The sequence below is a fragment of the Erythrolamprus reginae genome, chromosome 3 (genome assembly GCF_031021105.1).
Source record: "Erythrolamprus reginae isolate rEryReg1 chromosome 3, rEryReg1.hap1, whole genome shotgun sequence".
In the NCBI taxonomy this organism is placed as follows: domain Eukaryota; kingdom Metazoa; phylum Chordata; class Lepidosauria; order Squamata; family Dipsadidae; genus Erythrolamprus; species Erythrolamprus reginae.
The window spans coordinates 50,880,086-51,159,826 of NC_091952.1; the positions used below are offsets into that span (position 1 = coordinate 50,880,086).

General features: G+C 40.9%; 9 protein-coding genes across 33 annotated transcripts in view; 3 read left to right on the forward strand and 6 right to left on the reverse strand.

The window, feature by feature from the left end:
• Nucleotides 1–10,651, reverse strand: part of CDKN1A (cyclin dependent kinase inhibitor 1A) — a 15,501-nt gene extending 4,850 nt beyond the window's left edge. The window contains exon 1 of one of the 3 annotated variants that reach the window (XM_070745266.1): nucleotides 10,595–10,651. The gene's annotated coding sequence lies outside the window, so the exon portion shown is untranslated. Of the gene's footprint in view, nucleotides 1–10,392; nucleotides 10,520–10,594 lie in introns of those variants that run through there. The other 2 variants (XM_070745265.1, XM_070745267.1) reach the window with 2 other exon arrangements.
• Nucleotides 10,652–45,940: 35,289 nt separating this feature from the next.
• SRSF3 (serine and arginine rich splicing factor 3) lies at nucleotides 45,941–52,685 on the reverse strand. 2 transcript variants are annotated; one of them, XM_070745232.1, is made up of 6 exons: nucleotides 52,499–52,685; nucleotides 51,401–51,608; nucleotides 50,613–50,747; nucleotides 48,613–48,651; nucleotides 46,871–46,957; nucleotides 45,941–46,673 (listed from the first exon to the last, which is right to left on the reverse strand). In XM_070745232.1, exons 2-6 carry the CDS (start codon nucleotides 51,604–51,606, stop codon nucleotides 46,646–46,648), a joined length of 495 nt encoding a protein of 164 aa, XP_070601333.1. In that variant the 5' UTR covers nucleotides 51,607–51,608; nucleotides 52,499–52,685; the 3' UTR covers nucleotides 45,941–46,645. The 2 variants fall into 2 exon arrangements, with proteins under 2 accessions (XP_070601333.1, XP_070601334.1); XM_070745233.1 differs by lacking the exon at nucleotides 48,613–48,651 and having other exon boundaries at nucleotides 52,499–52,683.
• A 30,361-nt stretch (nucleotides 52,686–83,046) lies between these two features.
• Nucleotides 83,047–120,948, forward strand: STK38 (serine/threonine kinase 38). 2 transcript variants are annotated; one of them, XM_070745268.1, is made up of 14 exons: nucleotides 83,047–83,181; nucleotides 84,591–84,726; nucleotides 94,556–94,607; nucleotides 94,713–94,835; nucleotides 97,105–97,188; nucleotides 99,240–99,363; nucleotides 101,489–101,643; nucleotides 104,557–104,659; nucleotides 106,409–106,470; nucleotides 108,185–108,302; nucleotides 108,602–108,725; nucleotides 113,742–113,837; nucleotides 114,599–114,693; nucleotides 117,357–120,948. In XM_070745268.1, exons 2-14 carry the CDS (start codon nucleotides 84,596–84,598, stop codon nucleotides 117,488–117,490), a joined length of 1,401 nt encoding a protein of 466 aa, XP_070601369.1. In that variant the 5' UTR covers nucleotides 83,047–83,181; nucleotides 84,591–84,595; the 3' UTR covers nucleotides 117,491–120,948. The 2 variants fall into 2 exon arrangements, with proteins under 2 accessions (XP_070601369.1, XP_070601371.1); XM_070745270.1 differs by having other exon boundaries at nucleotides 117,360–120,948.
• Nucleotides 120,949–121,473: 525 nt separating this feature from the next.
• KCTD20 (potassium channel tetramerization domain containing 20) lies at nucleotides 121,474–155,269 on the reverse strand. Of its 2 annotated transcripts, none has more exons than XM_070745272.1 (8): nucleotides 155,201–155,269; nucleotides 137,370–137,528; nucleotides 135,481–135,661; nucleotides 135,108–135,210; nucleotides 133,026–133,146; nucleotides 130,783–130,980; nucleotides 126,853–126,963; nucleotides 121,474–125,261 (listed from the first exon to the last, which is right to left on the reverse strand). In XM_070745272.1, exons 2-8 carry the CDS (start codon nucleotides 137,488–137,490, stop codon nucleotides 124,969–124,971), a joined length of 1,128 nt encoding a protein of 375 aa, XP_070601373.1. In that variant the 5' UTR covers nucleotides 137,491–137,528; nucleotides 155,201–155,269; the 3' UTR covers nucleotides 121,474–124,968. The 2 variants fall into 2 exon arrangements, with proteins under 2 accessions (XP_070601373.1, XP_070601372.1); XM_070745271.1 differs by lacking the exon at nucleotides 155,201–155,269 and adding an exon at nucleotides 147,225–147,337.
• Nucleotides 155,270–155,615: 346 nt separating this feature from the next.
• On the forward strand, nucleotides 155,616–170,729 carry ETV7 (ETS variant transcription factor 7). 2 transcript variants are annotated; one of them, XM_070745274.1, is made up of 8 exons: nucleotides 155,616–155,758; nucleotides 159,377–159,506; nucleotides 160,240–160,404; nucleotides 160,998–161,120; nucleotides 163,470–163,694; nucleotides 164,471–164,613; nucleotides 166,350–166,450; nucleotides 168,040–170,729. In XM_070745274.1, the coding sequence occupies exons 1-8, from the start codon at nucleotides 155,753–155,755 to the stop codon at nucleotides 168,152–168,154; spliced, it is 1,008 nt and encodes a 335-aa protein (XP_070601375.1). In that variant the 5' UTR covers nucleotides 155,616–155,752; the 3' UTR covers nucleotides 168,155–170,729. The 2 variants fall into 2 exon arrangements, with proteins under 2 accessions (XP_070601375.1, XP_070601374.1); XM_070745273.1 differs by having other exon boundaries at nucleotides 155,708–155,907.
• A 1,902-nt stretch (nucleotides 170,730–172,631) lies between these two features.
• Nucleotides 172,632–188,994, reverse strand: NFYA (nuclear transcription factor Y subunit alpha). 13 transcript variants are annotated; one of them, XM_070745236.1, is made up of 10 exons: nucleotides 188,912–188,994; nucleotides 185,675–185,791; nucleotides 184,749–184,835; nucleotides 181,621–181,767; nucleotides 181,009–181,140; nucleotides 180,722–180,827; nucleotides 179,626–179,792; nucleotides 178,538–178,711; nucleotides 176,369–176,470; nucleotides 172,632–175,597 (listed from the first exon to the last, which is right to left on the reverse strand). In XM_070745236.1, exons 2-10 carry the CDS (start codon nucleotides 185,747–185,749, stop codon nucleotides 175,544–175,546), a joined length of 1,044 nt encoding a protein of 347 aa, XP_070601337.1. In that variant the 5' UTR covers nucleotides 185,750–185,791; nucleotides 188,912–188,994; the 3' UTR covers nucleotides 172,632–175,543. The 13 variants fall into 13 exon arrangements, with proteins under 13 accessions (XP_070601337.1, XP_070601338.1, XP_070601344.1 ...); XM_070745237.1 differs by lacking the exon at nucleotides 188,912–188,994 and adding an exon at nucleotides 188,303–188,421 and having other exon boundaries at nucleotides 184,749–184,832; XM_070745243.1 differs by lacking the exon at nucleotides 188,912–188,994 and adding an exon at nucleotides 188,303–188,388 and having other exon boundaries at nucleotides 179,626–179,774; nucleotides 184,752–184,832.
• Nucleotides 188,382–197,880, forward strand: OARD1 (O-acyl-ADP-ribose deacylase 1). 7 transcript variants are annotated; one of them, XM_070745249.1, is made up of 6 exons: nucleotides 188,382–188,457; nucleotides 189,206–189,282; nucleotides 192,394–192,538; nucleotides 193,617–193,675; nucleotides 195,790–195,902; nucleotides 197,426–197,880. In XM_070745249.1, the coding sequence occupies exons 1-6, from the start codon at nucleotides 188,397–188,399 to the stop codon at nucleotides 197,526–197,528; spliced, it is 558 nt and encodes a 185-aa protein (XP_070601350.1). In that variant the 5' UTR covers nucleotides 188,382–188,396; the 3' UTR covers nucleotides 197,529–197,880. The 7 variants fall into 7 exon arrangements, with proteins under 7 accessions (XP_070601350.1, XP_070601351.1, XP_070601354.1 ...); XM_070745250.1 differs by lacking the exon at nucleotides 188,382–188,457 and adding an exon at nucleotides 188,505–188,586; XM_070745253.1 differs by lacking the exon at nucleotides 188,382–188,457 and adding an exon at nucleotides 188,742–188,823.
• Nucleotides 197,507–209,605, reverse strand: APOBEC2 (apolipoprotein B mRNA editing enzyme catalytic subunit 2). The gene is made up of 3 exons (XM_070745248.1): nucleotides 209,456–209,605; nucleotides 203,066–203,610; nucleotides 197,507–198,897 (listed from the first exon to the last, which is right to left on the reverse strand). Exons 1-2 carry the CDS (start codon nucleotides 209,581–209,583, stop codon nucleotides 203,067–203,069), a joined length of 672 nt encoding a protein of 223 aa, XP_070601349.1. The 5' UTR covers nucleotides 209,584–209,605; the 3' UTR covers nucleotides 197,507–198,897; nucleotide 203,066.
• Nucleotides 209,606–240,296: 30,691 nt separating this feature from the next.
• BAK1 (BCL2 antagonist/killer 1) lies at nucleotides 240,297–273,483 on the reverse strand. Its single transcript, XM_070745263.1, has 6 exons — nucleotides 273,054–273,483; nucleotides 262,349–262,462; nucleotides 251,343–251,478; nucleotides 251,119–251,262; nucleotides 246,643–246,823; nucleotides 240,297–245,906 (listed from the first exon to the last, which is right to left on the reverse strand). The coding sequence occupies exons 2-6, from the start codon at nucleotides 262,428–262,430 to the stop codon at nucleotides 245,802–245,804; spliced, it is 648 nt and encodes a 215-aa protein (XP_070601364.1). The 5' UTR covers nucleotides 262,431–262,462; nucleotides 273,054–273,483; the 3' UTR covers nucleotides 240,297–245,801.
• Between the last annotated feature and the right edge of the window lie 6,258 nt (nucleotides 273,484–279,741).

Here is a 279,741-nt window from a genome sequence, read left to right on the forward strand (position 1 = left end):
CTCTGGGTGAAAAAATATTTTCCTTTATTTGTCCTCGCTTTCTTACCTAGGAGCTTTAGGGAGTGCCCCATCGTCCTAGTACTGTGTGATAGAGAAAAGAATTTTTTGAAGTGTATAAAATCATGTATCGGATGGAAAAGGGGGATAGAGAAAATAATTTTTCTCTATCCACCTTTTCCATCCCATGCATGATTTTATACACTTCAATCAAGTCACCCCTTAAACGCTGTCTTTCAAAGCTGAAGAGACCAAGGCGTTGCAACCTGGTTTCATAAGGGAAGGGCTCCATTTCCTTGACCATACCTGTTGCCCTTTTTTGCACTTTTTCCAGTTCCATTACATCCTTCCTGAGGTGAGGTGACCAGAACTGTACACAGTACTCCAAGTGTGGTCTCAACATTGATTTGTACATCGATTTGTACTTATTTTTTATATTTATATTTATGTTTATGTTTATATTATTTATATTTATATTTAATTAATACATATGTGGTCCATATGTAGTGCATATTCTGGATACAAACCATATCTTTTTAAAAAACGGAACCACATAGCATTGTAGTTATGAGGTCCTTGGGATATATTTTACCAAGAGTTCACCCTGAGAAAGAAGAATGTCAGGGAATATTTGAAGAATTAAAAGTTTCTTTGGAGTAACTTTTACCAGCTTCCAAGTAGTTGTTCTCTGCCCTAAAAATGCCAGTTCCTCCTAATGTTTAAACAGTTTTGAACACAGAAAAAGAGTTGCCCAATAGTAATAAGTAATGAAATGCTTCTCGTCCATGGAGAACTGAACAATTTACACAACCCAAATATTAACTTTGTTGTCTCACGTAATCTTTGTCTTACTGGAACAGTACAACAGGGCACCAACAAAGGCAGGTACAATGCAAAAGAAAGTCCTACGTTTAGGATACAGCATTTAGCACTATGCAGAGATTGGATATGTTAAGTTGGCCTATGAAAGTGTAAATTTCCACTGTCAGATATCTATTGTTTATATCTCAGCATTCAGATAGGCCTAATGTTCTATTTCACAATTTCTGCAGATTTTCTGTCTTTATTTACTCCAAAAGGTACTTACTTAATACAGGACTCAAATATTTCACCCACTTATATTCTGAAGTACTGTTAAAATAGAGATTATAACTGCAGCAAACCGTGTGTGTGTGTGTGTGTGTGTGTGTGTGTGTGTGTGTGTAAAATCAATCAGGGTGATACAGGGTCATAATACAGGCATACAAAGGACTGCATTGTGATCCTGTGCCTGCCAACTTGCCTTTTTTAACCTTACTCTTTGGACTGGATTAAATTAGCCTGGAATAACCTCTGATTCCCCAGACTTTTTAAAAAATAGAAAAGATGTATGAAAGATATTATTTAATATATCCATTATAACATTTGTGATAGCATCATCATAGCATGAAACTCAATGCAACACAATAAAGTTCCTGTTTAAGAACCAGGTAAAAGAAAACCCTGAATCAAAAATAAACACTACTAGCAAAATAGTACTTTTCCATCCATATCTTTTTAATATTAACAAGTCCAGGTCTGTGGTTGTGCAGTCGTTTACAAATGTCACCGTATTTCCTGCAACAATATGAGTGCTCATTTTCCCCAACCTCGGAAGGATGGAAGTCTGCATTAACCTTGAACTGACCAGGATCCAACTGCCGAAATGCTGTGCAGCTGGCAGTCAGCAGAAATAGCCTGCAGTACTGCATTCTAACCACTGTGCCACCACATCTCTAATGGAGTTTGCATTAACTATTTCAATGTGTTTGATATCTTTAACCAATAAACAATGTCGTCTGGCGGGACCCAGGGGAAGAGCCTTCTCTGTGGTGGCTCCGACCCTCTGGAACCAGCTCCCCCCAGAGATCAGGATTACCCCCACCCTCCTTGCCTTTCGTAAACTTCTTAAAACCCACCTCTGCCGTCAGGCATGGGGGAATTGAAACATCTCCCCCTTGCCCATGTAGTTTTTGTGTATGATTCGGTTGTGTGTTGTTTTTTATATATTGGGGTTTCTTTTTTTGGACTTTTTAATCTAAAACTGTAGCCTAGATTTTTAAATATTAGATTTGTTACTATGTATTGTTCTTCACCATTGTTGTGAGCCGCCCCGAGTCTGCGGAGAGGGGCGGCATATAAATCCAATAAATCTAATCTAATCTAATCTAATCTAATCTAATCTAATCTAATAAAGAGCTAGTTTGGTGTCTGCTCATTATCTCCCCTCCAGTCAAAAGGATCATCACAAGGCAAGTAGCTAAGGCAGACCTGGGCAAGGGGTGGCCCATGGGCCCCATCCGGCCTGCCTGCTGTCTGTGACCAGTCCACCCGCTATCTGTAACCGGTCCACGGAGGTCGGGGTCCGCTCCAGTGAAAGGATGAAAGAGCTCACCGCGTCTGCCGGAACTCCTCCAGTTCCTGCTTTCCTGATGAATCATGAGGAAAGCAGGAACCGGAGGAGTCCCGGCAGACGTGGTGAGCTCTTTCATTCTTTCACTAGAGCAGACCCCGACCTCCTACCGAAAGCGGCCGAGCACAGAAACCACACAAACACTCCAGCGCAGTGACCGTGTTGCATCGTGTTGCCATAAAACAAACAATTAGGGGTCTGTAGAGTGGGTCTGGGTATACTATATACAGTATTGGGTAGAACTGAGTTAATTATATTAGTCCGGCCCTCTAAAAACCATCCCAATTTCTCATGCAAAATTAATTGCCCACCCCTGAGCTAAGACTTATATTCTGTATCAGTCCAATAAGGCCATCCTGCATGAATGCCATTTTTCAGTTATGAATCCCATTAATGAAGAGCAGACGAATGAAGAGCCTCCAAGCATGATTTCTGACCAGTGTATAAACTGAAGACCCATTTCACTCTTTGGCAAGCCACCTTTATTTGAATATACAGTGGTACCTCGAGATACGAGTTTAATTCGTTCCGGACCTGGGCTCTTAAGTCGAGCAGCTCTTATCTCGAACGACTTTTCCCCATAGGAATTAATGTAAATAATTTTAATTGGTTCCAGCCCTCAAAAAACTCACAAAGTTAGTCTAAATTATGCAGAAAGACATGTTTTTAATGAAGAAATGTACATGTACATATAAATGAATAATGAAGTTTCTTTCACTTAACTTGTAAACTTTCTTAAACTTTTAAATTTACATATGTTCAACTTCTCTGCCATCCAATCCTGTAGGACAGAGGTCCCCAACCCTTTTTGCAGCAGGGACCGGCTTTAAGCGATCAAGAGAGGAATGGGTGAATGAATGGACGGAGGGTGGGAAGGAAGGAAGGAAAGAGGGAAGGGACAGGAACAGGAACAGAGGAAGGAAGCAAGGAAACTTATGAAAGGGGAGAGTAAGAGAGGAATGAGTGAAGGGAGGGAGGGAGGGAAGAAGGTGGGAAGGAGAAAGAAAAGAAGAAATAGAGGAAGGGAAGGTAAAAGAGAGAAAGAAAAAGAGCAAGAAAGAAAGAAAGAAAGAAAGAAAGAAAGAAAGAAAGAAAGAAAGAAAGAAAGAAAGAAAGAAAGGGGGAAGGGACAGGAACAGAGGAAGGAAGCAAGGAAACTTATGAAAGGGGAGAGTAAGAGAGGAATGAGTGAAGGGAGGGAGGGAGGGAAGAAGGTGGGAAGGAGAAAGAAAAGAAGAAATAGAGGAAGGGAAGGTAAAAGAGAGAAAGAAAAAGAGCAAGAAAGAAAGCTACAAGCACCCCCCCGAGCCCCCCAGGCCAGCTGCAACCTTTTAAAACACGCGCGCCGCTTCGCAGCTGTCTCCTGAAGCCGAACGCGGAAGTTAGCGTTTGGCTTCAGGAGACAGCTCCTTGGCGCTTGTATCTCGAATTTGGGCTTGTAAGTAGAACAAAAATATCTCTCCCCTCCCAGCTCTTATCTCGAGTTGCTCTTAAGTAGAGCAGCTCTTATGTCGGGGTTCCACTGTATACTGCTCAAAATAAATAAATAAAGGGAACACTCAAATAACACATCCTAGATCTGAATGAATGAAGTATTCTCATTGAATACTTCGTTCTGTACAAAGTTGAATGTGCACAGCAGCAGGTGAAATTGGTTGTCGGTGTTGCTTCCTAAGTGGACAGTTTGATTTCACAGAAGTTTGATTTACGTGGAGTTATATTGTGTTGTTTAAGTGCTCCCTTTATTTTTTTTGAGTAATGTATATGCATCTTTCCATGCAGAGGCTCTGGATCAAAAAGCAAAATTGAATTGCAATGCACATGTCTCTGTTTTAATTGGTCAGTGCCTCTCCAAACAGTTTTCACATCTGCATTGCTCAGCATACTGATGTTGCTAAAGAAGAGGCAAAGAGATTAAAAATAGTAGCAGCCTTCACATGCCCATTACACACAGCTCATGCCAGATGACATCACTCAGAGCTTTAGTCACATCAGAACAAGTCCAGGCAGGTTCGTAACTGCCAAGGGACAGGCCACAGTTGGATGAGTTTTTAACTCACCACTTCAAGTCACTAAAACGGGATGCTTACCAGATAATTGCAGTTCTCGGCTATTTACCCCACAAATATTAGCTCTGCATTGCATTTCTTTATTCTTGCTCTTTCATTGGGAACCAAGTTCCAGTGAAATGATAGGCATGCGTAGCTGTGGAATTCTGAAAGTTGAATTCCACATTTTAAAATGGTCAAAGTTGAGAAATATTGGCCTAGCACAAAGACAGACAACAAGCTTGTGGACTGTTGACATGGTTCAAAAGGAGTGAGGGCACAATCAACTGTAACAACATCTGCCTGACAACAGTGCTTGCATCTCAACTGAATTAAGGCCAATCCATAGCATAGCACATATACCACATCATAAATACTTGTAGATCAATCCTTGGGGGAGGTATAATTAGAATATACCATAGTATATACTGTATGCGTTCATTACAGTATATGACAAAACAACTCCAGACAATTTTTTAGATGGCTTCTGCTACCCCTCCCAGACCCCTGATCACTGGAATATTGATTAGCCAAAAGGAGATCAAGTTAGTTCTATTTTTTATTAACTTCTACCAACTGGCAAAGGTATTTTCAAGATTACAGATTCCTGGTTTCCAAACCAACTTGTTTAATGAAATATATTTAAAGTGTTCATTTCTCAGAATATATAATAGTTTTAAGTGTTATTCAGAACTTTTTCTTTATCTTCCTTGCTGCCTCCCACTTGACAAAATATGACAAAATATAAGTCTAATAAAGCAGTTAAATACACATATATACCAGTTCAGTTATCAATGAATTTAAGCAATAGGTTTTTAAGTACAGGTATTTTTACGTCATCCACAGTCCCCCCAAGTCGTACAATTAAAAAAGTAGTCTTGGTTAATTCTAAGTAACTGAGTTCCACTGTGGATACTTGTATACTTATACATTTTGTGAACACTTGTATACTAATATGTGCTCTGTAGTGCATTACTGCAGCTGACTTGAGAAAAGAGATTTGTTTGTGGGTTCATATCCCTAGCCACATTGAGTTGTTGTGTAGTGTGCCCGTTGAGCCCATCTATTTAGTGATTCAGTAAGCAATAACTAAGTATGTTATGCAACTGTTCACACATTGTCATTCACTATGAATTTTCACAAGTGTTTCCACTGCAATGACTTGGTTCTCAACCTACTTCAAGCCACTAACCATGGTTTACAAACTATAATGGTGGAATTCTCACAAATGCTATAAATCACAAAGAAGGAAACCGCATCACAACTTACACCATGAACCCAGCCCTGCTGCCTGTCACACAAACTGCCAAAACTAATGTTTCTCTTGGCTAGGAGTCCAACTCTCTCAGTTACCTATCCAAACCAATTGCTCTGGAACTGTTACCGCTAACTTCCCTAACTTTTTTCCAGAAATGTTGGACTACAGCAGTGTTTCTCAATTATTTTCTTTTACACCTCCCTAGGAAGAAGTAAAAAATTTGCACACACACCCAACTCTCTGCCGGGACAATTGTTTGCAATATTCAGCACATTTTCGCTGAAAAAACCTCAAGCAGCTTATCAGCGCGATTGGGGTATAATATGTTTAAGTGATGCCTTAATTTATTTGGTTTCACGCTGTCTGCTATCAACATTTTCAGATACAGTAAACATACAGGTCTTTCTGTGTCTCCCACCATAGTCACAGTGAAGCCAAGCACTACATACACTTTATCATATTTCCTCCTCTTAGTTTTCAGGAGACTTACATTTATCTCCATCTCTCTCCTCCTTTCTTTTCATCCTTATGAAATAGTTTTCCATGGTGTCTCTTAAGGGTTTATTATATGCACTTCATATCTCTTACTCTGTGCTGTGTGCTATTGCTTGGTGCAAAAAACCCTACTTCCTGTAGCCAAAAAAAAGCATGTACCTCCCACATCTCTCCAAGCCCCCTCAGGGGGGTCACCCCACTATTTGAGAAACACTGGACTACAGCAACTCCCACACTCCCCTTAACTTTGGCTGCTGTGAGTTACCAGAAAATTATTCGCCACCTCTGTTATCAGGAGAGACGGATCTCTGTAGATACAGTAATGCCTATTCTTCTTATACTACTCTCATAATATCCTTCTATTCTCTAATTGATCTATTCTTTCTCTAATATATTTTACTCAAGTATGACCTCTATAACCTTCACTGTGTATTATTGTGCACTGGAATAAATAGATAGATGGATGGGTGGGTGGGTGGGTAGGTAGGTAGGTAGGTAGGTAGGTAGGTAGGTAGGTAAGAGAGAGAGAGATAGAATAAATAAGACGTAGCCATCTTTCGAATCGCACCACAAATTTTAAGCCTCCGTTTTTACCCTGCAAAATTTGGATTGACCATCCTTGTTCTCTGCCAGCTCCGGCCAATCAAAATTTAGGTCACCATTGTTGAAACAGTAGTTATCCTCTCTTGCTCTCGGCCTCCCCCCATCCCCACTGCCGCACTTCCAGCAGTTCAGCGGCTGCAAAAGTTGGTTGCGCGATTGGCCGCTTTATTTATTTCAACGCTGGAAATCGGCTGTCTTGGTCGGACGTGTTTTTTCCCCTCTCAAGCAGACCCTTCCCGCTCGACCCCGGCGTAAAGCAACCCAGGGACTTCCTTATCGCCAACGGGAGGAGCCGAGGAGATGTGCGAGACGTTCGCAAAGCTCCGCCAAACGTGGGGGGGGGGGAGGTTACGTCATCTGGTACCACAGCAGTCGCGTCACGTGCCGGCTTGGAAGTTGCGAAATCGCCCACTTAGTTGCCACACCGCCCGGACAGGGTTCGCTGCCAGGAAATGCGAAACGTGCGCCGAATTTACTACGGCTCCGCCTCTCTTTCCTCCCCCCCCCATGTTGCCCCCACCCTCCCTTCCCTTCGGGAGCTTAGGGGTTAGTTGGAGTTCTTTCGAGGTGCGTTCTTTTACCTCCCCCTACCCTACAAAGAGCCTTTGTGAACAGGAGCAAAGGAATGAGAAAACCCCAGGTGCAACCCAGGCGCACCAAGTGGCATCTTTTAGAATAGAATACATTTATTTGGAATAAATACAATTTTCTGCTATGTTTTATTGTTGTAAGCAGGCCCTGAGTCCGCCAGAAGGGTGGCCTATAAATTTATTTCATACATACATACATACATACATACATACATACATACATACATACATACGATTTCTATGCCACCCTTCTCGATGCGACTCACACACACACACACATATACTCCTATATACATTTGCATTGACTGAAATTCCTTCAGTCTCGAAAGACCCTGGTATCATGCTCTGGATTCCCCAGGCCCAGAGCATGAAGCCTGGATAGGTTAGTATGGAGTATATTTATAACCTAATATAAATATTATAATATAAGGGGGGAACATAAGTGCACTAGTATGCCTTCCATCCCCTGTCCAATTGCCTCTCCTATATTTTATATACTGTATCTTCCATTCAAATATCTTTTCCTCTATTCTTCATTGAGGTATTCTATTCTCATATCTTTTCTTCTATCCTTTCCCTGATATTTACTACCACATTTTTATTCTCTTTAACTTTCAATTTGTATTGGACTAATAAATAAATAAATAAAATAAATAAATATATAGAAAACGTGTTATATTTCAGAGATATTAAGGGGGGGGTCTGCTGCTTGGGTAACAGTCTACATACATACATACATACATACATACATACATACATACATACATACATACATTTTAGAGTAGAGTAGAATATTTTATTGGCCAAGTGTGATTGGACACACAAGGAATTTGTCTTTGGTGCATAAGCTCTCAGTGTACATAAAAGGAAAAAAATACGTTTGTCAAGAATCATGAGGGACAGCACCTAATGATTGTCATAGGGCTCAAATAAGCAATCAGGAAACAATATTAATATAAATCGTAAGGATACAAGGAACAAGTTTCAGTCATACTGTCATAAGTGGGAGGAGATGGATGATAGAAACAAGGAGAAAAAAACTAGTTTGGGAATTTAGGCTCAGCCTCCATTAAAAACCCGGTTTAAGTGCTTCTTCCTTCAACCACCTCACTCCCTATCTGTCTCCTCAGTAGGAAGGAGGGAAAGCAACAGTGAGAATACCACACAGCTGCTGGAAGACACCAATTCAATAACTCGAACCAGTAAACAAAACAAAAAAACCCAGCCTCCGTCTAGCCGCTTTCCTGCCATCGCCTCGGGCGCGTGCCCGAGTTTTTGCGCGCGGCTCTTAAAAAAAATAAGGGTGGCGGGGGGTGAAGCACAGCAGCGTAGCCGGGCCGATTCTCTATCAACAGAGCCAGAACAAAAATAAAACTCCGTTTGGGAACAAGGAGTTCCCAACTTGAGACAAGAACATCGGCGGGGCGTGGGGGGAGGCGGAGAGTCGGAACAACTCGTGCGTCCAAACGCCCCAAAACCCCTCCCAGTGACACGGGCTATTTTCTCCTCACAGAAGCCAGAGGGAGACCTGAGGGAAGGACGCCCGAAAGACAGGAAGAGTCTAAACTCCTTAAACTGGAGGCGTTCAAACTTGACTACTTGAAGACTGGTGGACTTCAACTCCCAGAATTCTCCAGCCAGCATAGCTGGCTAGAGAATTCTGGGAGTTGAAGTCCACCAGTCTTCAAAGCTGCCAAGTTTGAGGACCCCCTGCGCCTCAGTCAAAAACGAAGGCGTTTCTAAACGTCCCCCAAACTGACAGGGCTGGGCCTACTCTCCTCTTACATCAGAGAGTGACTGTCACTGAATCACTCCAGGCCGCCGCCGCCGCCTGACTTCCCCACCCCCTCGCAAGCGGCAGCCTCCGCCGCAGCCACCGCAAGCCGCCACGCCAGGGCATGCCCCGACAAAGCTCCTTTCCTAGGCATGGAAAAAAAATAGTATAAACGTAGCTGCTGACCCGAGAGCACCCCTTTTGGCGAGGCTGGAAAAGGCTCCTTTAAGAGAGTTCGGCTATGGCCGTGGGCATCACCACTGCCCTATTAGACACGGACGCACCCGGTTCGAGGAAGAGCGCACAAAATCAAGTTTCGCCTCCGGGAAAGAGGAGAAGTCTTCCCGTCAGTTCTTTTTTTTTTTTCCAAGAACGTTTCTCCGATTATCAGCCCAATCCTGCCACTTCTCCTTTTTTTGCTGCGACGTTGAACTTTGGGTATATATATATATATAAAGGACTGAGGGAATAAAATTGCACTCCAGGGCGCGCGAACATCGGCAACCCGTTTCTTTTTCCTCTCCGTATCCGCGGGCTTTAAAAAAAAACCTTAGATTTAGGGGGATTAATAAGGGCGAATCGACCACGATTCAAAGTTCAACTCACCGAAGAGATTTATTAATCAGGTTTCTATGGGACTCAGCAAACGGATACAAAAAAAAAAAAAACCCAAGAAGACTGGAGAACTTTGGGGCAAGAAGCGTCCGGCTGGACGCTCTTCTCACACTTCCAAAATAATGAGCCTGTTAATTTCAATTTGGCTCCTCTGGGAGCGAGGAGGAAAAGCGCGCAAAAAATCCCAAAACAAACCCCATCATCCACCTTACGAGCAGCTAGAGAGGAGGATGAGTGGAAAGAACAGGTGGAAGGACGAGGTCGCCTCTACGGGAATGCAGGATCGGCTTATTAAAGCCGGGATCGAAAGGGCGGGGAGGGCGGAGAACCGTTCACTTATGCGGCTACTCGGCCTCAAGGTTCCCTCGGTCCGCTGATCTTTCCTTCCCTTCCATTTTCACAGCCGCAAACCCTATACAGTATAGGGAAATTGGTTCATTAGCCCATCGTAAGAGGCCGGGATGCTCCAGGATAATCCAGGGGGGGAAAGGGGGAGAGATAGCAAATTCCAATAGAGAGGAACGTAATCCCAGCCCCGAAGCACCGCCACCCACCCAAAAAAGCACCCAACCTGACAGTACCTGCGCGCGTCCGGCGTTGCCTAAACAGCTCCCCCAGTCCCGGTAGGGAAAGAAATAGAACCCCGATATTCCTATAAAGCGGGACCGCAATACTGTATTCGTAAACGCATCCGAACAAATACGCCCTTGCAGCGCTGATGCCGTAGCCCAGCACTACATAAATAGGCGGAGGGGGGGAATGTAGGTTAGACGCAATGCTCACCTCCTCCCTCAGCCGCTTGAGGAAAAAAGCGCCCTCTGGTCCGCAGTTCTGAGCTCCGCCGCTGCTGCAAGACTACATAAAGCCTGCAGAAGCCCGCCTCGAGAAGAGGCGGGGTTTTTTCTGCTGCGTCTCTCCCTCCTAGGAATTTCCGAAGGTCCCGCCTTGCGAGGGAGCCCAGCTTGCTCACGCACCGGCCCCGGGAAGGAACCGGGCTCGTCCGCGCCAGACGGGAGAGAATTGACTCGCCCGGGGTTAATTTGACAGTCTCCAAAAAGAAAAGAAAATACGACCTCGACTAAATGTAAATTCGAGCGGCCGTTGATTCGATGGGGTCTTTTAGGTTTTCTGTTCGGTGTGATTGATTGACTGGTTGGTTGGTTGATTTGGATTTCTATGCCGCCCTTCTCTGTAGACTCAGGGCGGCTTACAAAGCAAAAATAAATATAGGTGCTGCTGAAAAAAATAAAAAATAAAAGGGAACACTCCAAGAACACATCCTAGATCTGAATGAATGAAATATTCTCATTGAATACTTTGTTCTGTACAAAGTTGAATGGGCTGACAGCATGTGAAATTGATTGTCCATCAGTGTTGCTTCCTAAGTGGACAGTTTGATTGCACAGAAGTTTGATTTACTTGGAGTTATATTGTGTTGTTTTGAGCAGTGTATAAAATACAACATGTAAGAAACCCAAACATAAAATCGGGTCTAAACTAATTAACAATATTCACAGCTGATTCAAACCGCCTGAGAGAGGAAATTTTGACCAAATGTATTTCAAGAATGAATAAATAAATCGGTGCCTTCCTCTTGGTACAATTCCCAGGAAGCATTCCCCAAAAGTTACTTTCATTCGGACCATCTTCCTGTGCAAGAACAGATGGAAATACAGAAGGATCATACTGATGCACCCTGCAGAGAAGAGACCATGCCTGACAGATTTCTGACAGATAAAATACACATTCAGAAAAGTAATCCACATTCAAAAACTTGTCCGGCCTCAAAATGCAGGACACAACAGACAGTGAAGATAGCTTAGTGAACCTTTTTCTCTTCGGGTACCAAAATAGTGTAGGTGCATGCTATTGTACGCTTGTGTGTGCCCACATCTGTATTCAATGCCCCCTAAGCATCTGCACTCCCCCATTTTCTGACTTCCAGTGGGCCCAGTAAGACAATTTTTTGCCCTCCCCGGGCTCCACAGGCTTTCTTGGAGCTTGGGGAGGGCAAAAACACCACCACCCTTGGGGATGCCGAAAACGCCCTCCCAGAGCCTCCATGCGAGCAAAAAAATCAGCTGGCAGGTACTCACATGTGCGCTGGACTGAGCTAGGGCAAGGGGTCAGGTGCCCGCAAATATGGCTCCGTGTGCCACAGATTGCCATCATGGTCTTAATCCTTAAGGCAGTGCTGGATTTAGGAATAAACCAAACAAGCTGCATTTTACGATTTCACAATCCACGGCGCCTCACAAAATTTCAAAACAGCAGATTATTGATTTTGCAAACAAATTTGTTATTGCTAATATTAATAAAGGTGCTGCTAATTGTCAGCATTTTGTATATACAGTATCTTAATGTGTCAAAATTGTTTAAAATATTGTATTATGTATAAAATTGTATTTATGTATATTGTTGTGGCAAGCTCTGGCCCAGCTCCTGCCCCAAGGAATGTGGCGGTGGATGTGGATGAGACATCCACATGCCGCAGGCCTATTTTGCTCCCAGTAGAATCTGCCGACAAAGTCTCCTCTGACCAAGGAAGTGTGAGTGACAGGGAAGAGGGGAGTTTGGCAGACAGCCCAGGAGGAGATCAGTCATCTGTATCATCCCTGGATTCTGAACAAGAATGCATAGGAGACAACAACTGAAGGATTATTACAAGAGAAAATGAGGCCACCTGTGGTTGGGTGGGGCTGCTGTAATTAGTGCTACAGATAAAAGTGCAACCTGGTGTTTTAGCCTCATGGCAGTTTATCTGATTCATTGTTTCATCAAGATCGTGGTTTTTGCTGTTCAGGATTGTGTGTGTGGACTCTCTGGACTTTAGAATTGGACTCAATTTCCCAGTTATTGTGTGAGCAATTGGACTGCATTTAACCTGTGCCTGGTGTGTACCAGAAAATCCCTTTGACATTTAAAAAGGGAGCTGTTCCTGTTTTTCTGTTTATAAAAACATTTGGGTTTTCCTTTTATCGTGTGGTGTGTGTCTTCCTGGACTAATTACCCTGGCAGAACAGTATATATTTAAGCCGGCCGGAGAATTCTAGGAATTGAAGTCCATAATTTTTAAAGTTGTCAAGATTAGACATCCATGCACTAGTATCTCTCACTTCCCTCTAATACGGAAATAATGAACAATTTCTGGTCCTTTTCCAGTCATCTGAAGTCAATGGCCTGTTGTCTTTTTATAGTGTATTCAGTTTCTGCAAGGATTTAATAAACTATTGTGGTTGCCAATATATTCCTCTGAACTGATCACTAAGAGTCTGTGCACTAAAAATATATTACTTACCCTCACAATCTGTATCAGGAAAATCAAAATTACCTGAACCTGTTTATCTCCCCTCCACATTCATTTTTTTTTGTCTCTTTAAGTTCAGATCCTAGGAAGTGGTTGTCTGATAAGGCCTTTGTATGTGAGCAGAGCCGTTTAAAGCAGAATATGGACCCTACAATCATCATATTTGTTTAAATTAAAATAATAACTTGATAAAATAATTATAAAATTATTCTCATGTTTTATTTGCTTGGGGATTAATTTCAGTGCTTCACTGTACCTGTAAATGCAGAACTCTGTGTGCACATGTGTCACCTCTTCTGAGGGAACTGCATTGGTTGCCAATTTGTTCTGGGTCAAATTCAAGGTGCTGATTGTCACTTTTAAAGCCCTTGATGGTTTGGGACCAGGCTATTTGGTAGATCACAATTCAAAGTGTTGGTTATGACCTATAAAGCCCTTCATGGCATCGGACCAGAATATCTCCGGGACTGCCTTCTGCCGCACGAATCCCAGAGACTGGTTAGGTCCCACAGAGTTGGCCTTCTCCGGGTCCCGTTGACGAAACAATGTCGCTTGGCGGGACCCAGGGGAAGAGCCTTCTCTGTGGTGGCCTCGGCCCTCTGGAACCAGCTCCCCCCTGAAATTAGAACTGCCCCCACCCTCCTTGCCTTTCGTAAACTCCTTAAAACCCACCTCTGCCATCAGGCATGGGGGAATTGAAACATCTCCCCCGGGGCCTATACAATTCATGTATGGTATGTTTGTTTGTGTGTATGTCTGCTTTAATAACGGTTTTTTTTAAATGTTTTTAAATTATTAGATTTGTCTTGAATTGTTTTATTGTTGTTGTGAGCCACCCCGAGTCTGCGGAGAGGGGCTGCATACAAATCTAATAAATAAATAAAATAAATAAAGATCATCTCTTTCCAGTCACATCCACCCCAACCACTAGAATGAGGAGGCAAGGAATATTGCAGGTTCCATCCCCTAAGGATATACATATGGCGGAACTCAAAAGAAGGGCCTTCTCTGTGGTGCTCCCTCCTTCTGGAACATCATTCCTCTGGAAATTAGATTGGTCCCCACCCTGACACTCTTTCGGAAGGCCCTGAAGACATGGTTTTGCCAGTGGGCCTGGGGAAGTTAGAGCAAGAGAGAGCCCATTAAATGGCTGGTATGAGTGTGTGTTGTCACCATGATAGGAGGGGTAAGGGGTAATTTTATTTTTATTTTATATTATGCTTATTTCTTTTATATTGAGTCTTAATTTCTTGTAAATTGCCTTGAGTTGCCTGTTAGCTAGCAGTATAAATTTTCCAAATAAATAAAATAGACAAATAGCAGTTAGTAGCACTTAGACTGGTATATTGCATCATAGTGCTTTATAGCCCTCTCTAAGCAGTTTATAGAGTCCGCATATTGCTCCCAACATTCTGGTTCCTCATTTTACCTCACTTTTTATGTCGGAAGGATGGAAGCAACCTTGACCCTTGTCAGGATTGAATTTCTGGCAGTGAGCAAAGTCGGACAGCAATACAGCATGCTAACCACTGCACCACCATTGTGCTCTAAAGCAGTGTTTCCCAACCTTGGCATCTTGAAGAGATCTGGACTTCAACTACCAGAATTCCCCAGCCAGCAAATCTGGGAATTGAAGTCCAGATCTCTTCATGTTGCCAAGGTTGGGAAACACTGCCCTAAAGGAAGGATCAGGGTAAGCCTTCCCCGTTCTCTGGTAGCTTCCAAATGTATTGCATCTCAGTTCCCATAGCCATTAAACAAACATTAAATTAATTAAATTAAATTAAATGCCACCAAGACTCACTTGATATTGAGATAGATGGCATACAAATCTAAATAATAAATAAATAAATAAATAAAAATAATCAAAAGCTGACTGTGAGAGAGAATTAAAATCTAATAATCTGGATCAACAACATATATGTTATATGACAGCATTTAATTATCTTGTCTTTGGCGGAAAGAATTTAGAAAATAGAAGATTTCCTCATTTCAACTATATTGGGGGGGAAATTATAACTCTGGAATATCCTCATGTAGAAAATCTTGACTATAAATAGCAGAGTCACTTGGTTGAGTTCAGCAGCTATAGAAATTGAATACATGAATAAAAAAATAAATGTGTGTTGTTTCCCCTACAAAATAAGGTGAAGTTGTAGTCTTTTGGGGTATTGGAGGACATGATCGAAACATTTAAATATGTCAAAGGGTTAAATAAGGTTCAGGAGGGAAGTGTTTTTAATAGGAAAGTGAACACAAGAACAAGGGGACACAATCTGAAGTTAGTTGGGGGAAAGATCAAAAGCAACGTGAGAAAATATTATTTCACTGAAAGAGTAGTAGATCCTTGGAACAAACTTCCAGCAGAAGTGGTTGGTAAATCCACAGTAACTGAATTTAAACATGCCTGGGATAAACATATATCCATCCTAAGATAAAATACAGAAAATAGTATAAGGGCAGACTAGATGGACCATGAGGTCTTTTTCTGCCGTCAGACTTCTATGTTTCTATGTTTCTATTGCTGAATGTCAGTTATCTGTGGCCATGATGGTTCAGGTTGCTAGGAGTTGTCACTCAGCAACTTTTAGAGAGTTGTTTTTCCTCCACTTGTATATGGTAATAAATATCTACTGTCTTATTATCTTCAAAAACTAATTACAGTTGGGACAGCATCAAATCTCTTGGGGAAAAATTTTACATGGGAAGAGGGAGTAGCAGCAGAATTTACCAGTTTCAGAGGAATTCAGTGCAGATTTAAAAGATACAGGCTCTATAAACTCATAGTATATCAATACAATATAAAAGGGAAGTAAACTGCTAGTAGTTTTCAAAATTCACTTCTACATACAAATGGTAAATGTTCCCTTCACGTCCAGCTGATTTCAAATTGTATTTTAGCAAAGAACATGTCTGGGCATGAAAGACTGAAGAGGCTGCAACCTGACTCTATTTATTATTTCTGAACTGATAAACATTTATTCAGAAGAAAAGTACCTTTTCAACATTTTATTCAAAAAAGATTAAAATATAAAACACCAAAATGTTTTTTAAAGGAAACAAATACAACAAAAAGGGCATTAACAAAAAAGTATATTAAAAAAATAACTAAAATTAATACACCTCCTAGGTTAGTTTCTTACTCCTAGTGAAAGAGACCCAAAACATTTCAAACTGTTAAACTACTGAATCTACTTGCAAATTGTTAGCCTGTCATCTATAATTTTGGAAAGAAGAAGAGTACTCTATAGTAGAGTACTATATTGTGGTCATATTTATTGTATCATATCAATCCGGGGCCTAGAAAGTTTAGAACTAAGATGCCTTAAACAAGATCTAAGTATTGCCCACAAGATCATATGCTGCAACGTCCTGACTGCCGGCGACTACTTCAGCTTCAACCACAACAACACAAGAGCACACAACAGATTTAAACTTAATATTAACCGCTCCAAACTTGACTGTAAAAAATATGACTTCAGTAACCGAGTTGTCAAAGCGTGGAACTCATTACCAGACTCCATAGTGTCATCCCCAAACCCCCAACACTTTACCCTTAGATTATCTGCGGTTGACTTATCCAGATTCCTAAAAGGTCAGTAAGGGATGAGCACAAGTACACTAGAGTGCCTTCCGTCCCCTGTCCTATTGCTCTCCTATATCTCCTATACCTTTCTTCTATTCCTATATCTCTTCTTCTATTCTTTCATTGATATGTTCTATTACTATACCTTCTTTTCTATTATTTCTTAGATATATTTTACTATGAGTATCTCCTCTATAACCCTCATCATGTATTTTACTATGTGTATATAGATATATACCCACTAAAACCCTCATTGTGTATTGGACAAAATAAATAAATAAAAAAAAATAAATAAATAAAATATCCATATTTATTGTGTTGTGCTTTCATTCACCCCTCGCAATTGAAAAATAACCAGATTTGAGTCAACTGATGCATCAGCTTCTTCCCAACATTTTCTTTTTTATTTCACTACAGTGATCCCCCGAGTTTCGCGATCTCGATCATTGCGAAACGCTATATTGCGATTTTTCCACCCGATGACGTCACTCCCTTCCTTTCTCATCTTTCTTTCTCTCTCTCTCTCTCTATCTTGCTTCTTCCTCTCTCACACTCTCTTCCTCCCTCTCTCATCTCTTTCTTTCCTTCTCTCTCTTTCTCTATCTCTCCCCCTCTTGCTCTCGAGCGGCAAGCGAGCAGCCGGGCGGGCGGGCGAACGGGCAAGCGGCAAGCGAGCAGCCGGGCGGGCGGGCGAACGGCAAGCGAGCAGCCGGGCGGGCAGGCGAACGGGCAAGCGGCAAGCGATCTTGGGGTTTCCCCTTTGCCTGGGCGGCGGGAAGACCCAGGGAAGGTTCCTTCGGCCGCCCAACAGCTGATCTGCTCCGCAGCGCGGCAGCAGCGAGGAGCCGAAGATGGGGTTTCCCCGTTGCCTGGGCAACGGGGAAATCCCATCTTCGGCTCCTCGCTGCTGCCGCGCTGCGAAGCAGATCAGCTGTTGGGCGGCCGAAGGAACCTTCCCTGGGTCTTCCCCGGGTCTTCCCCGCCGCCCACACGCAAACTCCACCATCTGCGCATGTGCGGCCGTGGAAAAAGGGGCGCGCATGCGCAGATGGTGTTTTTACTTCCGCACCACTACATCCCGAAATATCGATTATCGCGAGGGGTCTTGGAACGGAACCCTCGCGATAATCGGGGGATCACTGTATATCCCATTCTTTCCTGATATGTTTTTTGAGACATATTGAGTTCTGTTAGGGCAACAGACCCAGCAAAGATCCTTAAGTATGTCATTTTTATGACATGCATTCATCTTTGTGCCAGCCACTGGTTTTGTTTTTGTTTGTTTTTTGTTTTCTCTTTAGCTCAGACCCAATTTGGTGACCAATCTCTCCAGTTCGGCTGGGGCAAGACCTCCCCCTGGCAAAGAGCTGCATGTGAAAGATTCCCTTGTTGTACCCAGTCTCTCTCACTCAGCTAAACAGAGCAGAGAAATTATGTTTACAAAAAAAAAAATAGAGTAGAAGGTCTGGCCATTAATTTCGTGCCAGAAACAGTTGTGGCTAGTGGCTGTGAGTTAGCAGCTCACTGTGAATTTTTTTTAAAAAAGAAAGGAGGAAAAAAAAAACAGCACCTCTTCTCCATATGTTTTCAAATGCTGCCAAAACAGTGGGAAACTCCTATAAGTGGAACAATAGCAGAAGCTGTTTTCTTTTTTAAATAGAATCACATGCCTTGTTCCATTGATAGCCGTGAGCTAACAACAGAGTGTTCCAAAATGTGAAATTTATGCTACACTGAAAAGTAGGCCGTATGATAAGAACCAGATCAATGTTGCTCATATTTCTTCTACATGTCCCACATTTTCTCTGCTTATCACCACGGCAATGATTCCTAAACTGAGCCACTGTTCCTTCCCACCAGCATAACTGCGAGGAAAGAGAGAGAGGATCTTACGAGACCCTTTCACTATGATAAGCATAGAATTGGCAGGTACTCCCCTTTAATTTATACTTCTCTGAAGAACACAAAATAGTGCTTAGAAATCATTCTGCCAACTTTGGTTTATTCTCACGTCAACTCTATTTGATAGTTTAGCTTGAGAAATAGTGGCTGTATTTGCCTTAATCAGCTCCCTGGGACAGAGGTAGGTTCCTCCCGATTCGGACCAATTCTATAGAACCGGTAGTAACTTGGCGGCCTGGGTCACTGGAACCGGTAATGCAGCTGCGAGAGCAATCATGGGCTTTCCCAAATATGCCCATGTTACACCAACACTCCGCAGTCTGCATTGGTTGCCGATCAGTTTCCGGTCACAATTCAAAGTGTTGGTTATGACCTATAAAGCCCTTCATGGCACCGGACCAGATTACCTCAGGGACCGCCTTCTGCCGCACGAATCCCACCAACCAGTTAGGTCCCACAGAGTTGGCCTTCTCCGGGTCCCGTCGACTAAACAATGTCGTTTGGCAGGACCCAGGGGAAGAGCCTTCTCTGTGATGGCCCCGACCCTCTGGAACCAACTCCCCCCAGAGATCAGAGTTGCCCACACCCTCCTCGCCTTTCGTAAGCTCCTTAAAACCCACCTTTGTCTTCAGGCATGGGGGAACTGAGATATTCCCTTCCCCCTAGGCCTATACAATTCATGCATGGTATGCTTGTGTTTATGTTTGGTTTTTTAAATAAGGGTTTTAAAAATTATTTTAAATATTAGATTTGTGACATGTTGTTTCATTATTGTTGTTAGCTGCCCCGAGTCTACGGAGAGGGGCGACATACAAATCTAATAGATAGATAGATAGATAGATAGATAGATAGATAGATAGATAGATAGATAGATAGATAGATAGATAGATAGATAGATAGATATAGAGATAGATAGAGATAGATAGAGATAGATAGATAGATAGATAGATAGATAGATAGAGATAGATAGATAGATAGAGATAGATAGATAGATAGATAGATAGATAGATAGATAGATAGATAGATAGATAGATAGATAAAGCAAGCTTCTTGTGGGAGCTGCACTATACTTTTAATGATGTTTCCTGCCTTAAAATAGTGAGAATAAGGCTCTTATTTTTCAGCAATAGGGATCTGAGCAAGCTCTGAGGCAGGGATGTCCACAGTCATATGTGTGAAGATGGCAATTGTGATCTACATTAAAAAAAATAGGCAGAGCTTCAATTGCACTGTTGTGGCTGTTATCTTGACATGTTTGACTGTGGACACTTCTGCTCCAAAGCCTTCAGAGAAGTAATTCAGGGCCCACAAGTAATCCTGACACCATAATTTGCCCAACAGGACAAAAAAATAGGCTTTAGCTCCATAAGTGAAATTGGCAAAAATAAAAATTAAAAATGTTACCCTTCAGGTTTCCAACCACTTCCTATCGATTTCTCTTTCGTTGGGGCTTTCATTTCTCACCACAAAAGGCAGAAAGACACATGTCAAGTTTACTAAACAGGTTTAGTCTCATTGAGATACTACTTTGAAGTCTCCCCTCCCTTTTTGTGGTTATTCGTTCTTCTGCAAACTTTCTCCAGCATAGACCTTTCATTTGACTATATTGAATTGGCTCCAGCGCTGATTATAAAGCTAAGACTTCTATAACCATAATTTAAGCCATAAATGTCATTTCCCCACCCACTCCATTCAGTTTATAGGTGAAAACAGCAATTGCTCTTTTTTATTATTCATCCATCTCTGGTGTTCACTAACCAATTACTGACTGGGTTACAAAAGAGTTCATAAGGGAAGAATATCTGTGTATTCCCTCCACTTTTTCCTCCCTGCTGGGAACTCAATCTGAATATAAAAGAACTGTTGTTATCTGTAAGACAGCTAGCAGCCAGCCAGATTTGGGGTTTTGTTCTTGTGACCTAGAACAAAGAAGTTAGAGCATACTGTCACACTCTTATTGTTGCCATGTGTTGGGAGGTCATTGCCCAACCATAAAAGGCTTTGCTTATTTCAGGCAGTACCAAATCCCTTTTTATTCATGTCAACTGAATGAGAGCAATATAGCTTATGTCTAGCATTACCTTTGGTCATCTGAAATTCCATATGTCTAGCCTCCAATGGAATCGGGGCTGCAGTAACCTGGATGACTGCATCTTGGTACAGTACCAATAGCACTAAGACTTATATACCACTTCACAGTGCTTTACAGCCCTCTTTAAGTGGTTTACAGAGTCAGCATATTGCCCCCAATAATTTGGGTCCTCATTGGGAAGGATGGAAGGCTGAGTCAACCTTGTGACTGGCGAGATTTGACCTGCCAAATTGCAGTCAGCCATCAGTCAGCAGAAGTAGCTTGCAGTACTGCACTCTAATTACTGTACCACTGTGGCTCATAGTAATATAGAAAGGCTATACAGTGTTCCCTCAATTTTCGCGGGGGATGCGTTCCGAGACCACCTGTGAAAGTCGAATTTCCGCAAAGTAGAGATGCGGAAGTAAATACTGTACACTATTTTTGGCTATGAACAGTATCACAAACCTTCCCTTAACACTTTAAACCCCTAAATTACAATTTCCCATTCCCTTAGCAACCATTTAGATTATTACTCACTGTGTTTATTTATTAAAGTTTATTTTTAAAAATATTTATTAAAGGCAGACAAAAGTTTGGCGATGACATATGACATCATCGGGCGGGAAAAACCGTGGTATAGGGAAAAAACCCACGAAGTATTTTTTAATTAATGTTTTTGAAAAACCGTGGTATAGACTTTTCACGAAGTTCGAACCCGCGAAAATCGAGGGAACACTGTATATCTTTGCTGTAACAAAATGGACATTCAGATGTTCGCAGTCAGGTCTCGTAGTTCTTCCTTAATCTGTTTAATCCTCAAGAAAGTTATTGCTGGGTATTGTGAGAATTTTTAGGAAATTTGATTTTTGCTTTTGAATGTGAGAAGTGTAATAATGTTTTTGTTAGGATTTTCTTTATTACATGTCTATATATTTGCAAACAATCTGTAGAAAGCAACTATTCCTCAAAAAGCAATCCATGTAAGTCAACTCAGTTTCAATTAAAACCTTGTCTTCTTTAGCATCTCGTGTCTTTTAATCTCAAGCTTCAGTTTCTCACATAATGTCTCTATTTCTACAAGTGCATACGACAATTCAGGGGAGAATCCAGTCAATAACAATTATATATTTTGTATGATTCTCATAAAATCGAGCCAAGATAGGTATATCTGGAATAACAATATATTCTTGTCTTGTTTACTTCTAGTTGTATTTCTCTGCCCTTCTTCTATTGTTTCCGTACCGTCTATTTTTAGATTGAAAGATCCCTGTTGGGAGGAGCCTGTCAAACCTGTATTTTGTAACACACTACACACATAAGTGGTACTATGTGAATAATCATTATTCTTTTATACTTTATATAATTAATAAGTTTTAACTGTCCTATTTATACTATCTTACATTGTAGTGAGTCTTTAATTAAATATGAAACTTTGCAGTAAGTTACTATTCTTTTTCAGAAAAAAACCAAAAACAATATTATATTGTTTATGAAAAGTAGAACTGATTTCACAATCGGTAATTATGTCGTTCATTTTAGCTAGCAAAAATTAATTAGAAAAATTAAAGGGAAATTTCTATAATTCATATCCAAAACGGACAGAGGAACAGACTACATTATTTTTTATTTGTAAAAAGCCTTTGTAGATGCATTGTTATGCATGACAGATTTTTTAATGACTATTAGAAACTGAAATACACTATTGCCCTATTATCAATCCATAAAAAATATTTGAAAATATTTGAAGCTCAAGATCTCTGCCCTTACAAGATTTAGTAAATTGTTTAGTAATTTCAATTTTCCACTGCCAATGCAATCTTGTCAATAAATTAAATGAGTTAATCTATACTTGGATTACAGTACAATTCACAGAAGTCAAATTCATGCTGAATTTTGGAAATATATTTCAATACACCTGAAGCCATTCCAGATTGAAATGATTAATTTATGTTACCTACAAGCATGCAAAGTTGTGTGATATTGAACATATGTTGGGACAGGGAATTATCATATTATATTGCCAGGGTTACAGCAGATGGTTTGCCTTAAATTGTGTAGGTTTCCCATAAAAAGCATTAATCTGAGTTTTCCCTGAATCATAATATTGTTTGTTTATTTGTGATACAGCATTCCCTGTGAATCCAGGTAACTATAGTTTGTTCTAAACCATGGAATGCCAGGATATGTAAAGCAGATCACAGACCACAAGATCATACATCACCAGGTGAATAATCTCTGTGGTTGTGGAGATTGCTTCTGTAAATGCCAGATCCTATCTTCCTTTCTCCAATTCCAATGTGCTGATTACTCATATCTAATCATGATTTTTGCACTCTTAAAGCTTGATTTATTGCATTAAGATTTTTTTCTCCATCTGTAGATAACTGTGGTAACTCTGTGGTAATTTACACTCACTTTGTTGAAGAAACATAGACGACAATAATGATGTGCAAAATCTGTTTGAAACAGAAGAAAATATCTTGGCCCTTGATATAATACTCAGAAAAGAAAGCTACACTGCATCTAATTGCTCTGCTATCTTCATCAGGGTAGCAGCTGTACGATAAAGGAAGAGAGAGTGACTCTGAGCATTCGGAGAAGGGTGGCATACAAATCTAATAAATAAATAAATAAAATTATGTGATTTCATCCACACTGACCACAGCACTAGTTCCTAATGTTAATTCTGAGAGTTGCCTTAATTTAACATTACTTATCTATATCACATTGTAGATTAATGAGGCCAGTACTTGGGATATGTTTGGACATGTCCAGATTTCTCTGCTTAGCTCTGTGATTGCTTTCCCATGTGGTTTCACTGAGATTCTTCTTGACAAATGCTTCCAGATATCTAGCAGTCTTCCACTGGTATCACATGCAGCTCTTTAAAAAAAAAAAACCTCTGTATTTTTATTATTTAGACCTCTAATAGGCAAAAATAAAATAAACAGAGAGGAGTCCTATGAGAGATGCTATTATTTATTTATTTGTTTGTTTGTCAATCAAGCATAATATAAACATAACAAGTAATGGTAAAAGAAGACAAATGGGACAGTAGGACAGGGACAGTAGGCACAATGGTGTACTTATGCACGCCCCTTACAGACCTCTTAGAAAAGGGGAGAGGTCAACTGTAGACAATCTAAGGTTGAAGATTTTGGGGGTTTAGGAAGAGACAAATTCAGAAGATCTGATGGTGTCACGAAAAACGATAGGCGTAACCAAGTGTAAGGGGAGATATGATCAGCGGTTCTGGATAGTCACAATGGTTTGCTATACTATTGTGTATTTTAATTTACTCATTGTTGCTGTTTTTGTTATTTCTATTGTCTCCCTCTAATAAACAGTGTCAGGGTACAGGGGGTTCTCTAGAGCAGTATTTCCCAACCATGGCAACTTGAAGATATCTGGACTTCAACTCCCAGAATTCCCCAGCCAGCATTCGCTGGCTGGGGAATTCTGGGAGTTGAAGTCCAAATATCTTCAAGTTGCCAAGGTTGGGAAACACTACTAGAGGCTATTTTCTCAAAAATGAACTCTCAGTTTTGGAAAGTCAATTTCCTTGTTTATGGTTTAGTGTGCTGGGTGAATCCAGCCAAATGTGATTTATTCAGTTAAGCAAACCATGGATTCAGTATGCTGCATGAACATGGCTTAGGCCATTAGCTAACTTCCAGATTAATGGATCTTTAGGATTGTGCTTACATGGTTAGTCAAATGTATGTAGTCTGGATATTGACAAAGGGGGGGGGGGTGAGGTTATATTTTGCCATATCCCCATTAGATTAGAAAGGTGAGAGAATGCCACTGTCAGTCTTCACAAAAGCCATCAGAAACAAGACAAACTATTCTGAGTAAATGTTGAAGTTCAATCTATTAAAACAAACAACTAGGAACAGCTGTCAAGTGATCATTTGAACAGGAAGCTGGTTCTGTACATTAATGACCTCACTGGATTGTTCAATCATTCTGTAATCAGGGTGGAGTCAAGTTAGCAAACCAGTCAACCTGGAACTCCCAGTGAAATACCAGTTTCACTCTTCTCCTCTTTTTTTTTTATTGCAGGGTGATTAATTATGATATGAATAATTCATTCCTCAGGAATAAATGTCTGAGAGGCTAGTTCTGCAATAGAGGAAAAAAAGATGCATTTGAAAAGGAAGATTCTGTGTGATGTGCCTGAACATGTTGCTTTTTCTTTCAAGGCATATATAATTAAACCATGATTACACACACACGAGATATATACATACATGTATGTATATATGTTTGTATGTATGTATGTATGTATGTATGCATGCATGCATGCATGCATGCATGCATGTATGTATGACATGTTTTTGCTGTTCTGAGTTCGGGTTTTGCCCCGTGTAATGTTTTGAGTGTCTATGCGCCGTTTCGGTGAAATCACATTCACCATCATCAGGCTGAAGTTTTGAGCTTCGTGCTGTTGTAAATATGGAATGTTTGCAACTGTCATTTGTTCCTTATACTGTATATAGTTTTGGGGGTGGAGATTTGGTTTGAATGTAGCAAATAGATTGGGTGACTATGTTTTAGTGATTTGATTGGTTGGTGGAATCACAATTGCTTGAAGGATTGACATGGTGATGATTATGATATGTTTTTTTGTTTAAGGCTGGTTTCCAAATCTCTGGTAGGCGGGACGTGTCATCTCTTTTATTCATATATATATATGATTTTTTTTGTTGAATCATGTGTGTGTGTGTGTGTGTGTGTGTGTGTAACATGTTTTTGCTGAATTTGAAAATTAAGAGAGACTACGATAGATCTATTTCGGCCCTGTTTTGGCCTCATCAGCTAGCCATACCCTCTCACTGGGATTTGAACTTCGCATGCAGCTTCTCTTATCCTGCACGCATGTGCATGTGTACCAGTATGTTTTTGCTTCTGCTCATGCACAGGAAAGAAAGTCTTGCAAGGGGACATGCACGTGTGAGAGATTTCAGAAAATTGTTTTGCTTCCGTGCGTGCACAGAAGCAAAAATTCACCAAAATCTCAGACACACATGCAAGAAGCAAAAAAACACTGCTGGGACAGAAGAGAAGCTTGCGTGCACAGCACAACTTTTGCTACCAGTGCACCGTCCTCATCTGTACTGATAGTAACCCATTACTTAATAAAGGAAATTGAACAATGTATGAAATGTGACTGGCAAGCATTCGGCAATCTAAATGTAATTTCAAGAGCAATTTCCCCCTATACCTGAAAAGTTTTCAATCAGTGTGTGCTACCTATTCTAACATACGCCAGTGAAGCATGGACACTAATCTCACAATCAATATACACACACACAGTATATATATGTATGTATGCAGTGGTGGGCTCCAACAGGAACGGTCAGGAACGCAGTTCTGGTAGCAAAATTTGGAGCTCCACCCCAGAGCACCCAATTTGCACTGAAAGATGTTGAAGCAAAATGCATAAGCCATGCCCACAGTGTGGTAGTAAAACTTTTGGTAGCCCATCACTGTATGTATGTAATATAAAGACAACTGAGGCCAAGTTTCTGTTGTTAAGTGAGATATTTGTTAAGAGAGTTTTGCTCCATTTTACGCAACCAGCATGCAATTACGACAGTCAACCATCGCATGAATACATGATCATCATTTTGTGACCTTGACTGCTGGCTTCTGACCAAGTCAGTGAGAAAGATAAGCAGCAAGCTGCAAGTCACAGACATGTGACATTGCACATAACAACCACAGGCAATTTGCTTAATGACTGCGGTTGAAAGTGCTACTCTAAGTCAACAGGGTCCCATGAATTTTTGCTTTACAACCCTGTTGCTTAGCAATTGAATTGCCAGTCCCCAAATACAGTCGTAAAATAGAACTCCCTTTATATAAGCAGAGGACACCTTTAACAGATTTGAGTAAATCTCTAAATTGGTAGCTTTTTTCCAGGGCTGAGGAGGGAATGCAATAATTAAATATCATAAAATGTCACCTTCTATATATAAAACTAGGCACTGGAGATAGAAGAACAGAACCGAGTATCTTAAGAAAACACTCAAGGGTTGAAATTATGAAGATGCTGCATGTGCATTTTTTCCCCTGCAAATCCCATTAAGACCTTCAAAATACTAACTTACTAACATGATCTATCAGCAGGAAGCCAACAACTATTTATTAAGTCCCAACTTGCCATATGGGTATTTTATTACCTGAGCCCTCTCTTTATTTCAAAGGTTTCAGTATTCTGATTTAAAATGCCCATGAGGGTGTCTTGTGTCCCTTTTCCAAAGAGAGAGAGACAAAGGCTTTCCCACTAGAAAAGTTACTGTTTCACACCAATTGTGCCAAATGCACAATTGTCGTCTGTGGAAATTGGTCTCTTTAAGGTTGCAATTGTATACATATAGTGAATGAATACAAATACATACAGATGTATTTGTATTCAGGCCTCATTGTGCTCAGCAGGGCTTACTTCCAAGTAAACATGCCCTGGATTGTGTCATAATTCTTTGGAGGATTTTGTTATCTCTACTGACAAGCATCTTTTTTGAAAGTAGAGAAACGTGAACACCCTTAATGGAGCTCCTGCTTCAGTCGGAGCCTAAATGAAACCTGTGTTTGGTTGAATGGTGCTCACATCTGAGAGGGGGGTGGGGGTGGGATGTTTCCCCACCAGTGCTTTGAAGTGCCTCTATGAAGTGTTTTTATACTAATAGGATTTTCCCAGGAAAGAAAGACAAAGCCCAGAATGCTTCATTAACACTGCCCCTCTACTAATTTGGATCGTTTAATTGCCTCCCTCCCTGCTATGCCATATTCAGACATTGTTTACGCCATTAAGAAAGCATCTTGATGGGATCCAAAATGCAGCAGTGTGTAAACACAATCTTGCCAAGCACAATACGGATGAAACATATTCTGAAACAAATTCCCTTGGCTGAGGGTGGCATTGCTGGTCCAGGCGGTCTGCTTGATTCATTCCCTGAATTTCATTCTTTCTCCCCATTCATTTCCAGTCACACTTATTTTAGAGTTCATTCCCTAGCATTAACATAATTGCTCGGGGAATATTTTCTTGTATCTGGCAAGAGTTTAGGCTGATGGAACGAAATGTCATTTTGTTCGAGGCACTGCATTGAAAAGACAGCAGGGACTACTAAGTTTTTCTTCCAGCAATTATTTTTTTAAATTATCCACTTGTCGCAGTTGCATCTGTAGCTAAGCATCCATTCTATTAAACAGGTGAGAAAGTTAAAGAACCAAAAGCAGCATATGATGCCCCTGAAAAGAGATAAAGGAAATAGGGATGGCTTGCAAGGATGGAAATCTATAGAAAGATATACCATACAGTTGTGAACTCATTTTGGTTACGCTCTTGTTTCCTTCTCTCATGCCTTGAATTACAATTTTTTTACAATGTGTACTTCAGCATAAATGTTGCTTATCCTGAAAGGGAAAATAAGGAAATGTCTATACAGTAATAATACAATCAAAATAATCCGTGGCCTTTGGCCTTTCCCCAGGTATATTCTTATCAAACTTGTACTTTTTACCTGATTATCATACACAATCAAATTCATGTTATTATTGTTTGATCTAGATATTTAATATAATTACAGGTGCTCATTACAATTTTAATTTTTCCTACTTAATTATATAATACATCCCCATATAAACTGCTGCAGTATAGTTTAAGTAGCCTTGAAATATTTTAAATTTTAGGTTTCCTTCTGAATACAAGGAGCCTAATTCTTGCAGGTATGATCCATGTATTCATTGCTATTGCTCCATTTCCTGCCAGACTGTGCACATTTTTTCCAGAAAATATTCAATTAAAACAATGGGATTTACTTAGAGGGTAAGTAAATAGCAATTATATTTTAAGGAGTCTTACCCTTAATGTAGTTCCATTTTTATTTATGTGGGGAATAAATTAAAACCAAAGATGTTTATTTCTACATAAAATAAATGTATTGCATTGTCCAGTTTCCAAGAGTTTTGATGTAATTATTAGCAACCCTTTGATGTATGAAAACACAGCAGTTTTATAACTGAATTACCAGCTTAATGTTTTAATAGATGAGAATAAATGAAAATCTGCCTATCCAGTGAAAGCGCTGAGAATATGAAGTATCGAACTTAGTAAAGTCTACTTCAAATCAACTCAGTTCCTGATGACTACACAATTATGTAGAAATAGTTTATTGATAACAGAAAACTAATAGTTTGCCACCACTTCTTTGAAGATTATTTTCAACTTCACAGTCCAATGACCCAGACATTTTCTGGTGGTCTCCCATCCAAGAACTAGTAACCTTGACACTAATTAACATTTCAAAATCAACCAATATTGTCTTGATGTTGCTGTCTAAATGGGTTTAACATTGAAGGCAGCAGAAGTTAATGGAATTATTAATATTATAATTTATATTATATCTACTAATTTCAACATTTTCAAAATCCAATTCAATTTATAGATCTTACTAGTTCTAAAGTGTTTTAGTTTTGGCTCCCTTTGTGTGCCAACCAGCTGTTCTCAGTTTTGTGTTATGCCAGAATGCAGCTGGCGTTTTTAACATTCTACAACTTTTGTCTTCAAATAAGATTTTCTTTAGCCTAATGTAAAGCAAATTCAAAACGACAAACTATGTTTCAATAAATTAAAATACCAAAAATAATAGCCTTGAATTTTCCTTATTTGGGAAAGGTGCTAGAAAGACTTATCCACCATCCCATAATGCCTCCTGCCCACAGAAAGCTAAGTGGTTTAACAATTACAGGGCACTTGAAGAAGCAGAAACATCTTTCACTTTTTTCCACTCATCCAAATATTGAAAGGATTTGTGGGGGCAAAAGGAGGAAGCTGGCTGTTCTTAAGTGCTAAGATCACTTTAATTGAATGAGTGGAGGAAAAAGCTACATACTATTGATCTGATAGCAAGTCAGCATCATGTTTAAATAAGTTGCAGGCAATACTCAGATTTCTTATATCCTGGCCTTAGATTATGTTTGGGCTAATATACAGAGGGTAGCAAGGCAATTTAAATGTTACTATGTCAACGCCAATGTGGCTACATCCAGGATTGCTTCGAAAATTAGTCTTTTCATAAAACAATGGATTTTTAAAAAAGTATTAATCCTTTATCGAAAGCCCAGAGAGCATACACAAGGCCTTTCTCGCATTGTCTCAATTCTGTAATACAGTGATCCCCCGATTATCGCGAGGGTTCCGTTCCAAGACCCCTCGCGATAATCGATAACTCGCGATGTAGCGGCACGGAAGTAAAAACACCATCTGCGCATGCGCGCCACTTTTTCCATGGCCGCACATGCACAGATGGTGGAGTTTGCGTGTGGGCGGCGGGGAAGACCCTTCGGCCACCCAACAGCTGATCTGCTCCGCAGCGCGGCAGCAGCGAGGAGCCGAAGATGGGGTTTCCCCGTTGCCCAGGCAACGGGGAAACCCCATCTTCGGCTCCTCGCTGCTGCCGCGCTGCGGAGCAGATCAGCTGTTGGGCGGCCGAAGGAACCTTCCCTGGGTCTTCCCGCCGCCCAGGCAAAGGGGAAACCCCAAGATCGCTTGCCACTTGCCGCTTGCCCGTCACCCGCTCGCCCGGCCGCTCGCTTGCCGCTCGAGAGCAAGAGGGGGAGAGATAGAGAAAGAGAGAGAAGGAAAGAAAGAGATGAGAGAGGGAGGAAGAGAGTGTGAGAGAGGAAGAAGCAAGATAGAGAAAGAGAGAAAGAAAGATGAGAAAGGAAGGGAGTGACGTCATCAGGTGGAAAAATCGCGATATAGCGATTCGCAATGATCGTGATCGCGAAACTCGGGGGATCACTGTATTCTTAACCGTGAAAAACCTCCAAAAATTTTAGCAGATGCATTCATTAAAGAAAAAGATTAAAACTAATCTTACTTCCATAATTATATTTGTATTTTAAAGACTTCCAATTCATTGTTAGTGTTATCAAACATTAATGCCAAATAAACATAGTGTAAGATCAAAATTTATCCCACAGAATCTTAACGGACAATCTTGATATTTTTCAAAAGCAAGTTAGTATCTACAATATTGTAGATACAACAACCCCCACCCCCCCAATCAGCATTACATTGTAGGAACTAACCATAAATATTTCTGCAATAAAGCCTAGTAATTGGCAATTTATACACTGAAAATAACCTGTAATTCATAATAAAAGGGTTGCCAGTGCAGTGTGCATTCTAACAAAAATGGAGCAAAAATCTTTTTCTTGAAAAGTAATGTATCTAATTCTCATTTTTCTTATTTGTAATAAAGTACTGTGGATTATTGTTTTGAGTCAGTTATTTGCTTCTAGGATGTTGCTGGAAAAGCATAATTAAAATGCATGTCCTTGAATAGATTACATATGCATGCATGGACACATGAATGTTAATCATGCTAAATTTCACACCAGTTCACAGAGAGGTATAAAACATTTGTACAATGAGTCTGAATCCTTACTCCCCACTATGCTTAATTTTCAAACTTCAAGAAGGGGTATTCAGATTTCTGAACTAAATTAAGTTTTAAAAAGCAATATTCCATAGAGGCATGATTGGGGAGGGATCTATCTATGGTTTACAACAGTCTCAAATTATAAATTAAGTTAATTAAATGCTGTTGAACTTACTTTACCCCGAAACTCCATCTCATAATTGGAGTTTCTTTCTCTTTTTCATCATCAAATGTGGAAATCAAAATGCATCCACTGCTTTAATTCGTCCTCATAAATATACAATATCCCTGTTTTTATTGGATCATCAGGGTTGCTATCTATTAAAAAAACATCAGAAATATGGTACTTGTGTTAGAAATCTGTGGCTACCATGGCCAGAGTTGCTGTGGTTACTAAGGGATCAACCACACACAGCTTTTCTTTACTCTTGGCTGTCATTTCTTAATCTCTGACACTTGGGAATCACTACAGATGTGTATAACTTGGCAAAGATAAGCCCGATATACAATATTATTCTATCTTCTAGGTTCATGTTATGCCTTAGGCTAAATTGCCAGCCAAGTTTACCCATCAGACAATCAGGGGATGTTTTAAACTATCTATACGGAAAGAATTAGACTCTCCGCTCTACAAGAAAATTTCTGAGTGTCTGCCCAAGTGGAAGAGAGAAACGGAGCTTCCTAATTTAGTTATTGCACTTCGAGATCTGTAACCAAGTGAACAGCACATCAACACACATTTTCCTATAGCACACAGGAGATAGGGAAGCAGAGAAGATCTTGTTCTGGGAGCCAATAGCCACTTTGACCCCTGCTTATATTGCTGTTGCAGGGGGGGATGGTAGTTAATAATGATGCACTGGAACTTTTGTGAAAATTAAGATGAAAATTGTCAAGGGATTAACAATGTGGGAGTGGAGATTATCCTCAAGCCAAGGTAGAGCAGTGGTTAATATTGGATTGGGACCAGGTTCACATTTCCATTTCATTATGGAGCTTTTCATCAGTCACTTTCACTCAGTTTAATCAGACCATGTGTGATCCATGCATGAGATTTTAAGGCTTAGAAAGTGGGAAATACAGTGGACATAGAAAACCTAAACATCCCTGTTAAAGTGCCATGTTTTTGAGTTCAAAAAATAAGACCAAATCACTTCTGAAATTTTCCACCTTTAATATAACACATAAGCTGTGCAATTCAATTGAAAAACAAACAATTGTGGTTGAGGGGGGGAGACTAGTTAAATTTGCACATCCTTAAACTAATACTTTGCTGGAGAACCTTTTAATTTTATGACACTGTTCAGTTTTTTTGGATAAGAGACTTTCAGAATGGCATGTCTTGCCTTCAGCAATCTTTGGCTACTGTTCATTGCCAAACAGTTCCAAATCTGTCAAATTTCAACAGAGTATGGATCTCTTCAAGTCACCTCCAGATTTTCAATTGGATTCAGGTCTCAGCTCTGGCTGGGTTATTCCAAAATTTTGATCTCCTTTTGGTGAAGCCATTCTTTCATTGATTTAGAGCGGGGCAAAAATTAATTTATTGTGGTGTATACACCTTTTATTTACTTTGAAAAACTCAATAAGGAAAACTTAAAAAAAAAGAACTTACCTTTCCTACTTGCTTGGGAATGCATGCATGCCTGCACTTGCTTTGTTCGCATGCCTCATTCAAAGCCTTCTGCACATGCACAGATAGCTAAAACTGGCCAATAACAACGGTCAGACAAGTGAGGCAGGAACTCAGGCAGTTGCTGCTAAGAGCTCGCCAAGCCACCTGCCACTGGCGCTACTTCACGCAAGCCAGTGAGAGGTGGCTGCATTACACCCGATTTGGAGGTAGGTATGCTTTGGGTTGTGATGTTGAAAGATGACATTCCTTTTCATCTTTAGCATTTTAGCAGAGGACTGAAGGTTTTATTCCAAAATTGACAAATATTTGGATCTGTTCATAATTTCCTACACCTTGACCAAAACCTCAGTTCCAGCTAAATAAAAGCAGCCCCAAAGCATAATACTGCCATCACCATTGATCTTCAGTGAGGTTATGATGTACTTTTGATGAAGCACTGTGTTATTTTTGCATGAACATACTTTTAGGGTTTTCTGGCTAAAAAAAATTCAACCTTGGTCTCATCAGACCCTAACACATTTTCCCACATGCTTTTGTCAGACTAGATGAAGGGGGGGGGGTTTGCAAAAAATAGTCAAGCTTGGATGCTTTTCTTTGTGAGAAAAAGACTTCTGTCTTGCCACCCTAGCCCACAGCCCAGACATATGAAGAATACAGGAGACTGTTGTCACATGTACTTGACAGAAATACCTGCAGCTGTGTTAATGTTGCTTTAGGCTTCTTGGCAGCCTTCTAAACCATTTTTTTTACATCAATGAAAATTAAAATCCTTGTTATTATCTTGGTAACCTCACTGTTGTGCTACATTTTTTCTTGCCGTTCAACATTAACATCCTATGTTCCGTGTTGCTTTGAAGGCTCTTGGCAGACCATGAATTTTGCAATAAGAGCAATTGAATAAATGTCAAAAATTTATTTATTTATTGGATTTTTATGCCGCAACAGCTAAATTTTATATTAGTTTGTATGCCTACAACAGCTAAATTTTATATTGGTTTATCAGTTATTTTAATTGGTGGCAGGTGTATGCTAAGTACTGCTTAACATCAGTTTGAATGCTTATTGGTTAATTCTGAATTTAGCCACATCCTTACTTATAAAAGGATGTGCACGTTTTTTTCCTCTAAAATTGTCATTTTATATCCGATATCTGTAAATGGAAGAAATAATGTAGAATAGGCCTGATTTACACTTCAATATAGTTTATATTCAATACTGTTTATATTTTATTGTCTCTATTTGGTTATGTTAAATGACTAAGCTCCTCCATTTTCAATAAAAAGTGTGGACAGAGGAGCTGAGGGGCTTCAATTATTTTTAATAAAAATCACCCACTCCAAAATAAGGAATACTATATTAACATCTGAAAAAATGTCAAATGACTAAAGCATGGAGCTTTTTGGACTACTGTACAGCTCTCAAGATTGCCAACCATTTGGGTTGCCAGCTAATAAGCACAGATCCCTTATGTATTTATGGTTTTAGTTCTCATTTTGCCTTGGAATCACCATCCATCAAAACTAACTGACTTGAAATTCTATCCTTCCATGAAATGGCATACAAATGTAATAGAGAATGTTTGAATAGAATCTTGGCCAGTTCTATTAGGGCTTTCTAATATCTTTAAATCTCTATTTTTTTTAGAAAAAAAAAACCCTTCTTAGAACTGAAAGAAAGAAAAATCCTGGCACTTGTAGCTTCTCAATGAGTATTGCAGCGCTATGACATGGCAATTTTGAAGCAGGGAAAGTTAAATGACAGAAAAGGCTTTATTTATTTCACCAGCTGTTGTAAGTTGACAGTAGGTTACAATAAAAACAAGAAAGAGGAAGTGTATTCCAGCCAGCAGGACCATATAAAGCAGGCTTCATTCTTGCTTCACCACCAGTTGAGTTTTAGCAACTGGAGCCAAATTCTCACCAATGACCTCAATGCCCACAGTAGATTCCACAGCAATGTAATTATTTCAGCTAACAGGGAGCCAAACTGTGTAGGATTTTAGAGAACGAGTACATTGCATTTTCCCTGAAAAAGGATTGGTAGCGAATGCAAGCTTTTAGCACTGATGGCCCTTTGAGCTTGCCAGAGAACCTTGGTGGCTGAATTCTTTGGTGGTTTGATATTTCTGGATTAGAGATAAGGCAACTTGATAACAGAGCCGACTGACGAGTCAGTCGAGGTGACTGGGGCCCGTACTTGTCCATCTGTCTGGGAAGAGTTTGATCTGGTGACACCTGATGAAGTGGACAAGGCAATTGGAGCTGTGAGTTCCGCCACCTGTTTACTGGATCCGTGTCCCTCCTGGCTGGTCTCGGCCAGCAGGGAGGTGACACGGAGCTGGGTCCAGGAGATTGTCAACGCTTCTTTGGGGAGGGGGTCCTTCCCGGATCCCTAAAAGGAGGCACTTGTGCACCCCCTCCTCAAGAAGCCTTCCCTGGACCCAGCCATTCTTAACAACTATCAGCCAGTCTCCAACCTTCCCTTTATGGGGAAGGTTGTTGAGAAGGTGGTGGCGCTGCAACTCCAACGGTCCTTGGAAGAAGCCGATTATCTAGGCCCTCAACAGTCAGGATTCAGGCCCGGCTACAGCACAGAAACTGCTTTGGTCACGTTGATGGATGATCTCTGGTGGGCCCGGGACAGGGGTTTATCCTCTGTCCTGGTGCTTCTTGACCTCTCAGCGGCTTTCGATACCATCGACCATGGTATCTTTCTGCGCCGGCTGGAGGGGTTGGGAGTGGGAGGCACTGTTCTTCAGTGGTTCTCCTCTTACCTCTCCGGTCGGTCGCAGTCGGTGTTAGTGGGGGGTCAGAGGTGAACCTCTAGGTCACTCCCTTGTGAGGTACCTTGGGGGTCGGTCCTCTCCCCCCTGCTATTTAATATCTACATGAAACCGCTGGGTGAGATCATCCAAAGGCATGGGGTGAGGTATCATCAGTATGCAGATGATACCCAGCTCTACATCTCCACCCAATATGCTCTGGTTTTTTCTTTGAGTAGAAGGTATTCAATTGAGGACCTACATTATTTAAGAACCCACAGCTCTCATCTGCTAGGGATGGTGATTCTTGGGAGATTCAAAGACAATGCAATTTGGTTGGCATGTCTCCTGCTGTATCTTTCCTAACTAGATAACAGTATTGGGCAAGACTTCCGTTTCCATTCCTGCATGCTTGCTAGAACTCTCATGGACCTCATAGCAGAGAAATACAGTGCAATTGGTACCCAACCAGCTGTAGGTGCTGACAAGACTCAGTTTTGTGTCTCCAACACACACATCCCCTAGATCCTGCAGCCAGATAAGGTTCTTTTGTCATCTGAAATTCAATTACGAAGGCTTCGTCCTATGCTTCCAAGCTTCTGCAACTAAGTCTGCCACCCACTGGACTTATGTTTTGCAGATCATATGGAAATCATGAATTGTGTCAGCACACTGTACACTCTCACTAAATTGTCTGTTGAAAAACATAGGCAGGATTACGCACTGCATAGCCAGGTGCAAACAGTATAGTGGTAGGAGGGAATGTGGTTTACCAGTATTCTTTTTGTAAACCTGAGATTTCATATTTTTTTGCAGGAGGCAAGAGGCAATCTTAAGCTCCCAGTGGGCTTTATGTGCCTATTTAACTTACATTTTATATTGTATGATCTCCAAACCTTCCTCAAATGGATTCTGGATCTATTTATTCTTGGAGTGCAGCCCATGGCAGGCCAAAGCCAGAAATGCCCCTTAATAAACCACCAGAGGTTGTTTAAAAGCAATTGACCCTGCAATGCAGGTCAGTGGCATAATCAGTATTCCCAAATCTAAAATAAAACTACAAGGGATGCTAAACTTTTAAGCAGAAGCTGATGCTTTTGCACAAATCTTTTAAAGTCAGTCTTGCCAAGATATCCAGAATATTTTGTTCCTGCCTTACCACACTTGGGCAGCCTGAGCTTGAGACAGGTTGGAAAAACTGAAATTAAAACAATTGGGAGATGGAAGAAATATGCAAATTGTTCTGTGTCTGAACTGTTCTAGGCAGGGAACAGCTGATTTGGGGTGGTCTGCAACTGAATTAAAACAAGTCTATTTTAGATATCTTGTTCCAAAGGGGACCAAAGGGAGGCCGTTTCCAGTATGGATTGAACAACAGATTCTATGCTGGATGCTGTGTTGACTGTTGCAGTTGAAATACTTCTTTTGCATTCTCCTTCTGGACCAGTGGAACAGGGTTGAGTCCATACTGCTGTTTAAACTGGTTGGCAATTACTTTTGTGACATGTCCATTGTAGCCCTTGATTTATAGAACAGGCCCTTAGTGGCTTCCACCTCCACCCCCTCCAAGAAGTGGGATGGGATGAGCTCAATGAGCAAGAACATGTGGGTTGTATTAGCTGAGTGTGATTATGGTACCAAGATTTTCTACTTACTGCATTTGTTTTTTGTTGTGTATATATGGGGTTCTATTTTTACTTGTAAGCCACACAGAATTTGATTTAAGTTTGGCAGCTAAATGAATGTTTTTTTTTTAAATAAATAAACTGCAGTCATTTAAAAAAAAAACACCAGGCAGAGGAAGCCATTCTGGATCTGGGGAAAAACTGCCAATGGAATTTGTTACAAGGCCACTCAGAGGACTGGTGGGTTCTTGGATTTGTAGTGACTAGTGATAACTACAGTATTGGCTAACTGACTGCAACCTCCACAGCCCCAATTTCATTTTAACTGCTGCTATTCCTATTATTTCAATTTTGATTCAATGTGGTTTTAGATCAGACCGTTTGAATTTAAAAGAACATTTCTGTCATCCCCAAGACATTTAATCCAAATAAGCCTGCTGTTATATGAGCAGGAACTAATTTTTCCAACCTGATGGATGCTGATCGCATTACAATACTGCTTTCTGAATGAACACATGCATGAAAATTCCTTTTTCTGTCCAGAAACTTGCTTTAAAAAATGTTCAACTCCACCATCATGCCAATTTTAGACCTTAGGCCAGAGAACTTTTTCAACTATCTTCACCAACCCCATAGTAATCACTGCTCAGAGAAATTAGGGCAAAGGGAAGTCGGGCCAGTTTGCTTGTCTGCAGAGATGTTGAATCCTATGCCACAGTTCTTTGGGGGCACCATGGTGGGCGGTGCGCAGAAAAAACCCATTGCTGAAGCAATTCTATACACTGCACAACCAGATGACCATCGTAGATGTGCTTTCACTTCCTCAGCAGCCAAGGTTTTGAGAAGGAAAGTCTGAATATCCAGCACGTCATGGTAATGCTTCAGACAGGAATGCGACAACTCACTATGGCTAACTCGCTGTGTGACAATACAATTCCATGTAGTCATTTAAAAATAATTTTAAAAATATTTTAATTTTGTAACTCGTCCTGTGATGAGTTGTCCCATGCTGTTGGCAATGGTGTTCTATGCAGTTGGCTGCAGCAAACTGGCCAGTGTTGTACTAGATCCACTTGACATCCTAGCACATAATTTACTACCAAATGGATACATAGTGGCCAAGGGCAGAATCTGATGGAAACACTTGTCCCCGAAGACCTATGCCTTTGGTCTGCAATTTCTATAGATAGGAAGGATATGCAGCATCTTTCAATCTCATAGATACTTCATTTCCTGTTTAGACATGGTTGGAGTCTCCTTCCCAACTCTGGCAGTACTAGGTACCAGTTTTGTAAGATTTCTGCTGTTCGGCAAAGCAATGTTTGTACACTGGTTGCAACAGGTGGCAAATGGCAGAGTGGTCCAAGGCATTAAATATGAAATATATTTCAGATGACAGATTTTGAATGTTCAGTCATTCAAGTGGCACTTTATCTTATTTTCTATGACTACAAGCCCATATCTTTTTCAGCAACTGAATTGTTCCTTCCTCTCTGTACCACCAGGAAAGGGCAGCAAGCCCCAAGTCACCCGTTGAACCATTCCACCTCAGACATTAGATTCCATTGAGATGGAGGAGGGTACCTTTTACCTCTCCTTCACTATCCACCAGTGGGAGGCGAGGTTTGCTGCTGTTAGATCCAGTGCTTCCCAGGTGGGTGTTGCTTCATGCAGATGTTAGATGGGGGGGGGGGTGGTTAATGTGGAAAGTGAGAAATGCCCAGCCATTGACCATGTTGAGCTAGTTAATTGAGTAACCAGCACGGAGTCATGTGCTACCAAATCTCAGCTGTGGTTTTAGTTACAGTGAAGCCAACCTGGCAACTCACACTGAATTGATCTTGGTCTGCAGAAGTCCAGCAGGATTATTGCAGCCGGGTCAGTTTTAATAGACCAATATTGTAAGATTCCTGTTTTATTTCTACCAGTGTGAAGAATTCGGTGAAAATCACAATTACTTTTTAAAGAGGCAATTGGATGACACGTAGCCACCTCATGACACTGACTGCTAGATTTTTAGAATCAGAGGGGGGATTCAGGGCATGCATGCATTTTGGTGTTTGTTTGCAATGAATCTCAAGTGCAGAAATAGTCAGACAGGGAGTTTCTACATTTTCTTCATCAAAATATACTTGAAGAACCTTGATTCTGAGGATGACATGATATTGGGAACCCAATTCACACTGCAGTCCTGCAATGGCCGAAACTCTTTGATTCTTAGAAGCAATCTCTGCCTCTTGCAGAGAACTTTTGGCTGCTCAACCTAACTGAAGATCAGATTTAGGTGCAGCTAAGACAAGGAATTTGGAACCCAGGATTCTGCCTTGCAAGTCCAAGAATACCAACCTTAACTCTAGTGATCTACTGCTAAACCAGAGAATTGCTTTCCAGAGGTAAGTTGAACCTGCTTGTTTTGGGCAATTGAGGTAAAGGTCTCACCAGATCCAGTAATAGTTGTCCATGCGGTACACTTCTTTCTCACCAACTAAGAGATTCCGAGGAAGACAAAGCTAAGTGGTGTGGCAATATCACAATTCGCACCTGAAAATTGATTTGGTTACATGTCCTCAAGATGACTATCCCTTTGCTGGACTTCTGAAAACCACCAATGAAGACTGAGGTCTATGTCTTTATCTCCATGTTCAGACTTTTCTATCAACTCACCTTTTCAAGTCTTTAATCCGTTATAAAGTTGCCAGAACAGGCAAGAGATCAGTGGATTGAGTCTCTTGATCGTATCACCTGAGATGCACGTTGGATGCGATACACATGGTTCACTGATGTTGAGATTCAGAATGCCTTTTTGTGCAGTTTCTTCAACTTCAAAGGCATCCTGAAAACTCCCAATTAACAAGATGAAAGTGTGTGTGTGTGTGCAGAACAAAATTCTGTAAGATATTACCAGTTTCTTTTCCCCCTCCCCAAAATTTCTGCACTGATGGCTCTTTTGGTTCAGTCAGCTTTCAGCGGAGTTTCTGACTGAGTGCATTCTGAAAGCAAAAAATATGCAAATGGGTTGATTGACCTAAGTTTGAACATGGATATTGCTCATTCTTTTTCCTTACGTATGAGTGTATTTTAAAAATGCAAAAATGATTATATATGGATTGTGTACAATACTCTTGTTGTGCACTGTTGATACAATTGATAGTGCATTTTACTAAACAAGCATGCTTGACCTGTTGGTGCAGTTTTGTCCCCGTAGCACTAACATGTACAAAACTAAGTTAGATGCCAAAATCATATAAGTATTGTATTTGATGTTTTGATAACGAATTCATTCTGTATACATACATATAATCTGAATGGAATGTACTATTTTCTGATGTAGAGGAGATGATTGATTGAAAGTGTTCTCTCATGCACAAGATAAGGTAGCCTAGCGCTCATCACATTTCACTAGAATAAGACTTTGTGGATTTGGGATGAATAAATGTAGATGGTTACTAAATGGCAGCAAAGAATTACCCTTTTCTTGATCAGAATAGCGTGGCCATAACATCTGAAAACGTACGTTTTAAGAAACTGAGGTGACTGTTCAAAATGGATTGACAAAACATCTGAATGGTAAAACATTTTCTATTTCATGCACATCTAGGAAATAAGAATCAACAATCTTGAAAGTATATAGAGAACTACATAAATTGCAGTCTGTAGTATGAGAGACTGTTGCAAACAACCAGATTATGTAAACTGGAAGTCAGAAATACCTAGTGGGTCTAGGTGCTTCATATCCTCTAAATCAGTAGTTCTCAACCTTTGTAATGCCGCGACACCTTAATACAGTTCCTCGTGTTATGGTGACCCCCAACCATAAGTCTAGCATCAATTCTCCCAACAGGTCTTTAAGTTGATTGGCAGGAAGATCAGAGGAGTACCCCCACTATAAATGCCTGATTGGTCGGATTGTAAAAATGTATTCCAAGGCGCCAGAATAGAAGCTTTAGATCCTAACACCATGGGAAATTTGTCTTTTCTCATGGTCTTAGGCAACCCGAGAAACAGTTGTTTGACCCCTAAAGGAATCCCAACCCAAGGTTGAGAACCATTGCTCTGCATACCATGAAGTCATTTTCCAAGATTTTTGTCAATTACCGTTTAATTATTTATACAGGATTCCCACAAAATATTTTGTGGATAGTCCAAATGTAAAAAGGTTTGTTGTAGACTACATTTATTGGTTTTCTTTCCTTTTCTTTAACCTTTTATTTTTAAAGAAAATTTAAGATATTTTTCAATGAGCAAAAATTTCTTTTACTCAGCCAGAGTATAAATTGACCTAAACAATGATAGTATTGATTCAATTAAATATATATTTAATAATTTCACTGGAAGAGTGATTATTTTCTATAGAGTTACCGACAAACTGATTTAACCTCTCAGAAGTAAAAAGACGATTATACTTATGCTGCTCTCCCTCATCAATGCTGAGGAGTAGCATCTTCTACTTCCCAGTGAAATTGACAATTGCAACTGATTCTGCTCAATGGTGACTGAGGTTACTATCAGTATCTCGTGACTAGCACAATTTTAAATTTATTTACATTTGATGCAACTAAAATCAAAAGAAAATTACACGCCTTAATTGCAATAACACAGGTTAGATGTAATTTTCTGAGTCAGAATTTAAAATTAACTATATTGCATTTGAGAGTATTAAACTTTAGTGACCACCTACACTATCAGTCTATTTTAACTGAAGGAACTTTTAGAACTCTACCACATACCTTATCTAAATGATGAGCATATCTGCAACCTACTATAATCTCCAAATGCAAATTTCTTTTAAAAAGATTAATTACTTTATATTATTATTCCTATTAAAGGAAATTTAATTTACCTATTAAAAATCCACTAGCCTTAGCTATCAATATTATAGACGGTTAGAGAAGAGTTACAGCACTCTAAGGAATAAGATCTTTTCACAGATCACAATGTTAATTAGGACAAGAACCGAGTAAATAATTGTTACTACTTTGCTTAAGCCAAGTAACAAAATTATATACAGCTATCCCAAGAATATAACCATTTTTTCTTGGATCTGCTAAACATGTACCTGAATTACCAGGATTTATTGCATAATCCTTTCAGTGTGGCTCTGCAGAATACACCACACAAGTTTCATAACTTTTATGTTTAAGGGAGATTTGCAAACTTAGAAAGATCAAATTTAAGTAAGATATACAAAAGAATAAAACATAAGTCGCTTAGTTACTACTCCTTAAATACATTACTCCTTAAATTATAATAATGATCAACTGGAGTTTAGTAATTTAGTTTCTTTAAAAAAAAAATACAACATTGAATTTGGGCTACTTCATCACATGAATTTAACTCCATGTTAGGTGAATTGAATTCCAATTCCTACTGACTACAATCCTGTGAAAAAGAAAGTGCACCTTTCTTGAGTTCTACAGTTTTACATATCAGGACATAGTAAAAATTATCCAGCCCTGAGTAGTTCTTAAAAGCAGGTAAATACAACCTCAGAACATGACATATTTACATCATGCCATTTATATAACAAAAAGAAAGCCAAGGATATACCTCCTTTTTTACTTAACTGTAAGGACTGACCTTATTGTTCTTGGCAGGCTGCCAGTATCTAACCTGAAACCCTAGAGATGATCGCCAGTATCTAATCTGAAACCCTAGAATTACCAGTTGGCATCCCAAGTACTAATCAGATTCTGGAGACCCCCCCCCCAAACCAGCCATCAGCTAGGTAGCAGCCAGTTACTTTTAAATGAACAACCTCATTACCTACTTTCAATTAGACCAGCGGTCCCCAAAGTGCGGCCCACTGAGGTCTTTTAACCGGCCCGCGGCAGCACATGAGATTTTACCGATTGATATAATAAGCCCCCAAATCTCCTCTCCACTCACCGTGGCTGGCTGCTGAGCGAGAAGGTGGAGAGGCAAAGGGCGGGGAGGAAAGCGAGCATGCAATTGGCCCCTTCCTTTGCCGCCTTTAGGGAGAGAAACTGTTGCTGCCCTATGGCAGAGCAGCAACAGTTCCTCTCCCTAAATGTGAGAAAGAAAGGGGCCGCGGTGAGTGGACAGGAGATTCAGGAAAAGGCGACTGGCAATTCAAAAACTGTCCACTGAAAGTCACAGCTAAGTGCGCCATGGCTAAGTGTGTGCGTGTGGGGGAAGCGGCTGCTTGCAAACCCGACCTCCACTGCCCCCCCGCGGCACAAGGCGAGCACATCTCGCCGCTGACATAGGCGGCGGGGACCACCCTGTCCCCCTTCAGGGCCTCTTTGACAACCCTTCCCGGCAGAGGCGTTGCGTCTGCCTCCCCAACAGCTCCCGCAGCCAGCGCGCGGCTCTGCTCACCCGAAGCCTGGCACTGAAGCAACTCCAGTCTTCTCCTGCCCCGGCCGGTGTGGCCACCTCGCCGCTGACACAGGTGGCGGGAACCACCCTGTCCCCCTTCAGGGCCTCTTTGACAGCTCTCAACATCAGTGGCTGCCATGGCGCCGTTGTCGCGGTGGCCGCCCTGCACTGGCCAGTAAAGCCGGCCGGCTGCCCGGGAAAGCAGCACTGGAAAGCGGCGCGTTTAAAAAGCGCAGGGCAGCCGCCACGACAACAACCCCATGGCGGCCACTGATGCCGAGAGCCTGAAGCCCATTCTCCAGCGTCAATGCCAGGCTTCAGGTGAGCAGAGCTGTGTTCCGCCGGCGGGAGCGGCGAGGTGGCCACGCTGGGAGAAGGCTGGAGTTGCACGGAAAGCAGAACCCACTGGCATTGTTCCTTCTAAGGGACCACCCCGCACAGAAACTTTTGAAGTGGCGCAAAGCCACGCAGTCCCGGATCGCTCATTTCTCTGGCCAGCAAAGCCAGAGTGCAGGAAAGCGTCGCGTTTGAAAAGCGCCCCACTTTGCCAGGCAGCCGGCTTTGCTGGCCGGAGAAGCGAGCGATCTAGGACTGCGGCGCCGTGGTGGCTTTCGCGGCGCCCCACCATCCATTCCTGCAGGTAGAGGTCGGGCGCGTTACTGGGAGGTGGAGGTGGCGCAGGGCCGGACGCCGGGGAGGGCGAAGGGGTGGACATGGCTGCTGCCTCTCAGCTGCAGAGCCGGACGGGGGGCGGAGGCAATGGCGGAGTCTGGTGCTGGGGCCACTCATCCAGGGAGCCGTGGACCGGCAATCCGCCCTCCATTCTCTCTCTTTCTGTTACCGGCGTGGTGTAGAGAGAGAAAGAAAGCAAGAGAAATAGTGTGAGAGAAAAGGAGAGAGAAGAAAGGAGAAAGAGACAAGAGAGAAAGCAAGAGACATAGAGCAAAAGAGAGGGAGAGAGAAAGAGAGGGACAAAGAGAAAGAGAGAGAAAGGAAGAGAGATAGAGGGAGATAAGAGATACAAAGAGAGATAGAAAGAGTGAAAGAAGAGAGAAAGAGAGGGACAGAGAAAGAGAGGGACAGAGAAAGAGAGAAAGGAAGAGGAGAGATAGAAAGGGAGAGGAAGAGAAAGGGAGAGAGGGAGAGAAAGGGAGAGGGAGAGAAAGAGAGGGAGAGAGAAAGGAAGAAGAGATAGAAATGGAGAGAAAGCAAGGGAGAGACAGAGGAGAGAAACGAGTGAGAAAAGAGAAAGAAAGCAAGAGAAAGAGAGAAGGAGAGAAAGAGGGGAATGAGAAAATGATGGAGGGAAAGAATGAGGGAGAGGAAAATGAAACAAATGAGAGCAAAGGAAAAAAAGGGAGAGGGAAGAGAGAAGTGGAGAGGAAGGAGGGAGGGAAGGAAGGAAAGAGAAATGGAGGCAGTTTGTTGATTTAAGTTTAAATTTACTTGTTAATAAAGAAGTATAAATTACTTAATTACTTTATTACTTCTTTATTTTAAATATTGTATTTGTTCCCATTGTTTTTTACTTTAAATAATAATAATAATTATTATTATTTATTAAATTTGTATGCCGCCCCCATCCGTAGAGTCGGGGCAGCTCACAAAAAGGTATGTGCAGCGTGCATAGCGATTTGTTCATAGGTTTTTTTTATAGTCCGGCCCTCCAACAGTCTGAGGGACAGTGAACTGGCCCCCTGTGTAAAAGGTTTGGGGATCCCTGAATTAGACATTGTCTATAAGCTTAAAGCAGAACTACATGCAAAATAAGCAAGATCACATTTATTCTTCTTAAATGTTCTTAAATGATATTTGAATGTATTAGTTGTGAATTAATAGTTTAAAGAGCTACTTCCACAATGGGCTCCTAAAAGCTGTGCTGTGCACGGAATGCTTTATGTCTGATGTAATGTGAGAGAATATTAAACCTTATGAAGTTCCTATTTGATATTTCCCTTGCAGACCTTCTGGTTAAAAACAAATTTAATATTTAGGATCTTTAAAATCTTTTAAAAAACATATAAAGAAATTAAAGCAGAATTATTTCCACTGGCATGGATTTAATTTAAATTCATGAGACCAATAAATATCTGGGTACAGAATCAATGTATATTTTGGCATTTAAATTACAAACCATCAAAGGCTTATGTGGATAAATATTGCATGCAATATTTAGAGGGAATTTTAAAGCTCTGTAAATGTAAGAAAAATAATGTTTGTATTTAATTTTTACTAGCAGGGCTGGAAGCTAAATTTTGATGTTAAAGCTTGAATTCTTTATTACTCAAATGCAAGAGTAATGGAAGACAGCATGCTAAGCCAAGCAGCACTAGATTCCTAGTGCCTTCAAACTATTAAGATTTTAATTAAGCTATACCCAAGTCAACTTACATGTTTTATTTTGCACGAATGGTTGTCAAGATACAAGAGTTAAATCCTTAGAACGATTTGTAACAAAAACTTTAATCTCCAAGAGTTTACAGTGACAACTTATGCACAATGAGGAAAATTTCTATCTACAATGTACCCTTATACATATTTATCTAAATCAACAATAAATCTGTTTTAGCAGTAGTGCTCTAAGAAAAAGGTGTAATATTTAATTAGAATTTTGCATAATAAGGGTAATTCTGGCATAAATCAGAACTCAAGACAGATTTAGAAAAAAGGCTACCTACAAGTTCAGTCTTGTTTGCCATTAGTTTATTCTGACCAATTAAGCATCCACATGTCCTACTGCAGATTGTCCATTCACATGTATAGCAAATATTCATGATTTATAAGTCTATGTGTTAATTTATTTTTGAGTTTAGCTTATATTCTAGATGACCCAGCAGACTATGAACATTTGCTGCTGTAGGTTTCTTGAAGATTTGGTTTGTTTTACCTCTGCAAGGTAACTGACTAACATTAAAATAGTTTATGCTTAAGGGTACAATGTAGAATATGTTTATTACACTTTGAATGACCTGCTCAAAATCATATACATTTTCACAACTGTTACATGTCACCTGTTACAAAAAAAATTGACAGCTAAAACATTTTTAAAATGCACCAAGCTTTATGAGGTCTTAAACGAAACAATGTTCTATACATACTGTCTTCAGACCAAAATGTGACTTCCTGTACACCATTCGTCCTGAAGTTCTACTTCCTGTCATTTGACCTGGAACGGCTAGAGTACACACAAATGATTTAGTCATACAATGGTAAATGGAACCCCAAATATATTTCAATATAATGCAAATATTATAAAGTTTAATTTACATTTGAATATTCAACTTGGCCTGTATATAGTCAGAGATTTTTTAAGAAAAATATATAACATATTTTTAATCACTCCAGTATTTGAATCAGTCCATACATTCTTACCTACGAGATCTGGAAAATGAACGGGAAGGCTTATGATTTCTCTCCCTTGAGAGTGATCTCTCTCTCCTTCTATCTCTAGAAAGGGACCTGTAAAGGAAATAGTATCATAAAGTTTCATATTCTAGAATAGCGTCCCCTACCCCCACCCTCCTTTTGAACACCAGGGACTGATTCTGTGGGTTTTTCCATGGATCAAAGCATGCCGCAAAAAGGGCTTTGCTTGTTTGCACTGTCAATTTCTGGCATGCCGTGACTGGGTATCAGTTCAGACTAGGGGTTGGGGCTCGTTCTAGAAGTGTTTATCAGTCTCAAATAGAAATAATGTGTTAAAGATTTTCAATTAACACTTATGGCATACTTATAAACTATTTTCTAGTGTGATTTAGAGCTGTGATACATTAAGCTCTAGCAATGTTTCAGATTAATGCTTGGCAATCCCTAATAGATTCCATATGAATATTTAGTACCAGAGAAAAGTCAAACATGACCTCAGAATAAACTATGAATAAACTATTCAGCAAAAATTTAACAATTCAATGTATATCTTTGGCAAGACATCTTATTCTGAAGCCTCCCAATTAAAAATTAAATTTCCCCTCTTAACAAATTATAAAAATTAGAAAGTCAGTTTAAAAGTTCATTTTAAAACTTTTAAATTATGTTCAGCCATATCCTTCCATTCTGTAGTTTTTCTCACCTTGGCCACTTCAAAGTACACTCAGAATTCCAGAGCCAGCAAACTGCCTGGGTAGTTCTGGGTGTTCTCCTGGACCCAGTTTTCAGCACCATCTTTCGGCTGGGTTGTGGCTACGGGGACTTTTGCCCAGGTTCACCTGGTTTACCAGTTGCGGCCCTATTTGGACCAGGAGACTCTATGCACAGTCACTCAGGCCCTCATCATCTCCCATCTTGATTATTGCAACACACTCTACATGAGGCTACCCTTGAAAAGTGTTGAGACTGCAAATAGTCCAGAATGCAGCTGCGAGAGCTGTCATGGGTATGCCTCAGTTATGCCCATATAACACCTATGCTCTGCGAGCTGCAGTGGCTTCCTGTTAGTCTCCGGGCACAACTCAATGTGGTTACCTATAAAGCCCTACATGGCTTAGGGCCAGACTATTTACAGGACCACCTCTTGCCACATACCTCCCAGAGACCAGTTGGCCTCCCCCGGGTCCCATGGACAAAGCAATGCAGGTTGGTGGGACCAAGGGGGAGGGCCTTCTCTGTGGCCGCCCCGCTCTATGGAACCGACTACCTCACACACACACACCCGATGTCCGTACTGCTCCCACCCTACTGGCCTTCCGTAAGGCCACAAAAACCTGGCTGTGCCGGCAGGCCTGGGGGGCCATGAATTAACAACGGACAGGGCAACATTATATGAATGGTATGTATGTATGAGATTATGACTGCTTTTAATAAATGGGTTTCTTTTAATATGGGGTTTTATAGTTTAGATTATATTCGGCTTCTTTTTATTGTTTTGTAACTTTTTGTATTTCTATTTATATTATTATTGTAAGCCGCCTTGAGTCCTTCGGGATGGGCCGCATAGAAGTCAAATAAATAAATAAATAAATTTTAAGTCCAACAAATTTGAGATTGTTGTGCCTGAGAAACACTGATCTAGTTTGCATGACTTACTGAATTTAAGAGACATTTTCATGACACGGAATGACTTTTTACATCTGTGTGTGAAATACTTTGGCAATGTATGATCAGCCTCAACAATTTACCTGCTACGACTACGGGAAAAACTCCTCCTCCGTGGAGATCTACAATCAAAAAAGAAAGGTGAGTCTTTTCTTCAACTCAACACAACTGAGGTGAGGTAATTCCCAACTTGTCAAGTCACTGTTGGGCCCAGTGAATGTGCCAAGATAAATGGCACCCATCGTCCAGCAAAATGGAAAGATTCAGGCATTAAAAAGACTCAGCGTGATCAGCATGTTTCCAGCCATGAGTTTGTTTTAACTAATACGACATTCATAGCAAACCTGTCTCCAATGCAGCACTTCCATCTCAACTAAATCCGCTGCCTAAAAGACTATACCAAAGTCCCACAAGTAGTTCCAAAATTGGTATAAACTAGTGTTTTGGAACCCATGCAAAGCAGAGTACCAAATGAAAGACTAACGCACACAGTGACAACGACTAATTAGAACTCCATCTGTGAATGTAACTTTTAAAAGGTCATAGTGTGTTTAGTCTAAAGAACCCTAGCTTGCCCAGTTTATCCCATAAAGTAATTGTTCTGAAATAGTTAGTAAAACAATTTAAAGGTGAAAGGTGGCGGCAGTTTTTTTGCAAGGAAAACCAAAGTTAGCAATTAAGTTTGCCCAACTCACATGCAAATATACTGCAGCTTAGTTATTTATATTAGATTCCTTAACACCCTTAAAAGTTTTATTCAAGCAACATATGTATGTTACCACGAAATTATGCACAGCCAGCCTTTGATTGAGAAAAAATAATTACTTATAAGCCGCTTACTCCTTATTTTAACCAGCAGTAAACTGTATAAGCAGGAAAAACTTACTAGTTTTTGGTTTCAACAAGCTAGAAATGGTGAGGTGAGGCTGCCGGACTGACTGCCAAGAAGAATTTGCTGAAAAGGTTTTGCCAGATGTTGCGTTGTATTTAGTTGGTTGGCGAAGGGGGTGTTGTGGATTTTTCCTGCTTTTTTGTTAGCCGAAGGCTGCTGCTGTAGTTGTTGTGAAGACATTTGGTAAATAAACAGCTGAGCTGATTGGCCAGGAATGTGTGGGCGGTCGAGGTGGCTGCTGCCGATTTGGTTAAGGTTGGAGAGAAGGCTGAGAGAAACAGCATGCTCGGGAACCAAAGGGCGGTGCAACCTGACGACTGGCCATGCCTGGGTCATGTGAAACGACACCAGCCAAGCTGAATGGGGCGCGCTGGTCACATGACGCTGAAAGGGCTAGTTGACTGGCTAATGCAGACTCAGAGGGTGGTGAGAAGAGACATGATGGTGACTCTGTAACGGGTTCATTTTTATTAATAGATGGACCAAAAAGCATAAAAAAATGAAAAACAAGCCATCAGTACAACCATCTAGCAGCTAACAAATACTCCTATGTGTTCTACAGTGAAAGGGAACAGGTTTCATTATTTTGTCTGGACTTCATTCATCCACAATAGGTTGAGATCAGCCCTTGCAGAAATCAGGTTTTAAGTACTGAAGTGAGCATTTAACACTTCATCAATTATCCAAGTTAGAGATGCATTACCAAGCTATCTGCTTTTGTTTGGGGAATTCATAACTGCAGAATTTAAATGAGGCAATATTTCAACAGACTTATTACAGTCAAAATTTAGCTGAGTAACTATTCATTGCTTCAGAATCCATAAAACAGTTGACTGCTTAGCATCACTTGTGCTAAAGAAAAAGCAAACTGAGTGAAAAAAATTCAAGCTGTTGTATGTAATGTTTATCAACAATGAAGAAAAAAAAAGCTGAAATACTAGGACAAAAAGGGGAAGTGACTAGGTGAATATACCTCAGAAGAAAAGATGATAATTCACGTTAGAGGATGCTATCAACTGGTACAGGTACGTACCCAAGGACAGAAGCCAGTGCTCAACAAAGTGTATCCCTATAACATCTGCTCAATGCTTTAGAATTTGGTGATTTGATAGTGCAGGTTTTGAAAAAGTCTATATTGCCAAAATTGTAATACTGCCAATATTATTAATAAAGTTATTTCATCCTGGATACCTGCGGCGAGGTGGAGGACTTCTCCTGCGATAGTCATCTCGAGGTCGTCTACCCCATGAGGGAGGTGGGCCACGGTTCCGACTGCGCTTTTCACCATTGGACAGCTCCACCCTAACTCGACAGCCACACAATGTTCTGGGAAAGATCATGATTGATATTAATAGATTTAAGTTAAACAACTTAAGGACATGCGCTCATAAAGTTTCCTACACTGGGAGACAGGAATTGTTTAAAACATTGGATACATCCTTAGGAGTAGATAGAGCCAGTGTTCAGAATAATCTGAATACAGAACCTTGCAAGCCAATCTATTTACTTTGTCCTATTGCTCACATACAAGATATTTAATTATAGGAGAATGCCAACAGTACAAAAATCCAAAATGTTATTTTTTATTCACTTTTAGGTTTTCAGTATAAAGGTTAACATTTAAAGAAATTAATATGCAAATATAATTGGCAGTAGTGTGGGTGGATTGAATCATTATTCCATAGCATTAAGAATACTTAAAATTTTAAATGCTAAATTAAAATACCAAATGATAGAACATTTCAGTATTTGTAAAATCTGTTAATCACGAAAAGTATCTTTGGGTTGCTTTCAAATTAAAATCTTCCCAAGCAATTCATACATTGATCACCACTTAGAACTACCTGCAAAAAGTCCTTTACTTCAAATCCTTTTAAAGGAACGTTTTAACATAGGTTTTTTTTCAGTATTCATTCCATTTTTTAAAAAATTGGAATGCTCACTTGGAAGTTTCCCAAGAAAATCAGAAAGAAGTTTACCTCCCATCTAATTCTCTCACTGCATCGGCAGCATCCCGTGGATCTTCAAATTCAACAAAAGCAAAACCAGGGGGGTTTCGAGCAACCCAGACACTTCGCAGAGGTCCATAGTAGCCAAAAGCTCGTTCCAATTCAGTTTTGTTCCCATTGTTGCCAAGGTTTCCTACATAAACCTTGCAGTCCAGTGGACACGAATCGCGATGCATCTCTGAAATTCATGCAAAAACGGTAATCAACATGGGCAAAACCCCGACAATCATATAGAAGGTAATCCACTACCGATTATCAAACAAGAGAATCTTATAAATCGCACACGGCTTTATTACACTAAAAGTTTTTTTTAAAAAAACCCGATGTGAACAATCAACTTCTGAGCTCATAAACGTTCACATTTATCGAAAAAAATGTTGATGTCAGAAACCTGTCGTGATGGCAAGTTGAAATCCGAAAATGAACTGAATTTGGAGAAGGTAAATTAGTTAACTCGATAGAAAATCAGAAAGGCAACGAATACCGACGTTTTCCATTTTTCTTAAATCCCTTCCCTGCCCTCCAATTGCTGTTCAAAGTAGTTATATCACGCTATATATGAAGAACTTATGAACGATTAAAATATGTATAACTATGTACTGTGCTTCATTGTAATATTGCAATATTTCAACCTGTATTTATTCATGTATGAAATGATGGAGAAAAAAATAACTTTTTGTAAAGTACATAATCGGGAAAATCCTTTCATCAGGTAGGCAGACAACACCCCCCCCCCCCTATGAACTAAACCTCGTGTTCGTCCACAAGTAAAAAAAACCCTCAGTATACGTAGAAAATGGCGCGCCCTTTTTAAACCGCTTTTACCATGCTAGATTAAGCTACGAGACTTTCACAAATCTCCGTCCCTCTTTGGCTATCTCCCCATTCACCTCGGGTAAGAGTACAGTTTTTTTTAAAAAGCCCATCAGCCCACCTTCCTCTCCCACGTACGCGCTCAATCGCGGTATCTTTGACGCTATTCTGATCACACAAAATGGCGGCCGCTCTTTGTCCGCTAATACAACCGCGAGGCCTTCTGCAGCCGACCCAACCCCCCTTTCCCCTCACCGGTTCCCTGGCCAGGAGTGTAAAAGACACCCGCGAGCGGTTGCCAGTCTTTGCCTTCTTCGCCTCCTCCACTTCGCCCGTCAGCCCCGTAAGCGCGGTCGGAGTCGTTTGTTTTCCCGCCAAGACTCGATTCTTACTCCCTCTCTCCCTCTCTCTCTCACTTCTCCCTCACTGGACAAAATGGCGGATGGCACGTCCACGCCCTGAGTTTATATACCGGCTGCTCAAACGGCACGTGACCAAAGACGTCCGCCAATAGTAAGACCGTAATCCGATGATTGACTTCCTCCGCCCCCCACCTTCTTCCCGGTGCACAGCTCAGGCGGAGAGTGGTTGGTCGAAGGGCACAGCCAGTTCCCCATAGCAACCGTTATTGTAACCGCAGGGAAGTGCCGGGAGGGAGGGAAAGGAAGGAATAGGTGGTCCCCGCAGTGGAGCCGTGGACGCCTGGGATCGGGCGGCGGTTAGATCGGTCGTGTTTTGCGCTCAACGTTTTCTTGTTATGCAGAAAGGCTCATAACATCCCCAGGCACTCCATTCTTTCTGGGGAATAGTTATGTCCCAGTTGATGAGTACTGTATTTTTGAATATCAGGACTATCTAAATGCCATGTTAACTATAAGTCACATCATGTTGTGGAAAAGGGGAGGGGGAGGGATGTTTATCCAGACCTGACTTTCCAAACTATACTGCTCAAAACAATAAAGGGAACACTCAAATAACACATCCTAGATCTGAATGAATGAAATATTCTCATTGAATATTTCATTTGCACAACAGCATGCGAAATTGACTGTCAATCAGTGTTGCTCCGTAAGTGAACAGTTTGATTTCACAGAAGTTTGATTTACTTGAAGTTATATTGTTTTTTAAGTGTTCCCTTTATTTGTTTGAGCAGTGTATAATAATAATAATCTGCCACATATACTTTGCCGCTACATCACACAGTCCTAGGTGCTTGGGAAGCGCACGACTGGTGAAGAAATACGAAATCCAGCATAACTTGCTGTGCTATATTGTTATTATTATTATTATTATTATTATTATTAATAATAATAATAATAATAATATAGTAATAGTAATAATAATACAGTTGGAAGAGTTCTTGGAGGTCTTCTAGTCCAACCCCCTGCTTAGGCAGGAAACCCTACACCACTTTAGACAAATGGGTATCCAACATCTTAAAAACTTCCAGTGTTGGAGCATTCACAACTTCTGGAGGCAAGTTGTTCCACTGATCAATTGTTCTAACTCAGGAAATCTAATAAATAAATAAATTTCTCTTTAGTTCTAAGTTACTTCCCTCCTTGTTTAGTTCCCACCCATTGCTTCTTGTTCTACCCTTGTAATGTTACAGCTCTTTTCAGCTACTGTTGATTCAGCACTGAATGAAAATCACTTCATTCTATTTTTTTTAAATTACACCTTGCAACCGGAAACTTCTGTTAAATCAGGAAAACGGTGATTAATAATACATAATTTCCCCTTTCCTGGTTATATTGCTAATTAGCCAAGTATCTTGCTCCTATGTACTGTATATTTAATTTGGATGTTTTTACTGTTTTTATTGGTTTTACTGTTTTTATTATTTTAAAATGTTTTGAACATGTTTAATAGGTTTTTTTGAATTGTAAGCTGCTCAGAGTCATTGATGGAGAAGGGTGACTACAGAAATTGAAGAAATAAAATATTTTGTGTTAATAATTTAACGTATTTGAGCTCTAATCAGAATATGAAAATAATTTCAAGGGTCAAAAATCCCAACTAAAGCAAAGTGTTCATGCAATTTTCAGTAGAATCGCCTTGCTCTGGTTAGCTTTGGACTAAGATGACATGAAAAGGAGCTAAAGTAATAGTTTAAAAATCTTAAATCGTGCCAGCGGAGTCCTAGCAGAAAAGAAGCAAAAAAAAAAAGTTCCCCAATGGAAGCTTTGATGATTTGTAAGGAAAAGGGTCTCTGGGACCATGTCAAGTGCACTTGGGTGGGGTAGTGAAGAAGGAGCCACATGCTGGGAGAATTGACAAAGTGGGAAATTGACAAGGTGGGGAAAAATCTAATTTATAAGGAGGACTTGTGATATTTGAGGGTTTGGACTATTGCATCAATAGGGTGTTTACCTTTCCCATGTTGAACTCTGCCTTGGATCTGTAAAACAAAACTACACTGTACTGTATTTCACCACAAAAGTTTTTTTCCTGCAGTACACAATATAATGTTGAAGGCTAATGCCCAGTATTTCTACATATGAATAGTTGATATGCAGATTTAAAACTCTACCCCAATCCTTTCTTCTTTTTTTTTTTGTTTGCACTTGTTAAAAGGTCAAAAGTGCAAATGGTCAGTGGGGTATACAGTGTTCCCTCGATTTTCGCAGGGGATGCGTTCCGAGACTGCCCGCGAAAGTCGAATTTCCGCAAAGTAGAGATGCGGAAGTAAATACACTATTTTTGGCTATGAACAGTATCCCAAGCCTTCCCTTAACACTTTAAACCCCTAAATTACAATTTCCCATTCCCTTAGCAACCATTTAGATTATTACTCACCATGTTTATTTATTAAAGTTTATTTAAAAAAATGTTTTTTAAAGGCAGATGAAAGTTTGGCAATGGCATATGACATAATCGGGCGGGGAAAACCGTGGTATAGGGGGGAAAAACGCGAAGTATTTTTTAATTAATATTTTTGAAAAACCGTGGTATAGACATTTCGCGAAGTTCGAACCCGCAAAAATCGAGGGAACACTGTACTACTCTGTTCTTTTGGCAAGATACAAACACCTATCTCCAATTCCCAAACCCAACGACCCAATCGGAAGTTCACTTGTGTGCGTCATCCACAGCCTCCTTTTTGCTGTCACAGGTCTTCAGGAACTTCTTCGGCTTTGGACAGCTGCAGCCAGGCCTCTCACATCTCGGGGCCATTTCTTCTGCAGCTGGCAAGGCTTTTCTGAAGGCTTCTATAGCCAATAACAGAGCTCCAAATCGATCCAGAGCTGATATCAGTTAGAGAGGCCTTCAGGAAATGCCTTTAGAAAAGCCTCGACAGACAATAACAGAGGTCCAGTTGGATCTTGAGCTCTGTTATTGCCTGCAGAGGCCTTCAGGAAAGTTTTTCTAGCTGCAGAAGAAATGGACTGAGGTGTGGCTGCAACTACCTGAAAGTAAGTAGTAGGGCACTCCACTTACATTTCATTTCTGAAATTCGATTGGTCCGTTAGGACATTTTTCGCCATCCCCAGGCTTCAGGAGGATTTCCTGAACCCTGGGAAGAGCGAAAAACAGCCCAACATGCCTACCAGAAGTCCAGGGGCTACAGTGAAGCTTGTGTACATGCACGGAGGGTTAGTGCAGGGGGTTGCACGCATGCACAGGGCATTGCATTATGGGTGTGCACACGCACACCTTTTAGGCACCCGAGCTGAAAAAGGTTCACCATCACTGCACTATACTGTAGCTGGTGCACTGGCATAGTATCACTAATATTTCCCATCTTTTCTCCAAGTACTGATTTTCTCATGGCAACCAAATTTTGGAGAGGGATTCCCATCCATGCTAGCATTGATAATATTTTTTGGTGCAAAGTGAAACGATGGGCAAAAATCTGGGTTAAAGGTAGATGGAAGCCAATAGTCTTTTGCATCTTTCTCTATGATTGCAGTCCAACCTTGTAATGGAAACTCTTGCCACTGATCTTCAATATAGAGTGGAATAGTATATTCAAATGAGTAGCTCAAGTATAAAATATAGTATGGTATACTGTACTGTATACTTTGCCTAGTGTCATATAAATGTGAAGTTGTTGTACTATGCCATCTAGCGGTGAGTTAAGTAAATCTCTTTGCCTTTCTGATGATGGTAATGGTTTCATTTTTGCTTTCAATGTTTCCTGTGTTCAACAATTTGGACATTCATTCATTCATATTTTTGTCAAGTATGTATTTGCAATATACATAAATACAACATTATTTATATACATAAAATGGGTACTGATAAGAGGACAGGAATTGGACAGGAATGGTAGGCACGCTGGTGTGCTTATGCATAGGACATAGCTGTCCTGTTAGGTAGGACATAGTTGCCCCATTATATTTTATCATCTCCATCACAGTTTCCTAGTATTTTTTATGATGTGTAGAATTTGAAGCAATGTCTAATTAGGAAGATATGCAAATTGAGCCAGGGTGGCGCAGCAGGTAGAGTGCTGTACTGCAAGCCACTGAAGCTGATTGTAGATTACTAAGTCAGCGGTTCAAATCTCATCACCGGCTCAAGGTTGACTTAGCCTTCCATCCTTCCAAGGTGGGTAAAATGAGAACCCGGATTGTGGGGGCAATATGCTGGCTCTGTTTAAAAGTGCTATCTATCTATCTATCTATCTATCTATCTATCTATCTATCTATCTATCTGTCTATCATCTATCCATCCATCCATCCATCCATCCATCTATCTATATTAGCAGTGGGGCATTCTCAAATCACATTGTATTCAACACAATGGCAGGCCAAAGCCTCTAAATTCACATAATGGCCGCCTGTCAGGCCCAAAGCCATTATGTGAAGTTAGAGGCTTTGGCCTGCCACACAGGTTTATTCAACTCTGTCATGTACTCTTTAACAATTTTCTTTCTTGCTTATTTTGACAATTGGGACTACAAATAATTTATTTTTGTTCCTATAAAATTAATCTTCTGCAGTTTTATTTGGGGGGATGTATAGTACTTTCAGTTTCACCCCCTCTAATATCAGTTGTCAAAATAATTTACAATTTTTATTACAAGTAATCCTTACAATCATTCATTTAGTGTCTTTAAGGTTACAATGGCACTGAGAAATAAATGACTTATGACAGGTCCTCACAGTCAGGTGATCAAAATTAGAATGCTTGGCACCGGAATATATTTACACTCCTTGCAGCATTCTGGGGTCATGTGATTTCCATTTGCCATGTTCCCAGCTTTTGACAAGCAAAGTCAATGGGAAAAACTGGATTCACTTAACAACTATGTGATTCGCTTAAAGACTGCAGTGAGTGGCTTAACAATCGTGGTGAAAAAAGGTGGTTAAAATTGTCCATGGCTCACTTAACAACCAGTTTGGTAAGCAACGGAAATCCTGGTCCTAATTGTGATAGTAAATCAAGAACTGTAATCATATTATGCTACCTTTCTTTTTACTATTTTGGATCACAAGAGCATTATCCCTATTTTTATCATCACTACCTTCTTTGCTTAACCACCGACATCTTGATGCCTCCCGGCCAGTAGCCTTTGCTCTTCTGAATTCATTTCTTTTAATATCTAAAGGTTTACTATGTAATTGTTGTCCTTTACCACCGTAACTATGTTTAGATATCTGTAATTAAAGTAATTGACTTCTTCCTCATGTTATTTCTGCTTCCATTTCTTCTGATGTCTGGTAAATAGATGCTTTTGTCTGCTCAACCATGACAGTACTTTTATAAATAAAAAAAAACCCACGACAACCTTTTCCTGAAAATATTCATGACACAATCTTAAAAATCCAAACAGATTTATCAGTCACAAAAGATTACTTTCTCTTTATGGGATGTCTAACATATCAAAACCATGGGTAACTTCACTGGAAAAGGTTTGCTTAATTTAAGAAGCATAATATTAAACTGAAACATGCTAAGGAGAGAGTGAAAAAAGATAATGAAAAGTCTAAAAGCAAGGGTGAAATCCAGCAGGTTCTTGAGAACCAGTAGCGGAAATTTTGAGTAGTTCGGAGACTGGTAGGGGAAATTTTGAGTAGTTCGCAGAACCGGCAAGTATCACCTCTGCCTGACCCCAGAGTGGGATGGAAATTGAGATTTTGCAATATCCTTCCCCTGGAGTGGGGTTGAATGGGGATTTTGCAGTATCTTCCTCCTGCCACACCCACCAAGCCATGTCCACCAAGCCACATCATGCCTACCAAGCCACGCCCATAGAACCAATGGTTTTTAAAAAATGGATTACACCACTGTAATCTAATAGCTATGGAAAGGTCAAAAGAATTGCATAATGTTAGCCCAAAAAAAAGACCAAAGGGGGGGGGGGATAGCAGTTATTGTATCTTTTGAAGGATTTTCACATTAAAGATGAAGCAGATTTGGATTTTCAGATCAGAAAAATAGGATTTGAATTAATAGGTGGATATTCTTCAAAAGTGACACACCAACACTCCACAGTCTGCATTGGTTGCCGATCAGTTTCCGGTCACAATTCAAAGTATTGGTTATGACCTATAAAGCCCTTCATGGCACTGGACCAGATTACCTCAGGGATCGCCTTCTGCCGCACGAATCCCAGCAGCCAGTTAGGTCCCACAGAGTGGGTCTTCTCTGGGTCCCGTCAACTAAACAATGCCACTTGGCAGGACCCAGGGGAAGAGCCTTCTCTGTGGCGGCCCCGGCCCTCTGGAACCAACTCCCCCCAGAGGTTAGAATTGCCCCCACCCTCCTTGCCTTTCGTAAGCTACTTAAAACCCACCTCTGCCGCCAGGCATGGGGGAATTAAGACTTCTTCTCCCCCTAGGCCGTTACAATTGTATGCATGGTATGTTTGTATGTATATTTGGTTTTATATATTAAGGGTTTTTAATTTGCTTTTAGTATTGGATTATTATTGTATATTGTTCAGGATTGTTGTTAGCCGCCCCGAGTTTTCGGAGGCATATAAATCCAATAAAACTTGAAACTTGAAACTTGAAAAGTAAATTTTATTTAAACTATAAACTGTTTGCCAATAAAATAGATTACCTCAAATAGTGAACACCAGTAGTACGTTGTAAATCCTATTGCTACCGGTTTGCTCTACATACTCACGACGCTTCTTCGTCCCGGGTGGGTGGGTGGACCCTCCCACCATTGCCACCAGTTTGTCGAACCAGGGTAAACCAAGATCAATCCACTGTCAGAGATAATGAAGCTATTGGTTTTCTGTTTCATTGAGAAAATGGATTTGAGATCACAATCTAGAACTCTTATTATTTCTGACTACGTACTTAAGTGCAGAAGTTGGTAATAGTTTTCTAATTCAAATTTCCATATCTGTATTAATAAAAATGTATCTTTGTTAGTGGAGGCGTAACTCAAAAAGTACTTCACCAATTGCTTTGAAATTTTGACACAGTGTTCCAAATGAACACAGCCCTTATGGCATCCCTATATATAGATAGCGCACCTGTGACAGGTAAAAGGTGGTCAAAAACATAGAATTCCCTGGCGAAAACCATAGGAGGTGCATTTTGATTGGCTGGTGAAAAGGCAGGTAGTTGCTTTGCATGGAGACTGGTGACAAACATAGCAGGTGTGTTTTGATTGGCTGCTGACCAACTGCCATGTTGACCAACTGGCACACGAGAGACAGATGTACAAATGTCAGCTTGGATTGAGCAAAGAACTCTGTGAAGTAGGCCAGTCTTATTGTATTTTGGAAGATGGGTAGGGCCAGTTTCTTAAACCAGGGGAAGACAGGGAGGGAGAGAGAGAGAGAGAGAGAGAGGTACAAATGTCAGCTTGGGTTGAACCAAGAACCCTGCAAGGTAGGCCGGTCTTATCATATTTGGCAGATGGGTAGGGCCAGTGTCTTAAACTGGGGGGGGGTGAGAAAGGGAGGGAGATAGATGTATAAATGACACCCTGCTCTCTAATGTTAATCCCCTCAAACTGTATGATATAATTGAGCCGGGGGTTGGACTAGAACACCTCCAAGATCCCTTCAAACTCTGTTACTCTGAATAAATTCAGCAGGGGGTTCAAAATTTAAACGTGCACTTTCTCATTTCTTTCTTTTCCACTTAACCAGACTGAGCCACAGCAACGCATGGCCGGGTACAGCTAGTTGAAAATAGAAACTTAATGCAAGATTAAACTGTCTAAGCTTGTGGATTTTTTTTCTTTTACTTTTCAGTATTAGGGGCAATCAATGATCAAGTATGTGTATGTATAAGTAGAAAGCATATCATATTTTCCGGAGTATAAGACGCACCTTTTTACCCCCCAAAAGAGGGTAAAAACTTGCATATGTCTTATATACCAAATGTAGCCCCACCCAGCCACCCCCACCCTTTAGCCTCTGCCTCCCAGCAATTTACCTCCTTGCAGCAAACAGAGCAGGGCTGTTAAGCCAAGCAACTCATGATCAGCTTCGCAACCCTCATCCAATTTGAGGCTGCAGGCAAGCCATTGTGTTAAAATGAAATTGAAATTAGCTGCAAATTGTTGGGAGAGAAACACAGATTTTTATTTTCTGCTGAACTGATGCAAGGAGATAAGTCAATAACTATAAATGTCTGTAGAATGTTCAAATTATTAAGAGTTATTTTTTAAAGTCTACTTTATTGTTGTTTTAGACAACAAAATGACGCTCTTTAAAATAAATGCTTGATCTGAAGAGGCCCAGCGGTATTGTATCTTCTTCTAAATAGCAAAGAATAACTTTACTTCCAGAAAGCCATATCAGATCTGTAAAAGTATAATCTGAAATATAACAGTGTCCTGTTTAGTAATAATATAAGGCAGCTGAGTTAAACCTTGACTTAGTCATATTTAGAGTAGATCTATTTAAATAATTGGGAGGAGTTAGTGTGACTACATTTAAGAAAACTTTCTGGGCATTAATAAATGGTGACGTGGTGACTGGGGCACGTACATGTCCATCTGTCTGGGAAGAGTTTGATCTGGTGACACCTGATGAAGTGGACATTGGAGATGTGAGTTCCGCCACCTGTTTACTGGATCCGTGTCCCTCCTGGCTGGTTTCGGCCAGCAGGGAGGTGACACGGAGCTGGGTCCAGGAGATTGTCAACGCCTCCTTGGGGAGGGGGTCCTTTCCGGCTCCTTATAAGGAGGCACTTGTGTGCCCCCTCCTCAAGAAGCCTTCCCTGGACCCAGCCGTGCTTAATAACTACCGTGTTTCCCCGAAAGTAAGACAGTGTCTTACTTTCTTTTTACCCCCAAAAGCCCCACTATGTCTTACTTTCGGGGTATGTCTTACATTGGAAAAAAATTGAAAGGGTTGTGTTCCCAAAGGCATCTCCCCAGAGTCCAGAAGGGCAGCCGCGGGACAGGAGCCTCGTGAGCCCTTTTCCAAGTTCAACCTCAGGGCTCCAAGCGGCGTGCACACGTGAAGCCGCAGACGCGTGTCAGGGAAGCGTGTGTCTGGAGGCTAGGAGCCGCTCTGCGCAGTTGGGCAGCCCCACCTGCCTGCCGGAAAGGAGGCGGGCGAAGGAGGGCGCAGCTCTGGCCGCTCGCCTTGGAGCCGGTCGGCCTCGCTGGCCGCTTGCAGCCGAGCCTCGGCAGGACTCGCTTGCTGGGACGAGTGCCTTCGCTGCAAGCCGCCGCCCGCTTGGCTCGCTTTGGACCAGCGCCGTCCTTCGCTTTGCCAAGCCGGGGAAGAGGCGGTGGCGCCGCGGCGAGGCGAAGGCGAGGGGCGTGCAGGGAGCTTGGAAGCGACGTCATCGGGCTCCCTCCCCCCGGCAATACCCTCGTGTTTCCCCGAAAGCTCGCCTCGGAGCCGGTCGGCCTCGCTGGCCGCTTGCAGCCGAGCCTCGGCAGGACTCGGTTGCTGGGACGAGCGCCTTCGCTGCAAGCCGCCGCCCGCTTGGCTCGCTTCGGACCAGCGCCGTCCTTCGCTTTGCCAAGCCGGGGAAGAGGTGGTGGCGCCGCGGCGAGGCGAAGGGCGCGCGGGGAGCTTGGAAGCGACGTCACGGGCTCCCCCCGGCAATACCCCCGTGTTTCCCCGAAATTAAGACATATGTCTTACTTTCGGGGTACGGCTTATATTAGCCGACCCCCCTGAAACCCCCGATACGTCTTACAATCGGGGGTGTCTTACTATCGGGGAAACAGGGTACCGTCCAGTCTCCAACCTTCCCTTTATGGGGAAGGTTGTCAAGAAGGTATTATTATTATTATTATTATTATTATTATTATTATTATTATTTATTCGATTTGTATGCCGCCCCTCTCCGAAGACTCGGGGCGGCTCACAACATGTAACAACAAATCATAAATAATCCAACAATTTTTAAAATGTTTAAAGATTTAAAAGACCCCATATACTAACAGACATACACACACGCATACCATATATAAATTAAACATGCCCAGGGGGAGATGTTTCAATTCCCCCATGCCTGACGACAAAGGTGGGTTTTAAGGAGTTTACGGAAGGCAGGAAGACAGTGGCGCTCCAACTCCAGCGGTCCTTGGAAGAAGCCGATTATCTAGGTCCCCAGCAGTCTGGATTCAGGCCCGGCTACAGCATGGAAACTGCTTTGGTCGCGTTGATGGATGATCTCTGGCGGGCCGGGGACAGGGGCTTGTCCTCTGTCCTGGTGCTTCTTGACCTCTCAGCGGCTTTTGACCATGGTATCCTTCTGTGCCGGCTGGAGGGGTTGGGAGTGGGAGGCACTGTTCTCCAGTGGTTCTCCTCCTACCTCTCCGGTCGGTCGCAGTCAGTGTTAGTGGGGGGTCAGAGGTCGACCTCGAGGTTACTCCCTTGTGGGGTGCCTCAGGGGTCGGTCCTCTCCCCCCTGCTATTTAATATCTACATGAAACCACTGGGTGAGATCACCCAGGGGCATGGGGTGAGGTATCATCAGTATGCGGATGATACCCAGTTATACATCTCCACCCCATGTCCGGTCAACGAAGCAGTGGAAGTGATGTGCCGGTGCCTGGAGGCTGTTGGGGTCTGGATGGGTGTCAACAGACTCAAGCTCAACCCGGATAAGACAGAGTGGCTGTGGGTTCTGCCTCCCAAGGACAATTCCATCTGTCTGTCCATAACCCTGGGGGGGGGAATTACTGACCCCCTCAGAGAGGGTCCGCAACTTGGGCGTCCTCCTCGACCCACAGCTCACATTAGAGAAACATCTTTCAGCTGTGGCGAGGGGGGCGTTTGCCCAGGTTCGCCTGGTGCACCAGTTGCGGCCCTATCTGGACCGGGACTCACTGCTCACAGTCACTCATGCCCTCCTCACCTCGAGGTTCAACTACTGTAATGCTCTCTACATGGGGCTACCTTTGAAAAGTGTTCGGAAACTTCAGATCGTGCAGAATGCAGCTGCAAGAGCAATCATGGGCTTCCCAAGGCATGCCCATGTTACACCAACACTCCGCAGTCTGCATTGGTTGCTGATCAATTTCCGGTCACAATTCAAAGTGTTGGTTATGACCTATAAAGCCCTTCATGGCACTGGACCAGATTATCTCCGGGACCGCCTTCTGTCACACGAATCCCAGCGACCGGTTAGGTCCCACAGAGTTGGCCTTCTCCAGGTCCCGTCGACTAAACAATGTCATTTGGCGGGACCCAGGAGAAGAGCCTTCTCTGTGGCGGCCCCAACCCTCTGGAACCAGCTCCCCCAGATATCGGAGTTGCCCCCACCCTCCTTGCCTTTCGCAAGCTCCTTAAAACCCACCTGTCGTCAGGCATGGGGGAATTGAATTTTTTTTGCCTTCCCCCCTAGGCTTATAGAATTTATACATGGTATGCTTGTTTGTATGATTGGTCTCTTAAATTGGGGTTTTTTAGATTACTTTTTAATATTAGATTTGTTACATTGTTTTCTTTATTGTTGTTAGCCGCCCTGAGTCTTCGGACAGAGGCGGCATACAAATCTAATAAATAAATAAATAAAAATAAATATTGCCATAAAGTTCATTTCTCCAATTCTTTGCACACATTATTATTATTATTATTATTATTATTATTATTATTATTATTATTATTATTATTATTAATTAGATTTGTATGTTGCCCCTCTCCGCAGACTCAGGGCGGCTGCACACATGTACAGAAATACACAGCAAACAGTATATATTATCTGTACTGTTTGCTGTTTCCTGGGAGGCAGAGGCAGAATTTATTTGCCTTGGTTTCCTCCCCCAAAAGTAAGGTACGTCTTATATTCCGGTGCATCTTATACTCCGCAAAATATGGTATATAACAGTAAACTTTCCCTCCATAATATTTTCCTTTGTGCTAACTAGCTTTCCTTAGTGCCATCTTGTGTAGATGGAGTTTACATTTATTTTTGATGACTCCAGCCTAAACAAGGGGACATCAAAAGTTGTTAGCAAACATCAGACACTCCAGATTACATATACATTTGTAATGTTTTGCCATTACACTAATATTTCATGACACATATTTCTAAGATACTCTGGAGAAGATTTAAGAGTCACAGATTGCCTACCCTAAAATTGGCAATCACATTAAAGCTGATACAGTGGAACCCCGACATAAGAGCTGCTCTACTTAAGAGCAACTCGAGATAAGAGCTGGGAGGGGAGAGATATTTTTGTTCTACTTACAAGCCCAAATTCGAGATACAAGCGCCAAGGAGCTGTCTCCTGAAGCCAAACGCTAACTTCCGCGTTCGGCTTCAGGAGACAGCTGCGAAGCGGCGCGCGTGTTTTAAAAGGTTGCAGCCAGCCTGGGGGACTCGGGGGGGTGCTTGCAGCTTTCTTTCTTGCTCTTTTTCTTTCTCTCTTTTACCTTCCCTTCCTCTATTTCTTCTTTTCTTTCTCCTTCCCACCTTCTTCCCTCCCTCCCTCCCTTCACTCATTCCTCTCTTACTCTCCCCTTTCATAAGTTTCCTTGCTTCCTTCCTCTGTTCCTGTCCCTTCCCCCTTTCTTTCTTTCTTTCTTTCTTGCTTTCTTTCTTGCTCTTTTTCTTTCTCTCTTTTATCTTCCCTTCCTCTATTTCTTATTTTCTTTCTCCTTCCCACCTTCTTCCCTCCCTCCCTCCCTTCACTCATTCCTCTCTTACTCTCCCCTTTCATAAGTTTCCTTGCTTCCTTCCTCTGTTCCTGTCCCTTCCCTCTTTCCTTCCTTCCTTCCCACCCTCCGTCCATTCATTCACCCATTCCTCTCTTGATCGCTTAAAGCCGGTCCCTGGTGCAAAAAGGGTTGGGGACCTCTGTCCTACAGGATTGGGTGGCAGAGAAGTTGAACATATGTAAATTTAAAAGTTTAAGAAAGTTTACAAGTTAAGTGAAAGAAACTTCATTATTCATTTATATGTACATGTACATTTCTTCATTAAAAACATGTCTTTCTGCATAATTTAGACTAACTTTGTGAGTTTTTTGAGGGCTGGAACCAATTAAAATTATTTACATTAATTCCTATGGGGAAAAGTCGTTCGAGATAAGAGCTGCTCGACTTAAGAGCCCAGGTCCGGAACGAATTAAACTCGTATCTCGAGGTACCACTGTAATTTAGTTTTTGAAGTTCAAAATGGAAATTTTTGGGGGGATCATGACAGAATGCTAGCTTTAAAGAAATATAGACTGTGTAGTTGTTAATTCTAACAGAAGGGTTACATGTGAACTGTTTTACAGTACTAACCAGTTATTACAACCAACTGAACCTCTGGTATACAATTTGGACTAACCTAATTGGGTTTAGGAACCCTGTTATATTAAATTGTATATTTTAAAAATCAAAATTTAAATTTATTTATTTATTTGTTTATTTATTTTTTTATTTCGATTTCTATGCCGCTTTTCTCCTGAGAGTCTTGTGGCTTACAACAAATATCCATTTAATACTTTTTCTGATGGTAATCTCCTATATTTTTATTTGAGCCACTATAATATACAGAAATGTACAGCAAATACGTTTCGTAGAAGAAAGATATTTTTTGTCCAGAACATTTTTTAAGTTCAGCATAGGAAACCAAAACTGAGAATCATTTGTCTGGCTGTTCTTGGTCTAATAGGAACATCACCATATTGTGAAGCATCCATAATTTCTTTAGTGTAGACATTAAAAATACACTGGATAGACCCATTCTCTGAATCCAGAACTATTGTGATCTTTTCTTGAATGCACCTTCTCAAATATAACAAAAGAGTAGCCATGGTAGTGCATTTGGTCCAGGATAGAATGCGTGACATGGTTTCTCCAGTTGACATTCAGTTACTCCAATGAATGTAAACATAATTCTTAAAATAATTGCTGTTTCCTTTCAATTCATTTCCATTAAATGAAGGCAATCTTAAAGCTGAACAGCAAATTAGATGAGATGTTTTTAACTTGACTTTGTCTAGTGCTAATTGGTCATGTAACTAGGCAGTTCTTCTTTCACAAAGAAAGAATTTATTTTTATGTGTACCTGAAAACCAAAGAGAAATCACAAAAGTACCAATTTAGCAATCTTTATTTAAAATTTTAATTGGTTATAGTTTTTAACCTTTTCAATAAATGTCTCATACGCCGACAGCTGAAAATCAGGCTACAATATTAGAACTCTTAAGTGAAGTTAAGAAGCATGATGTCAACAAATATAAAAAAACATAAACTAGGCTACAAGGCCTGGGTTGCAAAATTAAGTTTATCACAAGATGTCAAGAAGTTATGTACCCTGTATCTCTTTGCTGTCATCTATAGGTTGTCTGAAATTTGGCAACCCAGGTCTAATAACCCTATCTAGACAAAAGAAAGAAGATGAAATTGTACATGTATTAATATTTACTAATGTTTATTTCTTTTTTGTCTCTTTCATTAATAATCCATATTTTAAATTTCACCATAAAGCATAAATAGCTACAAATGAAGCAATAAGCGATGGTTTACAAAGCCATTTTCATTTTCTCCTGCTGTCTCACATTTATTTATTGGCTGGTATCTTTAAAAAGAACCCACTCAGGTGATCAATATGAGCATCTGGTGGCTGGAGTCTACATGTTATAGAAGGTTGAGAGGAAGCGGGATTTCTGTGCTGTAAAGAGGTGGAGAATGGCTCGTCTCTTGGAAGGATAGTGCATTGCTCTTTGTCTAAGTAACTTAAGTCTCATTGTGGGGCTTACACTATAACCACTCTATTTGTTCATTTCAAAATCATATCACTGGTTTTTAACTATTATGATACGGATCCATAACCCATGTCTATCAGATTGTGGCCTATTCAGACCAAGCCCATGAGTAGAGGGCTGGCATGCACTTTCACGGCCCAGTTCTTCTCTCCCCTGCCCCAACCAGGCCACCAAGCCACAAAGGTTGGGGACCACTGTATTATGACCAAGGGTAGATTCCACTTATCTTCACCACTGATTCATATCACGACATTTTGTGTGCAAGCTCAGAAGGTGGATTCAGCCCGAAACACAACTGAGGAGCTGATCAGCTGTACTTCGGATAAAAATAACAACAACAGCAACAATAACAACAACAACAACAATAACAATAATAATAATATATTAGATTTGTATGCTGCCCCTCTCTGAGGACTCAGAGTGGCTCACAACAAGCAATACATATATAAATCCAATATTAAAAACAATTTTTAAAAACCCTTATAAAAAACAATTATACAATCCAGACAAACCATACATAAATCGAAACAGCTAGAGGTATGTCAATTTCCCCATTCCTGATGACATAGATGGGTTTTCAAGCATTTGCGAAAGACCAGGAGGGTGGGGGCAGTCCTACTCTCCGGAGGGAGTTGATTCCAGAGGGCCGGTGCTGCCACAGAGAAGGCTCTTCCCCTGGGTCCTGCCAGATGACATTGTTTTGTCGATGGGACCCAGAGAAGGCCAACTCTGTGGGACTTAATCGGTCATGGGATTCATGCGGCAGAAGGTGGTCCTGGAGGTATTCTGGTCTGATGCCATGTAGGGCTTTATAGGTCATAACCAACACTTTGAATTGTGACCAGAAATAATAGGCAGCCAGTGCAGGCTGTGGAGTGTTGACGAGATCTGGGCATATCTGGGAAAGCCCATGATTGCTCTTGCGACCGCATTCTGCACCATCTGAAGTTTCCGAACACTTCCGAAATAAAGGTCAGTTTTAACCCAGAGGCAGATGAGAAGACTTTTTTCAAAGTACCGAAAAAGGAGAAGCCATCCAAAGAAAGGAAAATCAGCTGAAAATTCAGAAAAAAAGATGATGGGGAGCATGGACCAGCACAGACAGAACTAATGGTTCAGGTGAGTTTTGCGCATGCGGAATTTAACCCACCAAGTAGCCACAATTAACCACTATACCTAATTGAAGTCTTCAATGAAAAACACTGCAGCAGGCTTTCTTGTAAAAATATATTTTACTTTTCTTATCAAAATGCTTCTCTAAATAAACTATCACCTTTACATTTAACTACTGTATCAAACTACCACAATATTATCATATAACTCTTATTACATCCACCACTGCAACCACTAAGCACTACCACCATAGTTCCCTCTAAGCTGAGCAGTGAGCAATCGCTCACTTAAAAATCATCATCAACTCAGAGTTTTCCAAACCTGCCCAGAAGCCGAGAGGGAAAGAGGGAAGGAGGGAAGGAGAGAGAGAGGAAGAGAGAGAAACAGATAGAAAAAAGAGAGGAAGGAAAAGAGAAAGAAAATCAAAATGTAGTTTGAAACTAGCTCAACTATTTAAGTGGCATTTTGATATTGATAGAGTTGCCCTATTATGAGCTCACTGTTATAGACACACAGCACAGTATTTTATTTTGAAATTCTCTGAGGCAAAACAGGGTGGGTTTTTTGTTTGTTTGTTTGTTTGTTTATTTATTATTTCTGTGCCGCCCACTCCCAAAGGGACTGCCCCTCAGACATTATACTTTTCTGCCCACCCCCCCAAAAAATTAGAGGGAACACTGACTACCACTAACTATAAACCACCCAGCACAAAACCATTCTGTAACAAACCACTCTCTGCTATAAGAAACCACACCCATGCAAGGGTGTTACTCCTTATATAGGTTACAACCAATCAGGTTGCAGCACAATTAGCAAACCCATGATTACATACTGACTATAGTTTACATCAGCCTTTTCTATGGTTACAAACTATCTCCTTGCATTGTAATATTACCTTCAGAAATAAACTTATAAACCCACCCTGATTATGACACATCCAAATCTAGTAGCACAAATAACGAGAATGCAAGAGGTATGCAACTCCGAGGATGTGGACTATCTTGCCCTACTCTTAACACATGTCTTACAGCATCCATTGATGCTCATTTTGAAATACCTGTCAAAAGATAGCCAACATTTTTTTCCAGTTTATTTTAATTATTAATTTATTTTATTCTGCCTAGCACCCTCACTAAATGACTCTAGGAAGTTTACAAGTTATTGAGTAAGAATAATATAGAACAAGAATAATTAAAATATTAAAAACTACACAGATTATCTCATTTAAAAAATTGTACTTAAACCAAAACTAAGTGAGCTAAGAGATGGACGAGATGGGGATGAGGTTGTCTTATTCCATTTTAACTGAATTGTGCATCCCATGATGAAAACAACAAAAATCACCCATGACTTGTTTTTGTCTCACTTATTGTACTATTTTATGATCCTATAAAGAAACAAGGCTGCAGTAGCAAATATTTCGTAATATTCCAAACCAATGACATCCCAATGCCCCAATCACTAATAAAACAGTATTTTTTTTCCTTTAGAATTGACTGATTTCAGACAGAACACGTATTCCATTTATAAAAGTGCGGGGTGGGGAGGTCTTATGAAATATGATGCACAGGTCATTCCTATTGTTCATGAAGCACAGAGGAAGTATAAAATGAAGAATCATTCTGCAGTGTAGAGCAAGTTCACTGGAGTTCCAGTAGCATTCATAGACTCCAGCAGGTCAACCTGAATATACTTCAGTAGTAAGACATATAATAGTGAGTATTGAGTATAAATCCTTTACGAAATTTATCAATAAGGGATTAGTATTCTTTAGAAATTGAACTATTATCTTGTATTCTTCATCAAGCCTTTTGGGGTGGGGAAATCATTGAATTTGCTTTATGGTTTTCAAAGCATATTGTTTTATAGATATATGTTCTTGGTTTTCCTCTACAATGTGATCTTTAACTAATTTTACTATGCTGACTGGCAATGGATGCTGAATTTGAAAAAAAATCTGGACAGCATTTACACGAGGAAGTCTATAACCAAGTAAATATATACAATTTTTAAATGAAAGGAATAATAGGAATGTATTTAGCAACTTTTTTTTTTGCCTTAAATACAAATAACATCAAATGTTTTTAATATTGAAATAATAGTCATTCTTTTGGTACTAGTGTTACTTGATTGATATACATTAAAGCAATATGAAAGATCAATTATCTTTACTTTTTTTGATTGAGATGTATTTATTATTAGCAGTTATTTAAAGATGGCATGTTATAATTGTACTTCAATGATTATAATTATACAGTATCTCATTAAAAAGTTTACAGGACTGAAAAAAGATTTCCTTGTCGGAAAAACATCTACAAATGGCAAAAATTTTATCAATCTTTTTTCTCGCTTGCTTTGCAACATGTCAAGAAACAGAAAAGTAAGAATTTCAAAATTGAATTACGTAAAGTGTTTTCTCTTGTTTTACCTCTTGCATGTGTAATTAACTATTAAAATGTAATGATACTGGTATTTTACCTGTTAAAATTGTAGAAAAAATTTAAACAGGAATTTACTATTCTTTTTTTTAAAATTATTTTTCATTTAAAAATTTGTGGCATTTGCTTTTCAAGGCAAATGTAGCCAGAAAATAGCAAAATTAAATGTAAAACTCCTCTGATATTTTGTTAATTCAAGAGGATTTGGAGAGCATTGAAGTAAATCACCGGTACTGTTGTTGAACAATTTGACTCAGACTGAAAGCTTACATTTAAGCTTCTGAATTCAAAGCCCAACTAGACTTGATATATAAAGAGGTTGGGATTTCTAATTCTTCCAGCCATTCTTTCTGAGCTTAGCCCAGCTCACTTCAAAGTTGCTTTTGTAGGGAAGATAGCAGGAGGGAATATTATGTATACCGACTTGAATTATACAGAAGCAAGGCAGGATATCAACCAAAATTTAAATGATCAACAAGAAGGTATAGTACAGTGGTACCTCTACCTAAGAATGCTTCTACTTAAGAACTTTTCTAGATAAGAACCGGGTGTTCAAGATTTTATTGCCTCTTCTTAAGAACCATTTTCTACTTAAGAACCCGAGCCCAGAAAAATTTCCCTGGAAATTTGAGAGCAGCACAAAGGCCCGGCCAGTTTCCTGCTATTCCCCCTGGGTTTCTCTCTCTGGCGCAGTGTATGGGAGGCAGCGTAATGCCAGATGTATGGAAAGCGCGTGCTCCTCCTCACCACCTCAGAGTCCCTCTTTGTTTTTTGTTAAGCCTTAAAGTTTTGGATTTTTTTGATTCCCCTCAGTTCACCTTCTTTCTTCGGCAGTGACTGTCCTTCTCCTCTTCCTCCCACACAAATTCCGAGCTTTTATTTCTTTCCTAATGGGTTTACATGCATTATTTGCTTTTACATTGATTCCTATGGGGAAAATTGCTTCTTCTTAAGAACTTTTCTACTTAAGAACGAATTAAGTTCTTAAGTAGAGGTACCACTGTATTTCCATTTGAAATTCTTGGAATGCTACTAAATGTTTGAGCAAGGAGTTGGGCGTAATATGACAACAGAATGGAATGCTGTGTTCTTCTGTGTTCATCTTCCTTTGTAGAGAAGTCTGTAGCAGAAAGTGAGAGAGACTGGAAATGTTTTATTCTTCCATTCTAAATACTGTACAGTGGTACCTCGGTTCTCAAACACTTTGGTTCTCGTACATTTCGGATACCGAACAAAATTTTCAGCAAAAATTTGCTTCGGTATCTGAACAAAAATTCAGATACCGAACAGCCACAGAAAATTTTGTTTTATCCGAAATGTTACCGCCCACATAAAAGCCTCCCAGTCTCTATAGTCTAACCTCTCCAAGCTGCAGGAAGGGTGGGGGCGGCTGCAATACCGGCAGCTTCGGGGGGCTCCTTTCCTCAGTGCTTCATCTTGTGCACCAACTTTCTCCTTCCCAGCGGCAGCGGTGGCGACAGCAGCGGCTTCCCTTTGAGGAGCAGCAGCGCCGGGAACGTCATGTGATGAAGGGAAGCCGGTGGAGCCATCTCAGCAGTTGCCGCCGCTCCACCAGCTTCCCTTCATTACGTGACATTCCTGGCGCTGCTGCTCCTCGAAGGGAAGCCGCTGCCGTCACCACCGCTGCTGCCGGGAAGGAGAAAGTTGGTGCACAAGACGAAGCACTGAGGAAAGGAGCCCCCCGAAGCTGCCGGTATTGCAGCCACCCCCACCCTTTCTGCAGCTTGGAGAGGTTAAACTATAGAGCTCCTCAGATTTTTATCCCATAGGAAATGAAGAAAATTGATTTAATTGGTTCCCAGCAAGTCAACAGGGGCTGGGAACCAATTAAATCCATTTCCATGATTTCCTATGGGATAAATTAATTCGGTACTCGACCAAATCGGTTCTCGACCACACTTCTGGAACGAATTGTGGTCGAGAACCGAGGTACCACTGTATTCTTCTGCTTCTCAAGGTATTTATTTTACATATTTCAGTAAAAGAACTGTGACGGAACACCAGTTGATGAACGACAGAGGAAGAAGCCTTCAAGGTTTAAAGCGACTCATGTGGCTCCATAACGCCATGGGGGGAGTACATACAGCTAGTGGCAGAGACCTCTCCCAAGCGCATGTCCTGCTGACCTCAAAGGAGCAAGATCTCTCAGATCTCTATGACACCGTGGAGAGAGAAGAAATGTCTGATATGATGGAGCCTTTATTGCTAGAGCTTCTGGGGAGGGACACACCTATTACCAAAATACCAAAAGCAAATCTGCTGCACTATCTTAAGAATGGAAAAGGCCACCAGCTCCTGCAAGATCTTTCTGATTTAGTTCAAATGGGAAGCCAAGATGGCAAAAGAAATGTTAATGCTCAGATGTAGATTTCTAACCCCAGCTGCTGTTTCTTTGTCTGTGTCTATTGCATCACCTGAATTATACACTGTCCGAGTTAGGACAGAAGTAAAATTATACTATAATTAGACATGCATGTTTCTACCATTTATTCTCAGTTTTTACAGATAGCAAAGACTGGAATACTTCACCTTTCTAATTTAAGACAATGGGCCTACTGTGAGAGTTTGCTTCTACTGATTGCACTCAAGGAAAAGTGAACAGATTTTAAATAAAATTACTGGAATAATCAATTGAATGAGAAATAATTGGAACTACTGTACTTCTGTATAAAGAAACCATTCAGGTGTATCTGTGGAAGAATTACTTTGAATTAATGGGCTGTAATTTTCCAAATTGTTAAAAATGAAAAAAAATATTACAGTATATCCTTGAATCTTTAAAAAACTAGTTCCATGAAAAAAGGCATGATTTTACATGTTCCAATGATAGAAAAACCGAATGGAATGTGAAACGACAGGAGAAACAGAACATGTGTTATTTTCAGGCACCATTCAAATAAAAATGCAAGATAATATTCGGCTTTCTGGGCCATCATTCAAATAGGAATTTGGGCTTGTTTTCTCATCTAAGACAAGAATAACTTATACTTAATGGGAGAGCTAATCAATTGGGCTTCATCAGTCAAGAATAGTGCTTTGCTAATGTTAAAGCTGTAGGTGCTGCATAACCATCATAACACAAGTTACCTAATTCTGATTAATGTATTGGACATATACATGACCAAACTGCTAGATACAGGTGCATATTAATGTCCATTGTGCAGGACAACATTTTTCAGGAATTCAACTAAATGCATATTAGATGGTGTTAAGCATAAATCTTACTTTTGGGGCATTGCATATACTCTCTTTTTCTATGTATAACACACACCAGAGTATAAGACGCACCATAGTTTTGGGGGAGGAAAACAAGGAAAACAAACCTATAGCCTGACTTTTATGCAGCAAGGCCCAGTAGAGACCCAACACTTCAGTTCTTCTGAACGCTGCCATCTCATAAACACGGTGCTGGGATTCCCGGCAAGCCCCCTGCACCTTTGCTGCCTCTGTCGGAGGCTGATTCCGCAAGCAGCCCAGAGAAGGTTGTGACTCGGTGGCAAAGCAGGTGCTGTGCTGGAGGTGTAAGGCAAGGCAGCTAGCTGCTTTGCCTGCTCCTCCTCCAGGCGACAGAGGCCCAGGAGGAAACAGAAGGTGAGTCTGCAGAGGAGAAGGGTGCACAGTTTTGAGATATGCATTGGGGAACTAGGGAGGAAAGTGTTTTCAGATGGCAGAGCTGGCTGGAACCAGCTGCTGCCTGAAACACAATGCACTTTTTTTTGCCTCCACAAGCCCCGTTTTTGGAATTGTGCATCTGCTGCCTGAAAATGCTTTCCTCCCCATTCCAAAATGAGGCCTAGGAGCAGGGATGGGCAGCAGGCAGGACGGGGTGGAACGCAGTTCCACTGGCGGAAATGAAGCTGTGTGCCCAACTCAGGCTGACTATCCCCCCCTCCCCTCCTCTTCCTCGGAAAGTGGCAGGGAGACCAGTACCGGCAGAAGTTGCAGGGGGCCCATTTCCTCCTCCCTCTTTTCTCAACCGCTGATCGGCACCCATCCACCTAGTTTCCCAGCCTGAGGCAGGAGGCGACCCAGGAAGGAGAGCGCGGGAAGCGCAAAGCAAATTGTCACCCCAGAGAGCAATGTTCCTTCTAATTTTTTTTCGGTGTGGGCCGAAAAGTATAGTGTCTGAGCGGCAGTCCCTTTGGGACTGGGCAGCATAGAAGTATAAATGAATGAATGAATGAATGAATGAATGAATGAATGAATGAATGAATAAGGGGAAAATCCCTTTTTATTAAAAGAAATTAATAATAAAATAAAACCAAAATCTATTACTATTAAAATTAAACATTTCTCTTTTTTCTCCCCTTTTTTCTATCATTTCTCTCTCTCTTCCTTCCTCTCTCCTCTCTCTCTTGCTTTCTTCCTCTCTCTCCCTTCCTCTCTTCTCTCTTTTTTTCTTTCTCTTGCTTTCTCTCTCTCCCTTCCTCTCTTCTCTCTCTCGCTTTCTGTTTCTCTTTCTTTCTCTCACTCTTTCTTTCTTGTTTTCTTTCTATCTCTCTCTTGCTTTCTTTCCCTCTCTTGTTCTCTTTCTCTTGCTATCTCTTTTGTTCTCTCTCTTTCTCTCTCCCCCTCTTTCTCTCTCTCTGTTTTTCTCACTTTCTCTCTCCCTCTCTCTTCCTTTCTATCTCACTCTGTCTGTTGCTCTCTCTCTTTCTCTGTCTGTCAGTGAAGCGTCTGTGAGAGCGCTTTCTTGGAGCGCTTCAGGAACGCCTGCCCAGCCTCTCCTGCAGCCTCTTCGCTGACAGCCCGGGACGAAAGTGCTCCCAGCAAAGGGGCTGCGGGGGGGGGGGGGCTTCCCAAAGCGCTCCGAGAAAGCACTCTTGCAGCCCCCTCGCTGGGCGTGCGGATGAGAAGCCGCAGCCGCCACCGCCGCTGTGGGAGGAGCCACGCCCCAAGATGGCAGGCGGAGGAGGAGAAAACCGGGTGGATTGGGCAGGCAGGGGCAGCGGCGAGAGGCCAGGGGCGCAAGGGGGCCGGAGGCAGCTTTGCCTCCAAGGAAGCTGAAGGAAGCTCAGCTCGGGGGCGGGCCCGGAGCAGCAGTAGCCGCCGCCTACTCCACCCCGCACTTCGGCTGCACCGGGGCCAAGTAAGCCAAGGCTAGGCCCATCGCCCCCAGCTCCAAAAGGCAGCCCCCAGCGCAGCAGCGGGCAAGCATTGGGAGGGCCTCACCGTTGCCTGGCCGGGGAAGAGCTCCCCTCCCCGCGATCCGGGACGGCATGGCTTTGCACACCGTCAATGAGTTAGTGTGCAGGGGTGGGGCCTGATGGCTGCATGGGCGCGTGCCCGCGCAGCTTAGAGTTAACAGTGCCAGAGAGGGACACTGGTGAGGTTTTAAGTCGAGGACTTAACAGTTCACTTGAACGATGATGATCGTTCAAGCCACTCCCACCTGGTCACATGGCCGGCAAGCCACTCCTATGCAGTCATATGACCATCAAGCCACACCCATAAAATAAGCCACACCCATAGTGTGGCAGTAAAAATTTTGGCTGCCCATTACTGCTACAGAGGTCAAAAAAGTGCACGCATTTCAGGCTTTTTTAGGTTGCCGACCTGGGTCCAACAATTTGATAGTGTTTATGAAGCACATAATTAGTCCGAGAACTAGCAAAACTCTGGGAAACATATCAGAATACATAAAAAATAGCAAAACTCAAATTGCATTTCTGGTCTTTCAAACATCTGTAAAAGTATGTTTGGGGAAGAGAGCTGCATAACTGTTCCAAATAACTTTGTAATGCTGTGTTTCCACACACACCAGTGGTTGAAACCCAGTAGATGGTTTTCTGTGGAAATCAGGTGTCCTCTCAGTCCGACAGTAAAAACCACAATGGCAAGCTACTCAGCAACCACATAAGATACAAGTCAACGTAGTACTGTATCTAAGAGCAGCTGGATAGATCTCACCCAATACAGCAGACCTGGGCAAGAGGTGGCCCGCAGGCTGCATCTGGCCCGCCCGCTGTCTATGACTGGCCTGCCCGCTATCTGTGACCAGTCCGTGGAGGTCAGGGTCCGCTCCAGTGCAAGGATGAAAGTGCTCACCGCATCTGCCGGGACTCCTCGGGTTCCTGCTTTCCCGATGAATCATGAGGAAAGCAGGAACCAGGGGAGTCCCGGCAGACGCGGTGAGCTCTTTCATGCTTGCACTGGAGCGGACCCTGACCTTCTACCAAGAGCGGCCAAGCACAGAAACCATGCAAACAGTCCAGTGCAGTGACTGTGGTGCACTGTGTTGCCATAAAGCAAACAATTAGGGGTCTGTAGAGTGTGTCTGGGTGTTTAGGTCAGGCCAGGGTCAGGGTCTTTAGAGTGGTCAACTGTGAGCAATACAGGAGTGGTACACAGATACCACGTGCTTCCTCCCCTGTACCCTGCAGCAGCTACTAGTGCTCTGAAAAGATAGCATATGTATACAGTATTGGGTAGAACTGAGTTAATTATATTAGTCCGGCCCTCTAAAAGCATCCCAATTTCTCATGTGGCCCCATGGCAAAGTTAATTGCCCATCCCTGCAACAGAGAATAAGGAATATGACCTTAGTGAAGATAAGCAGGCCCTTTGCCTAGGCCAGGGGTAGGCAAAGTTGGCTCTTCTATGACATGTGGACTTCAACTCCCAGAATTCCTGAGCTAGCATGATTGGCTCAGGAATTCTGGGAGTTGAAGTCCACAAGTCATAGAAGAGCCAACTTTGCCTACCCAAGCCTAGGCAACACAGCCTGCATATATCCCTCAATGGTCATCTTCCTTACCCTCTAAATACCTCCTGGCCATAACATTAACATGAAAGCCTTTGAAGTGGCAGATTAACTGTACTTATCACAGTTGACTTTGCCACTGCAGCTTCAGTTCAAAGCTTAGGAAGCTGGTTGGCCTTGGGTGGGATGAAAGGAAGACTGTCATGCAGAATTAGGGAGATTTCTGGAGGCATGCAAAGATTAACATCGCTTCTTCTCTGGACACAAGTCTTTGTATTTCCCTCAAGTGTCACCATTTTTTACTTTGGGAGTTTTCACAAAATGCCTATCAGGGGAAATCTCTTGATGAGGCATTCTTGTGGAAATGGTTCAGCTTTCTTTTACCAGACATCATTTTATGCTTTTACACCATTTCAGCCTGCTGCTATCTTTTCACAAAATAAACTGGGGGGAGAGGGGAGGAGTCTTGAGTTAGACCAAAAAAAAAAAGACAAAATGGTAGGCAACCACGAAATTGAAGCCCTGCTCCTTTCTTATCTGCATTACTCTTTTTGGACATTCCAAAACTTTTGAAACCAAAAAACCCCCATTATCTTATGAATGAAAATACAGTAGTACCTCGTGATACAAACCCCTCGTCATACGAACTTTTTGAGATACGAACCCAGGGTTCGTAATTTTTTTGCCTCTTCTTACGAACTTTTTTTGCCTTACGGACCTGCCGCCGCGAACACCGAACCCAGAAGTTCAGCAAAGTTTGGGTTCGGGAGAACGCTGAGAAGCGCCGCCACCTGTCTGTCACCTTCGCAGAAGAGCCGCGGAACTGTCGGCCGGTCGGGAGGCTCAAACAGAGGTGGGGAATCCCAATAGGGAATTCTGGGGGCGAAGCTTTGACGTCACGGAGACGTCCTTCCTGGCCGGCCAAAACGTGGACTCCAGGAAGGATGTCTCCGTGACATCAAAGCTCCACCCCCGGAATTCCCTATTGGGATTCCCCACCTCTTTTTGAGCCTCCTGACCGGCCGACAGTTCCACGGCTCTTCTGCGAAGGTGACAGCCGGGCGGCGGCGCTTCTCGGCGTTCTCCTGAACCCGAACTTTTGCCGAACTTCCAGGTTTGGCGTTCAGGAGAATGCTGAGAAGCCCCCCAGCTGTTTCGGAAAGTGACAGCTGGGTGGCGGCGCTTCTCGGCGGCCTCCCAAACTCGAACCCGAACTTTTGCCGAACTTCCGGGTTCAACATTCGGGAGAATGTCGAGAAGCGCCCAGCTGTTTCAAAAGGTGACAGCAAGGCGGTGGCGCCCAGTGGAGCGCCGTTTTTGCGATTTTGTTTTTGCTTGCAAGCAGTGTTCCCTCTAATTTTTTTTCGGGGTGAGCGGAAAAGTATAGTGTCTGAGCGGCAGTCCCTTTGGCACTGGGCGGCATATAAGTATAAATAAATAAATAAATAAATAAATAAATAAATAAATAAATAAATAAATAAAGTAGGTAAGTAAGTAAGTAAGCAAGTGTGGGCGTGCGCTATCACACATGAGCAAGTTCTTGCATCCATAATTCCATCCTTTCTATGTCTTCCTCCCTCTTTCCTCCCTCCCACTTTCCTTTCTATCTCTCCCTCCCTCTTTCCTTTCTATCTCTCCCTCTTTCCTTTCTATCTCTCCCTCCCTCTTTCCTCCCTCCCTCTTTCCTTTCTATCTCTCCCTCCCTCTTTTCTTTCTATCTTTCTTTCCCCCTGCCTTTCTCCAAGCCCTTCCTTTTCCCTCTCCCTAACTACCCTTCTCCCTCCTTTCTATCTCTCCCTCCCCCTTTCTCTCTCCCTTCCTTCATCTTTCAATCCCTCTCTCTCTCCATCCCTCTTCCTTTCTCTCTTTTTTGCTTTCTCTCTCCCTTCTTCCCTCCCTCTATGTCTTTCCCTCCCCCTCCTTCCCCCCTCTCTTTCTCTCTCTCTTGCTTTCTTTCTCGCTTTCTTTCTCATTCTCTCTCCCCTCCTTTCTCTCTCTCTCTCTTTCTCTCGTTCACCACGCCGGCAACAGAGAGAAAAAGAGAGAGAGAGAGAGAGAGTGGAGGGCGCCGTTGTCTTCGCCTCTGCCCGGCGGCTCTGCAGCGAAGAGGAAGCAGCCGCGCACCACCTCCCGGGAGCCCGGCTGACTTTTGGAGTCGTTTTGTTTTCGGCCGGGCGGAGGCGGCATGCGGAGGCGAAGACACGGCGCCCGCCCAAGCTCCGCCTCCCGGGAGCCCAGCCGACTTTTGGAGCCGTTTTGTTTTCAGCTGGGCTCCCGGGAGGCGGAGCGTGGCCGGGCACCGTGTCTTCGCCTCCGCGAGCTGCCTCCGCCCGGCTGAAAACAAAACGGCTCCAAAAGTTGGTCGGGCTCCTGGGAGGCAGTGTGTGGCCGGGCGCCGTGTCTTCGCCCCCATGCGGCTCTGCAGCGAAGAGGAAGTAGCTGCGCACCGCCTTCCGGGAGCCCGGCCGTCTTTTGGAGCCGTTTTGTTTTCGGCCGGGCGGAGGCAGCGCGCGGAGGCGAAGACACGGCGCCCGGCCACGCTCCGCCTCCCGGTATCCCAGCCGACTTTTGGAGCCCGCTCGCTGCTCACCGCCCGCCGCGAGTGGGCAGCGAGCGGCGGGCGGGTGGCGGGCGGCGGGTGGCGAGCGGGGCGGTGAGCGGGCGGGCTGGCAGCCAGGTGTTTGGGGGGCAGCTGGCGCGCGCACCCCAAATCTCCCTGCCAGCCCACCCGCCCGGAACATTCAAAATAAGAAAACCCTTCGCTCTTACTTTGAATGATCCGGGCGGGCGCGCAGGCAGGGAGATGGGAAGAGCGCGCGCCGGCCCGCGCTCCCGCCAGCCTCCGGAGAACGCCTGCCCCCCCTCTCTTGCAGCGGAGGAGAAAGAGAGGCCAGGCGGGTGGGGGGCAGGGCCGAGAGGCCTGGAGCGCGAGGGGGCCGGAGGCACCATGGAGAGGCAGGTGTGGCTGCGGCTCCCTTCTACTGCCCGCGCCCCCCCCGCGGGCTGGCAGGGGGATGGGGAGTGCGCGGCCGAGGAAAAGGGTGCGCGGGGGCGTATTTTGGAGCGCGCGCGCGCTCACGTGCACAGCTTACAGGGAACGGTACTTGCAAGCATTAATCGGTTTTACATTGTTTCCTTTCGGAAACATTGTTTTGTCTTACGAACTTTTCACCTTATGAACCTCATCCCAGAACCAATTAAGTTTGTAAGATGAGGTATTACTGTATATGTCTTCTGATTTTTAGATGGCCATTTGGAAGGGGGTGGGGCAGGGAGAGGAAATAATTTTGTTTCTTGTTCTCGATTTGCAAACCTAATGAGGTAGTTAGACTGTACTCCTTGGAGATTGCTTTTGTTAAGGGACACACTGCTAATTTCCAGAAGTATTATCCTGGGAATTAAGTCAATAATATCTTGTCTAGTTTCCAGATAAACATGTCATTCCTATATCCTATATATAGTTTTCATATACTGTATACCAAAATGTCCTTCCTGTTAATGACTACTTCACCTTCAACTGCAGCAACACACGAGCACGTAATAGATCCAAACCAAATGTAAACCACTCCAAATCCGACTGCAGAAAATACAGCTTCAGTAATACAGTGATCGTGCCTGGAATGCACTACCTGACTCTGTGGTTTCTTCCCCAAACCCCCAAAACTTTAACCTTAGACTGTCTACTTTCCCCGTTTCTCAGATATCTGTAAAGGTCGTTCATAAGCGCATCACTGTGCCTACCGTCCCGGTCCTACTGTCCTATTTTATCATTACTTTTTTACTTGTTATGTGTATACAAACTACTACTATACTATACAGTGATCCGTGATCCCTCTATTATCGCGAGGGTTCCGTTCCAAGACCCCTCGCGATAATCGATTTTTCGCGATGTAGGGTTGCGGAAGTAAAAACACCATCTGCGCATGTGCGCCCTTTTTTTCTATGGCCGCGCATGCGTAGATGGTGGAGTTTGCATTCCCCGCCGCCCACGCAAAGGGGAAACACGATTCGGCTCCTCGCTGCTGCTGCGCTACCGAGCAGATCAGCTGCTGGGCGGCCGAAGGAACCTTCCCTGGGTCTTCCCCCTCTTGCTGGCGGGCGGGCGAGTGGCGGGCATCAGCGAGGAGCCGGGGTTTCCCCTTTGCGTGGGCAGCCGGGAAGACCCAGGGAAGGTTCCTTCGGCCGCCCAGCAGCTGATCTGCTCGGTAGCGCAGCAGCAGCGAGGAGCCGAATCGGGGTTTCCCCTTTGCGTGCAAGAGGGGGAAGACCCAGGGAAGGTTCCTTCGGCCGCCCAGCAGCTGATCTGCTCGGCGCAGCAGCAGCGAGCAGACGAAGATCGGGGTTTCCCAGCCGCCCACGCAAAGGGGAAACCCCGGCTCCTCGCTGATGCCCCCGCTCGCCCGCCCGCCGCCCGCCAGCAAGAGGGGGAGAGATAGAGAAAGAGAGAGAAGGAAAGAAAGAGATGAGAGAGGGAGGAAGAGAGTGTGAGAGAGGAAGAAGCAAGATAGAGAAAGAGAGAGAGAAAGAAAGATGAGAAAGGAAGGAAGAAAGAGAGTGACGTCATCGGGGGGGGGAAATCGCGATATAGCGTTTCGGGAAGATCGAGATGGCGAAACTCGAGGGATCACTGTACACGTTTGACAAATAACTAACTAACTAACTAACTAACTAAATAAATAAATAAATAACAATCACCATCCTACCTAGAGATGGGAATCACACTCTTAACTCCCATCACCCATTTCCTCCCACTTATGACTGTATGGCTGTAACTTGTTGCTTGTATTCTTAAGATTTTTATTAATATTGTTTCCTCATTGATTTTACCCCTATGACAATCATTAAGTGTTGTACCACATGATTCTTAAACAAATGTATCTTTTTCTTTTATGTACACTGAGAGCATCTGCACCAATGACAAATCCCTTGTGGGTCCAATCACACTTGCCCAATAAAGAATTCTATTCTATTCTAACCTACCAATTAACATCACCATTGAGTTTAACTGCTAATGCTTACAACCTGGAAATACAACTCACATTTACTCGGGAGCAAGTAACGCCCTGGAATATATAACTCCGTACAAATACGTCCAGTTGTAAAACGCACAATTCGCGTTGCACAACCAAAACACATCACCCCATTCTTAAAAAAAACCAAAAACGGATTCCGTCCCAACTTCGCAATAACCCGAGAGAGAGAGAGAGAGAGAGAGAGAGAGAGAGAGAGAGAGAGAGAGAGAGAGAGAGAGAGAGCGCATGCGCGCCTCTGCACTCGCCTTAAACAAATTGAAGGACCCCGCCTCCGCCAAGACCCTGGCCAGCTAAGTCAGCCGCGCCTCCTAAAGAGGGCGGACCCTGGAGAAGCTTTTGCGCATGCGGGCGAGGCCAGCTTTCGAGCTGGCTCTTGTCCCGTCTCAGGCTCCGGCTTTCTTCAGAGGGGGGGAGGCGGGGTTAGGCCTCCGGAGCGGCTTTCTGTCTCTCTCTCTCTCTCGTGTGCGGGGCCTGAGCGGGAATTCCTCGGCGAGGCTTTTTTCTTTCGTTTCCCGGGCTGCCCCGTTTGGAAAGCGGGCACTGGTAAGTTACTCTCCTCCCCGAGCCTCCTTGTCCTTTTCCTCGGTCTTCAGGGTCTACCGTTCGACTTCCCTGGGGGGGAAAGAAAAGTTATGCCCGGCGGGCGAAGACCTCTCCTCCGGTACCCATAGTGCTGGGCTCGGCTCGTCCCCCTTTTTCCCCTAGTGGCCGTATTGGGCGGGAGACGGGGGCTCTGTTTCCCGGGCCCCCTTTTCTAGCCCGGCTCCGTCGTTCTTTTAGCGGGTCCGCGCACCTGGCGCCTTCCCCCTCCTCGGCTTTCTTTTGTCCGCACCTGCGGTCTTTTGTTTCCTTTCCGCGGAACTTTTTTTTTTAAAGAAGGAAAAGCATATTCGACTTTTATTTATTTCCCAAGTATGGTTGGCCCGCGCAAGACTTGGATTTGGGGGGCGTTTAAACGATCAGGGATTTTTTAAAAATTTTTTTAAGGAGTCCTACCAACAATAACATGATCGAAACATTTAAATATGTTAAAGGGTTAAATAAGGTTCAGAAGGGAAGTGTTTTTAATAGGAAAGTGAACACAAGAACAAGGGGGCTCAATCTGAGGTTAGTTGGGGGAAAGATTAGAAGCAACGTGAGAACATATTTGATTGAAAGAGTAGTAGATGCTTGGAACAAACTTCCAGCTGACGTGGTTGGTAAATCCACAGTCACTGAATTTAAACATGCCTGGGATAAACATAGATCCATTCTAAGATAAAATGCAGGAAATAGTATAAGGGCAGACTAGATAGACCATGAGGTCTTTTTCTGCCCTCAATCTTCTATGTTTCTGTTTCAATGGCTGAGTAGCAGCTGCAGTAGTTTCAGGAAACTTTTTCGGATGTCAGTCAGATCAAGAAAAACATGTTAGTGGGTTTTTTTGAATTCCTCCCTTTTGAAGGAAGGAGACATTTCGGCTGCATTCTAAGCAAACTGCACATCATTTCTTGTAAAAGAGTACTTGAAGGTGGTTCCAAGATTGGCTAATTATGTTTGGCTGTAGGACAATAGGCACAGGAACTTCATTTAAAACTGCTTTTTAAATGTTTTTGAAGTACTGGCAGCTTTGCACCCAAATTCGGCTGCCTTTGCTCCCTTTAAACTCCAATAATTTGCATTTAATCTGTTCAAAGAAAGAATGAGGGAGGTAAGCATTATTTAGTGATCTAAGTACAGTACTGCCTTTCTTTCTGTCTTTGTTTATAACTCTGGTTAAAAAAAAGAGGAAGTCCAATGTGTGAAATTGTTTTGTAACAATATGGTCTTCTAATGTGCTTCCAGTTTGGATTACTACTTGTTATTGTGTTGCACTCTGTGTGTCCTCTATCAATCTTTCCTTCAATTAAGCATAAAGAATGTAAATGACCCAGCCTCAAAATCTTTTTATTTTTTTCCCCCCTCTCCTAAAGTAATTATGGCAATGACGGGTCCAGCACCTTGTTCATCTATGAGTAACCATACTAAGGAGCGAGTTACAATGACTAAAGTGACGTTAGAAAACTTCTACAGTAATCTGATTGCCCAGCATGAAGAAAGAGAAATGAGGTAAAATATTTTTACATGAATATGGAATACTTTTTATTAATTTCAAGATTAAAAACTTGAATGCCTCAAGTGCACTGATCTTTTATTAGGCTGAACAGTTTTTGTAACATTTCTTTAAAATGCCCAACAGTAAATATTTCTTGACTAACCTACTAGTCTCCTTTATAAAATTGAGTAGAAAGTTTTTCCTGAATTAAAAAGTTTTTCCTGAATTAAAAGCTGTTTTTCTTCCCCTAGCTTAATGTTTTCTTTCTTTTGATTTCAGTATAAACTGTCCAGTATAAACATAACATGTGTTGCGAAATATGCTTGGCTTGATCGAGCATGATAATCAAAACCAGCCTCTCTAAGTACATTTTTTGTCTTTCCTGCAAATTTCACCCTTTAAATCATATATATTTATTTTTTTAAATTTCTTTCTGCTCTGAGTAGTCAGGAAATGCCCTAACAGCTTTCTGTATTTCTTTAGCTAGCTGTCAGAAAATACTTTTTAATAAATGCATTCCAGTACATGCACATTTTATTTCATTTGTGGTATTTAATACATATCTCAATTTTCAGTTTAGAAGTTATTGCATAAACTAAAGGCCATAAAACAATTTTTAAAAGAGGACTAGGAACAGTAGAGAAGCACAATATTAAATATAGTAGTTGAGAAAGTAAGTATAGACAATGAAACGCTCCTTGTGATGTCAATATGACAGCAACACCCAACCTTTTGAGCTTCAGGGGTAGGTTCCATGGAAGACTGTTTTTGGCATGGTTTTGTACACTGCTTGGATCCTGTGCGTGAACGCATGGGACTTTACTTGTTTGCATGGCCCAGTTCCTGGTGGACCACAGATCCATGCCAGTCGAGGACCTGGAGATTGGGGTGCTCTGCAATGTGATTGTGGATGTGATGTTGCTCATTACTTCCTTTAGTCCAAGGATGGAGAGGAAGCCCATAAAGAATACTTCCTAGTGTGTGAGGAAATTCTTAAGGTATATGTGTGTTGTGCTGCTTAAATTAGCTCAATAAATTAATAAAATTACATTTCATTGGTGGAGGAATAATAGATTAAGTTTTCAGATTGTGGGGGAGTAGAAGAGAGTAATAGTAATTAAGATTCAATGGATGAGCCTGTTGTTGGCTTATCTCATAAATGGTAATTAAACCCAGGTGAAAAGAAACCAGGAAGAAATATTTCCAATTATTCAGAGCAATTCTGATTTAGGGCTGGGAATTTATAAATTACATTGGATTCTAGAATTCATTTGTAAGTTTGATTAACATAATCATGAGACTTGATAGAAAATTAAGACTCTATGTTTAAAAAGCTTAAAGCAGTATGCTGTTGATATAACAGTTGAAATCAAATGAGATGGCAGTAGAAATATCTATGAAATCATTGAGTGCATAAAACTGTTCTAAACTCCAGACGTTTCAGAATGTTACTGAAACACTAGACAAAACACTAATTTTTGCAATGTAATACAAATATTTCCACATTTTGTTCAACTCTGCTGGATTCTGTTCTTTAAAATGACAAATTCTAAACTCTGTTTTTATTATCATATGCTAGTTTCTAAATAACTACATCTGCTATCTTTTTTTATATTGTAACTTTTGGAGACATAGCTCAGATTGGATTAATGTGAATGCTTTTGAAAGACAAGATATTCTACATGAACTCAGAGTTTGCTAGATATAATGTAGAGGCTGACAAACGTTAGTTATAAATATGATCAGTTAAAGATGTGTATTTGATGCTCAGGTAGCAAAGACTTTTGATATAGGAAGTAGGGATGATCAGGTTCTGTCAGCCCTTTGAAGTAATCTAGACCAGGGGTCTCCAACCTTGGCCACTTTAAGCCTGGGGGACTTCAACTCCCAGAATTCCCCAGCCAGCAATGCTGGCTGGGGAATTCTGGGAGTTGAAGTCCCCCAGGCTTAAAGTGGCCAAGGTTGGAGACCCCTGATCTAGACAAGAAGCACAAACAATGAATTTTGTTACTGTAAGGTGTTACAATGACAGAATCTTGCATCTCATAGTTTTCCACTTTCTTTACTTTTAATTTCCAGAAAAATAGAGAGAGACCCTCCTGAGATAATTCTCATTCCCATTTCTTCTGTTGAGTAGGATACCTTTTGCATGATAGTTATTTAGGCTACAGCTTTTCCTCTTGTTTCCCAATGTCATTCTAATACAACATAACAAGTTCTGAGTTGTGCTATAGGTTCTGGCTACTTTCACTCAGTTCTCCTCTTGGAACTTAAAGTGATATAGTGGTTAAGAGGTTGGAGCAGAGATCTTATTCTATTCTATTCTATATTGTTCTAGTCCAGTGATGGCGAATCTTTTTTTGCTCAAGTGCCAAAAGGGTGTTCACACGCACAATACCGTGTGCCCACACCCATAATGCAATGCTCCCATGCACATGAACACACAACCCCCCCTGCTCCCCCATGTATATGCACAAGGCTCATTGAAGCTTCCAGAGCCTATGAATGGCAAAACACTGACCCAGCGGCGCAACAGGAAGTTTGGAAAACAAACTTCCAGTTGGACTGTTTTTCACCATCCCCAGGCTTCAGGACGCTTTCCTGAAGCCTGGGGAAAGTGCCCTCCGAAAGACCAAAAAGACATCGGACAATGCCTCGCGTTCCCTCAGATATAGCTCTGCATGTCACTTGTGGCACGTGTGTCATAGGTTTGCCATCATGGTTCTAGTCCATATTCACTTGAAACTCAGTGGATAACTTTGAGCTAGAGCTGTTGGGAAAAATAAATGGATAATTAATGTGCACATTGACTTGAAATCTTGAAAGGAAGCTGGAATTTGAGACCCAATAAATACAGAGTATGTTCTCATTATGGAAACACAAAAGTTTTATACTTGTGTCTTAAGCCACAAAACCCTTTCTGTTGTTTTTGTAATAACTCTTGTGCGTTTTCTTTCCTACCCACCCACCCCGCTTCAGTTTAAATGGGGAGGTTGACTCTTTTAAAAAGCAAGTACAGTGATACCTCGTCTTACAAACGCCTCATCATACAAACTTTTCAAGATACAAACCCGGGGTTTAAGATTTTTTTGCCTCTTCTTACAAACTATTTTCACCTTACAAACCCACCACCACCGCTGGGATGCCCCGCCTCCGGACTTCCATTGCCAGCGAAGCACCCGTTTTTGCACTGCTGGGATTCCCCTGAGGCTCCCCTCCATGGGAAACTCCACCTCCGGACTTCCGTGTTTTTGTGATGCTGCAGGGGAATCCCAGCAGGGGAATCCCAGCAGTGCAAAAACGGGTGCTTCTCTGGCAACGGAAGTCCGGAGGTGGAGTTTCCCAGTGAGGGGAGCCTCAGTGAAATTGCAGCATCGCAAAAACACAGAGGTCCGGACGTGGGGTTTCGAGGACTTCGGTGTTTTTGCAATGCTGAGATTTCACTGGGAAACCCCACCTCTGGACTTCCATTACCAGCAAAGCGCTCGTTTTTGCAGTGCTGGGATTCCCCTGCTGGGATTCCCCTGCAGCATTGCAAAAACACAGAAGTCCGTAGGTGGGGTTTCCCATGGAGGGGAGCCTCAGGGGAATCCCAGCAGCACAAAAACGGGCACTTCAGCTGGCAAAAGGGGTGAATTTTGGTCTTGCACGCATTAATTGCTTTTCCATTGATTCCTATGGGAAACATTGTTTCGTCTTACAAACTTTTCACCTTAAGAACCTCGTCCCGGAACTAATTAAGTTTGTAAGACAAGGTATCACTGTATAGTTGTAAATAATACAAAAACTTAGTTTAACTTGAAATTACCTAGATTACAGGAAAAGTAGCATTCATCTTGTATTTGCTAATAGTCTGAAGTGACCATTAGCAATATTTTCTTTCTCTTTTCCTCTTTTTCTATTTTGAAGCCAGTAATGAATGAATGAAATAGCCGCCAATCAGGCAGTCTAATATTAGGTTTTTATTGACGAACTAACTTTTGTACCTGGAATGTAGTATTAAAAATTTAAGAGGCTCTGCTCACTCCATTAGTATATGGAAAGTGGATAAGCTATTTTGAATAGGAGACTAAAAGTAACAACTAAATTGGAAAGGAGGATAGTGCATACCTAAATAATGGAAACATTTATAAGCCAAGAGTTATGCTTACCTTTCAGTTCAGTTATTATGGGAATCCGTTTTATTTTTACATTATTCATCCAAATAAGTGTATTGATATGATGAATAAACCAGGATAAGGGACCTTTCATTACCTTTTACTAAGAATTTGACTTTTCAAGAGTCACTGGGTTGACCTGTTTGACTGTAAAAACTAAATAAATAAATGAAAAATAAAAATAAAAACCACCTGTGCGTACATACAAGTTATGCAAAATCAATTTTAAAGCTGGTTATCAATAAGTCCAATTCTAATGCTAGATACCAGAATAATATCCATCCAATTAATTCTGGCTTCGATATGATGCAGACAACAGTGGAGGCTGTGCTGTTACGCACTTTTTCCTTCCACAATTTATCTGCTCTCATGGGGCATACATCTGATGCAAAAGGTAAACGTTGAAGACTTTGGAAACCTATTTCCATGATGCTCTCATTCCCCAATTCCCCCCCTCCCTTGTAGGGAGTAAGCATTAATATGTGAAATAGTTTTCGGTATACAGTATACAAGTACAAAATGGTCTTTCTATGCAACGAAAATCCTAATGTTCCATGAGTGCCGAGGTGTTCTATTTCACCGGTAAATAACCAGGAAAAAAACTTGGGATTCTGAAGAATTCAATTCAAACCTTTGTTGTCAGAGTACTACAATTGTACAATGAGATTGGTTGAGCCTCCCTTCGTGCACCCCCGCAATCCAATACAACTCATAGTGAAAGACACAAAATCCTTGACCCAGTGATCCTACTAAGAAATACACAATCCTACTACTCCATGTGAGCTTATTGTACATAGTACCAGCCCCGCGAGTCGTACTATGTTGTAAAGTTATTTTCCATTCAGAAGTCTGACAGTCCATGCATAAAAAACTGTTCTTCAGCCTGTTTGTACGGCTGCCTATGCTTCTATATCTCCTTCCTGATGGCAGGAGGCTTGGACTAGAGGAGTTTGAGTCTTTAAAAGTAGTAGGCAGAGGAGCCTTTGGGGAGGTACGATCTTGAAATTAATAATATTAGAAGGACCAATGCACTGAACATTTAGCAAACGGCAGAGCCTGTTCATCTGCTCTGGGCTTGGAAAATAACCAGGGTCATTCTTAGCTGGTACTTTGATGGGGTCTGTACCAGATTTGCAATGATGCAAATTGGGAGCCAGAAATAGGATTTTCCTCATTCTTCTAAGGCAGCGAGCCCTGAGGGGATATCATCTAGGGACAGCCCTCGGTAATGTCTTTCCATCCAGTAATGTCTTTCCATCCGTGGCTGACAAGTCGGCATACCTCACTGTAATGCAATGAGGGAGGACGCTTTTTATTGTGGGCTGTTAAAGGAGGTCCTCAGTTGTTGTTCCAGTTTGTTTTTTCACAAGACCCTGAGGAAGTGGAGTCTCTCTTGGGCCTTTCTGGCCACCTGGGTCATGTTGATTTTCCAAGTGAGATCTTCGCTGAGGTACACTCTCAGGAATTTAAGGAAGGAAACTCTCTCCTCACACACCCCTCAATGTAAAGTGGGACAGGTTCCTCTCTCTTCTTCTGGAAGGTCTAACACCATATTTGTCTTGCTGATTTTTGGGTGCAGGTTGTTTTCCAAGTACCATGTGGATAATTTTTGAACCTGCATTAAGAATAGCTTAATGAAGCACAACATAGTGTTTTGTTGCTATAAAAGACATAAAGCTATGCAGAGATAAATTGGAAGTTCTCAACTTCTTTTTAATAAATGTGGAATGGAAAACAACTCATTCCTGAGGGAGCTGCTACATTTCTGTAAAGCTATTTAGTCCATATATTCTAGTCAAAAGTTGAAATGATAATTTCAGCTTTCCCTTTAACCACAGTTATCTATTCACCCACCCTTTCCTTCCTTTTGCTACTTATTGCTATGATGGAAGTATTTCCTTAATAAAAAATTTCATTGGGGCACATCATGGAACAGAATACAAAGCTGTGTTTCTAGTAAAGGCCTCCTTCTACAGGAGAAGAAAGTGTGAGGATCCACTACTGGTTTTACTAGTTTTAAAGGACCATGTTAGATCATATTTGTTTTGCATACTGAATAGACTTTTGGAAGTATTACCGGTAGTTTGAGTTGCTGTTCCTTGTGTTTGCACTTAGACATGGTAGATGTAGTTGTGATGGTCTCTGATCACTTAAAGAGGAGAGAGATTTCAGTAATCTTTTCAGTTTTAAGATTACTTCTATTGTTACGGCGGGAAAGATTTCTGAAAAGGTGCTGGACAATCTTCTTCTGCAGTATGTAGCCATGCCATTTGTGTGTTGCTAATTAAAGACCTGTAAAAAGTGTATGCAATAAATAGCAATAGCACTTAAGACGTATATACCGCTTTACAATGCTTTACATCCTTCTCTAAGCCAGTGTTTCCCAACCTTTTTTGAGCCGCGGCACATTATTCATATTTTCAAAATCCTGGGGAACACTGAAGGGGGGCGGGGCGGGGGGGGGGGCGGGCTAAAGAAAAGTTTGGACAAAAAAACCCTCTCTCTTCCTCCCTTTCGCTCTATTTCTCCCTCTTTCTCTCTTTTCCTTCCTTCCCTTCTTTCTCTCTCTCCATCCCTTTCTTTCTTTCTTCCTCTCTTTTTTTCTCTCTTTCTCTCTCCCTCCTTCCCTTCCTCTATGTCTTTCTCTCTCCCTTGCTCTCTCTCTCTCTGTCTCTCTTGCTATCTCTTTCTTGCTTTTCTCTCTCTCTCTTGCTCTCTCTCTCTCTTTCACTGTCTTGCTATATGTCTCTTTCTCTTTGCCTCTCTTGCTATCTCTCTTTCTTTCTCTCTCTTTCTCTCTCTCTGTCTCTCTTGCTATGTCTCTCTTTCTTTCTCTTTCTCTTTCTCTTTCTCTCTGCCTCTCTTGCTAAGTCTCTCTTTCTCTTGCTATGTCTCTCTTTCTTTCTCTCTGCCTCTCTTGCTATGTCTCTCTTTCTCTCTCTCTTTCTCTCTTTCTCTTTCTCTGCCTCTCTTTCTTGCTCTGTCTCTCTTTCTCTGCCTCTCTTGCTATGTCTCTCTTTCTTTCTCTCTCTCTCTCAGCTGACTGCAAGCGGGAGCCCTGACGGCGGCAGCTGGACGTGCTGCTGGACACCGTATATGCCAGGCCCGCAGCGCCAGCAGCACGTCCAACCGCCACCGTCAGGGCTCCCGCTTGCAGTCAGCTGAGAAAGAGAGAGAGCTCCCTCTCGCCGCCGCCATCTCCCTGCGATTGTCTGCGGCCGCTGCGGCCACCCCCCCCCCCGCTCCCATCGCCAGTGCCCTCCCGCCGGGCCACAAAGGACACTTGCCGCAGGTCCAACCGCCACCGTCAGGGCTCCCGCTTGCAGTCAGCTGAGAGAGAGAGAGAGCTCCCTCTCGCCGCCGACATCTCCCTGCGACTGCCTGCGGCCGCTGCGGCCCCCCCCCGCTCCCAACGCCAGTGCCCTCCCGCCGGGCCACAAAGGACACTTGCCGTGGATGCCAGAAAAGCTCCAGCTGGGCGGGGCGCTGCCGGTATTTCCATCCTGGGGCTCCCGCTCGCAGCTGTCCCCCGGCTCCTGCTCGATGCCGCGGTTTTCGGCGCTCTCCTGCTGGGCTCCAAAGAAGGAAGGCTGGAAAAAGGCTCCTTTTTCCCGCCTTCCTTCTTTGGCGCCCAGCAGGAGAGCGCCGAAAACCGCGGCATCGATTAGGAGCCGGGGGACAGCTGCGAGCGGGAGCCCCAGGACGGAAGTACCGGCAGCGCCCCGCCCAGCCGGAGCTTGGCGGCACACCTGGCCATGTCTCGCGGCACACCGGTGTGCCGCGGCACACCGGTTGGGAAACGCTGCTCTAAGCGATTTACAGAATCAGCATCGGCTTATATAGAGCGTGATCCCCTTATATAGCTGGTGAGACCACATTTGGAATACTGTGTTCAGTTCTGGAGACCTCACCTACAAAAAGATATTGACAAAATTGAACGGGTCCAAAGACGGGCTACAAGAATGGTGGAAGGTCTTAAGCATAAAACGTATCAGGAAAGACTTAATGAACTCAATCTCTATAGTCTGGAGGACAGAAGGGAAAGGGGGGACATGATCGAAACATTTAAATATGTCAAAGGGTTAAATAAGGTTCAGGAGGGAAGTGTTTTTAATAGGAAAGTGAACACAAGAACAAGGAGACACAATCTGAAGTTAGTTGGGGGAAAGATCAAAAGCAACATGAGAAAATATTATTTGACTGAAAGAGTAGTAGATCCTTGGAACAAACTTCCACAGTAACTGAATTTAAACATGCCTAGGATAAACATATATCCATTGTAAGATAAAATACAGGAAATAGTATAAGGGCAGACTAGATGGACCATGAGGTCTTTTTCTGCCGTCAGTCTTCTATGTTTCTATGATTCTATGTTTCTAGCATATTGCCCCCAACATATTGCATCCCCGTTTTACCCACCTGGGAGAATGGAAGACTGAGTCAACCTCAAGCCTGGTGACATTTGAACTGTCAAATATATTTAGAAGATGCCTTTTAATTATTAAAAAATAAGAGTGGTTGTTAGTTTAACTCAGTTTAACTCTTGGGATTCAATTTACTTTTGTCAGCTTGATTCTGGATATATAGCCAGGAAGGACTATCATTTTCTGTTTACTGCTTTTGACCTTCTAGAGTTGTGGAGAACTGGAGGCACTTGTATTACAATGACTCTGCCCTTATTTGCAAAGCTGTTTCTGAAAATATTTTCTGCCCTTTAGTAGTTATATTAAAGGAGCCTGCATACATTTAGGAAAGTGAGCACAAGAACAAGGGGACACAATCTGAAGTTAGTTGGGGGAAAGATCAAAAGCAATGTGAGAAAATATTATTTTACTGAAAGAGTAGTAGATCCTTGGAACAAACTTCCAGCAGACGTGGTTGGTAAATCCATAGTCACTGAATTTAAACATGCCTAGGATAAACATATCCATTGTAAGATAAAATACAGGAAATAGTATAAGGGCATGTTTATATGTTTATATTTTTTCCTACATAGTGATTCCCTGTAGGAAAAAATATAAATGTAACAAGAAAAGCCATAAGACGGGACCAATCTCACTTAACATTGGGCTCAATTTTGGTCATACCTTGAGGACTGCCTGTATGAGACATTTGAATGCTCTTCCAAATTATATTGCAAATTCTCTTTTGTTTTGTCATACTTAATACTTTTTAAAATTGAGAATTAATGTGGAAGTATAGGGCATTTGCTTTTCACATTTACTCTGATCAAATATCAGATGGAGTTTGATATGAAGCCTCTACATTTTCCCTGTTATCACAATTATTTGTGTTCTTTTAAAATCAGAAACCTGTATTGATCAAAATAAGATGATCCATAATTGATTTATATTGGGTTGCATAATATGTAAAGCTTGTTTTGGCTGCAATTACATCATTTTTCATACTTTGGTGTTATTGTCTTTAACAAATGAAAAGATAAATGACTTAGTTATTGACTTAGTTATACCAAGCAGGATATTGACAAATAACATTCTGAATTTAATTTTTAATTTAATTCTGAAATTAAATGAGTTTTAGTCATAATCAAGGAATGTAGTGAAAATACAAACTCCAAATTTCCCACATGGTTTCTTGTTTTTTTAAATGACTTTGTTCAATATTGAAATTGTATGAATCTAGACAAAGAGAGGGATTTCTTAATCCATGATATTTTTATTTTTAGACAAAAGAAGCTAGAAAAAGTGATGGAAGAAGAAGGCTTAAAAGACGAAGAGGTATTATTGCATGTGCTAAAACTTGTTGATGATTATGTACCAAAGCTATAGCTTAGAATGAGTATACTCTAATTGTTGTTGTTTCTTCCTTTAAAAATATATTAGAAAAGACTAAGAAGATCAGCACATGCCCGAAAGGAGACAGAGTTTCTGCGACTGAAAAGAACGAGGCTTGGACTAGAGGATTTTGAGTCTTTAAAAGTAATAGGCAGAGGAGCCTTTGGGGAGGTACGATCATGAAATTAATAATGTTAGAAGGACCAATACACTGAACTTTTAGCAAATGGCAGAGCCTGTTCATCTGCTCTGGGCTTCGAAAATAACCAGGGTCATTCTTGGCTGGTACTTTGTTGGGGTCTGTACCAGATCTAAAGGCTAAATTAAAAAGCTAACTTAGACCAGGGGTAGGCAAAGTTGGCTCTTCTATGACATGTGAACTTCAACTCCCAGAATTCCTGAGCTAGCGTGATTGGCTCAGGGATTCTGGGAGTTGAAGTCTACAAGTCATAGAAGAGCCAACTTTGCCTACCCCTGACTTAGACCAATGAATTACTGTATTTTTCAGAATATAAGATGCACCTTTTCATCCCCTAAAAGAGGGTGAAAACTTGGGTGAGTCCTATACACCTTTAGCCTCTGCATCCCAGCAATTTACCTCCTTGCAGCCAACAAAATAGCCTGTTAAGCCCAATTCATTATCAGTTTCCTGACTCTCAGCTGACTGAGGCTGCAAGGCAAGCCACTTGCTAAAATGAAAGTGAAACTAAAGTGCAGCTTTTGCTGCAATGATGCAAATTGGGAGCCAGAAGTGGAATTTTATTTTCTTGTGCTAATCAGTTTTTGAATTTGGATACAAGGAGATAAGTTTTTTAAAGACTGTTTTAGTATTGTTCTAGACAACTTAACAAAATGAAGAAGCATTTTAAAATAAATGCTTGATCTGAAGAAGCCCAGCGCTACTGTATCTTCTTTTAATTAACAGAGAATAATGTCTACCTCCAGATCTGTAAAAGTATAATCTGAATGTAACTGTTCTATTTTAGTATTAAGATAAGGCAGCTGAGTTAAACCCTAACTTAGTCATGTTTGGAATAGATCTATTTAAATAATTGGGAGGGGTTATCGTTATTACATTTAAGAAAACTTTCTGGCATTAATGTACTGCCATAATGTACATTTCACCAATCCTTTGCTATTGCTATGGGTCAGGCACACATGCACAGAAAAACATAGCAAACAGTATATATCATCTGTGCTGTTTGTTGGGAGACAGAGGCCTTTTTTCCTTGTTTCCTTCCCCAATACCTTCTACTCCAAAAAAATATGGTAATCAGTCATAGTTTTATAAAACCAAGTTTTACATCTTTGTGTTATATTGATTTATTAAAACATTATACATGGTTTAACATAATGAGTTAATAGAGCTGCTTACTGTTTTGTCTGAAGTTTCATCATGGCATGGGGATACAGATTATTCAAAATATTTGGTTAATCTCTTGGTAATCATATCCCCAATATTACTTTTTTGGAGTTGATTTTGAAGACACCTCTGTGATTGAATCTGTTCTAGGGCACGAACACATTCCTGCAATGAAACCCTCTTTATAACTCTTTTTTTTAAAGGAATTGTTTTAAAGTTACAGTCATTTTTATAAATGATGTAAACAGCTTCAGGATTTTTACATTGAGAACTGATACACAAATATTTAAAATAATACCACCATCCATGTTGGATAGTGTTCATTATTCGATACCATTTTTACAACAGTGAAACAGAAGTAGATGACCCAGTGTCCTAGACCAGGGGTCCCAAATCTTTTGGAATCCTTCAGGGAACACTAAATCCATAATTTTAAATCCCACCAACCACTAATATCTCCCGGACCGCCTTCTGCCGCATGAATCCCAGCGACTGGTTAGGTCCCACGGAGTGGGCCTTCTCCAGGTCCCGTCAACTAAACAATGTCGTCTGGCGGGATCCAGGGGAAGAGTCTTCTTTGTGATGGCTCCAACCCTCTGAAACCAGCTCCCCCCAGAGATTAGGATTGCCCCCAGCCTCCTTGCCTTTCGGAAACTCCTTAAAACCCACCTCTGCCGTCAGGCATGGGAGAATTGAAACATCTCCCAATTGCCCGTGTAGTTTCTGCGTATGATTCGATTGTGTGTTTGTTTTGTATATATTGGGGTTTCTTTTGGATTTTTTAACCTAAAACTGTAATTTAGATTGCTAAATATTAGATTTGTTACTATGCATTGTTTTTTGCCATTGTTGTGAGCCGCCCCGAGTCTGTGGAGAGGGGTGGCATATAAACCCAATAAATCTAATCTAATCTAATATGATCTGCCAAATGACTCGCTGGGTGGGTGTGGTTAGGTGGTCATGTGACTTAGTGGGTGTGGCCAACTTGATGTCACTCACATCGAGGGGCGCCTCATTGGCCTCTACTGAAATATCTGAAATGTATTAACACAAAAATGATTGCTTTCTAACATCTAGGTGCGGCTTGTTCAGAAGAAAGACACGGGGCACGTGTATGCAATGAAAATCCTACGAAAAGCTGACATGCTAGAAAAAGAGCAGGTAAACGCAGTTTCCAAAAGTTTTATGCCATCTAATTCTCACTGTTGAAATTTGGTGGGGGAGGAAACATGTTTTTTGATCAAGGCTTTAGACTGATAATTGAATTTCTTGAATTACCACTCTAAACATAAACTGGAATTTCTGGAAGGTCACTGATACTTTTCTTGAGGAAGCAAAAAACAGTCATTTTAGTCACTGCACGGAGTATTAATTCTGACATTTGTGGAACTTTAGCAAAACTGTGTGCTTGTAGATGAGCTCCTCTTGAATTTGTATCCTTTCCATCTTCGTTTAATTAAATACTGTTGAATTTTTAACATTCATTTTACAAAAACTATATGGAAGTTGCTCTCGTTGAATTTAACTGAACATTTGTAGAAATCCTAAAGAAATTGTTCTGAAAGTCATTTTTAATTGTGAAAAAAGGATTTGTCAGGAACCGGGACTTGGATGAATGGTGGTTATTTAATACTAATAGTACTTACACTTATATACCACTTTACAGTGGTTTACAGCCCTTCCTAAGCGATGTCTGTCTGTCTGTCTGTCTGTCTGTCTGTCTGTCTGTCTGTCTGTCTGTCTGTCTATCTATCTATCTATCTATCTATCTATCTATTTATTAGATTTGTATGCCGCCCCTCTCCGTAGACTCGGGGCGGCTAACAACAATAATAAAAACAGCATATAACAAATCTAATATTTAAAATAACTAAAAGAAACCCTTATTAAAAACCAAACAAGCACACACACAAACATACCATGTATAAATTGTATAGGCCTAGGGGGAAAGGATATCTCAGTTCCCCCATGCCTGACAACAGAGGTGGGTTTTAAGGAGCTTACACAAGGCGAGGAGGGTGGGGGCAATTCTGATCTCTGGGCGGAGCTGGTTCCAGAGGGCCGGGGCCGCCACAGAGAAGGCTTTTCCCCTGATATACAGTGTTAGCATATTGGCCCCAACAATCTGGGTCCTTATTTTACTGACCTCAGAAGGATGAAATAGGAGTCAACCTTGAGCCCCGTCAGGTTTGAACAGCTGGCAGCTGGCAGTCAACAAAAGCAGCCTGCAGTACTGCATCCTAAGTAACTAGAAGGCAGAATTGACCGATTAAGAACAATTTTAAGTTTATGTATTTTAATGTTTTCTGCTAATTATTTTCAGCTTTTGATTCTTTAAATAGATATTTGTTTCATGGAAAGTACAGTGGGTCTTGAATGCATTAGCCAGGCTTCTGTTGGGTGTCCCTCATTGAAGGCACATGACGTCAGTCATGGCTCAGCTCCACCGATTACCCATTGTGTTCCAAACCAAACTCAGAAGTGTCTAACATATAAATGCCTTTCCTTTATGTGGGCAGGTCCCTAGCTATAATGACTCATCATTCTTTAACCCGGAGCTCTGTTTATCTACTAAGGATCTGCTGAAGATGCTGGCTACGAAGGAGACCCAGCTAAAGGGATATTCTGATCACTTTTAAAATGTAATTTGAAAACTCCTCCCCCACCCTTCTGAAAGGACTTATTAATGCAGATTTTCCAACTGCATGTTATTTAAAATATTCTTTGGCTACATCATTAATATTAATTTTGCAATTTATAGACTACTCTTTGCACAGCGGAAATGCAAGTGATTAACAAAATAAATACTGAATTAACAATGAAAAGAACATTTTGCCAGGAATTATGATTCAAAAGTTTAAAAGACTAATGCTAAAGCAAGAGGAGATAATGTGCAGCCCTGCATATATTTCCCTTAATGACCCAATCAGTCGGTAGATAATTGTTTTTTCTGTAGCTCAGCAATATGTGAAGGACCACTTCCTATCTAGTCACTGGCGATTTTAATGAGTATATTGTACAGAAAAGTAACTGTATTAGGCTTCGGTTTATTATTTTCATGATGACTTATATGTCTCAAATGGCAGCAACGCTGCTGGGTATTCATAAAAATAATTCATTTTAAAATTATGATAGAATAGAAATGCCTGAATGCCTCTTACAAATATCTGAAAATTGTAATTAAACACATTCATTTATATATTCATCTCCAGGTTGGCCATATTCGAGCAGAACGAGACATTCTAGTGGAGGCAGATAGTTTGTGGGTTGTAAAAATGTTTTATAGCTTTCAAGATAAGCTGAACCTCTATCTTATCATGGAGTTTCTACCTGGAGGTAATTATTCATTGTTATTTGTTTTTTGAATTGTTTACTTTTAAGTTATTTGTTTGAATCAGTTGTTGGAGATGCATATATGATTCTGAATTTAGTTCTTACTAATAGATGAAAACTGATTTGAAAAATGAAGTAGTATGTGAGAGTTTTAGAATAAGTCAAAAACGTATTGCTTGTGCTAGCATTCCTACTGAAGTGCTGATTGCGCTCAATTTGCATATTTGCTCCGGGGAGTGTAATGAGCTTATTGCTCATTATCTATCTTTTTAGAGTCTTAGCTAAACTTGCAGTTACTAGTTTTCCTAGCTGCAAAATAAACTGAGGCTGTTTTTAAAAGAAATAGTAGGCGTGATTGAATTAAGAGTACAGTGTTCCCTCGCTTTCCGCGGGGGATGCGTTCCGAGACCACCCGCGAAAGTCGAATTTCTGCGAAGTAGAAATGCGGAAGTAAATACACTATTTTGGGCTATGAACAGTATCACAAACCTTCCCTTAACACTTTAAATCCCTAAATTGCAATTTTCCATTCCCTTAGCAACCATTTAGATTATTACTCACCATGTTTATTTATTAAAGTTTATTTAAAAAATATTTATTAAAAGCAGACAAAAGTTTGGTGATGACATATGAAGTCATCGGGTGGGAAAAACCGTGGTATAGGGGAAAAACCCGCAAAGTATTTTTTAATTAATATTTTTGAAAAACCGTGGCATAGACTTTTCACAAAGTTTGAACCTGCAAAAATCGAGGGAAGACTGTATATTCAAAAGGTAACATTATCACAGACAACTATAACTGTGATGGGGTAAGTTATCTGTAGTAATGGTATTTTGTATGTCCTTATTGATAACTTCCTTTAAAACAGCATTGATGAGGATAAAACATCCTGAAGTAATCCCTGGCAGGTTTTCGGAATGGGAAGATATTTTTTGCTTGTTTGTTTGTTTTGCTTATATCTGTGAAAATTCTAGTGGTAAAGAAAGCAGGAGGATGAATTCAACTTCCATCTTAGCCATGAAAACCAATGGAGTAACTTTGGATCAGTTATTTTCTCTTTCTCTCTCTCTCTCTGCCCAACCCTTATATCAAGGGTTTTTAAAAATGTGGGTAAAATAGGAAGATGTCTTAGATATACAGTGGTACCTCTACTTAAGAACCAGGTTCTTAATTAGAAACGTTCTTAAGTAGAAGCAATTTTCCCTATAGAAATCAATGTAAAAGCAAATAATGCGTGCAAACCCATTAGGAAAGAAATAAAGGCTTGAAATTTGGGTGGGAGGAGGAGGAGGAAGACGAGGAGGAGGAAGAGAGTCTCTGCCGAAGGAAGAAGGTAAGGTGAGGGGAATTTTTAAAAATCCAAAACTTTAAGGCTTAAAAAAAAAAGAGAGACTCTGAGGCAGCGAGGAGGAGTATGCCCCTCCAATACACCCGGCGCGAGGCTGCCTCCCATACACTGCCTCCCATACACTGGCTGCTGCTGCTGCTACGTGCTGCCTCTTCCTTCCCATGCTAAAGGACTCCCCTCTCCTCTCGCTCACTCGCTTTATAGCTGGCGCCTTTCCTTCGCTATGGTGACTCCTCGGCTGCACAGAACGAAGCGTTTTTTTTCTCTGGGCACTGGCAAAGGTTTATTCCCTGTCCAAGCGCCCAGATAAAGGAAAATGCTTTGTTCACTCTGGACTGCCAAAGCCTCCTTAAGCGCCACCAAAAGACTCCTCTGGCAGCCCAAATGGACGGGATTAAAGGGGGAATGGCAGGAAACTGGCTGGGCCTTTGTGACGCTCCCAAATTTCCTGGGAAATTTCTCTGGGCTGGGTTCTTAAGTAGAAAATGGTTCTTAGTAGAGGCAAAAAAATCTTGAACACCCGGTTCTGATCTAGAAAAGTTCTTAAGTAGAGGCGTTCTTAAGTAGAGGTACCACTGTATTTGCTACCTTGAGTTATTTCTGAAAATAATAGTCAGGATGCAAATAAATAAAAAGGAGTAGATGAAATTGTTCTAGAGAAAAAAAATGGTAAAGAATACAAAGTACCTTTTATAGTATAAGCTCAGTTAAGTGAAGTGCTGATACTGTGTTTATAAAAGAGGTGAATTAACTTGCCTTCACTTTCCTTTGTCCATGCAGGTGATATGATGACATTATTAATGAAAAAAGATACCCTTACAGAAGAAGAGACACAATTTTACATAGCAGAGACCGTGCTAGCTATAGATTCAATTCATCAGCTGGGTTTTATTCATCGTGACATCAAGCCAGATAATCTTCTCTTGGACAGTAAAGTATGAGTGCTATTTGTTGGCTAGCTTTTCTTTAGCATTTCCTATTAGAATTATTTTTATTTATTAGATTTGTATGCCGCCCCGCTCCATAGACTCGGGGCGGCTCACAACAATAAAACAACTCAAGACCAATCTAATAATTTAAAAACATTTTTTTAAAAAAACCCGTTATTAAAGCAGACATACACACAAACAAACATACCATACATGAATTGTATAGGCCCGGGGGAGATGTCTCAATTCCCCCATGCCTGACGGCAGAAGTGGGTTTTAAGGAGTTTACGAAAGGCAAGGAGGGTGGGGGCAGTTCTAATCTCAGGGGGGAGCTGGTTCCAGAGGGTCGGGGCCACCACAGAGAAGGCTCTTCCCCTGGGACCCGCCAAACGACGTTGTTTAGTTGACGGGACCCGGAGAAGACCAACTCTGTGGGACCTAATCGGTCGCTGGGACTCGTGCAGCAGAAGGCGGTCCCGGAGATATTCTGGTCCATTGCTAGGTTTCATCATTTTTTTTAATGATTGAGAATCATTCTAAATAAAATTATCTAGAATAAAACTCTCTCTATTCTAAGCTTGAAATCTATATACAGTAATACCTCATGATACGAACTTAATTGGTGCAAGGAGGAGGTTCGTAAGACGAAAGGTTCATAAGACGAAACATTGTTTCCCATAGGAAACAATGTAAAGCCAATTAATCCGTGCAACCAAAAAAACCCCCGCAAAAAAACGGCTTCCGGCGACTGCTGGGAAGCCGCGCAGCTGTTTTAAAAGGTGACAGCCGGCCTGGGGGGCTTCCCAGCACCCCCCCCCCTGAACCCGGGTTCGGGGTTCGGGGGGGTGCTGGGAAGCCCCCCAGGCCGGCTGCGACCTTTTAAAAGAGCTGCGCCGCTTCGCAGCTGTCTCCTGAAGCCGAACGCTAAAGCCAAACTTCCGCGTTCGGCTTCGGGAGACAGCTGCGAAGCCTGCCGGGTGTTTTAAAAGGTCGCAGCCGGCCTGGGGGGCTTGCCAGCACCCCCCCGAACCCGGGTTCAGGGTTCGGGGGGGTGCTGGCAAGCCCCCCAGGCCGGCTGCGGCCTTTTAAAACAGCCGCGCCGCTTCCCTTCTGTCTCCTGAAGCCGAACTTCCGCGTTCGGCTTCGGGAGACAGCTGCGAAGCGGCGCGGCTGTTTTACAAGGTCGCAGCCGGCCTGGGAGGCTTCCCAGCAACCTCCCGAACCGAACCTGGGGTTCAGCAAAATTTTGCCTCTTCTTACGAACTTTGTTCGAGTTACGAACCGGCGTTCGGGAGGCTTCTGGGAAGCCCCGCCACCCGGCTGTTACCTTTTAAAACAGCCGCGCGGCTTCCCAGCAGCCTCCGAACGCCGGTTCGTACCTCGAAAAAAGTTCGTAAGAAGAGGCAAAATTTTTCTTAACCCCGGGTTTGTATCACGAGTTGTTCGTAAGACGAGGGGTTCGTATCTTGAGGTACCACTGTACTATTAAAACTCTCATATCTGCTTGGTTGTTTGTAACCTTCAGTTGAGCCAAATAGTGTGTTTTGGAATCAATATATCTCAAATGGGTTAATTTGTGTATGGGACCCATAAATCCCATGGGATTGAAATGTGGCAATGTTGTGGCCACTTCAGTACTACCACAGCATTACACTGCTGTGGCACATGATCAACATTTCCAACTCTCCCTGCCAGCTTCCTATAGCAAAAGCCAATGGGGAAACTGGCAGGAAGTTGGAAAACTGCTCCAATTTTTTATTTTTTTTTGGCCTGCTGATGGTCATTCGGTTTCTCCGTTTAGGTAAGGAAGTAGCTCTAAAACGATGACTTGGTGAATCATGGTCATCTAGTGGAAATCTGTTGTTAGCACTTGTGACTTAGTTCTTATTTGAAATATTGTCATGGCACTTGAAATACTGTGATGGGGCACAATACATAAGTCATGAAAAGATGCAGTTCTGTTAGCTTGTATCCTTTCTTTAAGATGTTCCCTTATATTTTTCGCTGGCCTTCAAGAAAGAACGTATTGAAATGGGGTTGCTTCTTGGGAGCTTTATGTGTATAAGTGGACTCATGGCAATGAATTGGTATTGATTTTAAAGCAAACCAAGGGTGAAAAGCTTCCGGTTTGCTTGTGCCTGTCGGTCGTCGGAGAGACAGTTGCGAAGGGAGTGCAAGGCTCCGCCCACTCACCCGGATGCCGCCATTTAGGTTCTTTTACCCTCTGCGTATGCGCAAAGCGTTCTGTGCATGCACAGAGGATAATATAACATCCGGCTCTTCGACATCTCACAGGCATGAGCAAACCGAGAGCATTTCACCCATGAAGCAAACTATGCTTTTGAAATACTTTTTAAACATTCTTCCACAATGTCTTAAGTAAATACCTGCATTTATAGAACATGTAACATAATGGCCCAAGATGCAACCCAGTTAAAGGGCATTCCGCAGCCTGGGCAAATCTGATCATTCTAACTTTGCTGATGATGAATATATATGGTATATGGTTTTTCTTAGGGAGGATTCCTGAACAATAATTGGGAGGCATCTAATAGAGCTTTCTTTTTTATTTATTTTTTAAGCATTCCATTTTTGCAAGGTATAATCTCCTGTTGACTGTAACAGGAAAAAGATGGATGCCTATCACAGAATGACACAGATGTGATTGAATCCTTGCATGACTTGACTAAGAGTTCCTGGGATGGTTACTTATGTTACCTTTTATTTTCCTAATTTATTTCAAGAATCCACCTGATTCTGCATATTTGATTTTGTGATTAATATACAAAGAGTACTATACAAAAACTTTCTTTTTTGTCTAAAAGTTTATCTAAAAAGAACACCAAATATGTCATATTTGCTTTTGAATGCTATGCTGTTATTTATTTCTCCTATTTTTGCATTGTTGTTTACTTTCAGGGCCATGTGAAGCTGTCAGACTTTGGCCTTTGCACAGGACTGAAGAAAGCACATAGAACAGAATTCTATAGGAATTTGAGCTATAATCTCCCTAGTGATTTCAGTAAGCCTTTTTATATCATTTAAACAACCTGGTAATCACCCAATAATAAGTGCCCTCAAATATTCTTTTCTTCTTATCCACTCTGAGCCTACCTGGTGGTCTGTATGTTTAGAAGAGTTTCTTTCCTTTGTGGGTGGCTCTCACATGCTTATTTAATTTTAAGCATTTTTATCTTGCTGTTTAGCAGAAATGTAGCTTTATATAAAGTAAGTAATATACAAAACATTGTCCGCTTTCAGGCAGGCTATGTTCAGGCACAATATTCGCAAAAGAAAGTTACAGACTAGAAAAGAGAAAGCAAGCAAACCTGGGCACTAATTCATAAAGCTCTTAGAAACAGGCATACTGTCACTCTTGCCTGTCCTGATATACGTGTAGTCCTTGGTTGATAACCAGTTACATAATGACTGTTTAAACTCACAACCCATCCCCAAATTTCTGTCTGTCTGATTCATTCTCTCTCTTCTCTCTGCCCCCCTCCTCACATACACACACACACAACACACCTACCCCAGTTCACATAATTACATTTCGGCTATTTGCTTGGTTGCAACATCTCAGTCAAATGGCCAAGATTTGCAACGGTTTTGCTTGCTTCTGGCAAAAAAATGCCCATGACTGCTTAAGAACCAACTCCCCCCCGAGATTAGAATTGCCCCCACCCTCCTTGCCTTTTGTAAGCTACTTAAAACCCACCTCTGCCGCCAGGCATGGGGGAATTGAGATACTCTTTTCCCCTAGGCCTTTACAATTTTATGCATGGTATGTCTGTATGTATGTTTGGGTTTTTTATAATAATGAGTTTTTAATTGTTTTTAGTATTGGATTATTATTATATGCTGTCTTATTATTGCTGTTAGCCGCCCCGAGTCTCAGGAGAGGGGCGGCATACAAATCCAATCAATCAATCAATCAATAAATCAATAAATAGACTCACATACTGACATGCTGTTTGACTCTTGTAAAAACAGTTGTCAAATCAAATCAGGTAATACAGTGACCCACTTAACAACCGCAATGACTTGAGACCAAAATTCTCAACCCAAGTGTGATCGCTAAGTGAGAATTACTTATAATGCTTGATATGGATATTGTCCATACTTTAAAAAGATAGATCTTCTCTCTAGGAGAATTGCATTTGCAATAAAAAAGAGTGCTCATTTAATGTTTGCTAATTGTCTGCTGCATAATAATACTGGTATCTCTACAAAAAAAATATAAACATGTGCGAGTGTGATTTAAATGTCTTTGTGTAGCTTTATCCTGTGCCTAAGGACAACCCCATTAAGCTTAAATATTGAAATGCTTTTATTTTGGAATTGTATCTTCAATTCAGCATGAAGATACACTTTTAGCAGTAATTGATAAATAAAGCAGGTGAGATGCTGCCTTCATATAATACTTTTGCAAAGTTGGGTAGGTTTTCAGCATTTATGTACATATTTTTGACTTCTTACTGTTTTTTGCTTCAAACTCCCTACAAAATGTTTGATTAAATATATATAAATATAAATATTAGGAATTCTACTCATTCATGTACAGCAACTTTCCTCTTGCACTAGTTTATTCTTTTTATTGCATTTTTTGGGAAGGAGGGGGGAGAGAACGTGGGCCATTAGAATTCAGAGCAAATATATAAAAAGATCTTAACCATGTTATAAATATTTCTTCTTTTCAACGTATCAGTAGATTAAAACAGTTCAAAGTGGAAAATACCAATGTCATTTATCTTTGGTTATTTATCTTCAGCTTTTCAGAATATGAACTCCAAAAGAAAAGCAGAAACGTGGAAAAGAAACAGAAGACAATTGGTAGGTAGTGTTCTTTGAACAATTTGTCTTACATTGCTTCATTTGAAGCAATACTCTGCTGTTCAACTAAGAAAGAAATTCCTTTAGTGGCTCACATAAGATTAGTTACAAACAGGACAGTCCTTGCAAATAGGCATGTGATGGTAAATAACACCAAAACAAACAAAAAGAAGATAAGGGAAGAGTGAAGAAAAACAAACTTAGATTCTAGATCTTAAATCAAATGGAAATACAGTGGTACCTCGTGATACGAACCCCTCGTGATACGAACCTGGGGTTCGAAAAAAAATTGCCTCTATTTACGAACTTTTTTTGGCTTACGAACCCACCACAGATCGCAAAATGGTGCTCCGCTGGATGCCACCGCCCGACTGTCACCTTTTAAAACAGCTAGGGGGCTTCTCGACACTCTCCCGAACCCGAACTTTTCGGGTTCGGGTTTGGGAGGCCGCTGAGAAGTGCCGCCGCCCGGCTGTCGCCTTCTGAAACAGCCGGGGGGCTTCTCGACGGCCTCCGGAACCCGAACTTCCGGGTTCAGCGTTTGGGAGAATGCCAAGAAGCCCCCCGGCTGTTTCAGAAGGTGACAGCTGGGCGGCGGTGCTTCTCAGCGGCCTCCCGAACCCGAAAAGTTCAGGTTCGGGAGAACACCGAGAAGCCCCCCGGCTGTTTTAAAAGGTGACAGACGGGCGGCAGCGCCCAGCGGAGCGCCATTTTGTGATATATTTTTTTTCTTTTTGCACGCATTAATCGCTTTTACATTGTTTCCTATGGGAAACAATGTTTCGTCTTACGAACTTTTTGCCTTACGAACCTACTTCCGGAACCAATTTAGTTCGTAAGACGAGGTATTACTGTAGTTAAAAAGGGAAATGGAAATGAGTGGAACTGGGGTCTCAGCAAAATAGGTGGAGGAGGCACCCTTTTCTGGTAGGGACTACTACTGTAATTATTTCTCTGTTCTGTTAGTGCTGGTTAGAGCCTTGCTAATATTTGTAGTAACCCTGATTCCAGGAGTCTGAGAAAACCTTTAGCTGCTGGAGGCAAGGAGGGACTTCCATCTAATCCACGGGTGGGCAATTAATTTTGCCATAGGGCGGCATGAGAAATTGGGATGGTTTTAGAGGGCCGGACTAATATAATTAACTCAGTTCTACCCAATACTGTATATTATTGGGTAGAACTGAGTTAATTGTATTATAATTATAAATTATAATTATATATTATATAATATTCACATCGATTTTTGAAAGATCTGACAGAACATGCACAAGTGAAACTCCTTTATCATTTTTTAGTGCTGTAAAGCAAACGTATCTTGTCTCAGGATTATGAAATCCTGGAGAAAGAAACAGCTGCTTTAAGGTATTGCCCACAGATGCCAAATTAGTACTTGAGAGAAGAATGCAAACAATGACACAATCTTAATATTGACATTAGACTTGATATTAAGTATTGCAACTGGTAGCCAAACTAGAAAATAGAAATGCTATATTTGCATTAATAATTCAGTAAACTGCTCACAAGGAGTACAACATTTGTGTTAAATATTGATTTAGAAAGAAAATTCCACCTCCCAAGTTTCACATCTCAAGATTGTTTCATGGAATTATTACAAAAGCAGTATGCTGTGCATAATTTTCTTCAGCTACACCAGTCCTTTGTTTACAGATGGAGTATTTTCTAAAATGATTGAGTAACTACCATTTCATTTCAGGCTTTCTCCACCGTGGGAACTCCAGATTATATTGCTCCAGAGGTCTTCATGCAGACAGGATACAATAAGCTTTGCGACTGGTGGTCCCTTGGAGTCATAATGTATGAGATGCTCATTGGTAAGCAATAACGTAGTAGATCCAAATAAGAGCTATGATATGGTCAGAGATCTTAATCTAGTCCTTGGTTTCTAAACAGAATGCAACTTGAGCTGTAACATTATCTTTGTTGTGAGCTCCCCTGAGTTCTTTGGGATTGAGCGGCATAGAAGTCAAATTAAATAAATAAATAAATAAATCTTGATTTTTATTTGCAGTTGTAATGTTTAACTTTGAAATGAAATGTATGGAATTAGGAATTGGTAATCAGTATAGGCTTGCTTCATTAATTACTGATCTAACATAATGTTTTTTCTCAGGTTACCCTCCTTTCTGTTCAGAGACGCCTCAAGAAACATACAAGAAAGTAATGAATTGGAAAGAGACTTTAATATTCCCCCCAGAAGTTCCTATTTCTGAGAGAGCCAAAGATCTCATTTTAAGGTACCTAAAACCTTAATTGCTAACCTTGAAATCTCAGAGAGTGATGAAACTGTTTGTTTATTTATTTATTTATTTATTTAGATTTGTATGCCGCCCCTTTCCGCAGACTCGGGGCGGCTCACAGCATAACATAACAGTTTGTAACAAATCCAAATACAGTGATCCCCCGCTCGTTGCGAGGGTTCCGTTCCAGGAACCCCCGCAATGAGCGGGTTTTCGCGAAGTAGCGCTGCGGAAGTACAAACACCATCTGTGCATGTGCAGATGGTGTTTTTACTTCCGCAGTGCTAGCGAGGAGCCGAAGATTGAGGACTCAGCTCGGAAGCTGCACGGGTGTTTTAAAAGGTCTCCGCCGGCATGGGGGGCTTCTTAGCACCCCCCCAAACCCGAGTTGGGGGTTCGGGAGGTGGTAGGAAGCCCCCCATGCCGGCGGAGACCTTTTAAAACACCCGTGCAGCTTCCGAGCTGAGTCCTCAAGCCAAGCGCAGAAGTTAGCCTTGAATCCCTTTGAATCCCGCTGCTTCTGCTGGATACGGGCGATGGGGGGGCGAGCTGCCACAGCCCCTGGCTTCCGCGCCGCTCGTCCCACCCACCGCCCGTATCCAGCAGAAGCTGCTGGATTCAAAGTGCTGCTGGGAGCCGCAGGCGAAAGGAGCTCGGGTATCGGAGCGCGGCGCCAGGCATTGTTCTCCGGACCCCGCCCGCTCAGCCCCGCGGCGGCCCTTTCCCTCTCCAGGCTGCGGGCGGGGTCCGGAGAACAATGCCCGAGCTCCTTTCGCCTGCGGCTCCCAGCCCACCGCCTGTCTCCTGCTGCCCGGTTTAGCCAGGACACGAGCGGCGAAATGACTTGGAGGAATGTGAAGCTGAAACCGGCCGGTTTCAGCTTCACATTCCTCCAAGTCATTTCGCCACTCATGTCCTGGCTAAACCGGGCAGCAGGAGACAGGCTTTGAGTTTTGGCTGCGGGGGGAGAAGTAGGAGTTTCCTAACTCCCTCGCCCCGCAGCCAAAACTCAAAGCCTGTCTCCTGCTGCCCGGTTTAGCCAGGACATGAGCGGCGAAATGACTTGGAGGAATGTGAAGGCTCAGCGGATCAAGGCCGGCTCCTCTCGGCCCAAGCGGCTGCCTTGATCCGCTGAGCCTGGCTGGCCCGGAAGATCGTAGCGCGCGTTGGCTGCAGCGGCGAGCGAAGCCAAGCCGGCAGCAATGTCGCCGCCGGTGCAGCCAACGCGCGCTACGATCTTCCGGGCCAGCCAGGCTCAGCGGATCAAGGCCGGCTCCTCTCGGCCCAAGCGGCTGCCTTCCGTCACTGAGCCTGGCTCGCCCGGAAGATCGTAGCGCGCGTTGGCTGCACCGGCGGCGACATTGCTGCCGGCTTGGCTTCGCTCGCCGCTGCAGCCAACGCGCGCTACGATCTTCCGGGCCAGCCAGGCTCAGTCACGGAAGGCAGCTGCTTGGCCCGGGATGCTGGGCCGAAAGGAGCCGGGCTTGAAGATCGCAGCGCGCGTTGGCTGCGGTGGCGAGGGCTTGCAATGGAGGGTGGAGGAAGCGGCCATGGGAGGGCGAGCTGCCTCAGGGAGGAGGATCGGGCGGGACCAGGTGGGGGCTGGAATTTCTCCGCTGGGAAGAAGCGGCCAGGGCGAAGGGCGGGCGAGCGGCGAAGGGCGGGCGAGCGGGTGCTGGGGAGGGCTTCTCGCCCTCCCGCCAGCAAGAGGGGGGAGCGAACGGCGTGGGCAGGCGAAGGGCGGGCGAGCGGCAGCGAGGAGTTTGCGTGGGCGGTGGGGAAACTCCTCGCTGACGCCAGCAAGAGGGGGAAGACCCAGGGAAGCCGCCCAGCAGCTGATCTCCCGGTTGCCATCTACGCATGCGTGCCCGGCACGCATGCGTAGATGGTATTTTGACTTCCGGGTTGAAAAATCGCGAATTACCCTGTTCGCAATGGTCGGGGACGCAATAACCGGGGGATCACTGTATAATTTAAAACATTTAAAAGAACCCCATTTTGTTAACAAACATACACTCAAACATCCCATACATAAAATGTGCATGCCCGGGGGAGGTGTTTCAGTTCCCCCATGCCTGACGACAGAGGTGGGTTTTAAGAAGTTTACGGAAGGCAGGGAGAGTAGGGGCAGTTCTAATCTCTGGGGGGAGTTGGTTCCAGAGGGTCGGGGCCGCCACAGAGAAGGCTCTTCCCCTGGGGCCCGCCAACCGACATTGTTTAGTTGACGGGACCCAGAGAAGGCCCACTCTGTGGGACCTAATTGGTCGCTGGGATTCGTGCGGTAGAAGGCGGTCTCGGAGATATTCTGGTCCAGTGCCATGAAGGGCTTTAAAGGTCATGACCAACACTTTGAATTGTGACCGGAAATTGATCGGCAGCCAATGCAAGCTGCGGAGTGATGTTGAAACATGGGCATACCTAGGTAGGCCCATGACTGCTCTCGCAGCTGCATTCTGCACGATCTGAAGTTTCCGAACACTTTTCAAAGGTAGCCCCATGTAGAGAGCATTACAGTAGTCAAACCTCGAGGTGATGAGGGCATGAGTGACTGTGAGCAATGAGTCCCGGTCCAGATAGGGCCGCAACTGGTGCACCAGGCGAACCTGGGCAAACGCCCCCCTCGCCACAGCTGAAAGATGGTTCTCTAATGTGAGCTGTGGATCGAGGAGGACGCCCAAGTTGCGGACCCTCTCCGAGGGGGTCAATGATTCCCCCCCCAGGGTAATGGACGGACAGATGGAATTGTCCTTGGGAGGCAAAATCCACAGCCACTCCGTCTTATCCGGGTTGAGTTTGAGTCTGTTGACACCCATCCAGGCCCCAACAGCCTCCAGACACCGGCACATCACTTCCACTGCTTCATTGACTGGACATGGGGTGGAGATGTAAAGCTGGGTATCATCAGCGTACTGATGATACCTCACCCCATGCCCTTGGATGATCTCACCCAGCGGTTTCATGTAGATATTAAATAGCAGTTTACTTTGATTTTCATTGGACAAACTTTAATATTCAATCTTCAGTGATTTGGGTTGTAATTTTCTGAAATTATTTAAATTGTGCTATCCCAAGTCGGGCACTGATATTCAAGACAGAGGATAAGTAGAGATGTTCAAGAAATGGAAAAAAAAGTTCTGTTTTGAGCTAGAAATGAGTCATACTGTTCTAGACGTTTTCATGAATCTGTTGGGAAAGCCATGATTTGGCAGAAATAGAATTCAAAATATTTAGTTTTGATCCACATTTTCAGAAGAACAAAATCTGGATTGGAGAGCAAATCTAACATGGTTAGTGCGCATTTTCCTCTCCCTTGCTTCTAACAGTAATCTGTTGGCTCACCTGCCTTCTTGGGTGTGGGTGTGGCTTATTTTGTGGGTGTGGCTTCGTGGTCATGTGACTGGGTAGGCGTGGCTTGATGGCCATGTGATCAGGTGGAAGTGGCTTGAACGATCATCATCGTTCAAGTGAACTGTTATTGCCGCACGATGCCTTTTCATCTCAGCTGTGGGCAGAGTGAGGGCTTCGCGAGGGGAAAAAGACCGCAGCCCAGACTGCTTCGGTGTGGCGCAGTTCCCCTGGCCTTGGGAGGTGGCCGTGTGAGGCTGGAGGGGAGCAGGGCAGGAGAGAGGGAAGCTCGTCTGAGGAAAGAAGGAAGGAGGAAAGAGGAAAAAAGCGAGGAGCGCACAGAAGCAGCAGCAGAGGAAAAAAGGAGAGCCGAGCTGAGACCAGTAATCCAGGAAGTTACTGCCACCGGTCAGCTGGAGCTGTGCATGCAGCTTCATTTCCGCTGGTGGAACTACATTCCACCCCGTCCTGCCTGCTGCCCAGCGCTGCCCTCCTCCCACCTGGTTTACCCAGCACTCTGCCCTTTACTTTATGTTGCATAGAAACCGGAGAGCATTGGGTGTGTTCCAGAACACGCACATAGGTACAACCAAATCCATGCACTGTTTTTTGGGGGGCGAGGTGGGGGGGGCGGAGGGACATAGTCAAAAAACAAAGAAAAGGCAAGATATTTTAAAAAGCATTAGATTATAGGCAGCTCTCTTGGATACAAGCTTTTCAGTTTATGCAGAATATGGACCTCTTGTTTGAAGGAAATGGGAGTGTGTGTTCCATGCATTTATTCATGAAATGTTAAATGCATGGAATGTATTTTGTAATACATTTTGTAACATGGCTTACAATCATGATTATATGTAATATTCAGTCCACGGGGTGGTCTGCTGCGGAATACTATACTGAGGAAAATGAGTGGGTGGGTGCCGTTTCACTTGTGGCTGATTACTAAGGAAGGAAATAGAATAGTAGAGCTCTTAATACCTTAGCATAGTCGGGATAGGATGCATTTAGCCATGTTTCGCAGACAAAAATAATGTCCAAGGTGTCAGTGTCTAGTAGTAGTAGGAATTCTGACATCTTGTTAACTACGCTTCTTGCATTGATTAGTTTGCATTTGAGATTGGTTTTGTATTCAAGATTGGTTTTAAATTGTTTCCTATTTTCTTGAAAAGCCAATATCGCAGTGAGAAAATATGCATCTTGATTATATTAAATAAAGTAAGGAAGGATTGTATTCCTATATGTTATCACTTTATAGAAATTGAAATTTTCATATCTCAAAATGCAACGGAAAGGTTCTTATAAGACATATAGGGCTTGGAGGGAAACAGTGTTTTTTATCCCCAAACAGTATTTCATTAGTACAGTATGTTGATTTCGTTCATTTAGTATTTTGATATATTTTATCAAAGACTATTTTTTCAGTACTGTATGTTCTCTAGTTCCCTGGAAAGCTGTAAGTCCCTTCACTTTTTTTCCAATTTGTGTATAGCAGTAGCATTATATCAGCACTGATACTCTTATTTTTTTTAAGTTATTAAGGCTTCCCTCAGAAACTGTTGTGCTATCTTGGAGAGAATATATGCATTTATCTATCGCAGATACTTTCTCTTCTAGTTAGTAGTTCATATTTAAATACTTGTGAATCCTCCATGGTGTCTTTGTCTTCAGATTTTGCTGTGAGTGGGAACATCGAATCGGTGCCCCAGGTGTTGAAGAAATTAAAACAAATCCATTTTTTGAAGGAGTTGACTGGGAACATATCAGGTACAGTATTGTCTTCTCAGCTTTTGTTCAGTTTTCTAACTGAATTGCGCAATAAAGAAAGACTGCAACAACTATGAGCGTGGCCGAGATTGAGTTTCAAAAATACTCATCATGTACAGTAATACCTCGTCTTACGAACCTAATTGGTTCCCGGGGGAGGTTCGTAAGACGAAACATTGTTTCCCATAGGAAACAATGTAAAATCAATTAATCCGTGCAATTAATTAATTAATCCGTGCAACCCGGAAGTTCGGCCAAAGTTCAGGTTCGGGAGGCCGCTGAGAAGCCCTGCCGCCTGGCTGTCGCTTTTTGAAACAGCCGGGGGGCTTCTCAGCGACCTCCTGAACCCGAACGCCAAACCCGAACTTCCGGGTTCAGCGTTCGGGAGGCCGCTGAGAAGCCCCGCCGCCCGGCTGTCACCTTTTGAAACAGCCGGGGGGCTTCTCGGCGGCCTCCCGAATGCCGAACCCGGAAGTTCGGGTTTGGCGTTCGGGTTCAGGAGGACGCTGAGAAGCCCCCCGGCTGTTTCAAAAAGCGACAGCCGGGCGGCGGGGCTTCTTGGCAGCGGCGGCGGTGGGTTCGTAAGAAGGAAAAAGTTCGAAAGAAGAGGCAAAAAATTTCTGAACCCCGGGTTCATATCTCGGGTTGTTCGTAAGACGAGGGGTTCGTATCATGAGGTACCACTGTATATTCAGTTTGCGGTACAACAAATTATTTTCCCTTGCACGACCACTTATTTAACCCTGATTCTCTTTCAATAGGGAGAGACCTGCGGCAATTTCCATAGAAATCAAAAGTATTGATGACACATCAAACTTTGATGAATTTCCGGAATCTGATATCCTTAAATCTGCAGGTAATCTTTTTGCTTTATTTTATTCTTAAGTGAGACGTTAGCTTTCACTGATTCATAAATTTAAAAAATCACTGCAAATCCTTAGGTTTCTTCTCTTAAGAGCAGGGTGGATCTGTGGTATGAGTCTCTACTTTGGAGACGTCATATCTACTCTTACGTTGTATGCAAAAGCGCCTTTTTCAGAGACTGAGGATTCTGGGAACATCAGAATGTACCATTTTTCTTCTGACAGAACACTACCTCCATAATACAGAAGTAAACTACAGTATTTCCTATTGCAGAAAATTTATTTCCAGGAAATGTGCAGGCCAGTTCTGAAATGTCCAGATTGACATTATCAGAAAGAATATCAGGATGTTATATCACAGAGTGGTCAAACTCATGGCTTATGGGCTGGACTGATCATGTGCTGGCCACACCCGGTTTAGCAAAGAGGGGAAAAGTCACATGATGCTGCCTTGACGCCGTGAGTTTGACACCCCTGTCCTAGTGTTTCTTAGAATTGCATATCCCTGCTATTAATTTTGCCTTAGCTGGTGGTAATACTTAGCTGGCCTTGGCTGATCTCAGAAGCTAACCAGAGATTATCCTTATTAATGCCTGGATACAGTAGATGACTCCCAGAAATGGGAGCTAAAAAAGAAAAATTTAGAGGAGTTTACTGCAGTTCAGTTTTAAGATTACATCTAAAAGAAGGCTGGCCAGAGCTGTAAGGTAAGGATGATATAAAGCAGCTGGCATTTTTTTCATCTTAAAGTGTCCCCCCCTCCTTTTGGATATTTTTGATACAAAATGCATTGTGACGAATCTCTTACTTCATACATGATTAAATACAGTGATCCCCCGGTTATTGCGTCCCCGACCATTGCGAACAGGGTAATTCGCGATTTTTCAACCCGAAAGTCAAAACACCATCTGCGCATGCGTGCCCTTTTTTTCTATGGGCACGCATGCGTAGATGGCGCCCGGCAGATCAGCTGCTGGGCGGCTTCCCTGGGTCTTCCCCCTCTTGCTGGCGGGAGGGCGAGCAGCGGGCATCAGCAAGGAGTTTCCCCACCGCCCACGCAAACTCCTCGCTGCCGCCCGCCCTTCGCCCGCCCACGCCGTTCATTCTCGCCGCTTTCGAGCTGAGTCCTGAAGCGAATTCGCTTAAGGACTCAGCTCGAAAGCGGCGAGAGCGAGCGCGGACAAGCCGTTCGCTGGCGCTCGGTCTCGCCGCTTTCGAGCTGAGTTCTGAAGCGAATTCGCTGCAGGACTCAGCTCGAAAGCGGCGAGAGCGAGCGCGGACAAGCCGTTCGCTGGCGCTCGGTCTCGCCGCTTTCGAGCTGAGTTCTGAAGCGAATTCGCTGCAGGACTCAGCTCGAAAGCGGCGAGGCCGAGCGCGGACAAGCCGTTCGCTGGCGCTCGGTCTCGCCGCTTTCGAGCTGAGTCCTGAAGCGAATTCGCTGCAGGACTCAGCTCGAAAGCGGCGAGACCGAGCGCCAGCGAACGGCTTGTCCGCCGCCTGCCTGCCCGCTAGCGAGGAGCCGAAGATTGGGGGCGGCGCGGCTGTTTTAAAATGTCGCCGCCGGCATGGGTGGGCTTGCCAGCACCCCCCGGACCCCCAACCCGGGTTTGGGGGGCTGCTAGGAAGCCCCCCATGCCGGCGGCGACATTTTAAAACAGCCACGCCCCCCTCAATCTTCGGCTCCTCGCTAGCGCTGCGGGAGTAAAAACACCATCTGCACATGCGCAGATGGTGTTTTTACTTCCGCAGCGCTACTTCGCGAAAACCCGCTCGTTGCGGGGGGTCCTGGAACGGAACCCTCGCAACGAGCGGGGGATCACTGTACTTGAATTTTTTAAAAACTAGTTCTCCAAGTTTAAAAGCTGATTTGTCTCATTCTTTGGCAGGGTTGATGTCATGCTCTTCGATGATCTTAATTAATAATAACAATAATAATTTATTGGATTTGTATGCCGCCTCTCTCCGTAGACTCGGGGTGGCTAACAACAATGATAAAAACAGCATGTGACAATCATAGTTCCCTCTAAGCTGAGCAGTGAGCAATCGCTCACTTAAAAATCATCATCAACTCAGAGTTTTCCAAACCTGCCCAGAAGCCGAGAGGGAAAGAGTGAGAGGGAAGGAGAGAGAGAGGAAGAGAGAGAAACAGATAGAAAAAAGAGAGGAAGGAAAAGAGAAAGAAAAAGAATGGGAGTAAGGAAGAGAGAAAGAAAATCAAAATCTAGTTTGAAACTAGCTCAACTATTTAAGTGGCATTTTGATATTGATAGAGTTGCCCTATTATGAGCTCACTGTTATAGACACACAGTACAGTATTTTATTTTGAAATTCTCTGAGGCAAAACAGGGTGGGTTTTTTATTTGTTTGTTTGTTTATTTATTTATTATTTCTGTGCCGCCCAGTCCCGAAGGGACTGCCACTCAGACACTATACTTTTCCGCCCCCCCCCCCAAAAAAAATTAGAGGGAACGCTGGTGACAATCCAATAATAAAACAGCTTCCTTCCTTCCTCCCTCGATTTTTAATTCTTTCTCTTTTTTATAACACATTCAAGTTGAATGACAATATTCTCCCATCTTGAAACTGTCTAATATTCACAACAAACTTCTGTGCTGTATTAAATGGTTTAATATTCCTTCTGAATTTTGTTTTTCAGCAGTGACTACAGGGAACCATCCAGAAACAGACTACAAGAACAAAGACTGGGTCTTTATCAATTACACCTACAAACGTTTTGAAGGCTTGACTGCTCGAGGGGCAATACCATCCTACATGAAGTCGGGAAAATAACAGCTCTTTGCTAGATGGTTTACTTTTGTCTCAAAACTTTTACCCCGGGGCTGTGAAAGTTTGAAGAATGCAAAATGACATCTTATGCTCTGTTTACATTACAAGCGATGGAACGGGGGAAATTCCACAAATCGCACTTACAGATGCATTTGCAGATTTTATTAATTAATCTTTGGTAAATGTTTTTAAGACTGTTACTTCGTCAACCAAGGAAAGAACAGGCTTTTAATTGCGAGTATGATGTGTTCTGTCTTACAAGTGCTGTCTGAAAATACAGCTCAGTTCTAAGGGCTAAGGCATTACAGAAGAAGCAGAGCAGCAATTACTATGGCGAGAGAGCTGATTCTCAGTAGTTTATCCCATAGGATGGCAAAATCTCTTACTAAATATAGGGCTATTCACATTTGTTTTTTTTATAGCAACTTTTCAGTCCAGTAATGGCTTCCAAACCTGCGGCACTTTACTGCTGGTACTAAAATTAGTCATCTGGAAGTATTATGCCTTTTAATAAATTTCTGGTATGTATAACATGTATTCAATAAGCAATGTTATGAGCAATGGTGGCAATTTCTAGTAAAACCTGTTTAAAAGAACTTTTTCTTAAAAAATTGGTAAAAAAACCCACCAGATCACTAGTAATAACATTAACACTTTGTAGGCAATACTGTAAGGAAATAGGAAAGAATGTCATTCCTCCTTCCCTTTATTCAGATCTTTTACATATCAAAGCCAATTCATAGTTATAAAAAGAGAATGAGTCTAAGATTTCGAGCTTCTATAATTTTGTAATGCAAATTACATTAATATTCTTTAATTGAAGTTTCTATTTGGTTGTAGTAATTGCATATGCTGGGGCTCTTTGACACTATTGTGATATCCAGGCACATCCCAACTCTATGCACTGTACCATTTACTATTCTCATTTACCGATCGGTGCCTGTAATTTAATTTTTAAGTATGTAGGAATATTTATTCTCAGTCACGGCATAAAGATGATAAAGAAACGTAACACAATGCATTTGGAAACAGAAAAAGGAAAGAGGATTGACCTGAGAATTATGTCCCAGAATACTTTTAATTACATTAAATTTTTTATCACATAGTTGAATAAAATTATGAAGCTTTAATATATTCTGGCTCTTTTCTTATAAACTGATAGACAAAGAGCACCTAAAGTATTCTGCTGAAATAGATCAAATTTGGGAAGGATATGTCAGTTCCAGGATTATTCAAGACTTTATTCTGAAGCAGAAGCAGCAATATCAGCCATTTACATTGACCATAAATTGTTTCATACTGTTTCATCTGTTCTTACCACTAACCTTTAAAAAACAAAAGTTTTTTTTACTGTAGCTACATACATGCCAGTGACATACATGTTCTCCGAGTGTGCCATGTGCCTTTCTACCATATAAAGCAGTGATGTAAACTTTCTCCTCATCCTTATTTTCAATGGCACAAGTTTTTCTCTCTATCTCCAAGAGTCTGAGAAAGCCTGCTACTCCTAGTAGCTTTCTATATGTGAATCTACACAGAAATGTCCATGAGGAAGACGCAAATGAAATATTTGCATTGAGAAGTCTAAAGGGAGGCAAGGCTTGCTTCTGCTTTTAAGTATCTATGTGCCTAGTTTTACAATTACCATGTTTGGACGTGTCTCATTCCTAATGAGGCTAAGGTTTTGCTTATTTGCTAGATAATGATGAATTTGAAGTTAAATTCTGGTGCTTGCTAAATACTGAAAACATGTAGCATATATAACTGGTGCTTAATAAGCCTTAAATAAAAAAGCTGTAGAAAACCCTCAGGGTAACCAAATAGCTTAAGAGAGTTGACCAGCCAACCACTTTTCAAAGGGAAGAACATTGTGTTACATTCTATTCTCCATTACAGTAATACCTTTGTTTTGCATTATGACAATAAAATGCATAGTAGTTGTGCACAGTGTGATAGATTATGAATGCAAGGATAGTATGCATGTGGATAAACTGAATTTGCAGTACAAGGTGTAATTCTGCTTGTCTTTTGTAATTAGGAAATAACCTAGAGGGATTGTTGTTTTTTTAGTTAAATAAAGCATATTGCTATAAGCAAAAGACTAACTTTGAGTTCTGCAATCTGGACAAGGGGTGGATTCCACTTACCTTTGCCACTGGTTTGCATAGTGAATTTTTTAAAAAAATGGCGGCACCCACAGACTGGCACCGACCGAACCGGATCTGTGACGCCATCGTGACATCACCAGCGGGTCGCTACCAGTTCGAGTGATCCGGTCCGAACCGGGAGGAACTCACCCCTGGGACAGTGGCCAAGATCTCAGTAGATGATCCTGACATTATATAGTGTGCTTGTTTGCCATTATGACTGTGGCTAAATTCAAGGCACTTACAAACAAACAAAGATACTATATTAACAAGCTTATGAAAATTAAATCTATTTCATTCCCTTTTTTTAAAAAAAAACCCTGCCATTTCCCCTTGCATGGCAGCATTAACGTTTGGATTCCAATGGTGTATTTGGGAACACTAAAGCAAGGGTTCTCACAAAATAGGTTATGTATTTGAATGAATAATGTTGGCACCTAACCCACAATTTAGAACAGAGGTCTTCAAACTTTTCAACTTTGATTTGTGGACTTCAGCTGAAGTTGAAGTTCACAAGTCTTAAAGTTGCCAAGTTTGGGAGGCCCTGGTTTAGAGAGAGGTGCATGTGAACTAGATTCTTCATTCCTTCTCATTTTAATCCCAGCTGTGTTGGTATTGATCTCAAAGAGAATTAAAAGTGAATTAAATTAAAATTTAAAAGTATTAAGTTCTAACTTAAAAGGAGCTCCATTGTAACTGACTTGCCATTGTCAATGTTATTGTGAACTCATAAATGTAATTGGGCTGCACTGAAGTACATAATCCTCATAGGCTGCCACTTTCATATTGCTGGTTCTGGACATCTTGCACAAGCTCATAGTACTTTTTGAAAGTCACTTTTCTAGGATGACACTTCCTTGTTCTAAAGCAATTTTTAGATCTAATTGGCCAAGCAATTATATCATACTAGTAAATGCAAGTTGCTATATTTTGCTGAGCTGAATTATTAAGTAATCATTGATGTATCTTCCACATACCCCCAAAACTGCTGAAGTTTTGGATTTTGGCCTGCTGGGGTATGGGAGAAAATAAAAATCCTGGCTTAAGGTAAATGTAAGCAACACACTGCTGGTTGTGTATGATTCCTAGCAGGTCTATACTACACTTAGGTACTGATTAGCCGCTGTGCCTGGGTTCTGCCTTATTTTGGTAGATGACAATTATTTTGTATCTGCATATGGTTGTTCTTAAATGCAATGTACAATTTAGTACACTTAGTGATTTGTTGGTTTTATTTGGAGACCAATTCTGTATGGAACAACTTTTGCATTCTGAAATGTATAAAATCCATTTTCAATAAATGTAGTTTTGCTATTTCTTGTGTTGGTTTTCTTAATTTGAAAAGTTACTAAAAGTTGCTTCATTATAAATTACGGTCAGTATATAGCTAGATGTATTTGTTCAAGATGTTTTTTTTTCAAATGCAGTAGATGCACAACTTTATTCCAGTTACAAAATTTACACACTTGCAAAAAAAAAAAATCAAGTAATTTAGGAAAGGGAGACAGGAAGAAAAGAATACATGGCATCAGGATGTTGATTAAAGGAAGAAAACTGTAGTTGTCCATATAAACCTTTTTTGTTAAATTGAAGGTAAGGGAATTTATAGAGGCATATTGTGCAAACCATATTGGTTATAACCAAATCTGGTTCACATGTAATAAAAATTATACGGCAGCATTTAGACTTTGTAACATCAATTGTAGATCTACTGTATTGTACCTTGTTTCTGTGTGCACACCTAGTTGGAGCCTTTTAAGTGAAAATAGATAAACACATATCCAATTTCTACTGATGTTCCATGGCTGAGAAGGCATCAAAAGAAAAGTCACAGGAAAATAGATTAAAAAGTACTTTAATAAAGTCCATGAAGAAGTTTATAAAATAACTTACAAAAAATACTGAAACAGCATGATCTTGTAAATGCTAAGCATTGAATTTATAACTTATAAACTAAATCATAATAATAATAGAATAAGATTATGATTATTCCTGAATTGAAATTTTCCATTTGCTCAAATACAATGGGAAGGGAAAATAAAAACTTGCATCAATAAATCTGAGAATAACTTTTGAATTGTATTTCCTCTAATGCTCACTCTTGAGATCAAAACGGTTCTACAAGAAATGCTGCTGGCTTTTGCATGTGAGATAGGTGATATTCAGTTCACTGGGATACTATGAGCCTAAACTCCACACACCTGAATTTGTTATTGTTTTAATTTAAAAGTTACTTTTTATATTATCTATCCAGTGAGTTAGATTCAGGCTTGGTCTGTAACCATTGAAACCATGATTTTCCTAAAACTATGACTTGGATCTGAGTCCAATGGTACAATCGCTGCTTTATATCTGCTACCGCAATTTCTTTTAGGTCTAAAAAAGCTATGGTCTCCAGATGTTGCACCCTTCACCATCAATCATGCTTTTTGGGACTGTTGAACACTCTGTAGCCCATCAGCATGTAAATACCATGATATATTCCATCAACCAATTCAGAAATTGCCCAATTTAAAACAAATTTGACTAGATGATTGACCTCCAAGAAAATATTTAATTTGTATGAGAATAAGCTGATTGTACTCCTTATTCAAACTTTACTTTACAATGTGGCTTGCATAAGATTTTGCACTCACTGATCCCAATACTGACTACTGCAACTAGTTCTCGGTATCAGAGTTTTAAAAAAGATTTAGATAAACGGACTCAGAAAGGGAAATAAGAATTAGCAGCGGATTAAAAACCAGGTCTTATTACAAAAGAAGATTTAGGAATTAGAAATGCTTAGCTGCCAAAAAGAAAAAAAAGAGGGCAGGGAGGTAATATTCTTGTACCTGAAGGAATACTCTACCTGAATGAAAAGGACAAGACTGGTTCTCCATCATTCCAGAGTGCTAGATGCTCTATAATCATTTTGAATTATAAGAAGGCAAATTATAATTGAACGGAAGCGGGAGGGGGGGGGAATTCCTTTAATATTAACTTTGACATTCATAGAAGTGGGGATCTGACTGTTCTGACTGTAAATGTAAAGTTTTATCATGGCTTGATTTGATACATGAATTCAATTTCAATAATTATAAGGTTTTATTTACTGCCCAACCATAATCCCAATGAAATTAGTTGTTAATGGAGGGGAAGGGGGAGAGGATCACAGAAATTCATTTTATCATTTTTGTGAATTGCAGTGTATCAGTTTGAGGAGCCCTGCTATATATAACTTTCTACTGATCCTGCTGATTATGTTTCCCAATTGACTTTCAAGGTGCCAGCCTCAAGCACCCTGATTGTCCCAAGGTGCTGAAACAACTGGGAAACTTACTCCTACAATTGATCTTAGTTAAAATGCTGAGAAGTGATGACATAAAACCTGACATCCTTGCTAATATCTGTTCTGTCTAGGCAAGTTGCCAGCAAGAATTAAAGGTCACACACACAGCTGGAAAGTATAGAAATGAGATATATTGCTTAAAACAGGCATAGCATAAAATGGTTAAGTCAAAGGCATATTTAGTCTGTTCTGGACAGTGTCCCCTGGGCAAACGACTCTCAGATAAGCATAATCTCAGAATGGAATCCAAAAGCTCATTAAAAAGATTCTTTGAAATGACTCTTGTCAATCACCCAACTCACAGCATCTCGGCAGAAATCTCAGAAGAAGCAGATTGTAGTTTTTAAAGCTGTCTTAGGAAGGAATGATCTCTAAGCCTTGGAGCCTGCATCCCTCCATTGTTAGAATGTTGTCGCTCACACTGATTCATCATGAGACCTCCCCTTATATAGTCACAAGACATGGCCAAGTGTTCTATAGAGCTATTATAGAGACCCCTTCCTTCTCAAATACTCTTGCCTACTAATACTCCTTCTCACTCTTACGTCTATAAGGCCCTTTTCTTCTGACTCACTCAACACCACCTCTGGAGGTGCCGCAGTCTGGTTGGCTTTCAGTCTCTCTAACTCCTTATCCTCTCCACTCAGACTCGGGTGCCAAAAACACAGGCCTAGGATATTAAAAAACATCCGTCTCTCAATCCTCGAAATCTGTGATCAGTTGAGCATGACGTGGACTGGCCAAAACACTATCAAAAATCAATATCCTTAGCCAAGAGGGCGATTATGTGGAACAACCACAAAGCATTTTCCATACTTGGGACTCAATATGATAGCTGCAGCAGCATATGTTTTCCTGCAACAGTCACTTTCTTTTTTTAAGAAAATGCTGTGAAATCCTTCTATAAGGAGGTTTTATTCCTTTCAAGAAATGCTGCTTTGCAGCCTTTGCTCTTTTTTTGGTGGTGGTGGAATGTTCAGCCATCTTTGTTCATCCAGTGTTGCTGCTTGGATGTTTGGGCCCAAGATCATGCATTGTTTTCTGCAAGTGGTACTTTCCTTTGTATTCCAGTAGCTTATTTACAGTAAGTAAGCACAATTTAGGCTAAATTTATCTAAAGTAGGACTGGTTCACTGGTCATTTAGTTTCCAATTTCTCCCTTTGGTGTATCTGATCTTTCTAAGCTGTAATGTCAGTATTAGGAAATTGAAGAGGAAGGTGCCAAAAGTGCATGCATCCATAGGTGTGATGCTTCTCTATAAATATCTACTTCAGCCAGGTGATGGAGAAGGAAGGGTACCACACTCATTGCTATGATACTGATAATGGTTGTAATACCACAATGGAATCCTTCATTTTAAAATACAGTCAGACTAAAGTTAATGAAGACTTTAGCACATTTTTATGTCACATCCCTTCCAATTTAATGGAACATCAAACCGATTAAAGTAGAGTTCATTGTTTGAGGCACAAATGACCAGGGTCAAATTATCCCACTTCTAATATTTTACACAAAGTCTTTCGAGAAAAAGCTCTAATGCTGGGAAAGCAGGAAGGAGAAGAAAAAAGAAAAGGAGGTCAAGATGGATGGACAATTGCAGGGACATTGGGAGTGTGCTGTTGGGGGACTTGAACAAACAAATTAGGGACACATCATCATGGAGAAAATGTAAGTGGTAGGAATAAAAAATGACTTGATGTTACATAATCGACCAATCCTTTCAATTTAAGTGAGTTGAAAATAGGTGTCCATTCTTTTCATTCCAACTCAATTATTTAGCCACAGCGATAAATGTTAGCGCAACCCTCAGATTTTCAATTCACCTCAGAGAAATAGGCTTGATGACCCTCAAGAAGCAAATCTGATTTTTTTAAAAAGTCCTCTGGGCTTGAAGAGATTATATTTGGAAATATAGCAACCATGACAAGAAAATTCGGCTCTGGGCATTAAGTCCCCACCCAAAAGCTCAGCCGTCCATTTAAGAGCCATTCATGCTGTTTAATTAATCTGCCACTTCATTGGCATTCATTTGAGAGAGTGGTGCATTTAACCGATCAAGCTCGTCTACCTGGGGAGGGTGATGCAACATAATCTCTTGATCTTCTGCTATGTCTTCACCGGCCATGACAAGATTTGTTAGAGATTTGCTTCTAACACACTGGAAATCAACATGCCGACTTTTTCCTTCTTCCTTTTCCCAAGACATCTGGATGAATGGACGTTGCACATAGTTGTAGATAACTTCAGAGCGTCCACCAGGCCTCTTTTTCACTTTCTCCTTACAAGTGGGATAACCTGAAAGACAATTATTCTGGTGTAATTATCCTCCCAAACTCCGCCCCCCCAACTCCAATCCCTAAGTGTAAACTTAAGTAATAAATATTCCTAAAAGGATAATATCCTCCTAAAAAGGAGACCACTTGGCCTGGGAGAATTGATCCTGAGATATCTTGAGGCAGAAACTAGACTGGGGGGCCTGCAACTTTGAACACTCAGTGAGCCATTTGGACCCTTTTCCCACAGAAAATAAAACACTGGGAGCCACAAAACCTGGGTGGGCATGGCCAACTCAACATCACTCAATTCCATCAGTCATATGAACTCCACAGGCCGTGTCTACCCAACTGGTCATTAGGACAGAGAACCAGTTGTTTAAAAATACCAGGATCCACAAAACCCTTTTGACATCTCTCTCTCTTTCTCCCTCCCTCTCTTCCCCTCCTTTGTATCTCTCTATGCCTATCTCTCTTTCCTTGTTTCTGTATCTGTCTCTGCCCTGGACCCTTCTCCATCCCCCCATCACCGTTACCTTCTCAGGCCAGGTGAGAAGTGACTGGGAGGGGAGGGCGCAGGGCAGGGTGAGCCAGTGATGGGATCACCCGACAGGGAGCTACAGCAGAGGGTCCAAACTGTCACATGCGGCTAGCGGTGGGCTACAAGCCGGAACACTAAATTGCGCTCACCACTGCGGCTCGTAAGTACTTGCGGGGCAAGCACGATTTTGCTTCTACACCTGTGCAGGTAGCAAAATCGTGCATGGAGCCGCAGGTACCCCCGTGTCTCGGCAAGGATTTTTTTGCTTTCATATGCATGCCGAAACACAAGCGCACCTGCGGCTCCCTGCGCTATTTTGCTACCTGCACAGGTGCAGAAGCAAAATTGCGCTGGCCCCGCAAGTACTTACGAGCCGCAGTGGCGAGCGCAATTTAGTGTTCCGGCTTGTAGCCCACCGCTAGCCGCATGTGACAGTTCGGACCCTCTGCTGTAGCTGCACGAGTCGTGGCAGCAAGCACAATTTAGCGTTCCAGCTCGTAGCCACCCACTGCAAGTTGCTGACACCTGGACTACTAGATCAAAGGTCTTCAAACTTGGCAACTTTAAGACTTGTGGACTTCAATTCCCAGAATTCTCCAGCCAGCTATGGAGAGTTGAAGTCCACAAGTCTTAAAGTTGCCAAGTTTGGGGACCCCTGGACTAGACTGAAAAAGACTGACACAAAGAAGAGACTTTCTCAGCACTGAAAATATAAATGGAACTGACTCATGTGTTCAGTACATAAAACTGAATTATTATGTCTAGCTTGGCCTTGAGTCAGGTTGTTGCTGCTAATTTCAGAAGGGAGGAGCAGGCTTTAAATAACATCCACCCACCCCACCCTAATGGAAAACCTCAGAAATAGGCAAAGCTCAGGGAACGTTAAGCATAAGGGCTTGTCAGGAACTGATGGGTGGGTCATTCCAAAAACCTCAACAAAGTGTATCATTTAATGAACAAGAAATACTCCATAGGGCTGACTAATAAAATCAGTAAACTGATGTTTTGAAAAAGGAAGTCCAGCTCCTTTCCTTTTTAACATTTTGCATTTCTTAGGAAACCCTTTACATACCTTCAATGCCAATTCTTATATTTTTGAGGCCTCGTTCTTTCAAAACAGTTTTCGCAACATCCCGATTCTCAATGTACTTGAAGAATCTGTAGAGCTTAGAACTATACAGAACTTGGAGGGGAGGAAAAAAAGCCACACAAATTAATGACTATGAGTGCAGCATTAATGAATAGGAGTACAGCAGCTATTCTTAAATTTTCTGAGACAAACAATTGTGCAAAAATAATTTCCCAAAAATTTCAAAAAGTTGAAAATAAAGGTGATTCCCAAAGGCCCTATATACTAGCCTAAAAGGAAGACTGGCAATTTCATAATGTCGAAAGGTTTCTCTTAGATACTATTTCTAGTTCTTCGCTTGCTCCTATTTCTGAAAAAGCAGAAATGTTTATTTCTTTCCCTTAAATTAGCAAGTTCCTGCTTTTCTCAGAAAACTCTTGCTGTGGTTCAGCAGCCACAATGTGATTTATTTTCCCTGGAGCAAAATCTTGCCTCAATCTCCTGTTCTGCCAAGCAATACTGCAGCCCTTCTTTCTCATTCCCTTCCCATTCCATTGATTCTGCATCTTTTAAAAAAGGTTCTGCATCTTGCTCATGGACCTTGTAATAGCCTTTTGTTTGTGAATGTTTTACTTAGGACTTATCTTTTTTTGAACTCCCCAAAGACGTTTAGTATCTTGCTTATCGTCTTGTTTTTCAAGCTGCTAATGTTCTCTAGTGTGATAAAAATATTTTCCAGCAAAAAAAAAAAGGTAACACAGGCAAACCACAAACAATAAATCTTACTTTGAGATTCAGAGGTTTTATTACATGAGCAATTGAGAATCATGCGAAAAAGCCAACATTAAAGATACAACTTACATCAACAACTCATTGCAATGAGGTCCACTATCACAGCTAAATCCAGCAAGGATGAGGACCTGACTTGGGACCTATCCTTATCCTTTATATTCTTTTCTCTACAGTCCTCAGCAAATACATACTTGTCAATTACTCTCGTCCTTCACTCACCATCCAGCATTCAATGGGTTAGTAGAGTGATGACGAACCTTTTTTTCCTTGGGTGCCCAAAGTACACGTGCATTGCTATTGCAAACGCACGAGTGCCCACATCCATAATTTAATTCCCCCTGCATGCATGACCATCCTGTTCTGCCCCACTCCCGTGCATACATGTAAAAATCCATCCTGCTCCCCTCTTCCCCCATTTCCTGACTTCCGGTGGGCCCAGCAGCTTGTTTTTTTGCCCTCCCCAGGTTCCAGAGGCTTTCTTGGAGGCTGGGGAGGGGAAAAACACCCTGCCCCAGCCCCCAGAGGTCCCCTGGAGGCCAAAAGTGCCCTCTCAGAGCCTCCACATGAGTCAAAAATCAGCTGACCAGAGCAATGGCTTATGTGTCGGCAGATATGGCTTGATGTGCCACCTGTGGCACATGTGCCATCGGTTTGCCATCACCGAGTTAACAACTTTCTGCCAAGGTCACATCTGAAAAGGTATCTGAACAGAGAAATGCTGACATGCCACCTGCTGTTGGCTTTGAAATGCAATGTAGACATGGCACCATACCCACTGAAAGCCTATGAAGCTTTTCAATACATTGATTTATATATTCATATTTCTTCATTGCCCCACGGCTTTTTATTAATTATTTGCATCCTGCCTTTATCCAATAAGCAGGAGGCACCTCCTTCCTCCTATTTTCCCTATAACAACAACCCTGTCAGGTGGGCTGGACTGAGAGGGAGTGACTGGCCCAAAGACACCCAGCTGCCTTACGTGGGTAAGACAGAACCTGAATTTACAGTCTTCCACTTTCTGGACAGGTGCTTTGTTGGGTTGATTGGTTTATATGCTACTTGTCCCCCTGTCTGATCGTAAGGCATTTCAGACCATAGCACTTTCACAATCATATTTTATAAAGCATTCAAACTACCAGTGCAAAAACGTCAGGAAGCACTCTATTCTTCCCATGGAAAAAAAACCCCAAGCAATGAATAAACTACAATTGTACATTTATTGCAAAGATTACTGTATTTTTCGAACTATGTGACGTACAGGAGTAGAAGACAGACCCTTTGGGCATCCCATTTTTGCAAAAAACAGTCCCATTTTCATGAAAAACGGGGCACGCCGAGGTTTCAGGAGGCCTGCAGAGTGTTCCTGAGGGCTGGGGGAGGGGGCAGAAATGTCCACCTCCCCCAACCCCCCCACGCGTAGCGTTTTTGCCCTCCCCAGTCTCAGGAGCACTCTGCACACCTCCCAAAGACTCTGCATGCGCCATTTTTGCAAAATATGTTCCTGTTTTTGTCAAAAACTGGACTCACAGGGTGCAATTTCGGGAGACCAAAAATGGCTGTATTCGGTGTATAAAGTGCACCAACATTTCCACCTTCTTTGGAGGGTAGGTAGTCTGCATCTTATACTGCTAAAAGTACACTCACTATATTATGTAATTTATAATGGTATACAGTGATCCCCCGATCGTTGCGAGGGTTCCGTTCCAGGACCCCCCGCAACGAGCGGGTTTTCGCGAAGTAGCGCTGCAGAAGTAAAAACACCATCTGCGCATGTGCAGATGGTGTTTTTACTTCCGCAGCGCTAGCGAGGAGCCGAAGATTGGGGGCGGCGCGGGTGTTTTAAAACGTCGCCGCCGACATGGGGGGCTCGCTAGCACCCCCCCTAACCCGGGTTGGGGGTTCGGGGGGTGCTAGCGAGCCCCCCATGTCGGCGGCGACGTTTTAAAACACCTGCGCCGCTTTCCAATGAGTCCCGAAGACAAACGTCAAACTTCCCCGTTTGTCTTCGGGACTCATTGGAAAGCGGCGCGGGTGTTTTAAAACGTCGCCGCCGACATGGGTGGCTGGCTAGCACCGCCCCGAACACCCAACCCGGGTTTGGGGGGGTGCTAGCGAGCCCCCCATGTCGGCGGCGACGTTTTAAAACACCCGCGCGCCTTCCCAACTGAGCCCTCAAGCCAAGCGCCAAAGGCGAACTTCTGCGCTTGGCTTGAGGGCTCAGTTGGGAAGGCGCGCGGGTGTTTTAAAACGTCGCCGCCGACATGGGGGGCTCGCTAGCACCCCCCCGAACCCCCAACCCGGGTTTGGGGGGTGCTAGCGAGCCCCCCATGTCGGCAGCGATGTTTTAAAACACCCGCGCCGCTTCGCAGCTGTCTCCTGAAGCCGAACGCGGAAGTTAGCGTTCGGCTTCAGGAGACAGCTGCGAAGCGGCGCGCGTGTTTTAAAACGTCGCAGCCGGCCTGGGGGGGCTTTCCAGCAACCCCCGAGCCCGGGTTGGGGGCTCGGGGGTTGCTGGAAAGCCCCCCCAGGCCGGCTCCGATCGTTTTAAAACAGGCGCGCCGTTCTCCGCTGACTCCTGGCGAACTTCCCCGCTTTAGGAGTCAGCGGAGAACGGCGCGCCTGTTTTAAAACGATCGGAGCCAGCTGGCTCCGATCGTTTTAAAACAGGCGCGCCGTTCTCCGCTGACTCCTGGCGAACTTCCCGGGCGAAGGGCGAAGGGCGGGCGAGCGGGTGCTGGGGGGGGCTTCGCCCTCCCGCCAGCAAGAGGGGGAAGACCCAGGGAAGCCGCCCAGCAGCTGATCTGCCCGGCGCCATCTACGCATGCGTGCCCATAGAAAAAAAGGGCACGCATGCGCAGATGGTGTTTTGACTTCCGGGTTCAAAAATTGCAAATTACCCTGTTCGCAATGGTCGGGGACGCAATAACCGGGGGATCACTGTATAGCCTTAAACATGCAATTTTACATTCAGCAAAGTAGTAGGTCACTAACAATATGATTTTTATATTCTTAACTGTATATTGGGATGCACACACTATTGGAAAATTTGCACAAGACTCTTACAGAGATTTTCTTCATAAAAGTGCAATGTTATTTTTACCTTAAAAAGTATTTTATGTAACATTTAAAAATACTTACTTTGTGAATATTCTTCCCCCATTGGGGGAGGATAGTCTTCATCCCAGTCCACTATGTCTTCGTCCGTTAATACGACAATATGACATTCACGCTCTCCTTTTTTAGCACTACTAACCATTATCGGCAGGATTAACTCTTCCAAATAGCTATCAAATTGCTTGTGAGCCCCATCATTGGACAGTTCATGCAATAAAGCACCTAAGGAAATAGATATATGGATTTCCTGAATATGGCTGAATGCTATAGGTCTAACCCTATCTGTCACATAGCATCTCAACAGCAAGATCTAGCACAAACATAAAAACATATAGAGAATTAATACATTTCTCCCTTAAATGAATGTTTCTTACTTTAAATCTCTCTATAAGGGACTGGCTTTAACTGTCAAAATGCTAGCCAGGATGATCAATGGACCCTTGATGGCTATAAGATTCTGGAACTTGGTTGGAGGTTCTAGCAAGGGAGCACAGCTATCATGTACCCTTGACTGAAGATTGGTACATTCCTTCTATCTGGGATGGTTGTCCTCTTCCACCGAGCGTGCAGCTTCAGGAGGGACGCACATGGAGCAGTGAGGGAGGAAGGGGAACCCCGCCTAGCCAACTAGATCAGCCGAATCAATCCTGGCAATCAATGGGATGACAGATGTCGCAGCCACATCACCCTCATATCCACTAAATGTTGGAAATATCATCAGATACTTATCATATGTGGTGGATATGGCCAAAAACAAAAAAATATTGGACAAAAATATACAATGATTCATGGATGCCAAGTGTTGTGATTCAGCCTGAGGCTGCTCAGGGACCAGCTGTGTCTCTGCTGGCTCCATGCCCAGAGGAGGATGACAGCGCAGAGGAGGGGGATGAACAGTCGGACGGGGGAGAGGAAAATCAGGAATGGGATGAAGGAGAACAGCATGAGAGCCCCCCAGGGGGGGGGGGCTCTCCCCAGCCAGTAGCTTGGAGTCATTAGGGGATGACGCACAAGCTGTCATTGACATGAGACAGCGATGTGCAGAGCAACGAAAAGAGCAGTTAAAGAGATATTTTCACCATTGAATTAGAAACAGCTGGGTTTGGGTGTGGTCCTCATCAGCAGGGTTTAAAAGGCAGGCAAGCCCTTGCAGCCATGTGGAGTATTATCAGCTTGGTGTGGCGTTATCCTGTCTTGTTTCTCGGCGTCTCTGTTCCTGGCTTGTGGCCCAGCAGCTTTGGAAGATCCGTGGGAGGTATAGGTCTGCTATCTCCAGCCTTGGCTTGGCAGCAAGAATTCTGTATTGCTGCATGGACTTTTGGCCTTCGTGAATATATCTGAAGATACAGCATTTTCCTGTTTGTAAGGACATTTTCTGTTACCTGTGTTTTTCTTGAATTTTATAAAACTGCCTTTGCCTTTTACCAGTGTGTCTGATTCTCTTTTTGGGTTGGTATTGGCTTCTGGAGTGACCCAGACAGAACACCAAGTGTATCGGTAGTTATTGAAACGGATGTCCAAGTGCTGCCTCTATATTGGTTGAGGCAGGCAGGATTCTCTTGAGTACCATTTGTTGGAGGTCAAGGGAAAGGGAGGGTTTTGTCTTCTCTTTCTCCTCAAGATCCCCATGGACAATTGGTGGGCCACTGTGTGACACAGAATGCTATACTTGATGGGCTTTGGCCCGATTCAGATGGCTCTTCTTATGTTCTTACAAATGGTTGGAAAAAATACTAAAGCAACATAAGTATAACAAGGGGTATACATATTTTATTCTATATATGTATTAACTGCAGCTAGAATTGTATTTGCACAACAATGGAAAAAATGAAGAGATTTTCTAAAAAAAATTAGAATGTGCAGAAATGGACATTCCTTAATTAACAAAATTAAGGAAAAGGAAAAAACTGAATACTTTTTGACATGGGATTTATTTTATCAATGGCTAGGCTAACAAAAACAGAAGTTAGAAATATGTAGATAAAAGGACTAATGATATAAGAGGTTGTTAAAATGGATAAGCAAATACTGTATTATTATTATTACTACCATAGAACTAAAATGTAATGAATATTGTTGTAAACACTTTATTATTTCCTAAAACATTTATATCCAGACAACATACTCTTTAACTAAAAATGATATGTTTATATGTTATAAAATATAATAAAAATTTGTAAAAAGAAAAAGAAAAAAAGATTCTGAAAGATAGCATATCTGGAGAGCACTTATGTGAAGAAGGCTGTTATAAAAGCTGTTATACTTACTTAAATCTTGACACTTGATTGTGTTGAAATCAAAATTGATGCAAAGATAGTCACAAGTATCTCTGAGATCAGGAATAGAAATTCCATCAGGACAGTGAATGATTCCAGTTTTGTAGTAATCCTGAAAAGTCAATGGATAAAATATTATTATCAATATGTGATTAATAGGTTTCTCCATCAAAAACAGTCAAAATAGCATGCAGAAGTGTAGGTATTTTGTTATGTTTTACATATAATTGGCACATAATGACAATTATTTTTATGTTATTTTTAAAAACTGACCATTAATAGTGTTATATCCCTTCTTCCTCCCTCCCTGCATAATAAATACAGAATAAATCATACGATAAAAATGTGAGATTATACAGGGTTATTCAAAAAGAATGAACTGATTTCATGATGCAGTATTTTATTAAGGAAAAGCAATACAAAACTCCAGCCAAATCACAAGTATTCTACTGACAATCAGCTTTTATTTCCTGTCTTACAATGTGGCCACCACTTGTAGCACAGGCAACATCAATGTGCTAAGAGAATTCCTCTCAAACACCGTATGGATTCTTGCCACTTGTTCCTCCAAAACTCATGGTCGTCCTGGACTTTCTCCTTTATACAGACACCCACTCTCTTGAAACTATTGAAACCATCTTTGAATGTTCTTAGGAGATGGTGGGTTAATGTCAAATTGCTTTCAAATAGCAGGCTGCACCTTAACAACCAAATTTGTTTCCATGAACTCAAAAAAACAGAACGCTTTTTCCTGACGGCTCGCCATTCTGAGGGAAAACAAACGTTGCCAGAAGAACAACGCGACTACATTGCTCCTGTGGCAGCCCTTCAAAACATAGATACCGTGTTTCCCCGAAAGTAAGACAGTGTCTTACTTTCTTTTTACCCCCAAAAGCCCCACTACGTCTTACTTTCGGGGTATGTCTTACATTGGAAAAAAATTGAAAGGGTCGCGTTCCCGAAGGCATCTCCCCAGAGTCCAGAAGGGCAGCCGCAGAACAGGAGCCTCGTGAGCCCTTTTCCAAGTTCAACCTCAGGGCTCCAAGCGGCGTGCACGCGTGAGGCCACAGACGCGTGTCGGGGAAGCGTGTGTCTGGAGGGGAGGAGCCGCTCTGCGCAGTTGGGCAGCCCCACCTGCCTGCCGGAAAGGAGGCGGGCGAAGGAGGGCGCAGCTCCGGCCGCTCGCCTCGGAGCTGGTCGGCCTCGCTAGCCGCTTGCAGCCGAGCCTTGGCAGGACTCGGTTGCTGGGACGAGTGCCTTCGCTGCAAGCCGCCGCCCGCTCGGCTCGCTTCGGACCAGCGCCGTCCTTCGCTTTGCCAAGCCGGGGAAGAGGCGGTGGCGCCGCGGCGAGGCGAAGGTGAGGGGCGCGTGGGGAGCTTGGAAGCGACGTCATCGGGCTCCCCCCGGCAATACCCCCGTGTTTCCCCGAAAGTAAGACATATGTCTTACTTTCGGGGTACGGCTTATATTAGCCGACCCCCCTGAAACCCCCGATACGTCTTACAATCGGGGGTGTCTTACTATCGGGGAAACAGGGTAACTCCTCTTTCATATGGTCACTGCAATGCGTCATGAAATTGGTTCATTTTTTTAATAACCCTACATATGTATTTATGTCTCTGTGTGTACATATCATGTTCAACTTTGACTTTGTGTCTTTTAGATGAGTTGAATTCTACTTCCAGAATTCCAAACCTTTTCCTAGGTGGATCTGGGATTCAAAGCCCAATATATTATGGAGGGCAATCCATTTAATGTATTACGAGCAGAGAGATTCAGGTCACTGGGTGATTTTGGATCAATATCTCAGCCTAACCAACCTAATAGGGTTGATGTTGTGGGAATAAATTGCACCAAGATCCCTAAGCAACTATGTGAACTCTTAGAAAGGAGATGAGATATACATCTAACAAATAAAATGATATGGATGCCCTTAAATGGAGAAAAGAAGTCAAAACAGAATAAAAAATAGTTATAAAAAAAATCAAAATTTCCTAGAAGTTGAAAGCAAGAATAGGAACTTTACAAATTGGAGGAATAGCTCTGCTTCTGGATCATTATAGAATTCCTCACCAGCACAATCCGAAAAACAGCGGAACTGATGCCTTCTGCAATTTCATATTCGCCCTTTTCATTTGGACGAGTGAAGTTATATTCTCGTCCTGGTCCGAACATTCTGAAAAGCAGGAAGATAGGTAGACCAGATTAAGACCACTTAAGCAAAGAATAATTTCTATATTAAGCAAGCTGTTACTGGGAAATATCATAAAAATTATCCACTTTTTACAAAGTTTTTTATTTTTTGAAGCCTAGAAATTGTCATTGAATTGCTATATTGAATGGGAAAACTAGATATTAGCACTTGATATAATTTTACACATACCATTCAGGCTAGGAAAGCATGTAGAACAGCTTGTGGAATTCTTTACACCTCGGAATCACTTACCTTCCCAACATTGTATCAGGATGAGCTATGAAAATTTGTGGGTTTACAACAAATCTTGCTCCATCTACAATAAGAGTCACTTTCTCTGGGGCTTGGACTTGTGGACTATTGCTCAAGCTGTTAGGACTGTTCCCAGACTGTTCTTGTATACTGTAGTAGCCTTGATTTCGTTTACTCCCTCCTGGGAAGAAAAGAATATTGGCATATTCAAAGTTATTAGAACATAGAGAATTTGCTGGTTGAAAAGCAGATCTGAGCTGTTCTTCTAAAGACATCAGATATGAGCAGCATATGAATAATTGGCTAGATTTAAGTGGTTAGATTTAAAAAGTTCACCTATAACTCAAAATGATTATTTTATTTGTATCCGGCCTTTATTATGTTTATAAATAACTCAAGGCAGAAAACATAGCCAACACACCTTCCTCCTCCTATTTCCCCCACAATAACAACCTTGTGTAGTGCGTTAGGCTGAGAGAGAGTTAGAGAGCTGAGAGAGATTTATGGAGCTGACTTTTATAGCTAAGACGGAACTAAAACTCAATCTCGGGCTTTCTGGCCTGTTGCCTTAACTACTAGACCAAACTGGTTAATGGGGTTAATTATATTTAATTCTTTTTTTCTTTTAACAACCCTGTTATCCACTCCATCAACATAGAATTGGGGCTACTGAATGGAGCTGAGCATTTATTGACCAAATGCCCTTCCTGATGCCTACCTGGAGGTCACAGTAGATATTTTCTCTTTGCATCCAGAGAAAAAAACAACTACCACTACCTAGGATTGAAATCACAGCCGCCTGATTTTAAGGTGAGAGTTCCACCTCTAGTCCACCATGCTGCTCAAACTATATTTAATACATTATTTATGGATTAATACAGAAATGCCCAATGTCATGAGAAAAATATCACGGATTTAGAATACCTGTAGACAGATTCTTGTAGCTCAGGTGTCGGCAACCCATGGCTCCAAAGCTACATGTGGTTCTTTGACCCCTCTCGTGCGACTCCTTGCAAACCCTGTTCTCTGTCCCAAGACACTGGCCCAACCTGGCCATGGCCGATGCCAACCTTGCTAACACAAGGGCTGGCAAGGTGGGAATGGGATCCAGGAGAGGATATGACGGAAAGGGAGAAAGGCCCACAGCTGAGGAGCACAAGCCACAGCTTCCCGGAAGACAATTTGGGGGGAGGGGAGAGAGAGAGCACCCCATTTCCACAGAAAGCTACAAAATCTAGGTAGGTGTGGCTGGGAGGGTTGGGTGACTGGGTGGGAATGACATTGAGTTGGCTATGCCCACTCAGGTTTTGTGGCTCCTGGTGTTTTATTTTCTGTGGGAAATGGGTCCAAATGATTTAAGGTTGCAGACCCCTGTTCTGGCTGAATTAATATAAAACAATGCACAATTGTTTCACACTTCCTTTCTTGTGATGTAAAAAAGATAGAAGAATTCAGATGGGAATTGTGAATGGATCAACCTTTGGTACAGGTCCTAGGCAGGTGATTATGCAATAAAACTACTGTGTTTAAGGATCTGTAGTAGTTTGATCATACAGCAGATAGATTCACACTCTGCATTCATGTGTCTATAATTATGTAATTTTTCACCTAGCTGGTATGAATTTATCTAACTGCAAACTCTTTGTTTTCACACTTGGCTCATTTCACTTGATTATAATTGATCTATTTAGATTTTACACTATATCAAGAAGAGATAAATATAACCTAATGGGCTATGCACACCACAGCGGATCTTAGTGACAGTTTGGAAATAACTGCTTAAGGATTCCGAGGAAATGTGACCATTGATCCCAAAGAGGTACAGAAGACCACATTTTGTAGTACATTTTAATTTGTTGGGTTTTTTTAAAACCTGGTTTTGTCCTTACCATGATTTCTGCACAAAGGAAACATATTAATGCCGTGACTGCCCTGCTTCACACTGCCTTTGTCCTGATCATGGGTTGAAGAAGCTAAATTCTCAAGTTCTTGATTACTCAATTTCTCCATTCCAACAGCATGACAAATATTCAAATGGAAAAGCAGTCCTAAAGGGAAAGGGGGAAAAAGGATTTCTATCATGACAACATCTTATTCATTCTTTGAGCAACATGCAGATGCTTAAGGCCATAGGCAGCCTTTGAAGATCCCTCCGCATGCTTTGCTAACATGAAAGAGGTAGAAAATATATAAAAATGCAGCATAAGCCCTGGAATATCATATCACTCATAAAAAGAAAGACAAGATCCCAAAGTCTTTTAATTATATGTGTCATAAGTTCCTACTCACTTTCTTTGTCTTGATTCCACAATCCAAATTTTAACAGCAGCTCATGGCTTCCAGCCAAAAAAAAAAACTGAACAGGAATTTAGAGTGTGGTCTCAACAGCATATTTTTACTTCAGTGTGACTCAATTTGGTGTCCATGAGATATGTTTAGCCTGCACAAGGTATATCTGGAAACTAGAAGGTCTCCCTAATCACTTCACCATGTGAACTATGACTTTATATGATGTTTTTTTCTCTTAAAATTTAAATCCTATTCTTTTAGACTTGCCCTTTACATTTACCAAAATGTTTTACAAATTTTTTTAGAGTTTTCTGAAAAAAATTCTAATGCTGTAGAAGGAGATGAAAGAGAAGAAAAGGATGACCAGCAACAAGGTGGACCATCTGTGTTACAGTGATACTGAGTTCATCATTGGAAGATCTAAAAGATCATTGTAGGGAACTTTATCCATGTGATTGCTAGGACTTAGCAATGACTAGGTAGCATCTAACCAATCAAACAAGCAGGTACTGTTACTATGAACATTCATTTCATACAAGATCTTGGTCTATGTAGAAACATAAAGGGGGAGAAGAACATCAATGCAGTGGATCACAAGTGAAAATATCTATTCTGCTAGACGGGTTCTTATTGGAAAGATTACCGGCAGATTCCCAACAGTTTAAAGGTAAAGGTTTCCCTCTCACACATGTGCTAGTCATTCCCGATTCTAGGGTACTCATCTCCGTTTTAAAACCAAAGAGACAGCGCTGTCCAAGGACCTTTGTGTGGTCATGTGGCTGGCATGACTAAACACCAAAGATGCACAGAACGCTGTTACTTTCTCACCAAAGGTGGTCCCTATTTTTCTACTTGCATCTTTTATGTGCTTTCGAACTGCTAGGTTGGCAGAAGCTGGGACAAATAACAGAAACTCACCCCGTTACATAGGACTAGGGATTCAAACTTCTGAACTGCTGACCTTTCGATCAGCAAGCTCACCGTCTTAGCCACTGAGCCACTGCAGCCCTAAAGTGTAAACTCAACAGTCCCTAAAGTTTACATTCAACAGTTTACACACAGCAAACTAAACAAGAGACATGGACACTAGTATTCAGATTTGCACACCATCCAAAAGAAAATGCCTTTTGTGAAGCAGCCTCATTGATTTTCTGTCCCTGGCTATTTGAAGAAATAACACATGGGAGTAATAAATATCTACATTAAATAAATGCAAATCCATTCCCATTTGTGATTAATTCACTTTTCTGTTACATATAATGCTGCCTATTGTCAGGCCGAAGCCATGTTACTTGGAGTCTTTGGCCTGCCACACTTAATGCTATTTTCAAATGTATTCTTTGCTGAGGGAATTTGGGAGGGGTAAAGTGCATGAGGGATGTCTGCATGTAGTCAAAACAAATTTCTTCTAGATCAGTGTTTCCCAACCTTGGTCACTTGAAGATATTTGGACTTCAACTCCCAGAATTCCCCAGCCAGCATTCGCTGGCTGGGGAATTCTGGGAGTTGAAGTCCAGATATCTTCAAGTGGCCAAGGTTGGGAAACACTGTTCTAGATTGCCAACGTCATCCTTTGTCATTGCACTCCTGCACCTGCATGGAAGGAGATGGGAGTTTCTGGCAAATTGTCAGATTAAGATTGGTCAACGTGATGGACTTGGGGGCGTGGGGGCAAGGCCTTGAACTTTCAATTGGGTGGAGAAACCCTTTCAGATTCAGGTTTCTCCCAGATATGCCAACATGGCTCTGGTAATAAATTGGAACTTAAAGGAATACTTTGCCTTGAACTCTGATTTAGTTTTTGATGCTATTTGGAACCCTGACACCTATACCTTCTTAGCTCAAGTCCTTAGCTCTAAGAAATCAACATGGCAAACAGTGTCTTTTGGGGAGAGAGATGGTTTGAGTTAGTTTTGACTCTTAACAACAACATTTCTGAAATGACTTGCCATTGCCAACTTCTTAGGGCTGAGAGTGGGTGACTGACCTAAGGTCACCAAACTGGCTTTGTACTTAAAGCAGGACTATAACTTACAGTCAACCAATTTCTATCCTGGTGCCTTAACCATCACACTAAACAGGCTCTTTTAACTATAACACCAAATAACATCTAACTTTCTAAGTCAGCAGCTAATTAAAAAGTGCAATACTGTACTGTTAAATAATATTTAAGATCATACCGTAAATCTAATGAAATATCTATTTGTTTTTCCAATCCTCCAGTTAACCATTTTTATTAACAACACAAAACTGTGCTATTAACATACATTTTAAAATAATTCCAGCTCTGTAAATAGTATCATGAGACAGTAGCTGACATATGGATGTGTTTAATTTCTTTTCTCAACACAGCGCATTTCACTGCATGACTCAGAAACAACATGCAACTTACATAGATTTTGATCCAGGGATTTGCCTTTCTGGCTCTTCATCTTCCTACTTAAAACCATCCTCAAATTACAGTATGGCTTAATCAGCTACAGAAATTGAGACAGTTTTTTTTTGTCAATGAAACCCTCATCTTGCTTGATGAAGTTCCAACAAATTCAAAATGTTCTTTTTTTGTTTTTTGCAACTTGACAAGGAAGATATGTGCTTAATAGTATTTTGGAATTCTATTTAGGATTAATTTATACTCAGTCTTTGAATCTATATTGTATACAATAGTACAGATAATGCCAAGCCTTGATCAACTATGGTTTATTGAACTAACCACAATTGCTATGTTTGAACAACAAGTTGAACCAAAATCACAACAAGGCATGTGGCAATTTATTTTGGACTATGTGTATAGTGGAATGGTTGCTAGGTCTTTGCATGCTTCCAAAAATGATGTAAAGGAAATGCTTTGGACTATGCAGAGGCCTGAAAAAAATGCAGATATTTCAAAATATTTATTATTAAAGTCAATGCAGCTCTTAAAGCAACGACATTTGCGGGAGGCTGAATAGAACCCTGAATAAAAATCATTCTGCTTTATTTCTGAAGTACATAAAGTTCTAAGTTCTACCATAAAAACCGAATGTGACTTGTTTGCCCTCTCGTTACACTTTCTCCCAATACGGAAATATTAAAGGCATGCTCATGTTTCATTATGAAATATTAAAGTTCTATCAGAGTATATTTATAACCACTGCGGAATCAGTGCTTCTGTATTGATTAGTTTCCAAATTGACAAGGATTCAGGAGACTTTTTTTTTTAAAAAAAGAATCACTTTCCAGCTTTTCAGACAGACCGGCAAGAAAAAAAAATACCAAAGTCATTGTTTTTACTTCTCTTATGGAGGCACTTTAGAGAAAATTGGAGAGGGTTCAAAATTGGTGATGAACTTGCATATCTAAGATATAAGCACTGCTGTTGCGACCTATTGTTGGTAAAGACAGATGGCAGAGTAGCCACTTTCCAGGGAGGACCTCTGTTATTATACGAGAAAGACTTGAAGGCTGGTGGGGGTATTCTGGTAATTGACTTTGTAAAATATATTCTAAGCAGTGCTCGCAATAGCACTTAAGACTTATTTACCGCCACATAATGCTCTACAGCCCTCTCTAAGTGGTTGACAAAGTCCGCATATTGCCCCCATCAATCTGGGTCCTCATTTTACCGACCTCAGAAGGATGGGAGGCTGACTCAACCTGAGCCAGTGAGGATCAAACTCCTGGCAGTAGGCAGAGTTAGCATGCCATACTGCATTCTAACCATTGTGCCACTACGGATACCTACCACCATAGCAAGTATCTGCAGAAAAAAAGAAAAGATGAAATGGAGAAGTAAAAAGTAAAGCCCACAAAAGGATACCTCTCTCATGTGTTAAAGATGGTCCTAGATATACAGATGTCCCATTCTATAAATTATTATATTTAAGGACAAGTAAGGAGGAAAATAAAACATTAACTGTCCCCTCTGAGTCTTGCCTCTATAAACCCTTTAGAATTGGGTCTTCTTTGGGCTGCGCTTCCCTTGTGAAACTGCAAAGAGGCTCCAATCTTTTTCAATCCAAGAAAGCCATCTAGAGTTGATTCTTCCAAGGAGGTCCCTTTAGAGCACGGGTGTCAAACTTGCCATGTCACCGTCATGTAACATATCATGTTTTTTCATTCGTGGAATGGGAGTGGGTGTGACATGCATGTGATGCATCCTGCCCGTGGGCCACCAGTTTGACGCCCCTGCTTTAGAGACTGGAATTGTTTATATTAGAAAAAAGATTTATTTATTTGTTTGTTTGTTTATTTGTTTATTCATTTATTCATTAGATTAGATTTCGGGGCGGCTAGCAACAATAATAAAAACAGCATATAACAAATCTAATATTTAAATTACTAAAAGCCCTTATTAAAAACCAAACATACACACAAACATACCATGCATAAATTGTATAGACTTAGGGGGGAAAGGTATACAGTGATCCCCCGATCATTGCGAGGGTTCCGTTCCAGGACCCCTCGCAATGATCGGTTTTGCGCGAAGTAGCGCTGCGGAAGTAAAAACACCATCTGCGCATGTGTTTTTACTTCCCAGCTGCGAGGAGCCGAAGATTGGGGTTTCCCCCAACTCCTCGCTGCTGCCGCGCCCGCCACTTGTCCGTCGCCTGCCTGCCCGCGCGCCCGCCCTTTGCCCGCCCACGCCGTTCGCTTGCGCCGCTTCCCAACTGGGAAGCAGCGCTGGGGGTCTTACCGGCCGCCCACTCCTCGCTGCTGCCGCGCCCGCCGCTTGTCCGCCGCCTGCCTGCCCGCGCGCCCGCCCTTCGCCCGCCCACGCCGTTCGCTCGCACCGCGACTCAGTTGGGAAGCCGCGCGGCTGTTTTAAAACGTTGCCGCCGGCATGGGGGGCTTCCTAGCAGCCCCCCAAACCTGGGTTGGGGGTCCGGGGGGTGCTGGCAAGCCCCCCATGCCGGCGGCGACGGTTTAAAACAGCCGCGCGGCTTCCCAACTGAGTCGCGGCGCGAGCGAACCCGGGTGGCCGGGCGAGCAGCGAACGAACGGCGGGTGGCCGGGCGAAGGGCGGGCGAGCGGCGAGCGGCGGGTGAGCGGGTGCTGGGGGGGGGCTTTAAACAAGCAGAAGATTTATGGTGGCTTTCCATTTTAATTATGTCTGGATGCAGGATTTCCTTGGGCTTAAGCTGCAATCACCCACAAAGCTTGGGCTTAAGCTGCAATCACCCACCCTCCCGCCAGCAAGAGGGGGAAGACCCAGGGAAGCCGCCCAGCAGCTGATCTGCCCGGCGCCATCTACGCATGCGTGGCCATAGAAAAAAAGGGCACGCATGCGCAGATGGTGTTTGTACTTCCGGGTTGAAAAATCGCCATATAGCCGTTTCGCAATGATCGGGATCGCAATACCCGGGGGATCACTGTATCTCAATTCCCCAATGCCTGACGACAGAGATGGATTTTAAGGAGCTTACGAAAGGTGAGGAGGGTGGGGGCAATTCTGATCTCTGGGGGGAGTTGGTTCCAGAGGGCCGGGGCCACCATAGAGAAGGCTCTTCCCCTGGGCCCCGCCAAACGACATTGTTTAGTTGATGGGACCCAGAGAAGGCCCACTCTGTGGGACCTAACCGGTCGCTGGGATTCGTGCAGCAGAAGGCAGTCCCGGAGTTATTCTGGTCCGATGCCATGAAGGGCTTTATAGGTCATAACCAACACTTTGAATTGTGACCGGAAACTGATCGGCAACCAATGCAGACTGCGGAGTGTTGGTATAACATGGACATATTTAGGGAAGCCCATGATTGCTCTCGCAGCTGCATTCTGCACAATATGAAGTTTCCAAACACTCTTCAAAGGTAGCCCCATGTAGAGAGCGTTACAGTAGTCAAGCCTCGAGGTGATGAGGGCATGAGTGACTGTGAGCAGAGACTCCCGGTCCAAATAGGGCCGCAACTGGTGCACCAGGCGAACCAGGGCAAATATATTTATTTTATTTATTTATTATTTAGATTTGTATGCCGCCCCCCTCGCTGAAAGATGTTTCTCTAATGTGAGCTGTGGATCGAGGAGGATGCCCAAATTGCGGACCCTCTCTGAGGAGGTCAGTGATTCCCCCCCCAGGGTGATGGACGGACAGATGGAATTGTCCTTGGGAGGCAAAACCCACAGCCACTCCATCTTATCAGGGTTGAGTTTGAGTCTGTTGACACCCATCCAGACCTCAACAGCCTCCAGGCACCGGCACATCACATCCACTGCTTCGTTGACTGGACAGAGGGTGGAGATGTATAACTGGGTATCATCTGCATACTGATTATACCTCACCCCATGCCCTTGGACCAGTTTGACGCCCCTGCTCTAGAGACTGGAATTGTTTATATTAGAAAAAAGTTTTCTTGGTGCACTAAGATTTTTTTACAATGATTTTATTAAACATTACAACTAAAAAGTACAAACTGTTAGCTAGTAACACAAAGAAACACAAAACTAGTAAAAGAAACCCTGCAAAAATATAAAAAGAAACAAATAGAAATGCAAAGCTCATCTAAATATAGAAAGAAAAATAAGCAATTCAGACCACTGTACAATGGCTGCTCTTCTAGCCTTCTAGCAGTACTCACCCTGCAACCACAGAAGCACAAACGCTGATTCCCTTTGTTCTTCTGCTATTTTCCATACTGTTGATATATAATTAAAAGGAGGAGCCCTACCAAACCAGCAACTCTTCCCGAACAGCATTATTACTTAAATAGCAACAGAGGTGAACAGGTGAATTTAAAAAAAACAACATCTGGAGAAAAATTGTTTTGCTTCAAGCAACTTGTAGCATTGCAAACATATTTCCAGACATTTAATGCATCCTTCATATTTATTTGGAAGGCAATGTTTGAGGAACAGTACTTTTTCACCAAGGAAGTTTTAATTGTCAAAAATTATTTACTTCCTCTTTTTCAGAAGAACAGATGAAAATAACTTGGAAAGCATGTTTTTCCCCCCTTCTGCCACATTAATTTATTAGGAGAGATGTTGCATTTAGCTGCCACTTGATCTTCAAAGATTAACCTATAGAGAATCCAAATCACAAAATAGCAAGACAATGTTTTTATTTGAGAAGTGGAAGTGGGTAATTAAGTGAATATCTTAAATCTATTTATTGGGACAAATCATCAATTATTGCAGTTTTTAATGTAACCATCACTGCAAAGTGTTAATCTTCTCAGCCAAACTAGCTTGTGAAATCCAAGTTTGAAGTGGCAGCTGCAAGGGCTTCAAAATCCTCCATAGTACAGTACAGTACTAGAAAATCTTTTACAGACACTATTTACAAATGTAATATGGTAACACCAATTTAGGATTCATTTTTAGAATATGCAAAATTCTGTGCTAAACAAAAAATCTAACAAGTCATGGAAAAAGAAATGGGAATATCTATTCTACTACATGAATATCAATGGAAGACTATCTGTTTATTTATTATTCATGATTTACATAAATCCAAGGAATTTAAAGCTACAACAAATTCAAAATATTAGTAAATACAAAATTTCACTGTATCCACTCCCCCGTATCTGTTTCTGGAAGAAACTAATGGATCCAACTGATGATTAGAGAAGTGGTACGTTAGATGCTGATTCATATGTTACAGTGACCTGTGATACTGCATTTCCTTTTGGACAGAAAATATTTTACTTAGCATAGCGGGACTAGATCAGCTCCAAATTCATTCCAACCATTTAATTTAATGATTCTATAAAAACAGATGATTCTCTGGCCTTTGCTTGAGCACATCTAATAAAAGAAAAATAATCTTTGTATTTTAACAAACAACCCCCCCCCCAATGCTGATTTTCCACTCCAGTTCTATAATTAAAACATTATATAGCAATAGTCTGTCATTTTGTGGAGTAAAAACTAGATTCGCCAAATGTGATGTTGTATCTGCCCTGCTCAATTTTTTAATTAATAACTTGGATGATACAGTGCAACATTCTTGATCTCATCAATGCAGAAGACACTGAGGCAGGGATAGGCAATTATGGCAGCTTTATGACCTGTGGACGTCAACTCCCAGAATTCAAGAGACAGCCATGCTGAGACAGGAATTCTGGGAGTTGAAGTCCTCAATTTGTAAAGTTGCCATAGTTGTCCACCCTCGCATTAAGAATTAAATCCTTCACTTTACCTGTTAATCAGGACCTGAGGCATAGCCCTGTTTAGGTGACAGAAAGCAGAGTAATGTGCCATGAATGACATTTTTAATGTTTCCTTTCAAATTTCCTGAATTTGGTCTCTGAAACCTGATTTATCATTTTGCTTCTCTCATTTATTTCTCAGATTTCACAGCATCAAGCAATTTGAGAATATGGTACACTTAGTTTATCACAACACAGCAGATTTTTGCTACTATTCCTTAGTTCAGTGTTTCCCAACCTTGGCAACTTGAAGATATCTGGACTTCTGGAAGTTGAAGTCCAAATATCTTCAAGTTGCCAAGGTTGGGAAACACTGCCTTAGTCTGCATTGACAATTTAAAAAAACAGGTTACTTTAGATTTTTAAAATGCTTTTAACCTTTGGTTTTACCAGACTACTTTATGTCCACATAACAGAAAAGACATACATTTTAAAATATTCCCATGTAATTTACATTCATGTTAATTAATTGTTAAAATACTGTTGCAAAAACCTCCCTATCAAATTATATCTGCTAGGGGGGAAAAACCTCCTTAATATCCAAAGCACTTTATCTGAATATCGGTTGAATAATATGCCAAATTGACAGATAATTCGCCCTAGAAAAAAACACGAATGAATCCCTTCGATTCGAATAGATTATTTTCCCCACCCCACCCCCTGCATCTTGGAATTAGAGAGTAAATATATTTACAAAATATAAATATATAAATTATTTATATAAATAAATAAATATACAAATCTATATTTATTTGGAGAACGATTAAAAGAAGAACGACACCAGTAAAGCTGCAGTGTACGGTACCATTAACCTTGGGTTGGGCTTCCTTTCTTCCTGGAGGAGCATCACCCTGGAAGAAGGAATGCCTTTGCCGGGTCCAACCTCTGCCCAATCCCGGGATCTTTTAAGGGGGAGTCGCAAGGAAAACGTACTCAAGATCCCTGCTCGCTTGGAGGAACTGCTTGCAAGAAACCTTGCAAGAGAATCCCTCCAACACAAAAACCCCATGGCCATTTTCTCCCCTATAATTTATTTTTCATTTTTTATCTTTCTGATGGTCGCTGGGGAGATTTCTACACTGCTGATTTTTTAGCCTTTCCCCTGATGCTTTTCCCATGCCACGATTATCTAACGCGATCGAGCTATTAAAGGGCAGAAATCTCGAAAACTATTGAAATACACCTTCTGTTTCTTTTCAAGGCCGCAATTAAATATACGCGTGGAAAACTTTTAGTCTGGTGCCAGACTGGTGGTCGACATTTAATTTCTATTCTGGACTCAAGTCCATGCAGAAAAAATGTAGAGAGAGGTAATTATTCGCATCTACTTACCGGCGTTCAACTGAAGGATCCCAGTTAATGAATCAGCCTGGAAATTCTACTTCTAGTAACGATTGTGGATAAATCCAAGCGGTAGGAGAGCTGCTATAATCCCCACCCCTTCTGAATCCAAACGATTATTCAGGAGCGTTATTTCAAATTAAGAGTCGCTGCCCAGTCAAAGGGAGAACATGTTTATATACAGTACTACAGTGGAACCCCGACATAAGAGCTGCTCTACTTAAGAGCAACTCGAGATAAGAGCTGGGAGGGGAGAGATATTTTTGTTCTACTTACAAGCCCAAATTCGAGATACAAGCGCCAAGGAGCTGTCTCCTGAAGCCAAACGCTAACTTCCGCATTCGGCTTCAGGAGACAGCTGCGAAGCGGCGCGCGTGTTTTAAAAGGTTGCAGCCGGCCTGGGGGGCTCGGGGGGGTGCTTGCAGCTTTCTTTCTTGCTCTTTTTCTTTCTCTCTTTTACCTTCCCTTCCTCTATTTCTTCTTTTCTTTCTCCTTCCCACCTTCTTCCCTCCCTCCCTCCCTTCACTCATTCCTCTCTTACTCTCCCCTTTCATAAGTTTCCTTGCTTCCTTCCTCTGTTCCTGTCCCTTCCCCCTTTCTTTCTTTCTTTCTTTCTTTCTTTCTTTCTTGCTCTTTTTCTTTCTCTCTTTTACCTTCCCTTCCTCTATTTCTTCTTTTCTTTCTCCTTCCCACCTTCTTCCCTCCCTCCCTCCCTTCCCTCATTCCTCTCTTACTCTCCCATTTCATAAGTTTCCTTGCTTCCTTCCTCTGTTCCTGTCCCTTCCCTCTTTCCTTCCTTCCTTCCCACCCTCCGTCCATTCATTCACCCATTCCTCTCTTGATCGCTTAAAGCCGGTCCCTGGTGCAAAAAGGGTTGGGGACCTCTGTCCTACAGGATTGGGTGGCAGAGAAGTTGAACATATGTAAATTTAAAAGTTTAAAAAAGTTTACAAGTTAAGTGAAAGAAACTTCATTATTCATTTATATGTACATGTACATTTCTTCATTAAAAACATGTCTTTCTGCATAATTTAGACTAACTTTGTGAGTTTTTTGAGGGCTGGAACCAATTAAAATTATTTACATTAATTCCTATGGGGAAAAGTCGTTCGAGATAAGAGCTGCTCGACTTAAGAGCCCAGGTCCGGAACGAATTAAACTCGTATCTCGAGGTACCACTGTACTGTATACGGTAAACGCCTTTGCTCTGGGAATACTGCCCTGCAAAGGATGCGAGTGCCAACTGCATGCCTTAAAAATCGCAACAACCGCTGTTTTATTTCTTCATTTTTATTCAACTATTAAATTTGGTGTCCATCTCCCTTCCGATAAATATTTTAATAAGTTATTTATTATTTAATAAATATATTATTAAATATATTTAACAATTATTCGATGTGACGGTATGCATGTGACTGGTTGGTTTTAAATGTTTAGTTTTTAAGATAATTTTTAAATTAACTATTGTATTAATTGGCTTAGAAATATTTTATAGATTGTATCTTTTTATCAAAATGTTGTAAGCCGCCCGGAGTCCACAGAGAGGGGCGGCATATAAGTCCAATAAAAAAATTATAAAAATATTTTATTCCCTCATCTTATATTGCTCTATTAATGCATGATTGTCCCTCTCTAACTGCGGGGTTCCTAGTGTTTCTCAATCCTGACAAGTTTAAAATCAGTGGACTCCAATTCCCAGAGTTCCCCAGCTAACATGACATTTGCAGGGAGTGGATTCACTAATAAAATTATCAATTCTCATTCTCATTACGGAGAGGGGCGGCATTCAAATCAAATAAAATAAAATAAAAAAATTCTGGCCTGCTTCTGCAAGCCACATGCCTAGTGAAATAGGTATTTGGAGAACTACATCATCATACATCATTTCCATGGGTCTAAATGGAGACTTCTGGGAGTTGAAGTCCATTCATCTTAAAGTTGCCAAGTCTGAAAAACACTACTTTGGAATGATCCCAGGAACCAATGCCAATTAATTTATATTTCCTGGACCCTTTTCTCAAAATAAAAAGATTTGCTTTATAGGATGTGTTCCTGCCCATGATGCCCCAAGGCACCTAGTAAAATCATGATACTCTTCTTTTATGCTTGCATCACAATAGAACATACGTTTTGTCACTTGCATTCCCTCCTATGGAGGCCTATAACTCCAATGAGCTGATATTTTCCCCTATTCTCCAGACTTTCACAGAGTATGTATGTATATCTATCTATCTATCTATCTATCTATCTATCTATCTATCTATCTATCTATCTATCATCTATCTTTAAATAGATAGAGCTTTAGATTTCTGGCATGCGCGCGCATTCATCCAGGGATGGGCAGCAGGCAGGACGGGGTGGAACGCAGTTCCACTGGCGGAAATGAAGATATGTGCACAGCTGCAGCTGATCAGCGGCTGTCACTTCCTGGATTAGTGGTCTAGGCTTGGCTCTCCTTTCTTTCCCTCCTGCTGCTGCTGCTGCTGCTGCTGCTGCTGCTGTGTCTGTACTCCTTGCTTTTTTCCTCTTTCCTCCTTCCTGGCCTCGGACGAGGTTCCCTCTCTTGTGCCTGGCTCCCCTCCAGCCTCACGCGGCCACCTCCCGCCTGAGGTGCAAGCAGAAGGTGTGAGTGGAAGCAGCACTGGCAGCATTTATGCCTCTGGCAGTACCCGTTCGCCTAGCTACCCAGCTTGAGGTGGGAGGAAGAGCGACCCAGGAAGGAGAGCGCGGGAAACACAAAGCAAATTGTCACCCCAGCGAGCGACACTGGTAAGGTCAAGGACTTAAAAGTTCACTTGAACGATGATGATCATTCAAGCCACTCCCACCTGATCACATGGCTGGCAAGCCACTCCTACCCAGTCACATGCCCATTAAGCCACACCCACAAAATAAGCCACACCCATAGTGTGTCAGTCAAAATTTTGGCTGCCCATTACTGCATGCATCCCAGAGAGATTTTGCTTCTGTGCATGCGTGAATCCCACCACTGCGTCTTAAACCTGAAAACACCTCATGTATTATGTACTGTGTAAACAAGAAATACAACCCTCTTCTTTGGAGGTAAGGCCTAAGAGCTTGATGGCTGGTGGATTATATATGGCATTGTTAGGAAACATGAAGGTATGTAATACAGAAATCTCAAGCTTTAAAGATGAACAGAAAGTGAAAGAAAATAAGAGAGAGACCAGAAAGTCTTCGAAACTGCAAAAACATATACAAGTCATTGTACCATTCCTGCCATCTTGTAAATCTTGACATACTGTATCCCTGTAAACATCACTGAATCTTTTTATCTTCCCCACCCCCTTGACATTTTGGGGGTTAGTGGGTACCTTTGATTTTTTTTTTAAATATATTGAATTTATATGCTGCTTTTCTCACTCTCAAGGGACCCTTGTTGAATAACTGTCTTAAATGCTGGGCACGTTCATCAGATTGTTTATTTTATGGTTCAGAATAGTTTCCTATTTACCATCTTTTGTCTACTACTGTTATGTACATAAAAAGATTAAAGCTGGAATAAGCAAAGGCTGTCCCCTTTGAGATTCTTCATGCTAACATCCACAGCGTTATTTTCAGTGTTGCTGGAAAACCCTGTTCCTTTTGATAAATATAGATACTGTACACAGATAATGTAAATTGTTGCCTGTTGTTTGTTTTTCTTGCTTATTATCCTGGTTTTGCCAGTTAACTCTGTTTGACATTCGCTGAGTGTTTAATAAATAAAGATCAGGTTAGATATTTTGCGGTGGCTTCTGTGCTTGCTCTGATCTGGATAGAGAGAATGATTGAGAATGTGCTGTAAACAAACTAAACTGGAAATTCCCTTCAGTAATTTCCAACAATAAGCATGAGCATCAATGGCTGGTCACAAACTAGTGAAACTACTTCCTGTGACCCAGTCTTCCTCCCAAGATGTTCAGTCTATTTTTATTTTCCAAAGAAAACCTGAGTTTTAGTCACCTACAATATTTATCTTCTGTTTCTGGGAACTGGGTTGCATGCAGAATCTACTGGCCCTTGTGGAAATAAAGATGATGGTTGAAGCTGATGTTCTGCTTTGCTATCAGCTGGCTCTGAGTTTGTTTGCTTGTTTGTTTAAAATGTTCAAATATGGAATGCAAATTGCTACTTTGAGCTTGAAACAAAACATTTTGCCCAAATACCTCATCAAAAAAACTCTGAGCTATATATTGACAGAACAAACTCAAAAGCAATTCTGTAAATCCAAAACAATTTGACCCTAGAAAACAATGGAAACACATGCACAGAGAGGGGGGAGAAGAGAGGGAAAAATTATATTATCAAAACTGTAGCATTACAACTAATTACCAATTACTATTTTGCTGCCGCATTCTAGACCAGTGTTTTTCAACCAGTGTGCCGTGGCACACTAGTGTGCCGCGAGACATGGTCAGGTGTGCCGCGAAGCTCAGAGAGAGAGAAAGCAAGAGAGAAAGAAAGCAAGAGAGAGAAAGAAAGTAAGAGAGAGAAAGAAAGAGCGAGCGAGAGAGAAAAAGAACTAGAGAGAAAGAAAGCAAGAGGGAGAGAAAGAAAGAGAGAGAGAAAGAGAGAGAGAAAAAGAGAGAGAAAGAAAGCAAGAGAGAGAGAGAAAGAGAGGGAGGGAAGGAGAGAGAGAGAAAGACATAGAGGGACGTAGGAAGGGAGAGAGAAAGAGAGCAAAAAAGAGAGGAAGGAAGAGAAAGAAAGAGGGATGGAGAGAGAGAGAAAGAAAGAGGAAGGATGGGAGAGAAAGGAGGGAGAAAGAAATAGAGCGAACGGGAGGAAGAGAGAGAATTTGTTTGTCCAAACTTTTTTTAGCCGCCCCCCTCCCCCCCCCCCCCCCGCTCAATGTGCCCGAGGGTTTCGTTAATGTAAAAAATGTGCCGCGGCTCAAAAAAGGTTGAAAATCACTGTTCTAGACCACCTGTAGCTTCATAATGGCTGTAAAAGGTACACCTATATAGGGCACAACACAATACTGTAGTCCAGTGATGGCTAATCTCTTTTGTTTAATGTGCCACACCCATTCCTCCCCCCCATACACATGTATACACCCCGCACTGGCCCAGCGCATGCGCACAATCGTCTCCATCCCCTTGCATGCATACAGGCCTCACTGAAGCCCAAGATGGTGAAAAAAACAGCCAAACCGGAAGTCCATTTTTTGAATTTCCGGTTTGCCCACTCGGTGGGGTTTTTTGCACTCTGGGGCTTCAAGGAAACTTCCTCAGCCTTACGGCTGACACAGGGCAATGCCTCATGTGCCCTCCAATTTGGCTCCACGTGTCATAGGATTGCTATCATGGCTGTAGTCCATTCATGAAGTGGTTTGGCATGAATAATAATCTGGAGGGTCTTCCAAATCAGGAACAGGCACAACAAGCAGGTTAGATAGCTCTATGTGAAGAGTCTCTTGGCAAAAGCTGTTATCTCCACCTCAAGCAGAAGTTTGAATCCAAAGTAACTCCCAGATTGCCCATTTTCAAAGGATAATGCTGCCTTATCCAAGACTATAGAGATGGAAGCTTCCCAGCATCAAATCTTCATAGCCTCTCTAGACACTGGAACAGAACATTGACAGCAAGTCAAGGATGGTCCAATATCAAAATGCACAACTGAATAATACTGTATACTAATGATACCAAACCTCATCTCAATGCATGAACTCCAGCATTGGTTTCATGTAGATGTTGAACAGGAGGGGAAAAGCCCATATTGTGCTACAAAAATTGCATGCGGATTTGACCATTTTCCCAACACCAATTGAAATAGGCCACAGAAAGAGGAGGAGAACCTTTGTTAATATAGTATCCTAACCTTTAAGAAGTGAAAAAGACTTGACACCCCCTCTCATCCAGAAAAAGCTATATAGGCTTGCCCTAGACCAGAGGTCTTCAAACTTGGCAACTTTAAGACTTGTGGACTTCAACTCCCAGAATTCTCTAGCCAGCTTACCATAGCTGGCTGGAGAATTTTGGGAGTTGAAGTCCACAAGTCTTAAAGTTGCCAAGTTTGGGGACCCTTGCCCTAAACTGAAGAGGACTCTGACTTGGTTGGTTATCACAGACTTTTGTTTGCATAATTTTCAGGAAGAAGTAAAACACAATCCCCCCACCCTCTCTTTATAACACTTTTCGGGAATACCATGATGCAGTATGCATAGGTGGGCTGTTAAGGTGGAACAGTGACGTGTGCTCGCCCCCGTGGCTGAGTGCTAGCAGAGTCCAGCACATTTACGCTACTGCACCTGGGCAGATAGCAAAATTGTGTGCCCTGTCCATGCACGATTTTGCTACCTGCCCAGGTGAAATAGTGTAATTGCGCTGGACTCTGCTAGCACTCAGAGCCATGGGGGCGAGCACACGTCAGCGTTCCACCTTAGCATCTCACCTCTGTCAGTATGTATGTTGTATGTATGTATGTTTTAAAACAAGTATAAAAAGTTACAATATCAAAGTAAGAGTATAGAAACAAACAATAAGCCTTAAAATAGCATACATGCACTCAGTCATTCATGGTCCCAGGCCTGCCAGAAAAGCCAGGTCTTAACGTCTTTCTGGAAGGCTGGTAGGGTAGGGATCACTGAAGGGGCACTCGTCTTTGGCGCTACCAGTGCGCCCGCCGAGGCCGTCATGGGCGTCCGAGCCCTTTGGCATGAGATTTGACTTCTGCTCATGTGCAGCAAGCGGAATCTCATGTGAGGACACGCGTGCAAGCGAGATTTCGACAATTCTCACCAATATTTTTGCTTCTGCACATCCTCACATGAGATTTCGCTTGCTGCGCATGCACAGAAGCAAAATCTGATGAGGGGCACATGTGTATGCATTGGGATGCGCAGCTGCATGCACAGCCAGGATTTCCCTACCGTGACAGCGCCCCAGATAGCATAACCTGGAACCCATTACTGGTAGGGATGGTGCGGATCTCCGGAGGCATTTGGTTCCAAAGCAGGGGTGGGGGACGATGGCTCTTTTATGATTAGTGGACTGAGCATGATTGGCTCAGGAATTCTGTCCACAAGTCATAAAAGAGCCATCGTTCCCCACCCCTGTTCCAAAGGGTCAGAGAGCTGCCACAGAGAAGACCCTTCCCCACTGTCCTGCTAACCAACATTATTTGGCAGACAGGATCTGGAGTAGGCCAACTCTGCGGGCCCTTATTGGCCGCTGGGTAGTATGGGGTAGCAGGCGGTCCTGTAAATAGACTGATCCTATTTGTACGCATCGCATCATATAACTTCTATACGATTTGTATAGAAGTTATATACGATTTATAACAACAACAGAGTTGGATGGGACCTTGGAGGTCTTGTAGTCCAACCCCATTTAGGCAGGAAACCCTACATTACTTCAGACAAATGGCTATCCAACATCTGCTTAAAAACTCCCAGTGTTGGAGCATTTGTAACTTCTGGAGGCAAATTGTTCCACTGATTAATTGTCTGGATTAACTGTCCAATTAACTGTCAGGAAATTTCTCCTTAGTTCTAAGTTCTCTCCTTATTTAGTTTCCACCCACTGCTTCTCGTTCTACCCTTAAGTGCTTTGGAGAATAGGTTGACTCCTTCTTTGTGGCAACCCCTGAGATATTGGAACACTGCTATCATGTCTCCCCTGGTCCTTCTTTTTATCAAACTAGCCATGCCCAGACCTGCAACCGCTCTTCATATGTTTTAGCCTCCAGTGCCCTAATCACCTTTGTCGCTCTTCCCTGCACTTTTTGTATAGAAGTTATATGATTATTATGCCCCATGCTCAAATTCCTCTTTTGTGATTTGTACATGTAGACACCTATCTATTGTGGTGTTGTTCTTTCTTCAATAAAGAAAATAAAAATAAATAAATAAAATAAATTGATTATTATGACTCTACACATTGCACCCCCGGGTTTATTCAGGGGCAATAGCCGATATTGCAAATGTTCCTTGGAATTTAGAGACAAGGTACCTCAGGTCATACCTGATTCTGAAGAGGATGAACCAGGCCCCTCAGGATATCCTGGGCCAGGGGAGCTCTCAGAGGAAGCTGAGGGAGAGAGTGAGGCAGACAGTGACTGGATTAGCACGCTGGCTTGGTTTGACGCCGCACCATAAACCACCGGACGCGCGGCGGGGAGGGGGCTTTCCTGCCTCGGGGAAAATGGCCCCAATTTTGGGGTGTGAAACCCTCTATGGAGGTCAACCCAACGTCGTTTGGGGAGTTCACCCGGCGGCGGAGAGGGGAAGGCGCCCTGAGAGGCTTTGGAAGCGCGGGCGGTTTGCCGAAGGGGCGGAAGAATAAGCCAACTCTGAGCCAACTGACAGGACTCAGATGTTGCTCCGGGCGCCGGCTGGGACTGTGTCACGGGCTAAGTAAGCTCCGGCACCTTTCGGAGCGGCCGACTTTCGTTTTCGTTTTCCGGAAGGACAGCGATCAACCGCCCGGGCTGAAGTAAAACCGGTGAGGGGAATTGGATTGGATTCCGCGCGGTATCCGTACACAGTCCTTCCCCACCCCTCGACTCCCCTTGTAATGCAGGTAAGGGCTCGAGGAGAGCAGCCGGCGCTCTGAGCCGCTCGATCTCCCCTTGGTCTCCCTTCCTTGCCCCAGCCCAGCGCCCTGGATCCCAGCAGGCTCCGAGACGCCTTCTTTCAACGTACTCTCGGCCAGCGCTCGTCCGTGCTAAGGTCTGACCCAGGCGGCGTTTGCTCTGATCCCCCACACATCCCTCTCCTTCATACGGGCTGGAAACACGGGGAGTGCATAAATTGAGGCATTTGGAGGGCAGCGTCTCTCTGGGGATGCTTCCCTCGCTTCAGAAAGCGTTGGGGTGTTTTGGTTTAGTTTAGTTTAATATTTGTTTTGTTTATTTTTATTTATTTATCTGTTTACTTACTTACTTACTTACTTACTTACTTACTTACTTACTTACTTACTTACTTACTTACTTACTTACTTACTTACTTAACTTACTTACTGTGTCTAAACGGGTACAAGATAATAGGTAGGGTCTAAACCAGAGTTTCCCAACCTTGGCTACTTGAAGATATTTGGACTTCAACTCCCAGAATTCCCCAGCCAGCAAATGGTTGAGGTTTTTGAAGGACTGGGCTGGATCCAGGGAAAGGTGGATTCAAAAGAAGAAATCGTTTCATAATGGACAAAGGCTGGAATTCCCCCAGGCTTTTCACAAGAAAAGGGAGATGTTATGCAACTTGCTGTTTTCTTTGAGAAACTATGTTTTTTTGTTGTTGGGCAAAATTAAATGTTGTTGTTGTTGGGCAAAATTAATCTGGGTGTCCATGAAAGCTGTTTCGAATGGGAAAATAGGGGGATCACTTTATTGGAAGGGTAGATAGCATTCATAATAATAATAATAATAATAATAATAATAATAATAATAATAATAATAATAATAATAATAATAATAATAAAAAATAATAAAAATAATAATAATAATAATAATAATAATTATTATTATTATTATCTGGACTTCAACTCCTAGAATTCCCCAGCCAGCGAGTGCTGGCTGGGGAATTCTGGGAGTTGAAGTCCAGATATCTTCAAGTTGCCAAGGTTGGGAAACACTAATCTAGAAGACCATGCAGGCTATGCATTCCTATACAAGAAGCTGTAGAAGCCTTATCTTTTGTATGTCAAAAGACATTCCTCCACAATCAGAAAAGGAGAACAACTGAACACCATCTGTGGGAACACTTGTTTAAGCCATGCATTACTGTTGTGTACACTGACACGGTCTGCTACTCTTTCGTTTCAGAGAAAGATCTTTGGAAATCATTTACTCATTTACAGGCAGGTTGCATGAATTTATATACAGTACTGCTTGGCACAATGGGACAATTTACAGTCAAATTAAAAGTGCAGTACAGTACACGTATAAATACAGATATATAAAATATCAAACCAGTAAAAATATCCCATATGCTATACCCTTATAATTAAAGTACAGTACTAAAATATATACTGTATATTTAAACAAGCTACCAGAACAAAACTGGAATGAAAGCACGTAAGCATCTTTCACTTTCATTTTCTTTATCTCCTGGTATAATTAAGAATGAATCTGAAACATAGAAACATAGGAGATTGACGGCAGAAAAAGATCTCACGGTCCATCTAGTCTGCCCTTATACTATTTTCTGTATTTTATCTTAGGATGGATATATGTTTATCCCAGGCATGTTTAAATTCAGTTACTGTGGATTTACCAATCATGTCTGCTGGAAATTTGTTCCAAGCATCTACTACTCCTTTCAGTAAAATAATATTTTCTCATATTACTTCTAATCTTTCCCCCAACTAACCTCAGATTGTGCCCCCTTGTTCTTGTGTTCACTTTCCTATTGAAAACATTTCCCTCCTGAACCTTATTTAACCCTTTAACCCTTTGAAACTTTTTAAAAAGTCAATCTGCATAAGACATGCATGCAATAGTAAAAAGAATTGCAGCTGCAAAATCAACAGATTCCTGTGATACAATGAAGAATAAACATAATTTGTTTTATTATGAATGTTCCCTTCATATGCTTAATCTCAGCTCCTAATTCCTACTTTCGAGGTGTGACCAGCTTGCTTTCCCATTGTAGGGATGGAAAAGAAGGAAAGGAACTTTACACACACACAGACAGACAGACAGACAGACAGACAGACAGACAAAGAGTGAGACAAAGAGAAAGGAAGAGAGGTCAATTTATAGAGTTCTCAATTTACAGTGATGTGTAATATGTATCATGGGCTTCCTTTTAAGAAGATACACATAAACACTTTAATATAGACGATTTCAGACAAAGCTTTTTATAGGCTCCTCAGTCTTCTGCTGCTGGTCTCTGTACTTTCCCCTCTGGACTTCCTTATGTCTCGGGAAGGAGATAAAAGTTATTCTTTTCTGGACTTCTTGGATTCAAAACACATTTGCCAATCTGCTCTGTTCTTCCAAAAGTGCACTATAGTCTTTTCCACCTGCCAATTTGTTCAGCAGATTTCTCTCTTTGTCTCTGTCTCTCCCACTCTCCTGCTCTCTCTCTTTCCTTCTCTTTCTCTTGCTTACCATTGTAGTCCTTGATAAACAGTTTCATCAGCCCACAGTCTTCAAAAATGGTTCTAGGAATGCTCAACAACTTTTTCTTAATTACTTAATGTTTCTCTCCTTTTCTATGTATGTATACAGCTTTGATCTCACCCCTTTTTTTCTTTTTCTTTTGCCTGTTTCTCAATTGCCTTAATATTGGTATAAACATTAGCAAGATAGGTACAGATAAATTAGGCAATAGGACAGTAGGACTGGGATGGTAGGCACAATGGTGCGCTTATGCACGCCCCTTACAGACCTCTTAGGAATGGGGTGGGGTCAACTGTAGACAGCCTAAGGTTAAAGTTTTTGTGGTTTGGAGCGGTTTACATTAGGTTTGAATCGATTGTGTGCTCGTGTATTGTTGCAGTTGAAGCTGAAGAAATAATTGACAGGTAGGACATTGCGATAAATGATTTCATGAACTACATTTAGGTCAGATCGAAGGCGCCGAAGTTCTAGGGCTATCTAAACCCAAAATTTCAAGTCTGGTGGAATAAGGCATTTTGTTGCAGGCAGAGGAGTGGAGAACATTTCTTGTGAAATATTTTTGGACTCTCTCAATTGTATTGATACCTGATATGCAGTGTGGGTTCCAGACAGGTGAGCTGTATTCAGGAATTGGTCTAGAAATGCTCTGGTTAGTAGATTAATATTGCCAGATAAGAAGCTATGCAGGATTATATTAATAACTCTTAGTGCCTTTTTGGCAATGTTGTTACAGTGGGTTCTGGCACTTAGGTCATTAGATATCAGTACTCCAAGGTTCGCTGTGTATTTGATCCATTTTATCTGTATAGCACTTCTGGGGAATAATTTAGCTTTGGAGACAATTGTTGATCCAAGTTTTCCACAAAGATCAGGGACAATTTTTGACCTGGGTCTCTCTCCTGTCTATCTGGCAGACTTTCTGCTGAAGCATATTGGTTCTAGTTACATTACATTTTTCTTCATGGATTCTTATCCGGCTTCTAGCCAGTGCAGTGTAACAGAAGAGGCATTGGGCAAATACAGCTGATTTCCTGTAGGGAATCTATATAGCTTCAGTGTCTTTTTCCTTCCTTAAGGTTGAAGTGGCAGCTGGCTCTTTGACTCCTGTAGCCACATCAGCTTTGTCCTTACCATTGCACCCCACTTTGAAGACATCAGTAAAGTCTCTCTATGATGGACAAATCTGCACATTACCGGGCCGACTAAGTGAGTAGAAGAGGTATTATTTAAGGTAGCTTTTCAAAGGTAGTTCTTTAAAGCTTTGGATATGTGCTCTGCAAGCTTCTCAAAGCAAGGCCACCAAGTTGTAATTTTAATGTGACACTAAACAGAAGGATGACATATGCATTTTCTTATTATCTGTATTAAATGAGTTTATTTTTATTTTGATTACATTTAAATTAAATCTAATTTAAATTTTAGCTTGGTTCTCCTACATTTTGAAGCACTGTTCCACTATACCATTTACAGTTAAGCAATTTTGGCTTAGAAACTGTTACCTGCCCCTTATGTAAGAACAACACTATACAAATTAGTTTTCTTTGGACTGCAACTCCAGTAGATCCCAGCTGTAGTTATAGTCCAGCACATCTTAAATTGGAGTCTATCAGATCTGGCAAAATATTGCCTGCAAGTTGGTGGGATTCTAGGCTGATATATCTTGTAGAGGAAACAAAGAGTAGATGATGAGTTAGTTGGTATAAGGTTGCTTCCTATCACAGATATTTTTTAAAAAAATAAATAAATATCATTTTGAAAACATATTGATCTACCTTTAGAATCTATGGAGTGTTATTAGTTGGAGCAAATGAGTTCTAATAATAATTGCTGAGATGTCCCGTACTTGCTTTTTGAGAGATTTTATGCTTCTTCCAAAAGCAGGGCAAAAATCTGATTGGGTAGATATGTTAATTTACATGTAACCTGGTTTGATTTTTAGGAATCCAACCCTTTCTATGGAGCAAAGACGATGTGATTCACTGGCTAAGATGGGCTGAAAAAGAATATTCACTCAGGAAATCTGATGATAGTAAATTTGAAATGAATGGAAAAGCCCTTTGTATTCTCACCAAGGAAGATTTCAAATTCCGGGCTCCTAATTCAGGTTAGAGGTGTTAACTTCCTTGGTCAAGGTTTTGTATACAGTATTTGCATTCTTATCTCGGAATTATCCCATTTAGCAAGTATAAATGAGTTATAACTCAAGGACTGTGAGATGCATGAAGTCTCTAATATCCTTTGAAATAGATTTGCTTTCCAAATTGTGTTTTATTGACAATAATTATTGGTTGAACCAAAACCCACAGCTTTACAATGTGATAGATGGCTGATGGAAAGCACCCGGTTACTCTAGTGGCTGTTTGATATTTATATTAGTATATATTAATGTTATTTATATTAATACTTTTTTTCAAATTGTGCTTCATTGAGGCAGAAGGTAAATTAATTCTAACTGAATGTGCTAAATGCATTGCAAGTTTTAACAGAAAATTTCAGATTCCCACAAACGTGTGGAACAAAACTATATTTCTGATTGGCAAACAGTAGAAATTCCTCAAGTTGAAAAGTTGAGATAGCCCTTTTGAAATAAACAGCAAATGGAAGGGGTGGAGGTACTCAAAAATGGCATGATTTTTCTCAGAAGTTGGTATTGATACAAATGGAGTGGGATTGGTATTTGTGTTTCTTTTCTCACAGGAGATGTATTATATGAATTACTCCAATACATAAAGACCCAGAGAAGAGCCCTTGTGTGTAGCCCTCTCTTTAACATTTCCTTTCGGGATATAGACCATAAACTGACTCAGAGAACTGAAGAAGGTGAGTGCTGTGGAACAATGATTACATGTATCATGCTAGATAATCTTGGCTCACATTTTGGGTCAGTATCTATACCGGAGGATACACAAGCAAAATCCATGCTGATATTCCAGAACCTTGGCAACTTTAAGACTTGTGTACTCAGAGTTCCTGAGCCATCTTTGCACTGGGATTTGAAGTACACAAGGCTTAAAGATGCCAAAGTTGGAGACCCCTGCTCCAGAAGGTTCCATATACAATTTTTAGCGCCTCGTTTCCTAAATTAGGAATTTAAATAAACTATTCCAATCTCTACTTGAGATTTTCAGTGTTAATGCTCAACAGCTTATTGGTTACCATACTGACAGAACAGGTTCAATTAATAATGTGCCATCAAATCTGTGGCCACTCTTAGTGACCACATAGATTGTCTCCAGGAGGTTCTGTTCCCAAACTGGCCTTTTTAGGGTACTCCTCACTGCTGAAATTGAGTCAATCCAACATTTTTTATTTTTTTTTATTTTTTCACCATCTTTACATAAACATCCATAAATATACCATAATATCAAAACATACATAATGATACATTTCTGTCCAAGGTGCCATAAATAAATATCCTAAATTTGCACCTTTTGTACTTTTATCTCTCACCTGTTTTCCTTCTATATTTCATACTACTCCTCTCCCTCTATCTTCTCTCTTCTTTCTTCCTCTTTCCCTCCTCTCTCTCTCCCCTTCCTTTCTACTTCTTCTTTCTCCCTTTTATTTTATAGTTAACAGACAAGCAATTCAGAACTCTTAATTTCATACCAACATTGATGCTACTCTTATACTTATATATTTTCCCTTATCCATATCTATATCTATCTATATCTATATCTATAGATATGTTTTTCCCCCTGTCGAATCACCCTGGTATACTCAAATATGAGAGGGAGCATACTGCTTCCTTTTTGCCTTTCAGCCCCTCTAGAGGCCATATCCAAGGCAGTTAATTTTTTATAGCTAACAAACTATATTCTATATGTGTAACATATTTTTGCTGATAATGAAAAGGAAGGGAGACTAGTATAGATCTATTTCAAGCTATTTTGTTCTCATCAGCTAGCCATACCTTTACCAGAATTTGAACCTGGGCAGTCTACCTGTAAGGCAGTAGCTTTAACCTCTAGGCCACAGGTTCTCTCCCTGTTTCAGCTTCTACCAGGGAAGAGTTATATGTTTATTTGTTTGTTTGTTTTCCGACAGAAAACAAATCAATACAACTTCCTTCTGGTCATCTCTTCATTTACTTTCTTCCAACATTAGAAATTTCACAAGGGAACTAATACTTTGCATGATGTACTCAAAATATTATCTGAGCCTGATTGTGCTTCAGGTGGAACTCTAGATTGATTTATTCATTGAGCCATTCATTTGTATTCTTTATGTTGATGTTGTCTTCTCCAACATCACTAGAGCAGCTTAGGGGAAGTCAACTATTGTTCTGCAGGCAAAGCATTCCTTCACATAACTTTCTAATTTAAAGCTATGACTCAAAAGGGGAAAAATAGTTGGGGAGTTAAGATGAAAGTAAACTAAGTGATCTTTTTATAGCAAAGCCACAGGAAGTGGCTTGTGTTATACTGTATGCGATTGATACATTAGTTAGGATGGCATCAGCTTAAGCAAACCAGTATTCTGACTTAATCAAACGTATCTCTCTCTCTGCTGCCTGTCTGCAGACAGTATAGTTAAGGTAAATAAATAATGAATTTGTATGAATCACTATCATAAACATTTCGAAAATAATCAAGAATTGGTCTAAGCATGGATAGCCTGGGACAAACCTGGTAAGACTTCAAAGATGACTATGTTCATAGCAAAACAATCACAGCTAATGTATCTAATTGCAGTATCTTCTGTTACATCAATTTCCAGTTGATTAGGTCTAGATCTCTATAAGAATTAGAGTCAGATCATGGCAGGGTGCGAAGATGTCTCTGACTGCCTTTACAGTGTTTATTGCTTATATACAGTTTTCCAAGCAGCCAAAGGTGCAAGCAAGCAACAGCATTTTCATTGGTGAATTCCACCCCTTCAATCTCCCCTCACCAACCTTCCTGTTGTTCAACCTAGATGAGATCATGTACCAGCCAGAGAAGGTATCTTAGATCATTCTGGACATGTGAACTAAGTGATCTCATGTAGGCAGGAAATTTTCTCTCTCTCACATGCACACCCTTTCCACAGGGCCTCATCCCTACACATCTGCCTTTCCCAACCTGGTATTTTTCAGCTTGCTACGCTGTACTTGGTGAGTTCCTGATTGAAGAGGGCTGGCTTAGGAAGTATCAGAAGCTCTGTTTTGAATCTGGTCTCTTCTCCCAGGTACCAAGCTCAACTTAGAAGATTTCCCGGCTAAGGTCCATGCATTGCCTTCAGAATATCCAACGATCTTCACTAGTCATGCAGACTCATCTCAGTCTTCCACCAGGACACTCTGTACTCCTGGGATGATGCCTCTTGCTTATAGCAACCCAAAGATCAACCATGGTGGAAACATTTGCTCTTTTCCTGTAAAATCTGCTTCTCCGCTCAGTGGGAAAATATCAGGTAAGGGTAAGGTTACCAAGATCTGTTATTCTTTTGCTATGTGGTTGGCATGAATGATTACCTGTTCTTCTATATCAATGGCATTTGCTTCACTTCCCCCACTGGTTAATAGCAAAGATTTAGAAGCATGGGAATCCAATTTTATTCACAAGTCAGCTATGGTCACTTGCAAATGCACCTTATAGCTGTCTTCTGTCAGGATCTACCTGATATAATATTCCAGATTACAGAGAGAATTGTAATGACTTCAACCATGTAAAACTGCTCAATCACAGTGAATATGCAGATGTAATGTAATCTGATTGGCTGACAAAAGTATATATACATAATGCACCTTTGCATAGGTATGGCTTGTGGCTTGGCTTGAAGGTATTGTGGCTTAGTATGGTTTAGAGTGGATTGTGGATTAGTGTGGCTTGTGGTGGCTAAAGACTTGTAACTGAATATTGTAACAGAATAGTAGATAGAGAATTGTGAGTACTTTGTATAGTAATTGATAGAGAGATAGCTACAGTGCAAATATTTAGTATAGATTTGCTACGAAAGAAGTAAATATTTTCCCAAGAAACATTGCAGTACATGTCTTCAATTATCTTCAAGACAAAGGTTCCTAATATCCTGGTGTGAGGCAGGTTGGTTAGCTGCTTTGGCTATCTGGGTGAGCTAGTTTCTGCAAAACGTCACTCCAACATCTTCAACAGTGATGCAGTGTAGCAGGAACTAATCCATGTTATTCTGTTTTGAACAACATTTCTCTCAACGTAACTAATTCTCAGATTGTAGGTTACTTTTGGATTACATCTACCGGCTCCTCTCTGATAGCCAGTATGAATCAGTTGTCAAGTGGGAAGACAAAGAAGCCAAGATCTTTCGTGTTGTAGATCCCAATGGCCTTGCTGGACTCTGGGGTAATCACAAGGTACTAAATAAGGCGATTCTTCTAAACTCCATAAATTGAGATAAATTTCTGTTCAGATGCACTGATTAGGATTAGCACTCTCAGCCTACCTGGAGGTCACTGATTTGTACATCTTCTATAGTCCCCCGATGTTCTTTGGAGACAATTTAATAAAATTATATTCCCAAGGTGTGGGTAAATGTGCCTCTTGATGTGCTATAACCTTGGTCAGTCTTGCTAAAAGTAGAGCTAGGAATAACCTGATCTCATAATGAACTATTCTAATGACAGATTAAAGAGGAGCACAGATGATTTGATACAGTCTGTAAACAAAGGGAGTACTTGCATGTATTTATTATACAGGAGCGTACATAAGTGCACTAGTGTGCCTTTCGTCCCCTGTCCAATTGTCTCTCTTTATCTCATATATCTTTTCTTCCTTTCATATATCTTCTCCTCTATTTGTATCTTTTCTTTTATCCTTTTCTTTATACAGTGATCCCTCAATTATCGCGAGGGTTACGTTCCAAGACCTCTCGCGATAATTTATTTTCCGCAGTATAGTGGTGCGGAAGTAAAAACACCATCTGCGCATGCGCGCCCTTTTTCCATGGCCGTGCATGCGCAGATGGTGGAGCGATGAAAGTGCGGAAGCCGACAAAGATTGCTTTGAATGTCGGCTGCCCCCGCCCCCCCGGCGCGTCCGGCGCCCTCGCCGCTACCGCCTGCTCGCCGCTTGCCCGCCCGATCCACCCCTCTCACCGGCTTTCGGACACGGGTCCTCGCTGCTGCCGCGCTGCCGAGCAGATCAGCTGCTGGGCGGCCGAAGAAACCTTCCCTGGGTCTTCCCCGCCGCCCACGCAAAGGGGAAACCCTGATCTTCGGCTCCTCGCTGCTGCCCGCTCGCCCGCCGGCCGCTCGAGAGCAAGAGGGGGAGAGATAGAGAAAGAGAGAGAAGGAAAGAAAGAGATGAGAGAGGGAGGAAGAGAGTGTGAGAGAGGAAGAAGCAAGATAGAGAAAGAGAGAGAGAAAAAAGATGAGAAAGGAAGGAAGAGAGTGACGTCATCAGGTGGGAAAAAACGCGGTATAGCAAAAAAAACGCGGACGTATTTTTAATTTATTATTTTTTGAAAAACCGTGGTGTAGCGTTTCGCGAAGATCGAGATCGCGAAAATCGAGGGATCACTGTATATAATACTACATGTCTATTCTCTTCAATATGTATTGGACAAAATAAGTAAGTAAGTAAGTAAGTAAGTAAGTAAGTAAGTAAGTAAGTAAGTAAGTAAGTAAGTAAGTAAGTAAGTCTGCCTGCCTGCCTGCCTGCCGGCCTGCCTGCCTTGACTTTCCTATAAGAATTCAAGGTAGCATGCACTGGCATTTAATTGTTTAATTGTTAGAACAATTTGGCATAATAAATTAGGCTGAAATATTACGACTGGCGAGAGTCAGCTGGAGATTGAATGGAAATTTAAATCTGGATTTCCTAGGTCTTAGGTTGCTGTCTTATCATTGCATCAGAGTGCTTCCCTTTTACATTTTTTAAATCCTAAATTAACTCATAAAGCTAGTACTTTAACTGTATGTAAAACAAGGTATTTATGTTTGGTTACATACCAGTAATTCCCATCCTATCTCCATTGAAAGAGGTTATGCATGCAGGTTTCCTGACAACTCTTTTCTCATTCAAATTACTGTAGTAATTAGGCAAGAGACAGCAAACTGATGTTATAATCACACTTTCAAACAATTTTCAGAACCGAAGGAATATGACATACGAGAAGATGTCGAGAGCATTGAGGCATTATTATAAACTCAACATCATCAAAAAGGAAACTGGGCAGAAATTATTATTCAGGTGAGGTCAAGATGAGCCTTGCCCGTATATTTCCCTTCCCACAGTCTTTGTTCAATAGGTGCTCTCTGCAACTTTACTTAAGAGAAACGGAGTAAAAATTATTCTCTCAAATGGTTTGTTTGTCAAATGACTGAGATGTGCAAAAGGCCAAGTTTCCTGTTTGAATGACCCCATTGATATCAGGAATGAGAAGATGATACAGATCTTCTGTAGATTAAGTTTATGAAACTTATTCAGAATTGAAAACAGCGGTGAAAGAGTTAAAAAAAAAAGAAGATAACTATTGGAAGCTTTAACTCAACAGAAATATTTCTGGAAGAGCAACACATTCAGTGAAGGGGTTGTCAGCTCCCGCTGCTACTGGTGTGCTCCATGTGCCATTCTGTTTTTTCTGCGGATGTGCCCATGTGCCCATGCAAGATTTTGCTTCTGCACATGCGCAGGGAGCAAAATATTGTTAGGGGACATGCGCACTCACAAGGTTTTGGCAGTATTTTTGCTTCCATGCATGAGTGGAAGCAAACAATTGCAGAAAATCACCGAAATCTCACGCACCTGTGCATCCTATCACTTGGGCCCATCCACCTGCCCACTGGTCACCCAGAGCTGCGCACACAGCTCCATTTTCACTACCGGAATGCCCCCCCCCCCCTCATCCAGATAGGAACCCAATACTAGATACATCCAAACTACAGTGCAACAAAAACACAGTACAAATCAGCCCATACCTTAAATGTTACAAAGGATTCTAAACTGCATCTGGTCCCACATTCCAAAGGATGGCTATTTTCTTTTGATTCTCCTACCTTTTTCTGGGTTCAGGTGTTTTTTCTTTCTTCATAAGAAGCCAGTCTGAATAGATGCCTCTTCCCCTGGGAATGCAAAGCAAAGGAACAAAAGGGGAAAAAATAAGATTTCCCCATCGTATTTCTAAATTTGTTTTTATGGCGAGAACTTGCCTGCCCCTGCTTGGTTGCTCAGAGTTCATGTTTTTCAGACCTTGCTGATTTTTTTGCCCACAGGGTTGAGTCAGAGGATTAACAATATCTGTTATCTTAATAGGAGAGGTGTAACACATTTTTACGTTGATAATTTTTCCTGGTTGCTATGAGCTGCCTAGGAATACCAGGTGAGATGGGAAGCTATAGAAATTTCATAATGAAATAATCTTGATTGACAGGTTTACGGCACAATAACTTTTATGTATTTTGAGGGGATGTTTTTTCTTTGTTAACAACTTTATCCTTTGACTCTTGGAAATTCTGGACCATAATCCTTTGTCAACAAAATGAATTACAATTGCATTTTAATGCTTGACTAATGTGTTTTGATGTTCTACACAAATAGGACTAGAAGCACATTTTTCATTTTGAAGTATCTTTTCATATAAGAAAGAAGTGCAACACTGTTTGACTTCCTGCATTAACATTAATATTTTAATAGATGCAGATCAATCCCTTTTCCTCCCTGGACTATGTGTTCTTGTGTGTATATTTGTGTATTACTGAAAGGAGTCAGAAGGATAGAATGGATATTGGATGATCAGGGAAAAAAAGTTACGATAATTTTTTAAAAATGCTTACTTTCAGATTTCTAAAAGTTCCTGGAGAAATAAAACAGTATACAGTCAGTAAATTGAAGAAGCTGAACAATGAAGAGCAGAAAGGAGAGGACTCAAAATTTTTACCAGAAATCTCACTATAGACATTTGCCAATTTTGCCATGCTATAGTGGCATCAAGAGCTTGTGTTTAATCAGCAGGAAAATATTTTATGTCTATATGAAGACAGAAAATGAAAAAGGCCTTGGGGACTTGTGCATTCTGTAAATGAAATGTAAAGAACTAATCCATTGGACTTCTGCTATCAAACGTGATATGAGCATTTGTGCAAAACAAAGTTTTACAAACTGAATCCGCAAATCAGTTCTAGTTTCTCTGTCAGTCATGTTGCTATGGAATTTCTTAGGTATTCTCAAAGATCCTACCCATATAAAAAATACCTCGTGGGAGATTAAGCAGGTTTTCATCTGGAAAACAACAACAAAAAGCCTCGTATATTTGCAATGATCATAGTTACAGAATACTTTCAAAATAACAGAGTTGGAAGGGATCTTGGAGGTCTTCTAGTTCCAACTCCCTGTTCAATCAGGAAACCTATAGTATTTTGGACAAATGGCTGTGTAATCTCTTCTTAAAAACTTCAACTCAAGGAGCACCCACAATTTCTGGAGTAAGTCAGTGATTAATTGTTCTGACAGGGAAATTCTCCTTAATGCTAGATTGGATCTCTCTTTGTTAAGCTTTTATCCATTACTTCTTACTTCGCCCTCAGGTGCAAAATGTTGACTCCCTCTTCTCTGTGACAGCTCCTCAAATATTGGAAGACCATGCGACCACTTCATTAGACTAGATATTCCAAATTCTCACAACCATTCATTGTATGCGTTAATCCTCAGTTTCCTAATGATCTTTGTTCTTTGCACTGGTTCTAGCATCTGCAGTGGCTACCAAAACTAGAAGCAGTATTCCAGTATAAAGTGGTACTAACATCTCATGTGATTTTGGTACTATCCTTCCGTTGAGGCAACCTAGGAGCGAATTGGCTTTATTGGCAACTGTATCACACTTTTGGCTCATACTTACCATATTTTTGGAATATAGGATACCCCTTAGTTTTGGGTGAGGAAAATGGGGGGGGGGAAATTACCTACCAGGTATTCATTTGCTTAGCGTCCTTAGTCTGGTCAGCTTCAGCACATTATTATCCCCTAGTTAGGGCTGAAAAAAAATCTTTTTCGGAGGGAGTAACAATGAAAACAAGCCTGCAAAGACTTAGGGCAGGAAAAAAACTTCTTCAGAGGGAGTAGCAATGAAAAAATCCTGCAAGCAGGGAAGATTGTTAGCATTTCATTAGGGCTGAAAAACCTTTTTAGGAGGGGATAGCAATGAAAGCAAGCCTGCAAGAGCTGGGAAGATCATTAGCACCTCATTTAGGGCAGAAAAAAAGCTTTGAAAAAGCTACATTCAGAGTGAAAGACACACCTAAAGTTTCAGTCTCTTAGAGGGGAAAAAGGTGCCTTTTATACCCTGAAAAATATGTGATTGACTCCTAGATCCCTCTCACTTGCAGCACAACAAACGAAATGATGCTACGGAATACAAGATGTCTTACTCTATAGTGCAGGGGTAGGCAAAGTTGGCTCTTCTATGACATGTGGACTTCAACTCCCAGAATTCCTGAGCTGGCATGATTGGCTCAGGAATTCTGGACATTGAAGTCTACAAGTCATAGAAGAGCCAACTGTGCCTACCTGTGCTATAGTGGGTTTCCTCAGAACAAAAAGCTGTGGGAGTGTTTTTTGGGAGCACATTGTGACCTTCGTTGCCAGCTTCCTCTTTGTGTTTGCCTGTGAGAAGCCGGTAAGAAACGTTACAAATGGCAATCTCCTGAATGTGGCTTGCTTACAAGTTTTAATTGTGAACTGAGCACCTGAATGCCCAAACTGCAATCCTATGACTGTGAGGATGTCGCTAGAGTTTAAACTTTGTGGACCAGTCCTTAAGTCCTCATTCAGTGTGGTCATAATTTTGATCTGTTGCTGAATTGGTGGTGGACTTCTTCTATTGGAAATGAAGCCACTGTGTGTGCTTCAACAACTAGACTGGGCTGAAATCTCTCCAATATATGGCACAACACCAATAGCATGATTGAATGAAACCACTGTGTATGCTTCAATACACAATATCCAGATAAAGACTTGCTTGGCAATATTTAATCACTATCAAAGTCAGCTATGGGATTCATTTGACTTTCACTCTGCTTGCTTTTAAAAACGGGATTAATTTTCTTCTTAGAATTAAAACAACCTGAAATTTACAAACTTAGTGTTAAGGTTAAAACTTGCTTCCTGTACGTTTTGTTTGATTCTTCCAGCAACCATTTCCTGATTGCTGGCATTTCATTGCTGTTAGTACCCTTGGTAGTAAAGGGAAGGGAAGCCTGCAACAACAAAACCCCACCTTGATTTGTAAAGGGGTAAATTTGATTTGGGACAGTGTTATCTCTTTTCCCAGGGGTCACTGGGAGAAAGAAAGTAAATTAATTAATCACCTATAACAAATTATAATTTGGTTCTGTTTTGACATGTAAAAGTTTGTTCAGTTTTCTTACAGATATTGTAGGCTACTTGATAATCTCATTGAATTGCCGAGTGCTTTTATAAATCAAAATCAAAGCAATTAATGATATTTAATAAAGTTTTTATCTTGTACTCTGAAGTTTCTATTTTGTTTATGTTTTATGAGATAAATGGGACCTGTGGTAAAATATAGTTGACCCTGGACTTAATGAAGTACAGTGGACTGAAACCAGCAGATAACATGGCTCCCCAAATCAACAGACTGTGGAAACTTCACACTAGACTTAAAGCATCTTGCTGTGTGAGCATCTCCATTTCCAAATGGGATACAGAAGTCTGTGTTGATTTGGGGAGCCATGTCATCTGCTGGTGTCGGTCCACTGTGCTTCATTCAGTCCAGGGCCAACGCAGCCGTCTACCGGGAGATTTTGGAACACTTCATACTTCCTTCCACACCTGAGCTTTATGGGGATGCTGGCTTCAATTTTCCAGCAGGACTTGGCATCTGCCCACACTGCCAAAAGCACCAAAACATGGTTCAATGGTCATAGGATTACTGTGCTTGATTGGCCAGCAAACTCACATGATGGTGGATTTGGGGTGGATGGAGCTATACCCCATAATCATCACAATTACAACAAATGGCTCGAACTACGTATCTTGCCTTGAATGTAATGAGTCTCCTATATTACGTTTCACCTTTTAAGTTGCATTACTGAAATAAATGAACTTTTGCACGATATTCAAATTTTTCGAGTTTCACCTGTAGTACCTCACACATTGACCTTCGTGCACCCATCTTGAACTACTTTCCCTCCCTATAGCCAACATGACCCACAGAGCACTTAACACTCCCGTCCCAACACCCTTCCCGACCTATGCTACTCACCTATCTGCTCTTCCTAACCTGCATGCCATCTCTGGCAAAGTTCCTTCACATCCTTCCCAACCCATACAGTAACACATATTCCCACACTTCTAAATGCACTCCTCACTTTCATCCTCACCTGGCAGCAGCTGAATAAAAACTGGTACATTTACTGAGATCTTTTTTTTAAGCTGAGCTGTTGTGTGCCGGACATTTGCAGCCCATGGACCACACATTGTGCAGACCTAATTTATATCTTCCTTGATGCAGAATCACATTGCTCATATACACAGACATCACCTTCAGTTTACTCTGATAAATCATGGTGACCACTTCAACTTTGGAAATTACTGACTGCACTTTGGAACTTGAATACTGTATAGGAAACATTAGTAAAGGGTTAGGTTTTATGTGGGTTCTTTGTAGCAGAATAGTCTTACTGATCTACTTTGTACACTCTTCTCACTTGTCTTTCTCAAGCTAAGCCTTTTCAAAAACTCTTTTGTCTTCTAACTTCCAACTATAATTGTTTGGCGCTAGGCTTAGAATGGGCTGAAATCTCTGCTATTTAGCAAGATATGGATAGATAAGAGCCTATTGCAAGGGAAAATGAAGGCATTCTGATTATGCACCAAAAGCGTGAGACAATATAAAATAGCCCTGCATTTTATGGCTTCAAAGCACAGCAGGTGTTAGATGCTGATATGAACTGCCAGTTGAATCTTATCACAGTGCTGATAAAAAGAACACTGGTTTCTATTATATCTGAACTGAAGTCAATAGCATTAATTTTATTTACAATGAATGAGAAGTATATCTTCTGCTATGGGGTGGGTTCAACTTACCTTCGCTACCGGTTCGCATTGCGATGTCTCACAGTGCTTGCTCTAGTCACATGCGGACATTTTGGCTTCTGCACATGCTCAGAAGCAGCATTCAGCCCAAAAAGCAGCTGAGGAGTTGATCAGCTGTGCTTCAGGGGACAGGCGGGAGGGCTCTTTTTCAAGCAGAGGAAGAGGAGAAGCTATCCAAAGACAGAAAAAATTTCAAAAATTCTGAAAAAAAGTTCTACAACTTCAAACTTTTAAAGGATATTTCTAGCTGTTCAGAATTGCTGAGTATCCCTGTAATTCCAGATAAAATGTGAATGCAATGAAAGTAATCAACAACGTATTTTATAAACATTTTATTGGTTTAATAGTGTACACAGTACTTACAGTTGTATCTATTAAAGACAAAATACACTTCAAAATGCAGAATAAAAAATTATAAACTTTTGAACTATATACAAACTTTGCATTACAATTTCACAAATATCAATGCCCCAGCTCTATTCACAACCAAAGAGAAAATAAAAATAAAAAAGTTTTCTTACATGCAAAATTTTGGAAAAAGCATTGTTTGGACCTATTCCCTCCCTAAGTATCAAGCCATATAGGCTCAACATTCCAGTGCTTTCTAATTCAAAAGAAGAATTCACACTTTCCTTAAACCCACTACACCTTTATCCTTAAGTTGACTTCTGATTAAGCATGTCATGGTCTCTCTTTTCAGTTCTAATTAAGAGTTTGCATTTGGTATTACCTTTTAATTTTTGCTTGAGAATAAAACATTTTGTATCATCTTGTAGTTTGAGATTCCCAAGATTAAAAAATAGTTTGAAATATATTTGTCTTACACACATGAAATCTAAGCCATTGGAATAATAGATTCTATCAAGTAATTTACACCATTACAGAAAAAAACTAACTATAGAAATTTTCTAAAGACTAAAATTAAATAGATTTCTGCTTCATCTACATACAGATATCACAAAGACCATTTTTATTTCTATTTTTAATAAATGTGAAGGTTGCAATGGCTAGATAGTTTTAAGTTGCAAATGTATTATGTTTTAAATATACATAAGAATTAGGAGAACCCTGATCCTCTTAATACCCCAATATGCAGTATTAAAATGACATCTGAAAAGAGGAATTTATGGGAAGAAAAAATCCCTAACCCAAACAATAAAGTATCTTCCCCTCATTCAGCATTATTTCAAAATGCATCAGTGCTTTTAATATTTACAGCAACCTCCCAAACCTGATGTTCTATAGATATTTTGGGATCAATCCCAAGAATTCCCAGAAAGCATAGCCTTTGGGAATTGTCAATGGGAATTATAAGAGCGATGGACCTAACACATCTGGAAGATAAAAGATGTAGGAAGGCCAATATACAGCAATAGTAGAAAAGAAATCCATTCCCTACCCACAAAGCATTCATTCCTTCACTAATACCATCACTTAAATGTCAATCAGATATTTATTATTTAAAACAGTGAAGAGAAATGCTACATGCTGAAGCAGCCAGCTGAAAAACAAGACAATAATCAAATACCCAGTATACTGCAAATATAAAGGAAAGATAAAGACTGAAAGGAAACACATTTATAAATACACAAGCTATAATGCAGACTTAAACAGGACTTTACAGATACCAAATGAAACAAATCCCTTTGCTGCCAAGAGCTTAAGTTAGAGCACTGAACCACATGTGACCAGCAACCACTTAAAATTCGGTCCACACCCAACTTCAAGTTGAAATTTGTTAAAACTAATTCCAAAGATTTACCAGCCTGTTAAATATCAGTTGTTTGATTTTTTTAAATACTGTAACAATAATTTGCATTTACACTCACTCTCTTCATACCTTTTCAACTTGCTTCTATTTCAAGTAAAAAAGGAATTTTGTGAAGGCAGACTTCTCCAAGCTACAACAAAATTTAAGTGAGGACCAATGTCTACCTTTTCCAGTAAGGAACCTCTTCTTCCAAAATCACAAGACCACCTTTAAAAGTGTATTGGTCAACTATCAGACCAATTTTTGTATGCAACACTTGTGTCAAGCTCACTGCTGTTTTTCATAACAGACTAAGTCCAGTATTCCTCCATTCTCAGATTTGCTGAGCAACTGAAGGGCTGAACAGAAGGCTATGAACATACAAAAGCAGATCTCTCAGCAATTATCAGAATAAGTAATGGAAGGTATACAAATTAAATAATGCAGTCTTTGCCAGTATGAATCTCAGATCTAATGTCAAAATCTGAATGATCAAGTGAGATTGCAAAAAACAATCATGGTTTAGGGGAAGAAAAAGCTCTTCACAAGAGGGAATATTAGATTTTGAATTGTTATTTACAAAGTACATTATATGTAAAATTTGAAAGGAGTTTATACTTTCATATCCAAAGCAGTCTGAACTTTGACAGGATATAGAGTTTTGATTTGTTTACATGAATGATATGGTCCTTACATACTGTCTGATGTTCACAGTTCGGTATTGCATCTTATCCTTTGATCACAGATAATCAATGGGTCCAAGCAAAGGATTAGTTTGCATAACTGCATGACCAGGTTCTAGGGGAGCAAGGTAATGAACTTTAACCTGTCAAAAGCACAATTCCGTTACAAAACACTACTAGCCATAAAATCAGATACCCCCTCCCCCAATGGCCATTTCCTGAGATGAGATTAATTTTGCCCAGATGGACAGTACTGTATTTCAAGGACAACTTTCGCCATCTTGTCAAGTTTTTATGAGAGATTATGCTTCAACAATAGAAAATTAGGCTGCTAGAAAGTAATAACAATCCTAATAAAAAGCGGCATCTGTGAAGACTTTAAAAAAAAAACCACACTGGGAAAACAAAACAAGTCACCTCTGGCTGTTTCAAACATTAGTATTTCTGTGCGATTCAAACTCCATAGTTTCCAAACGGTATAGCTGTCCTATAATGTCAGTTATTGCTATTGATATCAAGCTGCCCCTTTGTCCTGCCAAGAATGTTAAAGGCTTCTTGAGCCAGATTTTCAGTCTCCAGTCTGAGAAAGATGAATGAACACTCCATTAGTACCTCAGTTGATTGAATCCACTGCATTTAAAAGCTAAAACAAATGACTCACTGCGAGTGTATTATTGTTCTGATAAAGAAAAGGTTGTAACAAATTTTCCCCTTCAGAAGTTGATTTGATAGAAAGGAGAGGGAACAATTGCAGAGATACAAGATGTTTGTCCAGATGCTTTCTTATTTAGTTGGTTGTTAGGATACTCTAATCATCTGTGTCATAGCTTCTTCACTTCCCTGGTCAGAATCCTGTATATATATAAAAAAAGTTTTGCAATCTCTATTATCTATTTCATAGTATCTAAACATAAACACGTTATTTAAAGGTAGACATTATGTTGCTATAGTACAAATCAGGAATGACAAAAACTTGCTTCAAGGAGACTATCTGGAAAAATATTTATTATACAGTTTCTACTTGAAATGTGGTACTCATACTGTTAACTTATTATATAGATAATATATACCATATTTTTCGGAGTATGAGATGTATTTTCCCCCTCCCTCAAAAGTGGGTAGAAATGTCTGTGCGTCTTATACAGCGAATATTGCAGCAGGGGAGGGAGAGGGAGGTTGATGCCGAAGCCCGAAGACGAGCCGCAGCCTCCGGAGCCGGCCAGCCGGGCGCCCCCAGGATGCGCATCGCGGACCGGCCCCGCCGCGGCGCAGGAGGGATGGAGGCCGGGCCCAACGGGCAGGCCCCGCCCCGCCCGCCCGGAGGAGAAGAGGCCTCGCCCGGGCCGAAGCCTGAAGACGAGCCAGCCCCGGTGCCCGGGACAATATAAGACATACCCCCAAAGTAAGACACAGTGGGGCTTTTGGGGGTAAAAAGATAGTAAGACACTGCCTTACTATCGGGGAAACACGGTAGATGAAAATGTCAAAGTTAACTACGTTGGCATGCTTTGTAAAGTGAAAAAAAAGTAACAAGAATTCAGAATTTATTTCTGGTTAATGCTAAAGTTGTAAATTGGAATAAACTATCCATAAATATCAACTTAAGTAAGTAAATAAATTTACCTGCATATGAGGACTATCTTTTTCTTTTGGAGAAAAAAAGCGTCCCCCTTCTCCTCGTTTCCTTGCCATTGCATGCCGATGTCGGGATTCATGAAGATATTTCTGTATATACAATAAAAAAATTGTAGAGATGAAAGCTCATCTTGTGTAATGCTAGAAAACACATACACATCCATCCATCCATCCATCCATTTTCATTAAGTAAAGACCAGGTACAGAAAAGTTTGAAATAATGCTAAGGCTAAAAAGGAAGGGAAAAAATCATCAGTATCATCTAGTCTGAAAGAAGAAATTTCCCCAAAATCTAGTGTTAATGCCTCAAAAACCTGAAGAACATGAATTGTAATTAACTTATTCCAGTAATTTTAACTAGCATTTTTTTACAACTAGGCTGGATTGATGTCAAGAGGTAAAAACAAAAACCCATTTGGTCATTGCATTTACTGTCCAACATTGCCTTTTTAGTAAGCGAAACCTCAGATGCTTCATAAAGGAAAACACTATGTTTAAGGATCAAATGTACGGTACGTTTGCTCAAATGTAGAACCATCAAAATATATCAACAATTATCTTTTTACAGATTTCTTATGGCTACTGCTTTTTTCCTCCCAGCTCTCATGATGATAAAGAAGGTATACCTAGAAACTGCCATCTTTCTAACAAATGTTCACTAATTTCCCACACAAATTATCAAACAGAAAAGTTGACACCTGAAGATTTAGATAGGCTGCTGGGCCTGGAATCTAGCTGGAATAACTGCTAAATACTGTATTACTTCAACTAAGATTTGGAGTGACCTGTAAGTTAATTTGGAGTGCATAAAAGTGAAAAAGGAAATATGCCGCGGTTCAGGGCTGGGGAAGAGGTCGCTTAGCGGAGGCATGGCTGAGGTCTGCGCAACTCCCGGGGAGCTCAGCCTCATGGATAAAGGCATCAAGAGGTGAGAGGCTGCAAGGGAGCGGAAGCCTTTGAGTCTTTGAGTTCTTTTTTCCAAATCCCAACTGCTGCTGCTGCTGCGAGGTTGGATCAATTTTTGCACACTTAGCCCCTTGTCCTTTGGGTGTCATGTAGAAGTGCTGGGGTACATTTGGGGCACAGCTTCACCATTGAGGTTTTTCCCCCCTCGACCCTCTGCCTATTTTAAAATAAATCTGAGAGACTATAAACCTGAATTGTTGAGCCAATTGTTATTTTGTCTTAAATATTATTTAAAATATTTAAATTTTTTATAGTCTTTCTTACTAGTATCCTGTATATAAATATCGTTATATCTTTTTTGGCTCAAAATATTTTTTTTCTATTTTCCTCCTCTAAAATCTACGTGCGTCTTATCAGCAGGTGCGTCTTATAGAGCGAAAAATACGGTAATTCTAATCCCTGAGCATCCCTTGGAGAAATAATAAAGAAGAGAACTGCTCCAAGGTCCGAGAAAAAAGAATGAATGATACTTGGGGGTTACGTTATTTGTTTGGCTAGAAAGATTAGAGGAGGAACAAAAAAGAATGGAAGGAATATAAACCTATGGAAAATGTTACAAGGCTAATAATTTTGAGCTTTATTCAGTACCCATATCTTTGTTCATGGAGTCACTTCGTGTTATGTAACTATCCCTTGTATAATAGCTAAAACTCCATATTACCATATATTAAAGTTGCAAAGACTGCTTACTTCTTTCTCCAGGGTAGCTGCTTCATTTCTACATCTTGCTCATTTATTTCTTAAATTCTTGTTAAGTATTTCTTAACAAGAGATAACCAAAATTTGTACCACTGTCCTAAACAAATTTGTATCACTGTCTAAACAAGGCATTAATATTAATATGTTGAACTCCTGGTGAAAGTGCATTGTATTCAACATGTATAACGATACACATCTTCTCTCGTCCTTCTATGATTGGCTAAGAATTTTTTGCTGTAATTTTCAACTAAAATTTATTTTAACTCATTAAAGTGTATGCAATTTCTATGACTAAAAAAACATAGGCAATCTACTTCTAGTGACTTGCCAAGACAAAGAAACACTTTGAAAACCGTATCCTTTTGAGTCTAATATAGCTAAGTATAATGATTGGGGGGAAAACTTCTACAGAAGGATGTTACTGAGCAATCGTAATAAGTAGCTATTTATCCTTTGCATCTCATGAGTTTTAATAGCAACTGATAATCTTACCCGCCTCTCTTTAGGTATTTTTCCTTCAGCTTCTAACTTGGCTCTTGCTTGCCTTCTCTTCAAAATCCGGTGGTACTGTTTTGCATTTACATACAGAGGTTCTTCCTCCAACATCTCAGCCCCAGGCAAAGGTATTCTTTGGATAGCTGGAACTGATCCAGCACCTGGCACCATCTACATCAAAAAAGGAAATACAATGATTAAACAGCTTCTCCCCAAGAGACACAGAAAGACAAAAGAGGAGTGGGAAGGGAACAAACCAACTCCTAGAATTCAACTCACTTCCTGAAAAAAAATACTGTATTCTCAAAATTCTGCAGCAAATCTCATAGAAATTAACATAAAAATGTCTGTAGTTTTAATATTTCTATTACTTCAACTATATTCCAAATATACAAAATCAAAGCAAATTTCTTTAAAAATAAAAAAGTGAATGGATATCAAGTTTATAAATCAAGCTGGTAACCTTTTTGATGCTGTGGCTCATGAATATTTCTGAGAAGGGGCTTTGCAATCATTCAAAAGTACTCATTCAAATATATCACACATATTAATAAAACATTCCATCACTGCAGTGTAGGGAAATTTCATTATTCTATATACTCATAGATAATTAGAAAATTTTAAGTGCCAAAAGGGACTTAAATTGACTTTGGCTTATCCATGGATGGATTTAGCCACAAATATATTCCATGATACTTTTCTAAAGTACAACATTTCTCATATGTACTCACATATATATTCATCCACCAAAAAGCCATGCTTCAAATTTCTAATCAAAATACAATGAAAAATGTAGTTAGGTGGTGGATTGAACATTTTCCATAATATTTTGGTTCAAAATTTGAAGTTCAGCTTATCAGTGGATGGGTTAATATAGCACTTTCCCGTCCAATTATGCTACTATACTTTTTGTTTGTTTCTCCTGCTGGCATGGTTCATGAAAATTAGTGATTGTAAGCAACTTTGGTGGGACAAAAGCTATGAGAAAAAAATAGGCAATGTTGCTGGAGGCCACAAAGTTTGCCCATTTGTGGTATACAATAATACACAATAATAGAAGGGGGAGTATAGAATGCAATACACACCATGACCATTCCACCAGAGTTAACCACATTTCCAGCAACAGGCAGAGTCACTGTAACTGTCCCTTGTCCGCTGCTAGTTGTATTGGTGTTGGCTCCAGTCTGAACAATCTGTGCTCCAGCTAAACTGGCTGCTGGGATGGTGATCATGCCTGTAACAGGGACTGTAACTTTAAACAGAACAGAACAGAATAGAACGCATAAAAAATAAGGAACAAGTTTAGTCCCATTTTAAATGTTATTCCCTCATTCTGAGCCATGCTTATGGATGTTTTGGATATGATATTTTTTACTGAGAGCTATCCACATGCAAGCTAAGCATATATTTCTAAACAAAGCTAAACCAACGTGAAATTCAAGATTTCTGCTAAATACCTTATTGTTAAGGCAATAAATGTTAAAATATAAGAGACAACTTATTTTTCACTTGTTGCTAATTGAACAAAGATATAATAATGTCCACTAAGCTTTATATAGGCTTAAATAAACTCATGGAGCAGAAGTGCTAAAGGGCTTTCCACTTCTATGGGAATGCATTTCTGAATATTAGCTACAGGATTGGGAACAGGGATGTTTATTATCTGATGCATAAGTTAGAAGAAAATTCATACTACATGTTAGCCTCTAGTAGAATTAAGACCACATAGTATTTTAGATTAGGCTCTTTGAGATGAAATGCAAATGCAGCATCTGTTGACGTCTGTTAAAACTGAAACATCTTTATCTTGTATAGATGCTACTGAAAATGCATATACAGTATACATACATCTAAGAAACTATATGGTAAAACTTGGAACTGAACAAAGAGAACAATATAGCTCTGAGGTGATCAAGAAATAATATGTAAACCAGATGTCAGTATGAAAACGCTGATGCTCTGGGGAAGGGAGCACTCTCTAGTACTTCCTCTAGCAGGAGACTGGGAAAACTATCAGAAAAGCAGATACAGTTCTTATTAAAGGGCACACTGTAGAAAGGTTGACAAGGACTATGTACAACTTGTTAGTTGCCCACTCATGTTCCAGAAATTTTTTAAAATGCACATTTCTGAAAGAGTTAATATTTCTTAGAAAATGGTTGTAGCACATAGAATTCCTACCTTGTTGAAGAATTGTTCCATCAGCATTAACTGGTTGATAGACAATTGTCTGACCTTCTGCTGTCTGCGCTACCTGTTGTCCTTGGACTGCAATCTGTGGCTGGGTCTGCAGAAGTAAGCATCACACAAAATTTAAAAAGTGAGTAATATAAAACTATTATACCTTGGAATTTCCTATGGTTTCACATGAAACACTATGCCAAAAAACAATTTTCCTGCATGTTCCATTGACCTTCCTCCCTTTAATTGAGCCCCTCTCCAACTTCTTCCCCCTTTCAATATGCTACCTGTGTTTGGCCAGCTGTTACTGCTGTCTGTGGCTGCTGGATGATGATTTGCTGTGTCTGGCCCTGCTGGCCCTGAACTTGCACCGCTTGTCCACCTTGAATCTGAATCTGACTAGGCTGGACCAACTGAATCTGTGGACATATAAAATAGAGTAAGATGCTGTTAACTACTATTCCTAATCATGGCTTTATTTGATTATTCGGAGATGATTTTTTAACCAAACAAAAGCTGGGGGAAATTACACACATTAAATAACAAAAGCAAGAATAAAACAATGCTGAAGGGTGGGTTTGCCACACTACTATACATATTTTATACAGCAAAAATAATAAAAAATAAGGATAGGGAAAAATCCTTTGCAACTCCCAGGAAACATTTTTCATAATTCAAAAGAATGTATATCTCAATTCCCCCATGCCTGGCGATACAGGTGGGTCTTAAGCAATTTGCGAAAGACAAGGAGAGTGGGGGCAGTTTTGATCTCTGGGGGAGTTGATTCCAGAGAGCCGGAGCCGCCACAGAGAAGGCCCTCCCGATTTGATTAAAAATTTGATTTAATAGAATCACTGTATTGCTTAACACTAATTTGTACATAATTTGGGCATGCTGACCTGCTGAAGTCCTTGCGATCCTGAAACAGGAACTTGCATAATAGTTTGACCCTGGCTTCCAGGTACAGCCTGTACCATAATTGGTTGACCTGTTGATGTGATTAGCTGGCCTCCGCTCACTTGTACCATCAGTGGCTGACCCTGGACCTAAAGAATGGGAAAAGAAAAGAACCAAAATGAAACACAAGCTTAGATAAGCAGTTAGCTTCAGACACCAAAATTTTCCTATGTAGAAGTTCTGCAGAAGATCATTATAATAATATACCATCAAAAACCGTATCTGCCTATTCCAGGTCCCCGAAAAGCCTGAATATGTGAATAAAAATGTCAAATCAAGTCTAAATATCTGATGACTGTGTGATGAAACATAATAATGTAAAAATATGAAAGAATAATAGGAAATAAAAATATATAAAAATACAAAGGAATGACATTAAGAAATGAAAGAAGAAAATGTAAAATGTGACTGGAATTAAAGATAATGAAATTTGCACTAATTTGAGCAATTTGAAGAATTTGAGGCAAGGAAATTTGAAAAACAAGAAAACCAAACCAAATCTGTTTGTAAAGCACAATCAGGAGCACTGCAGAGGCTACTGAGTAATTGAAACAAAGAATCGTGACACTACAGAGAAGGTCAAGTGACATGACAATGGAATAATTTAGTTCTAACAAAACTTGCAGTTTAGAGCAAATCAGTATTAATTCTACAAAAATCTTGAAAATGGGAAAGGACTGACCACAAATAATGAAAAGCCTCACAAACAGACCCTAACATTTGGGACAAGTTTGTGGAACAATAGGAGCAGTGAAGGGTTACCAATTTTTTTTACTACCATGCTGTGGGAGTGTCTTATGCAGGATGCCCTGCAATTTCTTTCATCATCTTTCAGTGCAAATTGGGTGCTCTGGGGTGGAGCTCCATTTTCGCTACCCCACTGTGTCCCCTCCTCTCCCCGTCCAGGCAATAGCACACCCATGAATAGGAGGCACAATAGGAATGTACATGGGCCAAGCAAATTGAGCTCCATGGATTCTGACTAAAGTCATTGACAAAACCACCCTTGAGGTTTTGGAAGCATCAGAAAATGAAAAATGGCTAACAATTGGAAGGCCATTTCTAATTGAGGAGGAGAAAGAGGAGGAAGAAAAGAGAAATGACTTTCAAAAGAGGGCAGACCCATAACCTGTTTCTCAACAACATATAGTTAGTTCTGAACATATAGTTAATAATTTCGATCATTTGAAGTTACAATGGCACTGAAAAAAGTGACTTATGATCATCACAGGGTCATGTGACTGCCATTCGCAATCTTCCCAGCAGGCTTTCTGATAAGCAAAGTCAATGGAGGAAATCAGATTTGTTTAATGACACTATGATTCAGTTAATAACTGCAATAATTCACTTTCGCATACTTGAGCACAACTCACTCAACAACTGTTCTGTGTTCATAGGAAGCAAAGAGACCACCTGTTTGCAACATCTCAAAGAAGCCATTTGTTTTTCTAAGACTGAATCCAAAGAACTGCATCCTATTAATATGAGACACCAAGAAGTAGCAGTTCCTTTTGAAGATAGGCTAAATTTAATGAAAATCAAATATTTTTATGAATGCAGGTGGTGCTTGACTTGCGTACAACCACTTGGTTAGTGACTGTTTGAAGTTACAATGGCACTGAAGACTGATTTATAATTGTTTTTCACATTTACAATCATAGCAGCACCCCCATAGTCATGTATTCAAAGTTTGGATGCTTGGCAACTGGATTATGACAGTTGCAGGGTCTCAGCGTCCTGTGATCACCTTTTACAACCTTATGACAAGCAAAGTCAATGGGGAAGCCACATTCAGTTAACAACCATATTGTTAGCTTACCAACTGCAGTGATTCACTTCATAACTTAGGCAGGAAAAGTTGTAAAACAGGGCAAAACTCACTTAACGACTGTCTTGTTTAACAACAGATATTTTGGGTTCAATTGTGTTCATCATAATTCTACCTGTATGTGCACTTGTAACTAACTCAGAAATATTTGGGACCTCAAACAGAAGTTCAAGAACAATATAAAATATGAATGTTTCCTGAAAGCTTTCTATGCGACTTAGGCCAGATAAATAAAAACTCCCTCAAAACACTGGATTTTAATTTTTTATAATTACCAAATTATAGATTTGAAATAGAAAATATAGGGATAATTCTAGACTGGAAAAGCTTAACAAAGGAAGAAAAAGAAGCACTAAAAGGAAAATAGTGTAAAATTCAGGGTAGGTCAATACAATACAAATAAACTTTATCAACTTTATTTTATTATTTCTTAGATGTAATAAAATACTGAAAATTTTGAAAAGTGTAGTAAAACAAAAAAAATTCTAAACAAAAAAAGGATATCTTTGATGACATAAAAATGGATGTTAATATACTTTATAACACTAATCCTTAAAAGGTCAGAGGAAACAGAAAGTAATAGTAGTATTGTTTTCTTTAACAAATGATAAGAGTCTTCATATGACATGTACCATTTCACAAGAACACAAATCAGGATATGAAATCTTTCTTTTCCAGTAGTTTAATATTTTAATATATTATTGATTTTTGTCATAAACATAATTAATTAACTAAATCTCTCTTACTAATGAGAATTTTGCAAATCTCACTGGTAAAAGGAAAACCCCTCAAATATGCAATTGTAAGTGTTCTTTATTAAAGACTTTTTGAAGGGTGGCAGTCCACAGTCCCTTCTCCCCGACCCCCAGCATATCAGCCCTATTTTTTAAAAACCTGTGGTAGAAGTTTCAGATAAGTCAGTTTGCTGCATGCATTTTTAACTGGATAATCCATTTTAACAGTTAATTTGACTGTTATCTGCCATGGTTAGAATGACCTATTACCCATACATATACATATAGTTCATACACTGAACTCTTAAGTCCTTTGATTCACAGCCAGCATGAGAATTTGTTGAGAAGTTTATTCCATTCCTTTTAGGAACATGAGATGTTACTTATAATTAAAACTGCAACTATTTTTCTGTTTCCATTTCAAGCCCCAGTGCAAACACAGCATTGAACATGCAGTGATAGTGTGATTCATGCAATGCTCACACAAAAACGACAGATAGATCACCACTACCTGGAGGGTCTGAACTTGCTGGCCTGAGGCAGATGCCACCTGAGCCTCAGTCTGCAACTGGACAGCAGTCACACCACCCTGCTGCTGGGAACAGGAACAGGAAGAGCTTGAAACTTGACAGGAGGAAATGCTCAAGACAATATTAAAAAAAAAAACTGCCAGAAGAGACAACAGACCCTACAAGGAGGAATGAGCATATCCATTTCTAATGTGGTAGTTTAATTTGTATAATATTCTCTGGTCAAAAAGAAGCGAAGTATACTCTTTTTCAGTGCAAAGTTTGGAATAAGGACAGAAAAGAAACAAACGGCTAATTTGTGGCTTCTGAAAGGAAGAAACCTGAGCACACTGATATTGTATTGTGCCTAAATCAATATAAGCATTGCACTGTGATCTCTCTCAGAAAAAAAGCATTGAAATTTAAGAAACACTGACAAGATAGCAAAATCAAACCCCAGTATAAACATAGCCTAATTTACATTAATCCAAGACTTCTCTAACTTTATATGAAGTACTGTAGTTAAGTATTAAATTATCTTATGCAGACATCACCCACAAACTAAACATTACATTAGTGTTAGACCTGGCCAAGAAATAGACATAACATTTAATTTTCACAATTATGTTTTAATATATAGAGATTAAATGTGCCCTTGTAGGGCTATGCAAATTCTATGGAAGTGCAATTCATTTTGGCAGTAATTCTGGCAGAAGTACCCTCTATGCACATATATGGGCAAAATCACCCGGGAGGAGCATGTTTGCTTTTACATTCGAAGAAGTGATGCTTCTTTTGCAACAAAAAGGGTAACCCAATATTTTACCCAGTTCTAATAATATGTATGGAAGTACCTATTCTTCTGGGCACTTAAAACTGTTAAGAACCAACATACTGAAATCTGAATTACAAATAACTGTCATACCTGTTGCTGTATTTGTCCAGCCTGCACAACTATCTGTTCTGTTGAGTTACTGCTGTTTGTGGTGTACTGCTCCATAGTTTTCTGTATCAATTGTTTATCCTATCTTCAATCAGAAACCTAAAAAAAACATAGAACATTATTGTCAGTGTGTACTAAGTGCAAGTTATCTGGGAACCCTAAAATAACGAAGTGGGTCCAACTGCAACATAGTAAAATGGTAGAAATTGGGAAACAAAGAATTTCCAGGTAAAGCAGAATTTCAAAAGGGAAACTTACTGGTGGAATTAGGGGCAGATGATTGGGTTAAAGCCCTGGGTATCCAGAAGTTACGAGAGAGAGAGGATTCTCTTCTCCCACTTACCAAGCTTTTTTTTTTTTACTATAGATATTACTTCGTTTATTACTCAATTTATATCTTGCTTATCATCTTGGGAATTAAAGAATGCACAGGGATTTACTCATTTTACACCCACCCAATCAACAATAGGCAAGGAAATAGGCAAACTGTTAAGTGGGAAAATTGGTGTACATCCTTTTGGAAAGGAATTTATAATTGTCAACAAAAACATCTGATATTTCAATTTCCTACTTAATAGCTCTAAGTATATCAGCCTTCCTTTCCCAAGCATCATAGGTGAAGATATGGTGGCTATAAATTAGGTGACTATCTGCACGAAATTAGGTTTAGTGAAGACTGAAGTAGTGGAAGTATCTCCAATGGATCCAAGCATGATGTAGATTGAAACCAGCAGGGTTGGGACTACTGTACAATGTTTCAGGTAAACAACATTCAAATATTCACATCTTCTGATTAAATTTTCAGGACACTGTCAGTGTTAATTTAGTCAAGAAACTGAAATTGTTTTCCATCAAATGTATTTGTACAAGACAGTGTTTCAGCAAACCTTACTGATAAGGTGAAATCAGAATGGCTCTGATTCCTTCTAAATTCAGTTATGAGGCCAACGAGGAGGCAAGCAGGCTATGATTGTGAGATTTTGTATTGAGAGGAACAACTTGCCTCCAGAAATTGTGAGCACCGCAACACTGGAGGTTTTTTAAAAAAGACTGGACATCCATTTGTCTGAAATGGTATATAGATGTGATGACGAACCTGTGGCAGGCAGAGCTATATCCGCAGGCATGTGAGCCACTGCCCTAGCTCAGCTCCAGTGCACATGCATGTGCTGGCCAAAAGATTTTCAGCTGACCCTGTCCACGCCGACCCGACCCTCCCAAGAGTCTCCACACAGCCCATTTTGGATATTTGTACGCTTTTATGTTCAGTGGTATAATATATAAACACAGAACATATTGAAACCACAACAAATCTATTATTCCCTTATTATATTATATTAATATATATATATTCTATGTGTCATATGGGACCCCTTGGGGGGGTGCTGAATAACCCTTTCACAGGAGTCGCCTAAGACCACTGGAAAACACATATTTCCAATGGTTTTAGAAAACGAGACACCGCTCCTCTATTCGCCTTCAGGCGGGTCCACCCACATGCAAATAAATACCTTAAAAAAAGAAATCTGCACCCATGGGAACTTCTGAACATGTGGAGAAGCCAAATTTCTGGCATGCCGCATGTGTCATCTTGTTTTTGGTTCTTTCCCATTTTTCAATAAAAAATTCATTATTACACAAGAGTGCGCACACAAAACACCCATGCAAGCGAACCCACCCGAGTTTCCTAATAAATTTATTATTTTATGGTTGGGGGTCACTACAACATGAAGAACTGCATTAAAGGGTCACGGCATTAGGAAGGTTGAGAACCACTGCAGTAAATAATTTTGTAGGGGAAGTACATAAAAAGATTTCACACACCAAAAAATAGAATAAATCGAAATAAGGTTATTCTAACACGAGAAGAAAACATGCCTTAAACTCCTCCATTTATTGAAATGCTCTTCTTTCCAGTTACCGCTCAGCCTAACGTTGTAGATATGTGAGCAGTTTACGACGGGCATAAGCAGCTTTCATCTGAGGCAGATGATTTTAGTGTGATTATAAATCGATTTGTAAGGGAAACCTCTTTTTTTTTTGTGTCAGCTACGGAGAGGCCTTCTCGGCTACAATCTCGGTCTCGACCGAAGGCGAATTTTACAGAGGCAAGAATTTGGCAGGGCGGTTGACGGAGAAACGCGGCGCTCTGAGCCCCGCGGTGTTCGGTTACAGTCCGTGCCCTGCAAGGCGTGCGAGCGAAACCGACCTCCGGGGCCAGAGGCCGCCAAACACAGGATAACGAGCCCCTTACAAAGGCCACCGAAAGCCGCCCCGGAAAGCCACCCGGGCTTTCCCTCCTTCCCTTTCTCCAGCGAAGGCCCCACCGAGGCATCTCCGAAGGTCCTCCGGCGGCCCCGCGGGGACCGGGCCGAGCAAGACGGGACTAGCTAACTCTGTCCGCCCCAGTCAGCGGCCTCCCGGTTCCCACGTCAGCCACCCATCCCACTTCGATGCAGGTTCCGGGCGCCAACGGGCCACAGCCACTCGCTGCCCCAACGCTCGCCCATCCCTAGCCCCGCGCGCGGCCTTCTGACTGGCCACTCGGCCCCGCCAATCCCGGCTCTTGGGCCGGCGCTCGGGGGCTCCATATTGGCTGCTCGAACTCACCGTGCCTTGCTCCCCCGGTTCGGGTCCCGCTCTGATTGGCTCCGCCACCGGTCCCCGAAACCCAATCAGCGCCTCCACTCAGCCGCCGCGCAAAATGGCGCCCAACCCCCCGAAGCCCAACAAAGAGAAGGAGAGGGTGCCGTCGCGCAGGCGCGGTAGAAAAAGTTCCTCCCGCTGGTTTAAAACTGCACGCATGCGTTAGCTTCTCTCGAACTGACGGGCGCGTTTGGACCGTTTCTGTTCCCTTTCAACCCCCCCATTCTCGAGACGGCTTTTCTACGCATGTGCGGGACAATTCCCCTCCCCCCCGAAGGGTTTTTTTTTCAATGGCACTTCACGGATTCCCCTTCTTTCTATAACGCAGGCTCTCGGCCGGTGCCATAGAGTCTTTTTCCTAGGGAGGCCCACGGGAAGGCTGACATTTTGTGTGTTTTGTTTAGGGGGCTCCGAAAGACGGTTGCCATAACAGAACGTAGAACTTAGTGGGAGGCGAAACCGACCGCTGCCGTTGTACAGTATATGTAGGCTGGTGGCCGGTGTGGCTCTTTTTTTCTTTTCTTTCGCCATTGCTGGCTTAGAGAGGGCGGGCTAAGGAAAAAGACGTCATACCTTGGAGGCGCCTCGAGGGGCGGCCGCTCGCTCGCTCGCTCGCTCGCTCACCCGCCCTTTGGTGTAGCTTCGCCACAGTGGCGTTGTGTCCCTGTGTAGGCCTTTTCACGCGAAGGAGGTGTTAAAGAGTCACAGAATTATTTGTAGGGGGGAGGGGAGGGTTGTTGCTACGTAACTGGCGCCCTAATTCGTATTTGATAGTTTGGGTTTACAGCAATTATATATATATATATCGATATACAGTATATTTAATTTGCTTTTCCTGCCATGAATATGAAAATTATTATTTTCTAGTGTTTGTAGCTGGGGGGGAAAACCCTGTGATCCACCCAGTTATGGCTAGTACCCGGATTTCTGGAAATGAAGAAAGGGTTTGTAGTCGAGCTTTTTTTTAAAAAAATGTTGCAATTCAGTTATAAGTTTTAAAGATAACGGTAGTTTTATTTCTCAACAAAAATTAGCTATTCTTTTAAAAAAAATCTGCCTATAGAGGATTGGTTTTAGGCTTTTGTTTGGGAGGGAAAAAATCCTAAATCATATTTTTAAAACTTGCAATTAATTTTTCCATAGGTTTCACTTTCATCTTAATATGCTAGCAATATGGTTTTGGCAAATAGGTTATAATGCAATCCATTTCCAGTACTAGTTTTTATATTTTATCCATCCTCTAATAATGCATTCTGCAATATCAAATCAATGCTATTGGTAGTTCTCACCCAGCTACCTCTTAGACAGGCTGATTGCTTAGGTGTAAAAACATTGCAGTTTTTTAAAAAAAACTTGCAACTGAAGGAGAAGTACCCAGATATAATGGCTGACTCTTTGTTTCCCCCCCCCCCCCCTTTAATGAATTCATAAGAAAGTTGATCCCATATCGTTTGGCAATTGAGGCAGTATGTGTGGAGATTCTCAGTCATCAAGGCCACAGTTGTCCCAAAGGTTCTTTTTTTTGCCTCTTGAAAAAAAGCACCTTTGGGATGCAAAAGCAGTAGTTTGAAAGCTATAAAGTGTAATACAAATCAGTAGTTCCTGTTCTGCTAAAAATTTCAAACTTACTCTGTACTAATAATGTTTATAAATGAGAAATAATGATCTAGTAGGAATGTATTTGGAATTTCAAGACTAATTTTGTGATTGATGTACTCACAGAATGGCTAATGTACTAGATTTTCCTTTTAACAAAGTGGCTACCACCTAATAGAAACAGTTTCAAATAAACATGCTAAAAGAAACCTGAGGCTAATGGTGACAGTACATATGTATGGATGTATATTTGCTTCCATGCATATTGCATTGTTGTAGGCTATGGACCTTAGGCATGTTGTGCAGAGGCTATGCTTGCTATATTCAAAGTCATACATCTTGCTTGAAAATCAGTGACATGAAATTCCAAATTATGTGAAATTTAATGTGATCTGATTGAACTTCAATTAAGTATGTTCTGTGAACATCACTTTTATACGATATATTGTCATATATATAATATATAAAAGCTATCATTTATATGATAGATTATGGTATCATATAAATTAGAATATTAATTAAATTGGATCACTTAAGGACAAAAACTCTCCCAAATAATTTCTTCTTTGCACCTTGCAAAGAGGAAATAATTATACAAGGCGAAGCTTGCTTGCGTTTTTACCTTCTGCAGTATTTTTGATTATATTATAAAACAAACCACAATATAAACTAACCTAACTTAAATCATATATATTTCCTTTAAAGTAATTGGTACTTGCTTATAGTTCATTGGACCTATTGAAATTTTGGTATGACTATTTTTTAGTATTGATGCAGAAAATGAAGGTTTAAGAATTGTTTATTGCTAATCACAGGTAATATGCTTTTAATCCAGTACCACAGGTCATTAAGAGACAGAAATTGTCCTAAAGTTCTGTAGTAAGAGACATGTATCTTTAGAGAGAATAGAAGACTTTTGTACCATCCTAATGCTTAGAGCATAAATGAGTTGTTGATTGTTAGCATGGAATATTTACATTGATTTTATGTTCCAGCATTAGAGTTCTCAGAATAGATTGCAGCATGAGTCTATATAAGAAGTTTCCCAATATCTCGAAATCTCTTTATATAGCATGAAACCTTAGATTTCAGTAGCATCAGATGTTAATTACTCCACTAATTAATTAATTATAAACCTTTAATTAAAGGTTTATAATTATGATTTTCCTGATATGTTTGTAGTGATGTATGTTTTCTTAGTGGAAACACACCAGATTCTGCTATTTAGAGAAATATAGTAAAAAAAATTCAGTGGCACTCTAATTAAGTACTGGTGGTGTAATTCTCCATTTTATAAATTCCCCAAAAGCCATTCACAGAGTCCACAAATATCGTAACTCAGCATCTGTAGAACTTTGTTTCTAAAATAAGTTAACCAGTTGTGCCTGTTTTAACTATAGTTGGTGGTAGTCAGTGTAATGATTCCACAAAAGGCTTTAAGAAAATGATTGCTTCATTCAATGGAAGTTTCTTTTGAAGAGAATTATGATCATAATTCAAAACAAAATTTAAACATTTCAGCTTTCCTAATACAAATTTAAAAATAAGAAAGGCAGTTAAAGAAATTAAATTAAAATAAAATAAAACAAGTCACTAATCCAAAACGTATAGACCTGTCAACAGATCAATAGCCAAGTAAGAAGCTGACATTAAAATAAAGCCAATTTGGTATCAAATCTCCACAAAGAGGAGGATGTAGGTGTTACACTTTAGAAGATTCTCCTTTCTTTGCACACTATAGCTATGAAAAGAGAGAAAGAGACTAATATTTATATGTATATACCAGGAGAAGATATTAGAAAAAACAACATTGAACTTATTATTGTTCAATGAGCCTGGGTGGCACAGCAGGTAGAGTGCTGTACTGCAGGCCACTGAAGCTGACTTATAGATCTGAAGGTCAGCGGTTCAAATCTCATCACCGGCTCAAGGTTGACTCAGCCTTCCATCCTTCCGAGGTGGGTAAAATGAGCACCCGGATTGTGGAGGCAATAGCCTAGCTCTGTTAAAAAAGTGCTATTGCTAACATGTTGTAAGCCGCCCTGTGTTTAAGGAGAAGGGTGGCATAAAAATTGAATAAATAAATAAATAAATATTGTAGGAAATCAAGAAAATATCTGAGAAGGTGGCAATGACAAGCCAGTATAGTACAGTTGCTCAGAAAACTAAATGAAATTACCAGGAGTTAAGCTCAATTTATGGATGCTGGCAGCATATATTACTGAGTCATAATGCATATTTTTCTTGGAATTAAATTCTATTTCATTATTTTATTCCAACATATCTCAAAAGAAGCTCTATTTTTTTTAGTGAGAAATTTAGTAAGTACATTTTAAAATCTCTTTTATGTGTAGCAGTCAGCAGCTTAAGCTGTGATATTATCTTTATATATTGCCTTACATTTTCTAGTTCTGGAATTTTATCTCCTATATTAAGCCTTCTCTTTCATTTTTACCCAGATTAAATATATGCAAGGAGATCTTTTTACTTGTCCAGAAACAGATTCCTTGGCGCACTGTATTAGTGAAGATTGTCACATGAGTGCTGGCATAGCTGCTATTTTTAAGAAGAAGTTTGGTGGTGTTCAGGAACTTTTGAACCAACGTAAGTAAAGGGTCAAGGTAGAGAATTTTATAGAACCCCAGTATCTAGGTACTATGTAGTAAAAGTGAGCATTATGTAAATAGATTTCTTCAGATGGCAGATGGCCCTGCTCTATTATGCTCCAGATGGGGATTTTTGAATTGGGAATTTTCCAGAGTAGCTTTGGAGGGCATTTAGTTGTCAGGGAGAATTGTCCCTTCCTATTTCATTGTTTCCATAAGAAACAATTAAAAAGTATATACATGGTTAATAGTAACAAAAATAATGCAATCATTAAATAATCAGTAGTTAAGCTTGCCTCAAAAGTGGTTTAACTTGCTGTAGCTTTATGACATTTTCAAACGGAACTATTAATTTTCATCATATTGTATATGTGCCTTGTGAGACAAGCAGCCAGAAGTTCATTACTTTTATTTAAAAGTATCTAAATACAGAAATGGCTGTGTTAGCAACAGCAGCAGCAACAACAACAGATGAATAGAACCACTAAGTGATTGAAAAGCTTGCTTTGTATGTTAGCTCTATGTCTGGGACTTTGGAGACTATTGATGGGGCAGGAATTTTATCAGTACGCTGTAGTTTTTAAATGTGCCCTATCTGTAGACCGTAGGTGTCAAACTCTCCTTTGTGGAGCTGGAGTGGGCGTGGCCTGCACGTGATGCATCTAACTTGTTGGCTGTCGGTTTGACACCCCGAAGTAGACTATTAATACACTTGTAAACAGTTTTTAATTGTACTGCCTAGTATAATGTGGAATTGTAATTTGGAAATGTTAGAAATATGACTGATCATATTACCTCACCATTTTAGAACAAATCTTATAGAAGCACTTATGTAATTTTTTACCTACACTTTGTTAATTGTAGTTCATCTGTAACTCATTGAATCCTAAAATGTAAATTTTTCACATATGGTCAATTTATATATTGTTTAGTTTCTTTCTAAAAATACATGAAAATAGTGGATGACCATAGTTGTTTCTTATGTTTGTTACCATAGTTTGAAAAATAATAAAGATTTTTTTCAGTACGCTGGAGATTAGGAATTAAATTATTTTTCTTTAAAAAATCTAACATAGAGAAGAAGACTGGAGATGTGGCTATTCTGAAAAGAGAAACTAGATACATATATTACTTGGTATGTCATGGGCACATTATTGATATTCTACAGATAAATATATGATTTATGCATCAAGAATTATGATTGGCAAAAGTTAAACATCCTCTCCATTGACAAATGTTGCTGAAAAAATTAATAGTTTCTCTGAAAGAATTGCAATGTTTGCTGCATGAGAGATGAGCTATAGTGGCACAGTTGTTAGAATCCAATATTGCAAGCTAATTCTGTTGATTGCCAGCAATTCAATTCTCACTGGCTCAATGTTGATTCAGTCTTCTATCCTTCTGACTGTCTAAACTGTCTAGAGAGAGCTATAAAGCACTGTGAAGCAGTATATAAACCTTAACTGCTATTGCTATTATTATCTAAAAAGTTTTCAATTGACATCAATCACAGTTTTCATGTGATAAGTGGTATTGTTCCAATTATAATAAAATTCAATGATTCATGAAGTTTTACTTTGATCCCTTTCAAACCATTTGAAATTATTAAACCAAATCATTTAGGAATAGCATTCTAAATCAGTTAAATTTCTTCTAAATAAATTGTGTTTATAATTTGAGTATACAGTGGTACCTCTACCTAAGAACGCCCCTACTAACAAACTTCTAGATAAGAACTGGGTGTTCAAGATTTTTTTGCCTGTTCTCAAGAACCATTTTCTACTTACAAACCCGAGCCTCTGAAATTGCAACTGGAAAAGGCAGGGAGAAGCCTCTGTGGGGCCGCTCTAGGAATCTCCTGGGAGGAAACAGGGCCTCCACCCTCCCTGTGGTTTCCCCAATCACACGCATTATTTCCTTTTAAATTGATTCCTATGGGAAAAATTGCTTCTTCTTACAAACTTTTCTACTTAAGAACCTAGTCACGGAACGAATTAAGTTTGTAAGTAGAGGTACCACTGTATTCCTATTATGTCAATCTGAAAGCAAGTAGTGAATGGGTCAGAAGGATTTTAATTAAATTTTATTCATTTATCATTATGGTCTAAATTATCATCCAAAAAGATATTTTAGAATTTATTCTACTTCTGCTTTTTTCACTAGGTATCACACATTATAACACCTAAGAATTCCTTTGACTGATGAGTTTGTTTTATATTTATTAGTTGTTTGGGTTATAGTCTTTAAAACAATCTTGAGATAAAAAAATTGGTAGGAATGGAATTGTAATTTGAAATATAGTTGCACTATTTTAAGAAATTCTCCAACTAGTATTTTTAAAATACTAGTACGAGATGGAGTTCAGTGTCAGTATAATTGTATAACACAAAATAATCAATTTCTCTATTTTTTTAAATGAACTTGAGTTTTAACCACAAAATTTCAATATTTGTCAAGGATTCTTGACAAATGATTCCCATCTTAGGAATCAAATTTAAATAGTATGTAATCCATATTTGTACCTCAGAGAACAAATATTTTCATAAGTCTGCATATGACAATTTATTTTTAACATATTTAAAGTTAAAATGATGTAATTTGATCACTGATTTTTAGTTTGCAAACACACACTTTTTCGGGATTAGAACCTAATTCTCCAACTAAAAATAAATTAAAGCATACCTTTTTTGTTTTGTTTTCCAAGTTAATTATATATCTTGTGATCTGTCTTTCAGTGATTTAAATAAAGGCTTCCAACATTTTCCCTTAATACTAACCACTACATCAGGGGTCCCCAAAGCCCCATCGGTGGGATACAGGCAACATGTGAAATCATGCCTCTCTAGTCTGAGGGGGAAAAAACTCCATGGAACTAGACTCTGGTGTCCAAAAGATTGCGGCCAATGCATTACATAATCAATGAAAATGTTTGAGGATCATTATATGACTCTTTCCCAGTGCAGTCTACAGAATCCCATTACAATAATTAATTTATTAATTTCATAAACATTAATTTTAAAGATTTAAAGTCTAATACATGTCCATAATATATTAGTTAACTACAATCCTTTGTATGTCTATCCAGAAGCAAAGTGTGTTGGATTTGTTCTTGGGTTAAGGCTGCAACTTGGAATATGTTTATCAAGGATTTCCCACTGAATTGACTGAAATTTCTAAGTAGACATATAACATGCAACATAAAGGAATCAAATTTAAAATGTGTCTAATCTACATTTTACCACTTTTTAGATATCAAAGAACAAATATTTTCATAAACCTACATATGACAATTTACGAAAGAGTTTAGAAGCTATGAAAACCCATTGTCTGAAAAATGCAGTAACTCAGATTTCTATGCCAAAGTAAGCTTATTTTTATACGATAAAGTTGTTTTACTATATTTACATATTGACAAATAAAATAGTTTTTCATTAATTGGAAATCTACTTTTTTATTTACAGTGGTACCTCGGTACTGGACCACAATTCGTTCCAGAAGTGTGGTCGAGAACCGATTTGGTCAAGTACCGAATTTATTTATCCCATAGGAAATAATGGAAATTGATTTAATTGGTTCCCAGCCCATGTTAACCCGCTGGGAACCAATTAAATCTATTTTCTTTATTTCTAATGGGATAAATAAATTCACTACTCCAAGCTGCAGGAAAGGTGGGGGCTGCTGCAATCCCGGCAGCTTTGGGGGGCTCTTTTCCTCATTGCTTCCTTTTATTACTTGTAAGCAGCTTCAAAAACTTTCTCCTTCCCTGTGGCTGCAACAGCGGCGGCTTCCCTTTCAGTAGCAAGAGCGCCGGGAAGTCACGTAATGAAGGGAAGCTGCTGGAGCGGCAGCAACTGCTGAGATGGCTCCGGCGGCTTCCCTTCATCACGTGACGTTCCCGGTGCTGTTGCTACTGGAAGGGAAGCCGCCGCTGTTGCAGCGACAAGGAAGGAGAAAGTTTTTGAAGCTGCTTACAGGTAATAAGAGGAAGCAATGAGGAAAGGAGCCCCCAGAAGCTGTCAAGATTGCAGCAGCCCCCACCCTTCCTGCAGCTTGGAGCTCTTAGAGAGCTCCTCAGCCCCCTGAAGCTGCCGGGATTACATTTCGGATAATGAACAAAATTTTCTCTGGCTGTTCGGTATCTGAATTTTTGTTCAGATACCGAAGCAAATTTTTGCCGAAAATTTTGTTCGTTATCCGAAATGTACGAGAAAGGAAGCGTTCGAGTACCGAGGTACCACTGTATATTGAAATATTTTGTCTTTGTAAAAGGCTCTGAAGCAAGGCTCCATAATAAGTCCAAAAGAATTGGAAGAGCTGCTGACTTTTTAGATTAAGCACATTCAGAATATATTTTTGTATATTTAAAGCAAAAGACCTGTTTTAATTAAAGTTGAAGGTGTTATTAAATGGATAACACTTTTCAAATTCTGATATATGGTTGTATAACTAAGAAAACATACAGTGTTTGAGAGCGTTACATGTCTATAGCTTGAAAAATGTGACCTAAAATGAAGCTGCTTGTTAGATGGTCATAATTATGATGAGTTTCTGAAAAAAATCTAGATTTTAGTTTAGTGATATACTTAATAAGCTAGAGAATGAATTTCACTTTCTTAGAATGTTACACACACACTCATACTTTTGTGAGCAACAAGACTTTTCCACATGTGGGCTAATAATAATGGGATGTTTCTTTAGGACAAATCAATGTGTGACTATTGAGATATTTGGCATGCAATTAGTATTGTGTCATATTTGCACCTAATACATTAGTTTGAATTAATCCTTGTTTTGGCAGTGCTTATATGCTTCTTATAAATCATGGTGAAATAAATATTTCAAAGAAAATATCCCCAAAAGACACCTTGTATCCTCTATATTTCAGGATTGGTTGCGGACTTGATCGTCTGGACTGGAAGAAAGTTTCAACAATGCTTGAAGAAGTATTTGAAGATACAAATATTCATATTACAGTTTATACTCTTTAATTCCTAGTATAATTGTCCTTTCTGTTTGTTGTTATATCCTTATACCTTAGCTGACATAGGCAGATAGAATTATCTTAATTTCAGTATCCACAATTTTTTAGTCATCAGCTCTACTCATTTTTTTCTAAAAGTCAAAATGTACATTCTAGTATTCAGATAATTTGTTTATATATCCCCTATTTGGCATTTGGAAGATGTTATTTTAAGAAAAACACTGAATAAAACTGAAAATGTTTGATCTAGATTGGCAATCATGTAGAAGAGATTAGAATAAGGTGGGAAGTTATGTTTCAGTTAAAGATTTAAATATTTACCAATAAATCACATATAAAAATAAAAGAGCTTTTCCAAATATGAGTTTTATGTGTTTATGCTTTTGAAATACGGCAGTTTATCAGTTGCACATGTAAAATCATTCCTGTCCACCCAGGTCCATTGTTGAAATGTATGGGAAAATTTAAACATTCCATGAACAAATTCATACATGTCATAGAATGCTGGATCACATTTGTTTACCAGTAAGTGGTTTCTTTAACAGAGTTCATATTGCTAAAGTAGCAAATGAGTGCTAGATAAAATAATTTAGTGTGAATATGAGAGCAATTTTTGACTACCTCCAGGTCAAATTTATAATAAAGATGGATGGTGGAATAAAAATCAAATTTTAAATCTATGTGAAAGAGGTCTTTTCAAATTAGAAATGTAATTGGGGACATCTTACTAAAAAATAGTGGTGTTTCGTGATTGTATTGTATTCTTGTCATTTGTTTAATTTTAAATATATATATAATACAAATGCTTTAAATAAGTTTTATAAGCAGCTGAGCCAGAATTCATTAGGAAATTATTTCTCATTGATTAACAGAGACCAAATTTTCTTATAATATAATATCCTAATCAGTTCACAAGTGCAAAAATATTTCTACCTCCTTCAACCAATCCTTTGTGAATGGTCACTGTCAGTAAAATAATTAGTAATCTCTCTCCCTATTACATTTCCCTTTGATTTCTCCTACTATTCACTGCATAATGTTAAATTTTAAATGTTAAAAATACACAATTGTTAATTTTTTGAAGTTTCTTTGGATGGGACTTTTTTAAACTTATAAGTGATAGAACTTTGATTCTCTTCTTTGTCGTTTACAATGTTTTTTCTTCTATGTGAATAACAGCACTGCAGGTTTATGTATTTTTAAAAAATCCCTGCATGCAACACAATAAGTGTATTTTTAGTCTATCAGCATAGCAGTGCGTCAGCTGGAGACTTCTGGTGTTCTCTGTTTCAAAGCAGCTCTGGAACACTGAGTTGAGTGTCCCAAATGTTAAGAGTATATCATGCTTGTTGCTCCATGGATTGGCACATTTTTTCCTGGAGAGAGAGAAAAAGAGGCACAAAGTGGTTTTGTCAGCAATATGGTGTTTTATTTCTTGCAAAATAGGAGAACTAATATAAACATTCCTTATTTTGGAGGGGGTTTAAATTCTTCACATTTCTACATTCATAAAATCCATTTGGCACCCTTTATGTAGCCAGAAACACTTTTATAATATCTTCTTCAAATCTGTTGATAATTTTATAGAGATTGAAATTTTTGCCATTTAAGATATGAGATAGACAGCAAATAAATTTCCTAAACAAATAAATTCAATGTTATAATTTTAAGATTCCAGTTTAATTTTATTTTAATTATGTGTTTGTTTTGATTAAAATATTCCAAAATACAGTATTTGTGTTCTTTTTAAAACTGATTCAAATAGATGTGATTTGCAGCATGGAATTTGTAGTGCAGAAAATGCACCGCCACTGCAACGTTTTTTGCCTTTAGCAGAACTGGGGGGCATGGTCTGTGTGTAATGCATCCCGCTCACAGTCCACTAGTTTGACACCCGTGTGTTAGAGCAGTCCTTTGCATTCAGAAAAAAAGTTGTTTCAATTCCACTAAAGTATCGCTCACTGAAATGTTAGCAGCTGCAACTTGAATTAGATTTGTGTTTTGCAAAATTGGCAGTTTTACGATGTGTGGTGATCTGAGAGTTGAAGTTCACACCTTAGGAATGCCAACTTTGAAAAATACTGAATTATGATAGATAGATAGTAGGTTTGGCTTCTTGTAAGACTGATTCCTATATTCGTTTGCTATTTCCACCAATCAGTTTTTCTAATTGATCTAATGTAGATTCATGGAGTCATTGCCATGTGGAGTGTGATGAGTGAAGAAAGAATGGATTCCATGGATCCAGACTCTAGAACAGTGATAGCGAACCTTTTTTTCCTTGGGTGCCGAAAGACTGTGCATGCGCTATTGTGCATGGGCAAGTGCCAACACCCATAATTCAATGCCTGGGGGGGGGCGAAAACAGCTTCCCCTATCCCCCGGTGGTCCTCTGGAGGCCGGGAATGGCCTGTTTCCCAACTTCTGGTGGGCCCAATAGGCTCGTATTTCGCCCTCCCTAGGCTCCAAAGGCTTCCCTGGAGCCGGGGGAGAGAGTAAAAACACCCTCCCCCATCCTCCCGGAGGCTCTTTGGAAGTCAAAAATGCCCTCCCAAAACTTCTTTGTGAGCCAAAAATCACCTGCCGGCACACACATGCACGTTGGACCTGGGCTAAGGCAATGGCTCATGTGCCAGCAGATATGGCTCCGTGTGGCACCTGTGCCATAGGTTTGCCATCACTGCTCTAGAAGCACTGGAAAAAACAAGTTGATCTGTAAGTCCAGGTTGGAGCAGATCTTGTAAAGAGGCAATAAAGAGATGGACTTTTCTTTTTTTAAAAAAAGGGGGGGACGACTCTATTTTGCATGCTTTTCACCAAAGAAGTGGAATCACCTCTTTTCCATGACTGACTAAAGAAACACTGCAGCCATTTAGAAATCTGTGTTAAAGATTAGGCCATTAGAATACATAGATCAGAATTCTAATCTAGAGGTCAATTTGAGCTATGGAATTTTGCTATTTTTGTGCATAATGCAGTCTGAGGGAATACTGTTGTAGCTGAAAGCAACTTTCACTGCCAATTTCTTTTCCATTTGTGTGCCATTTCAGCCTCTAGTGTTCTATGTTTGATATGCATAGAAAATACTTGAATTCTTGACACTTCTTCTGGGGTCAGCTTTTAATTAAATGTTTCTCCTTGATCAACCTGCCAGGACATTTATTTCCCCTTGCTGTCTCCTGAATAAATCTAGAGGGGTTCTACAATGTGCTAGTGGTTGATAAAATAGGATTCAGTAGCCCTCTGCAGTGCTCTAATCTGCCCACAGCTGTTTTTACATTAAAAACCAAAATTAAGTTTATGATGGTCTGAAAAAGTACCCTAAACAGGGAGATTTTATTTTAATTACCGTATTTTTCAGAGTATAAGACGCACCTTAGTTTTGGGGGAAGACAATAGGGGAAAATAATTTGCCTATCAGGTATTCATTTGGCTAGTCTTTACTCAGGACAGCTTCAACATATTAATTTGCTGGCATTAAGGGCTGAAAAAAGGTTTCTAAAGCACAGAAGTCAGCTGAGAGTCGGAGGAAGCAGCTGTGAAAAGAGCAGGAAAAGGGAACATGGCTTAGATAGCAAAGGGTGGAAAATCACTTCACTTGTTAGCACCTCATTAAGGCTAAAAAAAGCTTAGTAAAAGCTACATTCCAGATGCAGTCAAATTTTCATCGGGGGGGGGGGGAGGAAGAGGTTCCTCTTATACTCTGAAAAATAAGGTAGATTAGTCATCCTAATGTCCCCATGTATTCATAACCATCTCATACTCATAACCATATTTATACATTTCATGTATTCACAATCATGTTTGTTAGTACTATGTACATAACTAGTTGCGTTTGGCAATATATAAAATAAATCATCAATGTATGCTTACATGCATTGAAGGGCTGCTTATCTTCTACAAGAGTGCCCTCCGAGGTTGTTGCGGGCGCATGCATGCCCATTGGGCACGGGCATGCCTGTCTGTGAGATTTGGCTTCTGTGCATGCACAGCAAGCGAAATTGCGTGTGTGGACACGCATGAGATTTTGGTGATTTTCACCAATATTTTTGCTTCTGCGCATGCACGGAAGCAAAAAATTGCAAAAAATCGCCAAAATCTCACTCGTGCAAGCATCCTCACATGAGATTTTGCTTGCTGCGCATGTGAAGGAGCCAAATCTCACGTGAGGGCATGTTGGGGGTGCGCAGCTACACACGCATCCCGGAATTTCTTACTGGGACAGAGCACCTGAGCACACCGACTGCTGCCTACCCCTGTTTACATGTATTGGAACACTATTGCTTTAAGAGCTGGTGTTACGGATTGCCATAAGAGGGAGCCAGAAATGTTATTCATTCTCTGGGCTACTCTCTGCTATTTCTGTTTTGTCTTTGTGACTATGCTGTAGCAAGAACTGTGTGTTCAAATAATGGTTTATGTATTTGTAAGCTGGACAAGTAAGCTTATTTATTTATTTATTTATTTATTTATTTATTTATTTATTTATTTATTTATTATTTGGATTTGTATGCCGCCCCTCTCCGAAGACTCGGGGCGGCTCACAACAAGTGAAAACAAATCATAAATAATCCAATTAATTAAAATACTTAAAGATTAAAAAAAACCCATATACTAACAGACACACACACAAGCATACCATGTATAAATTAAACGTGCCCAGGGGGAGATGTTTAATTTCCCCATGCCTGACGGCAAAGGTGGGTTTTGAGGAGTTTACGGAAGGCAGGAAGAGTAGGGGCAGTTCTGATCTCCGGGGGGAGTTGGTTACAGAGAGCCGGTGCCGCCACAGAGAAAGCTCTTCCCCTGGGGCCCGCCAACCGACATTGTTTAGTTGACGGGACCCGGAGGAGGCCCACTCTGTGGGACCTAATCGGTCGCTGGGATTCGTGCGGCAGAAGGCGGTCTCGGAGATATTCTGGTCCGATGCCATGAAGGGCTTTAAAGGTCATAACCAACACTTTGAATTGTGACCGGAAACTGATCGGCAGCCAATGCAGACTGCGGAGTGATGGTGAAACATGGGCATACCTGGGTAAGCCCATGACTGCTCTCGCAGCTGCATTCTGCACGATCTGAAGTTTCCGAATACTTTTCAAAGGTAGCCCCATGTAGAGAGCATTACAGTAGTCGAACCTCGAGGTGATGAGGGCATGAGTGACTGTGAGCAATGAGTCCCGGTCCAGATACGGCCGCAACTGGTGCACCAGGCGAACCTGGGCAAACGCCCCCCCTCGCCACAGCTGAGAGATGGTTATAGTATTGTATATGTATTTGCTAAAGTAAACAATATTTTATACTTTTTATTTTATATGTTTTATTAATGTATTTGGACTGTATTACTGAATTATTACTCGCATCTCAGTGCTATCAACTGGATATCTGCAAGACCCATGTTTCCTCTATGTATGTGTATCTGACTACTCAGATATCACTCTTCACACTCCTTAACAATGTTTATACTTTTTCTGTAATTATAAAAACACTGGACAAAATAAATAAATTTTAAAAAAATAAGGTTTCAAAATCACACTTCACACTAACCTCAGTGCAAAAGTTCAGCAAGCTTTTCCTCATAAAATAGGAAGTTCTCTTGAATGTCTTCCCATGGTGTAAACGCCTTTGCTTCTTCCCCCTCCTGCTCTACAAAGTTTTGCCAGACATACTCAAAATCTTGAGGTTTCATGATCCTCATTTTACAACCAGCTGTTTTCATTTTCTTCAAGGCAGCTTGCATGTCAGGTTCCTCCCACATGAATAGACGACCTATTGCCATAGAGAGGTGTAGGTTCTTATTCTTCTGAAGCACTTTAGCTATTCGATCAGCACAGCCTATACAGGGGCTACAACTGGTGTACCAGGTGACACCGTAGCGCACGCCAGACTCGCACTTGGGCAAGATGGTATTGAAGAAGCCATCTTCTGCATGGGCTGCTACATGTTCATCTTCCAGGTAGCCCCGTAGGATTTTGGACTCCTTGCCCTTGCCTTGAAGCTCTATGATGTAGCAAAGGAAGGTCTTGTTTCTTCCTGAACTGTATTCGACATTCCTGAACTGGAAATTGAAATAGCTGGCTGGAAGCCGTTCCCTGGAGATAGAATTGAAAGTATCAGTGTGGATACAGAGGTTATAATGTAACTGCTTATATAGTTTTGATTTTGTTAGAATAATTTTATGACGGGTGAAATCCAGCAGGTTCTGGAGAACTGGTAGCCGAAATTTTGAGTAGTTTGGAGAACTGGCAAATGCCACCTCTGGCTGGCCCCAGAGTGGAGGGGAATGGAGATTTTGCAATATCCTTCCCCCAGGAGTGGGGAGGGAATGGAGATTTTGCAGTGTCATTCCCTGCCATGCCCACTAAGCCCCCCCCCCCCCCCACGGATTTAACAAGATTTAAACATGTAATTCTAACAGTTTAGTAGCAGGAAGTCTTAAATGCATCAGCAAAGCAAGAAATAAGTCTGTTCGGTCTCAGCTGTTCATTAGAGTCGTAAACAGAAAGCCAAACTCCCAAATAGTTATCTTTGATCACACATCTCTCATTAACATGACTCACTCTGAGTTGGCAGGAAGCCCGGAGACAAAAATTCCACTTTTCAATTTGTAATTCAACATAAATAGTCCAAGAGCAAGATCTGAGCAGCCATCTAGCATGTTCGAAAGTTGACTTTCGCGCTGACGTCACATGGCTCACCCTCAAATTGCCAAAAGGCATGGCCAATTGTTCTAGAGATCTATTCACGCAGAGACCTCCTTTTGCACAGCCACTCATGCCTTCTGACACTTCTGCATACCCTAGCATCCAGAAGAGGCTCCTCCTCTTCTCCTGAGTCACTCATCTGCACCTTTGGAGGTGTCAAAGCTCCTGGTTGGCTTTCAGCCTCTGACCCCACATCCTCTCCATTCTCCTCGCTCTCAGTCTCAGATGCCAGGTATGGGTAGGATACAACCCACAGCCATCTCTCAATCCTCGGAATCAGTGATCAGCTGTGCAGGATGTAAACAGACCACAACAATGTCTTTCTTCCTTTGTTATTCTTTTAAAGATTCCCAAGTAGGTGGTCAGTGAGTTGTGAATGTGTGAGAATACTACAGAATATGTTCAATGGTAAATTGGTAGGAAAGGAAAAATGCTTTATTTTCCTCTCCTGTTTTTTCTCTCAGTACCCCAGGAATGGGCTACTAGCTGGAACGCCTAATCGGGCTCGCCTCCGTGGCTCTGGAGGTCCCGTACGTTTCAGCAGAGTTTCACATGCGTGAAAGCAAAAACCTTGCCAGAACACGGACGCACCTGCGTTCTCGGTGCACAATTTTGCTACCTGCACGGGCGCAGCAGCATAACTTTGCTGAAACTCGTGTGACCTCCAGAGTCGCGAAGGCAAGGCCAATTAGGCTTTTCAGCTAGTACCCCACCACTGCAGTACCCCAAACAACATTAACAATACTAAGCAGCCTAGCTGTGCAGTGCAAGATGATGGTGTAGAAATGGTATGATTGTACCATACCAAGACATTTACAAGTCTTTTTCTGCAGGTCTGTAGCAATGACAATGAATAAGATATTTTTTGCCCTTTTAAGTCAGAGAATGTCCAATGCCCCCTTCCCTTCTACTCCTGTACAGTCCAATTAAAAGATTAAGAAGGAAAGCAAAGCAATCTTCATAACACATGTATTCATAGACTTTGGATGCATGCATGTCTCCCTTATAATGATCATTGCCAGGAAATTCAGCTGTCAGCACAGTCTTCAATTATCCTGATTTGTTAGGCAGTTGATCTATACTGCTGTAAAGTATGAGATACAGAGATTTTAAATTAACCTCTCCTTTCTGTATAATACGGATGTACAATTTATACATGCTGTTGGAAAGTTAAAGTGAGAAAACTTTAAGTCTTTGTTTTGAAAAATTGTTCCTCACTGTAATTATTTTCCTTTTGGGTCCAACTAGCAAACATTTATACTACACGTTTTTGATAGCATGCTCACAATGAATGAATACTGAAATAATATTCTCATTATTTTTATTGTCCCTAGGAATTACAGGTAGCTCTCGAGTTAGAACAGTTTATTTAGTGACCGTTTAAGTTACAACAGCACAAAAAAATGACTTATGACCCTTTTTCACACTTATGACCATTGTAGTTTCCTGTTGGTCATGTGATCAAAATGTGGACGTTTGGGAATTGACTCACATTTATGACGGTTGCAGTGTCGAGGGATCATGTGATCACCTTTTGTGACTTTCTGACAAGAAAAGTCAATGGGAAAGCCAGATTCACTTGCGGTGATTCACTTAATAACTGGCAAGAAAGGTCATAAAATAGGGCAAAATTCACTTAACAAATATCACAGCAATAGAAAAGTTGCCCTCAATTGTGGTCATAAGCAGAGGACTACTTGTATATCCAGATGTTATTGGACAAATGATTTCAATCATTTCAATATAATTATGTGAAGGGTGCATCCTGAAAATAATTGAGTCTTCCACCCCATGAAACTGTTCTTTTTAAAGAAAGGATAGATTTTGTTTGGGTGAAATAAAATTTTAATAAAATAAATGCCCAGGTTACTCTATCTTTTGACAGAGAAAACAGAAAATCTTGTGATATTTTTTAAGACTGAAAAAATTATTATCTCACAAAATTTTCTGAATTACAATACAATGTAGCTTCATTTCCACGTTGAAATATAGAAGATAGATGGATGGATGGATGGATGGATGGATGGATGGATGGATGGATGGATGGATGATAGGTAGGTAGGTAGATAGAGAGATAGAGAGATAGATAGAGGGATAATAGAGATAATAGAGAGATAGGTAATATAGAAATATAGAAGGCCAAAAGGTGATGGTGGCTGGGCACAAGAGAGTTATTAGCTGTCACATCTGCATTCTTGTACCAGCAAATGGATGAGTCTTTATTTAATTGCTAATGTCTTAAAACTGGTTATAAAGGACACTATTTTTTAAAAATTCATCATGGATTTCAGGTTTTGGCAACTATGCTGACCAGGGTTATGTCTGGGTACCATAAGCAATTTCCATTATCCTTGATTGGAGGACTTCCCTGCTTCTTATCCCTCTCATTCATGCTGGAAATCAAGCACCAATTACTTTTTTTTTTAAAGTGGATATCCTTGGGAACATGTTGTGGGCTGATAAAGAAAAAAAATTATATCATTTAGACTAGAAGGGCAAAGTGCTAGAGCTCTTGTCAGTTTCACCTGGTTAAAGTGTGGTATGGACAGGTTGATGGTGACATCATATTTACCTGGCAGGAGAGATAACAATCATGGACTAGTTCTAACTGCTTAATTTTGGCTGTAGAACAATGTACAGTAGTATAATGAATGCTCCATATATCTCAAGAAACATACATGGCTACCTGCAGGATAAATTATCATGTTGAAAAATGGAGCAACAAATAATCTTAATTCTAAAAACTGATCAGGCCATAATTCCACAGATACATCAGTTTGGGGCAGAATTAAAAGAAACTTTGGCAAGAAAGCAAACTTGTAGTCTAGTGATTATAGCTGAAATGTTTCAAATTGCCAGGGATAATTAGGCAGCACTGTTGTTATTCTTAAGGTTTTTAATTCCTCATTAGCTAAATGTCTTTTTTCATCAAGCTAATATGTAAATAATTGAAACTATAACTTAATTTTGTGGCCACGGGGTGATATAAATCTTAGAATAATACTGTTTTATGGATAAAACATTTAAATTAAATCTGATGAAAAAAACTGGCATCTTATTGAAGATGTAAAGAAATTTAACAACATTATAAAAGTTGGCTACTAATGTTCCTTTTATTTTAAATAAGACTCAATCTATTAAATGAAAGTAATTTGACACAGACTCCTTAACTGAAAATTTTAGGTCTGGAATAAAATTCTAATATGTAAACATTCTAATCTAATCCATGTTGACATTGTTGCGATGATGACATGAGGCTGATGGTGAAAATAGAACAGAATAGAATAGAATAAATTAGAATAGAATAACAGAGTTGGAAGGGACCTTGGAGGTCTTCTAGTCCAGTGTTTTTCAAGCAGTGTGCCGTGAGACATGGTCAGGTATGCCATGGGGAAATTAAACATGGGTCCCCAAACTACGACTCAAGTGCCGGATACGGCCCGTGGCGGACATTTATCCTGCCCGCCGCCAGCCGCCTCCATCTGAACATAAACATTCCCCTCACAATCCCTCCAGCTATCAGCGACAGGAAGAGTGGAGGCACAGGGAACGCTCACTGACCAATCACGTAGGGTTCATCCCAACCACTAGCGATGAACCAATAGCAGACCGCCTCTCATCCACACCCATCAAGGTCCCCGCTTGGGATGCCGCACACTTATCATTGTGTGGCTGCGGCGAGTAGTTGAAGCTGCTACTCCTCCCTATGTCCCGATTTCTAATCCTGGTCAGGACTAGAGGTAAATGTTACCACCACTAGATGAAGCCTCAGCCGGTTATGTCTATACTGTGTTAGAGTGTCATTTTGTATCATTTTGGTTGGTGGTGTGCCCCACGATTTTGTAAATGTAAAAAATGTGCCGCGGCTCAAAAAAGGTTGAAAATCACTGTTCTAGTCCAACCCACTGCTTAGGCAGGAAATCCTTCACTGACATTAATGGCAATATTTTTTTTAATGTATAAAATGAAAGCAGAACTCCCCAGCTGAGGTTCCAACGTGTTATCTAGGAGATTGTAAGATTTGAAATCCAACAAACATTTGCGGTACTTAGTTGATAAAAGGTATGATAAACCAATTGCTTGATTTTTGATTAAATGTGTGCCATCTAGTCAGATTTGAGTCTTAGGAACTACACAGATTGAGTTTGTTCAGGAAATGTAATTACAGCAGTTAGTTGTAAAAAGCATCAAGATAATGCTACATGCTTGATTCTGAAATCATGTCATATCAATTATAATTTTAATTCAATTATATTTAATAACTTATGCTAAATGTTACAAATGCTTAACAAATTTTATTTTTTATTTGATTCCCCCCTTTATAAATGATTGCAGAAAAGAATTCCTGGTACAGAATGATCATTCAGGCTAGGGTTTTTTTTAAAAATGTATTTTTCTCTTATCTCAATCCTTTCAAAGTTATCCAATGAACGTATGGTACTTACCACTCATTGCTGCAATTAGGACTTTCTGTTTATCTGATTTTAAATATCTCCAAATAAACTAGCAATTCTTATTTTTCCAAGGAAAGAATTTAGTCTTAGGTTTTTCCAGTTCTACCTTTTCCTTTTACCTATCAGTGTTTTTTAACAGAGTTTTTAACATGCAAAAATACATGCTTTTAAGCAATCTTATGGACTTCGCAAAGCAATACTGTACAGCTAAGTCATAGATAAGATTTATTTTATTTTATTTTTTCATTTGCAAGGGGAGAATAAGCATTTCAGGGCCACACATGATCATGTTAAAATAAGTGGCTTTGCTCCAGATATATCTCAGCTCAGCCTGGCTGGATATAAACTAAGTCTCTTCCCATTTTACTGCAGAACTGAGATACAGAGAGTAAAATCCTCACACATGAGACTGGCATTTCTTTTTATTTTTTTCATTTTAAAAAAACAATTTTTATTAAGATTTATTTATTTATTTAATAATAATTAATAATTAATAATAATTTATTAGATTTGTATGCCGCCCCTCTCTTTGATTTCTATGCATTAAAAACTGTACAAAATCGTAGATTTCTACATACATTAAAAACTGTACAAAAAGAAATGCACACACAAAGTCACACACACACAAAACTAAGACATAAACGTCCATAAATGGACCTTAAATATCACACTAATATTATTATGCTATACCCCGCAGGGTATTTCTTTTGAAAGAAACCTGTAAACATGCTAGCTTATGCAGATTCCTAAGCAACTTGCCAATAAAATAGGGCTCTTACCCTGCAACAATTTCAAAAGGTGGCAACTCCTCCAGTTCCTTTGGCTTTTCCCCCTCCGCGGATTCTTCTGCATTTTCAGCCTTTTCACCATTCTGGGCTGCTGGAGGTTGTTCCTGATTCTCAGCCATCCTGTTGTACTGTAGTGGGTGCCCAAAGACCACAGCAGTGGCCAAGAACTGGGCACAGGCTTCAAAAAGCAGAAATGGAGCAGGGAGAGAGCGAGAGCGAGAGAGAGCTGGAAATGGCAGTTCTCATGAGCTATATATGGAATGGGAGCAGTGGCAGAGATGGGAATAGGCTGGGATGACCCTCAGCACTCTCAGATATCACCTTCTTCACTTTTAACTCTGGCCTGAGACATTCTTTTGCTCCCCATTTATTTTAAATATGAAGTGATGAGTGGAGCGTGGGTGGATTAGGTAATGGAGGGATGCAGAAGTAACCTATTTATCCATAGCCATGACAGAAACCTGACACGTTGTAGGAGAGCTGGCTGCTCTACTATGCTCCTATGCTGAGAGGCCTTCTTCCTGCCCTTGAGGGACCACCTTCCAGGGGTGTCAGAAAGAGGCAGGTAGCTTTGTTAAAAAGAATGCTCCTGATATTATTAGGTGGACCTGAAATAAAATGTCAGAGGGTTGGGATTTAGTTTTTGGGTTTTTTTGTTCAAACCTGATTTTTTTTCCTGACATAAAAGTGACAGCTCCTATGGTTTAGGAGCAGGTTATTTATGGGACCATCTTCTGCCTCACATTTCCCAGCGACCGATCAGATCCCACAGACATGGCCAAACTATTTATTTTATTTTATTTTATTTTATTTTATTTTATTTTATTTATTTTATTTTATTTTATTTTATTTTATTTTATTTTATTTTATTTTATTTATTTGGACTTATATGCCACCCCTCTCCGTGGACTCGGGGCGGCTTACAACAAACAAAAAGATACAGTATAAAACATTTCTAAGCCAATTAGTGGAATAATTACTCTAAAAATTATCAATGTTGGCTGGCGGGACCACAGGGTAGAGCCTTCTCTGTGGGAACTCCGCCCAGTGAAGGGCTATCAAATTTTTTACTACCACACTGTGGGTGTGGCTTATGCAGGACGCCCTGCATTTTCTTTCAACATCTTTCAGTGCAAATTGGGGTGGAGTTCAATTTTTGCTACCCCACTGTGTCCCCCACCCCATCCAGGCAGTAGCCAACCCCTGGCTCCGGTCCTCTGGAACCAACTTCCCCTGGAAGATCCGCAATGCCCCCACCCTCCTGGCCTTCTGAAAGGCCTTAAAAACATGGCTTTGTCGCCAGGCCTGGGACAATTGAGCAACGACATACTCGCCCGAAACGATGAATGACTGATGGATAAATGTGTTTAATTTTGGGGTTTTACTGATTGTACATTGTTTTTTTAATTGTTGTACACTGCCCTGAGTCCATTTTGGAAAAGGTTGGCTTATACATTTAATACATTTTATTAAATTAAACTAAAAGGCCTTACTTCCTAGGCAGATGTGTTGAAAAGCTCAGACTGAAAATATTTCAGGTGAAAGTATTGCACTATTATCTGAACCTAATTGATTCCAGTTTTTCTCACCTCCTTAGGCAGCTGACAGACAACCTGTTGGACACAGTTTGACTTTCATTGAAGATTTAAGAATGCTATTATAAAAGCCTTCTTATTATAAAAGCCTTCTAATGCTCAGCTGGCTTTTCCCTTTGTGACTTACAGTCAATCTGGCAGTGTGAATATTGTGCTCAGCTGGAATTCCAAGTTAAGGGACCAGCACCAACTGCTATTATCTTGAGGCAAGGTATTAAAATAAGAAAAAGAATGTGCAAATGAATGTGGAAATGTGAAAATTCCAACTAGATGAGGTATGAAATTGATTTCGTTTGAGATATGGGGCTGACACAGTACGTATTATGGACTCTGCAGCTGGTTTGTAAGAAGTAAAAACTTGGTTCTTTCTCTGAACTGCAGTTGGTGCTGCAGCAAGGAAATGAAAGGGCACTGATTTTTCTTATTGGAGGATTTAAGAAATATACTACTTATTCATTATTCATATTCATAGTCACCTAGCCATATTATTTTTCAGATAATTGTATTACTGAGACAAGGCCAAAGCTAAAGTACAGCAGATAATCTTGCACCTTGTACTCACTTTTACAACTTTTTTAAAAAAAAAATGCAGTATTATGGTAGCAAAATTGCTTAGATGGTTAACATACTGTTATACATTGATACATCCACGATTCTCAATTATTTCTGATAAATATCTATTTCTATAGAAAGGCAATTTGAAAAAATTAGCACACAACAAGGCACTCAACAAGCATATTTGCAAAATGTATACATTTGCAAATATATATTAGCTACATTGACAATTAGAATCTGTCTAATTTACAAAAAATAATATGTGATGTGAATTTAAAAACAGTGACTTTTTTGCACTTTGGCTTATGAAAGATGAAAGATATCTCCGGGACCGCCTTTTGCCGCATGAATCCCAGCGACCAGTTAGGTCCCACAGAGTGGGCCTTCTCCAGGTCCCGTCAACTAAACAATGTCGTTTGGCGGAACCCAGGGGAAGAGCCTTTTCTGTGGTGGCCCCGGCCCTCTGGAACCAACTTCCCCCAGAGATTAGAATAGCCCCCACCCTTCTTGCCTTTCGTAAGCTTCTTAAAACCCACCTCTGTCGTCAGGCATGGGGGAACTGAGATATTCTTTCCCCCTAGGCTTCTACAATTTATGTATGGTATGTTTGTATGTATGATTGGTTTTTAAAATAAGGGTTTTTAGCTGTTTTAATATTGGATTGTCGCATGTTGTTTTTACCACTGTTGTTAGCCGCCCCGAGTCTATGGAGAGGGGCGGCATACAAATCCAATAAATAAATAAATAAATGAATGAATGAATGAATGAATGAATGAATGAATGAATGAATGAATGAGGCACTTTTTTTACTGGTTCTTTTACTCTCTGCAGCTCTTCTAGAATTGAATGCTTGAAAACAATATCCAAAACGGCTGTGAATATAGCACAAATGGCTAGGCTAGAGAGAATGGGGAACAGTGAAATACCTTGTCTTGTAAAATTAAATGTAGATTTTTAAAAATAAAGCTAACTCTCAAAATAACCTGCTTAATCACTGTAAGAGCATTTTAGTCTATCTAGTTCAACTTTTTCTTATCTAAATATGTTAAAGGGTGAAATAAGGTTCAGGAGGGAAATGTTTTTCATAGGAAAGTGAACACAAGAACAAGGGGACACAATCAGAAGTTAGTTGGGGGAAAGATCAGAAGCAACATAAGAAAATATTATTTTACTGAAAGAGTAGTAGATGCTTGGAACAAACTTCCAGCAGACATGATTGGTAAATCCACAATAACTGAATGTAAACATCCCTGGGATAAACATATCCATCCTAAGGTAAAATACAGGAAATAGTTTAAGGGCAGACTAGATGGACCATGAGGTCTTTTTCTGCTGTCAATTTTCTATGTTCCTATGTTTCTATAAATCCCATAATTCCAAGCCAGGTAGCTGGGGATCATGATAGTAATTGTACCATATATCTAAAGGGCACTCTTATTTCATCTTTTTTTAAAAGCTTTTTATTTTTATTCCCATACAGAGACATTTTCACATATTTATCATTTCATTCCTCATTTCATGTGTTTTACAAAATCTTTACATATATATTCTATATTTATCATTGCTTTATTATTTACCATCCTCCCTTCCTATCTCAGTCGGTCGCAGTTGGTGTTGGCAGGCGGTCAAAGGTCGGCTCCCTAGGCCCCTCTTTTGTAGGGTGTCTCAGGGGTCGGTTCTTTGCCCCCTGCTGTTTAACATTTACATGAAAACGCTGGGTGAGATCATCCGATGACACGCTGAGGACACTCAGCTGTACATCTCCACCCCATGTCAATTAAGCGAAGCAGTGGAGGTGATGTGGCCGTTCCTGGAGGCTGTGAGTGTCTGGATGGGTGTTAACAGGCTCAGGCTCAACTCTGACAAGACGGAGTGGCTGTGGGTTTTGCCTCCCAGGGACAATTCCATCTGTCCTTCCATCACCCTGGGGAGGGGGCTTTTGACCCCTTCAGAGAGGGTCTGGGAGTCCTCCTTGATCCACACCTGAGGCTAGAACATCATCTCTCAGCTGTGGCAAGGGGGACGTTTGCACAAGTTTGCCTGATGCACCAGTTGTGGCCCTATTTGGACCGGGAGTCTCTTCTCATAGTCACTCACACCCTCATCACCTCAACACTTGATTACTGCAAGGATCTCTACATGGGGATACCTTTATAGAAAATTAGGAGACTGCAGATAGTCTAAAACAAATCTAAATAAATAAAAATAAATAAAATAAAACACAGCCGTGTGAGCTGTTATGAATCTACCAAGCATACCCATGTATCACCATCACTCTGAGCTGCATAGGCTACTGATTGGTCTCCAAACGCAATTTAAAGTGTTGATTATTACCTATAAAGCCCTACATGGCTTAGGACCGTCTCCTGCCTCATGTATTCCATTGGCCAGTCAGATCCCACAGAGCCGGCCTTCTCCAGGTCCCTCAGCCAAGCGATGTCGCCTGGCGGGAGCTAGGGGAAGGGCCTTCTTTGTGGCGGCCCCGGTCCTTTGCAATCAACTTCCCCCAGAGATTTGTACCACCCACACCCTCCTGGCCTTTCGAAAGGGTTTAAAAACACACCTTTGCCAGCAGTTCTGGGGCCGTTGAGCACTAACATTCTGCTCTAGCTGCTAGTATGACTGTGATTGGATGAGTTAGTTGAATAGTTGTAACTGTTTGGAGTTTTAAACTTTGGTTTTTATGTTTGGGTTTCATGAACTTGTATTTTGTATTTGTTTTTACCTTGTAAGCTGCTTGGAGAAGGGTGGCCTAGAAATCCAAACAAACAAACAAACAAACAAACACACACACACACACAAAATCTCATACAGCTCTTCCTTCTTCCCTTCTTCTTTCTTCTTCTAAACCTACTTCCCCTTCCCTACTTCCCCTCCTGCCCTCTCTCCTAATTCTCTTTCCCCTCTTCTTTTCTTTCCTCCTCCTCCTTTCTTTCTCCCTTCTTCTTACTCTTCTCTTCCCTTCCTCCTTCCTTTGCTGTATTTTCTCCATTTTTCTGGGATGGTATTCCAGCAACCTTAAATTCTTTTACACAATCTTACATTTTTCATATTTTATTTCATATATATTCCTTTAATCCATTTTTTAATCTTTATGTCTTTGCCTATTAATACACTTCTTTTTATTTCATCTTATTAGGAGAACTTTGTGTGTTTTTTTTTAATAAAATACTTTTAGCACAAAGTTTTATTGTTTTCCCCTTTCAGTGTTAACGTGTTTCTATTCCAGCATCACAAACCTATGACTATCACATTTGACATTTTACAGAGGAATTATAAGGATGGGAATCCTGAGCTGCTGAGTGATAATCTTCTCCTCCCCTTCTTGTATCCCTCTGGCCTGCTTTATTTTTGGAAACTCTTGACTGGTGGATTAATTAGGGTCCCATCATTCTTACTGCTTTAACTTTCACTGGAGCCAGCCAAGCCTTGCAGTTCAATGTTCAGCTTTAATCTTATCTCTGGAATGTAGATCTGGGCTAGAAGTTTTCTCTCCTCAGCTGCTGCTGAACTCCTTCTAGGGCAGAACTCGGAATTTGTTACAGACAGACCACCAAGGGGTCTGCATAGACCAGCCACAGATGTTACGTAGCAATGCTATGCTCTACAGATCAAATGGTTTGATTCTATACATATACAAAGCTATGTTTATTTGCAGACATAAAAGGCTGCACGTGCCCACATACCCCAAGCCCTAGCCTCAATCTGTTAGAAATAGAAAGGAAGCATTGCAAAATAAATGGATACTGACCAGGAACCTGACCAGGAGCTGCCCCGAATCTTCAGAGAAGGGCAGAATGCATATCTAATTAATAATAATAATAATAATAATAATAGTAGTAGTAGTAGTTATTATTATTATTATTATTATTATTATACGCTGGGCACAGTGCCAAAGGATCTCAGCGGAGTCTACGGAGAGGGGCGGCATATAAATCCAATAAATAAATTAAATAAATAAATAAATTTGCTGTGTTGTATTGACATAATAATAATAATAATAATAATAATAATAATAATAATAATAAAAAAATGAGCAAGCAAAACTACTGTGGGACTTCCGACTTCAGACTGACTGAATTCTGAAGCATAACACACCAGACATTGTGACCGTGGAGAAAAAGAAAGTATGGATTATCGACATCACAATCGCAGGAGACAGCAGAATTGAGGAGAAGCAGCTAGAGAAATTAGTGAAATACGAAGATCTAAAAATCGAGCTGCAACGACTCTGGCATAAGCCAGTGAAAGTGGTCCCAGTGGTACTTGGCACGCTGGGCGCAGTGCCAAAGGATCTCAGCGGACATTTGAAAACCATTGGAATTGACAAAATCTCCATCTGTCAATTGCAAAAGGCCACTTTACTGGGATCGGCAAACATAATTCGCCGCTACATCATGCAGACCTAGGTGCTTGGGAAGCGCCTGACTGGTGATGAAATACGAAATCCAGCATAGTGATCTCATTTGCTGTGTTGTATTGATATAATAATAATAATAATAATAATAATAATAATAATAATAATAATAATAATAATGTTTTGTTGGATTGCATGTCTATATTACCATAGCTTTGCTAGATGTCCAGCAAACTAGGTTAATTTCTAATTATAAGGAACTCCAAAGGCAACAGTACAGGACCAGAAAATATTTAGCTGACCAAAGTCAAAAGTGAAATAAGACACTGTATCATGCAGAGATGAGGTGTGCTCTTTAGAATAAAAGGGACAGCTGGTTATCAAAATAAAACATATCCCTGGATATGTTGTCTGGCAGTAATTCCAAAGCTTCACTGTCCCTTCCTGTGTAACTATTGCAAAACAATAAACAATGAATAAGTAAATAGTAAAGGTTTTATTTTCCCCAGTTTTATAGGTCATAGCATCTCTCTACCCCACTCCTATTTCTTGGGAATTTTTCCAGGAGTGTCAGTGATAGATTGATAAAATTTCATAGCTGTTTCTACATTTGCTCCCTGCTGTAGAACTATGCACAGCGTAGAGAAGCAATAGCATGGGAGTGGGGGATAGGAGGGTTGTCAAGGAGAGAAATGCTCATGTCATATGATAGCTTGCATTGTCTTTCTAGAATTAGTTGGAATTTTCCCCTACTGATCAGCATCCTTAATAGGATCTTCAGAATGCAAAGTATAAAAGATGACATGAGTTGATTCAGTGGAGTCTATTGCAATAGATATGCTTCAATAATCTAATAGCTAGGTATATTTTGTAAATGGGCATAAACTTAGACAACCCATTTACTTTATGGAAATCAAAGAGTTCTGGGACGTAAGTCTTCACTAGGCAATTCTATGGGACATGATAATGGGAAGTAGCAATTTACCATTCATCATACTTCCCATTCCTGTTTGCTTGGAGATTTCCATAACCAAAATTTCAGAAGGCAAATGCTATTGCATAGAACAAAAAAAATATCTTTGTACATGTAATGGTGTTATCAGAGTTTTGCATTCTGTATACAAAGTTGGTTATGAAATTGGCTGTGCTTCCAAATATGCTTTTGTTCTGGCCATGCTCACTTTCTTCTAGTTCCATGCAAACTTTATTTTCTTTCTATCTTATAGCATAATAGTTTTGCCTACAAAAGATTCCAAAATGTATTCCTGGAATATCGAAGCCATGTGAGCAAACTCTATTTAGACCAGTGTTTTTCAACCTTGGCCACCTTAGGATGTGGTTTTCAATTCCCAGAATTCCCCATGGAATTGAGGTTCACCTATTTTAAAATGGTCAAGGTTGAAAAACATTGCCCTAAGTGTCTGCAAAAGATACCAAAACCCAATGTTTTGTCATGAGAAATAATTGTGTTTTCTTCACGTCACTAGATGGTGCTATATGTTTTTAAATCATAGGCTCATGAAGCAGTATAGATACAAAGATGGTGCACTGAAAGATTATCATACAACCTATCTGCAACTCCTTAAAGCAGCTATTTCTTTTCCAGGGACAATATAGTGGATGCTATCCGCAGCTGCAGGCCATTATGGGAAAAGATATTCCTGGTTTCAGGAGGAACAAACTGATGTTAGATGCACTTCCCACAATCTCCAAAGCAGATTTTCCTTCTGATTCAGAGACCTGTTAAACCACACTCAGTAAAAGACCTTGGAATACTAATATCGAATGACCTAAGTGCTAAAGCCCACTGCAACAATATCGCCAAAAAAGCTTCTAGAGTTGTTAACCTGATCCTACGCAGCTTCTGCTCAGGCAATCTCACACTACTCACAAGAGCCTTCAAAACTTTTGCCAGACCCATCCTAGACTACTGCTCATCTGTCTGGAACCCATTCCACATCTCAGACATCAACACCCTTGAAAATGTCCAAAGATATTTCACCAGAAGAGTCCTTCACTCCTCCACTCGAAACAGAATATCCTACGAAAATAGACTAACAATCCTGGGCCTAGAAAGCCTAGAACTACGGCGCTTAAAACACAATTTGAGTATTGCCCACAAGATCATATGCTGCAACGTCCTACCGGTCAATGACTACTTCAGCTTCAACCGCAACACAAGAGCACGCAACACATTCAAACTTAATACGAACCGCTCCAAACTTGACTGTAAAAAATATGATTTCAACAATCGAGTTATCGAAGCGTGGAACTCATTACCAGACTCAATTGTGTCAACCCCTAACCCCCAACATTTCTCCCTTAGACTCTCCACGATTGACCTCTCCAGGTTCCTAACAGGCCAGTAAGGGGCGTACATAAGTGCACTAGTGTGCCTTTCGTCCCCTGTCCAATTGTCTTTCCTTTCTCTCACTTATCATATATATTTTCTTTCTTTCACATATCCTCTCCTCTAAGTTCACTTTTACCCTTATATATATGACTACATGTCTATTTTTCTTCCTATGTATTTGTGTATTGGACAAATGAATAAATAATAAATAAATAATAAATAATAGTGCATGTCCATCCATATCTACCTACCTACCTACCTACCTACCTACCTATCTCCATCCCATAGTTCTACATGCACTGCGATCCAAAGACATCCACAATACTGTATAACCACCATAAAAATATTAAAGCAACACAACCAAACAGCACATTACGAACAATAAAAAGAGAAAATGAAGGTGGGAAGAATAAAATCAGGTGAACAACTGTTTTTTAAAAGCTTCCAAAATATGAACAGGAATGGGCTAGTCCAGGGGTAGGCAAAGTTGGTTCTTCTATGACATGTGGACTTCAACTCCTAGAATTCCTGAGCCAATCATGCTAGCTCAGGAATTCTGGACATTGAAGTCCACATGTCATAGAAGAACCAACCACTGGCCAGTCTGATCTCAACCAAAAGTTTGTTCCATAAAATCAGTAGTGCCATGGGAAAACAGTGCCTGTTTGTTTTAGAGTCCTGGAACTTTTAAAAAATGTGAGATTAGTAACTTTCCCTGAGCTAATTAACTGTCTGGTCCTCATTGGAATAGTTGGTCCTGCAGTTAGCCAGGTGCCAAGCTACAAAAGCGCTTTACAAATTAACACTGGCTCCTTAAATTATACCCAGAAACCAATGTAAGGTTTGTGATATGCTCGCCTTAACAGATGCCAAAAAACATGTTGATGCAGTTTTAGTCAGCTGTCCCATGATCCATGCAATGGTGAAAAATAGCTAAGTTAGAAAACAACATAAAAAGCAAACAAACCTCTGACAAGGTAATGCTTCTTTTACAACAAGGCTCAACCTTTAGCTAGGTTTTGAGTTATTCAACCCTTTGCCAGGCTGGTGTGAAATAAAATATGAGAAAAGGGGGGAAGAGCAGAGCATGGTATCGAAGCCCCAAAATTTCCAGTCTATAATGGAAATGCAAGAACAACTGTGTACATGTAGGCTTATGCTGCAAATCTTATGTTACCTTGGAATAAAGCTCATGGAATTCAGAGGGATTATTTTAAATAAGCTTAAAGATTCCCTTGGATGCTGAAAAGATTTCAGATTATATCAAGGGCTTCTGGAACAAAGAAGGGATAATAAATCTACTCTTGCCTTTTCAAAATACAGAATCTACAGGCTCTGACTCCAGCACTTCTTTAAACACCAGCATATCTATATTGGAAATTTTTCTCTCTCTCTCCCTGCCCTACTTTGAGATAGCAAAAAGGCTATTTTACTGAAAATTACTCCTGCTCTGTTCCAAACATTTGAATCTTTGCATGCATTTTATGAGATGGAAACTCAGCTATAGCTTTGGGGCTTATGACACCACCCACTTATTGCTTTGGCAAAATCACAGCTGTCAGAGCAACTGACTCCATCCTGGCTCTGCAATCTCTTTCAGAACTCAGGGCCAAATTCTGTTATCCTTCCTACCTGTCTCATCTTTTTCCCTTCTGGAATTGTCCCCTTTCTGCTTCACCAAGATAACTGAGGTGGGAATATGTGGAAATCAGGATGCTGGTATTCGGAAGAACAGAATTGCTGGGGATATTGTATCTGTGCTAAAATCTTTTCACCTTTGTGATAACCTGGGAGTGAGGGAGTGGAGTGGGGAATGTATAACCACTTGCCAGATTTTCTTATGTATGTCATCACTTCCATTGTTTACCATAATTGTTAAATTACAGTTTGGGTACGCAATAATCCAGCCCTAAGGCTTGCCCTTCTAGGAAGGATATGTCTATTTTTCAGATTTTTTCCCCCTTCCCCCAATACTAGATCATGTGCAGTGATTGCAATTAGACATTTGTTTAAGTCAGAGGTCTTCAAACTTGGCAACTTTAAGACTTGTGGACTTTTAACTTCCAGAATTCTCCAGCCAGCTATAGAGAATTCTGGGAGTTAAAGTCCACAAGTCTTAAAGTTGTCAAATTTGAGGACCCCTGTTAAAAAGTAGGTGAACCCACTGAATCTGACAATACTTTAAAGCAGTGTTTTTCAACCAGTGTGCCGCGGCACACTAGTGTTCCGTGAGACATGGTCAGGTGTGCCGCGAAGCTCAGAGAGAGAAAGAGAGAGAGAGAGAGAAAGAAAGCAAGAGAGAGAAAAAGAAAGAGAACGAGAGAGAGAGAAAGAAAGAGAGAGAGAAAGAGAACAAAAGAGAAAGAAAGCAAGAGAGAGAGAGCAAGAGAGAGAGAGAGCAAGAGAGAAAGAAAGAAAGAGAGAGGGAGGGAGGGAGGGAAGGTGGGAGAGAGAAAGACATAGAGGGAGGGAGGGAGAGAGAAAGCGAGCAAAAAAGAGGAAAGAAGGAAGAGAGAAAGAAAGAGGGATGGAGAGAGAGAAAAAAAAAAGATGATGGGAAAGAAAGAGGGAGGGAGAGAGAAATATAGCAAAAGGGAGAAAGAGAGAGAATTTTTTTGTCCAAACTTTTTTTAGCCGCCCCCCCCCACACACACACACTCAATGTGCCCCATGGTTTTGTAAATGTAAAAAATGTGCCGCGGCTCAAAAAAGGTTGAAAATCACTGCTTTAAAGAGCATGGTTGTTTTCCTGGAATTTCAGACTTGTAAAAAAAGACTTTTAACCCTTAAGATGTAAAGGATGGGCATTCCATGCACTGCATATCCCAAATTATTTTTCCTCTTTTGAGTCTTGATCAATGAATAAACTCACAGGAAATGTATTCAGCAACCTGGCAAATGAATAAACCCATCCACACCAGGTGGGGTGACAATATTAAAAAAAACAAAAAACCTTTCTAGTTCCCAATTCAGTGTATTTATTAATTAACCCAACAGAAAAGAGTCAGAACTGATCAATTAAAATAAAACAACAGATATTTTATGAAAGGGAATCGATTAAATATACCATGGTTTTCAATCAAAATGAATCAATCTTAGGTTACCTTTATCCAGGGAGAGCCCAAGACTTCTGGCTTTTATACTTCTTGAAGGCAAAGCAATTTTATCCTACATGAAAGTTAAAAAAACAACCCAACAACCTTCCAAGAGGAGAAATACTGCTTAATGTCTTGGTGATGATCTGATTTGGTGTCTTCCAGGTGTTTCCTGCCATGCCAAACATAAGGTTGAGTCACAGAACATTCTGTCCGGAATGATGATTAAAATAGATTTTGATCTGGACACATCTGAGCACAGAATATAATTCAACAAGTGGGCAGGGGAACCTCGATCTGTCATATCCTTTGCCCCAGTTCAACCTGCAGAACTCAAACTTTATTCCCAATATAATTCAGTCCAATTTTTTTAAAATTTTATTTTAGGGGTTTGTTCTTTAGTATATCACCTTTGAGTTGAGCTCATATCTTGATGACTTAGTTTCCTTGGCATAATATAAATGAGGGTTTCTATATCTTCTGGATTTTGATTTTATTTATTTTTATTTCCAAGTCAGGCTTACAACACTGGACTTCCCAGCTAGACTTTCATCAAAGTACTAGCCAAGATAAATCCTGCTTAACCTTGCAGAAGCTAAATGATACTTTATGTAGGTAAAAAAGTTGAACATTCAGTTGGATGAATGAAGTCCACTTGCTTGCACTAAGATGTTGAAATTGATAAAGTATTTCAGTATTTGGATATGGTATTTTTCTGTCAGCTTTCCTGGGCTCCTCTATACCTCACTATTTTATAGAACCATTGTTTGGAGATAGGATGTTGTGCAGTGGGTGGGCAGCTAAAGGGATCAAGGGGACATAGTTTGAAAAAAAAATTTGGTTTTAGCTATAGCTAATTATGTGATAAATCTCCCACCAACACCACCAAGGCATATACCAATAAAATTAAGAGGTCAATAACACTTGCAGGAAACAATTCCCTGATTCAGTTGGAAATTATACTTTTATGTCAAGACTCGGGCAAGCATGTCTAGGTTTGAATATAAATGGGGTGCATTTAATTTTTTTTCCAATGGCAGCCTGTGTGTACAATAAATCTAGCTGCTAGAGGAATAAAAAAGGATATTTAAAAGGAAGCATGTCTTTTCCATACAAGCTTATGAATAAATAATCTCTTTCCATTTACACTGCTGTTAACTGGGTCTTGGTATAACTGGCGTAGGGCATTTGTTTAAGGAAAATAATGTTATCAGAGCCATCATTTCTTCCTAGGTCCTTGGTAAAACTGAGTATTAAACTTCTCAATGACTCCTCTGCTCTTTCATGGTACATTTAAACAACAACAAAATTTTCCTCTAAAACGTTTCCACATTGCAGAGCAGATTGAAAGCCTAGTAGATGTCTAGCTATGCACCAAAGACAAATTCCTTGTGTGTCCAATCACACTTGGCCAATAAAGAATTCTATTCTATTCTAAACATTTATAATACAGGCATAATAAATATTAGTGATACATTTTAAAAGATTCTTACTAGTTTATGAGCTCCAAATATCAGAGTCTGGTTAGTTAAGGAAAATGGAACTCCTTGGCTATATGGTGAAACAATTGCTCAGTTGCTGAAGCTATCCAAATCCTTCCACACCAAATATGAAGAATTGCTGCAGAAAAGCAATTCAGAATTTGGCATCTAATATCCTCTTTAAGCCCAATTTCCAAAATAAGCTTTATTCTTTTAAGTGTAACTTAGAACAATGACGTTACAGTATGGCACTGTTGAAATTTTATCTGTAGATATTTCAAACAGACAGAATACGAAACAATAGAAGAAATTTAAGGATTTAGTTGCTTTAGTACCTTCTTCATATTGCTAGGATTTGTTTTAAATCCCAAAGCTTATTACCGTTTGTCTTGAACAATCATTGAATGATTTAATAAACATTCTAAACAACCCAAGGCACCTGCAATAAGCAGCATCCATTATTCTGAGATTTACCGTAACTAACTCTATCTTCCAAGATATATGTTGATAACTGGAGATGGTATCCTCATTAAGTGGAGATGGTATCCTCATTAGGTGCACTACAGAATCTACCTCTGGGGCAGTAAAACAATGGCAACTTCTCTCAGTCTGATCCTATACAGGTGAAACTCAAAAAATTAGAATATCGTGCAAATGTTCAGTAATGCAACTTAAAAGGTGAGACTTAAAATATGAGAGATATTCATAAAATGCAAGATAGTTCAAGCCATGATTTGTCATAATTGTGATGATTATGGAGTATAGCTCATGAAAACTCCAAATCCACCATCTCAGAAGATTAAAATATTACATGCAATCAATAAAACAAGGATTGTACATAGAACAATATTTTGACCTCTGAAAGGTATAAGCATGCATATGCACTCAGTACTTAGTTTGGGCCTCTTTCGCAGCAATTACTGCTTCAATGCGGTGTGGCATGGAAGCTATCAGTCTGTGGCACTGCTGAGGTGTTATGGAAGACCAGGATGCTTCAATAGCCACCTTCAGCTCTTCTGTATTGTTTGGTCTCATGTCTCTCATCATCTTTCTCTTGGCAATGCTCCATAGATTCTCTATGGGGTTCAGGTCAGGCAAGTTTGCTGGCCAATCAAGGATAGTAATTCCACGGTCACTGAATCAGGTTTTGGTGCTTTTTGGCAGTGTGGGCAGGTACCAAGTCCTGCTGGAAAATTAAAATCAGCATCCCCATAAAGTTTGTTTGTTTGTTTGTTTATTTATTTGATTTGTATGCCGCCCCTCTCCGAAGACTTGGGGCGGCTTACAACAATAAAAAAGACAATGTAACAAATCTAATATTTAAAAAATAATCTAAAAACTCCAATTTAAGAGACCAATCATACAAACAAGCATACCATGTATAAATTCTATAAGCCTAGGGGAAAGGGAAAAAAATTCAGTTCCTCCATGCCTGACCACAGAGGTGGGTTTTAAGGAGCTTGCAAAAGGCAAGGAGGGTGGGGGCAACTCTGATATCTGGAGGGAGCTGGTTCCAGAGGGTCAGGGCCGCCACAGAGAAGGCTCTTCTCCTGGGTCTCACCAAATGACATTGTTTAGTCGATGGGACCCGGAGAAGGCCAACTCTGTGGGACCTAACCGGTCGCTGGGATTTGTGTGGCAGAATGCGGTCCCGGAGATAGTTCATCTGTAGAAGGAAGCATGAAGTGGTAGATGGCTGGACTTAATGAAGCACAGTGGATGAACACCAGCAGATATGGCTCCCCAAATCAGCACAGACTGTGGATGCTTCACACTGGACTTCAAGCATCTTGCAGTGTGTGCCTCTCCATTCTTCCTGGGTCCCGGGCTTCCAGATGACATGCAAGTTTCCGCAGTCCGTACTGATTTGTGGAGCCATGTCATCTCCTGGTGTTTGTCCACCGTGCTTCATTAAGTCCAGGGTCAACACGGCCATGCTTACTCTCTGTAAACCGCTTAAGGAGGGTTTTAAGGATTCTGAAGTGGTATATAGTGGTATATAGTCTTCGGAGAGGGGAGGCATACAAATCTAAGTAATAAATAAATAAATAAATAAATAAATAAATAAATAAATAATAAATATAAGTCTGAATGCTATTGCTATACAATATGATTTTTTTTTTAAAGTGCTCTGCTTCTATTTATTTATTTATTTATTGGATTTGTATGCCACCCCTCTCCGCAGACTCGGGGCGGCTAACAACAACAATAAAACAGTATATAACAAAATCCAATACTAAAAACAATTAAAAAACCCATTATAGTAAAAACCAAAGATGCATACAGACATACCATGCATAAAATTGTAAAGGCCTAGGGGGAAAGGGTATCTCAATTCCCCCATGCCTGGCGGCAGAGGTGGGTTTTAAGCAACTTTCGAAAGGCTAGGAGGGTGGGGGCAATTCTAATCTCTGGGGGGAGTTGGTTCCAGAGGGCCGGGGCCGTCACAGAGAAGGCTTTTCCTCTGGGTCCCGCCAAGCGACATTGTTTGGTTGACGGGACCCGGAGAAGTCCAACTCTGTGGGACCTGACTGGTCGCTGGGATTCGTGCAGCAGAAGGCGGTCCCTGAGGTAATCTGGTCCGGTGCCATGAAGGGCTTTATAGGTCATAACCAACACTTTGAATTGTGACCAGAAACTGATCGGCAACCAATGCAGACTGCGGAGTGTTGGTGTAACATGGGCATATTTGGGAAAGCCCATGATTGCTCTCGCAGCTGCATTCTGCACAATCTGAAGTTTCCGAACACTTTTCAAAGGTAGCCCCATGTAGAGAGCGTTACAGTAGTCGAGCCTCGAGGTGATGAGGGCATGAGTGACTGTGAGCAGTGACTCCCGGTCCAAATAGGGTCGCAACTGGTGCACCAGGCGAACCTGGGCAAACATCCCCCTCGCCACTGCTGAAAGATGTTTCTCTAATGTGAGCTGTGGATCTAGGAGGATGCCCAAGTTGCGAACCCTCTCTGAGGGGGTCAATGATTCTCCCCCCAGGGCAAATGGACGGACAGATGGAATTGTCCTTGGGAGGTAAGACCCACAGCCACTCCGTCTTGTCTGGGTTGAGTTTGAGTTTGTTGACACCCATCCAGGCCCCAACACCCTCCAGGCACCGGCACATCACTTCCACTGCTTCATTGACTTCGTTAAATTCCTATATTTATAGCAGTATCAGTCCTGAATATGCATTTCAAACAGGCCTGGGCTCTAACTTAGATGCACAAACATCTGAGCAACTGGATTTGGAGTTTAATTACTGATGTTCTTTCCTCATAGCCTTCATTAACCATATGCACTTGGGAACACCTCTTCACCAAAGTTAGCACAATCTATTTGAATGCAGAACAACATTACAGATGTAGGTTAAATGCAAATAAAAGCTAGATATCAATTTCCATTAGGGATTTGCCAGCAATGTAAGGAGCATTAAAACTTCTTCACTTTGCCTATAGATAGTTATTTCATTTTTTATGGCCTTAAAGCAGAGCTGATGTGTCCAGATGGAATTTAGCACTATTGCGATTGCAAGGAATTAGTGTGATGTTTTATGATGCTCAAACAGCACTGAATAAAATTATTTGGTGGAAGTCGTTTGTTTTAAGGAGCAGATGCTCAGCTCATGGGATTACCCAGAATTTTTTGGAAGTGCTATTAACTAACTGCTTTCAGCTGTCTCTTTAAATAGTAAAACATATGAGTCAAGAACTGGAATTGTGATAAGAATTAAGCTAAGAACTGGAATTGTGATGCCGTGTGCCTGATGCGAGAAGATTTCAGCAAACATTATCTTCAAAAATTTATTTACTTATTAGCTCTGTATGCTGCCTGTATAACTCACAAATCCCACTGGCTGGCAGCAACAACAAAAGAAAATGCAGATATCAATGCAAATAAATAAAATGTCCAGAGTAAAAAATATATAAATATAAAACCAAGCAATGAATTAGACACAGATGGCAACTGCTGCCCCGAGTCTACGGAGAGGGGCGGCATACAAATCCAATAAATAAAATAAATCTCATTAATTCCCCATGTTCTCCAGAAGAGCTCAGTTTTAGTTAACTACCATAAAGAGCTAATCTAGTTCTGAGATTATTCCAAAATATAGGGGATTACCAAAAAGCAGCCCTTTTCACTTCACAAAAATGGGGTACCCTGACGTTTTTTGAGGAGGAACCTCAGAAGAATGGACTCCTTTTGGGAGGAGATCCTGAATGTGCCAAAATATCAAGGTATAAATGGCTTTATGGGTAGTAACCAGCATTGCTTGTACAAATTGTCTACGGGACTCTAGAGCAGGGTTTCTCCAATTCAGCAAGAGTTCAGTTTTAGTTAACTACCATAAAGAGCTAATCTAGTTCTGAGATTATTCCAAAATATAGGGGATTACCAAAAGGCAGCCCTTTTCACTTCACAAAAATGGGGTACCCTGACGTTTTTTGAGGAGGAACCTCAGAAGAATGGACTCCTTTTGGGAGGAGATCCTGAATGTGCCAAAATATCAAGGTATAAATGGCTTTATGGGTAGTAACCAGCATTGCTTGTACAAATTGTCTACGGGACTCTAGAGCAGGGTTTCTCCAATTCAGCAAGAGCTCAGTTTTAGTTAACTACCATAAAGAGCTAATCTAGTTCTGAGATTATTCCAAAATATAGGGGATTACCAAAAGGCAGCCCTTTTCACTTCACAAAAATGGGGTACCATGACGTTTTTTGAGGAGGAACCTCAGAAGAATGGACTCCTTTTGGGAGGAGATCCTGAATGTGCCAAAATATCAAGGTATAAATGGCATTATGGGTAGTAAGCAGCATTGCTTGTACAAATTGCCTACGGGACTCTAGAGCAGGGTTTCTCCAATTCAGCAAGGTCAAGGTGTGGAATTCCACAGCCAGCATGGGGGATTATGGGAGCTGAAGTCCACAAATTTTAAAGTTGCTGAACCTGAGAAACCCTGCTCTAGACTTTTAACTGGGTGCCAAAAACTAGAAGGGAGGCCTACCTGAAGAGGCTGGTGCAGGTTAAAATATATAGGAATAATAAACATTTTGAATTTAATCCTGGTGGTCTAGAGCCCGTATGGGTGCTGAAATCTGTTGCCCTTGTATCACCTGAGGACTTGAAGGAAATGAAAGAGATTGCAGGCGATAAGACATAGGTCAGCTCCTTCTTGCCACCTTTTTGCATTTGAGTTTAAGAATCCCTAGTAAAAAAGTGATCAATTCCACTATAAGCTGGGCAGGGTGGAGTCGGAGGGCCTTTGATTGTTGATGCTAGCTCTCATCCGATGGCTTTCTCTTACCCAGGGCAGATAATTCTGTGGTTTATGAAGCGGAAAATCAGGAGCAAAGATGGTTAGGGACTGAAATATCCCAATTCCAACGTTGGCTTCATTGACAAGACCGCGTGTGCAAACTTTTCATTTATCATATCATCCCCTTGACAATGTGGAGGCTCACATTAGGGGGCTCAGCAGGGAAGACAGCTGCACTTTTCATGAGGACCGTTTGTCTTTCATTACAATTTAACCTTTCTCTGAACAAAGGGGGGGAAGAGCTTTGGGTAGCAGGTGCGGCTGCTAGCATTCTTTCTGAGTCTCTTTCTATAGGCCACTGGCCAATCTGCCAACAGGCAGGGCATTAAGAATAGATGATGATCTCATAATTCAAGGACTGCTATAAACCAAGAGTGCTAGAAGAACTCCATTCATTGCTCCCTTCATCCTTGAGGTTGGTAGACTGCATGGTAGAACCGAAGGGCTTCTTGCTAAGAGTTGTATTACTCAACAAAAGGAATATTTTAGAGCATGGACCCGCCCTTTGGTAACAATACTCTCTGTGTCACTAGAAAGTGATTATATTGACTGTCCTTTCATTTAATTAGTTGAACTATTTTCACTCAGCTTTAGTGGTTCTCCCATGATGTCAAGTCTATATATTTTTATGGGAGGCTTAAACTTGGGGTAACTCTTTTGTCCCATTAGCAAAGGATTGCTGTCCTCTTTCTTTATAACTGGGCTATCCAACATGGTGCTTGGAAACAGACAGCCTCTGTCCCATCTGATTTCCCCCAACCTATAATTTCAAAATGGAAGTCAAGCAAACATCCAACTTCAGAGTTATTTTTAAAGAAACGTTTTAAAGAAGCCTCTGAATTCCATGTGTGTCTAGAGCAGTGATGTCAAATCTTTTTTTCCTTGGGTGCTGAAAGTGTGCGCGCGCTCTGTTGCATGTACGTGAGTGAACACACATACTGCAATGCCCACATGTCCCACATGTCCCGCCTCCTGCACAGTTGCGCATGATCCATCGCGCATGCATGCATGACCCCTTCTGTTTTAGCCTCCCATCCCAAAACAGCGGTGAGAGAGGGGGAAAGCTTCCTATCCCCAAACAGAGCTGGGAGGATGGTAAAGTCTTGCATGCTCAAACAGGGTGGGGTGGAACCTCCAGAGATCTGGAAAGGCACAGGCAGCAGAAAGTGAGGAGAAAGCATGAGCTTGTCTGACCCAAAAATCAGCTGGCCGGTGGGAGATACTCCCATATGCGCAGTGGAGCTGAGCTGGACAACGGCTTGCATGCCTGCAGACAGGGCTCCGCGTGTCACTTGTGGCATGCATGCCATAGGTTTGTCATCACGGCTTTAGAGGCATTGTACAATAAATTCTGGAAGAGGTTAGGCAGAGTGCTTAAAACAAGCACTCTGATACAACTAATTTGCTCCACATTTTGTTGCATTAAAGTACAATGCTTGTTTCAAACCCTTTAGAACTCTGTACACTGCCTGCCACCTTTGACGCACTGGAGCAAATGATCTTTTCCACCAGCATTAAAGTTTCATAGTGGAAAAATCTGAGTTTTTGACTGAAGGAGATACTTCAAATTGGATTGTTGTAGCAATTGACACTGAAGTGTCTCCTTGACATGGAAGCTTTCCATGACTACAGCAGATAAGCAAAAGGCAAGGTATACAAAATTATCTGAAATAAATATTCTGTGGCCAACCACTTCCAATTGTATGAGCTCTAAAGAAAACATGTTTTAAAATGTGTTTGTTTTCAAAATTATTCTAGAGATAATCATCCCCTTGGTCAATTTTTTGGTGAACTTACTGGCAGAAAGTGTCCATTCTACAGCATCACCACCACTACCACAGTGAGGAAGAAACTTTTATAGAAGGGAACAAGAGACTTGCTTTTAGTTCCATTTCTCTCTAAATAAAGGACACAAAATTTTGAGTTTTGTTTATTGGAATACAATCTATGCAAAAGGTGTTAAGGGAAAAGAACATTCCAAGGAGCTAGGTTTGATTCCAAATCGATATTTTCTTTTCTTATAGCAATATCTGTAAAACATATTTGTTTTCTAGAAATTAGTGTTTTGTGATTAGTCATGCTTGATAGCATGCAGTAGGTTCTCAAAATTCCAAATTCTGTTCCTAATTCGAAGTACAGTAATACCTCATGATACGAACTTAATTGGTGCAAGGAGGAGGTTCGTATGACGAAAGGTTCGTAAGACGAAACATTGTTTCCCATAGGAAACAATGTAAAGTCAATTAATCCGTGCAACCAAAAAAACCCCCGCAAAAAAAACGGCTTTCGGCGACTGCTGGGAAGCGGCGCGGCTGTTTTAAAAGGTGACAGCCGGCCTGGGGGGCTTCCCAGCACCCCCCCCAACCCGGGGGTTCGGGGGGGGGTGCTGGCAAGCCCCCCAGGCCGGCTGCGACCTTTTAAAACAGCCGCGCCGCTTCCCAGCTGTCTCCCGAAGCCGAACGCGGAAGTTCAGCTTTAGCATTGCAAAAACCGACGCTTTGCTGGCAACAGAAGTCCAGAGGTGGGGTTTCCCAACAAGGAGATCCTCAGCAAAATTGCAGCATCGCCAAAACATTAAAATCCTCGAAACCCCACCTCCGGACTTTGCCTCAGCCATTTCTTCTGAGGGTGGCCCACTGTCTTCTTTCCTCGCTGCCTCCTGTCTGCAGGGCTCTTTCCCGAGGGAAAGAACGAATCGAGGTCTCTCCCAGCCTTCCCTTCGATCCGGACAGCCTGAATCCAAGGGAGCATTTTCCATTCTCTGGACGCTGGAGGAAGAGAAGGAACTCTCTAATCCCTCAGAGAAAATGTAAAACGATCTCTTGGATTGAATCTGCCCGGATCAAAGGGAAAGATTCTTTTCTCTTGGGGTTTAGAGATCGCTCCCTTTCCCCAGCGTCATTTCTCTTGGTTTCTGAATCTAAGGGAGCGTTTGCCATTCTCTGCACGCTGGGGGAAGAGAAGGAACTCTCTCAACCCTCAGAGAAAATGTAAAACGATCTCTTGGATTGAATCTGCCCGGATCAAAGGGAAAGATTCTTTTCTCTTGGGGTTTAGAGATCGCTCCCTTTCCCCAGCGTCATTTCTCTTGGTTTCTGAATCTAAGGGAGCGTTTGCCATTCTCTGCACGCTGGGGGAAGAGAAGGAACTCTCTCAACCCTCAGAGAAAATGTAAAACGATCTCTTGGATTGAATCTGCCCGGATCAAAGGGAAAGATTCTTTTCTCTTGGGGTTTAGAGATCGTTCCCTTTCCCCAGCGTCATTTCTCTTGGTTTCTGAATCTAAGGGAGCGTTTGCCATTCTCTGCACACTGGGGGAAGAGAAGGAACTCTCTCAACCCTCAGAGAAAATGTAAAACGATCTCTTGGATTGAATCTGCCCGGATCAAAGGGAAAGATTCTTTTCTCTTGGGGTTTAGAGATCGTTCCCTTTCCCCAGCGTCATTTCTCTTGGTTTCTGAATCTAAGGGAGCGTTTGCCATTCTCTGCACGCTGGGGGAAGTGAAAAAACTGTCTAAGCGCTCAGAGAAAGGAATCCTTCCTTTTGATCCGGACAGCCTGAATCCAAGGGAGCATTTTCCATTCTCTGGACGCTGGAGGAAGAGAAGGAACTCTCTAATCCCTCAGAGAAAATGTAAAACGATCTCTTGGATTGAATCTGCCCGGATCAAAGGGAAAGATTCTTTTCTCTTGGGGTTTAGTGAGATCGTTCACTTTCCCCAGCGTCATTTCTCTTGGTTTCTGAATCCAAGGGAGCATTTTCCATTCTCTGCACGCTGGGGGAAGAGAAGGAACTCTCTCAACCCTCAGAGAAAATGTAAAACGATCTCTTGGATTGAATCTGCCCGGATCAAAGGGAAAGATTCTTTTCTCTTGGGGCTTAGAGATCGTTCCCTTTCCCCAGCGTCATTTCTCTTGGTTTCTGAATCCAAGGGAGCGTTTTCCACTCTCTGGACGCTGGGGGAAGGGATATGTCTCTTCTAGCCCCCAGAGAAAAAAGCCCAATGTCACTACTTTCTCCCATGGCGTCCTTGTAGCGGGCTGGAGAGCGAGTGAGTGAGCAAGAGAAACGAGCCTTCTCCGGCCAGGCATTGGAAGCTCCGTGGGGGAGGAACAGTAGCCCGGCTGGCGCACACAAGGATTCAGAACCAACTCTAGCTTTGTGAAGCTGGAGTCCTCCGTGCCTGCCTCCGCCTCCTCCTGCTGCTGCAGAAAGAAGCCGAGGGGTGCCCTTCCTCATTGCAGCCACGGAAAGCAGCCTTACTGAGGGGTCGCCTGCTTTTTTTTCTTCCTCTGCCGGCATTCAGGTTCGGTAGAAGGCTGAGAAGCGCCCGGCTGTTTCAGAAGGTGACAGCCGGGCGGATTTTTGCGATCAGCGGCAGCGGGTTCGTAAGGTGAAAAAAGTTCGTAAGAAGAGGCAAAAATTTCTGAACCCCGGGTTCGTATCTCGAAAAGTTCGTATCACGGGGGGTTCGTATCATGAGGTACCACTGTATTTTAAGGCTTCTGTTTTAAAAGTGTGTGTAAAGTTTCCTTTCCTGCCTGAAAAGGACCGTTGAACTTACCTGAACGGTCTTCTCGATGCACTGCAAGGAGAGTCCAAGATGGGTAATTCTACAGTCTGATTGGTCGGGACTGAGTTTAATTTAAATATTAGGCAGGCACCGCCCCCTTAGCCCTCCAGTCTAAAAGAAACGAAGGAGCAGTAAAGCTAACAAACATTTATTGAAACATTCAAGGTAACTAGAAATATAATAAAAACACACACAACCTTCCAACAGTAACCCCGGTCCCGAATTCGGGCGGGTTTGGACTCTCCTTGCAGTGCATCGAGAAGACCGTTCAGGTAAGTTCAACGGTCCTTCTCCAATGCACTTGCAAGGAGAGTCCAAGATGGGATATACCCAAGATATTAACCAAGGGAGGGAGAAGGTCGGACCGGGGGCTCTGAAAAGGAACACACCCGCTGTAATACCCTCCTCCCAAAAGCTGCTTCCGCGGAAGCAAAGGAGTCAATTCGATAATGTCTGACAAATGTGGACGGAGCCGCCCAAGTGGCCGCCCTACAAATGTCCTCTAGTGAAGCCTGAGTCCTCCAGGCCGCTGTAGTGGCCGTACTGCATGTAGAATGTCCAGTAAGTCCCTGTGGTACAGGGGATCCCTTAGTCCGGTAAGCCTCCTTGATGCATTCACACAACCAGCGGCTTATTGTCCTAGAGGAGACTTTGGTGCCCAAAGTCCTAGTTGCAAAGGACACAAATAAAGCCTCCGATATCCTGAATCCCTGAGTCCTGCGGATATAAATTTTCAAAGCTCGTCTCACATCGAGCTTATGCCACCGCAGCTTCGAAGGGTGAGTCCCATGGGCACAGAAGTCCGGTAGCACTATTTCCTGTGCCCTGTGAAAGGTAGAGTTGATTTTTGGAAGAAAGGCTGGGTCCAGTCTCAAGACCACTCTATCGGGGTGAAACCTGCAGAGGTCCTCCCTGGTGGAGAAAGCTGCAATCTCAGAGACCCGCCTGGCAGATGTGATCGCCACCAAGAATGCAGTCTTGAGAGTCAACATTCTGAGTTGTACATGGCGAAACGGCTCAAATGGAGGACCAGTTAAAGCGTGTAACACCAAAGACAAATCCCAGGAAGGGAACCGATGTACCGGTGGAGGCCTGATGTTGGCGGCCCCTTTCAGGAAGTCCCTGATCCAAGGATGTCTGGTGAGGGGGCGGTAACTGTCTCCTCCTAGTATCGTGGATAAAGCGGCCACATGCCGGCGCAACGTGTTTGGTGCGAGACCTTTTTCCAAGAAAGCCTAGACTATGAGAGGGGAGGCCTTTTGTGGATCCACCTCCCGTTCCTCACAGAACTTGCAAAAGGAAGCCCAGGTCGCTTGGTAAATTCTTCTTGTCGAAGGTCTGCAAGCAGCCTGAATTGTGTCGATGACTGTGTCAGGCAAATTCTGGCATTTTAGATGTTGCCGCTCAATCGCCACACGGTCAGCTGCCACCACTGAGGCTCTGGATGTGATATCGAGCCCTGGGAGAGGGAGATCCGGTGATCCGGGATCCTCCAGTGGGGTGACACTGACAGTTGCATCAAATCCGCAAACCAAATGCGGCGAGGCCAGTAAGGGGCCAGCAACAGTACCTCTGCTTGTTGCTCCAGAATCTTCCGCATTACCCTGGGAATGATGGAGTTCGGTGGAAATGCGTACAGAAGTCCTGGAGGCCACTGTAGTCGAAGAGCGTCTACCCCCTCCGCACCCGGGGTCGGGAAGCGGGAGAAGAAACGTGGGAGTTGAGAGTTGCTCCGAGTAGCAAACAGGTCCAAGACTGGCCTCACAAACCTCTGAACAATGTCCAGAAAAACTGCGGGATCCAGCTGCCACTCCCCGGGTCCAAGGTCTCCCGGCTCAGGCAGTCCGCGCACACATTCTCCACCCCCGAGATGTGCTCTGCCGACAGGGAAGCCAGATTGGTCTCCGCCCACCTGAGCAGGGACTCCGACTCCCTCATCAGTCGTCGAGACTGTGTCCCCCCTTGCCTGTTGATGTGAGACCGGGTGGAGACGTTGTCGGTCCGAACTAGGACATGCTGACCCCTTACCAAGTCTGCAAAACTGAGGAGAGCCAAGGAAACCGCCTTCAACTCCAGAAAATTGATGTTGACATCCCTCAGGTCCGATGGTTCCCAAAGGCCCTGGGCTAAATTTGAGGAAAGATGAGCTCCCCACCCAGTCAAGCTGGCATCTGTTGTCACCGTAAGAAGGTATCGTTCCAGAAATAGGGAACCCTTTGTTAGAGCTGGGGAAACCCACCGCTGTAAGGACCTTCGAACCCTCGAGTCGAGATGCACCTGTAGGTGAGAGTGGCTTCCTCTGGAATGGCAAGAGGAACCACTGGAGAGGACGTGGTTGATACCTGGCCCATGGAATGATATCGATACATGAAACCAGCGTACCGAGCAGCTTGGATAGGAAGGAGAGTTTGGGGTATTGTTGCGATGCCAAGTCCCGAACGAGCTCCCTGATGGTGGACTGTCTCTCCTGGGACAGGAAGACAAGGCCCCTCCTGGAATCTATGATGGTTCCCAGGTGAGCAAGACAAGTCGTGGGAGTCAAGTGGCTCTTGTCGAAGTTGACCGAAAAGCCATGATCCTGAAGCGTCTGGATCGTTAGATGTAAGTCCTGATATGCAAGGTCTCTCGTCCTGGACAGAATCACGATGTCGTCCAGATAGGCCATCAGGCGCACCGATTGATGCCTGAGACCGGCCGTGAGGACATCCAGCAGCTTCGTGAATGATCTTGGGGCCGATGAAAGCCCGAAAGGCATGGCCCTGTACTGAAAATGGGCCCCATCCAGGCTGAAGCGCAGATATTGCCGGTGAGGCGGAAAAATGGGGACATGGAGGTAGGCCTCCTTTAGGTCTATGGATGTCATGTAGTCCCCGTCTGATGGCTGCCAGAATGGACCTTAGAGAATGCATTTTGAACCTTCTGTACTTGACATAAAGGTTCAATCTCCGAAGGTTCAGTATGAGACGTACCCCTCCTGATGACTTCGGGACCAGGAAGATTGCTGAGTAGAACCCCATACCCTGTTGGGGTAGAGGGACCTCCTCGATGGCTCCTATCTCCAACAGGTGGGACATCTCTTGGTACAGAAGCCTCTTCTTGGGAATGTCCAAGGGAGCACGACAAGGCAGATAGCGGCAAGGTGGAGGGCGAAGAAACTCGATCCTCAGACCTTCTGAGACCGTGGCAGCCGCCCATGGGTCCGAGGAGGTGCTTGTCCAGACGTCTGAGAAATGTATTAGCTTGCCGCCCAAGGGGGTATCCACAGGAAAGTCATTTGGTCTTTCTAAACCCCCTGCTGGAGCCTCTAAAGGGGCGGCGGCCTTGAAAGGACCTGTTGCGATCAAATTGCGGGGCCCTGTCCAATCGAAAGGACTCCTGTCCAAAGGATCCTGGAAAGTAGGACCTCGACCATTGATTATTGGTCGAGGCGGAGTCATTCCGAAAGGGCTGTCTCCGTTGGTAGGGAGTAAAGCGCCTTCCCTGCTTCTTACTGGAGCTGGGCATTACCTTTTTCTTGTCCCTGTCCTCCACTAATACATCGTCCAAGACCTCCCCGAAAAGTTTCTTGCCCTTGAACGGTGAAGAAGCAAGGGCCCATTTAGATTTTACATCGGCCTGCCAATTCCGCAACCAAATGAGCCTGCGGGAGGCGACCGACAACGCCATTGCTCTAGATGTGAACTTAGCCGCATTAACTGTGGCGTCCGCAGAAAATTCTGTGGCCGCCAACAGTTTGTTCAGGTCCTGGCGAAGTCTCGCATCTTGTGGGTCCACTCTGGACTGGATCTCTTGTATCCAGAGGATCGTAGCCCGATTAAAGAAAGAGGCCACAGAAGCAGCCCTTACGGCCCAAGCCGCCATTTGATGAACCCTGCGAACGACATTGTCCGCCCTTTTGTCCTCAGCCCTTAATCCCTCCTGAGACTCCGAAGGAACAAGGGCATTCGAGACCAAGCTGGTCACCGGCTTGTCCACTGTAGGTAGCTCTAAGAGATCCTCCATGGCCTGGTCAAAGGTGTAAAAGCGCCTGTCCAGATTAGACGGGCCCTGGCCTGTCGCAGGGCTCTCCCATGGGCGCTGTACAGTCTCCAGAAACAAATGGGATGAAGGTACATTAACAGTCTCCTGCTTCGGAAACACAAAGAGGCCCCCTGTAGGTTGACCTAGTGCCGAAGGAACCCCCTGACCTCCTTCTCCAGCCTGGTCAATGGTCATTTTGGCCTTGTTCAGCAAAACCCTGAAGAGGGAGGACTTGAACAGACCGGGCAACGCGGGTTGTTCTGGTGGCTGGTCATCGCCGGATAACTCATCCTCCGCCTCGCTGAATTCATCTCTGGAAAAGTCATCCTCATCCTTGGACTCCAGCATGGATTGAGTGGCCGCAGCTATCCAGGGGTCCCTGAATCTCGATGGAGCAGGGCCTGCTGGTAACTGCTGCTGCTGAGCCACACTAGCCTGTCCCTGCGTGTAAGCGCTGACAATTAGGTCCTGCAGGGCCTGGGGCATACTCTGCCAGGCATCCTGCGCCGTGCGTAATCCAGCAGCCGTAGGGGTGAATGTGGCTGCTTGTGCCTGACCACATTGTGGAAGGATTGGCTGTGGAGCAGTGAAGGTGGTAGGCCACGCTGCTTGCCTTCCAAATGCAAGGACCTCAGGTCTGGAAGAAGTGGAGGATTGGAAGGGCCTCTCCGGTGACCAATCCCTCTCTGAGGCCGAGCCTACAACCCCTGGTGTGAATATGGGGGAGACCGGCGGAGGGATGGCTATGAGGGGCTGAGCAGACATAGTAGGTGGTCCCCCAGACCTCTGAGAGGCTTCTAGCTGTTTCTCCAGCGCTTTAATGCGCTTCTCAGCTTCCCTGAGCGCTGCCCCCTGAGATGGCTTAGACTTTTGAGGCCTTTCTTTGGGAGTAGTGGGCCTGGTGGCAGTGGCCTCCTCCCCAGCCTGAATCGATTGGTCTGCCATGACAGCTGAAATAACTCACGAAGTGATGAATCTGCACAGAGAAATTCCGGCTTGTCACGAACGCTCTCGTTACTGACAGATAAGAACAGTAACTGCCCTGCTGTGAAGTGCGCCTGCGTGTCTCCAGGCAGAGGATACACTTGGCGCCAAAGGGCAACGTTCCAGGAGGACAGCGTAAGAAAAAATGGCTACCGGGCCGTTGCCCTGGTAACCAGCGACGCTTCCAACGCGAATCGGCCCGTCTGCCGAGATCGGCCCCCAAAATGGCCGCCAAGCCGTCTCCATAGAAACGGGCGGGAAGCCGAGCTCTCCCGTCCGCCGCTTTTGTCAGCCGACGCCGAGTTAAAGCCTTGGCTGACGATCCTTGCGCCTCCAGCCCGAGTCCCGGTACGGCGCTCTCCTCCCCAGCGCCTTCCCAGGTGATCGTAGGCGCGAGGGTGACGTGGGGGGGGGGGGTTTTCGGCTGCAGCGCCCCCCCCACCGAGGGCAAGTCGATCTGCCTCGCTCCCTGGCCCTCAGGTATATTCGCCACGGGAGGGGCGGACCCCCCCCCCGAGGCGGCAACCCCTTCCTCTCCTCCGGGGTCTACCTCGGAGGTAGTTTCCCCGGGCGCTCTCTCCAGACATTGCAAACAACCCTTGATAGGGTTGGAAAAGGAGGAGCTGCAGTCTTCTGGATCCAACCCACTGGAGGTTTAGATCCAGAGCTGCCTGAGGAAAAACATCCCCCAGCTGCACCTGCAGAGAGAAAGAGAAAAAGAAAAGGTGATTAATACATGGAAATTCAACAATAAACATAATTTTATTGAAGAGAAACAAACTCAAAGTCCCTTTACTGTGACTGAGTTTTTAGACTGGAGGGCTAAGGGGGCGGTGCCTGCCTAATATTTAAATTAAACTCAGTCTCGACCAATCAGACTGTAGAATTACCCATCTTGGACTCTCCTTGCAAGTGCATTGGAGAATAGGAAGAGGCATACTTTACATATTTGGAAAAATATTTCCACATGTTTAACTGTGTGCAGAGTAGAAGCCCAAAGCTCAGGCTCTCTGTAGTAAATAGCTGCAATGTCATTGAGACCGAGTGCGTCTATGGATGTTCAGACTGCAAAATCCCCAAGAGTTCTTTGAACAGCTGCAGACACAGAGCTAAATAGCTTCCATAGGAATTACTGTAATAAGCCTACAGTCAAAACCAGTGACTTTTAAATTTCCAGGTATTTAATACTCTTCCTTTTGTTATTTTATATGTTCAAATAGATTGCAAGCCAAGGTAATAAAACATTATAATAAATACATTGATAGTTTTTCAGCAACAGAGTTGGGCAATGGGTAGAGCTGTTGGAAGTCCAGTTTCCATTGCTCCCAGTATGTTTGGCAAATAGTGATGGAAACTGAAGTCAAACATTCATTTGGTGGGCCAAATATTCTCTTCCTCATATTACGCAAAATTGGATACAACGCAATTTAGGGCTTTTTAAATGGATCCCGTGCATAATAGATAAATGATACAACAGTATTATCTTATAATAATATATACACATGCTTGAAACGTAGCTAATTTGGTGAGCATGCAATGAATGCCCACCATAAGATGATGACAACCTCCCATTTTTTGAAAAGCGTACAATTGTGCAATTTACATTGCTGATAAATAAGCCTATTGGAATTCATCAGGCCAATTAATCTTCGGCAAGAGCGAACAGCAGAGATGCTCAATTTGCTCTCTCCTCCCCGCTTCCAGAGCCTTTCTCCAAAAGTCCTTGTGAACTGTCATTTTCAATGTGGAAGCAAATAATACAAATAACTGCTATATTTAATTAGGTTTAGTCACAGCTATGCAAAACATTTTTGCTTTGATCCATCTTAAGCTTGTATGCATATGAAATATCCCACCCTGAGACAGAACATTCAACCAGCTGCTGTGGGCGCTGACGAGGGATTTTTTTTGTGAATGGGCTGCACTTTGTACTCAAAATTGAAACAATAAAGAAAACTGCTTAAGGGATTTTTAATTTTTTTTTTTAAGTTGAAAGAAATTGAAACGAATTGAAATGCAGCTTTGTGTCCTTGCCTTGCTTTTTGAAATATGGGTCACTGGCGTGCCATTTAAAGGCCAGGAATGGCCTCCAGCTCCAGAAGGGATGCATTCCTACTCACCATATCAGATTGCAATCTAAGTCCTCTTTTCTATTTTCCACTTCCAACATTACGGCTATATAAGTTAACTGACTTTTTCCTTCATTAACTTCTGGTCATTTCCAATTCCCTTTAATTGTCTATGCTCATCAGACTGTCAACATGGAAAATAGAATCTTACACTTCAGAAACAGAAAAACAGGAAGGGGAAAAAACACCACAATCCTGGATGTAGCATAATCAATATTGTATCTTTTATTATGGCATACACACTCCAGTGTGTTGACTATAAGTCATAGGTACCTTTCAGAGGCATTTTCACTTTTCAATGATTTTCTTAAACAAGAAAACGTTCAAATATAATTTGGAGATCTCTGCTCAAAGAATAGAGAAGCACATGAATAAACACGTTTTATTTATAGCATTTATTTTTAACCAACAATGTGCTAGGCACTTCACAATTTGAGGATTTTTTTTTTAAAAGTACATAAAATATTCAGCTTTCTGGTAAAAATCAATACATTTCCTCATGGGTATGGCATACAATGAAATACTTGTACATTTATAGTATATGATAAGGCACATTTTTAAAAATCTCCAGGAATAATAGCAGCCTCCCCCTTAGAGGTTCAATTCCTTTTTTTCCCCTATGATAGAGGTAGAATGGAACCTAAGAACCCGTGGTTCTTTTTCCCTTAAGACATGATTGATTTGATTATCTTCTTTATCCAGCAACGGAAAAGTTTCTCCTCCTTGATACATTGAGGTCAGATGAAGCACCTCTACCAGCTGCCATCCTGTATATAACTGTATTTCCAAACCTCAACCCAATGCAAGTAGAAAGGATAGTTAAGATCTCAACAACATCCTTCCAAAACCGAATGTATTCCAAAATCTGTCTTTCTATAGTTGGGTTTGACTGTACCTATCTACAGTAAGTGATTTGAAAACTTCCAGAGGTATCTTGTGAGTGGAAAGCCCTTGCTTTCTCTGGCAATTCAAATTTCTAAATGAAATAATGGAAAAAAGGTGATTCTGGCTGCTTAGCAGAAAGGCTAGTACCTATTAAACAGTGTCTCACCACGGGAATTTGGGGAATTCCACACGTTTTAAAAGTTGTCAAGCTGCATTAGTTTACTTCACTTTAAACTCCTAAGGAAAGTGGGTTCTAAAACAGGATATGATGCAATAATAAGTAGCCTTTTAAATTAGAGAGGAAGCAATGTCATTCATTATTATATCCCCTTCAAGTATTTAACTTAAAAAACAAAACAAAAATATAGCTAAAGGGAGGGGAAAAAAACAATGTACCATGTTCCCCTCCAAACAAGACATCCCCTGATAATAAGCCCAATCGGGCTTTTGTGTGCATGACATTATGGTCAAGCGCTTATTTCAGGGTTCAAAAAAATATAAGACAGGATCTTATTTTTGGGGAAACATGGTATTTCTTCATTTGTTGGACAGTTCTTATCTGGCAAACAATTGTTTTCAACCTTCATGTTTGTAAATTCAAAGTTGCCACAAATATCATCAGGAGTGTATACAATGTTTTAGTAAGGCACATGTTCCATGGTTCAAATGGAGAATTTAAATCAATTGATGCTATCTAGTTCTCAAAAAACAGTGAATACCAAGTCCTTTATGTACTGAGGTAAATACATCTTAAATCAACAGGGTGACAAAGATCAGACTCTGTGTTACATGTTTATGGGTTAAAATGCTATGCTCAGATTACTCACATTTTAAACCAAAAATGAAAAAATTATTATCCAACATTGTTGTTGTCCTCCATCCCACAAACAATGCTGCAGTAACTGGCAAGATGGCTACAATTTTTGAATTGGGCTGGGAGTCCTGTCGCACTTTTAAATGTTAATGGGGAAACTCAATATGATTTGCAGGCAACTTTCTCTTAAAAACCACTTCCATGATTTTTCCTAGCGGGTCAGGAAGAGCGGGATGTGGGGTAAGGCAGACCTTGAGTTCAGATTGAATAACAGGACCAATGCTAGAGCATCTTGTGTGCTTTGCAACCTGCAGCAGGATTTTTGGCAGGGTCCTGGGATTCCATGAGAGACAGACAGACACAAAGAAAGAGGGAGGGAGGGAGACCACAAACCTGACTGACACTGGACACAGCTTCAGAGGATGCTTTGAAACAGCCCAGCAAAGGCTGAAATGGACCTCAGAGGTCACGTAGACAACCCCCTGCTCCCTGGCAAAATGGACTGCTAAATTGGCTGCACCCACCCAGTCACAAGACAACCTGGCCATACCCACCCAGTCACATGACCATATGGCCATGCGCCCCTGAAGACACACCCACTTGACCTCCAGGCCACACCCACAAAATAAGCCATGCCCACAGAACCAGTAGGGAAAAAATTCACATTTCACCCCCGCATCACAGGGTATTTATTAAACTTCTTCTGGCACACTTACCCATGAGAACAGTAGAAATGAGACCCGCATTTTCTCCAACGTGCAGGGGAGGATAAAAGGTGGACAAACAATTTAAGCAGCAAGGCAAATAATGTACTTTTAAGCCTATTCTGAAGCTAGGCATTTATTCTATGCAATTATTTGCCTGCACTAGTCAACTGCAGTTCCTCAGGCTCCTGGACAATGTCCTTGGGAGTCATGTCCAGCTTTGCTTTGTCAATCTCATATTCTCTTTTTGTTATTTATGCATTTGAGGGCTCACTTTCTCATTCATATAAAACATTAGCCCAAAATGTTTTGTCACCTGAGGCAGAAGAGCAAAATTTCCTGCTGCTTTTCTTGCTCGCAAAGTTAAGGATTATCATTCCCAAACTAGCCAAATTATTTTGACATCCAAGGCAGAAAAATCCACAACCCCCAGTCTCTCCTGTTGTAAAAATAATAATCAGTTCCAGGGGCTCCAGGAGGCACCTAAGATAGCCTCAATTATGCCTATAGACAAAGTTAGCCTAAAGCAAGATAATTGTGTGGGAATGATGACAGCCTTCACATAAACCTGTCAAAGACTGTAGAATAATGGCAGCAGAGAGAGGAATGCTGCTTGGTATAAATGAGTCAACAGGAGGACCAGAAACCTAGATCTCAACAAACTCTACAGCCAATAATAAAGGAAAAACCACAGTCTATTACAGTGCCTGTAAACATATAAAAGATGTTAAGGTTAACTGCACCTGGCTAAAAGATGCTATTCTCCTAACTATGGTGCGTTTCAGTGTCGGGGCCGTTGTTTCCCATGGACCAAAACCGGAGAGTTCTGAGGTAAATTCACCCATTAAGTGAAGAGGAACCGTTAGGCAAACTTGAGATAGGACCTCAGAAGAAGTTATTGAGGAAAAATACCAATTCATTTGTAGCACTGAAGAAGCAAAATTAACTGCAAATGATGCTTCAAGTCCTTTGCAGATCCCAATGTTGATCCTAATATTAAAAAAGTTTTCAATGCCGTTCCATGTTTCTGCTCTGGGCTGCTACATATCCGTAGCTGCTTTAGTACTAATTTTATGGACTGCACATAAAACTAATCACTGCACAGGTGAAAAGTGGAGCAAGTTTCAGTGACACTAACAGTATTCTATTTGTTATGGTTGTAATTATTATGGTTGTAATGTAACCATCATGCAACTTTTACTTACAAGAAGCCTGAACCCCTAACTATAAGTCATCTTACCTTAAGTTACTGTGCTGAACCATTAAAACATGAAAGTCTTTAGAAAAGGTTTGTTTACAAAGAATTTCTGGAAATAAAGTTTATTCTGAAGATTATATTCCAGAATTGAAAGCATTGCCGGCAAGCTCCAGCACAAAAAAAGGGGACATCCTTTGAAGTCAGCAGCTGTAAGATAAACATGGCAGGGTGCCATGTATAGGAATATGAGATAAATTTTGTTCAATTAGTATAGGAATTTATCAGGCTCACCAGTATGCATCTACATATTGCAATCTGCACAATTTGCAATTCAAAAATAATAATAGAAGTGTACATTATTAAGGACAATGCACAGAAATGTGCACACAGAAATGTCTATATTAGGGTAAGAGATGGATAGAGTTTCTAAGGAAAGCTCAAGAAGAAAAGTGCATTAAAAGGAGTATATTAGATTACTTTTCTGCCACAAGAGGTTCAAACATTGGCCAAATCCTCAAATACTGATTCAGGAAAAAGGAAATAGATATATTTATCTATCCTTTGTCATGACAATTTGTTTAAGACTATGATCAGATTCAGATTGATAATTTTCAAACTGATACTTTTCAGTATTAAAAATAAATTGACATATGCATTCAGGAAATCTCAAGAGTATCTTTTTTTTTAAAAAAATCATAAATATAAAAATTATTCATACTATATTCAAGTCATCTGCTTAAGAATTTTTGGTAACTGTATGGCAGGAAAAACTACTCAGATTTTACTATTGAGTTATGGCTTTATAAAGTGTGCAGAGTTGTATCCAAAATGTTGGTTTTTCCTGACATAGTACTGTACTAGTTTTATCTTAGATGTCAAAATCAGATTCAGCATTACAAAAAAGCTATACAAAGTAAACATTTGGGAAAGTATAGGGGGGGAAAAAATCAGAATTGGCTTTGGATTTTTTAAAAAAAATAAAAAACCCCAAGATTAAAAAACAATAATTTTGAACAGAAAATTTCATCTTTGCACATTTTCCTGCTTTTGTTACAAAGAATTCTGTGCTCCCATTGACATGTTTCATGAAACAGGCAAGGAGAAATTTAGTTAAGCATGATGCAAATAATGTTAAGCACTTCTATCAATTTCAGATGGAAGATTAAACACATATTCAACTTCTCACTGAAATCAATAAAATATTACAGCCTGGTTATCTCCATATTTACTTAGAAACGAGCCTCACTAATTTAATAGGAAATGGCCTTAAAATTTGCTCAACTTGACTGAATTTTGCCAATTTTTCATTAGGGAAAGCAGATTCCAATTCCTGTGACAGCAGGAAATCACATTTTGTCCATCCTTTGGGTAAGACAGATTTAACGATTGTCAAATAATAATAATAATAATAATAATAATCAACAAGTTCAATGGAACTTGAAGAAATATTCTCATTTCTTTGCCACCCAAAACACACATCCACCTTTGAGGTGAACCACAATCATACCTAATCAAAAGGGAAATAGAGCACCATCTTTTGAAAAGAAGCAAGCCTTATTCCTTAATCTTACAAGCAGCTGACTCTCTTCCCCTCAGAGTCATTATAAGATTGTTTCAAAGCAAGGAGAGCTACTCTGCCCATAGTACAACCAGCTTAGGACAGCAATTGTCAAGTGCATGAAAAAGTGCCTATAAAATAATGTAGCTAGTGTCACTTTTTTCTCATCTCCTCTGGAATATCTAGATACATGTTCATATCTAGCGTATCTAATTGCATGAGATTCTCAGATAAATTCAGAGGGCTCTACAATTACTCAATTATTTCAAGCCCACGTCCAGCTCCTAGGATCAGAACTGCTCAAAGTTGGTTTGCACAGATCAAGGAACATTCCCTTTGTGGTTTGACTCTTTCTATGGTGATGAGGTTCAGCTGATTGAAAATTCATGACAATGATCTCAAAGAGGTGGTGGTCTTCTTTAAAATACCTTGCAGAAGAAAGTGCATTGAATTTTCTCATCTGCAATACCATAAGTACCTGCCCGGAGTTTCCCATGAAGAACTGCTGGTCAGTGGCTGTTTGATGGAATAAATTCTGCCTCAGGGTTGGCTCCTCTGTTCTTTTAACTAAACTACAGGCTCTTTTGCTTTGGAATCACTGCACAGAGGATAAATAAACAGAAGTCCTGGTGAGAATAGAAGCTGGTAGCTTGCAACATTTCTTCTTTTGTTGTTTCTTGGGTCTTTCTTTCTTATGCAACAAACCAGCAGCATTTTCCTTTCCTGTCATTCACTGAAGAAACGCCGTAGAACAAATTGGCCCAGCAAAATCACAGCTGCTGCCATCAACATATATTTCAAATAAATATTGCTCAAGTCCAGTGCTGCCACCTAGAGAGAGAGAACAGTACCATTATAGATCCAATTCTGCATTAGCCTTCTCCAAACCTGGTGCTATTTAGAAGAGTTGGCTTTAAACTCTCTGCACTGCCATCAGCCTGCTCACAGGGAATTACAGCCCCCAAAAGAGGAAGCATTAAGTTGGGGCAGGCTGTTTTAAGATCTCTCAGCCTATTCTCCCCTGTGCCTTTCTTCACAATTATTCACGTAATATTTTACTGTTTACTTAGCTGTTTTGCATCCTGCTTCAGAAGCAGAACTCATGCTTTAGAAATAGAGAAAATCTTAGCCTCAGTATCCCCAGGTAGATTTAGGAATCCCCTTCCTGGAAACCACTTGGAGCCTTTTTTTAAAAACCTGAATGGCATATAAATTATAGCAAAGAAATCAACCCATCTGCCAACCAATCAACCTTACATAGCTTCCATCAAATAATGCAAAGCTAGAAAGGCCACTTATTTATCCAGTTGAAAAGATAGCTTTATATGTTCCAAAGGTCTCTGGCTCAAATTCCTGTCAAGAGCAGCTATGCATTTTCTTTGGCTTCTTTAATGGAAGGAACCAAATAGGTGGTTAAGCTTCCACATTGCGTGTAGAAGACCTAAATAGTTCTTGCCCATCAGAATAGATTCTAGTTGCCTAAATGGAGAAGTAGACTTTATACAAACCAGAAGCTTATGTAATTTATACATTTCAAAGAATACTCATGTTTCTTTGGTTCACTTACCCATCCTCCTTGCTGAGCAATCCATTGTGCAATGCGATTGTGCAGCACGAATTCAGCCATGTAATGTGCAATTCTTCTCAGGAAGCCAGTTATGCCATGCTGGTATACATGGATTGCCATCCTGTAGCCGAAGCCCAGCAAGGCTATCACACGCCCCCAATTGATGCCACTTTCAAACAAACTGGAGAAGAGAAGGGTCAGTTGCAATTAGAGACTTTTGGTTCTTTGCCGCTTCAGGAAAGGCATTGTTACACAGATGCCTTGATCACAGCAAGTAATATCTCGTTCATGCTAATGGTTCTAAAGGGAAGAAGAACTGCAGCTTGATCCTGGGAAAACACTTCTGCAGTTTAAGGAACTGCTGACAGGTGTTGTATGTCTACCTGTGCACTCTCTAAAGCAGAATTTCTTAACCTTAGCAACTTTATGATGAGTGGACGTCAACTTCCAGAATTCCCCAGCCAGTCAAGTCTACTCATCATAAAGTTGAGAAGCACTGTGTAAAGTACCTTTCTTCCTCTGAATCTGATGGGCTTTCCAGACCAATAATAATCATTATCATGATGATTAGATTTTGATTCTAGCTTTTTTACACCTAAAACTCAAGACATTGAACATTAAAGCTCCTACCCTCTGTTTCCTATTACTCGCTCTTACAGTAAATCTAGGAGAAACATAGAAACATAGAAGATTGATGGCAGAAAAAGACCTCATGGTCCATCTAGTCTGCCCTTATACTATTGCCTGTATTTTATCTTAGAATGGATATATGTTTATCCCAGGCATGTTTAAATTCAGTTACTGTGGATTTACCAACGTCTGCTGGAAGTTTGTTCCAAGGATCTACTACTCTTTCAGTAAAATAATATTTTCTCATGTTGCTTTTGATCTTTCCCCCAACTAACTTCAGATTGTGTCCTCTTGTTCTTGTGTTCACTTTCCTATTAAAAACACTTCCCTCCTGAACCTTATTTAACCCTTTAACATATTTAAATGTTTTGATCATGTCCCCCCTTTTCCTTCTATCCTCCAGACTATACAGATTGAGTTCATTAAGTCTTTCCTGATACGTTTTATGCTTAAGACCTTCCACCATTCTTGTAGCCCGTCTTTGGGCCGTTCAATTTTATCTTTTTGTAGGTGAGGTCTCCAGAACTGAACACAACATTCCAAATGTGGTCTCACCAGTGTTCTATATAGCGGGATCACAATCTCCCTCTTCCTGCTTGTTAAACCTCTAGCTATGCAGCCAAGCACCCTACTTGCTTTTCCTACCGCCCGACCACACTGCTCACCCATTTTGAGACTGTCAGAAATCACTACCCCTAAATCCTTCTCTTCTGAAGTTTTTGCTAACACAGAACTGCCAATACAATACTCAGATTGAGGATTCCTTTTCCCCAAGTGCATTATTTTACATTTGGAGACATTAAACTGCAGTTTCCATTGTTTTGACCATTTATCTAGTAAAGCTAAATCATTTACCATATTACAGACGCCTCCAGGAATATCAACCCTATTGCACACTTTAGAGTCATCGGAAAATAGGCAAACCTTCCCTACCAAACTTTCCCCTATGTCACTCACAAACATATTAAAAAGAATAGGACCCAGAACAGACCCTTGTGGCACACCGCTTGTAACCTGTCTCTGCTCAGAGTACTCGCCATTAACAACAACTCTCTGATGTCTATGCATCAGCCAGCTGCAAATCCACTGAACTATCCAGGGAATAAGTCCAATCTTCACTAATTTATCTATCAGCTCTTTATGTGGAACCATATCAAAGGCTTTGCTGAAGTCCAGGTAGGCAATATCCACGGCACCACCTTCGTCTAACACCTTTGTGACATAGTCAAAGAAATCAATGAAATTAGTCTGACATGATTTGCCTTCAAAGACTGAGATGTCTCATCTTTCAATCTCTAGACTTTTTGAAATGGTTTTAAAAACTGGAAGTTAAACACAAAGTTCTGTTCTATTTCAGACTGGACAACCTACCACCCACAAGCCCCTCATTTGCCAATCCTGAAACACTAGAAAATCCCAACATCAAAATTTGGCAACAAATCACTGAATATAAGCAGTTGCAAGTTCATATCATTCTCTAAGGAGAAAAAGAAATGACAAGTTGTTTTTTTTGGAAAAGCTCAGCACCCTAAATAAAGAAGGGGGGGGGATTCCCTATAAATGATGGAAAAATATGAAATATGTGTCATTACATCTTTGTTTTGCCTTTCTGCTCACTGGCTACTGACAATAATAGTAAAGTTCAGCTCCTCCCCCACTTTGATGTTTTGTCTGTCCACAGGAAAAAAACAAAGTCCAGTTGCCTTTTGAAAAAGCACCTTTGGGACCATCATGACCAGATGACCGAGAATCTCCATAAATACCTAAATCTGCAAGATCAGCTCTGTCCCAGCTATCCCGCTCTGGAGGAAAAGAAGCTGGCCTTTCTTTCCACTACAATGCCCATGAAGGCTTATTTGTGCCACCATGATGTTGGGCAACATCCTTTCTAAAAAATAGCTTGCATGTAGCTATAGATGTTTCGTTTTTAACTTGGTGTAGGGTTGCTTAGAACAGTGTTTCCCAACCTTGGCAGCTTGAAGATATTTGGACTTCAACTCCCAGAATTCCCCAGCCAGCATTCGCTGGCTGGGGAATTCTGGGAGTTGAAGTCCAAATATCTTCAAGCTGCCAAGGTTGGGAAACACTGGCTTAGAAATCATCTTTAGCTATCTGATGCGACGATTCTAATATCCAATTTTAGAAATCAGCTTTATTACATTAGAAATTTCAATGCGGCTGAAAAGATAGCAGGCATAGCATGGAGTGAGTTCCCATACGTGGGGAATAAATGAAAGATCTGAAAAAGAAGAAAGAGAAAGCACAGTAGGTGCTGTTTTACCTCAAGGCATCAAAATGGTGAGACTTGGCTTCCCAAGGAGGGGACAGCAAGAAAAGAGGACAGGAAGAGAAAGTTAAATAAATCTTAGGTGGCATAGGAAAACAAGATTTGTGAATGTAAAGATGCATGTATACACACTGTCACTGCTTTCTCTCTGTTGGAGATTTTTTACACTTTGTCATTTTTTTCTTTAATAAAAATCAAAGGGAAAGGAAAAGAAAGAAACAGAGGGGGAAACTGTGGCTAAATCTTTCCTAAGCAGAACAGCACAAACCACCTTGAAGTCCCACCATACAGCCTCTTGTCTGGGTATCACTATCATTATAACCTCCAGGTACATAACGGTTTTCATTGCCTCCATGATACTTCTGATAACCTAAGAATCTGAAGAGGCCATTTTTTAGTCCAGCATTCTCTTTCCCATGCTAAGATAACACATCTGGCAAGCTTATAGGCAGGCCAGAAGTCTACTCTCGCTGCTGTACCTCAGCAACCAGCCAGTGTTGTGTGTGATTGAAGACCCCACCCTCTTTTTCCAATCTGGCTTGGACCGCATCCTGCATGGAGCTCCAGATGAGCGATATATCCTGGTCTGATTCTGGGGATGAACTGGTTTCATGTAGTTTCAGTGAGGCTGGGAGGCAGTTTCTGAAGTCAGAGCACCTTGTCCAAATTCGATCCTTTCTCTCTACCTTCACAGAGGAAGATCTGATATATCTTTTGTTCTCTGGGGACCTTTTCCCGAGGCCACAGAATTGCAGATTCCATGTAGTTAATACAATAAACAGAATGCAAATATATAAATTTTTATAAGATGCCACAAGGCTGACCTTACATTTGGAAGATTTAAAAAAATATTTTAACTGAAGAACCAATTGCCTTTACACTTCCCATAGTAGTAAATCCAAGACCCTACCATCAAGAAATTTATTTATTTATTCAATTTTTATGCCGCCCTTCTCCTTAGACTCAGGGCGGCTTACAACATGTTAGCAATAGCACTTTTTTAACAGAGCCAGCATTATTGCCCCCACAATCCGGGTCCTCATTTTACCCACCTTGGAAGGATGGAAGGCTGAGTCAACCTTGAGCCTGTGATGAGATTTGAACTGCTGACCTACAGATCTACAGTCAGCTTCAGTGGCTTGCAGTACAGCACTCTACCTGCTGCGCCACCCCGGCTCTTTCTGTGTGACCGAGAAAATCCTCCAATTCTCCCGAAGGCTTAAAAACCATTTACACAGAACATGTGCTACTCAAAGCGACAGTAACATGCAATTAAATTAGGAGCTGGATTTTGGAACCAAGGTAGTAATGAGCACATTTATTTTAAAAAATATTTTATATATCTGATTAGGAGGACAGCTTAACCTAGGTGGAAAGTAACCCCCCCTCTCCAAGATAAGATTTTAGATTTGTGAATTTAATCTGCTTCATCTTTGTTATTTGTTTGGTAAATCAGGGATCCTTGCCATGTACAAGCAGTATAGAGGTTAACATCAAACCACAACCTTGAAAGAAAACATAAGCATCAAACTCTGGTAGATGGCCTTGGCCTCACTTACCTGGAGGCTATTCTGGTGAAGTACTCGTATGCATTGTCCCTGGAAGGCTGCAAGGACTTCAGCATCTCAGAGAACTCCTTGTCATACCGTGCATTGATGTCATCAGCAATGATAGCTAAGCGTCGACCCACCTGACTGTTGACGCTGCACAATGAACATATGAACTGGTTAAATTAGAACATGGAGGCAGACGAAGTAAACTTTTAAGAGCCTGTGGTACATACCTATTTGGCTCCTGCTGAATTGCGGCAATTTCTGGATCAACTGGCACCTCCCCCTCAGTTTGCTCGCGCTCCTGCTGGTATCGATGGAAAGCATAGCTCTGGAACACCTCCTCAGTCTGTTGAGCCACCAAGTCCTCTGCAGAAGAGATAACGGGATCCTTCAGCTATCAGCAGCTTCATTTTGAGCAGAGGCAGCTCACAATTATTGAAGCCCAAGGCCCTCTTGGATCAGGCTGCTGAATGTCACAAGCAAAGACACCAACTTTTGCCCCCTTCCCTAAAATATTGAGATTGTGTCTCTTAAGCCTTTAAAGCAGAGGTGTCAAACTTGATTTCATTGAGGGCTGCATCAGGGTTGTGTTTGACCTCGGGGAGGTGGGGAAGCATGGTCAGGGTGGGCATGGGCAGATCGACATGCGGCCCTCCAGAGCTTGGTTTTCACTGGCAGAGGGCTGCAGGAGGCTGTTGTGACCGGAAATGGAGCCCAGGAGTCCTGCGTTTGGCCTTCCTGAGCTCCATTTCATTGGCAGAGGCACCGCGTGACAATCCGCTCCTGTTCCCAAGGCAGACCCATGGGCCAGATATAAGCACACTGTGGGCCGGATTAGGCCTGTGGGCCTTGAGTTGGACAGCCCTGCTTTAAAGGAATTAACACATCTATTTTTCTTCTAACCTCTCCACATCCACTTTTCCCCAAGTAGTCCAGAGATATGGTTTTCCCTTCTTTACCTGCGTATACAGTATTATGATCAGAAAACCCTGTAAAATAGGATAGGCATGTTTTTCTCCTTATAAATCCAGAAAACTTTCCTCATTGGATTTAATAATATATTTTCCCAGTTAAAAACTGCTCAAACCTGCTTATGGACAGAACATTATCTAATAGTAATGTGCCAAGATCATCACCGATCTTGATAGTCAAGTCAGAACTTGAATCTAATTTTCATGGTTCAAATATTTTCCAACTAATTCTCTCCAAATGTATTCAGCAACATTGTCTATTATACCACAGATGCTGATGGGAAAAGGCAGCTTCTGCTTGAGGATATAGTCAGAATTTGACTCACAATTCATCTTTAAGAAATTCAAATTCTAGGTAGGTCCTAGCTAATCTGCATCTTGTTTCTTTACCCTAAAAGGCAACTGAACTTTCTTGGGGGGGGTTTTGGAAAACATTTCACTTCTCATCCAAGCAGATTCTTCAGTTCAAGAAAGTCCAGTTGCTTTTTTAAAAATACCTTTGGGACAACCATAACCTGGATGATTGAAAAAATCCATAGACTTGTTTCTTTATGTTGCTAATCCCCCAAAAGGGAGTCTAACTCAATGGGGTAGGAGAAAAAGCCTTTTCCATTGCATTTCTTATCCAATTTTGTTTTTAAGTCTCAGCAAATACTTACAACAGATAAGCCATGGCATAACTATGCAGAAGGCGAATATAGTTATTTTGCTGTTTAGTAACAGCCATTCTTTCTTTATATGTAAAGACATATAAAGAAAGAATGACTGTTACTAAACAGCAAAATAACTATATTCGCCTTCTGCATAGAAAAAAGCTAAGAAACTTCTTACAAAGAACGATGATTTATGAAATTACAATTAGTAATATCTGACACTTAGGAACAACAGGAAAGAACAATGGTGAACCAGTAAAATCTGAATGGATTACAATCTTCCTCATGGTAATTTGGTCACCAATATAGTAAATAACAGGAAAAAAAATCCCCAAATCATATTAATCACAATAGCATCTTAATCTTTCACAAAATACTAAGGGGTACTTCACCGCATTATCCCAAAGACTCTCAAAAAAAGCCAGGTCTTCATAGCTTTCCTGAATGAAACAGTAATAGGAATACGGTCCTTCTCATCTCTGGGAGCACTTTTTTTTCCAGAGAAACAGCTGGTAATAGGATTATTTGTTTTCCCCATTTGTTTTCCCCTTTACATTTCTCTCTCCCATAACTCTCTCTCTCTCTCTCTCTCTCTTTTAACCTATTAAAACACCCAAAAAGATTTTGGTGAGAAATTTTAGTCCGGCCCAGAAAAGGAAGTGGGGTGAGGTGAAATGACTCAGTCCTGACAAACTGTATGAGAAAATGTGAGAAAGAGAATCAGGATAGCTCTCTTGGCTGCTGTATTGTCTGCAATAATAAAATAGTGTTTCTAGAATCCACGTGGTGCCTATTTCTTGATCTGATTTCCCTTGGAGGGCTGACAGGTTTTAATATTTCATATGCTGGATGAGAAAAAATGAAGAAGAGAAAGAGATCAAGCCTTTGTCATCGGTTACTTCTCCTAAACCGTGCCTGCCCACCCCCAAACTATTTTTAGCTGTTCTGATAAAAGACTTAGGCCAATTGCCAGTTTGTGGCTTCTCTACTCCTGAAGTGCAAAAGACAAAGCCACAGTAGAGAGCAGTGCATGTACTTTCCCCTCGCTTCTATATTTCTACTGAGAATATAGTTATGTGTGCTTAATGGACATTATTTTAGTTGTTTTGCTCCATTATCTTTTTTTTCCAGCTAGCAAAGTAAAGGCAAGAAATGCAAACATTTGCTCATCTCATTCCCCCACCCCTCCAAGAAAAAGCAAGACATTTTCTGTTGTACTAAATTATTGTAAGGTAATATCCAAAGCAACCAAGATTCTTTCTAGCTGTAGGATCATTATGGTAGGCTAAAGTGGGAGCCAGCACAATGCTAGTAAAATGCTGGTTTGTGGAAATTCAAAGTAAAACAAAATCTAGTCCTAAAGTTCACTGATGATTTTAGGACAATCAGCCTAAACTATTTTCCAATATTATTTCCAAGATATGGGTCCTGAAAATAATTTGTTGTGACTTTAGGTACATGCCCATACTATTTTTCTTAACCATAGTAAGAGCACAGGGATGGTTTGCTACTGCTTTCTTCCATGATACTCTCTCCCCAGAAAAAAAAATCCCAATTTAACATACACACTTGGGACAGGAGCATCTGCAGAATTTATGAATTTGTCAAAGGGACAAAACAAATGTGGTGATGGTACTGCATAAAAGTTGCTTCTTGCATGTACAACATTACAACGAATAAGGGGTGGGGTCTTGTATCACAATTGCAGTTTCTTTTGTAATCTGTCCTACTTTCTGGGATTTTGTTGTGATCCTCCATCCAAGAGCTAAGTAACTTTGACTCTTCTTATTTCTTGAACCCAAATAAGGTCACAAAGACATTGGAGTGTTTAGAGTGACCTTGAAATTGCTCTCTTCTATAGGACACTACAAATCATTATGAGATGCCAAGTACTTTTATTTGGATTATGTTATAGTTAGCATTTAGGTTTTATAACTAACAAAATTTAAAATCACCAAAATTTCATGATGGTACTGTATGCTCCTGCCACTTGCTATATATACTTCACCATGTACTTACTGTCATTCCCAAAATGTCACCAGGAAAAACATGTCCTGGTGGTTAGTAAGGCTCAACAGAGACTTCATTTCCTTAGAGTCCTCAGGAAAAATCAGGTGGAACAACAGCTCCTGACTTCTTTCTATCGGTCCACGATAGAAAGTGTCCTCACATACAGCGTACCATAACAGTATGGTACTCTGGTTTAACAGCTGTGGACAGGAAAGCACTACAGAGAGTGATCAATTTGGCACAAGAAACCATTGGTTGCCCTCTAACACCACTGGATGACATCACCAGCAGAGTCTCGCTCTTTTAGCAGAGTAAGGAAGATACTTAGGGATGATTGACATCCTGGCCATTTCTACCATCAGGCAGAAGACATCGAAATATAGCCAGCCAGACAAAAAGGTTTAAAAACAGCTTTTACCCATGGGCTTTCAGACTCCTAAACAAAATCACAATCACTCCACATACATATGAAAACATGACTAGTTCCCCCCCACCCCAATTACTTGTATAAGGACTATTTTCTATACTATTCATGTGGTCTTATATTCTCTGTTATGGACTGCACTTGTAGAGGCGAAACCAATGTCACGGTATACATGATGTATCATGACAATAAAGGCTGTTTTTGTTACATAATGACAATAAAGGCTGTTGTTTTGTTGTTGTTGTTGTTATTATTATTCAAAAGCAAGTTGATGCCGTAATTCTATACACATTGCGTGTGCCACTAGTACTAATGATCTGTGGGTTATCATCTACAATATTTGGGCTGTACTTTTGACATTCAGCCTCTAAGTGAGCTTAGGATTAGTATCTTTATACTAAATGCAATTAAGACATCTCGTCAAATGTTTATGTCATGTATGGTTTAAAATAAAACATTAACTTTCAGAGGGCTGCAAACGACAATAGCTATAACCTACAACCTTAAATGAGGTTTTGTGGTTAGTGCAGTGCTGCGTCCTTTAGTTTCCAGTTAGGTATGAGTTTTTGTAACCAACCAATATGCAATCTTATGAAATATTCTGTGACCCCCCCCACGAAACCGTTTCCAATTAGATTCTTCTCTCCTTTCCCCTCCAACAAGACCTTATTATTATCAACAACCAATGGGGTGGGGGAAATCTCCAATGCTCTTTTTGTCTTTACAAAAACATTGTTTCTTTTTTGCTAAGAATTTTGATATTTTTAAAATAAATCTTCTTAGTAGGATTTATATTATGAAAGGCAAAATAAAACTAATATTAGTGAATAAGAAATTATGCACTGCAGTTAACATTTTTTGTATTATGCCAGTAAACCCTTTGCTGGCTTTCCAAGCTATTGACCTTTCCAAGCTATTTGCACCTCCAACTAATCACATATTTATACAGTATCTATATGATAGCATAAAGATTGGAAGTACAGTGATACCTCGTCTTACAAACCCCTTGTCATACAAACCTTTCAAGATACAAACCCGGGGTTTAAGATTTTTTTGCCTCTTCTTCCAAACTATTTTCACCTTACAAACCCAAACCACCGCCACTGGGATGCCCCGCCTCCAGACTTCTGTTGCCAGCAAAGCGCCCGGTTTTGTGCTGCTGGGATTCCCCTGAGGCTCCCCTCTATGGGAAACACCACCTCTGGATTTCTGTGTTTTTGCAATACTGCAGGGGAAGTCCGGAGGTGGGGTTTTGAGGATTTCCGTGTTTTTGCGATGCTGCAATTTCGCTGAGGCTCCCCTCGCTGGGAAACCCCACCTCCGGACTTCCGTTGCCAGCGAAGCACCCGTTTTTGCGCTGCTGGGATTCCCCTGCTGGGATTCCCCTGCAGCATCACAAAAACACAGAAATCCGGAGATGGGGTTTCCCATGAAGGGGAGCCTCAGGGGAATCCCAGCAGTGCAAAAACGGGCGCTTCTGCTGGCAAAATGGGTGAGTTTTGGGCTTGCATGAATCACTTTTCCATTGATTCCTATGGGAAACATTGTTTCGTCTTACAAACTTTTCACCTTACAAATCTTGTCCAGGAACCAATTAAGTCGGTAAGACGAGGTATCACTGTATATGGGAATGATTTTCATCTTTCACTTAAAGAAGCCACTTAAATTATTTTCAAGAGCTGAACTTTCATTGGAAGGCTAATTAAGATGAGGTACAATGGAGGGAGGGTCTGAAAAATGGCTGAAAAATCAAAAGAAATCAGTGTCTTGCACCAAATCAGCACAGGTTGGGAAAGGAGAACAGCCGCTCAAAGAAAAAAGCAAGTAATTGACACATATTTTCATTGAAGCATTGCAAAATCACCCACAAGTTACAAGCAAACAATTATAGGAAATCTTTTCCCCATGCAACCTAGCTTACTGAGAACACGGCCTCTATTTCTACAATTTCGTAGCAAAGAACTGTAAATGAATCCTGAAAAATAAGCAAAAGAGTATTTTGGAAAATTATACCAACATGCCTTTTTAGTCTGCTTTTAAAAAAACCATTCATGATATTTAAAATGTAAAGTTAACTGTCTCTAAAAAACAGCTATAAAATTGCATTTGGGTCAGATATTATTAGACATGTTAAAAGAACTTATGTTACTGAAAAATTAGGCAGCCTATTATTGTCCACACTATTTTCTGTTGCCTTAAGACACTTTACCCCGAACCCAAAGAGAAACCTGTCAGCATAGATTTTGTTATTTTACTTAATATTTTACTTAATTATTTTGCTTAATCATGTTACCGGCAGCCCTAAAAAACCACAAAAGTAAAAAACTCAAAAAATAGGCATCTCCCTACACATCTAGGATACTATTCCAGGAAAGAGAAAGATGTAGCTTTCAGAAAAAAGAGAAAAAATACAGATCCGTGCAATCTTGAGCCACACTATGTTTATGGCATTACATAATGATCTTTTTCCAACATGCTTTTAAATAGGCTTTCAAGTTTGGATGTTAATAGCCCATTCCTCTTTCTCATAGGACCATTTAAAATTGTTCTACTGTAATTCACTAACAAATTCAAATAAAGCTGGTCGTTTCCTCCTTGCTAGTCCTTCTCGCCTTAATCTCCTTGAACTATAAATTGTTGCCTCACAGGCAATGTAGTGATGAATAATAGTGATGAATAATAAGTGGGGTGATAAATAAGTATCTCACATGCAGGAAGTGAATGTTGGCTCATACAGCAGGATTTAAAGTATAAGATGGTTATTGTAGCATAAACAGGAAAGAAACATGCTTGATGGAATATGATAAAATAATTACTCATTTGTACAAAAAAATGAAAATTAATTCTCTAGTTTTGTAAAATATCACATATTGCTAACAAAACTTTTGTAGATTTACATTTTATAATTAGTCATTTTTTATCCCTGTAAAATTTAAAAGGATAAAAATAATAATTGAAGTAGAGCAAATTATGTAACATTATCTAAAAATCCTGGTCATGCTGTATATTTTGTCCCGTATCATATAATTAATATGGAACAAGCCTGTATACGTTAAATATGATAGTTATTCATTCATTTATTTCAATTTTTGCCCAACTAAGGCAAGTGACTCTGGCTGGAGTCCAGGTTATTTAAGGATGCAAAATCACAATTGTTTATACAAAGTTTAAAGTATAAATGGATATATTGGTATTAGCTGCACTGGAATGTGTAAATAATAGGGGACAAACTTGGAAGGAAAATTATTTTTCCAACAGATTAAAAAGAATCATCCAAGTTGTTGAAACAAAATTAAATATTCAAAATTTTCAAAGTAAAAAAGGGCAAATTCATATACATATTCTTAATTTTGATCTCAACTATGATTTTAATACCAATTCTGGGTATTAACTTTTTAAAAATTCAGTAAGTAAGCCAATGTGATCCCAAAGTCATTGAAAATGCCACTATCATTTGTTGATTAGGAATTATTCACAATCATACATTTGGCAGGTGTGTTCTTTTGTACAGTGAGTTCTACAGATGATTACCTCTTTTTCATCATTCAGAGGCTCCTTGGTAATTTTTATTGGCAATGTCTGTCCTCATCCACCTCTGGTAACGATAGATTCTGACCCTGGGCCAGAGGTATTGCAAGCTGATGCAAAGAGTGAGAGTGAGGGAGGAGTAGACCTGGATGAACCTGAAGGACCACCAGAGGTGGCAGATATGCCAATGAAAACAGAGTCTGACTTAGGGGAGGAAGAGGAGGAAGATCTGGAGCCTTTGCTAGAGGCCTGCTTTAGAAGATTAAGAAAAAGGCAAGAATACTATTATCTATTGAGATTCTCAGTCATCCAGGTCATGGTTGTCTCAAAAGGCAACTAGACTTTGCTTTTCCTTGAAGATGTTTTGCTTTTGGAAAAAAAAAAACCTTTGAAAAAGCACCTTTGGCACAACCATGATCTGGACTGAGAATCTCCATAGACATTTGGGAGTGAAACTTACACATAATGGAGCAAAATTATGGAAATATAAGTAAAAACAGAGAATGTCCAGCTGCCTTTTGCAAAAGCACCTTTGGGCCTTCACTCACAAATTGTTGCTAGTAGTCACTGATGTTAGGGGTTAACTTTGCTTGTTTCGCCAAAGTTTTTTTTAATGGTAATATAAAATTTCCGTCTATGTCATATATTACGTAAATGCAGAGGATGCAAATGAAGCTGTGGCAAAGAAAACATACTCTAAGCATTAATGCATACAAAATAATATTGCAGAACTCATATCTCAAGGCTATGCAGTGGCATAAGAGCCAAATAGTCTAGTAACTAATCTATACCAGCGGTCATCAACCACTGGTGGTCCATGAGGATATTTTGGTGGTCCTCAGAAAAATTATTTGAATTTTTATATTGCACTAAATACTATTTATCTTTTTAAAAAATTCATATAAATGGTCCGTGTGATTTAAAATTATGAATTTAGTGGTCCCTGAGTCCCGAAACATTGGCAACCCCAATCTATACAGCACTTTATCCATTTAAGATTATTATTACCATATGGTTACGGCTAATAGCAAGCACGCTACTTAAAGTTTCGTTAAAATTCCAGGGTTTTAACAGTTTTGCATTGAGAACATAGCAATTTTTTAAAATTAAATCTGCACATAAGATATATGGATGGAAAAGTTGAATCAAATAGTCTATAAACTGCCACAAAATTTAAGAAGCTGTCAATAGGTGGGATGAATGCAAATGCCAGTCCTAAGTGGTTTAATGTATTAATGAATATATAATAGCAGCATACTAAATTTTCTTCTATAACAGAAATCTGTAAAATTATAATCCAAAGTAATCTTCAATTCAATTCAATTCAATTCAATTTATTAGATTTGTATGCCGTCCCTCTCCGAAGACTCGGGGTGGCTCACAACAATAATAAAAACAATATAACAGTAAACAAATCTAATATTAGATATATAAGAAAAGATATATAAAACCTCAACAATTAAAACCATACAACACATACATACCAAACATAAAATATAAAAGCCTGGGGGAGGTGTCTCAGTTCCCCCATGCCTGGCGATATAGGTGGGTTTTGGACTTGATTCTGAACAATATACCGTCCAATGTGTTATTTGTATGTTAGTGACAAAGCTATGCTTAAATTTAATATTTGCACAGTCTTAGGTAACTGTATCCCTGGGATAAGAAATAAGAACCTGCAACAAGTTTACTTCTAATGAGACATTAACACAAAATCCTAACAAAATATGCGACAATTATTTTGGGAAACAGCTTGAATCATCTGCAGAGTCTAAACCAGCAGAACCCCTGGCCCCAATCAAGAAGTTTTCATACCCTGGTAATTTACAAATAAGAACAAAAGTTCCCTATGCTCAGAAAATAAATTTACCTGCTGTGACATATTTTAAGATGGAGCTTACACATTGATCAATTTTGTCTAATGACTATTGCACATATGAGTGGATGACGCCAAAATATAACTGTCAAGCTAAAGGAATTATTCAAAATTGTAGCTTAGCTTCCAACAGTCTACTACACAATACACACACTCCAATAATAATTTTGAAATCCTCTCCTTGGAAGCAGGTTTTTCAAATGAGTAAATTACACCACATACTTATTCATTTTTCCTTCATATCAAAAAGGATTTTTTTTTCTGGAAAGAAAAGAGATGCCAATAAATTCTTGGGCACATTCATAATATACTGCACATAGATTATGCCTACCATGACATCAACAGCTCCACATTATCAAGAGCTGATGCAAATGTCATTTTATGGTTCCCATATATCAAATGCTGGTAACTGAATGAAACCTCAGTGGATTTTTTTTCCTTATAGTTGCTTATCACGTCCAGCAAAAATTGTTCTAACGTGACAGCCACAAATAAAACACAAAGAATTATTTAAACCTGATGATTACTCATATAGTATTCCCCTTTATCTCCTTATACAAAAGCAATACTGATTATACATACAGTTAGTCACTTTGCAATGCCTTGATTATGCAGGGTGATTCAATAAGAATGAACCGATTTCATGACGCATTGCTTCAGTTTTCAAGCATCCTCATATAATGAATGAGTCAGTGGCCATTTGAAAGAGGAGTTATCTAAGTTTTAAATGGCTGTCACAGGGGCCATATAGTTGCGTCGTTCTTCTCTTATTGCTTTGATGTTGCCTGTGATGCAGGTGGTGACCACATTGAACATTTGTAAGACAGGAAATAAAAGTTGTTTGTGAGTAGAATACTTGTGAATTTGCAGGAGTTTTGTATTACTTTTCCTTAGTAAAATATTGCATCATGAAAGCAGTTCATTCTTTTTGAATAACCCTGTATACTTTTGTAGTAGGAATGTTTATTATTGGTGACCTGGCAGGCAGAAGACATGGATGTCTTTTCTGAGACCAAGGCTTTGAAAGGGACATGTAACAATAATAATGGGGGTGGGGAGAATATCAATTATCCTGATATGTGCTGTCAATCCAACTCTAACCAGGAGCCAGAGACGCAACAAATTCTTGGCCTCTATTGCTGACAACTTTATTTGTTGGAATAGGAAAAAAGAAGCAAAAAGAGAGATAAAGTGCTTTCTCCACTTAAGAAAAAGGTTTTAGATGTAGCTTTTTTAAAAAAATTGAGAATTAAATACGGTAATAGGAAAAGCAGCCACTGCACACTTATTAATTGAAAAAAAGACAGAAAGTCCTAAACACGCCTGCTCAAAATCTGAATTCAAAAGTTCTAAACAAGCATGCTTCAAATTAGAAAAAAACCCTCCAATCTGGGGGCATTATCAGGTATTAATTGGGTTTTATGCTTGGGGTGGGACACACTGGAAAGCAGCAGGTGAGGATTGTAAGTCTTAGTATATTCAGAGATAATTTACTGCAAGAAGTGAAGGGTTGCTCCCCTTCCTATATGTTAAATCCACTTTCTGTTTAAATCCTGGTGCTTTTGAGCTGACATCGGGAGGCATGTTTGATGTACCCTATACCATGATCCATTTGTTCTTCTGATCTGATTTTGCTACATAAATTCCTACAAAAAGCATTAAAATGTGGTAGAGCTATAATCTTAGCAAAACCCCTTGCTACTGTCATACTTAAGAAGATTGTCAATTGGTCATTTATCATCAGAGTCAATGGAAGAGCTGCAACCACATTTACCTGATGTCGTTTCTTGAGATGATCTATGCCTTTCTCCTGTTCTTCTCCTGTCTGCTGGATTGCTGCCATTCCTTGAGGCCATGTTGGAATGTGCTTTGGTAAAACTGAATTAATCTGAAAAAGACCAGACAAAATAGTCCTTATAACTATTTCAGGATCACATGCCCAACTCTCACTTTTATCACTCAAAAATCTGCCTCACTTTCTTAGAAAAGCCCCGCCCCCCCATCATTCCTTCCTCCCCCAACATTGATCCTTAACTTCCTTAACTTAATGTTTGACACTATCATTCCAATTGTTCTCACAGATATATAGGAAAACAGCTCCTGAAAAGATGACTGGAAATGAGAGCTGCTTAAAAAAACTTGCAATGGTTTGAACTGATTGATTGATTTAGAAAATTTATACAGTATTTCCGTCTACTTGTACATGGCAATTCAAGGCAGCTGACAAGAATATAATCTGAAAAACAAGTACCTATATATTCAATACCCATACCTTCAATTCCGAGATTGGCAAATTGATATCATCAATAAATATGTCTGTATTTGATGAAGTTGCACAGCAATAAGAGAAATATTAAGGATAGTCACTTACTTGTACATTAGGATTTATATGAAACATAAGATTTATTATTAAAATATAATACTTCCAAGTCCTAACCAAGAACCTAAGAATTAGGGTCTTTAAAAAGAGGCAATTACATGCAGGGTGTTGTTTTTGTAAAATTAGGGTGTTCAGGTCTGATAAACTCAATAATTCCAGATATTCAAGAAGTCTTTTATGTATCTCTTTGAGGGTTCCAATTATGCTTGATATAAAACAATAGATTTCTTTTTCTATAAGAGCTTATTATTAAATTAAACTTAGTGCAATTTTTGGCTTTCTTGGTCTCTAAAGAATAGATGAGCCATGGTCCTAATTCTGATACCTGCTTTCTCCCAACTCCTGTTGGGCAGAGCTACTTGGTCCATAACCTGTTAGGCAGAGAGTTCTGCGCACACGGAAGTTAACCCACCCATGATTACATGCTGATTATGGCTTACTTCAGCCTCTCTCATGGTTACAAACCACTTACCGTACTTGCATTATGATATTACCTTTAGAAATGAACTTATTTCTGATAACTCCAGCTTAAATTAGAGATTTTTATATCTGAGATGGGATGAAGCCACTCATTTTTAGCCCTTCATTCAGCAACTTCGGACTGCTTTTTAAAAGTAATGGGCCTTTTGATCTTTTAACAGAATGAGAAGTTTGGGAGTGGTTTGCTTATGTGCCCAAACCCCTGTAGATCTTCTCAGCTGAAGTAAATGCTGATATGACTAAGCAAAGAATCTGGTGCTACACTGAAGGGTTGGCTGACAGGCTGGTAAACATCTACTGTTGAAAAAGGAGGGGGGGGAAATGATATTCTGGAAGAGTATGATAAACTCACAATTCAGTGAGTATACAACGCAATTGTTGGCTGGGTACCCTGCTTATTTATTTCTGATTAATGCAGCAACAATTCTTATCCCCTTCATAATCCCACAAATCTGCCCTAAAAAAAACCCCATACCACTTTATAATCTAATGTGACTCAAGGCCCAATTTCTGACTCTTTCAGTTGAATATTGAATATAGATGTTGTTAATTGTTTTGGATAGCCTCTTCTCTTGCTTATGTAAAGAATTATGTAGTTTATACATAATACATGTTTTCCTGGGTCTACTTCTGTTTTCACTATTGTTTGTCATGTGCAAAGGTTTCCAAGAATCACCTTAGGCATAATTTTGATAAAGAAATGGTTTCATTACAGAAGGAAGTTGTTGCTCTTTGTGTGCAACTACTGTACGAGAGGCAAAGGTCTGTTTTATAGTTAGCACTAAGGACCTGTATGATGACTTGGACAAACTGATAAGCAGTAGCTTATTCCTGCCTTTGCTTACTGATACATCTATTTACTTGGGACTGGTTCTGGTTCCTCTTTCATTTATTCTGCAAAAGAAAACCACTAGCATTGTGTTGAATTACGGTAACTCTTTTCTAGTTGGGAGGAAAGAGAAGAGGTTGACCAAGAGAAAGGTGGATGAACAAAAGCAATATGTGCATCCTTAGAAGACTTGAAAGAACAAGTTAGGAATAAATTGCCAGAGGGAATTTATGTGGTGCCTAGGACTCAAAATGACATGATGATACATCAATCAATCAGTTGACAGGTTGACAGACACCCTGAACTTGCTTGTACTTTTATAGGTTTAGCTTTACATTTTATTTTTACATATTATTTTCTAATATCCATGATAAAAATATTTTTCTATTTTAAACAGACACTGAACCAAGACAGAAAAAAATACAACCCCAGACAAATCAAAAGGAAAAAAAGTAAAACATTCCTTATAAATATTTGTAATAGTCATTGGACTTCTAATAAATATACTATATACTATGCTATCATATATATTACAAAATAGATCAATTGTAACAATAAATATTTCAGCATATTCTGATTAGTAAGAAATACTGCATTTTCCAAACCATATAGACCATATATTTCTGACAAACATTGCTTAACATTTTAAATAATATGACTTTTCCAAATTTTCAATATGGTTCTTCTAGCTTCCTATAAATTTGCTTATATATATTAACACACTATTCCAAAAAGATATCAGTTTATCCCATGACCATATCATATGGGGCGCTGAATCCTGAAACATTTTATACTGCACTTCTAAAATAGGAAATATGATGTCCATCTTTTAAAATAGACTCTTTGGAGAGTCCAGTATACCCTAAATACATTTTAATGACCTATATGTATCATTTTAGCGATCAATTTATTGTTGGAAGAATTTGATACTTGGAGGCATGGAAGATTTTAACATATCCTGTTTGGATTGCTTAATACAATGTTAAGTCCCCAGGAATACAGAATACAGAAAAAGGAAGGTTGATATTAAGGCTCTTTATCTAATCATCTAAATAGTAGTGTGGCTACCATAATCTGGTTGGTGCGGTGAGTCTACCTTTAGATGAGATCCAGCAAGTCTCCCCTTCCTTCCTTCCTTCCTTCCTTCCTTCCTTCCTTCCTTCCTTCCTTCCTTCCTTCCTTCCTTCAATCCTGAAGGACTCAGGACTCCATAGGCATGCAAGTATGATAAATTATCAATGCCTCTGTAGGAGTAGGGAAAATCTAATGATTCATTTCCTTCTAATATGCCTTATTGTTAAAAGAGGTGGTAATCTTCAAATTGTGGAATAATGAGATCCTCTAACATGATAAATCACATATGGTTGCATGGGAACTTCCCTCACCATGAATAAAAGGTATTATTTCATTGCGTTAGGGTTTGGCAAGAAATATACTACAGTAATCCCTTGCTACTTCGCAGTTCATCGTTCGCGGATTTGCTACTTCACATTTTTTTTCAAAGGGGGTTTAAATCCATTAAAAAATTTAAATCCATTAAAAATTCATAAAATTCTTCTACAGTACTACTGTACTCTATTAAACAAATTGGTAGGATATCGCATGTAGTTCCAGCTGAGAAACATTATAGAATGACTGTTTAATGCAAAGGGTAGGTTTTAAAAGTCCAAATACTCATTAAATACATTAAAAAATATCTATCCTCTACTTCGCGGAAATTCGTTTTTCACAGGTGGTCTTGGAACGCATCCCCCGCGAAAAACGAGGGATCACTGTATATACATTTTTCTAAGGAGATTCTCTGTCATCCAGGTCATGGTTGTCCCAAAGGTGCTTTTTCAAACTTTCCTTGCTTTTCCTCAAGAATAAACAGTAATAGAATGCTACAATTTTACAGAGAAAAATAAAGGAAGACACTGACTCTCACTAACACATATGTTTCTGCAGACATTCCAAAAACAAGAGATATATTGCAATACTAACATATTCACAGAGATGCTGGGGCCATGTAAGACATCTAGTGCAGGGGTCGGCAAACTTAAACAGTCAAAGAGCCATTTGGACTTGTTTCCCACAGGAAAAAATAACACACACAGAGCCACAAAACCTGGATAGGCGTGGCCAACTTGACATCACTCCCTCCCACCCAGTCACATGATCCCTTAGCCACGTCTATCCAGCCAGTCATTAAGACAGAGAATTGGGGACCACAAATCCCTTCTCTCTCTGTCTCCTTCTCTCTATGTATGTATGTATGCATGTATGTATGTATGTATGTGTGTGTGTGTGTGTGTGTGTATAGTGTAGCAGTACAGTAGTAATAAGAAGATTGCTAAACTTTTACTCTGCTTTTATGGAAGGAAATGTACATTACTGTATTAGCTTCTACAATTGGGGAATTTCAGCTTTAGATCGGTGTGTTGCAAACACAATATTTATTGACTGGTTTTTCCTGGAGCAGTTTTTGCCGTGATCCATACTTAATAGAATTCTGAGAACCATCCTGTGCTTTTACTCTGCAGCCTGCTTAGAGAAGCAACTCAGATTCCCAGTGTCTTAAGTACTTACCACCTCAGATACCGGTGGAATAGGGGATTTGGGAGACCGGGGCAGAATTCTCACTTTGCAGGAAACATAGATGCCTCTGAGTATCAACAGGGAGGTGAAAGCAGCCCCCCCCCCCCAAATCTATGCATTCAAAGATGGGTAAGAGGTTGCTTGGGAAATCTTATTCTTCGCTGTGGAAGTTTGTGGCAGGGGATGGGAGAGGATGGGAGGCAGCCGCAGGTGCTGGTGAGCGAGCGAGGCAAACACTCAGGTCCTTGTGCAACGGGGAGATGAGCCCTGTAGCTTGTCCTACACCCTCCCTCCTTCTCCCCTTCAAAGGCTAGAGATGGGTAGATGGGGGGTTTTCGGAGCGGCTTGGAGTGTTCCGGATGCCGGAGGACTCGACATTTGACTTCCTGCCCCTGTAGTCCTTTCGGAAACTGGGTAAGAGCTAAGCTCAAGGACCCAAAGAGCCACATGTGGCTTGCGAGCGAGCCAGTTTGCCGACCCCTGATCTAGTGGATTGCCAATAGGTGGCAATAGTTTGCCACATGATCAATAGATATCAAGTATTATACAGTATGCAGAAATGAGACTCTTGTCCATCTCAATGCAGTCAATCCATTTTTATCTACAAATAAATTAGGTTTCAATAAAATCAAATTACAAAAACCTTACCAACTATTTAAAAACATATTTCAATGCCTAAATGTAAATATTTTCTAAACCAAATAAACATGGCAGTATACAAATATTTCTTTCAGATTTTCATGCTGCAATTTAAAGACCTTGATACACAGAAGTTTTACACCTCTACTAAGAAATGTAAGCAGATGGACTATTGATTTGTAAGCTTAGTACCACTCATGACTCAAGCATGAATCCCAGGCCTGAAGCATATTGCAGTCCCTTCTTTAAGTTGCTTGGGACTCTGGTCAACAACTATAGTTTGAGAGCCTCTGTGTAAAGAAATAACTACAATATCTCTGCAATGGGATCATAAATTCTAAGTAAATAAAGATTTAGTCTAAAGCCAGGACATTTTCTTTCCCTTACTTGAATAAATTACTTGAATAAATTTTTGAGTCCTTGAAATGTTATAATAATACACATTTTTGTTCAGAATAATTCACAGAGGGATAAAAGGGAAAAGAAATATCATTTTCTATGAGGGCACTCAATAATATATTATGGGTAGTAATGAAATAATCTGTTGTCTATTTTATATTTATATGACAGAATTCTTTGCCAGAGACAAAAGAATAGGAAAAACCATGAAAATTAGCCCACTTAGATTATGTTTAGCACGTGCATGTTTGTGTGTGAGGGTAAAAACATTTTTTCAAATGTTATTCCTATTTCATTATTTATTTGGTGGAAAAATGTCACTGCATGTTAGCAACTAATTTTATACAATGATACAATTGTACAATTTCACCATGGAAACTACAATGAGCCCTTCATACATCGCTGAAATGAAAAACTAAAGCCATTAATAATGGCAACTGATAAATTACCACCGCATCAAGTTATGACAATGAGACCAATGTTGCCAAGGAATTTCACAGAATTCTAGATCTTTAAGTTTCCTGAAAGATTTTATTCAAAATAATATAAGGAGGTAATTTGTGTAGCATGATTTACCACATTATGGCAGGGCTGAGTATGCCTATTTTTCCTCTACTGTTTACTTGATAATTCATTTACAGATACATCATTCACTTGGCTGTTCCGTTTTCTCTTTATTTGCACAGAGTTCCTATTGAGGGAAAAACTGTCAATCTTGGATAATATAGCTTGTTGACTGAAGGCAATGGCAAGTTCACAGCCCCTGCCCATTCAACACTTCTAGTTGATGGTAGCCCTGATGTTCTGCCTCTTGGTCTTATGTAGAGATTATTTCCCACATACTGGTTATTTTGCCCCCTAACCACTATTTCCCACCCACCCTGCTCCCAAGACTGAATTAGTGCTAGAACCTGAATACAGAGTTATGCTGGAGAGGTACAAACTAAAGATATAATTTGTGCCTAGTTAAACACTAAATGAACACAATATTTGAAATTATTGCTAATGAACTGCTTTAAAAAAAATCTTAAGATTTTAAAAGAAAAATAATTCTGAGAACATTGATTAATGGATGGAACATGCAACCCATTCTGCTGCTAAAGAACTAGGTTCAACAATGTAATCACAACTGCAAAGCACAGAAAAAATGATGCATCACCAAGTTATGAAGACAATTAGCAAATACAGGAATTCCTTGACTTACGACCACAGCTGAGCCCAAAATTTCTGTTGTTAAGTAAGACATTTGTTAAGTGAGCTTTGCCCCGCCCCCCCAATTTTACAACTATGAAAACAGTTTAAAAAATAATTAAAGTAAAACAATGAAACTTATGCATACCATATATGGCCGGATCTTGATGGTTATCATCATCAGATCAACGCCCCAGGCCTGCTGGAAAAGCCAGATCTTTACCATTTTCCAGAAGGCCAGCAGGATGGGGGTAGTCTGGATCTCAGGAAGTAGCTGGTTCCAGAGAACTGGGGCAGCCACAGAGAAAGCCCTCCCCGTGGACTTGACAGCTGACACTGTTTAGCTGACGGGACCTGGAGAAAACCAATCCTGTGGGCCCTTATTGGTCACTGGGAGCTATGTGGCAGAAGGCAATCTTGACGATAATCTGGTCCTAAGCCATGTAGGGCTTTAAATGTAATTACTAACACCTTGAATCGTGTCTGGGGACGAATTGGGAGCCAGTGCAGTCCATGGAGGATTGGTGTAATGTGGGTGTACCTAGATGCACCCACAGTAGCTCATGCTGCTGCATTCTGGAGGTATTGCATTCTGGAGTTATGACTCTGCATTCTGGAGGTATTGCATTCTGGAGTTATGACTCTGACACTAAATGAACTATTGTAAGTCGAGAACTACCTAAAAAATCACTGAAGTACCTCAGTGGTTCCTCCAGGCAGCCAGCTGGTAATTCTAGGCAATAAATGTTCCTCATATGCAGTTGCCAACCTTCGCTTATTTTTACAGTTCAGTAGTTATGGGCAGTGATAACCTCAGTGTACACAATGCAAGACAGCAAACAATCTATTGGGCCTGCCCCACACAAAAAAAGTTAGAGTCTTCCGTGTTAACTTCTTCTACTGCACCTTTTATCACAGTAAATCATTTACAAAACCATCCTAACCTTGGTTTACCTATAGCAAAGCTACCTAGAAGATAAGCTTGACCTAACACCGAGCCAGATTGTTAAGAAGCAGTATTTGAACTTTATTGTATCAAACGTAATGGCTATTTTGTTAAATAAATTATTCCAGTTGTTACTGGCCCAAATGCCACCAGGTGCTTGAGTCTGCGGAGAAGGGCAGCATACAAATCTAATAAATTATTATTCTAAATTTATTTATTTATTGGATTTGTATGCCGCCCCTCTCCGTAGACTCAGGGCGGCTAACAACAATAATAAAAACAGCATGTAACAATCCAATTAATAAAACAACTAAAAACCCTTATTATAAAACCAAACATACACACAAACATACCATGCATAACTTGTAATGGCCTAGGGGGAAGGAATATCTTAACTCCCCCATGCCTGGAGGCATAAGTGAGTCTTGAGTAGTTTACGAAAGATAGGAAGGGTGGGGGCAGTTCTAATCTCCGGGGGGGTTGTTTCCAGAGGGCTGGGGCCGCCACAGAGAAGGCTCTTCCCCTGGGGCCTGCCAAACGATATTGTTTAGTCGACAGGACTTGGAGAAGGCCAACTCTGTGGGACCTTATCGGTCGCTGGGATTCGTGCGGTAGCAGGCGGTTCCGGAGGTAATCTGGTCCAATGCCATGTAGGGCTTTAAAGGTCATGACCAACAGTTTGAATTGTGACCGGAAACTGATCGGCAGCCAATGCAAGCCACGGGGTGTTGAAGAAACATGGGCGAATCTTGGAAGTCCCATGATGGCTCTCGCTGTGCTATGTGGTGACGCCTCATGAACATGCGCAGCGCCAAAAACAAGATGGTGCCACAGGTGCAGTGCCAGAAATGTAGCTTCTGCACATGCACAGAAAAAAAAATACAGAGAAAAATTAATTTAAAAATTCAAAAAAAAACCCAAAGTAAAAGATGGTGGCACTCACGGACTGATACTGACTGAACCGATTCTGTAACGCTACTTGTTTGGGCAAACCGATCCAAATTATTAAATTATTATTCTAAACAACTTAATACTTTCGTTTAAACCGTGACTAATGAAATAAGCAACAGCTGACTGAGTTTATATATCCCATTCTTTTCACCCTATGGTTTCATTGTGGCGGTAGTGTGTTTTGTGAATTCAACTAGATTCTCTCAAATCGTGAAATATACAGGAGCTAAAGTATATTAAACAAGCAAGTCATTTTGATAATTCATTCATAAATTGGGGGTGGGGGGAAGGAGGTCACTAATTCTATTTGTTTTTTATTCTCTTTCACAATAAATAGCAAAACTAGGCTAGGACTGGTTCTTACTTTGATATCAGGCCATCGAGGAATACCAAGGCACAAAAGTGGTCTTGGAAGCCCCCCCCCCCCCAAAAAAAAATATCTCAGAAGGTACCACTTCCCTTCTGCTGCTAATAATACCACTGATAATAAAACACCAAGAATAAATTTCAATTAAAGACTTTGGGGGGGGGACACAATGTTAATTTACAACAGCATGGAGTATTTATACTACTTCATTCTTGTCACTTTGCAGCTATTTGTTTCTTTTGTATATTGTTGCTCAATTAGAGGGAAAACAACTACAGTAATACATAATTCCTTGCTTTTTTTTTCTCCTTTATTCTGCCTTCCTGTTCCTTAGCTATCCCCAAATTAAACCAGCAATTGAAAATGAAAAGTTGTGACTGATATATTGTATTGATGACACTTTTTTGATAATTATGAAAGTGAAAGTCAAATATCTCTGGGCTATGCAAATTAGGATATGTCACCTAAATCCAGTCCTATGCTATGGAATTTTTTTTCCTGACTAACACATTTGCGTAGGAAAAACAATTAAAATGATTAATTGTTAGGTAAAGGAGGTTCAGAAAATACTTGTTTTCCAATATCGAAGCTGAATTATATTTATATTTATAGTATTAGAAATATAGAAGATTGATGGCAGAAAAACACCTCATAGTCCATCTTGTCTGCCCTTATACTATTTCCTGTATTTTATCTTAGGATCGATATATATTTATCCTAGACATGTTTAAATTCAGTTACTGTGGATTTACCAACCATGTCTGCTGGAAGTTTGTTCCAAGCATCTACTACTCTTTCAGTGAAATAATATTTTCTCGCGTTACTTCTAATCTTTTTATTATTTTATTATATTAACACAGTCAGATTTAACAATAGTTTAATCTTTAAAGGAACAATTCTAAAACCACATTCCTAACAAATCCACCTTATACTCCCATTTTTAAACAAATTCAAATATTGCTGTAAAATACCTTAGTAACCTCCAGACACATCAACTTGAACTCCCTGAATTCCCCAACCAGTATGTCTACTGCTGACAAATCTGAGCGGTAAAGTGCATAAATCTGGAAGTTACCAAAGTTGGAAAACAATATTCTATAAGCTATATCATAAATTGGATTTTTACAAAGTGTAATATAAGTATCTACTAATGATCTCCCATACAAATGTATGAATTTGTAATAACACAATGAATCTTAAGTTTAAAGCTTAAACTGGCTAGGTTCCTACACCCCAATAATCCTATGCTTCCTGTTGCGAAAACCCTGATTATTATTATTTTTTAAAAATTCAGGTGAAACAAATGTTAACTCTGGCAACAGGACACTTAAATACTTGTGATAACCCGTCTTGCTGTGGTCGGTTGAAGCGGAAGTTTTTAAATTAGGGGATACCATTCGCAGCGTTATCGGAGCAAGCCTTACAACTAGTAAGTTTTAAATTGGGTTTTGATTACTCCCAAGCAAAGTCAGCAAATATTTCGTGCTGCCCTGCATTATAATAAGGCACAAGGGGGGCGGGGGGGGAAAGAAGCATGTTTAAAACAATAATCAATGAACATTTATAACGCACCTCGAAAATTAACATTACCATAGCTAAGAGGAAAAATAAAAATGAACATGGGTCCATTAGGAAAACACGGACACCCCCTTCTAAATTTCCCGCCTCAGGTTATACGTTTATTAATCCGGGATAACTCCGGTATTAGTTCCCAACTTACAATATCTCTCTTTAAACGACGACAGCAAGGTTTTCTCCCCAGCGATGCACCGTAAAGCTCGGAGGGAAGAAGTGGATTACTGCTTTCTGTTTTTCGACAATCTCTCGCCCGGAGGCTCGTCCTTCTCCGCTGCTTGACCCGCCTGCTCCTCGGAAGCACCTCGAGGCCTGCGGCGCCCTTTTGCTCAGCCGAATAGGCGGTGGCGCTTCAGGGCGCAAGCGTGGCCAGCAGAGCCTCGCATCCCCCGCTTCGCATCCAGCCGAAGGCCCGAAGAAGACCCCAGCCGGGAGAAACCGGGGCCCGAAGGAATAAGATGCAATATTTCTTCCTGCTTCCTCGGGCCGGTTAGAGGCAGAAAGACCGCGGCTTCGGCACGACTCGGGCATCCCACGGCGTCAGGGCCCGCCTTCGCGCCGATTTCCCCCGCCTCTCCGGGCCGCAGCGCTCACCCCGCTTGTAGGGATCGGTAGCGACGGCCGCGCCCTTTCCACCCACCCAGCTTTTCCACGGGCGGTTCAGGATTATATATATACAGTATATGCCAAATATATATATATAGGCCAAAATAGTGCCATCCTAGTCTCCCTTAATTAAAAAAAAATCAGCAAAAACATCGCACGCACACGCACACACATACAATCATAGATGCAAACCAGGTGTCTATTTCTCTATCTATCTATCTATCTATCTATCTATCTATCTATCTATCTATCTATCTATCTATCTATCTATCTATCTACCCTCCCTCCCTCCATCTATCTATTCTTCCCATGATACATACATATGAGAATATTTCATTCATTCAGATCTAGGATGTGTTATATGAGTGTTCCCTTTATTTTTTTGAGCAGTATATATATTTGAGACTTCATCTTTCCTTTTGGTGCAAAGTATACTGCTCAAAAAAATAAAGGGAAATATTCTCATTGAATATTTTGTTCTGTACAGAGTTGAATGTGCACAACAGCATGTGAAATTGATTGTCAATCAGTGTTGCTTCCTAAGTGGACAGTTTGATTTCACAGAAGTTTGATTTACGTGGAGTTATATTGTGTTGCTTAAGTGTTCCCTTTATTTTTGAGCAGTACTGTATACTGTATACAGTATAGCATAAATGCAAACCAGGTGAAAGCCACGGGACTTCTTGCAGCGCCCTCTAGAGGTTGTATTGTTCATAGCTGCCGTTTGTTGTGCAGGAAAATGGGAGATGGAGGGGTGGGAGGGAAATCGCTTCGTTTTGCCCTGCGAAAATGGGGCTTGAAAACATGCGTTCGTACATGTGGGTCACACTACTGTATCCTCTGGCGAGATACTGATTATGGAAAGCGGAGAAAAGGAGTTTAAAAATCCAAAAGGAAACCCTGCTATGTCTATAGATAATACTATTCATCCTGTATTGTCCATATTTTGGGGGGAGTAGGGAAGGGTCAGTGGTGACTCCTGGACTAGTTCTTGTACTTTGGAAGTGGTTTGCCATTGCCTCCCCCCCTAGGGCTGTCTTCATGCCTAAGGTGAGACTAGAACTCAGGGTTTCCTGGTTTCTAGCCTGATGCCTTAAATGCTTCAAATACCACACCTCACCATCTCTCTGAAAACTATTTTTGCTTCTTACCACTTCCTAAATTACTTAGTTTCTCACCTTTCTCTCTAAGTCCATTCAGCGGTGTATTTTTGCAAGCTTCCGCTTGTTCTCTGTTTATCCACTCTCCTTTCATATATATTTTTTGCGACTTGATTGTTAATTCATTATTTAAAATGCACTCAGTTTTGCCAGAGCTCAGCTGAAGCCTTTCCCCATAATTTCCAGGCCAATTGGGATAGGACGGTGATGGCGAATCTTTTTTTTTGCTTGGGTGCAATGGTGTGATGGCATGCGCCCAGACCCATAATGCAATGGCCTCCCCTTGTGCATGCGCAAACAACCCTCCCACACTGCACCCATGTTTATTTATTTATTAGATTTGTATGCCGCCCCTCTCCGAACTTCCAGTTGGCCTGATGGGTTGTTTTTCTCCACAGGCTCTGGAGGCTTTCCTGAAGCCTGGGGAGGGTGAAAAACAGCCTCTCTCCTGCCCTCCAGAAGGCCGAAAATCAGCTGGCATTGATATATTTATTTATTTTATTTATTTATTTATTATTATTATTATTATTATTATTATTATTATTTATTAGATTTGTATGCCGCCCCTCTCTGTAGACTCGGTGCAGCTTACAGCAACGACAAAAACAATATTTAATAACAAATCTAATAGTTAGAGTCTTAAATAACAATAATACATTTAAAAAGGCTAAAAAGCAAGAAACCCCAATATATAAAAAAGCATACATACAATCATACATAAAAAACTACATAGGCAGGGGGAGATGTTTCAGTTCCCCCACGCCTGACGACAGAGGTGGGTTTTAAGGAGTTTACGAAAGGCAAGGAGGGTGGGGGCAGTTCTAATCTCTGATTCCAGCGGGTCGGAGCCGCCACAGAGAAGGCTCTTCCTCTTGGTCCTGCCAAACGACATTGTTTAGTTGACGGGACCCGGAGGAGACCAACTCTGTGGGACCTAACCGATCGCTGGGATTCGTGCGGCAGAAGGCGGTCTCATAGATACCCTGGTCCAGTGCCATGAAGGGCTTTATAGGTGATGACCAACACTTTGAATTGTGACTGGAAACTGATCGGCAACCAATGCAGACTGCTGAGTGTTGGAGTAACGGGCATATTTTGGAAAGCCCACAATTGCTCTCGCAGCTGCATTCTGCACGATCTGAATAAATATGATTTATTTATTTATTAGATTTGTATGCCACCCCTCTCCGTAGACTCGGGGCGGCTATATAGGGCAAAGCCTTGAGTGCCCTCAGATAATGGTTCCGCGTGTCACCTGTGGCACCACTGCCATAGATTCGCTATCACTGGGATAGGACATCAAGAGCATCACCAATTTCATCAGGTTAAAGATCAGAGGTGAATTAGACCATGCAGGGTCCCTACAGGAGAGCCCTTTTAAGGGTTATGTATTAATAGAAAAGCAACTATCTTAGCTCTGATCCTAAACTGTTGCGCATAAAAAACAGGAGCCCTGAGCCACGTTTTGGATCTGAATGGAGGGCCTGGGAAAGGTGTCAGAATAACAGAATAACACTCGAGGGGACTTTGTAGAGGATCCTATGCCATTTCAGAGAAATAGATGTCAAGTCTTCTTTAAAACCTAAATTTCTTTATTTATTTTGATACAGCACTACATTCAAAAACGCACATTTTAAAGCACTTATATTATATAGATGTCACACCTGGAACAGGTAAAAACAGAGAGTTGCTTGGCATTGAGGCTGGTGAAAAAGATAGGAGACACGTTTAGATTGCCTGGTCAAAAAGATAGGAGGCACATTTTCCTTGGCTGGTGATAAAATTCCGCATGCGCAGAAGCAAAAAACCAGTGAAAATCGTCAAAATCTCGCTTGTTCTTGTGTATTCACAGAAGATTTGGCTTCCGGCGCATGGTCATGTCACTTTTTTTTGGTGCCGTTGTAACTTTCAATAGTCACTATATGAACTAAGTGAAGGATTAGCTGTAATACAAATGGCAGAGACACTTATCTCTAAGCAGTTGAAACATTTTTTTTAAATTATGCATAATTGCTTTTTTGACTATATCTGACAGTTTGCATTTGACAGTTCTACAACACCTCTCCTTACCCAAAAAAAAAGAACAGCAAAGCACTATAAATAAATGTCCCTTAATCGTGACAATTTTTATAAGAGCACAAAACATCTGCAACATACAATAATTTAAAAAATGGACATCATATATTGGAACATGCCTCCTTGAAAGAGAATTGGACTACAGCTTGATGGAACCATATTTTTTTATTTCAGTTAATGTACCCAAATAATAATAGAGAAGTTGTTGAAAATAATTATCGCTAAAGATATTGGAATCTGGCTATAAGCTTCTTTAGTATTTTTTTTTTGTTCTGAAAAATGAATGAATGTGATGCAGTTAGCTGTTGACAAATTCTTTATTTTCTATCTGATGAAAGTTGTGCCAACTCAAAGGTAGAAAGAAGCTTCAAATCATGCAGGGGCCTGTATAGAGCATCCATCAGACGTTCCCTAGATCAAACACATCTTTATTATGTGCCATCTGACAGCAGAAATGTTTCTGCTAGCTGCCATATAATTCTTGTGACACTATGCAGACTGCATACATAAACCTTTCTGGAACACAGAAGTCTATGACAAAAGATTCTTCTGGTGCGCTGGAGCTAAAACCTTTAACACAGCTTAAAGTTTAATTAAAGTCACAACTTAAAATTTCATGGGTCCCTTCATGCACGATAATTTTATAACTAAATAAAAATAACAAAGATTTCATTCGAGTTGAGTTGCTCTCCTCCTCCTCCTCTTCCTTCTTCTATTTTATTTTATTTTGTCAAACATGTACAAGATAGTAGATATTGGTATAAACATAAACATTAGCAAAGTTGGTACAAGTAAAATAGGGATGGTAGGCACAATGGTGCGCTTATGCATGCCCCTTACAGACCCTTTAGGAATGGGGTGAGGTCGACTGTACATAGTCTAAGATTAAAGATTTTGGGGGTTGGGGAAGAAATCACAGAGACAGGTAGTGTATTCCAGGCATTAATCACTCTGTTGCTATAATTGTATTTTATGCAGTCGAGTTTGGAGTGGTTAACATTAAGTTTGAATCTATTATGTGCTCGTGCATTGTTGCAGCTGAAGCTGAAGAAATCATTGACAGGTAGGACATTGTGGTAAATGATTTTATGAACCACATTTAGGTCATATCGAAGGCGATAATAATAATAATAATAATAATAATAATAATAATAATAATAATAATAATAATAATAATTTATTAGATTTGTATGCCGCCCCTCTCCAAAGACTATCTATGCCCAAAATTTCAAATCTGGTGAAATAAGGTATTCTATTGTGAGCAGAGGAGTGGAGGACTCTTCTTGTGAAATATGGTGATGTCATGGATTCTCATTCATGCAATTTTTGTGGTGAGAGGATGGAAGTCTGCTCTCTTTGATGGAGGGGGGGGGGAAAGGAGTATTAGCTTCCCAGTCTTGCCTGTGGCCATGAAATTATCTGGTCATCTCCTATCTATGTACTTATTAGGCCCATCAGTGCTTAGCTTCTGAGTCCAAACAAAGGTTCTTTTCATTGCCATTGTGTTGGTAGCAATGATGACTGCAAAAGAACCAGAGACTTCCAGAGTTCTGGACCTGCAGTTGTAATTGCTAGTGTAACTGAAGAATGATATAGGTAGTCCTTAACTTGTGACCACAATTTCTGTTGATATGACAGTTAAGTGAGTTTTCCCATTTTATGACCTTTCCTGCCACAGTTGTTAAGTGAATCACTGTAGTTTTAAGTTAGCAAGATGGTTGTTAAGTGAATCTGCCTTCCCCTTGACTTTGCTTCTCTGAGGTCACAAAATGGATCACATGACTCTGGGACACTGCAATTGTCATAAATATGAGCCAGTTGCCAAGCATCTGAATTTTAGTCACATAACCACGGGAATACTGCACATACCATATTTTTCGGAGTGTAAGACACACCCCAAAAGAGTGTAAGACACACCGGAGTGTAAGACACACCCCAAAAGAGGCTGAAAATTTGGGTACGTCTTATACTCAGAATGTAGCTTTTTTGAAGCTTTTTCCCCCAGCCCTAACAAAGCACTAAATGGTCTTCTCAGCTCTTCCCAGTTTGCAGACTTTTTTCATTGCTACTCTCGCCGAATAATGTTTTTTCCAGGCCTAATGAGGTGCTAATAATCTTCCCGGCTCTTCCCAGCTTGCAGGCTTTTAAAATTGCTATTTGATCCAAAGAAGGTTTTTTTCCAGCCCTAAACGGTATAAAATAATGGGCTGAAGCTGACCAGACTAATGACGCTAGCCAGATGAATACTTGGTAGGCAGAGTTTTCCCCCTATTTTCCTCCTCAAAAACTAAGGTGCGTTTTATACTTTGGTGTGTCTTATACTCCAGAAATATGGTAAGTGTGGACAACAGTCATAAGTCACTTTTGAACAATAATTAAGTGAATGGTTGTAAGTCAGGGACAACAAATGTCAACCTCTTTGGGTTCAAAAGCTAAGTGATGAAACTAATACATAACTAGCCCTATCCTACATCTCTGAGAATGTATACTATGTATTATAAATAGCCTGTCGTTGATGATACAGTGGCCTGTTAAAGTCTAAGGGCAAAGCATCTGAAAACTTAATTTTGCTGTTGATTGTATTTGCAGCGTAGGTGCTAAAAAAAAGGGAGTGTTTAGACTTAGAAGTCTGATTTAATTTTAAGTACACTGAGATAATATGTTCTATTTATTAAGAGCTCTCAAATATTAGCCTGAAAGTTCAAGGTCTTGTTAGTCTAAGGATCTATTTTGTTCACAACAATATTAGTTTTGCTGCAATTACCAGAATACAGCAAACGAGAATGCTACTGAGTGGACCTGGATAGGATTTGTTAAAAAAAAATAATTGCCGTAAATTGAAACTGATTAATTTGGAGAGAGAGTAGAGTCAAGAATATTTGTAGAATTGAATTATACTTTTTAATAATTTTAATATTTTTTTATAATTTTAAAAGAACTCAATTTAGATAAAGCAGACACACTCATAGAGGGAGACATGAACCTGATAGG

What these genes read in the sequence shown, in the direction of transcription:
- SRSF3 (XM_070745232.1), bottom strand. Translation starts at nt 51,606, where the DNA reads ATGCATCGCGATTCGTGTCCACTGGACTGCAAGGTTTATGTAGGAAAC. An exon ending in TTTTCCCGTAGTCGTAGCAG is followed by an intron (nt 46,958 to 48,612) that starts GTAAATTGTTGA and finishes TTTCCTTTACAG; the next exon opens with GTCCCTTTCTAGAGATAGAA. An exon ending in TCATTTTCCAGATCTCGTAG is followed by an intron (nt 46,674 to 46,870) that starts GTAAGAATGTAT and finishes TGTGTACTCTAG; the next exon opens with CCGTTCCAGGTCAAATGACA.
- STK38 (XM_070745268.1), top strand. Translation starts at nt 84,596, where the DNA reads ATGGCAATGACGGGTCCAGCACCTTGTTCATCTATGAGTAACCATACT. An exon ending in AAGGCTTAAAAGACGAAGAG is followed by an intron (nt 94,608 to 94,712) that starts GTATTATTGCAT and finishes AAAATATATTAG; the next exon opens with AAAAGACTAAGAAGATCAGC. An exon ending in AAAGAAACAGAAGACAATTG is followed by an intron (nt 106,471 to 108,184) that starts GTAGGTAGTGTT and finishes ATTTCATTTCAG; the next exon opens with GCTTTCTCCACCGTGGGAAC.
- KCTD20 (XM_070745272.1), bottom strand. Translation starts at nt 137,490, where the DNA reads ATGGAGAAATTGAGTAATCAAGAACTTGAGAATTTAGCTTCTTCAACC. An exon ending in CTGTTTTTCGGATTGTGCTG is followed by an intron (nt 133,147 to 135,107) that starts GTGAGGAATTCT and finishes TTGACTTTTCAG; the next exon opens with GATTACTACAAAACTGGAAT. An exon ending in AATCAAGTGTCAAGATTTAA is followed by an intron (nt 130,981 to 133,025) that starts GTAAGTATAACA and finishes CTATTTCCTTAG; the next exon opens with GTGCTTTATTGCATGAACTG.
- ETV7 (XM_070745274.1), top strand. An exon ending in CACATTACCGGGCCGACTAA is followed by an intron (nt 159,507 to 160,239) that starts GTGAGTAGAAGA and finishes TTTGATTTTTAG; the next exon opens with GAATCCAACCCTTTCTATGG. An exon ending in GACTCAGAGAACTGAAGAAG is followed by an intron (nt 161,121 to 163,469) that starts GTGAGTGCTGTG and finishes CTCTTCTCCCAG; the next exon opens with GTACCAAGCTCAACTTAGAA.
- NFYA (XM_070745236.1), bottom strand. Translation starts at nt 185,749, where the DNA reads ATGGAGCAGTACACCACAAACAGCAGTAACTCAACAGAACAGATAGTT. An exon ending in GATCGCAAGGACTTCAGCAG is followed by an intron (nt 181,141 to 181,620) that starts GTCAGCATGCCC and finishes ATATGTCCACAG; the next exon opens with ATTCAGTTGGTCCAGCCTAG. An exon ending in TAACAGCTGGCCAAACACAG is followed by an intron (nt 180,828 to 181,008) that starts GTAGCATATTGA and finishes TTACTTCTGCAG; the next exon opens with ACCCAGCCACAGATTGCAGT.
- OARD1 (XM_070745249.1), top strand. Translation starts at nt 188,397, where the DNA reads ATGGCGCCCAACCCCCCGAAGCCCAACAAAGAGAAGGAGAGGGTGCCG. An exon ending in CTAGATACATATATTACTTG is followed by an intron (nt 193,676 to 195,789) that starts GTATGTCATGGG and finishes ACCACTTTTTAG; the next exon opens with ATATCAAAGAACAAATATTT. An exon ending in ACTCAGATTTCTATGCCAAA is followed by an intron (nt 195,903 to 197,425) that starts GTAAGCTTATTT and finishes TCTATATTTCAG; the next exon opens with GATTGGTTGCGGACTTGATC.
- APOBEC2 (XM_070745248.1), bottom strand. Translation starts at nt 209,583, where the DNA reads ATGGCTGAGAATCAGGAACAACCTCCAGCAGCCCAGAATGGTGAAAAG. An exon ending in CCTTTTGAAATTGTTGCAGG is followed by an intron (nt 203,611 to 209,455) that starts GTAAGAGCCCTA and finishes TTCTATCTCCAG; the next exon opens with GGAACGGCTTCCAGCCAGCT.
- BAK1 (XM_070745263.1), bottom strand. Translation starts at nt 262,430, where the DNA reads ATGGCCTCAAGGAATGGCAGCAATCCAGCAGACAGGAGAAGAACAGGA. An exon ending in ATCTCAAGAAACGACATCAG is followed by an intron (nt 251,479 to 262,348) that starts GTAAATGTGGTT and finishes TCTCTTCTGCAG; the next exon opens with AGGACTTGGTGGCTCAACAG. An exon ending in TTCACCAGAATAGCCTCCAG is followed by an intron (nt 246,824 to 251,118) that starts GTAAGTGAGGCC and finishes TCTCTTCTCCAG; the next exon opens with TTTGTTTGAAAGTGGCATCA.